Source organism: Gopherus evgoodei, chromosome 19 (genome assembly GCF_007399415.2).
Source record: "Gopherus evgoodei ecotype Sinaloan lineage chromosome 19, rGopEvg1_v1.p, whole genome shotgun sequence".
Classification (NCBI taxonomy): Eukaryota; Metazoa; Chordata; order Testudines; family Testudinidae; genus Gopherus; species Gopherus evgoodei.
In genome coordinates this window covers 7,658,839-7,902,631 of record NC_044340.1, presented here as the reverse complement: position 1 = coordinate 7,902,631, position 243,793 = coordinate 7,658,839, and the positions used below count along the sequence as shown (strand labels likewise).

General features: G+C 45.9%; 1 protein-coding gene across 3 annotated transcripts; it reads left to right on the top strand.

Moving 5' to 3' along the window:
- The first annotated feature begins 525 nt into the window (after positions 1-525).
- Positions 526-119,205, top strand: ETS1 (ETS proto-oncogene 1, transcription factor). Of its 3 annotated transcripts, XR_003997205.1 has the most exons (12): positions 526-607; positions 11,839-11,921; positions 17,592-17,730; positions 86,309-86,428; positions 87,284-87,484; positions 93,416-93,493; positions 94,151-94,399; positions 98,329-98,589; positions 113,217-113,335; positions 114,338-115,472; positions 118,911-118,914; positions 119,193-119,205. XR_003997205.1 is itself a non-coding variant. In XM_030538251.1 (11 exons), the coding sequence occupies exons 2-11, from the start codon at positions 11,850-11,852 to the stop codon at positions 114,551-114,553; spliced, it is 1,509 nt and encodes a 502-aa protein (XP_030394111.1). In that variant the 5' UTR covers positions 526-607; positions 11,839-11,849; the 3' UTR covers positions 114,554-118,326. The 3 variants fall into 3 exon arrangements, 1 of the variants encoding a protein (XP_030394111.1); XM_030538251.1 differs by lacking the exons at positions 118,911-118,914; positions 119,193-119,205 and adding an exon at positions 99,274-99,327 and having other exon boundaries at positions 114,338-118,326; XR_003997206.1 differs by lacking the exons at positions 526-607; positions 11,839-11,921; positions 17,592-17,730 and adding an exon at positions 49,006-49,471.
- The last annotated feature ends 124,588 nt before the right edge of the window (positions 119,206-243,793 follow it).

The following is a 243,793-nucleotide window of genomic DNA, read 5'->3' as shown; positions in this document are numbered from 1 at the left end:
CCTTATAATAATGCCCATGATTATGGTATTGGAACACATTTGAAGCAAATTCACTTAAGAATTCAAATGTGGAAATGTTTTGCTGTGTACATGCAGTCCCTCTGCCTCATGGGTGCACTAATGTCTTACAGGGATGCTGGGAAGCTTAAGTGACTAATACTTGTAAAGTGCTCGGAGATCCTCAGCTAATTTGTTTTATTAAATTATGTGAAGGATTTCCAAGGATCCAAATCACCAAAGGCAAATATCACAGTCCCGCACCCTGGAACACTGGCAACTGATTCGGACAGAGGCTTTCTCTGATTATAACAAACAGCAGTTTGATTTCAACGAGTTCACGTTGTGGTAATCACATCTGGCAGCTTCCCTGCTGCTGGTGCTGTGTCAGAGCCTAGTTCAGAGCTGGCCTTTTCCAGCCACCCCTGGCTTGCTGTCCTGACCACACCCCCTTTCTATTCGATAGGCGGCCCTGCTAGAAACATTATGGTATTTCCATCCTCTTTAGCACTGGTGCAGAGGATTTCACCAGGTAGTTGGCAAGAGACCTTAGACAAGTGTGGGAAGCACTGGAGGACACAACTCTTTTCTCTGGTCTTTCAAACAAGTAGTAAGTAAAGCTCGGGATTATATGCTAAACTCTATTTGCATTGTTATTTACCTATATTAATTTTCAGGCTCTCTACTTTCCTGGTGACCTGCTAGGATATTTACTCCATCTCTTTTCATTAGCAATTTAACTCAGTTGATGTAATCAGCAAATATTTATAATTCAATCTGGGTGTTTTAGGGGTCCTTTAAAAGGACTTTTTGTATTAAATGAGTTTAAGATCATGTTACTATTGACTTGTCTGGGGTGGAAAGTTGTTTCTTAGCATTACTGATGACACTGTATTGGAGCAAAGTTGCAGTTAAAGACAGATGGTTGAGTTTAATTTTATTTTCATTAATCATATGCATGTTTGTCTTTTGTTCAGTAGGCTAAAGAGTTTTGTTCCAAAGGGAAGGGGGAGGGGGACAGCAAAATGTTTAGTGTCAAACTTTCATCTGACGTAAATCAGTGTAACTCCACTGACTTTTGTGGAGAAGCTGATTTCCACCAGCGAATAATTTGGCCATTTATATCTTTGCAGGAAACATTGCTTCCAACCCTTTCCCCCCATCACATTACAAATCAGAATAGTAGTGTGCCTTAAAATAGCCTCAAGACTGAAGATGGGCTGGAAAACAACCAGTGTCGAGCAGATGTGTGCCAGCTTTGGTTCCTTCCAAAAGCAACTGAAGTTGGGAACAGTGAGTGGCAGGAAAGGCTGTTGGGCTTTGTAGGTGCAGGATTGCAATTCCTCATCATTAAGGACGCAAGCCTGCATCCTTTGCATAACCAGCACTCCCGCTGACTCTCTGGAAGTCACTGGGAGCTTTGAGCCCCTGAGAAATGCAGAGTCAGGCCTTCCATGTTTCCATTAGTCTTTAATTTGATGCTTTGCATGTGGCCACTAATTTGCTATTAAGGTCCTATTGGCTCTCACTCTGCCATCTGATACCTTCAGGGAAAGGGGTTTGGATCCAGAGGGGGTTTACTGGTGAGTATTTATTCAGTGCTGTCTTTATTATGTTCTTGATTTTTTTTTCTGTCATTTTAAAAAACTTTCTGCCAAAGCAAATTTGGTGTTATGTGGGAACGTTCACTTTAAACAACAGGAAATGCTGGCCAGAGCACGGATTGCTCAGTGGCTTTGATTTTTATTATGAAAGTCTTGGTGCTTGAGCAGTTTAACCAGTTCTGGCTCGGAGCTCTCACTTTCATCCTGGTCAAATTGCTTCTAGATGTATGTATCTATGTTTGGCACTTATCTGGGCACCTTGCAACCTTTGATGTATTGATCCTCACAATATAGCTAGATTAATAGTTCCCGAGGCCAGAAGGAGCCATTGTGATAATCTAGTCTGACCTCCTGTATAACAGAGGCCAGAGAACTGCCCCAAAATAATCCCTAGAGCAGAGCTTTTAGAAAACTCTCCAATCTTGATTTAAAAATGGTCAGTGATGGAGAATCCATTATGACCCTTAGTAATTAACAAATGGAACAAATTTACCCTCACCCTTAAAAAATTTACTCCTTATTTCAGTCTGAATTTGTCTAGCTTCAGCTTCCAGCTGTTGGATCATGTTGTACCTTTCACTGCTAGACTGAAGAGCCCCTTATCAAATATTTGTTTCCCATGTAGGTACTTACAGCCTGTAACCAAGTCACCCCCTTAACCTACTCTTCGTTAAGCTAAATAGATTGAGAACCTTGAGTCTGTCACTATAAGGCAAGTTTCCAATCCTTTAATCATTCTGGTGGTTCTTCTCTCAACCCTCCCCAATTTATCAACCTCCTTGAATTGTGGGCATCAGACCTAAACACAGTATTGAAGTTGTACCAGTGCAAATACAGAGGTAAAATGACCTCACTACTCCTACTTAAGATTCCTGTTCATGCATCCTGGGATCTCATTAAATCTTCTGGCCACAGTGTCACCTGGGAGTGTGTGATCAGCCTATTATTTACCCTCAGTCTCAAGTCTCTTTTCATCCCTGTGAGGTCAGGAAGTGCTATTATACCCAATGTGTAAATGGGAAACTGAGGCACAGACTGAGGGCCAGATTGTTAAAGGTATTTAAGTGCCTAGAGTTGCAGAGAGGAATTATCAGAAGTGCTTAACTCATGGGAGTCAGTTGCTCTTGAAAATCCCACTCACTTTTATGAGTTAGACACTTTTCAAAAGCCCACTAAACTTCCAACAGTCTGGCCTAAATGACTTCCTCCAATCTGTGGCAGAGCAGAAAACTGAATGTGGGTCCTGCAAGTCCCAGGGTAGCCCTCTTACCCACTGGATCATCCTTCCTCTGCATTTAGCAACTGCGTCTTGTTCATCCGGCCAGATCCTTGGCTGCTGAAAACCAACAAAGCCCCACAAAGGAACTAGGCCAATTTACACCAGCTGAGATCTGGCCCATGATGTTTTCTTTTCAATCATCTGTTTATGGCTGGAAACACTGTCAGTGGAATAACAAGTGACCTCACTGCTCCCCTCCCCCATTCACATCTTCCTGTAATTTCATATATAGCAGCTGTGAGAGATATAACAGCAGCAACCTCTTTGGGGTAGGTGCATGCCCTAATCAGCAAACTGTTTGGTTAGCGTTAGGTGCCCTTGAAATGACCTCCAGCTGTCAGTTTACCAAATGGCTTGCAGCCCTGTTAATGGGGCCACTATTCAAATCAAATTATGGAATTAGCTGCAGACTAGTAATTTTGTCAAAGGCTAATCAGCTGGGTATAGAATATGAGAATTCTTAACCAGAGAGCACTTTTTCCAAAAGGGCGGGGGGAGGAAGAGAGAGAAATGTGTGCTGGGATTTGTTCATCTTGGCTTATGCTAAGGCTACAATTTGTCCTGGCAAAGGGGTGCAAGGTGTTAATGGTGTCACCAACTCTGCTTAAGTTCTGGCCCCCTACTACAAAAACGACCTTACTCTGCATTGGAGCAGAGACTGTTATACAAACCCTCTCTGTGGTGGAAAAACTTCTTAAAGGAAAGATTAACCAACTGACATCATCATTTCATTTTGTAGTGGTTAGGACAGGTGCATGGGAATCAAGATACCAGAGCAACTCAGCGAGAGAGCCCAATGTCCTTGGTCAAGTCATTTAATCCTTGTTAGAAATGTGATAGGGACAGTATATTTGTGCTGCAGACACCTGTCTTAAAGAGTTTGCGCATGAATATTCGTGCATCCATTTCCCCCCAGTAAATTGTATATAACATGTTCTAGGTGGGAGATTTTTGTAAAAATACATGAGTTTTGAGGTTCTCAGATGAAAAGTACTAAATATTAATGAGAGAAACGACGATGGCATCGAAGGATAACTGAAGAAGAATGATATTAAAGAAATGTCTTATAAATTGTTTTCTCTGCAGCAAACAAGAACTCTCCCTCCTGTTGTCCATATTCCATCTGAGCCCTTCATTGGGAAGATCTTATTTTTTAGATCAATGCCCAAGATTGATGAACTGAACCAGTGTATGATGTATTATTGGATATATAGACACACTTTGCCCTAAGCTTTCAATTGGCAGGCAGCCTGGAAAATGCCAGCATTTCGAGGGTTAAGAGTACTGCAGAAGAATGTCACTTCCACAGGGCTATCTTTCCCCAATGATGATAAATTATTGCTTACTACAAAAATCGAGTGGCAGTAACTAAGTACCCTTGGGTCAGCCAGTCAGCTGAGCCCACTTACTTTGTTTGAGTTCCTCTTGTTTTTAATGATGGTTGGACTCAAGATTAAAAACGTTCGGCTGTGGCTGCTAAATTTCCCTGCTCCCATCCTATCCCATTCCCCATCTATCGGTGCTTATGAGGCAAAGGCCTGGATGGGAATCCTTTTCATTTACAGAAAGGGAAAAACAGAAGCCCACCAATTCTGTTCTACTCATTGTCATGCTTTGTGGGCACCTTAAATGGCCCACCAGCCCTATGACTGCAGGTTATTGAACACATGGGAGAGGCATAGACTGAGCATAACTCTGTGACCACAGGGCTGAGTCACAAATTGGATTGAAAGGCAATGTGCTTAATGGAGAGGACATAATACTGGGACCCAGAATACTTGGCTTCTATCCCTGGCTCTATCCCTGACCTGCTAGGTGACATTGGGCAAGTCACTTAATTTCTTTGTGCCTCAGTTTCTACACCTTTAAAATGAATTTAGTAATTTCTAAGAACACACAAGAATTGTTATTTTAAAAATGAATTAATTTAGACTATTACATATCTATATATTTATATATTTTGTGACTGTTTGCTGCAAAGATGTGTGTTAGAGCTGGTCAAAACTTGTTTTGGTATGGTTTCTTTTAACCCTAAGAAATTTAAGACAAATCATTTTTGCTAGCAAGCTTTGTCACAGGAAGCTTTGCAATGAAATAATTTTAATTTGACCATTTTTAATTTTGATTCAGTTTTCTGAAAGCTGAAACTAAAGGAAAAAATGCAAGTCTAAATCAATTTTTTAATTAGTTTATAAATTTACCATATAAAAATATAGTTGAAAATGATATTTTTTTTCCCTATGGGAATTTGTATATTGTTCCATTTTATTGGTGGCAAAGTTGTGTGTATATATGTATAATATATATATTTTGTTTGTTTGTTTACATTTTGGGGTGGGTTGGTTTGTTTGTTTTTTAAGTTGAAAATTTTCAACCAGCTCCAGTATTTGGTATTTCTTAAATAACTCATTCAACTTCCATGGAAAGTTTGCAGTTTGACTTTGCTAATCGTTATTTGTGTATGTGATTGGTCACATTTAACAAGCTTCAGTCCTCCAATCAAGAAGCAGAAACGGGAGAATAAAAATAGACTATATGTCTGTTCAAATAATAGCATAGGTATTCAACTAGGCAATTCAGTCAAATGTTTGTAAACACTTCTTTTTTTTTTTTAATAGTAATCCTCCAGCTTTGGTTCTCAGTTACTGTGGTGTAATTCCATTGCTATCAGCAAAGTTACTCTGCAGTTACACCAATGTAATTGAGGGTAAAACTTCGTTCAGCTGAAAGTTGCCTGAGTGGCCATAAAAACCATCTAATTGTATCTACAGGAAGTAAACTCCCAGGAACAAGAGGAATTATTTAGGGTCATATGAGAGGAAACTAAAGAGGAAAAATATAGCCTGAATATCAGAGATACTTGTTGACAGATGTATTAGGCTGTGGAAAAAATTCCTACGGGAAGAGGTGGAAGCTCTATCAGCTGAGTCCTTAAAAATTAGCCTGGACAAAGCACTCAGGATCTTCCTTTCTGCAGCCATGCAAATACTCTTGCCTCCTGCTGCTCTCCTTACTGTTCCATCCCAGGGGCTCATTCCCTGTGGGCATAGTTTTGGTAGCTCCCTATGAAGATACAGAACCTGATTACCTGCCTTCCTCTAAAAAATCTTCCATGGTCCAGGAGAAATCCCCCCAAATCACCACATGCTCCTTAATGTCTGCTTCCTATCTTGCACAGCAAAAGGATCAGTAAGCTTAGCTTGCGAAGGTAACTCTTATCACTCACAGCATTCATTCGTCTCGTGTAAGAACATCAACTCTGAAGCCTCATCTAAAAACAAAAGTTGTACCATTTAATTATGCAGCAGTGCTAAGTGGACCCCTGCCCTGGGTACAGTTACACTAGTATAAAAGTGCTTGTCATACCTAATTTCCATATGAGAAGGGGAATTTCCCCCCCTTTTCAAAATTTCTTTTTGCTACTCTACAATTTTCTAAAACCTTCTCAACTCTGGAAAAGTTACAGACTGGCAAAGGGGAAAAAATGCAACTGCAAAAGTGGAGGGGAAACAAACTTGAACACTTTTTTTATTTTATTGCTCCCACTTGCAAAATGGAGAAAAGGGGAACAGAATAAACATTTTAAAAACTTCAGGTTTTGGTTTTTTTTGGCAAAGTAACCAAAACATGGTTCCTGTTTCAAAAGATTCAAAATGGTACAACTTCTAAATATTCCCCACCTCTCAAAAAATTGATTCCCTTCCCCCCCTCCCCTTAAACCAGCTTTACAACATACAGATCCTTTGGTTCAGATCAAATTTCAATTCTCAATTAACTCCTTCAGTGTAGATGCAGATGGCTAAAAATATTGGATGAAATCTTGGGAGTAAATGTTAAAACTTCAGTTAGGTCACCAATCACATACCCCAAGTTTGACTTCCTTTCCCTAACATATCCAGATCCATGATTTATGGGCAAGCTCAAAAAATACAGTGAGGCAGTATATGCCACCCTCTGAACGAATCCCTGACTCAAGTCACATGGTATGTCTGATTCCTAATTGGAGAACTGAAATCTTTTTGGCAGAAGAAAAACAAATAGCAGCAATCTTCAAGCTCTCATACCATGGTGATAGGCACGGTATAAGTCCTTAATAGAGTCTCAAATAAAAAAAAACAAACCATCCTTATTGTAAAACTTCTGAGGCCAATATCATGGCCCATGGTGCATAGGAACATTTAATTGGTGCTATGGGATGATTTGCGTGAAATGCAGTTTTGCCAACTCTGGTGACTTTATCACAAGTCTTGAGATAATTGGTGTTTTTTTTAAAGCCCTGGATTCTAGAGTCATGAGAACTCAGCTTACTTTTTTAGTTTTGTTAAATGAAAGCTGAAAGTTGCTATCCTTCCTGGCCAGAGAGAAAAGCTTGAAAATATGACCCAAGTGCATCCCAAAGGCTCAAAAACCAGAAGGCCAAGAGAAAGAACCCCATATGTACGTGGCTTAAAATTCTCAGGATTTTTGTTTTAAAAATAAATCTTTATTTTTTAGTTTTGGAGCCCAACTCTTGATTTTTGGATGTTTGGATTCATAATGCAAAGTCACACAAAAGAACATCACATGTAACCTTGTCTTGGGTGTCAGTGTTGGTTCAGTGCTATTGGAGTGCTTACGAATGCATAACCCCAGGACTGGCCACTCCTGGCTGTAGCAGGTATCAGAGTGTAGCACATTGCTGGAAGGCTCAAATGGCAAAGGTAACCAGAGAAAAATGCAAATAATATTCAGTGAGCAATGAAATCAGTTCTTGAGCATCTGTGTGGTTCAGAGGTAGCGGTCTTGTTCAGGAAACATTTTCCTATTGTGCTAGCTGCAAAGCAAGGAAAGGCAACTTCTAGTGGGTACTGCTGTTTTAATCAAATGCGTCTCTTCTCCAGGACACATGCACATTATTAAAGAGTCTCTGTAGAGACAGCTTGAGCCCACTGATCTCTTATTTCTTTATGCGTTTGTTTTGCAAAGTCTATTCTATTTTGGGAAGTGACCTATTTGGCAATGTCATTTTTACCTTACAGCAAGAGCGACAGAGACCCGGTCAACATAAGAAAGTTGTTCCAGTTTAAGGTTAGGAATCTGTCTAAGCCGAACCACAACCACTCTGAAACAAGGGATCTGAGTGTACAGGATGGTTCAAACTGGGATTTGCATCCATTTAGCTAAATCTATTTAAATTCACCCCATTAGTTAAACCATTGCAACTGCCTCATGTAGCAAAGGCTAAAGTGTTCTTTCGCTCAGATCCTCAGAACATGTGAGCAAATCATTTTCTGATCTTCTCACAATGGAATTTTTCAGGGACAGTGCCCCGGTCTCTTGATCCCTGTTTATTGTTACCTTGATCATATTGATGAAGAACCTGAAGTGCCTTAATTTATGGGCATGATGACTGGTGAGAGACCTTGGCTGATCACTTATAACAGTGCTCAGCAATGAGCTCCAGGGTGCTTAGCTGTGAGGCAGACTGGGAAGATGGTGTGTAAATCTCTGAGATACCAAGTCATTGGAGTAATCCCAGTGAGGGGTTGGACTGATAACTAGATACAGAGTATTTTATAGAACTGTGCAGGAAACGATTTTTTCCCATCTTGCAAGAATTTTCAGGATTTCAAAAATATTTTTGTGTCCTGAATTGTGATTTGAGAAATCAAAATCTCAAAACTTTTCACAAACCCTCAAAAGAAAAAAAATTGGATGAGATCAATCAAAATGTTCCTTTCCATTGTGATCATTTCTCTTTGTACATTTTTTTTATTATGAACTCACTTTTTGAAGGTCATTTTCAACCATAATGGGAACTTTTCATTTAGAAAACACTGAAATGGGATGTATTGACACTTTTGAACCTCTTTTCCCAAAAAATTTCAAAAAGAAATAATCAAAACTGACCCTTTCCAACAGTTTTGATTTCAGTGGTGTTCACAGCACAAAAAAATCTCACTGTAGCAACCTGCGTGGAACTTAGAAGGAGGAGCACAGTTTTCTGGAGAGAAGAGTTGGGAGAATGCATCAGTCTTGGAAGTCAGTCTGTGTGCACTTGGCTGGAATATCAGATGTAACATTTCTGTAAATGATTCTGTTAATAAAAAGCCCTTTTAGTTCTACAAATATGGAGTCATGTCATGATGTTAGTATTGCCAACCTCATATGTTCAAACATCATGAGTCAGGCTCACCAAAATATCATGACATTGGCTTTAAAATAATAGATTTTGGAGCCTTCAGGGTGCACTGGTGTCACATTTTGAAGATTTTCCCATAGCCACAAGGGATAGAAACTTACTTTTTATTTACAAATTCTTATTCAAAACAATTTTGGAAGATTTGGTTTTTTCATTAGAAAACAGAATCTTTCACAGGAAACTTTTGGGGGGGGGGCAGGGATGGGAAGGAGGGGAACCCTTTAAAAAAATCCTGTATTAAAAAAAATGGCATATTTTGATCAACTCTAGTTCAAACTTCACTTATGATACATGAGGGGGAGCGGGAAGAACTTTATTGTTGCATGTAACAAAATTTGTTTTTCCAGTTTTTGTTAAATTGTTTAATTCACAGAGTGACGGGGGGGGGGAAACTTCTAAGGAAAGCTATAATAAAAACACATTCTCCATAAATTATGGCGTGACACAACAAAATACAGGTGTTTCATGTTTTGGTCACCTCCTGCATGTTTTGATTACTGGGAGTCAAATACTAACAGGTTTGAGGCTGAGCTGAAAAGTATAGGCAGATGAATGGGGTGGAATGGGGAAAGGCCAGAACTTTGGCTCCTCTGTCTCACTTGCTGGTCAGACAGTATGGGGGGGTTACCATTTGCTGCTGCTGTTAGCCGGCAATAGATTACTATCCACCCCTCAAAAGCAAAGGGCAAGCAGGGAGGAATTGTGCCTTGAGTCACAGCACCTTTTAGGGTCAGTGCAGATTAGACATGACTCTGAGCAAGAGAGAGAACATAAAGTGCAAATCAGGAATAAATCTGAAATCAAGGGAGAATAGGGTTCAGTGTTTCTGGTTACAGTTGTCTAGCTGGACAATTGTAGTGCTGGGGGTTTAAAGAAATCGAATGACACATTCTCCAGAGGATGATGGAGTCGCTGCTTTCTCAGGGTGGAGACTTGTTATACCATTGACTGCTTTCCCCGGCACAGCCTGTAGTGGTTGAATGGGTTTATTTTAAATAAATAAATTTATAAAAATAGTAATGCAGTCTGGCCCTGCGTTATTTCCTGCAAAAGAGCTCTGCGAATCCCTGACAACTCCCTCGTTATAGTTTCCTTCCAGGCAAAAGGCTCTGTACGTAGGGGAAGTGACACTGAATACACACATCTCATGCTTCACATGGAAAGCACGTTGGCCTTACATTTTCTCCTATGAGTCTAAGTCATTGGAGGGGAGGCACTTATTTCCTGCTTTATTTGCACATACATAGATCCAGGTTTCAGCTCCTTCACCCCAGCTCTGCAAAAGGGCCATAGGGCAGGTAAAAAGTCTCCACAGTGAACAGCACTGGTGCAAGGGAAAAATATTTACCAGGCTCAGCAATGGTTCTGCACTATCATGACAGAGCACTCAGGGGAGATGGAGGAACCGGAGCAGACTTTGTACCTTGGAGATTTTTCCACAAGGGCTATAACCATGCGTCAGAGGGTGTAACTTGGAGCAGCCCTCAGGGAACGTCTGACCTTCGCCAGAGGCTAAACTGGCTTCACTATCGCAGCCCCAGATGAACGTGCTCCATAAAGAATAGGATATATATCTACATGTACATTAAATATGATATAAATGGCTCAAAGAATGAAGTGCATTTGATACATTGGCCAGACTCTGATCTCAACTACTGTGAAGCAGTGTAAAATCCGGAGTAGCTCTCACTGCTGTGAGATCACCTGAGATTTGTGTGTACTGCTAATATATAAATATCAGATCATTAAATCACCTATTAGGGTTGGCTGTTACAGTGGTGCTAAGAAGTTGGACTGCGCAGATGCTGAGCTGAAGGTCTCAGTCCAGCCCTCTACTAGACGGGTGTCAACGTTATAAAAACACCACCACAATTGGACCTAAGGCTCTGACCCATTGACTTCAATGGAAATACTCCTCTTGACTTTAAGGGGTGTTGAATTGGGCTATAGCTGGCTCCCTCAGCAAAAGCCTTAGGGAGAAGGGGCCCTGGAGAATGAGTAAGCTGCTGTTTGCCCTTTGGAGCTTGTCCCTCAGAAGGATGGCTGAAGCTTGTGGTTGGCACAGCCGGGCTAGGGGAAGCTTCCACTGCTGTGGGCCGAGGTTGTCAGTAAGTCTGGCACCTTTTCACAGGGACTGGGTTTGCCTTGCATTCTAGATGATACTTGATTGTGTCATGGTGAAATCAGCTCACTTTCCTAGATGAAGAAGGCAAGGGAGTCACATGGCATTCCACCTTGGTGCATTGCAGATCACTGTCTGAATGGCTCATGCTAGAAACCTCTGGGTGCGTTGGGAGGAGGACACTGGGCCTTTCCCTCTTTCTATCCTACATGGAAGCAGGTCATCACTATCTGGAGGGTAGAAAAGGAGCCTGTCAGCATGATATCTCTGCTAACTGATCTCCATTTTCACTGGAGATCAGATCGCTATGGATAGTGTGTGTTGGATTGGGCCCTCTGTGTGAGGCTGCTATTTCTTCAGAGGTGTAAGAGCCAATTAAAACTGGAGTAGGTGAGAAACTTGAAAATATACTGTAGGGAATGCTCCTGTGTTTGGTTATGAGTGTGCATGGTGGGGATAAACTAACTGACCTAATAGGTCTCTTCCATCTTTGAACCCCAGTTCTGCCACCCTTCCTTGCACTGAGGTCAATAGGATTTACTTGTGTGAATAAGGAGTCCTCTTATGACTAAGGACCTAATCCTGCAACCCTATCTCCTCTGTCAGACCAGGCTTCCTCAGCAGTGCATCTAATGATCCACTTCTGTTTCTGTAGCTGTCTCTGGGATGATGAGTTACTACATAGACACAACCATTGGAAGCCCAGCTCCTTATCCTCTGGCCCGTCCAGGAGTAATGGTAAGGAAGGATGTTGGGTTATTTTTCTTTTATCCCATAGGAGTTTGGCACAGCATTGCGGGACTCGGGAAAAACTGCTTGGCAGCAGGAACAGGCTAATGCCAAATAGTTGAGAGATACTGTTTAATTCAGAGAATCCACTACATGTTCAGTTCTTATCTGAACCTCTTGGGCTTGCAAACCTGAGCTGGACATAGGAGCACAGATTCTTACATGAGTCAGAGCAGAAACATTAAGATAATGGCCTTTGATGTATCCATGCCTCCTCTTCCAAAGGTGGCCCTAACCCAAATCCTTATGACCTCTGAGGATGAATGCACATGTACTGGGACAGGGCTAAAGGCATCCCAGCTTTTTCAAATGTCAGACAAGGTTTGATCTGAGTTTGGATGAAGGTTCGGGGCCAGATTCTGTTCTGCTTCTTGGGAGGAGGTGGGGGAAAGGTGGTTTTAGGTTTATTGGAACAGTCCGAGGAGACCTTATACGGAACATAGAACACCCTGGCATGGGTGACGATGAATGGCTCCACAGTCTAGAACAGCCAGAGCACACCATACAGTGGACGCCTGCCAGTCAGCCACTGGCACACGGCAATGGCCGGCACATAGTAATGATAGTGCATAGGGGGATTGCATAGGGTTGCCAGCTGTTCCTGAGCTGGGATATTCTGTTTCCTTTGTGCCGATGAAGTGGGGTAAAGAGGCTGTTGCAGAGGCCGGAATCTAGCCCTCTATTTCAGTGTCTCTAATATTTCTATCACACAGGCATAGATGTATATCTTAAAATTACATCAGTAGGTGCTCATCTATCGCCGTGCTGAGCACAGTATAGGAACCTAGATAGGGCACATGAAAGCTGTAGATTTGGGATGAGGAAATTAGGTGCTAAGCAGATCTGGTGGAAAGTGGAATTTCCATCTTGTAGTAAAGTTCAATATTTTGACTGATTTTTCTTTTTATCCCAAAATGGAACAAAGTTGGAAAAGTGAAAATTTTCACACAATAAAAAGGTCTGGAAAAATCTCTGTTCAGAAACGTAAAAATGAAACTATTCGATCACTTCAGAATGAATTTTTTTTTTTTAAGTTTCAGTTTCAAACTTGATTTGAAATGAGGGTGGGGGAGCTGTTTCCTTGATGGAAAATTGAAAAATGTAACTGAAATTGCCATGTTTTCCCACAGAAAATCTTTCATCCTTCCATCCTCCCCACCCACCATTGCCAACAAAACTACATTTTCTTCTTTTTTTTCTGATGTGGGGGGAATTTTTCTTTTTGGAAAAATTTCAACCAGCTCCAAAGCTCAGATACCTCAGAACTCCACTGACCTCCACATGGTTTTAAGAGGACCAGAGTGGGAAGGAATTGGTTAATGTTTTGGCCAGTGATGGAGAGAACATGGTCTGGAAGCAGCTGGGACAGGGTGTGAGTGGAAGAGACTGGCGCTCTGCAGATGCCTGGGTGGTGGCAGCCCTAGGGATGGCTGAAGGCGGGGAAGGAAACTCTCTTTCCTGTTATCGCAAGTGACAACGTGGATCTTTCCCACTGCGCTGGAAGTTACCTGGCTTAACCCAGAACCTGATCCTGCTGCCACTGGCACCAAAGAACTTGTTGCCATGAATTTCAGTGGAGGAAGCGTTTGATTGGGGTCAAACGCTTGTGTACTATGATTTTGCATCTTAGATTTACTCACTCTTAAGAACTGACTCCTGGAGTTTATCCATCGCCCACACTCCTGTATCTGGGCGTGTGCCGTGTGTCTTAAACTGGGCTTTTCTTGTGCTCCTCTTGTTAGAGAAAAAGCGGGCTCCACGTACAGCTGCTGCTAGCCTACTACATCCCCTCTTCCTTGGGTTCATATCTATTGTGCATCTGTGGAGCACTAAGGTGCATGCCAAACGCCCAGTCCCGTTAAGTCTTACTACCTGACATGGCTTCTGCGGGACTACGCTACCCATGGTAGTAAGCACTGCGCCTGATAGCATTTGTCAGACTCGGCCCTTCTGAGGAGAATCTGCAGCCGCTCAATACTCTCATTGGGGCAGATGGGAGTCCTATGCATGGAGGAGCTCCAAAATCTAGGGTGGCCACTCATGCCTTCCCAGAATACTGGACATTCATGTGCTTCTTGGAATAGAGCGACCCCATCTCCATGACCACGACTCCACTGGTGTGGCCTCACATGCACAGTGGAATGCCATTTTGAAGAGCCCTCCATCCTGCCCCTGGTGGTGTGTCCTCATTGTATGGGTTTGTCTAAGTAGTGGATGGAGGAAAAACCTTAGAAAAGCAGGATTTCCCGCTTTAGAACCGGCCCAATGTCTGCGTAACAGGATCAGATCCCAGTGCTACAGAGGAGTGTAATATTATCCCTATTCTACAGTTTGAGAGTGAAGTCTCATAGAGGGAAAGTGATTTGGATGATCCAGGTTTGTTTCCGTCCTCTGCTATAGGTTTCTGAGTCCCAGCCAAGTGTCTTAATCAAAAGATATTCCTAACTTCAAACAACTCTTCTCTATTTTTGATAGTTGCTCCTGGAATGTAGCACCATATTTCTTTTCTCTTACTGCCTCTGGCCTCCTTGTCCTCCTCCTTTACCCTTTGTCTCCGGCTCATTGAGTTCCTGACAGCTCAGGGCTAAGACCTCCTACTGACTGTCAGCTCAGATGTCCTCCTGTAGTCCCAGAGTGTGAAGAATTAGTGGTAGATGGATCTTTGCTGGAGAGACCCTGATTTCTTAACCTTCCTCTTCTTCACCAGCAAGAATCTCCCCTGCCAGCAGATCAAAGTTCTCTGGGAATACGGTGTGTGTCGTGGAGCTGCGTAAACAGGCCTGGTTCTCTTGTCTTGAGTAATGGCAGGGTAATTATATTGGGCTGGGAAGGCTCCATTGTGCCCATTGCTCTTGCTATTCACACCCTCTTGCCCCCTCTTAGATGTGATCTCTTGGACAGGAGCTTGGGGGCACATGTTTATAGTGGGACCTAGTGGGAGTAGTTAGAGGGCCATCAACTCTTGTCCATTTCAGTCTCATTCTATGACCTCACTGCTTCTTCAGAAACCCTTTCCAGCGACCACTGAACTTTACTAGAAGACGTAGTTACAACACTAGCAGTGGCTGCAGGAACTCAGGGAGACAAACAGGTACTGCAAGTTTCCCTGATAGCATGTGAGGGTTTCATATGCATAGGGGAAACTGAGGCACGGAGCAGGGCAGTGGCTTGTCTGAGGTTGTACAGCAGGTCAGTGACAGTCGTGATGAGGAGACTTGTTTTCCAGACCTCAGCACCTCCCATTCAGAGTCCGAGGTTTGCAGTACGTGTTGGGTCCCCATTGAAATGAGACTAGTGGCTAAATCAAAGGCAGGGGTTCTGTCACGTTGCAAAATAACCAGATATAATAATACCACTGGAAACATCTCCTTCAATAACCTGGTTGGAGGACTGGACTGGACCCTCCCAGCCATCAGGTGTTTTTAATGCCTAATCCTGATTGATACTGAAGTCATTGGGAGGCGAGGGGGCTGAGCACCTAGGACTGGCCCCATATACCCTTTCAAAGAACTTTGCAAACAGCCATCCTAGCTCTGCAGCACAAGAGTGACGGAGGGCTGACCTTTGCATTGTGTCTTGGTGACTAGTCTCGAGTCCTTTATCCAACCTATTTATAAGCTTCTGCAGCATTATCCAGCTGAACTATTCTTATTGTTTCCAAACTAATAGTTCCTGATGTCACATCTAAAATTATCTTCTCCTTCCTGCAACTTTCTACCATTGCTGTGTCTAGCCTGCCTGCCTGCTGCACTGCCCTGAGCCTACCCACCTGCTCTTTTAGACTCTGACCAGGATCACGACGGCCCTTTTCCCAGAAGCTGGCTGAGCAATTCTTCAATTGCAGCTTAAAACTGCTGCTGAGCCTGGAAGAATGTGTTCTTGGTTGGCTTAGTGCTGCCTAAAAACATCCTTATAGAATCAAGAGGATTCCGCATTCCCTGATATCACCAGTTCAATGGGTGATTGTCCCTCCCCCCAATGCCTTCTTCCCTGAAACCTGCCATCGCTCTGAGGCATGGAAGAACCATTGTCCTTATAATAAGCTTATAATCGTGAGGGGTTCCTAGTTCCTGGGAGATGGGTTACACGATAAGACTAAAACCACCCTGTCTCTCCCAGAAAATATACTCTGTGGTTTCAACAGCATGTAGGGTGGAGATGGTGGGTCAAGACCAGCTGGGAGGTATGACCACTGAATGCATCTCCTGGGGAAAAGGGCTGACCCTTGCCCCAGCTGGAATAAGGCTGCTCTTCCTTTGTGGCAAACCGCACTTCCCTCCTTGTATCATTTTCCCTGGTGCAGCTGCACCTCTGAGCAGAGGGGGCACAGATTGTATGTCCTCATGTCTCAGGAATGAATGTGTCCCCCAGCATTAGCAAAGCTCTCATTGTTGGTATCGTGAAATGCACCATGGCTAAGAAATACCAAAGGGTAATGCCCAAGCAAAGCAAAACTCTGGGTCCCAAGATCTCTTCTGAACAGGTGCTTTCTGCAGACAGACCATCCCCAGGAAGGGAATGAGGAAGGGATATTTGTCCAAATGTCATTATCTTCAGTGTCCTGAAATTCAAGACAAGAGACCTGTGATCTCTTAACTGCTGACAATGTCTCATGCCAGATTTTGAAAAAAAGGCCTTTGTGTCCTTCTAATGACCCAGCTTGAAACCCAACTGAAGTGCTTTCAGGATGAATCATTCTATATGATACAGTTTCTCTCTCTGAGTAATTCTCATATTTTTAGGGTTAGTTCAGGTGGGTCCAATTTTTCAGACAAGCTCAGGGCCAGGATTTCAAGGGCTTAGCACCCTGAGTTGAGGCCAATCACCCAACATGCCGAGCTGTTCAAAATATGCTGCCCAAATATCAAAAAGAGCCAGGTGCCTTGGAAAGAACTGACTGTAGTAAAAGGGAATGAAGAACAGATGTTAAAAGTCAGTAGCTTCCTGATGGCTGTTGGACTATGCGAATGAGGCATAAGCATGGGCGAATATAGAAAGGGATGTTATCAGCTAGTTTCTGGCCCCAAAATAGGTGGAGAGCAGGAGGAAAGGCATACAAAATATCAGCTCAGTTTTCTCCCATGGGTGAAGAGAGGCACAACTTGCACCTGTGGGCAACAGAAGGCCAAGGAGAGAGATTTCTGGGAGAGGGCCGGAGGTGGGTGCACAGCTGCTGTCCATTGCGGTTCTGCTGCTTGCTTTAATTGGTTGCTATGGATCCCCACTAATTGGGGCCTGTCCTGGGCTGTGGTCTGTTAATGAGCAAAGGGCAAACAATCGATGTTTTCGTGTTTGGATTTGAGTCAGCCTTAAGCTTTGTATGCTGCACTTTCCAAACCTCTCAGGCCGGCAGAAGTGGGCAGGAAAATATTCTGGGCTTTCCAGTGAGAGTCCCAGAACATTCTGCATCCTCTGGGCTTTTGTTTCCAAAGCCCCAAACAACATATCTTTTTATTTGACTTCAGATCAAAATGTCTGTTTTGAAATTTCTCCTGGAAGATATTTTCATGAGACACCCCCCCCTCCTTTTTTTTTTTTTTTTTTTTGGAAGGAGCGGTTGTGCTATGTTTTAACTAGATCTGCTTATCAGCTGATGTCTTTCCCTTGTAATTGAGGCAGGGTGCTGCCAATCCCTATGAAGATCCTTGGATGAGCTGTGGCTTTCAGTCCACCTGCTACCAGCAAAGGATTTGCTACCCAGTCTGGGATGAGTCCACCATTCAAGAAGTGCCCACTGGCATAGAACGCTACAACTCAGGTAAGCCCACTTTCTAGTAAAAGATGGGGGGATGAGTTGAAGGTGCCTTTGTGAGCGTGGGAGGGATTTTATTTGTGTCCTCTGTAGGATTCGGCAGATGGCTTACATCTAAAGAGCAGCATTCTGGGTCTTTGGGAGGAGAGCTTCTTGGGGGAACTTTGCAACCTCCTGGTCTCAATGTACTAACTTCCTCTTTTACAGCGGTGCCTATAGAAGCGTGTTATCTGACCCCGGCTGGGCTGGGTTGAGCAATAAATTTCTGCTTACTGGACAATCTTAATCTTAATGTTATCTTGTTATTGTTCCTACCCGACTCTCCCTCTGGCTTCTGCCCTGGTCTTGTCTTGCTATTAGATTGTAAATTCTTCGGTACAGAGGCTTACTTTCTTCTTGCTGAAATATCTGTACAGTGCCTAGAACAATGGAGCCTCTGACAGGGTTTCCAGGACTGCAAAAGTGTGTGTGTGGTGGAGGGGAGGGGAGAGAGAGGCAAGCAGCAGGTTGCAGTGTCATTCACTGAAATTTGGCCCCCTGTCCCTTCGTTATGCCAGTCACCTCTGGTCAGAGGCCAAGGGGCAGGGAGGTTGAACCCCCTATCTGTCCCATCGTCGTGTCCCTGGCTGAGTTCAGGTTCTCAAAAGGTGGGGGTGGGGGCAGGCACAGCCACCCTGCTTAAAAAGTGTGTGTAATACCAATACTGTGTCTAGTGTGAGTCTGTCTTGCTGCCTTCTTCTGGAGTGAACGTTAAACTAGTGACTGTCTCTCTCTAGTGGCGATAGGCCTACAAAGAGAAAAGTCCTAGTATTATTTAGACCAATTAGATATTCTCCTTTTAGCTCAAGAGGTAGAGGCCTGTGTGTGGGGAGACAGGGTTCTATTCTCCCCCTTGCCATCTGTGTAGCTTACCATCACATTACCAAGTGATGTAGATGAATGCTAAAGCAAGGATTTGGCCTCCTGTGAAGTGATGTTGCTGGAGGTGACTGCAGGGGTGTGTCTGCTAGGTATGCTCTAGTATGTACATGCACTTCTGTTCCATGCTGGATGGAATTCCAGGCCTTGCAGCTACAGGATCCTCATGGATCTGGATTGTGCCCTGAGGAGCAAGCTGAATATGAACAGCTGGTCACATCCTCTGTTAACCAGGCCCAGAATCACAGAGTCTGCCCATCCTCCACCTGGACTGACTTCCTTGCAGATTGTTTTTGCACACAGGAGTGGGACCCTGGGGCTCCTGAGTTCTAATCCTAGTGTCACGTTAATGATGCCGTACTCTAGGTTTTCCCCATCTATAAAATGTGGATGACCTTTGGGGGATGGTGTGAGAAATCATTGGTGAATGCCACTAAAGAGGCAATAAGAAGGCAGTGTGGCCAGGGGGATAGAGCATGGGACTTGGACTCAAGAGGCATGGTGTCTATTCCTGGCTCTCCTGCTGGGTGAGTTCCCTTGTGCCTCAGTTTCCCTATCTGCAAAATGGGGATAATGATACCAACCTCCTATTCTTTGATATCTGCTGATGAAAATTACATAAGAGCTAGGGAATATTATTAAATTCAGCAGCATTTCCTTAAGATGGCTTCAGAGCCAAAGGTCTTGGTTTCCTTTTTTGTAAATGAAATTATTCTCCAGCTAGGACTGCAGTCCTCCTCCTCCTCTCCCCCTAGTTCAGAACCATGTGTTGCAACTAACTCAGAGGGGAAGGTTGTAGTCCCACTAAAGGGGTGAGCCCTCCCATGTACCATCGTGCCTATCCACTGTTCACAATCTGATCTTGTCCGGCTAAGCGATGAGCAGTGACTCCAACTTTACTACTAAATTCTTCGTTTGTGGGTCTCTTGTTCTCTCTGCTCCATCTGTCTGTCTTGTCCACGTGTGTCCTGTCTGCCCAAAAGATCCTGAGCTCTGCGGGCCAGGGAGTGTCTTTGGTTTTTATTGTCTGACCAGCATCTAGAACAGTGGCAGCTTGATCAATGATTGAGATTCTTAGGTGATACCATACTAAATTATGTCCCTAGAACATGACTTCAAGAGGCCAGACTTCCACAGAAATAACTCCGAAAACCTGGACCTCCCAGGTAGGGTGACCAGATGAGAGACATGAAATATCGGGACACAGGGAGGGCACGGGGGGGGGGGATGCCGGCGGAGCAAAAAAAACCCAAACAAACCCTAAAGCTGATGGTGGAGGGGGAAAAAAAAAAGAGTATCCGGTGCACAGGAAAAATTGGTGGGTGCTGAGCACCCACTGGCAGCTCCTCGCCTAGCCCCCCCACTGCACCAACTCACCTGTGCCTCCCCTGAGTGGGCTGCTACATCCTGCTTCTCTCTCCTCCTTCCCAGCTCTTGCGCCGCCATGCAGCTGATTCGCGCAAGCCTGGGAGGGAGAGTGGGGAGGAGGAATGTGCTGTGCTTGGGGAAGAGGTGGGGATTTGGGGAAGGATTCAATGGGGCAGGGAGAGGGCAAAGTCGGGGCAAGGCCGAGGCTGAGTTTGGGGAACGAGCCCCCTCCACCTGTGCGCTAGAGTACAAAATATCGGGACAATTTCGTGTCCCGACTGATAGGGGCGACTCTAGCTTTTTTGCTGCCTGAAGCACGGCAGGCAGGCTGCCTTCGGTGGCCTGCCTGCAGGAGGTCTCCGGTCCCACAGATCTGGCAGCGCGCCTGCGGGAGGTCTGCCATTCCCGTGGCTCCGGCATACCCGTTGCCAAATTGCCACCAAATCCGTGGGACTGGCGGACTTCCCGCAGGCAAGCCACCGAAGGCTGCCTGATTGCCGCTCTCGCGGGGACCGGAAGGGTGCCCCCCACAACTTGCCATCCCAGGCACGTGCTTGGAGCACTGGTGCCTGGAGCCACCACTGCCAACCGAACGTCGGTTGGGACGCAGGACAAACACATAAATATGGGGACAGTCCTGATAAAATCGGGACGTCTGGTCACCCTACTTCCAGGTAAGTGTCAAACCACTAAGTGATCAGTGGGTGTCTTCCCCACCACCATGTCTCTGTTTGTGGCTTGGAAGCACTTACCTCTTTTTCACAGGCTTACCTACTTGTGGAGCTGAGCCTGAGTTAGAAAGAGACAAGTGACCAAATGTTTGTACAGAACCTAACCGTATGGGACTGTTATCCTGACTTCGGGTCTTTGCGTGACACTGTAATACAAGTAATCATCATTTTTAGCTTTTTGTCTTTTGCCATCCTCAAAGAGCATGAGATTCTCCAATTGATTAAATTTGTAATGACTTTCAAATTATGAATAAGTGCGTAATTCTTGCTTTACAGATTGTTCAGACTGGGAAAACTGCAGTCATGTCTGCAATTTGTTCTGTCTCATGTCACTAACCGACACAATGTGAATCTCGGATTGCATGTTCAACCTGAATACTTGCAAAGAGGCAGGATTTTCCAGTGGGTTGGAGCAGTGGTTCTCAAAGCTGGTCTGCCACTTGTTCAGGGAAAGCCCTTGCCAGGTCCGTTTGTTTACCTGCCACGTCTGCAGGTTTAGACGATCGCAGCTGCCACTGGCTGCGGTTCGCCGCTCCAGGCCAATGTGGGCTGCGGAAAGGGCAGACAGCACATCTCTCAGCCTGTGCCACTTCCAATAGCTCCCATTGGTCTTGATCAGCAAACCGTGGCCTGTGGGATCCACGATCGGCTGAACCTGCGGATGCGGCAGGTAAACAAACCGGCCTGGCAGGGGCTTTCCCTGAATAAGCAGTAGACCTGCCAAATTTGAGAGCACTGGGTTAGAGCACTTTTCTAGGACTGGCAGCCCTGGTTACACAAAAAGTCTATGGCAGAGCAGGGAAAATCACTTAGCCATACTGTGCCTCAGTTTCCCCATCTGTAAAATGGGGATAATATCACTGCCCTTCCTCCCAAGAGGGTTATGAGAATAGATACATTAAAAACAGGCAGATGTTCACATACTATGGTAATGCAGGGCCAAATAAGCACTTAACATAAAATTCAGGCTGGGTGAAAGTGCCCCCTAGGCAGAAAGCCAATATGAGGTTATTGCATCATTTATGTCCCATGTAAGCCTATCACCTATTATGCAGCAGTGAAACCTACACAGGGCCTGTACTGGTCCTCTGTCCTTTTCACCCACTGTTGTTACATAAACTGGCTGGCTGTTCAGGGAAAAGCAATGAAACCACATGATTAATGCAACAAAACAATGCAACCGAACTGCTGAATTTTACAATCAAGTATAATTCAAAATTCATTCTTGGCAAATACTCAAGCATTTCAACTAAAAATGTTTGCTCTCTTTTTTTTGCCAGCAGTTGTGGTAGTGAAGCTCAAGCCTTGGTATGTTAGACGGAGGCAGGCTGTGAATGCGGCTGGGCTAAAATTCCCTTTTGTATGCAAGTGAATATTCTCCTTGTTTCTTAATTTGGATATTCACTCAACTCTGTGGGTGACCTGTCTGACCACGATGCCGGTTCTCTGCTCTGATGAAATCTGTCCTCGTGACATTTGGATGTACTCGAACGTTGGCAAATCTGTAATCTGGAAAAGTTCTGTGTTTCTCCTCTTGTCTGCGAGAATGTACTCTCGGGGGAGCAGAGTACCTGTTATTCCGCCCCCCAATCCTCCTATAGGGTCTGTGAAATATCACGGCTGCAGATTTCATAGTAGCTGTCGTGTTAGTCTGTATCCACAAAAAGAACAGGAGTACTTGTGGCACCTTAGAGACTAACAAATTTATTTGAGCATGAGCTTTACTCAAGGCATGATCCAAAGCCAGTTCAAAATCAATGAAAAAACTTCCATTGGCTTCAATGGGCTTTAGATCAGGTTCTTAATGGAGCAGTATCTGTAAAAGAAATCTGATTTCCCCTGGCGGGACCTCTGATAATCTGTAGAGGATTCTTCCCATAGACTTTCAGGTCAGAAGGGACCATTATGATCATCTAGTCTGACCTCCTGCACAATGCAAGCCACAGAATCTCACCCATCCACTTCTATAATAAACCCCTGTGTCTGAGTTATTGAAGTCCTCAAATTGTGGTTTGAAGACCTCAAGCTGCAGAGAATCCCCCAGGAAGTGACCCATGCCCCACATTGCAGAGGAAGGCGAAAAACCTCCAGAGCCTCTGCCAATCTGCCCTGGAGGAAAATTCCTTCCCAACCCCAGATATGGCGATCAGCTAAACCCTGAGCATGTGGGCAAGACTCACCAGCCAGCACCCAGGAAAGAATTCTCTGTAGTAACTCAGATCCCATCCCATCTAACATCCCATCACAGACCACTGGGCATACTTACCTGCTGATAATCAAAGATCAATTGCCAAAATTAGGCTATCCCATCATACCATCCCCTCCAGACTTCTCTTCAAGTGTCTCTACTGTACTTTAATTTAATCTACATTTTGGCTTTTTTTTTCTTTTATGCTCTCTTGCCTTTATGATCTAGAAGAGTTTCTAATTTTACTTGAGAGGAAACTCTTATTTGTATATATCGCTCTGCACTTTCATTTCTGCTCCTCTGCATTTTGGTTACCCATGCAAGTCCTCCGCTGTCTTCTAATCTCTTTATGAAGAGGAGGCTATTTTGTTTTGATGGTCCTCGTGTTGATAAAAGAAACAGAAGGAAAACCAAAGTGTAAAAATGTCCCTTTGTGATACAAAACTGCAGCTTTGCTAAAAGTTTCAGGCTCGCTTGCACTAACAGAAGAATTTTTGCCTTTGATGCTAGAGAGAGTTTATTTACACTGCGCTCTAAGTCAGATAAGATTATGGAGTGATATGAATAGGGGAAAGCGTGACTTGGAGCTTAACTGGACCATAAACATTTGGGGGGTGGATGGGAGGAGGGGTTATGTTTAAAAAAAAAATGCAAGAATTTGCAACTGGAATGTTGATCGCTCTTTTTGCGTCACAGAGATGCGAGAGCATAACTTGCTGCAGCTGGGCGGAGTGTTCTTGTGCAGAGTGTCAGGAAAGGTTTGTTCTTCTCTATTTGAGAGTCTTAAGTGAACGGCTTCATCCTAAATCCGTGGTGAACTTTCCCAGGTGTAACGTACCTACTGCACCACTTACTCTATCTGCTCAGGCGAAGGGAAAATCAAGTGTTGCTGAGGAATGAAGAACAGTAGCAGAGACCTTTGAGGGCCTAAGACTGAAATTTCAGAGCATACTCCAGATCAGCAGTGTGGCCCATAAAATGAGTTAATTCCCTTGGGTGAATGTAATAGAAGGGGCCTTGGCAGAGCTGGGTGGGAGCTCTAGGAGTGGAGGAGCAGGGTGGAGTGTAGATCAGGATTGAAGACTGGAATAGCAGGATGCAGGTTGAGACTGAGGGGTGTGTTTGGGGGTAAAGGGAGGCACAAGATTGGAACCGCAGGTTAGGGATAAGTTGCATTGAGGGAAGTGGACGGTGCGGGGCAGTGGAGTGGCACTGGACGACTGAGGTGTATTTACTGTGTCGATACCTCAAAGACACTTGCCAGCTCATTATATGACTAGCCCAGGCTCTCTGTCTCTCTTCTATAAGCATTACATTCCCTAAACAGAAAGGGAAAACAGCTCTAGCAAGTTGTCCCCTGGTGCATGGAAACCTGCAGTGGTGGAGAAGGATCCAAATCCGGGGTCTTGCAGTAAAGGTGAGCAAGTGGGAGTCAGATAACGTAAATCTCTACTTGCATTGTGGCCCCAACCTTTATGGAAGCAGCAAAGAGTCCTGTGGCACCTTACAGACTAACAGACGTATTGGAGCATGAGCTTTTGTGGGTGAATACCCACTTCGTTGGATGCATGTAGTGGAAATTTCCAGAGGCAGGTATAAATATGCAAGCAAGAATCAGGCTAGAGATAACGAAGTTAGTTCAATCAGGGAGGATGAGGCCCTCTTCTAGCAACTGAGGTGTGAACACCAAGGGAGGAGAAACTGCTTTTGTAGTTGGCTAGCCATTCACAGTCATTTATGGAAAATCGGAAAGATGATTTAACAGTGTAAATGTTTGCAGTGTCGGGGGCCTGAGCCTTCCTGCCTTGGTGCGAGATGAGGGTGCTCTGCTTTTTCATGAGGTTCTCTGCACCTGGCAGGATTAGGCCCCTGGGAATTGGCTCCCCTTGCATTCTGAACAGATGCAGGAGTGGAGGTATCACTTGATGCCAGCTGAGTGCTGTCTTCATGGTATGACTAGCCCAACCAACTGCAGGGTGGACTGGGGATCCCTTTGAGGGCATGGAGGCCTTGCCCAGTTTCTGTCTGAGACTTTGGTTTGGATCAGTCAAATTCTAGTCCAGGATTTAGGCAGCCAGGAATGTAACTGTCTCTCTGCAGAAGAAGCTAACTTCTGCCTTTGTCCTAATCTGGTTCATCATTGTGATGTGGCTCCAGGGACTCTCAATAGGATACAGAGCCCTTCACTTTTCTAGGTCACCGGTATGAAGCTAGGTGTTAGCAACCCTCTGCTATGCTCTGTGTGAAATGGCAGTGGTCCCTTGCTGAACTGCGAGGCCGCCACACATCCCAGAAATCCACCCCCTCCCCAGCAGTTTATCCAGCTCTGCAGATGATGGACGTCTGGTTTGGAAACATGTGACCCCTAGAGGGGTAAGTTTGAGGTGGAATCTTGCTCTACCATTGCCCAGGATATACTGTTCAGTGGAATGAAAGATGCCTTCAGTCTCCCCACTTGTCAGCCTGGTGCCATGAGTAGCACAAAACTACTGGAGAGAACCAGATTTGAGGGCAATATTCAGATTTGAGAACTGAAATATTCTTGGCAGCATCTTCTGTCGGTAGGGATATTTCAGTAGGCTCTGCCATTATACACAGATTTATTTGATTTAGTGGTAAAATAATCCTGTTCTTAATGGGAGTGACGTCTGAAATTACTTTAGTTCAGGAAGAGGAAATTTTCATGAATCTTTTCATGCTGCATTCAACAGATCTTAACAGCGAGGTGTGTCCCACCATAGATCATACGTTAACATCACTTCATTAAATTGCCGAGGACAATGGGCTTGTTTGTTCAGCAATAAATGAGAATAAAACCTAGCCTAGAAGGTGACAGAAATAGCTATTAAGCGCTAGATTCTGCCTCCTGCCCTTACTATGCAAATGGTCCCATTGTTTCCAATGAAGCTACTTGCATAAAAGCCACTGTCCACCATGAATGCAAGGGAAGCAGGATAAAGGCTTTGAGCCTCATACGTAGGTTTTGAAAGATTAGATTTGTATTGATGAATGTCATTTTTAAACACACACACACACGCACCCCTCCAATGAAAAAATATTTCCATTTACAGATGGGCTAAGTAAGAAAAATGCTGCTTTAGAAAATTAGAGTTTGACTTTAGGATATTTGCTTTGTATATTTTGACAGATGATGTTGATCATTTTGTGTTTTAACAGTTATAAAGCTTTAACTCTTGAAAGACAGTAGACATTGAGATTCAAATTATTCTGACTCTCCCATTGTCTGATTTCCCACCCCCTCAAAAAAAAATCTAAATAGATAAAAATAGGAAAAAAAATGCTTGAACATCTGCCACCATTAGGAAAATAAAAATGGAATTTTGCCACACCTACTGAAAATGCTCTGATGGTTGGCTTGAAATGTTCTGCTGAGTCCCTGAATGTTTCTCGGACCTGCCGCACTGGCCTGGAAATCTCTCTCTCCCTGCTCTCTAGTCAGACTTGCCCTAACTCCCACTATGTCTGTCAATCTGCCCTTTTGTACTCAGATGGGAGCTCTAACTGTTTGGTGCAGGTTCATCTTGTGCTAATGGCTGAGCTGCTTCATCCAAACCAGCCTCTTCATTTCCCCCCTCCCTCTGCCAAATCACTCAGCTGTTTGATACATCAGGTACAGAGGAAGCCAATGAAATTGATGGGGTGAGGATGTGACACTTCATAAGGGTGCCCTTGCCCAGCTGCCTGGAGCCAGTCCTCATCTCACTAACAGCCCTAGCCTCCTGATTGTTCCACTGGGTTCCAGGTCTTGCCTGGTGCAACCCTTGAGGCAATGGGAAACCCTCTTTTCCTGATCGATCGGACTTGTGGGGGCTGCAACAGCACAGTGTGTGACCCCACATGGTGTGTGTGACCACTGCTTGCTACCAAGCCGTCCGTTGTTATCTCTTCCCAACTGCTGCTCCTGGGCTGAATCCTCCGCAGACTGGAGCTCATGCTTGGTGCAGCAAGGGTGGGACAAGCTGTCTCTGTGCCACCTTTCTGATCCCTCTTTATAGGGCTGCCAGAGTGTGAAATTGTCCCTGGCTGTCCTAAGTTAGCTGGCTGTGGCACACCCATAGAAACTGAGCCAGGCCAGTTCAAAGGTACTTCCATGGCATCTACTTGTTAGAACGCAAGGAGCTAGATCTGAGGTGATGGGTACTAACCCAAGTTCAAACTTTTATTGCCTTGTAGAACTCAATGCTGAATGCAAGTGGGGGCCTAGTCTTAATGGCTGGCAAAATGTCATGTATTGTCCCTTCCAGGACCAAGGAGGAACCCCCAGTTCTCCCCCCGCCCCTGCCACACACACACTTTGCTTTGCTGTGATCTTCACTCAGAATCAGGCAGAGGCAGGGCCTATGGCTCAGGAATGAGAAATAAATTCACTGGGGCTGCTTTCAGCTGGGTGACTGGGGATTATGAGGGCTCCCCCACAAAGCTCCTGCCTTCGTGGCTCCAGATTTGCTGTGAAACCCGCCCTGTTGTGCCCCCCTCCCCCTCGAACTCTAGTGGAGTTCCCCAGAGGAAGGCTCTCTTTGTGTGCATTTTCTGGGCTGTTTTCCAGGCCCTCTCTCAGAGGAAGGGGGACGGGGGGGGAGGGGAGTGAAGGCCAGCATGGCTCAGCCCCCAATGGCTTCTTCAGCTGCAGCACATTTTTGAAGTGACGCTTAAAAAAAAATTGCTCTGCATTTTTCCATGTTCTTTTATCCTATTTTTAACAGCAGCCTCCTTCCCTTTCTCAGCCTCCTCTGACACTTGCCCCCCTACCCCCAAATGCCGCTGCCTCCCCCGCACTCTCTCTGCAGAGATGAATGGGCTTCTTTTCACAGGGAAAGCACATCTGCGTGTGCCTGGAAGCCCCGACAGCAGTTCTCAGGCACCCTCGGGCAGGGCTTTTACTGGATCATCTCTTCCGTCGCTCCTCCAGCAGAAGGGGTCAGGTGGAATGGGGCAGAGAGAAACATAGGGGGCATCCAAGGAAGATAGGTTGCACTAAGGGCAGCGGAGATGGGAGCTGAGGATATTTGTTCGCTACTAGACTAAGTGAAGAGAGTGTATTTGTGTGAAATTCCCTGCACAGCTGTCCCATCTCTCACTGTCTTTCTCTCCTACCTTCTTTCTTCCCCCCACATCCTCTCTTTATTCACTGCCACCCTGTCTGCAGCAGCCCAGCCCAGGGCCCTTAGTGGGAGCCGGGGATGGATGGATGGATGGATGGATGAATGAATGAATGAATGAATGGGCCCTTTTTTGCCTCGGTCTCTCATCATCCTCCAGCCTGAGTCAGTGCAGCCCCTCACGACAGCTACAGCCTGGGAGTCTGCTTCTGTTTATAACCTGACTGGAGTTGGTTTCATTGGACCCCTTCACCTCCATGATGTCGCATTGGCCGGGAACTTAATTGCATCACACTGCCTGCTCTGGATGGAGGCTCTGGAGTTAGTGGAGAACAGACACAATTCTCTCCATTAAGGGGCATTTATTCTGGCCCAACAGCAAAGAGAGAGGGCACCTCTGTTCCTTTCAGCTGAATCATAAAACCATGGACCATTTGTGGTCACTAAATCTCCCATTGCACGGTGAGCGAAGGCCAGGCTCTCAGCCCTGGTGCTGTGGCTCAAATCAAGCTAGGTAATTGCACTCCACCTCTCAATCCCTTCTGCGGCGTTAGGGGGACAGGGAATCATGCTCCACTCCATGTGCTGAGTCATTGTGCAGTGTTACGTTCCACACCAGAGGTGGGTGAAGTGATTGATCGCCCCTACTTAGGGCCAGATCCTGCAAGGGGTGAGCTTTCTATGAACTGTGCTGAGACACCCCCACCAGCCATTTGTATCAGTGGGAGTTGAGGGCATTTTGCACTCTGAGTTGCTCAGCACCCCAAGACTATAATTTTTGCAAGTCCATGTGGAAAGCACTTTTTGAATCTCTCTGGAGGCAAGACAGGAAACTGCCTGGCTCCACCTCCATGTATCCCCTCTATCAGACGGTGCTGATGTGCACACTGAAGGTTTACTTTCATTTAATCAGCGGGATGATAAAAATCCAGGATTTTGCTTTTCTATTTGTTTCTTGTCTGAGTCTGGAAAATCCTGCCTCTTGCCTGATGAGATTCAAGAGCCCTTTGTACTAGGTTACCACCAGGGATTGAGCCTGAGACATTCAGCATTAAAGCCTTTATCAAAGGAGCTGAAGGAGCAACTCCTCCATGCAGTAGCAGTAGTAGACTCTTATCCTCTGTGGCCCAGCCATTGACGTGCATTGAACAGTGGAGTTAAAGAGTTAGACCAGTGATTGAAAAGGCCTGTCCTGGTCTAGATGGCCACCAGAGGAACAGGGGAGTGGGATCTTTTTCCATGTCCAGAGCTTCCAGTCTGTGAGGCATGTTGTGCACTCTAAAAGCTAGTAACAGAGATGCCCTGGGATGCTGCTGGGAGATTTGCAGAGAGAAGCACGAAGATCTTGGCAAAAAGGTGACCAGTAGCTCTAGCCACCTGTCTTAAATAGCCTGTATAGAGGCTACAAGGAAAGGATTAGCTGAACTGAGAATCATATAGGAAAGGAGGAGTAAAGATATGCATTGGGTCAGATAAGCAACAAGCTGGGAGATGCTGCTATAAAGTTCTTGAGGGTTCATGGAAGACTCATTCTGTCTTGGGACTGGTCAGTTTCCGAAGGTTCAGAGCTTGCATTTGCTTCAGATAGGCCTCATCTGAGCCATTCCCACCTCTCTGGCCTGCAGAACGAGGCAGGGGCCTGGTGGGTCACAGGGAAGAGAGAATTATCAGCAAGGTGTTTGAACCTGAGTGCTTCACTTTGAGCTTAGGGTGAAGGAGTGGGGGGGGAGGGGAGGGGAGGGGAGGGGATGGGCCAAGGGCTAGCCTGCCTTTAAGCCCAGCTTTGAACAGGGCTTGAAGTAGACTCTACTGTCTAGTCCTATCACAGTGCTATCCGAACAGGGCCGGCAGGAGCTTTCCAGCAAGTGTCCCTCTTTAATTTGTCTTTGAATGGAAATGGTTGGCTGGATGATGTGCAGGGGAGGTGTGTGTGTGTGTGTGTGTGTGTACGTGCGCGCGCAGGGGAGGTGGGGAGCGTGGGGGCTGGAACCCTGGAAAAACAGCCTGTTTCCTTCAGCTCCTGGCAGAATGGAGCACCCCCCGCCCCATCCCTCCAGATGTTCACTGTGTTTATAGCTGCTGAAGCAGGAGACTGAACTCCCTCATTAATACATTTTTCTTGCTCGCTTTTTTACGTTGAAGCCAGAAGTCTCGGCTCAGAGGCTGCAGCTGGATAAGAGCTGGGGGTGGGGAAGAGAGAGGGGAGGTGTGTGCGAACCTCCCATCCCATTCAACTTCTCCCCGCCCCCAAATCCTCCCAAAATACACATGCCCTGAAAAAGAAAAACACTAGCAGATTTTTTATTTCAGAAAGTAAACACTTGGGCCATGGGGGTCTGGAGGTTATGGGAAAAGAGGAAACCATCGGCCTAATCAGGCAGGGACACACTTCCCCTGCTGAAATAAACCAGAAATCATTGCATTACAGGGCTCCTTTGCGGTTAACCCCAGTGCTGCCACCACAGCTGAGTGATGGTGAGCCGGGGGAAACTCTGAGTTTGCTCAAACATCCCCTCTTTTCTTCCCCAACCCCCCGATTTCTAGCCAGACGGGATACAACCAGCAAAGAGGGGAGGAGGGGAGGCTGCGTTCGATATTAAGCCTTGAAATGGCGGGCCTTTTACAAAAATTCTTTTCCTAAAATCATTTCCTACTAAATTCTGCAAGATTTATGGACCACCTTATGGAACTTCACAGCAAATTTTCTATTTTAGAATTCTATAGAATGGTTCCAAAAACCTATAGAGAGGAGATCATTCTCTGTTAGAATCCATAAGATCGCAGGGTCCTATTCAACTTCCATAGAACCTTCTTAGCTTAAAATTCTGGAAGATGTTTACATAAGAGAAATGAGTCCTTAGATTATGAATACTTGGACTGTAAATTAGTTGAGACAGGGACCGTATGTTTGTTGTGTGTTTGCACAGTGTCTAGCACAGTGGGGACCTGGGCCATGACTAGGTGCTACTGCTATACTAATAACAATGAGCAGGGTACGTATGACTGATTCACACACCCTTTGGACCAAATTTTCCAGTAGGTCTCAAGTGATTGCCTCCAAGTCTGCAGATGGACCTTTCCCGTGTCCGGTTTGTGGTCCTGGAGATAGCTCCTATCAATGGATAGGTGTTAGTGGTGCTCTGCATAAAAGGGATGGTACAGATACATTTCTGAAAGAAACAGCATTTCAAACTCAGTTAATCATTGTAAATTAATAAATAACATTAGGCAATTGTGTACTACCTGCAAACTCTAGTGAGGTACTCACTTGGCATCCATCACCCTAGGATCTGAGCAGCTCTCTGGCATAATCTGTGTATCCTCTCTACATTCCTGGAGCTAGGGAAATATTAGCCCCATTTAACAGATGGGAAACTGAGTCAGAGTTTATAGCTGGGATTTTCTAAAAAGCCCAAGGAAGTTAGGCAGCCCACTCCACAGAGTTAGGGACCTAACTCCCTTAGCTTGCTGGACAACAAAATGGCAGATGAAACTTGGGGATGATAAATGCAAAGTGATGCATGCTGGAAAACATCATCTTAACTATACATACCCAATGACGTGGTCTCAATTAGCTGTTGCCGCTCAAGAAAGTGATCTTGGAGTCATCATGGATAGTTCTCTGAGAACATCCACTCAATGTGCAGCGGCAGTCAAAAAAAACAAAACACCTAGCAGAATGTTAGGAACCATTAGGAAAGGGAGAGATGAGACAGAAATATCATAATGTCACTATATAAATTCATGGGACACCCACCCCTTGAATACTGCGTGCAGATCCGGTCACCCCATCTCAAAAAAGATATTCAGATTGGAAGAGGTACAGAGAGGAGCAACCAAAGTGATTAGGGGAATGGAACAGCTTCCATAGAGAGCTCAGGTTAGAAAAGAGATGACTAAGGGGAGACATGATAAAGATCTGTAACATCACGAATAGTGTGGAGAAGGTGCATAAGGAAGTAATATTTACCTCTTCATACAACGCAAGCACCGGAGATCACCCAATTACATTAATAGGTGGCAGGTTTAAAACAAACCTAAGGAAGTATTTCTGCACACAATGCACAGTCAGCCTGTGGAACTCATTGCCAGGGGATGTTGTGAGAGCCACATAATCTGATAAATTCCTGAAGGATAGGTCTATCTTTGGCTATTAGCCATGATAGTCAGGAACACAATCCCATGCTTTGGGTGTCCCCAAGTCTCTGTTTGGGGTAACTCCTCTGTGTGGTTTTAGTCTGGTCTGCTCTCTGGATCTTGTGCTGTCCAAATTGGGGTTCTCGCCTTCCATAGATAGCCCAGATAGGAATATTGGATTTGTACTGTGCTTTCTGCCGGCCCACTAAACCTTGCTGCTTGAATAGTGCTCATAATTCAATTGGAAAGAACATTCTGCGGCTCCTTGTTGGCCAAAGTAGCTGGCAGATACATTCAGTTGAGGTCTCTGCCCTCATGGCTGTTTTCTCTCTTGCTTCTATGATCCTGTCAAGAAGGAAAGATTCTCTTGTGGTGAAAACTGTGCCTCAGTTTCCCTTACTGAAGATATGTGTGTGTGGGATTAATACCTTGCAAGTGTGTTGGAAAGCTTAATTAATTAACATTAGTAAAGTGCTTTCAGACCCCGTGAAGGAAGGTCCTATACAAATGCTGAGTATTCAGTCATTTGCTCCCTCCCCTTTCCAAAAAATGTTGGACAGACAAACCTCCCCTCCCACGAAGCAGAAAATCCCCTTTGCACGGTAGATGTCTTAAGCAATACTAAGGCACTAGAAAGTCTTGATAGGCTATCCCCGTGAAGCTATGCACAGTCTGCAGAACACGAGTCGAAGTTTATACCCAATCTCCTCTTGAATAGCAAGCCTAATTGCGGGAAAGCTGCTTTTCAGCACACAGGATGGGCCCTTCCTTGTGGGTTTTTAGTATCAATAGGCTTTGTAAAGTTGCAGCATGTTGACTGTTGAATATTTCACCATGGATTAAATACGGTTCCTCTCCTTGCAGCTGTTTCGCGGGGAGGCAGACTGCATCTCTCCGGCAGTCGGGTGGGCTAACGAGATTGTGTGTGTGAAGGGTTTGGGCAGACAGTTTGCATAGAAAGCGAAGGGGACGGTGTGGCAATTGCTCTTAGCCATGGGAGAGTGGCAGAATGGGTTGTGTTTATGCTGGGGTGGCTCCTATTAGATGTGAGAGAGGTTTGGGATTACAGGTGGTGTTTGCTTTATAAACCCTCTCTGCTGTGTTATAATTATGGTGCTAGATTCTCAGCTGGTGTGAATTGATGCAGCTCCATTAATGTTAATGCCATTTAGACCAGCTGAGACATTTCACTTCTTAAAAGAATGATTCCATATTTCCAGTGTTCATGGTTTAATCCTGTGCCAGTGCACCCGCCCGTGTGCACGCACACCCCTCTGGGATGTGGAAGTTAGCAAATGGTCATGAACAAATCATTGGTTTCAGTCTAAAGCTTGATAGGTTAACATCTGCCTCCATGGATATGTCTATATAGGGATAAAAAACCTGTGGCTGGCCTGGGTCAGCTGACTTGGGCTCTGGGGCTGAAAAATTGCTGTGTAGACATTCGGGTGTGGGCTGGAGCCTGACCTCTGGGATCCAGGAAGGTCCTAGAACTCAGACTTCAGATCGAGCCCAAACATCTACACTGTGATTTTTAGCCCTGCAGCCCAAGCCCTGCAAGCATGAGGCCATGCCACGGGGCTTTTATCACCATGTAGACATACTCCATATAAAAACCCACTCCACCATCACTATTAGCAGCGGCTTCCTTTTAGCTTGAAAATAGATGTATATTACATTGACCCTCTCTTGGGCTTAAAATGTTTTGTGCACTTGAACCCACAAAATAGTTGTGAGGTCTGTGAAATTGGAATTTCTTCCCTACCCTTCATCATGAGTCCATGTGACATTAGCTTTTTGGCTATTGGAATCATAAATGCCAGCCAAATTCGGCTCTTGGAGGCATGGGCAACTCCCACTGACTTCAGTGCAAATTGTACTTGAGGACAGAATCTATCCTTTAAAATATAAGGGCCAAATCCTGGCCCCACTTAAGTCACTTGCAAATCTCCCGTTGACTTCAGTGGGCCTGCATCTGATTCTAGTACAACATGAAAGTATTTACGGCCCAAATGTTCTCAGTGGGAACTTTGCCGTTGACTGCAACTGCAGCAGGATAAAGAACAAGAGTTCATGGAACTATACATGCAGACACAACAAACAGTGAATTACCAGCAACATGTCATCCTAGAAAACATCTCAGGTGAAGACAATGGATGCGTATTAGAGTATTTGCATGGAAGGGGAAGACTGGGCAAAATATGTCTCTCAACTAGCGATGGGCAAGCTGGTTTTAGTAAATAAGAACTAACCCAAACCTTCTCCCCCCCCGAGATCATATATAGCTATTTTTCACCAATCAAAAATGTTGAGATAACTCCGTCCCTTCCTTTTATTCTTCATTGTCATGGTGGTCTCTGCATCACCACAATTCAAACAGGATCTAAGGCATTCATGGTAGTGGGCAAGGTTTAAGGATCTAAGTAGAAGAGAATAGAAAAAAAGTGAGGATATGCCTTGAGGGAGGCTGTTCAGATGGGATTTCTGACCTGGCCAGTGCCAGAAATCTTATGAGAGGATCTCATGTTGTGAGATTTCAACCCCGTTTTGCAGGCCCATGAGGTCGCAATAACTGCAGATGTTAGAGATGGAGAGGTCAACCCATGCCAGTTGCAATGCAGTGTGGTGTTATTAAGGTGAATGACAACAGAGGAAGTAGGGCAAAGGAGAGCCTGGCCCTAAATGTTTAGTGCTTTATGCTAACTAGATGCAAAGTAAGAAGGAAAAATTTGAATATTTCAGGAGAAATTTCAGATCAGCCTCCCAGGGAATTGGTGAAAGTCTCACCACTTGGGACTTTTAACTCAGACTGGATGATGCAAATTTTCCTCCTTCTTCCTTTGCCCTGTACCGTGTGTTGTCGTCTATATTAGTAATAACACCTAGCTCTACTCCAGTGCTTTCAGCTCTGATTAGCATTTTGCAAAGGAGGTTGGTATCATTAGCCATGTTCTACAGAAGGGGAAAGTGAGGCACGGGGCAGTGACTTGTCCACGGTTACACATCAGGTCAGTGGGTGAGCCAGCGAGTGGAGAAGGCTACTAAATCCAAATGGTTACAGTTTACACCCTCTCTGCACTGGTTTAAATGACTAAATAAGGTTCAATGCAACAGGGAATGCAACCCCCCAGCTCTTATCAGAGTGAGGCCCGAGGCTGCCAATATCAGTAAGGCTGCTCAAAAATTATCTGTCAAAACAGTTTTTTGATGGAAAACTTGCAGCTTTGACTCCAACAATTTTTTTCACAGAGTGTCTGCTTTCTATGGAAAATTCCAGTGTTTTGTCAATAAACTGAATGCCCAAAACCAAACATGTTTCAGCCGAATACCAAATGTCTTGGTTTTTGATATTGCCATAAAAAGGGGGAGTTTTCCACGGAAAATGCCAACCAAAACAAAAAAGAATGAATTTTTTCTCAATTTTTTTGCGGAAACAAAACCCTGTCTTCCCACCAGCTCTAAAATTCCAGGAATGGATCTGAATTGCTCTATGGTACAGGGCTATCTGAATCAAGGGCTCTGAACTAGTGATTATCTAGACCAAGCCTGCAGAGGGGGAACTCTGCACCAGATTAAAGAGAGTGACCCACGCATGGAAATAATTGATCTCCTATCTCAGATCAGACAGCATTTGAAAGGATCTTTCTTTCATGCAATTTGTGTGTCTCCCTGTAACTCTCCACATCAGTATCTGTGGATCACATTCATTCCATATTTTCTAGCTTGGGAAACCTATCAACCCTTCCAGACGACTGTACCCCTTTCAGGAGTCTGGTTTGTCTTGTGTACCCCCAAGTTTCACCTCACTTAAAAACTACTTGATTTAGTTGGGGATTGGTCCTGCTCTGAGCAGAGGGTTGGACTAGATGATCTCCTGAGGTCCCTTCCAACCCTGATATTCTGTGATTCTATGATACTCGCTTACAAAATCAGCCATAAAAATACAAAAGTGTCCCAGCACCCTACTACTGAAAAATTGCTTCCTTTCTCATTTTTACCATATTCTCATTAAAATGAAATGATTGGAATATAAATATTGTACTTACATTTCAGTGTATAGTATATACAGCAGTATAAACAGGTCATCGTCTGTATGGAATTTCAGTTTGTACTGGCTTTGCTAGTGCTTTTTATGTAGCCTGTTGTAAAACTAGGCAATATCTAAATGACTAGATGTACTCCCTAGAGGAAATGCACCCCTGGTTGAGAACCACTGACTTACCCTTTCATTTGGGCTAAAACATCCAGGTGAGAATGAATTTGCACAATGCCTTGAAAATGTCATTTCAAGTCAGCTCATCTCCCTCCAAATTTTGTAGCTGCTGAGAATAGAAAGTACCTTCTGAAATCCTCTCCTGCCCTCTCATAGTTCATTAGCCACCAGTTTATGGTGACATCCGACAATTCCTGCTGTGCTTTCTGCTCCACGCTCACCTGAAACAAGATGGTTTTATCAGGGTTTTCCCACATTTGCCAAGTGGAATTCAGCATCCCACTCCCCATCTCTGCCACTCCTCACTTCATTAGCTTTCTAGATGTTTATAAATGGAAGAGATAATATTTTTAGTTTCCAGTTTGAGTTTCCAGGGCAGCCACTTTCTAAAGCACTTAGGAAGTTTAGAGAAGAGGAGGTTATATAAACGGCTTTTCCTCCTGGGCTCTTATTAATCAAGTGGCTAGGGGAGCCATTCCCATAGCTCTCAAGAGAAAGGGCACTGGCTGGATGAGAGGGGGCCCTGGTTAATGTGTTGCACCTTTCTGCTCTGTCCTTCTCCATCCATTTCTTGAGATGAATTAGGGAGGAACTCAAGCTGCAAAGTTCAGACCTGGCTCTGTGCTTTTCAACTCACCACAGTTCAGGGGTTCTTAGATCAGAGAAGCTCTGTCTACTGGTTACCATAGAGGACCGAGTATCAGAAGAAGTAGGTGCTACTCTTTAGCTCTGCTATTGGTTTATTGCATGGCTTTGAGCAATTCACTTAACCACCTGCAATGAAAAATTTGGACGAGTGAAAACCTCCCTGTAATATGACCTAAAACGTTTGCATTGGCAGAGGGTACGGTAAGTATTATTTGAAGAGTAATGTGCATTGTGACAAGTTATTCTTTGTGCTTTTACTACAAAATCCCACATGTATATGTGCAGGCACAAGCACACACATTATTTTTTTTTTCTGGCAAGCTGCAAAGCATCTCTAAACCTCCTCAGCACTTTCCCACCCATGCTCCAGCAGCAACGGCTGTCAAGAATGGGCCATGAGCAATAAGGGAGATGTGTGGGTTTTGAAAACAGGAGCTAACTTCATGTCAAGTTCCCACCAGAACAGAAACAAAGCTCTGTCTCCTCCCACATCTCCTTCCTCTCACTTTCTCCCCAGGACAAGAGTTGGGATCTGGGATCTTACTGCTTCACTTGTGTGGAAAGAGGTTTGACGACACTAGCAGCTCCAGCTGTTCTAGGGCTGGAACCGGAGGTCCACAGGAAATCAGCTCATTAGTCTGCCGACCCTCCTCCTGGTCTTCCAGCCATACACTGTTGGTGTGAAAATAACAATTTAAATGGCCAATGATGGAAAATAATGATTTAATTGGGGTAAGGGGGATGCACTCCACTAATACTGACTGCAGACTTGGCAGAAAGCAAGTGTATTCTCCTTGGTCTGGGGAGCATGTGTGATATGGTAGGGGGAGATGCTGGACATCTGGAGCGATTTAGCAGTGTTGTGCTCTTTTGTTTGCTGGGCTTTAGCTCCACGTGTAAATGCAAATTCCCCCAAAGAAGCAGAAGGTGATGGATGGAGAAAGTGAAACTCACTCCTTATTCTGAGCAGGAACACATTGTGTTTGGCTGCTCTGCTTCTGCGTGACCCATTCTAGTGATTCTGAATTGAAGCTGAGTCGGGACAGCATGTTAGACTTGCTGAACCGATGGACTCAACTGTTCTGGCAGCTTCTGTGTTCCTACCATGGGGAGAAAGATCATCTGAACTTTCCTGACAGGCCAAAAATCTTTCAAGATGGATTTAGGGTGAAGGTTCAGGTCAGTTCTTATTTTATCCAGACCAGCTTGGCCTCTATTTGAGAGACATATTTTGCCCTCTTGCCCTTGATGCCAAAACACTAATGAGTCTTTATCTATATTATATTGTACTAAGGTTATGGATCCAATCCTTTTGCGGTCACAGCCAATGGCAAACTCATGTGAGAAGGATCAGGGTTCTATCTACTCATGCTACTATAATGTTGGGGCTACTCTATTCCTAGGAAGAACATAGAATGTTTGCAAGGTATACATAGATATTAAACACATCCTCTTTTTGGGGAACTATATCCAACTTTTATAGGAGGGGGATTTATGCAGTATAAACCTCTGTAGAGGAATGAATATAGTTTTGGAATCAGGAAGTCCGGAGTTCTAATCCCAGTTCTGCCACCGATTTACCTCGGCCAAGTCATTTAACCTCTTTGCTTCAGTTTGCTTGTCCATCAAAAAGGGATAGTAATATTAACCCACCTGAGAAGGGCTTGTGAAGATTAATCAGTAAATGTTCATTGCGTTGAAAGATTTTGGACAGGTTCTTCAGTCTAGAGAACAAAGTGGGTGGAAACTAAAGTTAGTTAAATTCAGATTTGAAATAAGGCACAGGTTATTTTTTTAACTGATGGTAATTAACCGTTGGATAAACTTACCAAGGGATGTGATGGAGAATCCACCACATGGCGTCTTTGTCACAACTGGATATCTTCTGAAAGATACATTCTAGGCTTGACCAGCAACTGGATGTAGGAATTGCTGGGTGAAATTCCCTGGCCTTTGCTATGCAGGAGGTCGAACTAGATAATCACAATGATCTATGACTGTATGAATACAAAGGGTCTGATTTGCAGAAGCCCTGAGTGTCTCCAACTCCAGTTGGAGCCATTAGGAGCTGCAGGCTTGCATGTTATTATTACTAGCTAGCCATGATGGGGGCTGGGGGTGGGCAGACAGATAGGGAAGTGAAATGATCTTGTACTCCCAAAACCTCTGTACCCTGTGAGGTCCATTCTACCAATTTAAACATTTCAAAAACAAGTAACTGGTGGTGATAGTGATAACAGATAAGTAAGGATGAGGATCTTTCCACTGGGGTTGGAGAGCCCTGCAGACCAGCTGTCTCCTTCCTATTTGTACCGACCAGGCTTCTGGGCTGCGAGAAGCTAATCAGGAGACACTCATGGGGAGAGAGGCGTGTTATTTAATTAGCCTTACAATGGACTGACTTGGAGACACGTGGTGACTCTAAGAGAGGGAGATAGATGTCCTTTTAGCTGGGCTAATTGTTAGGAAATAGCGGGGTCTTTGTTCAGGCCTAGCATGCGGCCTGTGATCTCTCAGAGCCCAGGGGCTGCCCCGCTTATAATTTTAGACAGATCTATTCAGGCTTGCTCTGTAGCGCGAGGCAGAACAAGAGCGGCATTGTTGTGCGGCCAGGATTGCAGTCCAAAACACCCACCCTGAAAAATGCAAACACGTGTAGAGTGGAGTATTTTCTCGGCCATTTATTTATTCTCTATAAAGCCGGGGTGCCAAGCAGAGGCAATTGAGAGGGGTGAGATTTCCAATGTGGAGAGCGCTGAGCAAGACTTTTTTATGTTAAATGCACACAGACAAAATCCTTTCCTGCGAGAGTGAGGAACTCATTAGAAACAGCTCCCGAATAAGCATCTCCTTTCTGAAGGATCAGATCTGGCAGAAGACAGATTAGGACTTTACTGGGACCGGGCCCACTCAAAATGCTAGCAGTGACTAGCCAAGGACCTGATCCTGCAGCTCCATAGATAGGCAGCTGGTGTGCCGGAATCGCAGCTTGTTACACTAATCATAATCCTTAGCTTGAGCTTCCTCCATATGTATGTTGCGTCCACCTGTTGTGTCTCATCAGATGTTTGATTGACATCTCTTTGTGGCAGGGACTGTCTTTCCATATTATGTGTGTACAGCCCCTGGCACAGTGGGGCCCTGTTTTCTGATTGGGGCCTCCTGCTGCCACTCCAATAGGAAAGATGGCTAACCATAATTCTCCCTCCAATGAGTCTTTCCATCAAAGCCAGTGTAAAGGTTCTCTCTCAATCTAAGTAATTACATAGCCCACACCACTTCAGGAGCTGAGCACTTCCCAGGTGCTTATGGATTGATCTTTACAACACCCCTGCAAAGCAGGAAAGTATTATTATTATAGTAAAGATTGGGAACTGGGACACACAGAATGATCTGCACAAGGTCACAGAGGATGTATCTGACACCACTAGGAATTGATCTTGCAACAGCTGAATGGGGCTGGGCTGGGAAACTGTTTTCCAATCCTCTGAGAATGTTCAGGGTTTTGAAAAATGTTCTCGTCTGGAATCGGGATGAAAAGTCAAACTCTCAAAATTTTCAGGGACCAGCAAACTGAAAAAAAAAAATCAGTTCACGTCAATTGAAATGTTTCATTCCGATTGCCACCTTTTTTCTTTGTAACTTTTCTTAGTGTTAATTACGTTACATTTCAAAATGAAAAGTTGTTTTGAAACAACTCCCCCACCGAAACATTTTGTTTCAAAAATGTGGAAACTTTTTTCAACTTTTTTTCAATTTGGGAAATCCATTGAACTGACCCATTTCCATGACTTGAAAAAGAGCTCAGTGGACCCCAAAACTTGTCTCTTTCATCAGCCAAAGTTGTCCACTATAAGATATTCCCCCACCAGCCTTGTCTCTCCCATTGCTTTGAACTGTTTTGGTTTCAGTGAATCAGCATTTTTCAATGAAAATACACTTTGTCAAAAAATTCCTCAGTAGCTTTGAGCCCCTGACTGGTGTCTTCCCCACATGGCCATCCTTAGGGTGTTGAGGGATGTGCTCTAGAATTTCATTTCCTGAACCACTCATGTCCAGTTTGCTTATATGTCTGAAGCATTCAATATATGCACAATTATATCTATTTGATAGCTGCAGTTTCTTAGGCTGAGTATTGTCTTAGGCTGAGCTTTGGGCTTGGACTGTCTGACTGCCAGTGCCCTCACGGAAACAAATTGCGGTTCTCCCGTGATCCCTCTTGGAGTGAAGTTGTTAAATAACCATGACGAAGCAGAGAAGTATGCATTCCAAATAGCTGTTTGCTGTGTGGAAAATTTTCCCCTGGTTTGTCAGAGTAGTAGTAGCGTGTGATTCCATTGCAGATTTGGGAACAAAAATCCCAGTTTCTATGTGGGAGAGGATAACAGAGCAGATTAAATCTACAATCTGGGGTAAAGGGAAAGGCTGGGCAATGTATAGAGATGACCTCAGAATAAGAATCAGAATTTCCCCGAAGTCCAAGTGGGGTCAGACCTGGCGTTCCAGTCTAGACTCGTTTCTAGCAATCTAGCATGAGCGTGTTCACTCTTTGTTCACTGCCAGAGACCTATGGAATGCCAAAATCAAAGTCACAAGCATAAATAAGTTATCTGGATCTCAGCCTGGCCCCATTTGTTCATATTACAAAGCTACTGAGCTTGTTGACATACTTCATAAACATTTGATGCTCTCGGCTCCAAAGAAGCCCAGGGCTGGATTAGCAGGGATGGTGCCTATTGGCTCTGAGTATGTAGTGACCCTGAGAATGGAATAATGGTAAGTCAGGCTGGAGGTGCATTGGCATGAGGTGAGGGAGGTAGGGTGCTTTTTGTGTTTGGAGTAATTGTGAAGAGGCTAGAGCTAAGTAACAAAAAAGCCGGGATACTTTTATTAGGAGTTCAATGCAACTGCCTGAGCAGGTGAGTTGGAACAGTCTGTGAGCAGCCAGTACTTCAGGGTGGGTTACAAAGATTTCCACCCACACAGCTCTCCAAGTAGGGTAATGAATGAGTGCCAACGTGCCCCACTAATGAACTTCAACAGGAAGGGTTACCTTGCCAGGACACCGACTGGTTCCTCTCGGTAAAACCAAAGCCAAGAGTTGCCTTCCAATGATTCCGTTTCAGTCCACACCAGGGGACCAAAGTTGTTACCCACTGATGGCTGTGTGGAGATCTGTGTGAACTGAAGTGGTGGCCAGTGCATAGCTGGAGGCATTTCACAGCCAACACCAGGATGGTATCTTTGTGAGCCATCTTAGCTAAGAAGCTAATGAGCGGATGAGTAGTGGAGGCTGTCTGTTAGAGACAGTTCCCCCAGATGGGTGACTGGGCAATAAAATGGTAGATGAAATTCAGTGTTGATAAATGCAAAGTAATGCACATTGGAAAACATAATCCTAGCTATACATATAAAATGATGGGGTCTAAATTAGCTGTTACCACTCAAGAAAGAGATTTTGGAATCATTGTGAATAGTTCCCTGAAAACATCTGCTCAATGTGCAGTGGAAGTCAAAAAAGCAAACAGAATGTTGGGAATCATTAAGAAAGGGATAGATAATAAGACAGAAAATATCATATTGCCTCATATAAACCCATGGTACGCCCACATCTTTAATATTATGTGCAGATGTGGTTGCCCAATCTCAAAAAAGATATATTGGAATTCAGAAAAGGGCAACAAAAATGATTAGGGGTATGGAATGGCTGTCATACAAGGAGAGATGAATAAGATTGGGGAAAGAGCTTGGAAAAGAGACAACTAAGGGGGGATATGATAGAGGTCTATAAAATCATGACTGGTGTGGAGACAGTAAATAAGTAAGTGTTATTTACTCCTCATAACACAAGAACTAGGGGTTATCAAATGAAGTTGATAGGCAGCAGGTTAAAAAAAAAACAAAACAAAAGGAAGTATTTCTTCACACAACACACAGTCAACCTGTGGAATTCCTTGCCAGAGGATGTTGTGAAGGCCAAGACTATAACAGGATTTAAAAAAGAACAAATTAAGTTCATGGAGGACAGGTCCATCAATGGCTATTTGCCAGGATGGGCAGGGATGGTGTCCCTAGTCTCTGTTTGCCAGAAGCTGGGAATGGGCAACAGTGGTTGGATCATTTGATGATTACCTGTTGTGTTCATTCCCGCTGGAGCACCTGGCTTTGGCCACTACCAGAAGACTAGTATCAGAGGGGTAGCCGTGTTAGTCTGGATCTTTAAAAGCAGCAAAGAATCCTGTGGCACCTTATAGACTAACAGACGTTTTGGAGCATGAGTTTTCGTGGGTGAATACCCACTTCGTCATGCATCTGACGAAGTGGGTATTCACCCACGAAAGCTCATGCTCCAAAACATCTGTTAGTCTATAAGGTGCCACAGGATTCTATCAGAAGACAGGATACTGGGCTAGATGAACCTTTGCTCTGACCCTGTGTGGCCGTTCTTAGATCTGCACTCAGGGACAATTAGGGAAAGCTTGGGTGATAACTGTCATCCAGATCTTGGTTCACTGGGGACCTCCCGAGCTCAAGTATACGAGTCTTTGTAGGCTCTTATGGTAAGATGCAAGTTGCTTACATCCTCTGTGAATCATGGACCCGTAACACACAGCAATAGTGGGTCCTGGCAGTCGCGGCCAGAGCAGTTTGAATGCTGGAGAAGCCTCCATTTACGTGCTTAAGTTGTGGGCCCCCATAACAGACCACGGTTCCCTGGGGATCAGGAGGGACACACAGCACATGCTGACTAATGGGTTAGACTTACCATGCTGCTTCCTGTTTGTAAAGAAAAGACTTGGGTCACCAGGCTGCCAATCCAGACCCATTTACCAGCATAAACCATCCGTCTCTAATGCTTCCCAGCTATTCCGGTGTGTGAAAGAATTTCTCATATCATTTTAAATTCTGGGAAAGGTATCTCCCTGAGGAACACACATGGCAGCCACTTACTTTTCCTCTCATTGCTTTTCACCAGCTCCACACCCAGCAGCCTCCTCCCTTGCTTTTTTCCTTTCTTGGGGAGGCGACCACTGTGCTTTTCCTCAGTGACCCTCTTGCAATAAATCCTTTCATGTCTCTGTTTCCCCTTGGAATCATGTGCCATTTGTTCCCTTTGCTCCTGATTTTTGTCTGATGCCCTCTGGATACTGTTTACTTGACAGGTCATCAAACCGAGGCCCTGGCCACTTGCAGCCATTAAGAAAATCTCATAGCAATTTTGGGCCGGGCTTCAATTTGGCTAATTACATTCTGCTATAAATATCCCCCTGCGGTTTTAATTGGCTAAGGTAGTCTTAATTTCCTGTCCTTAACTGCTGCGTGGTGGTGGTGTGCGCTGTTAAAACAGCTGCTGTGTTTCACCCCAGACCTGACTGCATCTCAAGGGTTGAGGGGAGGGAGTGGAGGTGATTCCTTTACGCAGTCAGTAGGGCATCATTTTGAGAATGTGCTCTCTCCTCGGCAATAAGGGAGGGAAAATTTGGAGGAGGGGAGAAGAGGCGGGCATTACAGATGCATAAAATCTGGAAGTTCGCAGAATAGGCTACTTTCAGAGTGCAGTTTGGCTCTGCCAAGTTGAAAGAGCCAGAACCAGAAAGACATGCTGGGAAGAGCAGTATTGCTAACCCCAAGTCACGAATGAGGCCCCAATCTACGACACCTTTCCCCAACACTAAATTCCTTTTTTTTTTCTTCATAACAATAAAGGCCTCACTGGGAACAAAGGGACTTTATTGTCTGCCCTTTCTTTGTTCCAAAGGACTGAGAAGCAACCGGGTTCCATTGTAGAAGGAGGGCAAATGGTTATCTCTGAACAACAGCAGAATCTTTTTAACATATCAGTGAGAAGAGGGCCGTTCTCCACATCTAAGCTGCGAGATCATGTCCTCCATTGTAGGAGAGAAGCTTAATGGTGATGACCATTCAATAACGAGAGAGCATGGAAAGAAAAGGGAATCTTGAATGTTCAGGAGGAAAGACTGCAAACAGGAATTGGTCTGGCAATGGCTGAGGCTAACTTGAATGCAAATGGTCACATCCCTGCTGAAGAAATTACTCAGTGGCCTTTTTCCATGCCTTCCCAAACACACACACAGCCCTTGAGTGTCTCAGCTGGAGTTCAGAGCTGAAATGAGCCCAAATTAAGGCAGCAATGAGGCTGTTGCTGGTCTGAAAGAGAGAGGCTGCTCTACTAGGAATTCTCTAGCTGCAGCATCTCAGGTGTTCCCTTCTCTCCTGATCTTGTGGGTTCTCCTACCAATACAGTCTCCAGCTCTGGTTTTCCAGAATTTGTGGTTGGATTTTAGTGCCTCCTTTTCATCCCTAGAGCAGTGAAGTGGAACAGAAGTTTGGAGGAGCAGGAAGCTACTATGACCATGTTGTGACCTCATCTCATTCGTTTGGCTGGGCCAGAAAGTAGTGGGGAGTCCAAGAATCTGTGTGTATACCTAAATATACTTCCTAAGAAAAACCTCTTTATTGCATTTGACCAGAAGAGAAGATCCTCGCTTCAGGTGCTCGGGATCCCAGCCAGTTCATGGGAATTTTATCACTTGAAGTAGGATTATTGCCCCATGGGACTAGGGCTAGACTACAGGAGATGAGGGCTTTGGCCCCTCTGGCAGAGTGTTTTAATTCTCCTGCCTGTCATTACAACACTCTGCATATCCCACTGGCTGACCCTCCATGCTCCCTCCTAGGTACATTCTCATGGATGATGTTGACAGCCCATCCCCATCAGCCAGCTATTGGGACAAGACTCTGAGCATGTCTCGTCTTGTAGCATGTGTCATCTTCTGTTTCATTCTGAGGATTGTGGTTTGCTGCAGGAGGCCGGGGCTCAATGTGAACAGCCTGGATTATTGAACGCCGCTGAATGGTTGGGTTATTTTAATACTGTGGGGATCACAGGTGCATTTTGATGGCTTCATCATTATAGCCAAAAGTTTGCAGCCAGCCATGTAATCAGTTTCCCCCTCCTCCAGCGCACCATTCCCCATAGCAAATTACAGCATGCATGTATATATGCTCACACATACATAGTCCTTGAGGTTACAGCATTCCTGGGAAACCTAGGAAGGGAAAGATTATCAGCCTGTGTAAATTGCATCATGTTTCCCTTCCCAGGCCTGCACTGGAACAAGTCCGACAGAAGGGCAGCTGTTTCTTTTGCATCAGCTTTTGATTTTGAACTGGAAAGGTCCTGCTCTACACTCCTTTCTTTGTTACTCATCTCCACTTGATCTCTCTCCCTCTTTCCCAGTTATACCAGGAGAAGAGCAAAACTAAAATAAAAATCTACAAAGAGCGCCAAAGGGAAATACAAGCCCTCAGCACAGCATCTCATTAACAGAGGGACAGGGTGAAATAAGAACCATGTATGGCTATTGATCACGCTTTTTCAGGTTCAGATTTCCAGTTGTATTGCTGCATTAGATACCAAAGAAGAATGATTATCACTTGTGCACAGCTTTTCATATGCAGGTCTCAAAGCACTTTTCAAAAGTGGGGAGGAATTAGTATTCCTGTTAACTGAGGGACAGAGTGGTTCAGGGGCTGATTTTTTGAGCTCAAGCAGTGAAACAGGCTGAGCTGGGAATAGAATCCAGGAGCCTGGTTCTCATTTGTGCTAGCGTTCCATTGCTAGAGTGGGGTAAAGGGGACTTAGGTGCCTAAAGACGGGCGCTTAATAAGATTAAGAAAAGCACTGAAGTGGATTTTGTGCCTGACGCTAGATTTGCGAAGGGACTTGGGCGTGGCAATCTGAGCCATAGTTCGGGTGCGGTAGGTGTGCCACGGTATTGGGCCCCTCGATATGCCTAGTATGAGAATCCTGCCAAACAGCTCAGTGGCATCCAAATGCAGGCAGTTTTGCCCATGTCCACAGGCAGAAGCTTAGGTGTTTACAGGGCTTTGCCAGCAGAAACTTAAGAGCAACGAGAATTTAAGCACCAATAAGGTTGGGCAGGAGCTGAGTGGGGGGTTTGAGTGGTGCCTTTTTGTGTTTCTAGCCTTTAAGTTGAATTGACTGTCAGTGGGAGTCAGGAGCCTATCTGCTTCTTTAGACACCTAAACACATGGAAAATTTAGCCATTAGTGAGAATCAAGCCCCAGGGCTTCTGACTCCCAGCTCTGTATCCTTGTTATGCAACCCCACTGCCTTCTAAGCCACATGGCTTTTGCCTCTAGAAATGTGCTCTAGGTCAATGGTAAAACTACCACTAGGGACCACTAGAAATAGCCCTGAGCTGCCAAGTTTGTATCTGCATCTAGACATAGGTAAGCTTTGGAGGTGAGTCGAGTCCAGTCAGATTCTTAGCCCTGCTCTGAGTAAAAGGATCCAGTCTCTCTCAGTGTACAAGAGAGACTGTTAGCTTTTGAGAGTGAGAACCACAACGGCAGGTTGCTAAGGGCATTTGTTTTGGTCTTTTTTGCACTTATACCGGTAAATTGACAACTCTGAGTCATAAGCTCTTTCTTGCTCTGCCGTTTGTGGTCTGAAGTTTTTGCTACCTATAAAACATATTTTATGTGAAAACCGAGATTCTTCTCTTCAGTTAAGTTCACAACATACTGGCATGATATTGATCTCACATCTTTATAGCACCGTTCAAGCCCCTTTACAAATCAATTGTGCAAATTAGAGCTGTACTGAATAACTTCCAACCATCCCAGGCATGCATGCCCCCACATGCGTGTGCACTTTCTCTCTCTCCCTCCCTTTCTCTCCCCTCCCCATGCATGCACACACACAAACTCCAGAATACACATACATTTCCACCCCCGTGCGCGCGCGCGCGCGCACACACACACACACACACAATCTCATCAGCATGCATGCACTTTCCTGAGTATACATGCCACACACACAGCCAATGAATGCAGCCACTTCTGGTGTGGAATGCATCAGGCTGTGTAACCGTGCACAGCAACTCTGACAGTTCAGGCGAGGGAGTGAATGGTACCATCTTCTTCTGAAACTGCAGGAGGAATGCAGCTGTCTTGGATTTGACAAGAAGTCATCTTGGATAATCAAAAGTGTCTCCATGGAGTAGCTTGCCATGACAAGTGGTGTTTTCTCATTGAGTCCTAGTCAAAGATTCCTAGTGCTGGTTTTTATATAAATAAACATCTTTTTGTTCAGTTTTAGCTGTGAACAGATGCTCTGGGTGACAGAAGGCTGTATGAAGGCATGTAGCCATGCAGTTATCTCCTAGTTGGGTGGGAGCCATGGCCCATTGAAATCAATGGAGATTCTCTCCATTGACTTCAATGGGCTTTGGCTCAAACAGCTATATGTATATCTGAGACCAATCTGTGGTATCATCCCTCCATAGTCTTATCTGCTTATTTTTATCCATCCCTCCTAGAAAAGACCTATAGGATTTCACAGAGAATGATAGGGATAGGATGGCTTAATTGCTCTGTAGAATGGAGCTGCTTCTCTATTCAATTCTCCCTAGGTTTTCAGAATATTTTCTATAGCATCTTAGTGGGGAGCAGCCTGATTAAATTCTATAGGACTTTTCCCTCCAACCCCACCCGAGGGAAGGGGCCTGGAACTTTCTCTCCAGCCAGCTCCTAGATAGGACTCGTTTTCCCTCCAGCACTATATGGATAGGGCATGGGGTCTTCTCCCCATGCACCCTAACAGGAGAGGCATGGGACTTTCCCTCTCCCCAGACCCTATCTATGGGGCATGGGACTTTACTGGAACATGGGGCTTTCCCCCCTAGCCGGACTATCTAGTTGGGCAGGGAACTTCCCCTCCCCGCATCGGCTGGGTGGGGCAAGGCCCCTCTCCATTGTGCAGGGGCTTGTGCGCCCTGCCCTCGCCAAGGCGCCCGGAACCCTGCGCGCCTCTCTGGGTTTTCGAGGCCGGCTGGGCGGAGGAAGCCGGGTCCCTCCCCCGGCCGCTGTCACTGAAGCTGAGCCCGGCCCATCTCCCTCCCCTTCCCTGCAGCCTGGAGCTCCTCACCCCAACCGCTGCTCGCTGGGCTGGGGGTGAAGGTGGGGGGGCGCGACTCAGCTGCGGCGGCTGTGAGAAGATCCGCCCTAGAAGAATAAGAGCGAGGGAGTGCGGAAGGCAGCGAAAAGAGAGCGAGATACCGACCCCGTCGGGCCGAGGAGGAGGAGAAGGGCCAGGCTGAGCGTGGGACCGGGGAAGGAGGGAGGGGAGGAGAGACGCTCCCCCTTCTTCTCCAACTTTGCGCCAGGCAGGCAGGGGCGCACAGCACCCTTCCCAGTAGGGGTCCCCGGGAAGCCAGGCACCAACCTCTCCTCCCCCCACCCCCTGGACAGTGACTACTTTAAAATAAACCCTAGGGAAGCAGGGAGCGAACCATGAAGGCGGCGGTGGACCTGAAACCCACCCTGACCATCATCAAAACCGAGAAGGTGGATGTGGATTTCTTCCCTTCCCCGGGTAAGCTCGCCGGCGACTGCCTCCCACCCCCACCGGAGCTAGGAGCGGGGGTGTCTGTGGAGAGGGAGGGGGGTAAGTTTCACGGCTAGATCCTTGCTCTTGGGGGCTCTGCAGGGGTGGGGCGGGGTAGGTTAGTACACTTCACTGGTTCAGGTCTGTGCGCTCTGATCCTGGCTCGGGTTAGTAAATTTCACTGCTGGAGCCTTAGGTCTGTGGTCTTGGCGTTTGAGGGGACACTGGGTTAATTTCAGGGCTGGATCCTTTGGTCACTGATTTGGGATCTTTGGTGCTTTGGGATTCATTTCACTGCTGGATCTTGCTGGGAGATGTATTGCCTACACTGTGGGACCCCTGGTCCTGGGAAGGGCATCACAGAGGGAGAAGAGTGTGGTGTAGCTGCTGTCGGCCTCTAGCTGAAGTTCATTAGGAGGGTTGGTTGCGGGTCTGTTCCATTGCGGCCCCTTAGGTTCTCTTTGACCAGGTTCTAAGATTCTTGCCCCCTGGGATTCATGAGAATCTTTTCCCTCGGTGCAGTTTATTTTTGCAGCTGTTCTTTTAGGAGGTGGGAGATGCGGGTAAAATATTTGCCTTGCGAGTTTTGCAAAATGTGTGGGCTGAAATTGTAACCACCCCTCCACCCCCCCTCCCCAACTTTTATTGTAATGGGATCTGCTGCGGGCGACCTCTTCCCTTTCCCCTCCCTCCCTCATAACTCCCTGTATACAAGCCGGAGGAATCGAGACACGCATTTAGGGAAGGTGAGGATAAAGCAAAATGCTCTGATCTCGGATCAGTTGTAAGACTGTTTTATTGCCTGCACGAATGCTTCTCTCACGTGGTTCTCCCTTCTCTAGCTGGTTTGTTAGACTTAGCAGGGACATCTGACTAGGGAGAGAGTTGGAGAAGGGGAAGCTTTGATCACTTTCATACAGAGAAACCACCTCTCTCCCTCATTCAAATATTAGAGTGATTGTATTACTAAGGCAGCTCTTAGTGGCTCATGCAAGATCCTGGAAATATCTTGTGCTCACCAAATCCGAAGCCTAGCATGTGGGCCCATCTGCAAACATGTTAAACATTTAAACCAGAGAGCATTGCTGCTGCTGTTGCTTCTCTCTCTCTGTTTCCCTGGAGAATTTGTGTGCTGGGAGGGGGTGCTGATGTTATCTTGAGAGGGAGTTTCAATAACATGTGGCTATGTGTTTTTTGCTACATGCTGTAAGTTTAGCTACTGCTCTCTGTGGTTAACACTAATAGTTCAACCTCTGCCATAATAAGGGCTGCTGTTCTCAGTGTCTGTCCCCCAACGCTAAAGCAACGTCCATTTCAGCTTTTGTTGGGGGAGCGGGTAGGTCTTTAATCACGAAAGGGCCTGCAGCGAAAACTTTTCCATCTAGGTTCAAAAGGGGGTTAAGCTCAGCCCCATTGCTCCTCTCCATTGCTAAAGAAGTGGCAAGATCTCCTGTTGACTGAAATGGGCGGTTCTGGCTTTTGTAGGGTACCAGTGTAATAAGTAAATAAACCAGTCAGAGAGTTTTGCATTTCTTGGTCAATTATTTTGAGGTTCTAGGAAATCCAGTCTGGGGTCTGTTCCTGCCAGTTGACGTGCTTTCAGGCTACATGTGGGAAATGAAGTGACAGCTGACAGTAAAAATACAAGGGGCTGGCATGGTTTAGTGGTTAGCGTGCAGAGATAAACTACAAGCTGGTATCAGATCAGCTTGTCTGGAGATAGCTACAGTAAATCAATACATGCATAGGTTGCACAACATCACATGCAAGTGCAACATATTTAACAGGCATTCATATGCAGTATGTAGATGTATATGCAGTTTGGTTTTTCAAAGGCAACTTCAGTGGAAATTTGCAGATGCTTAGCACCTCTGGCAATCAGACCAGTGATGTCTGTGGCCCTGTAATATTGCAATACTGGGTACACATTTCAAAAGCATCTAAGTCCCATTTTCAAAAGCAATTTGGGTACTTAAGAGTCCAAGTCTCATTGAAAGCCAATGGGAATTAGGCTCCTAATGGCCAGAGTTTTAAAGGTATTTAAGCACCGAAAGGTGCAGATAAATGGAATTTTCAAAAGTGGTGACGCAGGTTTGGTGCCTAACTTCCACTGATTTCAATGGGACTTCGGCCCTCTTTTGAAAATCCCTACGTGCGTCTTTAGGTGCCTACAAACATTTAAAAGTCTGCCCCACAGTCACTTTTGACATTGTTAGCCATTTAGGCCTAAATCTGCAAGCTCTGGTTAGGAGAGTGTTAAACAAAAGATTATTCCCATGTTTAAGAAACACTGTTACTCTGGCTGCAAGGTAAAGGCAGGGAAATATGATGAGCAGAAGTATCTGGATTTACTGGGAATATTTGTATGGAGGGACTGGGGGATTTATTTTGTCTCTCTACCCATACTAAGAGGTGTCTGTTTAAATTTTAACATCTCCTGGCACTAGCCAGTGACAGTCTTTGCCATTTGCCCAATTCTGCTCTGCACCCATTCAATAGTTTTGGGATTGATGGAGTTCCATGCAAGTAAGGTGGGAGCAGAATTCTGCCCTGCTCGGGTTGTTTGGTGCTGTTTGGGGAGAGAACCTTTTCCCATTGGTTCCATTAAGCTGAGTTTCTTTTTTGTACAGTAACAAGCCCATTAAAGTTTAAACCTGATTCTTCCTGTGCATTTGAGGACTGCAGGCATTTTTTAACAGTTGACCCCAACTTCAAACTTTGGCTGAAAGAACACTAAAAAATGAGATGACTTCCTATCGTGTGTAGTTCCCGTTGCTTCTGTTTTGGTGGTTGTACTGCTCTTGTGAGCCAAAGTCAGTGTTGTCAATTAGGCAGCTTAACCCTTCCCCCCCACTTAACTTTTAAAAGAAAAGTTGACCCTTTCCTTCATATAGTTTAATGAATGTCAAGATCATGGGGTGGAGCTGGACTGCAGACTCTGGAAGCCGGTGATGATGCTCTGTCCATAAAACCTTAGACTCCTCCATCCTTACCCTCCAAGGCTGCCAACAAAGGTGGCAATGTTTTGGGATATGGACGCTTGCCTCACTAGGAATGGACGGAGACTAGCAACTCCTTTCTAATAGGACAAGGAACATCAGTGGTACCAACTATTAGTCACTACTGAACAAGGTGAAAGATTCTGTCTCCTTTTATCAGTCCCTGACCCATCTTGTCTTCCTGCTGCTTGGTTGTTTTTGCCTTCTGTGAGTCACCCTGTTATCTGCTGGCTTAATTGTATGCAGTGAGAATTGCTGCAGTCTTAGTTTATTTCAGTGCATCAACAGTGTTGAATATGCCAGGTGCCTGATGCTCTTGTAAAACAATGAAGATGCATGAGCTGGGCTGATAGCTGGGGAAAGCTCTTCCCACGCTTCACTTCCTCTCCCCCTGACCCTGGCGTAAAATCTTGTTCCTCTGTTCAACCCACCTCCACTCAGGAAAGTTAGATAGGATGTGTGGCGTATTTTGATGGTTTAAAAGTAATGTGGGTTGCCTTTGACCAAGGGGTGCAAAGTTGTAAGAAACTTGCCAAAGTGAGATCCAGGCCTTGTTGCCAATGTGTGTGTGAGATGAGACGTTGATTCAGATACCAGGGTGATGGGCATCTGTATAAGACCCTAGTTAGATAAGTAGATGTTGCATTTTTGGTGGGTTATCAGAGTAATAATTTAATACATGTATCAGAGGGGTAGCCGTGTTAGTCTGGATCTGTAAAAGCAGCAAAGAGTCCTGTGGCACCTTATAGACTAACAGACGTATTGGAGCATGAGCTTTCATGGGTTAATACCCACTTTGTGGGATGCATCCATTACCCACGAAAGCTCAGGATCCAATACGTCTGTTAGTCTATAAGGTGCCACAGGACTTTTTGCTAATTTAATACATGATTTCCATGTACAGGAGAGCCAGGTTAAATTCCAAATCCCTAACAAGCCTGCAGGGTGTACTTGGCAGGGTGTAGTTTGCCAGCCGTTCTATACAAGGTGGGGTACAGTGTACCATTTTTTTTTTTAAATAAGTGATTGAATATTGAAATTGGTAAACCCTGCCCTAGCTACATCCTTCTGTTTGCAGCACGTCTGCAAATGCTGACCTGGCCTCTGTGGTTAAAGTAAAAAGCCACTTGGCAGCCCTGGCTGAAAGCTGGGGACCTGTAATCAGAAGAGAGGATTTCGTTTCCCCGTAATGAACTCTGTGACTTGTCCTTGGGGTTTTCCACAGGTAACAGAGCAGCAAGACAATAGAACATTAAAGTGGGGAGAGATTGTGACCTGATTCTCCTCCTGCTCTTCCCAGTTTGATGTGGGTGTTGTGCTGAGTGGGCTCGCTCCTCGTTTACACCAGAAGAAGAATCCATCCCTTTGTGGGCAGTGTAGCAAACACTGTGCGGGAGCGCTGTCATGACATTATTTCCCATGCCTACTCCTGAGCCCTGTAACCATGAATGCAGTGACGCTCATTGTTTCCCCTGGATCATGCAGGGGTGGCATCTTCATGATAGATTTTTATCTGGGAGAGCCCTTCACCCTGTTTATAGGGTTGGGATGAGATGGGCTCCGGTTCTTTCATCAAGATTACAGTTAGGGGCGGGGAAGTGGAATGCTTTGATGTGGTATCTAATCCAGTGCACCATGTGAGGGGGCTCTGATACCAGCATTTGGACATAGGGCCAAGATGCATCAAGTGGCTTTACTCTTCACTGGCGGGGTCATTTCCTTCTGTTCTCCCCTCTTTAAAGGCACAAGCAATCTAGTGACCTAGCCAAGTAATTTAGGGGCTTTCTAAATGAAGGAAATCGTCCCGTGAATGCACAGATGCTTTGCATGTCTACAGTGCCTTCCCTAACAGGATCTCAAAGTACTTTGAAAGTATGAATGAATGGACCTTCACAACACCCCAGAGTTTAGTGTTCTGATCTCTGTTTCCCAGGTGGGGAAACTGAGGCACAGTGAAGAGACAGTGATTTGGTGATGCAGTGAGTCTGGAGCAGGGCTGGGAATAGAAACAGTGAGGTCTGGCCACCAGGTCTATTGCCTACAAGACCATCTTTCATCCCTTGTAAAATTCAATGTTTACCCTGCTTCCTCCAGCAAGTGTAACAGGAGCACCTTCACTCGCAGGACCTGCTATGTGCACTCTGAGGCTAGGGCAGGGGTGACTGGTGAATCAGCCGGGCAGTCTCATTCAAGGGGAGCCATCTGATTAGCCTAAGGGGAAGAACACTGGCATTGCTGTAGCTACTCAGAAGAAAGCTATTCCTGAATTGCTGTTAAGGCTTGCAGAACTTTTTTCCATTCACTTCCCACTCCTGCAGAAATAAAAGGTATTTGTGGGTGTGTGTGATTGGGAAGATGGGACATGAGGGGCCAGGTCATTGGTTATGATCAGGCAATGCACCACAGGGTGCTGGATGTAATTCAGCATCTTAAGCACATTTCTGCTGGGACATTCCCTTCAATGCACATCTGCAGCAGAGTCTGGGACCTAAAGGTACCTGCTCCAGAACTGGGAGCATTCCTTGGGAGGAGGCAATTGCTCAGATAGGTGATCAGGTGGGTTGTTGAGCTGGGTGGGTAGGTGGGAGGAAGGGAGGAGTGGGCAATAACTTTAGGGGAAAGGAGCAGTTTTTCTTTCCCCACAGGGTGCTAACGAAGTCAGTCCTGGTTCCATGTCATACACTCCTGTCATCCTTGGGCAGGGCTGTGCCATCAGGCTGCTCTCTGGATCCGCAGCATCCTTCGTTTCCCTACTGATTTTTAAGGAACCTTTTCTTTTTGGTCTTCTATCTCCTGCTTACAACATCTTTCATCCCCATGCACTGTACTGATCACCAGTGCGTAAATGCAGCCACCAGTGGGGATGAAGCACTGTCACGGGCTTTGCTTCTAGCTATTCTGTGACACTTTCCTCATTATACATTGGTATTATTATTTGTATTATAAAAGTGCCTAAGGATCCCAGTTGAGACAAGCGTCCCTTTGTGCTAGGTGCTGTCTGCATATATAATGAGAGACTTGTCTTTGCTCTGAAGAGCTTGCCCTATAAGCCAACAAACGTTGGGAAAAGAAACAGTGGCACAAGTAGGGGAAGTGACTTTTCTGAGGTCACACAGCAGAGCCAGGATTAGAACTCAGGTCTCCTGACAACTCGGCCAATGCGCTACTCACTGGACACCACTGCCGCAACTAAAAGTCCCCGTGGATGATGGTATTTGCAAATGATCAGCAGATGAAGGTATTCGCTCCGGGAGTGCATTGCAAATTGTCTCCTTATGGTACTATGCAAATACGTAGCAGCAGTGACGTGTGATGTCTTCACTCAACAGTAATAACAATTTAATATTACATATCTATCATGTAAGGTAGTTTGGAGCGGCAGTAGCTATGAGTGAAGTGCTTCACTATTGTATATGAGAGAGGCTTCGTAGCATCAGATTTAACTCTTACGTAATGTGGTCTTGGGACTGGAAACATGAGAGGACTTTGGCCTAGGTTTTCAAAGGTATTGAGGCACCTAAAGATGCAAATAGAGACGATTTTTAAAAGTGCCAAAGCAGGTTAGACGCCTGACTCCCATTGGAGAGTTTGATTATGTTTTCTCTCTGTTTCAATTTATTTAACTGTAAAACATCTGTCTGCGAAGGGGAATGGCAGTCAAAAGGATTGTAACATGAGAGACACGTGAAATGATGTTCGATCTTGATTTCTTGTCCTTCATTTAAATAGTCACCTAGAATAACATGGCGTATTTTGCTGTGTGTATGGAAAATAGAACAATATTTCCAGTCCAGCGGAGCAAAACCAACCTTCCTTTTTTGCATTTGACATTGCTTTATGTCGGAGAACTCAGATAACCATGTAATACCTGTGCAATTACAATGTAATTACACGGAGCATCCTCCAATTTGCCATGCCATTTCCATGTGCTGTAAATGGACAAACCTTATCAAATGAAGGAAGAATAAAGTAACATTTTGGTTTTTTGCTTTTCAGCTCTCCATGGAGAGAGAGTGTTTGTAGTCAAGTTTCAAGTTTCATGCCAGGCATTGCACACTGATAGCTGACTGCTGGCGGCTATACAGCAAAGTAGCTGGGGTTTGCATGCTCTCTGCCTGGAATAGGACAGGCTGATATTTAAAAGGAAGCCAGCTAAAAGAAATGCTTCTGTAAAAGACTAGCTCTCACTCTGATCTGGCAGATCTGCTTTCCATGGTCAGGCTTGGTACAAACCAATACTCAAGTATAGCAAGACAAGTATATTACACGAGAAAAGATGCTCACATGTGTAGTGGATGCATCTTTAAACCACTTTTGTGTCTGTCTCACTGATCCAAGAGGAAAACTCTCTTGCCTGAATTGGAGCAAATCTGTCACAAGATTATAACGATCCCAAATCCAAGGCAATGTATATTTTTTAAAAGGTTCCTCACTGCATTGGCCAGCAGTTCACTCAGAATAGTTTATTCTACTTCAGATATCTTATCTAAGAAGATACAGTGTTATTATGGCAAGTGATTGCCCTCCTCCTGCCCACGGCAATTCAGAGGGGCAATTCAGAGTTAGCACTGTTGTTAAAATTGCCTGGATGAACTGCGGTGCTCCAGGAGAGGATCAAAATATCCATAGTTGTGCCAGTTTGGCTGCTTGCAAGACAACTGTGCAACATTCCTTACACTTGGGAACAGAATCATTTATGACTGATTTAGGCAGTGAGGTATTCCAGAATTTTACGTGCTTTGGGATCCAATCCTGCTTGCACTGGTATCAGTGAACAGACTCCATTTATTTAGATACCAGCTTACTCAGGCCAGACAGTCAAGTTACAATCCAGCCCCAAGGGTATGTTCCTAGGGATTGATATGGCCCCCATTGGCTCAGTATCTGAGCACCTCCCGATCTGGAATGGATTTATCTTCACAACATCCCTGTGAGGTAGGGCAGTGCCGTTAGCCCCATTTTACAGATGGGAAACGGAGGCACAAAGAGACTGAGGCCCAGTTCTTTAAAGGTGTTTAGAATTAAAGATTTTAGTGGGAGTTAGGCACCTTTGAGGATCTGGGCCTAAGTGACTTGCCCAAGTTCACAAAGGGAGTCTGTAGCAGAGCAATACATTGAACTCGAGTCTCCCGAGACCTCTACGAGTGCACTAACCATTGGACTGTCCTTCCTCCAGCTCTGTCTGCTTTACAAGTAAGAAAATGCCTCCCCCAACACCCATCAAACTTGTAGCTTGACAAATGCTGCCTGGGATCTGAAAGCTAAACTGTGGGTCCCATTTACCTTCGATGATACAGATCCAACAGCCAGAACTTCAGAGGATAGCTTTGCTGCTGGAGACAGAATGGCAGAGTCCCGTTTTCCTCCAGCTGTTCTGTCTTGCTCAGAGCAGCTACTCAGGGAGCAGGTGTGCGCTGAGTAAGAACATGCCTCTTTTAAAACAGGCAGAGTTTTCTGACTCACACCCACATCACACCGATGGTGTCCTCCAGTCTCACTAGGTTGGCTGCTGCTGAAGGGCTAAGGCTGAGCGTGAGCAGCCCGAGAGTCAGTCTCAGGGTTGGTGGAAAGGGAACCTTTGAGTTTTTTTGTCTTCACCACTTTGCCTGGATGTTTGTGTTTCTTTGTGCAGCCAGACAGGCAAAGGTCTAGTTTAAAGAAAAGATATTCTAGCTTATGAGCTGCAGGGAGGTGGCTTATGGGGCTAAGCATCTGGTTTGCTGAAACTCCCTATCTTGAAACTCCAGGTGTGAGTTCTCCCAGAGGCATTTTAGCCTTTTATTGTTCTGAGCTAGCCAGTTGGAGTTCCACACGTACTGGGTCATCAGCAGGATTTGAACCATGAACCTATGGCATAGACCTGAACCACTTGAGCAAGTGAAAGAACTCCTTTAGCTGTTAGTAGTAGTAGGCTCTTATCCTCTGGTGGACCAGCCACTAGGGGTGTACCTTTCCTATACTCATCTGGTGTGAAACACATGGAGTTTACTGTGTTTGGCTTTTTGTGGCAAGGCCTTAAAAGCTGAGCTCCTGTCTGCTCATCATCTATATTACAGATCCCATGGTCCTTTTGTAAGGGGTTCGACCCCAGTATCCTTGGAGTGCATTTTCCATCCATCCTACTGCTGTCACAGTGTGCTCTGTGCCATCTGTCTGCTTTCCCCGACCCCAGAAGTAGCTGCATTGCAGTCATGGTCCTTAACATCAGCCTTTTGTGTTGGGTAGGGGGATTGGGAGTCAGGTGTTAAAGACAAGAACTGGCCATCCTACCATGGGTTCTTTTTCACTTCTGTTTCTGAGCAGGATTGATCCAAAAGAGAGGGAAGGAGGTTTGTCTCTTTTTACACTGTCAGGTGGCAACCATATGGACATTTTATCCAGTGTCAGGTGGGCAAATTGCCTGACTTCCTCAGAGACCCCAGTCTGAATGACACATCTCTGAAATTCTCTGCCTCTTGACTACACACGCCAACTAACCCCAGCTTCAGGGACAAACCATTCAGGGCAGTTTCTAGATCCAGGGCATTTAATGTAATGTCCATTGAAGTTAATGGTAAGATTCCTGCTGACTTCAGCGACTCTTAAAATTTGCAGAGAACTGGAAGGGACCCTGAAAGGTTATTGAGTCAATGACCCCCTGCCTTCACTAGCAGGACCAAGTGCTGATTTTTGCCCCAGATGAGCCCTTCAGGGGTTGAACTCACAAACCTGGGTTTAGCAGGCCAATGCTCAAACCACTGAGCTATCCCTCCCCCTATTTTCTTGAATTGGACCTTTTGCCATCAGGTGCAATGAACATTCTCTAGCTGCTTACAGTCATTATCTGGGCTGGATCACAGGCAATTTCATTCCACTGCTGGAGCTCAGCAGTTCATCCACTCGCCCTCAGTGTTTTCCCTTATGTCCTCCTGTCTGGTTCGCTGTTTTGCTGGGCTTACCGAAATCAAATCTTGCATCCTTTAAGTGGCCAAGGGCCTGATCCTGTGCCCATTGAAGTCAATGGCAGTTTGACCTATTGATCAAGCTGTATTATTGTCAACAGCTAAGGTCTCATGCTGCGGCGAGCTGTGTGTATGGCACCTGTGTGGAGCTGATCTTGGATGTAGGGTGCTGCTTGCTCAGATCCAGCCACAGGTTGTAACATGGGGTATTTGAGCCTGTTGGGGCACAAGGCCAAATCCACAGTTGGTGCAAATCAGCATAGCTCCATCGAAGCCAACGGGACTATGTTGATTCCCCCACCGCCTGGGATCTGGCTCTATATCTCAGCCCCTTTGGTTCCTATTCCGTGACTAAGCTGCTCCCTGCCCTGTGTGGGTTTTTTTTTTCATTGTGTAGTTTATAATCTTCCAAATAGATACAGAGAGAAATTTGTGAGCAATGCTGGCCAAGAAGACTCCAGTTTTGCTGGCATCAGGCCATGCTTACATCCACAGTCAAAATATTGCTAGTGAAACAATAAATATTTATTGATTCTTTAGCAAGCGCCTACATTTTTCCCAGGTGCAGTGGAATTTTTGGGGACCGCTCAAGTCCTAATGAGGCTGAATTTTTGATGCACCCACCTTGCTGGATTTTTCTAGTATTTATTTTTGGCTCTGCTTAGCACAAAACTGTGGTCCGACTCCGTTGTTTCCAACGATTATAGCTGTATGTTAATGTTGGATACTAAGAGAGCCTTTATTGCTGTTCTGTGTGAGATGATGCATTCAGTATTACCTAGCTGCTGTGTTTACACCTGTGCCTTAACTGGTGCAAATCCACACTGATTTTATTCTAGTGATTGCTGCTAGCTGTGCTTGCAAATGGTTAGAATTCAGAGCCTAGCTCTGCAGACACTTAAACATGAGTCACTTTACTCTAGTAAGTGCTCCCCGCCAGCGGGAGTACAAAGTTCACAATCCGGTCCAGAGAGACATACAAAAATAAAATTGGCATCCGAGTTGGATGTTGGTTAAACTACTGATGGGTCCCAAATTCTTAGCTAGATCCCAATTTCTCCAGATTTCGAGAGCATTTACATCCGGAGAGTGGGGAGGCAGCTGTTTTGGTCTCAGCATTTGAATGTTGTGTTTTGCAGACAAAAACTGTACCTTAAGAGTTTGTCCATGTAGGTGATGCTAAGTTATATGTGAATTCTGGTGGTCTTAACTCATTTAAAATATGACTGCCATAACAATCAGGGCTTCAGAGCTTGGCATCCAAGTAGCTATGCAGACGTTTGGAGGTTTATTCCAAATGTACAGAGGCCTCCAAACAGCCTCTTTCCTCTATGTGTGTCCCTGTCTCCAGTATTCTCTTGGCATGGGGCAGGGTTATCCACTCTGGCCTCTGTAGGAGAAAATGCTAGATCTCCATTTCCCTTCTCTGATGTCTTCCCTGCTCGCTGCTCCACTTCTCAAGAGGCCTTGAGGGTTCACCCATCTTTCTCCCTGCTGAGGGTGGAGGAGGTTTAGTATTTACCTGATTTTTGTCCCTTGTCCCATGTGTCCCCTATTCCCCCTGGTCTCAGTCATGGCCCTAGCTGACCCTTTGTAAGTGTCTGCTGGTGCTGTTCTGCCCTGGGGTAGTAATTTGACCCCTCCCCCCCCGGTGTAATGATAGTTTCATAGATAGTCCATCTCATCTGAGGATCTCTAAGCACCTTGCAAATTAGGCTTCAACACTTCTAAAACCTGCAAGATAGGCTCCCCTTTACAGATAGAGAAACTGAGGCAGGGAAGCTAAGTGATTTGTCTGAAGCGGAGTCAGCAGCAGAGCCAGGATTAGAACCCAGGAGTCCCGACACTCAGTCCTCTGGTACAACCACTAACTCGCTCCTGTAATATGGGCAGATGTAGAGCTCTTTATCACAGGGCAGTCCATGCTCTATGAATGTTGCAAGAAGGAAGAATATGCATGCAGTCGCAGGGGTGAATCAGTGTTTACTGGCTAGACATGCAGCTAATCTCAGATTGGTTCATGGCCAGGGGGTTTGTATCTGTGCCTCGTACAAGACTTAGTGTGTTTGTGGGGTAGAGTGCTGGTATATACTCTCTCTTGGGATTTGAGCCTGCAGCTCTCCCTGTACACTGTGAAGGGAAGAGATTACCATGTGGTCGATATTGATGGGGGTGGCAAGGAAATGTCACGCCGGCACCCAAACTCTGCAAGGCGCATTTGAAATATTTGCATGGAGCGCGTGCCTATAGACCTAGTCATGAGATACCTGGACGAGCCATGCACACCCTGTCCTGCTAATTTTAGCCTCTCGATAGCCTGCTGGCCGCCCTTTTTCTATCTGAGCATGAGAGGGTAAAGTGATGACAAACAAGTTAAACCGTAAAGTGGGGTGACTGAACGAAGTTGAGACTTTGCATTCTGAAAGCCTATGCCTACGCTAAATTGCATTCCGTGGGAGTTTTGGTGTTAACTTTAACACGTTTCAGTTCCGGCCCTTATCTAGCACATCCTATTGCAGGGTCTCCAAGTTCTTTATTAACCTTAGGGTCCATGAGACAAGGAATCAGTAGTGCACTTTTATGGGGAAACTGAGGCACCTAGCCACATCCCAAGGTCACTGTGCAGGTCTGTAATAGAGCTGGGGACAGAACCTAGAGGTGCTGGTCTCCAACAACTGTGCTTAATCTCAAGACCACCTTTCCACTCTCCTGCTCAGTCTGGTGCAGTTATATACACTGCCCTTGATTTGCATATTAAATTATTATTTTTAAATGTACCATCACCACCCATTTTTGCATCTCTTTGTATTTTCCTTGATAGCTGAACTGAAACTTCCTGAGATCAACAGCATTCAAAAACCTCTCTAGCTGACTCCTATGTGGTTACAAGGGAGGACAGGCTGCATTTGGCTGTTGGGACTGGCAGTTTTGGCATCCATGAGAATTTTGGCATCAAGCTTGCGAGTCAGTATAAATAACGGTTAATTTTTGTCTGCACCACTGCCCTCTACTGGCTGGTTTCTGACTTGCTCAATTGTGTGTCATAGGCCCTACACTGCTTGCAATTAACAGAGCTCCTGATGCAGACTGCATAGTCAGGGGCTGTGGATTTGAAGGAAGAGGAGCTGGATTCTATACACATTGGTGATATGAAGTTGGGAGTGGCTAATGTGCAGCACAGGGGCAGTTGGAAACTCCTACATGGTGATGGGTTTGGTATGATAACCAGAGCTAGCAAAAAATGCCTGCTTCACTCAGATATACAGTTTATGGAAAAATGTGCCATTTTGGTCCACATTTTAGAAATGGAACCCCCCAAATTTTTGGTTTTCGGTATCAAGTTTTGGTTTTCAAAAACTGAAATTTTTAATCCAAAACTGAAAATCGTTAGCAAAATCGGCTTTCAGAACCCCCCAATTTTTTACTGTTGTTTTTCCAAGCCAGAAAAAAGTAATGAAAGTTTGAAAGAAAAAAAATGATTGTGAAAAAGAACGCACTTTCCAAACAACTCTAATGAGAACACTCAGCGCTTTGTCTTGAAAGCGCCAGATGGACATCAACTGCTGAATTCTCAAAACAACTGTGTGAGATCAAATAGTAGAATTATTCCTGGTTTGGCCACGGAGGGCATTAGTTCTAGAGGGTAGAACCGAGGAGTCCTGGCTCCCAGACATGTGCTTAGACCCGCAGTTCTCTCTTCTGAAGTAAAATACACCCTCTCATGCGGGCTTGTCTCATTTATGAAGTTAGATGCAGAGAGATGAGCTGCTAGCCTCACAGCGAGACATCCTGTTCTTGGTACCTGGGTACCTCAGCATCATAGTCCGGGTTTCTGCAGTCATGCCAGGAAAGCTTCAGCTTCCTACGTAAGCAGTGAGGTTTTGGAGCTGCCACAGTAGCTGTGGCCCAGCAGGGCTGTTAGTCACTGGTGCTATTTTCCATCCCTCTAAGCGGCTTCAGATTTGAAGCCTGCTCTAACTCTTTAAACATGAAAGGCCTGGGTCCTGTGTGAGTTTTGCCTTCGAGCTAGATAACTCTCCCTTGTTCCCACTTTCAAGCAGCTGGACGCTGCAGTATGGGGCCTGTATGGATCCTATAGAATGACCTTGCAGTCTGTCGGGCTGATCTAGCCACGATGCAAATCGGTTACGTCAACGTGCTTCAGAAGAGAGTGAGAAACGAGGGAGGGCAGGGAGGTCCCATTGCTCCCCAACCTCCTATCCTCCTGTTTCTGATCCATTCCCTGGATCCTTCACGTTGGAGGGGGACTGACCCGAGCGACGTGAGCCATTCTGCGTCTCCAGTCTGTCATCGAGGGTTTCTTCTTGCCTCTGGAGCCTGCTGGCTGCCAAGAGCATACGCTGATTGAAAGCCAGGATCTGGCCTCGGGTTATAAAAATACAGGGGGAAAATGATGCCGGAGGGCGCGTGTGTGTGGAGAGGAAGATAGTGTGTCTTTAAACAGCTGGGTGCGAGTGTGTGTAAATGTGCTCGCTAATCCAGTGACTAATTCAGTGTATTACAAAGCAGCAGCTAGCGTGCTGCCAAGTCAGGGCTGTATCCTCGTGTGACTGAGTGCACCAGGCATGAGGAGTCAGAGCTCCACGCTTGCACTCGTTCCCCTCTTTCATCTCACCCTGCACTGGTGTGGAACTCCCCGCTCCCCACCACCCTGTCAATTTATTTACTCATCTGGAGGGCAGAGCCAGGCTGTCTCTTGAGTCAGCAGTGCCTGGCCAATAGGAGCTGCCAAAGCAAATTCCTGGGAAGAAAGAATCTCATGACTTGTCTCGGAAAAGATTGTTCCAAAAAGATCCCCTTACGGTCATGGAGCTCTTTGTGCTACTGCCTTCGTCAGAGCCCTTACGAGACTCACGATTTCCCAACCTCTGGGGTCCTGAGCCAAGCCAGGCTGTGGGAGCTGCTCCTTGCTTGGCAAGACTGTGTACTCAGAGACCCAGGCGCTCAAGGGCCTGGAGCCGGGAGCCTGACCCAGGGTTCGGGGCCTGGAGCCCTGCCCAGAGTTTGAATTCAGGTTTCGCTTTTGGTCCTTCATCTTTTTTTGCCCTGTGGTTTTTAAACCTTTTCCTCACCGGGACGCCGATTCACCTTTTAGATTCCTGTTTTCTTTAGCCCCAGGGAAGCTAGTGCTCCCTCTCAGGGACTGGATGTCTCTGAGCCCCAGTAAGCCGGACTGGCCCAATGAGGGCACTGTGTATTGTACTTATGTTTTCCCTGTCACCTTCTCTCTCCCCCTCTCTGTCACTCTCCCTTTCTGTTCAGTTTCGCCCATTCCCTGGCCCTCTGCCTTGGCCCTCTTCCCAGCTTCTCAGTGGCTTCCCCCTCCCGTCTCGCCCCACTCTCTTTCCCCATAGTTGCTCCTGAGCAGAATGTCACCCCAATGACATCCCCTTTTGAGGCAAACTTTCAGCTGGCTTCAGTGAGGCCAGGGGTTTGTTCATTTCACATTTAACTAAAGGGAAAGAAACAAGACGGCTGCTGGAGCAGGAAAAGCCTGACATACTCTGCTTCCCCGAAAGCATGATCATGAGACCTGCAGCGCGCGGCCTGCCTTGACCCAGAGAGTTTTTCATTGACTTTAGTGGGTTTCGATCCAGCCCGTGACCCAGTTCTTTACCAGAAGTGTGAATTGTGCAGACTGACTGGGAGGCAAGGTGGCTGCAGTGTCTTTCTGTGCTTCAGTGATGGTGAAAAGGGTGCTGTGTTGAGAGCCCTGGAGATTTGAAGTCCTTTCTCTTCTTGTGTCCTATTTGTAGCATCTAAGAGCCCTAATCATGGCACAGGCCCCCAGTGTGCCAAGTGCTGTAGAAACCCAGAACAAAAGAACAGCTCCCACCCGAAGGCTCTTACAAACCAAGTATGGGACAAGGGACAGCAGATGGATATAAACAGACGGGGACGTACAAGGAAACAATGAGAGAACATGGGTCACCATAACAGGCAGTGGCGTCGCACACCAGCAGCCTCTCTGTCGTCTATCCACAGATCCAGAACAGGCTTGCAAGCTCCATGGCTCCACCTGCCCTTGTGACCTGGAGGGAGCTGCTGAAGAGCCCATGACCCCCATGCCAGGTCATCACCGTGGCAGTGCTACCTTTTGTGATATGGACACATTCATAGACTTTAAGGTTAGCAGGGACCATCATGATCATCATTCTTGTCCGACCTCCTGCTCATTGCAGGCCACGGAGCCTCACCCACCCACTCCTGCAATAGACCCATAACCTCTGGCTGAGTCACTGATGGCCTCAAATCATGATTTAAAGACTTCAAGTTACAGAGACTCCACCATTGACACTAGTTTAAACCTGCAAGTGACCCATGCCCCACACTGCAGAGGAAGGAGAAACTCTCCCATGGCCTTTGACAATCTGATCCAGGGGAAAATTCCTTCCTGTCCCCAAATATGATGATCAGTTAGACGTGTGGGTGAGATCTACCAGGCAGATACCTGGAGAAGAATTCTCTGTAGTAACTCAGAGCCCTCCCCATCCAGTGTCCCATCACCGGCTATTAGAGATATTCAGTGCTAGCAGTCGCAGGCCGGATACATGCTGGGAGGAACTGGACTGCGGCCCCTCAAACTACCCCTCTTTAATCTCACATAAGCCATGAGGTGGTGAGAATTTTCAATTGCTATAGACCTGACTTAACATGATGAGCTGGAGGTGATAGAATCCATCGCCCATGGCTGATCGTCTGAGCTGAACCTCACCACGAGCGGTTACAATCCGCTGCGGATTTCCCGAGTCCCTTTGGCAAGGATCCCTGGGTCCCAAGTAGCCAAAGGACATGCCTTCCGCCCCCTTCTCCCCACCTTCCCCTAAATACCATTTGGCCGAAGCGGCCACAATCAATCAGCCTTTCATCGTCTGCTTCTGCCGAGGAAGGTTTGGGGCCAGACTGGCTGTAATTCCTTAACAGCTTGCAAATGCTGCACGCTGCATCCTGTGTGTACCTCCGCTTCTCCCCCTAGCTTCCAGGCTCAGCCTGCCTGACAGCCAATCCGAAGGCCCTCGGCCACTCTAATTTAATCCCACTCCCCCCCTCACACACTTTTCCCAGCTGTCTGTTGAGAGAGCAAGGAGGAGGCTGGGAAGTGATGTAATCCCTGCTCAGAGTCATTCATGGAATGGATGCTCGTCCAGGCCTTCAGCTCTGGGGCCAGGACAAGCAAGGCTCTCAGGCCCTGTGGGAAGGAACACATCTCTGGCTGCCTTCCATAGCTCACTCCCACGTCTTTCTCTTCCCTATGTTTGCTTTGTCCCATCCCTGGTAGGAAATCAGGGCTAGTAAAGGCCTTTCCTGGCATATCTGGTGCATCCCTCTAGCCCAGGGGTCGGCTTAGCCTTGTTTCCCATTGGGTGGGGAGGTCACAGCAGGTAGCTTGCTGTAACTTGGCAGACCTGGTGCCTTGCCCTGGTGGCTGCATCTTGTGGTCCCAAAGGACAAGACTGGAAGGATGGTGGTGGTGTGGGCTCAGGAAACCTATGTTGTGGCAGCTGAATGACATGTTCTTTCCGGGGCCGGGAGGAGTGTAGGGTGAGGATCATCTCCCTGCCATTTGTGCTTGGAAATCCCGCCCCCCCCATCGCCTCTCTGTGCTGTAGTCTCCCCACTTGTGTAAAAGTAACAGGACAGGATAGGAATAATACATCCCCTCGCAAGGGCGGCGGAGGCTGAATCCATACACTGGTAAAAGTGCTCAGACACTACAGTACCTGCTCTGGGCCACTAGCTCGCAGTTGGAGGTTCTTCTCTTGCCTCCAGTACGGCAGCATCCGAGCACCTCGTGATCGTTAACGTACCTTCACAACCCGCCTGGGAGTTAGGGAAGCATCCTATTGCCATTGTATGGATGCAGAACGGGGCACAGAAAGGTGAAGTGCCTCACCCACAGTCACACACATCTATTGCAGAGCTGGGACTTGAACGCTGCTCTCCTAAATCCCAGGCTAGCATCCGAACCACTGAACCATCCTTAGACCCCATCCTCTCTTACCAGATTCTCCTCCTAGCTAGCCAGGACCCAGCCAGGAACCCGCTACCCTCCCAGACTCCTCTTCACCAATATGGGGAGAGCAGGATCCCGGTGACTCCCTATCATCCAGCCACACCTCCCAACCCTTGGGGTTATGGCCCTCAGGTTGAGAATCCCTGCGGAAGCCCTAAGAAAGGGATAAACAGAGGACTGTTGCCAGCACTAACTTCACTCCAGCAATAATTATAGTGGATAATAAAATGTGGGATGGCTGCCAGCCAGTTCAGCTGACGAGCTCCATCCATTTCCCAGCAGACAGGTTTATGCAGTATAGGAACCACCATAACTGGCCCCCTGGTTTGCAGTCTCAGCAAGAGGCTGAGAGCTCACAGTGCGGGCAACTGAGATGTCCTCCCCCGGCTGGCATGGAACGCATGGGTGGAGTGACATGCTGTGTGTGTATGAGGGGCGGGGAGGGCCTGTTGTGCAGCATATGCCTGGCTCACAGACTGCAAAGGGGTCTTGTACTGCAAACCTACCTGTTCCCTGGAATTTGCCCAGCGCCGGTGCTAGGATTGACTGCCCTGGTGCTGTGTGCATGAATGTGGGATGTTGCTCTGAGCCCACAGGCGTGGGGAGGCAGGATTTGCTCTACTACTGGGAGCAAGCACCTTTCGCTCAAGCGGTAGAGGCCTTGGAACCCAGGTTTCCAGTGCCTTTGAGAGTGGCGCTTATTTAGCCTTCTGCCTGCGGCCTCAAGTAATCTGAGGGCTGGTAGCTGGTGGTCACTTCGCTCCTCCCTCACAGCTTGGAGGCAGATGAGCTATAGACTAGGCTGAGCATTGCAGGAGGGTGGTGCCTTGCAGGGCTCAGCAGCGCCCTCTGTGGCTGACCACATGGTGGCATTGCTGGTGCTGTGACTGCTGGAAGGATGGAGGCCATGATGCCAGGTGTCGGGGGGGACTGAAGAAATAGGGCTTGCTCTGCCGACGGAGCAGGACATTATAGAAGAGGGGAGATGCTTGATTGTCCTTGTCCTTGGCATTTCTGATCCAGTCTTTGACTCACTCTCTAATCTTTTAATACAACATAATTCCAAGGAGGGGAAGAAACATTCAGCCAAACTGGGGAAGGTGGTTAAAATCGATCGTGAATTCCCCTGCTTTCCATATCTGATGCAGAGGCTATTCCATGTGTGGCTGAACCATAGCGTGGGGAGGTGTGAGGGCCAGAAAGAGCGGACAAGGAGAGGACTGTTCCAAGTGCAAAACTCCATTATCAATAGACACAACGGTGCAAAGAGACAATTCTGATTGTAGGGCAGGGGAGAAAAGGGGCTGAGACCATTAATAGCCACATGATCTCTGGCAAGTAGCTACAAGAATTGGTTACTTTTTCGGAGGAGCCATACGTTGTTTTGGTGATTATTCTTGGTCTAATATTATTTGGTGTGAACAAACCCTCCTGAGATTTATCAGCCTTGCTCTGTACAATTATTTGTTTGATTTAAAAGCAAAGACCCGGATATTTTATTTCCTTAAAAAAAAACAACCTATGGCAAACCAAGTAGGGCCACTACGCATGAGAACCGTGGCGAGGTGGGGGAACTGAGGCCTGCCCTGCTATCATAAATTTGGGAGTGCACATCCTGTGTTGGATGAGGAAAAGCTCCCAGTAAGGAAATAGATTTTAGCCTCAGATTTGATGGAAAAATCTCTGAGCAGAAAAGAACTGGGCTGGCCAAAGAGCAGGGTGATGAGAGGCGACCCTAGTGTTCGAGACAGCCAAGACGGTACAACACAGAGCCATTTTTTTTTCCTCCACGCTTACTGTCCCCTCTCATCAAGCCCCGTTGGAAAGTGGCATATGCTAAGAGTATGTGTAGAGACTGCAGCTTGTATAGATGTACCCAAGCTAGCTTTAATCTTCCCAGCATGGGTACTGGAGCAGTGAAGGTGCAGGGGAGGGAAGTTGTATACGCTGTATGGAAAGAGATGCTGCAGTAGCCGTGTTTTAGAGAAAAGGGCCTTCTCTCAGGAATGATGAAACCATAAAGGGCCTGCAGTGATGCACGGGGGACTTCTTACAACCTGTGCACTCCCTCTGAGCAACCGCCTCCCATTTGATCATCATCCTAGCTGCTCATCTTGCTGAAGCAAAGGTGGGAGTGGAGAGAGCTGCAGGTATCTTCAGCCACAGAGCTAGGGAGGGAGCTCTGGGTCCACCTTCCTTCTACCTTCTCGACTTTCCAAGCACACAAACTCCTGGGAGGTGGCCCTGGCCTGTTGTGTCTGAGGAGTCATGCTGGACCACTTCATGCTTTCTGCCTTTCTCCCGTCTCTTGCAGAAGGACAGTCCAGTGACAGCCTGCAGCCCGCTCAGCGCTCTTAGCACATCTGCACAGTTAGAGGTTCAGTGCTAAACTGAGCTGAGCTCACCAAGCACTGCCAACTTCCAAACCAGGCAGTCATTTCAGTAGTAGGTCTAGCCTCAGCAGGAGTCACCAGCAGCCCAGATATCAGGTGTGCAGGGGTTTGCACTCATCTGCTAGCATGTAGACGGTCTTTCTGCACACCAGTGTGCAGGGGAGGGTGTTTGCTGGGAAGAGATGTTTGGCATGGAACGTCACCCTAGCTTGAGGGTAATTAAGTCTGTCTTCCACCATGTGGCCATGTGTCTGGCATTACATGTCACTAACTCAGCCTGGGGGCAAGCGCTAGGAACACAGAGAGAGCAGTGTCTCCAAGACTTTGGCTGTCAGTCAAACTGGGATTGGGGAATTCAGGGCTGGGATGGCTGAGGGGGAGGAGGGGGCTGGTGTTGGGTTTTGGTGTGTTTGATGTCCTTTGGATGCAAATAGGGTTAAGGCAGATAACTCCCAGGAGCTGGGATGGAAGTTGCTCTGTAACCACCCTGAGTGTTATGGCGGAGTCTCACCCTTAGACCTGGTCCACACTACATGGTCAAGTTGACATAAGCTGCCTTGCGTTGACCTAGCTGTGCAAGCGTCTTTGCTCAAATTTGGCTCTCTATGCTGATTTAGGACCCCATCTCCCTGAGTGGTGTACAGTCACAGTCGTGGTAGTTAGGCCAACACAGTATAAGTGTAGACATGGTGTTGCTTGTGTCGACTGTAACTGGCCTTCAGGGGCCATCCCACAGTGCCCCACACTGACAGTACAATCGTGCTTCTGGTGAGGACGCTGACGTCAGTAAGGTCGACGTAATTTTGTAGTGTAGACGTGGCTTTAGACTGAAGTGTCCTCCTTTTTTTGATGACCTGGTTTGAAGCTCATGGTTTCGCTGTCCATTGACTTTCCAAGGAAGGAGAGTGTGGCTGTGATACTAGAGAGGCTGGCCCCAGAGATGGGTGTGTGTGTAATTGGCTAATTGCTCTCTTCTGTGCCCTAATACTCTTAGGACAACCCCTCCCACACCCATCCCCGCTCTCCTCCCCCAGCCAATCAGACCGTGAGCTTCAGAGTCTTACTAGAGGGATCACAGATAGGGAAGGCATCTGATGGATTTATTATGGCCCTGTATAAGAACACAGAACCCTGCAATGGTGAATTTCATTTATAATTTGATTTTAGCGCAGTGTTGGGGTCTGGTAGCCCTGCGTAGTGATCTCACACTGTGGGCAGCCTTCCCTTTCTATGCCTCCTTTCTAGAGCATGCCTGACAAGGTGCTGCCAATTCATCCCCTTCTTGACTAGCAAATGCCTCTGCTCTCTCTGTCCTGGACCTTCACTGTGCCTTGTGCACTACAGCTCAGCGTGCCGAGCCTCTCTTTTGCAGAGATGGGGCAGCCACATGTTGGTGATGGAGACAGGAAACCCCTGGGGATTTGGTTGAAACTAGCAAACCCATTTCACATGGTTGACCTTTAGGAGACTCAAAGCCAAGTCTCTGGAGGGTGTGTGCTTTGGAGTCTTAACCTGCCGGAACTGCACTCCTCACACTGCTCCTTCTGGAGAGAGGATGAGAGAACACCACTGGACAGATGTGTAGTCATGCTGTGTAATGCTCTCCTGGAAGGTACTCAGATGAGTGCAGTTTAAAAACCCATATAGAATAAAATAGGTCTTTCCCCTGGATTTGACCCTAAGGGGCTGGAAGGAGGAATAAATGACACCCCGGAAATGTCAGCCTGTCAGTGACAGAAGTGGAGGAGGTTAACCAACTCGTTCTGCCAGCGTTTTTAGATACTCCAGCTTCACCTACAGAAGAATTTTGGTGACCAAGGTCAGAGTCAGAACCGAGCTGTGAACTCGCAGCGGTTCCTCAGCTTTCTCACTCCTCGGTTCCGTGCAGTTGAATGGGTGTTCGTAGCACCACGTAAGTTTGCACTGGGCTCAGATTAGAGGTTAGCACAACAGACTGGTGCTTGTAACCTGGATTGGAAACGCGATACAGTTCACACTTCGGGCAGCAGAGCCTGTCCAGGCAGGAACTAAATGCACACTTGCTCTTTCGTGGAATGCTGGAGCCCAGACATGGGTTTGCCTTGGAAGAGCTCAGGCTGGCCTACTTTAGCTTCATCACATGCAGGTGCCACCAGGCCAGTGAGGCAGGTCTCACTGCATTTCCAGCTTGTCTAGAAGACAGAGCTAAACCTCCAGAGACTTCCAGCCCAGAGAGCCCAGGCTTGAGCAATTTGAATACTTAGGACTAGTTCCAAGAGGCAGATGAACTTCTGGTTGCTTAAACAATCGGGAACTCTGTAGTTTTGGAGATTTCTCCCATTGCCATTGAACAGTTCACCTCTGCTCCTGGGAACCAGGGTGGTTCAGTCCGATCTGGGTCTTAGTCCTTTGTGCACGGCGCAATGTCTCATTGCTAAACACATAGCTGCTCACACATGGCTGAGCGCTGCCCGCATCCAAGCTTTGTTCACTTCTGTATCGCTCACTGGGTTCACTTGACCTCCTTTCATTCTGAGCCTGGTGCCTATTACAGGCTTTGCTGACCCCACCCTGTGCTCCCTTTAGTTTATCTTACAAGAGGCAGCAAGTGTGTGCATGCAAATTAGAGCTATTTGGCAAAGTGGTTAGTAGGGATTAGAGCTGATTATCACAGGGGAGGCATATCCCGAAGAAGAACACTGGATTTGTAAATCTGCCAGTGCCCTCCTCTCCCTGCTAAAAAGGGATTTAAGAAAAACAAACCTGAAAGTGAAAGAGCTAATCCCACTTTCAAAGGGGATTTCCCACCTCCCTGCACTGTTTGCATCATAATTCCCCTTCCTCCTAGAATGTTAGCAGGCAGCAAAAGTGACATAAGGCTCTAGCCGTTGAAAGACTATCGGGTCTGAAGGGCTGGCTCCTGAGTAGGGGTGTTTTATTGGATCCTTTCCCTCCACTGTAGGCTCGGCCATCACAGGTTAGTTAAACCAGTACAGCTCAGCCAGGGTAAATCCTTCTGTGGACGTAAAGCAATTTAGAAATGGCTCATTTAGGCAAGTGCTGTTTAATCTAAATCAGTTTGAGTGCCCGTAGAGGGGCTTCACAGTTAACTAAATTGCTTTAATTAAACTAGGACAAGTTTGCAAGTTGGCAGAGCCCTAAACTTCCCTGAGGTTTTTGCATAGTTTTGCTGGGCACTGTCAAACTGCCATCCTACTCCAACCCCAGAGAGGCTGCATTGCAGTGGTGGCGGGTGAGGTTTTGCCTGTGTGTACTGTGTTCTGCTCAACATTTGAGATGAAAGGCACTAAATAAATGTCTCTGCACAGAAAAGGACCTGCCCCCCAAAACCCCAGCTCCAGAGTGTTGCAAACATGAAGAAAGTTCTAGTTCTGCTCTGAATTTTTTTGGCTCGTGCTTTTTTGTCTCTCGTTGTCCCGCTGCAGGGCTTTTTTAATCTGTCATTCATAGCACTGGACAAGCATTTCCTAGCCCTCGCTACCCCTCTCTGAAGGTAGGTGTCACCTCCATTTTACAGGTGGGGAAACTGAGGCACAGAAAGGGGACGTGACTTGCCCAAGGCCACCCAGCAAGCCTGTGGCAGAGACATGGCATAGTCCCCAAGTCTCTTTACTCAAAATCCTCTTCTGTAATCCCCACATCTATTCTGACATCACTAATTCTGTCAGGTCTGGAAGTGCCCCTTAGCCCCCTGAGGTGCCCCTTAGGACCATGTTTGGTATTGTGTCCCTTTGTCTCAGTGGAGGTCAAGCTATGGTACCTCGCCAAAGGCAGGACTTGTCCTGGCCTACTGCATCTGTGTGGATAAACAGGGGACCTCATTGTCCAGGACGCTCAGTCCAAAACCTCCATCCTAAAAGGGACAAGATATCTTGAGAGGTCATACCTTGCTTTAGCATGGAAACTTTAAAGAGCAGGGCCTGTCCACTGGGAGCCTGATGACATCAGGAGAACTGGTTGGTTCTGGCCCCCTGCTAGCAGTCAGTGATAGCGTATGGAGAATGGGTGATTGGGAACCTTCTCTTGTCCAGTTTGATTGCAGACCTATAATGGAGGGGCAGGGAAGCAGAAGCCAAACTAGCCAGATGAGCTTCCACCCCTCCCCAGTGTCCCTGTTAAATTTATTTTAGTCATGTTCCCTTTTATTGCCATCAGTATGGTTCCGTTCAGAGTAACAAGCCCAGGGGGATGCTGTTGTAATATAGACCAGGCCTGGACTTGAGACATTAAAGATTCCAATAACAGGTTGAGGAGATGGGACGTGGTGGAGGTTGGATTAAGAGAGACCTCCAGCCTTGAGTTCCTCCATGCTGCAGGGGCTCCAGCCTGCAGGGCAGAATTTGGCCCTGCGCACCGAGCTAGCAGGGGGAATTGGCATACAGCAGAGGCTTGCCTGAGGAGCGCAGGGAGGTGTTATTATTTTGGAAATCTGTGACAGGTGGCTTTGCTTTGAGCGCCGGATGCCTCAGCAACAGCTGAAGCCCCGGTGATATCACAGGAGCACACTACCGAGCTAGCGTATACTGCTTCTCTAGAATTCGAGGATTTCAAAGCGCTTTATAACCATGAATTAAGCCTTGCCCCCACTCAGCGTCCTTTCTGTCTTACACATGGGGAAGCTGAGGCATGGAGACGGGACATGGCTTCCCCGAAGGCCAGTTGCAGCAAGTCTGGGCAGAGATGGGAATCAAATCAAGGAATCCTGACTCCCAATCCCAGCCCAGCTCCAACCCTTAGACTTCTCTTTGATCCCATCTTTCCCTAGGAGGCTAACAGTGCTGACGAGGCTGCAAAGGGTCTAAACGTAGCACAGATCCTTTGCTCTGAGTTGTAGGGGGGACATTTTTCAAACCTTTAATGTATTTATTTGGAAGAACCTCTCCCGCCGCCCATAAGAAAGCTGCCGCGCTCCGGAAGAAAGCTGGCTTTGTTGTTCTTTCTGCAGTGCTAAGCAATGCGGGGTGTCAGTTTCTGCTCTTGCTCCTGTTTGAAGCCCGGCTTTCATCTCCGACACAGAATATTTATTTTTCCGTTTGGGAAAAAGCCTTAATGCCTCCCCCCTGCCCCCGACTTTCCTTATCCCTACCTCTCCCCAAAATTATTTAATTTGAATGGAAAGAGCTTATGTCTGTCCCCTCTCTGTCTTTCCTGGAAGGACAGTTTCTGAATAATCGCTACCAAGATGGGATACAAACCTCTGCTCTCCAGCATGCCTTCGCTCTCTTTCTCCTGGCCTGCTCGGTCTTCTCCATTATGTGTCTCAGCCTCATTCCTCTACCCACTCTCCCTCCTGTCTCCATCCATCCCCATTCCTTCCTCTCCATCCACATCCTCTGCTCCTTTTCTTTTCTCCTGTCCCTCTCCCAAGCTTCATCCTCTTCTTCCAGCCCCCCATTTTGGAGCTCTCTAGGCTGGGTGCGTGAAGGGGTCCTAATTGGAACAGGCTGGCTCAGCTCCTGCTTCCTGCGTGGGAGGGAGAGGCTGCACTTGTGAAAACAGTTCAGAAGTGCAGACAAATTTTGCCTGATCCTGCCTAAATAAACAGGGGCTCAGCTGGGGTTATTTTCCCAGGCGTTCCTGCCCTCCTCCCGCACCCAGAGCAGGGCACCTAGGAAAGAGCAGGCTGTTCTGGGACAGGCTAGGGTGCCGTGGGTGCAAGGTTCAGACTGCGAGAAGTACGCTAACATGGACTCCTGTGGGGGAGGCCATGGAGAGGGTCCTACCATTTTAGCCCTGACAGAAGTGTGCAGCCTCCGAGCTCTGTCGTTTAGGTTTGAAGGTCTGAGGTCCTTCCGTCTCCCTCTCCATCGCCCCCGCCCCCCGAGATCCCACTGAGCTGCTATGTTGCAGTATTTTAGTGTATAAGGCAAGGGTAATTTCAAGCAACTTCCAAGCAGCCCAGAGATGAACTGAGTCCTTGAATTACTCCCCTCTAGAGAGCTGCAACAGCAGACAGCAAGACTGTTTCTGGTGGCAGGAGATACGGAGGCGAAGGCCTTTTCACTACCAGTGCTGGGAGGTGCTCAAAGCATACATCTCCTGCAGTTTTAGGGACCATCTCTGCCCACGATTTTCTACTCTCAAACTTGTAGGAATGGGCACAAACATCCAGATCAGGATTTTCCCTGGTGCAGCTCATCCAATGGGGGAGACGTCTGAGATCCCCCCGTGTCTGTCTCAGGGTGAGCTTGTAAACTCTGCACCTGGCCAGCTAGTGGGCTTTGTCCTCTTAGAGCAGCCTTGTCCAGATTCCTTCCGCCCTTTTCCTCTGTGTGCATCTTGGCTTCTGGACACTTAAAGGAGGGAGGGAGGGGAAAAAAATTAAACAAACATGCATTAAAAATAGCTCCAGCTGTGAGGTGCCAGGCTGAATTTGGGGAAGCGTTTACCAGATCAGCCATCTGGCAGGTCCCAGCTCTTGCTGCCGATTTACCAGCTGCCTTTGTTTTTCCTGCTCCCCTGCCATGGTCAAGGGCTCATTCGAAGCATGTGCGAGGCAGGTAAATCACTGGATTTCGGTGTGGAGGCCCCTTCTCGCAGGCACTTCTGTGCACATGTGCCCGCCTGCAACTCTACAGCTGCTGTGAAAGTTCTTCCTTGGTGTCAGGCCAGATACATGGTCCAGGCAGGGCGTGCTCCATCCAGAGCCCTTGGAAATTCAGCACTTCCAGGTCACAAAGGGACTCAGCTATGCCTGTCCTTCATGTGAAGCTGTGGATGGGTTTGGGCCTATGTGAAGCCCCCACCCAAGTGGCCTCATCAGACACTTTGGAACCTTGGCTGAGTCTTGGGTTTAGGCCACCTGAACCTGTCCCTGCTTTCAGTGACTTTTGGCAGCCCCCACCTCTCCTTAGCAAGATCCACCCCTGCTCCCTGCCTGTTATCTACCTTCTGCTCCCCTTTCCCCATGAGAGGAACCAGCAAGGGGACGGACAGCTGAGCAACAGGGATGTGGAAAGCTCTGGGGGCAAAGCCTCCATGACTCCCAGCTGATTGGTAGGTGAAAGCAGGTCGATGGAAAGTGAATCTGCCCATAAGTGCAGAGGAGGGTGTGGGAGGGGAGTATGGCAAACCCAGCAGGGAGTGTGACTTAGGGCTCATTGGAAAGAGGGGAGAAGGGCCTTTACGAGAGCCCCCAGCAGGCTGGGGTGATCCAAGGTGCCTAGGATGAGTAGATTCCTCATTACCGCCTTACGGTCTGTTCTGGAGCAGACTACACACAGGGTGTCGGAGGTGCTGTCTGCGGAGCACAGACCAGCATTGCAACTAGTTCAGGGCTGTGCACCCCCTCCGCCCCCAGAGCTGTGTGTCTTTGTTCTTCGAGGAGTGAGGTACTAAGGTGGGCACTGGCGGGAATCCATCCTTTCCCTTCTGCCACAGGGCTGTTCCTCTTTGCCCTCCCCGGCCGGCTCTTTCTCTTCTCGCAGGGTGAGTTGGATGCCAATCTCAATGCCATCCATTTCCCTGTTCCTTTCCATGTCTCCCCCACAGTCCTCTCAGACAGCGCCTGTCATGGCTCATACCTTCTGCATCGTGTCAGAAGCCGCGACCTCCTCTGCATCTTCTCTGCTCTGGGCTTCTCAGCCCTCCTGCCTTCCTCATGTCCCCCCAACGCATCCTAAGCCCCTCGGGGCAGGAACCGGCTCTGCTGTCAAAGCTGGAGGAACAGGGCCTCCACTCCGCTGAGTCAAGCCAAACAGCTTGTACTATGGGGCTTCCTGGTGTCATGATCTTGTAGCTGCTGATCCCAGTGGAGCAGAGGGCATTGCCCTGACCGAGGGAGCTCTCAGCCTTCTGCCTGATAACCATGCAGCCGAATCCCAGGCATCTTGCTTGATTAGCTGGGGAGTGTGAGGGGGCCTCAGAGTGGGGGCAGGAGGCATCTTGCTTTTACCTGAGCTAACAGTGCGCTGGTTCCTGACCTCTGCATCCATCCATCCATCAGAGGAAGGACAGGAGGGGCAGGCACAAGGGTGGCCAGGTCAGCTAGCTCCACTCTGACCCACCGGACACCCATTTATGTGCAGGCTACTATGTAAAGTAGCAGTGGCTGGACAAGAACGCACTGGTGCTTTTGGTGGGAAAGAAAATGAGCTGCTAATGGGAGTTTTCCAGGGGCATTGACTCCGTGGTGTGGAAACTTGGGATAAAAATGACTCTGCTCTCCCTACACAGCCTAAATGTTATTTATTTTGCTTAATCAACCAGATGCTAGCGCCTTGGCATCAGCTAAAGGCACTTGCATTTTGAGGTCAAATTCCTTAAAGTTTGTAAGTTTTCAAACTTTTTTTTTTTTCCAAAAAAAAAAAAAAGTTTGATCTGAATAAATAGTTAATGGATGCAAAGCTGGTTCGGGACAGCATGTGCTCATAGCTGGGGGGTGAACTCTGGGACACCCTGCCTCTTTGCTCGTTTGCTGTCTTAATCTCTCCAGCCCTGCTTTTGTAAAAGGTATTTAGATATCTAATGCCCATTGGTTCCAGTGGGCGTCAGGCATCTGAAAAATCAGACCCTCTGTCTTTCTGTTTTGTGTATGTACTGCACACTGGGGTCCTGGTGCATGACTGTGTTCCTAGTGCTACTGTAATACACCTAATAAACAATGTACAGCACCCTGGTTGGGTGTCTTAAGTGCTACTGCCACGTACAAATAAATGATAATAATAAAAGCCGCCTCTGGATTTTGATGGGGCCCATGTAACTGTTGCTAGTGCTGGAGCTGTTTGTCCCAAGATCTCCAGTCAGGGCAAATTTTTCCAGTACCTGGTGATTTAGGGAGCCCATCCTGAGATGCCTGAAAGAGACTGGATTGGCGGAGGGCGCGGGCTTGGCCCTTTCTGAAAATCAGGCCCATTTAAATAGCCTGAAGCTGGCCCCCCACAAATTCCTTGTTACTCGGGAAAACCTTGGCTTCATGAATCAATCCTCATAACCACCCATGTGAGGTGCTTAAACATTACCTATCCCTTTTCCATACATGGAGCAGCTAAGCTACAGAAGAAAATAGCCTGATTTTCAGAGCAACAACTCTCATTGGCCATTTGAAATCAGGCCATGCAACCTTGTCTGTCATGATGCTGATCCTATACCTTAGACGTCAAGGAGAGTTTTGTCATTGATTTCAGCAGGAGCGTATTGAAGCGTATTTCGCGTATTTCACCAGCAGTACAACTCCAGCATTGGTAGCTACAGTAGAAGTAAAATCCCCTCGGCCCTGTCTGCCTGACAGCTTCCAATTTCGTTAAATATTTTTAGTTTAGTTGTAATGCTGACAGACAGATTGAAGGTTTTGCATGCCAGTAATACATTTTAACGTTTTTAGAAGGTCTCTTTCTAGAAGTCTATAATACATAACTAAACTATTGTTGTATGTCAAGTAAATAAGGTTTTTATTATGTTTAAGAAGCTTCATTTAAAATTAAAGTGCAGAGCCCCGCGGACCAGTGGCCAGGACCCTGGCAATGTGTGTGCCACTGAAAATCAGCTCATGTGCCGCCTTTGGCACGTGTGCCATAGGTTGCCTACCCCTGCTCTACCGCAGGAGCTAAAAGCCACCTGGCTGTTAGCTAAGGCTGTAGAGCAGACTCATTTTATCTCTCTGAGTGGTCTCAGTGCCACTAGATGGGACAGAACACCACACCCAAGAGATGTGTGGGTTACCCAGTAATGCCCAGAGGGCCCCATACAGGATCAGGATCCCACTGTGCTAGGTGCTGTACAGACATACCAAACGCATTGTTCCAGGGTGCCCGGATTCCTCACTTCCTTGTCAAGCTGGCTGTTATAAATGAGCTAGTTTCTTATAGGCATCGCAGTGAAGCAGAATGAGGCGTGGCCCATTATTCATAGCCCCCGTGCAGAACAACACACATTATCCCATCTCAGAGAAGACCTTAGTAACTGGTATGAAGCCATGTAGTGAGTCAGTGCTTGGGTTAGAACGCCTAATCTCCTGACCAGCACTCAGACTACTACTCTAGTTTGGTGTCTGGTGCTTTTAAATGATGCTGAAAATGCCAAGAGAAGCTTGGGAGAAACAAATGAGTTTGACCTGGTTTAACATCCCCCGTCCCTAGAGAAATTCTTTCCAAGCCCTTGTTGTGGCTGTGTGTATGTATGTGTTGAGGACAGAGGAAGTACATAGAGGAGCACATAATATTTGGCTCAGGTTGGGTCTTGGAAACCAAGTTTGAAGTGGCAATGAAAATTGAACCAGCTCACTTTAGCCTCATCCGTCTTTGCTATAAACGTTCTTCTTTGGTCTGACCTTTGGGTACCTGCTTCAAACCCACAGCACCCATGACACTGCACTGAGATCGATGGGACACAGAACTCTAGGGCCTGATTTTTCTCTTACACACCCTGGTGTAAATCAGGAGTAACTGCTCTGAGTTCAGTGGGGTTACATCCGTGCCGGTGAGAGGAAAATCAAGCCCGCTCTGCACTTTGGGGACATATATACTGGTTTAAAGGGACAAAAAATAAATTGATGGGTCTAATTTAAGTATCTCAGAACCAAGGGAGGCAGAGCTGAGATAGAGAGGGGTTTCTTCTCCAAAAAAGCCTCCAAATCAGCTGTCTGGGACTAGCCTGCAAATGGATGTCTCAGTCCTGCCAAGGCATATGCTTGTGTGTATCTTCACCCGGCACCATTCCCACGGCATTCAGTGCAATTACCACTGTGAGACCTGTGTGTGTTTTTGGAGGATCAAGGCCCTAATGTCTGAAGTTCTAAAGAGAATTTGTTTCACTCATAGCTACAGATCCAATAGAAAAAAATACAATAGAACATGTCAGATCATACTGTGAGTCTAAAGTATACTCTCCAGCAAAGAAACCAGCGCCACATATTTGAAACAACAAATTTGGAAATTTAAGGTTTTGTACTTGTTTCAATGATATAGTTTCATACAAAAAAAATCGCCAAGAAACATTGCAAATGTCTGTTTTTCTTGCTTTAGCTTGAAAATGGGTCCACGTTTTCCTCATGGCTACTAGCCAGGTCTCAAATTTACCAAGCTTCCTTTGTGCAAAATGTTCATAGGGAATTAGGGGGCTGGGGACCCCACATATAAACAACTTTGAAGATGCTAATTTGCCTGTAGTAAAAACGGTGACAATATTTACAAATAGTTTCACAATTTTGCACATCTAAACGTCCCCTTCTTCTCCCGGTACATTGCCTAAAGAGTTCTGCCTTGCACATGTTTACGTGGTTGACTCAGTGGGAAACAAGGCTAGAGAAGTTTTCTTAGGTTACTCCTGAATCATCCTCCCATACAAAGAGAGAGCACAATGAGCTGCAGTGTAACCAGCCTGCTAAATGCAGGGGACAATGTACGCCTGTGTGGTCCCTGTAACTGCAGAGTACAGACAGCGAAGCCTTAAAAAGTAACATGATAAAGAAGGGAAAGGTGCATTGATCCCGTTTTCTCTCAGCATGATCTCCAAGCAGAAGATAATAGAGATATCTAGGATTCCTGCTCATTCCTTCAAGCCTTCTCTAATACACCCAGTAAATAACTGAATGCAGCATTTAACTCTGTTTTCTAAGGTCCTGATTCTCCTATCTCAACAAAGTAACTCCTTGATTTACATTGTGGCATGAGTGAGTGGAGAATCAGGCCATGAATTTTGAATGGAGTGTGTGTGTGTGTGTGTGTGTGTGTGTGGGAGGTGTAATTTGTAGGAGTTTCAAAGCTACGTAAGTATGGAATTCTGTCATTCGCAATAGATGTGTGGCAGGGTGACTGGTTGGAGTGATTCATAGGGAAGGACATTAAAAAGCAAGAGATTTGATTTAGCATCTCTGACTCTTTTATTAGAGCCAGCTGCCCATCATGCACGTGGTGACAAAAGGCAGAAGGTGCAAGGGTGGACACAGTGAAATGGTTTGGTTTGTAACGGGAATGCATTTAGACCAAGTTGTGTGTCTGAATCCAGGAAAGGGATGTGGATTTTGCATCCTCGCTCTGAACAGCACAGCTGAATATGTGGGTTGTGGGCAGATCCAGTCTCTGTGCAGGGCTGTGGGCTCAAAGGTGGCTCTTCAGCCCTCAACCTGCAATAGGATGTGCTAATATGGACCTCTGTGGAGTTCAAATGCTTCCCTGTAAGCACAGAGCATCTGTACTAGAGGATCGCATTGAAGTATCAGCCCTTTAAATAGTGCCTGTAAAAAAAAAAAAAAAAAAAAAAAAAAGAGCCTGTGCCCATCTGCATGTGCAAATATTGTAGCAAGACACTTGTGAAGTTGATTGATTTGTGCATGCAGAAATGGGAATTTGAGCATGCAAATACAATGGGTGCAATTTTATGGTAATGTCGCCCCTTAATATATTTCTGTGGATATGCTTTTATTTTTAGTATTAAAGTCTCAGTCAAAGATGTGTGGTTGGCAGTCTGGGGGTACATCTTCACTACCCGCCGTGTCGGCGGGTAGCAATCGATTGCTCGGGGATCGATATATCACGTCTCATCTAGACGCGATATATCGATCCCCGAACGCGCTTATATCGATTCCTAACTCCACCAACCCGAACGGAGTTGCGGAATCGACAGGGGGAGCTGCGGACATCGATCCCGTGCCATGAGGACGGTGATTAATTCGATCTTAGATACTTCGACTTCAGCGACGTTATTCACGTAGCTGAAGTTGCGTATCTATGATCGATTTTCCCCCATAGTGTAGACCAGCCCTGGGATAGTCATGGAGTATTCAGAACCTTTCAGCGTGTAGGTCACCAGCTGAAATCCAGCCCAACTCTTTGAGGACTGGAGGTTGTTACCGCCCGGTGACTGGCCTGTGTGAAATGAGTTTCTAGCATTCAGACAAGTTCTTAATGTCTGTATTCCAAAAACACTTACCACCACAACTGGCTCTCATTGGGCAGTCTCGGCAGAGGGACCAAAGACTGAATTAACTACGAGGACTGAGTTCCCCTGTCTGCCCTTGAAAGGGTCCCTTCAGGTCAGGAATGGAGCAGGAAGCTTGCTTGGCTGATGCTGGGCTTCATCTGCTCGGTGGATGAATTGGGGACTTCAGGTCTGCAGAGCCGTCTAGACCAGGGGTTCTCAGACTTTTGTCCTGGTGACCGTTTCACACAGTAAGCCTAGCATGACCAGACAGCAAGTGTGAAAAATCAGGACAGGGAGTGGTGCGGAGGTAATAGGAGCCTATATAAGAAAAAGACCCAAAGATTGGGACTGTCCCTATAAAATTGAGATATCCGATCACCCTAAGCCTCTGAGTGTGACCCCCCCCCTTATACATTAAAACCATTTTTTTATATATTTAACACCATTATAAATGCTGGAGGCAAAGCAAGGTTTGGAGTGGAGCCTGACAGCTCGTGACCGCCCCATGTAGTAACCTCGTGACCCCCTGAAGGGTCTCCCCCCAGTTTGAGAACTCGTGGTCTAGACCTTTCACTAGCCTTGAGACCCTGGTTCGACACAGCACTTAGCACATGCTTAGCTCCCATAGAAGTCGGGGGACTTCAGCACATGCTGAAAGCCAAGTGCATTGCTGACTTGGGGCCTAAATTCACACACATTTTGAAAGGGTAATAAGGCCTATGGCTACAGGACAGGTACGGCTGCAGCTGCACTGCTGTAAGGTCTCTAGTGTAGCCACTCTAACCTGGTGGGAGAGAGCTCTCCCGTCGACTTAATTAATCCACTTCCAATGAGCGGTGGTAGCCATAGGCGCCAAATCCCTGGATGCTCTGGGGCTGGAGCACCCATGGGGAAAAATTAGTGGGTGCGCTGCACCCACTGGCAGCCAAGCTTCCTTCCCCACCCCTTCTCCACCTCCTCCCCTGAGTGCACCATGTCCCAGCTCCTCCACCTCCACCTACCTCCCAGCGCTTGCCGCCACCAAACAGCTGTTTGGCAGCGTAGCAAGCTCTGGGAGGGAGGAAGGAGGAGCAGAACATGGCGTGCTCAGGGGAAGCGGCAGGGCCAGGGGCAGGGAGGGGGCGGAGTTGGGGCGGGGACTTTGGGGAAGGGGTTGCAATGGAGGACGGTGCAGAGGCGGTGGAGCCGGGGGCAGAGGGGGATCAGCACCCACTGGCACGAGTAGAAGTCGGCGCCTATGCTGGTAGCTATGTTGGTGGGAGAAGCTATTCTGATATAGTGCTGTCCACACTGGTGCTTAGATTGGTGTAACTTGTGTTGACATAAGTTCTACTGACATAAGTTGTAGTGTAGACTTGGCCTCAATAGAGCTGGCTGGGATGTCAATGAGACCTAACATTTTTAGTTTTTGGCAACCAGAGCCAGAAATTCATTTAAAAAAAAAACAGGTTTTTTTGGACAGAAATGGAATTTTTTGCAGTGAAAATTTCCCTTTTATTGAAAAGCTTTTTGTCATTCAAACAAAAACATTTGGATGAACTCCAGGATCTGCCACCAACTTTAAGCAAGTCATGTTACCGCTCTGTACCTCAATTTCCCCATTTGTAAAATCTACCTGCCTCCATAAAGTGCTTTGAGACCTACAGTGCTACAGCAGGGTTAAAGGCTTGGTGACAATTTTTTTATGATGACTTTCTTCTGCAGTAACATTATATTTCAAAAGTGTGTTTGAAAAATGAGCACTTCAAGGGTCAGATCTCTAATTGAGAGGATAGGGACTTTTGAACAAATATATATACATATCTACCCCGATATAACGTGACCCGATATAACACAAATTCGGATATAACGCGGTAAAGCAGTGCTCCAGGGGGCGGGGGCTGCACACTCCGGTGGATCAAAGCAAGTTCGATTATAATGCAGTTTCACCTATAACGTGGTAAGATTTTTTGGCTCCCAAGGACAGTGTTATATCAGGGTAGAAGTGTATCTATTTTTTATTGCAGCCGCCCTGAATACCGAAGTGGTTCTTGCCATATAAATGCTTCTCACCAGGATTTACTCCAAGGTCCAAATTTCTGGGCTGACATCATTTGCTCTGGTGGGGGTGGCCATGCATTGCTCAGTGACTGACTCAGCAATTGCATCACTGTATGGATCGTGCATTATGTAACACTGTGTTAATCTGGGATTTTCCAGCTCTTTATTCGCCTCCTTCCTTGAATGGTTTTTCTGCTGGGTTTTCGTCATGCTGCATCTTATTACAAAGGGACTTTTTCTAAGATTCCCTGTGCTTCCATCTCTTCCTCTCCCTCTTTTTCCCTAAGCTCTATGGCTGGGAATCCAGCACTGGGCATGGGGCAAACCAGCTCAGGGGAAGTAATACTTCCTCTCCCCCGTTTCCTCCCTCACACCCTTCAGTTTTCACCTAATCAAAACCTTTTGGGGCACTTTGAAGTAAGTGTTCAGTCAGCTCTATTTTTCCCTTTTTCATGCTACTGGGTTCCACAGGGGCCTTGTGAGGCTGAACTGATTGATGTCTGTGAAACGCTTTGGTTGTATGGTAGCCAGCAGCTCATTCTGTGATGGCTCAATCATGGCCAGCCCTTAGACCTTGTGGAATGATGTTATACTACATAAACCCTGTAAATTAGAGAGCTGGAGTGGACGTGTCTGTGTCTGTCAGCCTAGAGATTCCCCTTTGCGTCTGCGCCAATGGAATTCTATCTCAGCTACACCACATCAGAACATTACAGTACTGTGTAAAGACCCCAGTCCAGTAAAGCACTGATGCACGTGTGTCTCTTTTAAGGATCTGAATAATCTGGTTGTAATCAACAGGCCTATTCATGTGGGAAACCTACAGTTTCTGCTGACTTCAATGGGATGTGCTGGCACTCAGCGTCTTTCAGGATTGGGCCCTAAAAGAACTTCCCAAAGCTGAGTGAAGTCAATGGGAGACTTGGCATTGATTTCAATGGGCTTTGGAGCAGACTCTAGAGGCCTTTTAAAAATCATACGTAGTAAACAATTTTAAGGTATAATTATAGTGTAGATAATAGATTTGCGGTTTTCTGTTTAAAAAACACTAAGGTTTGACTTTCCTCATCTTAATAATAATAAACCCTAGCCCTTGCCTAGCGCTTTTCACCAGAGGATCTCACAGCACTTCGCAAAGGAAGTCAGTATCGTTCCGTGCTTTTGCGGTGGTATAACTCTATTGACATCAGTGAAGGAGATACTCCTGTTTTACACCAGGATAACCGAAAAGAGAATCAGGCCCATTGTTTTTAACCCAGCAGTGTCCCTTATCCAAGAACATCCTTGAAACAGTGGCATGACCCCAGGTTAAAACTACCACTTCCAATCTGTGCTGCACTGTTGTGATATGTTGTCACATACTATCCTGCTGGGGAGTTTGTGGGTGAAGTTGTAAGGCAGCTGGGAGGAGGTTTAAATGCACTTTGTTAGGCTCACTTATTTTTATGATTCAGTTCTGGATGTATAATTGCTGTGGCTCCAAACGCCATGATCCTCTGCCTTAGTGGGGCATGAGATTTGGTGAGTTGTTTATTTGTCTCTTCTTCTGCTTCTTTCAGATATGGAATGTGCAGATGTGCCTTTGCTAACCCCGAGCAGTAAAGAAATGATGTCCCAGGCGCTGAAGGCCACCTTCAGCGGCTTCACGAAAGAGCAACAGCGTCTGGGAATCCCCAAAGGTATGGCACAGTAGTGCCCATTGGGCACAACCCTGTGCAACGGGCAAAACCATGATAAACCACGAGGCATTCCTTCATCTGAAATATCCTCTTCTCCAAACGTCTTGCTCCTTTCCATTCCATCTCTCTTGCCATCACCTTGACCCTGGCTTCTTTGGCTGGAGGAATACACAGGTGATATCTTCCTCCACTGCTTGACAGATTGACCTGTGTGATCTCTGTCCACCCCATTCAGAAGCTGAGACAATCTTTGCTCTCATCTGCCGCAGTGAACCGTACGCCTTTAATTATGTTCCCTCTCCAGGCAGCACAGGGACCCTCTACCTCTGACTGTTATGTCATGGGAGATTTTCAGCTCCTTTAATTTTTACTATGGGCAGAAGTGTCAGGTGTCCTTTGGCATAACCTGCAAGGTGCTTGTGGTTTGAATGAAAAAAAAAAAAATGATATTGGAAGACTGATTCCCATAGGGAGAACATGGGCTGTTATAAACCTTGTCTCAAACCAGGGTTAGGAGCCGAGAAAGGATCTGCAGTGGCAGACAAAAGTAACACTCGGCCCTACAGGAGGAAGCTAAACTGATGATGTTCCCCACCATTGTACGTTACACTTATGTCAACCCAAAGGTGGGATCTGTAGGGCACTGCCTCAGTTTGTATAGCTGTAGGGCTTGCTGATATTTTGGTCCCCACTGATGTGGTGTGTCTGTAACACATGGTGATTGAACAGTTGCTGTGTTCCACACTAGAAGCAGCTGCATTTCAGAGGGCAGGTGAAGTGACCACTGTAGATCCCTGACTATTAACTTCCTGAGAAGTCCTATTAATGGCTCTCTCCCGTGACCCCTTGGTGCAGACCCCCAGCAGTGGACGGAGACTCATGTACGGGACTGGGTGATGTGGGCTGTGAATGAGTTCAGTCTGAAGGATGTGGATTTCCAGAAGTTCTGCATGAATGGGGCTGCTCTCTGCGCTCTGGGCAAGGACTGCTTCCTCGAGCTAGCGCCTGACTTCGTGGGAGATATTCTCTGGGAACATCTGGAGATTCTGCAGAAAGGTAACTGAGTGAGTCACCACATGGGCTACACCAAGGGGCCTTGGATGCATGTATTAAAGAGGCAGACTGAATCTCAGGCCCTTCAAGAGCACGGCTTTGGGTCTGAATGCAGTTGGATTCAGTAATTTACCAACCACTGGCACAGTGATGCCTCCAGACTTTTTGGCTAAACAGAATCTGGTGAGGCCGTATTTGGATGGGAGACCTCTTAGGAACATACAGGCGTTGCCAGAAGTGGTGTTGTGGTTCTATGCAGCTAGGGTTGCCAAGTCTGGTTGGCGGGGGCCCGGGGCTATGGTGGCCTCCCTGCCTTCCCTACCTCCGCATGGCTCCCAGAAGTGGCCACCAGGTCCTTGCAGCTCCTAGATGCATGGGCGACCAGAGAGGCTCAGTGTTCTGTCCCTGCCTTGAGTGCCGACTCCACAGCTACTACTGACTGGGAACTGTGACCAATGGGAGCTGCGGGGACAGTGTCTGCCGGTGTGAGGGCAGCACGCGGGACCTGCTGGCCACTTCCTGGGAGCCACGGTAAGCACCGCTGGCACCCTGCACTCTGGACCCCGTCCTGCAGCCCAACCCCCTTCTCCAGCCCGGCGTCCCCTCCCACATCCAAACTTGCTCCCAGAGCTCACAGCCCCCCCAGTACCCCAGCACCCTACCCCAGCCCTGAGCCCCCTCCTGCACCCCAAACCCCTCATCTCCATCCCTACCCCAGAGCTCACCCACCCCCGGACCCCAGCTGCCAACCCGGATCCCTCTCCTTCACTCCAAACCCCTCATCCTTGGACCCACTCCAGAGCCCAACCCCCCCAGCCAGAGTCCTCAAACCCCTGCACCTCAATACTCTGCCCCAGCCTGGAGCCCTCTCCCGCACCCTGAACCCCTCATTTCTGTCCCACCCAGAGCTCACACCCCCAGCCCAGAGCACATATCCCCCCAGCCCTCCAACTCCCTGCCCCAGGCCAGAACCCAAACTCCTCATCCCCAGCCCACCCCAGAGCCTGCACCCCCAACACACAGAGCTCTCACCCCCCCACCCACATCCCAACTCCCCACCCCAGCCCGGTTAAAGTGAGTGAGAATGGGGGAGAGCAAGTAATGGAGGGAGAGGGGATGGAGTGAGCAGGAGTGGGGCCTCGGAGAAGGGGTAGGGCCTTGAGAAGGGGCGGGGCAGGGGTGTTCAGTTTTGTGTGATTCAAAACTTGGCAACCCTATGCAGCTGATGCCCTTTCTTCTGAAGGTCTGTCTACCTTTGAGTGGGGAGGGGTGATTCCCAGCTCGTATGCACATACCCAGACTAGCTCAGCTCGACTGAGTGCCTAAAAATAGCAGTGTGTCCATGGCAGCACGGGCAGGATTTACGTTAGTCGCCCTGAGAACAATCTTGCTGGACCCTTGGTACATATTCAGATGGGTAGCCTGCACCGTGGCCTGTGCCGCTGTGGATGCATGGCTATTTTTAGGCTCTAGCCTGGGTACATGTATGCACACTGGGAATCACACTGCCCTGCTTAAATGGAGACATACCCAAGTCGGCACTGGGTGCTGCGGGAGATGTCGTCTTTCCGATAAAACATAAAGCAGAGGGTCCTGGCCAGTTGTGGTCAGTGAAGAGCTCTTGGCACCCTTTGAAAGAGGAAGGGTGTTAACGCCAGCTTCTTGGCTGAATTCCAGAGCAAGGCAGGGACATTCTGCATTCCTAGAAATGAAAGAGTTGTTGTTGTTTTTTTTTCTCAAGGCATTCACCCTTGGCCTAACTGGTTCCATTGGGAATTTTAATCATTGACTTCAATGAGAGAAGCTAGGCCAACACTTTTGAATCACACCCAAACTTTCCAGTCGCAATTAGAAACTGTTTTTCTTTGTTCCTTGGGTGTGGTTAAACAGCAGTTGTATTCCACACCAGAGGTGGCTGCATTTCAGAGGGGGTGGGTGAAGTGATCTCTGTCTATCCATGCATACCACCTTTTGTGGATCTTGATTTTCATAAATTATCTCCGGAGGGGAGAGTGCTATAGAAATGCAAAGTGTCTGATCCGCTATCTTGGAGGGACAGAGCTACCTAAATGACTGATGAGGAGCCTGGGCTGTGTAATTGAGACACGAATAGTGGCAGCAGGCACATCCAATTCAGCAAAGTACTAAAGCACATGCTTGACTTTAAGCATCAGCTGTAATCTCATTAATTTCCCCAAGATTTATGGCCCACTGAAGTCAATGGAATGGGCGTTGGATCTGGCATGTGCTGAATTGCTTTGCTGAATGGGGACTAAAGGTCTGGGGCAAGTGGGAAAATGGTGCGTTTTAAGACCCCATGAAGATACTACTCCTTCACTGAGAATTTAAAGGAGCAGCTGCCCCAGTTAGAATCAGTGGAGAGCTTGAGACCACCTTACTACATTCTCCCTGCTGCGCTACCAAGGAATTGTTAACACACGGCAAAGGGCCCAGAAAACGCAGGGGCACTGAGCAAATTAAAACACACCGTAGCCCACTCTCGACCCCGTGATACAGCATCTAGTTCTTCCTAGGGCTGTTCCATAGCCCACTCTTCCATTGCATTACTTATCCATATCCATTGCATCCACTGCCTGCCTTTGCCAGTAATCCGACTTCCGTGGCTTGGAGAGAAGGGGGAATCTGTGTCGTCCAAGAAATGCATTGTCAAACGGAGGTTAATTACTGATTGCTAATTTTACTGTCACCAGTGGTTTGCAAAGGTAAACATGGGTGTGCATGGTTGCTGCAGCAGCCTGTGTTTTGCTGCTCCTTGTTTGGCTCCAGAATCTTTTCAGTTCTTTTCTTTTTCCGTTAGTTTTTATTGAGCGCTTGGTAAAGTCACCCACGGTAGCGGGATGGTCTTGTGGTTAAGGCACTCGGTACTCAGGAGATGTGGTTTCAATTCTCAGCTCTTCTACCAACTCCCTGGGGCAAGTCACTTGGGCTGAGATCCTAAAAGGTATTTAAGTGTCTAACTCCCATTAATTTCCCTTTAAGCATCTGGGCCGAAGTGACATGCCCAACGGAGTCTATGCCACAGCTGGGAATTGATTTCAGTGGGAGCTAGGTGCCTAAATACCTTTGAGGATATGGCATTCTATGCCTCAGTTTCCCCAGCTGTAAAATATGGATAATGCTTTCCTACCTCATGGGGGCGGGGGGGGGGGAGTTTGTGACGTTAAATCTGTTATATGTGTAGGTGCTCAGACTCTGCAGTACTGAAGGTCATGTAATTACCTAGGTAGATAGATGCTTTTAGTTTAAAAGAAAACTAAAAGCCTTTTTACAGGGTAGGCCCTGGATTCATCACTGGCTGTTTCTCCTGCAAGAGTGTGAGGACAAGAATAAAGATGCAGTTCTGTCCATCTTATCCTCCGGGCGAGGGACTGGGACTCAGGATGCCTGGGTTCTATTTCCATCTGTTCTCCACACATGCTGTGTCACCTTGTGCAAATCACGTAGATCCTGCATGCCTCAGTCCCTGTCTGTAAAACATGGTTATCTGCATGCCTCTCAGAGGCCCAGGGCAATGTTTGTAAATCACTGTGTGATCCTTGGCTGAAAAGTACTTCTGAATAATAAAAAGGGCAGAAACCTTGTGACTTCCAAACTGGGAAGACAGGGCCTGCTCCTACTCCTAATATAGTCAATGGGAAGGATCCTTATTATTCACATTATAATGCCACCCAGAAGCTCTGCCCCAATTCAGGGCTCCATTGTGCTAGGTGCTGTACAAACACAAAATCTCTGCTAGGTTTTAAAATGTAAATGGACAAGACAGATTTTTCTATCCGTGTTTTACAGATGGAAAACTGAGGCATGGAGCGATGGAGCAAATTACCCATTGTGCATTGGCTGAGCTGGGAATTGAGCGAAAGTTTCTTGAACCTTTATCTAGTTTCTTAATCATCAGCTTTTCGTTCCCAAGAGTAGCTGGCCAGTCTTGTCAGCGGGAGCCGAACTGGGGCTGTGTCTGTGAGACCCAAAGCATGTAGCTTCACCTTCACTAAACCACCCAGAAGCATTAGGTCACATGAGGCCACAGGGCAACCTCCCTCTTATTAACATGCCTCTCCTGTTAGCTCTTTCAGAGAGAGTGACTCACCTACCACAGGCTGCGCAAGGTATAAAAATGGCAGCAGCTGGGCGATTTTTCCTTCATGTATTTGGGTGTTTGCAGTCATATTTTTCCAGATTTCTTCCTAAAATAACTCCCATTTACCAGCAGCCATCAGTGCCCTCTGCATGACTGTAAACCTAGCTGAAAGTTGCCCTTTTTAACCCAGTCCCACCCTTTCCCTGTGGTCACCCACCCTGCTGCTTGGCAGACTCCATGGGGAGGGGAAAAGCACACTCGGGATTAGGTCTCTCTCCACAAAACCTTCCTTTGTTTGAGACTATTTTCCACCCTGCAATCCCAGGAGAGAAGGCCAAAATTAGCCTTCTTCGAGTGAACGTGCATTATCTTTGGTTAGTTTTTCTCCAGCCTCAGCAGAAATAAACGCAGGCAGAGCAATTCGTGCTTTTAGTTTTGTTGCACTTTGTAATGTCCCATTACCCCGTGTCTGTCCAGGCGTTGGGCGCTCTGCAGCTGCTCCTGCAATGAGCAAGTGGGGAACAACAAAAGCCAAAGAGACACTGTGCTGCTTCCAAACTGGGAAGACAAAATCAGCTCTCGTATGGGAAAGCACTGATGTGATGGATGGAAAGGGGTGAAATGAGATGTGTATTGAGTGTACAGTTGTTATTATTAATTAATTTCCAAGATCAGGCCCCATTGTGCTAGGCGCTGTACATAGAGTAGAACCTCCGAATTCCGAACCCCTTGGGAATGAAGGTTGTTCTTAACTCTGAACTGTTTGTAACTCTAAACAAACCATTATGGTTGTTCTTGCAAAAGTTTGCAACTGGACATTGATTTAATACAGCTTTGAAACTTTACTGTGCAGAAGAAAAATTCCGCTTTCCTTTAATTGTTTTAGGAGTTTACCTTTAACACAGTAGTGTACTATATTGGCTCTTTTTTTTTTTTTGATCTTTTGTTTTCTCTCTGCTGCTGCCTGATTGCGTACTTCTGTTTCCAAATGAGGTGTGTGGTTGACCGTCAGTTCGTGACTCTGATGTTTGTAACTTTGAGGTGCTTACCTTACACATACCGAAGAGTATTCAATAGGAGTAAGTTGGTGGCTTTGCAGCAAGGTCTAATGAATGTAGGAACAGCGTCTTCTGTGCCTTGCACTTTTTCCTTTGCACATGAGCAGGGCAGGAGCAGCAGAGGGGTGTATGCCCAAAACACAGGCATGTTTTGGGCATACACACACAACTAAAGCTGTTTGGAAAATGAGGAAAATTTTTCTGGAACAGTGTGTCCCTGTTTTTCATTAAAAAAAAAAAAGGCCAAAGAATGAAAAGGAGCCAAAATGAATGGAAACAAAACAATTAGAATATAATAATAATCTATATAACAAAATGACATGATTGTCACTCTGAAGCTTAGAATGTTGAGCCAGTGTGAAGCCTGGTTGAAAGCTCTTTTTGTTCTGAATATCACCAGGTTCAGTCTTCAGCTCTTTTACACTTGATCCATATCACCTGTACAACTGCACGGGCTTTCACCAAGTAATAAATAGCATTTCAATAGTGCCTAGAGCTTCCAGCTGAGATCGGAACCCCCTTCAGCCCTCTCAAAAATCAGGCTACTCATTGGGACCTATGGCTAGGTTTTTCCAAAGAATCTAAGGGAGTTAGGCACTCAGTTCAAAGGGATTTGGACACCCAACTTGCTTCTGATCCTTTGAAAATCCCAGGTTAAATGGAACCTGGATTTTCAAAGGATCAGACCTCCATATATTCTGACCTCCATATATAAGAGTTTCAGCAAAGGTGAGATTCCTGTGAGCTTGTTTCTTTAACTTCCCTTTCTTCTTTTAGATGAGATAAAGCCATACTCAGCTAACGGAGTGAACCCTGCATACCCAGAATCCCGCTATACATCGGACTACTTCATTAGTAAGTCTGAGCCCCTTTTCCTCAAAGCTGCTCCTCTTTTCCTCCAAATAGTCCAACATGATTGTGTCTGGCGTACAGTGAGCTGGCCACTAGCCTATTTAAAATAGCTGGAAGGGGTTAGAAAAGTGCCAGTTGCTCTAGGGTTATCTCTTTTCTCAGTCTTCTGAGCCCCACCTGATTTGTGTGCTGACAATTACTGCCCCAGTCATGGCAGAATGTGCAGCTTTCATAGTATGATTATCCCTCTTCTGTCTTGTGTTCTTTGATAATCAGAAAGATAGTGAATGTTGGGGGTCATCATTAGGCTTCAGAGATAACATTCACTGAGGATGACCAGGAGAAGTGCACACTTTCGAGCTGTTGCGTCAGACAGTCTGCAGTCTCAGACAGACATCACTTCATCAGTCTAAAGACTTAAGCCTACGTTTTTAGAAGTGGTTTCCGCTTTTTGTTGCCTGGATTTTGGGCAATGAATCTGAAACCCTTAGGACCTGACTTTCAGATCATCTGCCCCTCCCACTGATTTTGGGTAGAGTTGTGGTTCTTAGCATTTCTGAAGGAGACGAGAGGTAGAAACAGCAGTGGTCTGTTTAGCTTCGAGTCATTGTCTTTTTGGTCAATAGTGAACATTAACACAACCAATTGTTTCACCTGCAGGTTATGGCATTGAGCATGCACAGTGCGTGCCTCCGTCAGAGTTCTCTGAGCCCAGCTTTATCACAGAGTCCTACCAGACCCTCCATCCGATCAGCTCAGAGGAGCTCTTCTCCCTCAAGTACGAGAATGACTACCCGTCAGTCATCCTGCGTGACCCTGTCCAGACGGACTCCCTGCAGACAGACTACTTCACGATCAAGCAGGAAGTTGTAACGCCAGATAACATGTGCATGGGGCGCACCAGTCGAGGTAAGGCCTGGAGTCTCCAAAGTCTCTGCTCGGTTTTCCACTGCCTCCCTGCACCTTGGGTGTTTCCTTCGCTTCCCCTCTACACGCACGAGAGTCCCCTCTACCCTGGCCTGTTCCTTTTCAGGAGTCACAGGCAAAGAAGCCATCAGTGCCCCATAACTAGTTCCACAGTGTATGTTAGCCAAGGGTCTGGAAGCACTTGCATATAATGTCCCAAAGCCTCAACAGGTGTAAAATAATAATAATGAACAGTGGATCTCAAAGTGCTTTACAAAGGAGGCCCATATCATTTTACAGATGGGGAAACTGAGGCACAGAGCGGTGAGGTGACTTACCCTAAGTCACCCAGCAGGCCAGTGGCAGGGCCAGGAATGGAACCTAGGTCTTCTGAAGTTCTAGTCCAGTCCTCCATCTGCTAGGTAGCACTGCCTCCCCTTTGATTTCAATGGCAGTATTGCAGTTTACACTAGCTGAGAATCTGGCCCAATGAATTGAACTTCACTGCTTCAGTGTGAGGTGGGTGTTGTTATCGCCATTTTAGAGGTGGGTTGACTGAGTCCAAGAGAAGGATACTGGCTTGTCTCAGTTCTACATGAGGTCAATATCAGAGCCAGGAATAGAACCCGGAACTCCTGTGCCCTAAACAACAAGACCAAATGCCTTTTTAGGGTAACATTACTTAACTCCAAACACACAGAACCAGATCCTGCACTGGTCTGAGTGGACTTGGCTTCACTGAAGTCAAAGCAGCTACACTGATTCACACCAGCTGAGGATCTGGCTCATAAGTCCTGTGCAAGGAGTGGGTGTCATCCATAAAGCACAAAGCCATTTGCAAAGGAAGGGATCATTATCCCGATTTTACAGATGGAGAAACTGAGGCACACAGCAGCAACGTGACCTGCCAGAGATCGCACACTGAGCAGAACCCAGGTATCTCCCAATACTTATCAGAGTGCCAGTGTTGATATGAGTCGGTCTTGATGCTCAATGTTACATCTGTTTAATTTTTTAATGTGGAACAAGAACTGAAAAATGCCAAGCTGGGGAAAGGTTGTTGGGGAGGGTTGTTTTTTTTTTAAATGACTTCTGCTGATTAAACATTTATATAACACAGGCAAATTAGGCAGATGTGGCGAGCCAAGGGGCAGCTGTGTTGCAATTTTAGGCAAGCCCTTTTGCAAGGACTGTTTTTGCAGATTAGCTTCTAATTTGGTTCCTTCTCTTCTCTTGAACTTTAAAAGCAGGCATCTTGCTAATTCTTATTGAAAGACTTTCACTATCATGATTCAATCTTATACTGGCCTACCGGCCCCACAAGCCTCAAAGAAAGGGCATTCTTCTGACATAACAGCCTCTCAACCTTGTGCTAGGGCAAGAGGATCAGAGAGAGAGGCCTCTATCAGTGAACCCCTTAACATTTCATTTGTGATTGAAGAAATACAGTGGTCCAGATTCTGATTGACACTAAATCCTGCTCTGATAGTGTAAATGCACCCTCCTGTTGGTGTAAATATATTAGGGATAAGGTCTCTTAAATACTGCCAGAGTGGTGTAAAAGGGAACTTAGTATAAATGGGTATCCGGCCCCCAAGTTTATTGTTATAAGCTTCATACTAAAACAACATTAGAAGAGTGTTAAGGTTGCAAATTCAAGCCCCTAAAAGCTAAGGAATGCCAGTATTAAGGCTACCCGTGCAACCTGAACTTGGCCCCTTTGTGCATATGCATTATGATACAGTCTTTAATTACATGATCACAGACTTTTCCCCCATCTTTTCATGCTCAGGGCAGATAGAATCTTTGGAGAATTTAGCTGCCAAACTACAGGTCTCTATTGAGCATGTGCAAACTAGGATTTTTTTTCAAAGGCTCATAACTTGACCTAATGGGGGTGGATTTTCACATAGATGACAAAAGGCCTGACTTCCTTGCCAAATTTCAAGTTCCTGCTACAAAGCATTGAGTTTGGAATTTGAAATTTGGCAGGGAGGTCAGGCTTTTTGTCATCTTTGTGAAAATCCTTCTCAACAAAATGGTAGGATGAATTTTTTAACATGGGCAAAGCACTTTTTCTCTAACCCCTGTTCTGAGAAAATGCCGAATCATTTTTGCTGAAATTTTCTCCCCCTAACATATATCAGCTTGAAGTATGGACATTTTCAGTCCAAATGCATGAAATTTGGCAAGTTCTAAGCAACTGAAAACAAGAAATTATAAATAGAAAGTGTTGGCCAATCTTAATTATAGGCATCATTACCTGTGTCACCTGTAGTAAAATAATGTAAATTAGAGATGGACCTGAGCTGGAACCTCAAATTTAAAATCCTTCAAAACAGAAGTTAAATAGTTAATATTGATGATTAGCTTATTGTCATTAGCCTTCAGAGTCAACAGGATGAATGAGAGCTAATGTCCTAAAACTCAGCCTATTAGCCATTGAAGAAAATGTCAATAGGCTTTAACACCCACATTAGCTAAGCTTTTCTTGCTGCAAGAGCTGTTTAAACTAGAACACAACAAATATTTGGGCGAGCGTGCCAGCTCCATTCCGCCCTCCTTTCCCCTGTGAGATTTACTATCTGGATCTGAGCCACAGGCAGCTCAGCCAGTGGAAATTTCTTCAGGAGCTCTTACACAATCCCAGCAGCTGTTTTTAGCCTAGTTTGGGAAATTAATGAACTTGAATGATCCTGTTACGCTCTTAGCTTGTCAATAAAGAGGTTGAGCAACAGGCAGAGTAAGGGAACCCGGAGAATGCAATTGAAGGCTATTTTGGCATCCCTTTTTTAGCCCCTTGCACTTTATTTTTTAAATACAGAGAACCCAATCCTTAGCTGGTGTAAATCAACATAGCTCCATTGAATTCAGCAGAGCTCCCTGCTTTACTCTGGCTGAGGATCTAACTCCTAATATATTGCTCTCTGTATAGAAAACAATCAGTAGCATAAATGTAGCCCAGATGTGAACACCTTAGTGGAGGAGAAAAAATAGTTACTTGAATACTCAACCCACATCTCCCCTTCCGCCCCCCGATTTACTACTGCTTGGGGGCATTGGGGTGCTACAAGCTTCTGTTATGATTTCCTGCAATAAAACATGGCCATAGAGTCTTATAGCAAAGAAACTGAGAATGAAGCTTAGCAGGACCTTGTGCTAGCGTTCTGCAAGGGGCATGAATCGTACCTCTGCTTATACCACTTGGAATGTGCCACTGCCTAATTCACGCTATGAACGTACCTGTTTGTATGTAAGCTCTCCAGGGTTTTGTAAAGTGTCACGCAGGCCTATGGTGCTATACAGATGATCAGTAGAGATGGGCTCAGGTCAGGAGATTCAAACCCAGATCCTGTAGGTGTGAATCTAGGATTTTCCTTTGCATTGGGGCTGTAGCTTCCACACCTGTCTTTGGAACATGTGGTCCTGCCTGCCCGTTTCAGTGGTGTATTTCTCTTCAAGCCCCAGAGCAATCCCCTTTCAGAAGGTGTGTCAAATTTAGGTGGCCACAAATACAGTTCAGGGTATTTCTCTGCATCTGGGGTGGAGGCTCGGAGTCTGGATTCCTGGGTTCTTTTCCTGACACTCTACAAGTGACTGGCTGTCTGTGACCTGGAGTGAGTCCTTTCATGTCTGTGTGCCTCAGATTGCCCTGCTATGTAACATGGGGACAGTGAATATACACCAGGCTCATGGATGTCAGTGCTTGATTAACGTTTTCTCTGAGGTGAAGGGTGCACTGGAACAGCAGTGTCTTGTCTGGCTTGGGCTGAAGGTAGTTTGCAGGGCTGTGGTTCCTTCTGCTGTCTGCCTGGCTGGCAGATGGAGTGCACACCTGGGGCGTTGTCCTTCTCCTCACCTTGATTTGTGCATCTCATTTAAATTGCCTCTTTGCAGGCCGGGCGATTCTCATTCTCCCTTCTGCTTGCCAGGTAAACTAGGGGGCCAGGACTCCTTTGAGAGCATAGAGAGCTACGACAGCTGTGACCGCCTGACACAGTCCTGGAACAGCCAGTCGTCCTTCCAGAGCCTTCAGCGCGTCCCCTCCTACGACAGCTTTGATTCTGAGGACTACCCCGCGGCACTGCCCAACCACAAGCCCAAAGGCACCTTCAAGGACTATGTTCGAGACCGGGCCGACATGAACAAGGACAAGCCAGTCATTCCTGCTGCTGCCCTCGCTGGCTACACAGGTAGGGTCACCTGTCCCAGGGCAGAGCCTTTCCGAGACAGCTCTTGGGTTCCAGTCAGAAGCGAATCTGGGGCTGGTGAAAGGGGTGAGATTGGCTGACTTGGAGACTGGAGGCCTTGATGCGCAGGACAGTTGCCATGAGCAAACCATCCCCCCTCATTTATGGGTCTCAGCCCTGACTGAGTGGAGCAGGGTTTATAGGGGGAGAGATGAATGGGTCCCTTCGAGTGGCCTCCAGCACACCAGTCCTAGCGATGGCATTTGGGGTGTGGACACATCTTCCTTTAGGAGCGGGACTGAGAGGCACCAGCTACAGATGAGCTCAGCCCTGCCCTCTGAGAACCTGCCTCAGGGTCTGCATTTCTTCTCAGTTCCCTATCTCTGAAGGAGGCTGGTCCAAATACCCCAGAACTTTGGATGTGCCCAGAGTCTGGGTCCCAGTGTTGTGACACGGGCCCGTCTCACCGCCTGTTTCACTTCAGTCTCCAACTATTTATTGGATGGACATAGCTTTGGGGCATTGCTGTGGGAGCAGATTCCTAGCAGTGACCTAGAGGTGAGAGTCCCTGTTATCCCATCATGTCTCTTGAGCCAGTCAGTCTTGGTCTCATTTATACCTCTTGAAAGCAGGTGCAAAATTATGACCTTGCTGAATCCAAAAGTGATTTACCCTTACTCTGCACAGCTGTGAATACACCAAATGCAAAGCGTTGGAGAGCCAGGCCCCTTACTTTTCAAGGTAGGTGTTTTCATCATCATCTAGGACAATTTTTCTCCTCGCCATACTGTTATGCAGTGCGCTGTCCACTTTTCTGCAGCCCTCCACCCCAGAGGTGGCTGCATTTTGAGAAGCGCTGCACAGTCTGAGCATAGGTTGCGAAAGGCTTTTGTAGTCTTGGGAATGGAGAGTGATGGAGGTGTAAAGAGCCTGATTTTTCAGGGTTTTACCCTTTATGCTGTCCTATACACCGAATATTAGCACTTGCCATTTGATTTGAACAGGTGTGTGGCAATGAAGAATTAGGCTGTATACATCCGTGAGGTGCTTTCTTCTGACTCTATCTTGCACAGTACTCCAAGAGCAATCCTAGCCTCTGTCTGTCCTTACTGTGATAAAGGCTGGCAGAATGGGACTCTGGGCATGCACCCACTCCGTGGAGAGCTTTGCAAGTGTGTTGAGGGCTGGGTCTTTCCCCTGCAATATTGGAACATTTTGTCCTTATTTGTTTCGGACTCTAGGCAAGCAGATTTTGTTATTGGACTTTGTACTGATTTTTCAGTTTGAGGAGTGGAAATAGCAGGGAAGAGGGGAAGTTGATTGGACTTCAGAACTTATTTGAAACCTACATTAAAGAGCCAAAGAGGCGCAGCACAGTATCTTTTGTCAGTTCCCATTCCACTCACGAACAGTGACCCCCTCGTGCACCTACTGGTGGCAGCTGTGCGCTGGAGGAGTCTTGAGGCAGAAATAGCATGTGCAGATAAAGATCAATAGGCTCAGAGCCGATCCTGAGGTGAGACCCTCCCAGAAATCTCCTCCCACTCACACAGTTCCTCTTAGGGCTGATAATTTTATTTTTTGTGGGGGACGGGGAAATGAGGGGGAGGTGGGAAGATAATTTTTGGAGCTATGTGTAAAAAGGAAGTGGTTTGCTGCTATAGCTTTAATTTTAGAGAGAGATCAACCCAGCCGACTGAATGGGAGGCTTTTAAGTGACCTGTGCAAGAAAAACCCCAATTGAATCGTATTGCATTCCTGTGTTAGATACTGCCCTATAGGACGTGACCGGTGAAACACACAGCTGTGGGAAGGGCCGTGCGACATAGTACAGTACATTCATCATGACTCATTCCATAATATACATTTCTTTTGTTTCCACAAACTAGTCCATAAACAGCCCTGGCTTTATTTCCCCCCCAAGCCAATGAATTCTTTCCACTTCTAATAGAGCTTTTCACCATGGGAATCTCAAAATGCTTTGGAATTCTGATGGTCCTGTGCACTAATGCCAATCCCCATTTAATGGAGGAAACTGAGGCACAAAAGTATGTTGCTGAATTAGGGGCAGAGCTGGGTACAGAATCAAAAACTCCTGTTTCCCAGTCCCATGTTCTCTGAGTATGGGACCATACTCTCTCCTCCAGTAGGGGGTCATGGCATACGCAATACAGGGCAACCAAGTGCCCATTTTCATGTACAGTTACTTTGCGAGTAGCGGCAAACATTTTAGGACATTTTATGCTGATGAGCAGGTCCACGTTTTCTTTGCTCAGTTTCCTCCCATTGCTTTATGCCCTGCCTCCTCGTATTCAGTGCCATTGCATTCTTCAATAGGAGACACTTAGCAGGGTTGCTGAGGCCAATATGTGTCAAGGAAGTGTCTCACATGTGAGTTCCTTTCCAAAGCCCACTCATACAGTGTCACTCTAGGCCTAGTGTGGTCAGACTCTTTGAAGAAACGTGACTGAATCTCCTAGTCAGCCGGGCATACAGAGAGAGCAGTCTTTCCCCTCCCCCAGCATCAAGGAAGTCTCTACTCAGGCCTTGTTCTGCTCATTAGAGTCCTGAAGTCAGTAGGAGTTTTGCCTTGAGCTTGGTCTTGAGACTGTGCCCGCTCCCTAGTTACAAGTGCTTGTGCTGTTTCTCTCCAGCTCTGAAGCTCATAATTTAGAGCTGGGCAAAGTTTTTCAGACAAATAGGTTATTCTCCAACAAAAAATGCAGTTTCTGTTCGACCAAAACTATTGGTGAATTTGGCTGAAATTCGGTGAATATATTGGGCCAAATATATATGTATATATTTTTTAAAGTCAACAAATTTTGTTTGAGAGAGACAAGGTGTGTGAGGTAATATCTTTAATTGGACCAGCTTCTGTTGATGAGAGAGAAGTTGGTCCTATAAAAAATGTTCCCTCACCCTCCTTGTCTCTGCTTTGAGCAGGGGGTGGGACTAGATGACCGCCTGAGGTCCCTTCCAACCCTGATATTCTATGATCCTGTGACTGACATGGTACAACAACACTGCATACAGAAGTTTGTTTTATTTTCTAAATGAGATGTTTTGCCTTTTTTGTTTTGACATTTGGAGTAGATATTTAGGTAGACTTATTTTAAATAACAGAAATAAGAAAGGTAAAAGCTCATCCATTCATTTTAGATTAAAAAAAAAAGCATTTAGTTTAATCCAATGTGACTTTTCTTTCAGATTTTTTTGGTTCACACACTGCTCATTCAGCTCTATTCATAATCAGCTGTCAATAGGTAGGATGTATATAACACAAAGCATGTGCCTAACAGAAGGCCTAGTGTCTCCCAAAGAGCTCTGGGTGCACCGTGCATTGATGAAACTGATCTGCCCCAAACTAAACCCAGGCATTTCACTTCACTGTTATGTGTGATGGCCACTAGACAGAAAACCAGAGCACCAATCCCCGTAACAAGTTAGATCGTTTATTCCACCCAGCAGCACCACCAGTCCAGAGCACCTCTTTGGACTCATGCCTCCAAGAAGTACGATCTTTACTTATTCCCATACCAAGGCACTCTTGACTACAACTCAAATGCTGCCTGCTACACATTAGTGTAAGAAACATGCATACTCTTATGGTAATCTCCCTAGCCATGTTTCAAATGCCATTTTGAATCAGAGGGGAAAAAAAAAATCCCTAAACACCAGACCCAAGGTTTTTTCCAAAGTGACTGGTGATTTGGGATGCCTCCATTTTTCAGTGCCCAGACCTTAAGGGGGCTTGATTTTGGGGAAGTGCTGAGCACCTGTCTTCTGAAATCCAGGCTCTTTAAAAGCATCTTAAGTTTGGTCCCTGGAAATTGAGGCACTCAAAATCACCAGTCACTTTGAAAATCACAGCTTTAGGACATTGGCCTTGCTCAGTCTAGTGGAGTTGCTGTCTTTAGAGCTCAGTTTAGTAAGGGACTGGACCTGCCTCATTACTGTAGGACAAATGCTGCAGCAGATGAAGTTTGTGGATGTGTAAATTCAGAGGTGTGATTATAAAGATCTCCAATTCTCCGAGGCCTTGCATTTCCTCTCATTTACACCCAGATAAAGGGAACACAGCATGGATATAAAATGCAGCCGCGTGGACCTGGTTGAAGGATACAACCACTTTGCCCAGGATCAAGTGACAACACAAACTCCAAAGCAGAGGAGAATTAAGCCTCCAAAATTCTAATCTGGATTAATCTATTTCCAAAGTCCGGGGGTGTTTGGAGCTGAGGTTTTGGTTCCGGCCATCTCTATAATGGGCCTTTGCAGCCTCTGGTTTTACTGCATGCTGTAGCTTTTAAATTAACAGAGACAGTGGTGAGCCCAGAAAAGTACTGGTATTTCACAAGCTCCTCCCCTCCAGGAGATAATGCCCAGAGCTCACACTGGGAAGAGACAGGGCTTCCCTATTTAAAAATAATAATAAATAACAGAAAAGGCAAAACAGGGCAAGTGGGGTGGCAGAGTGGGAGTCAGGACTCCTGAGTTCTATTCTTAGCCCTGGGAGGGAAGTGGTTTCTAGTGACTGGAGCAGGAGACCTGGGAGCCAAGATGCCAGGATTCTGTTCCCACTTCTGGTAAGGATGTGGGTGCTAGTGGCTAGAGCAGGGGACTAGCAGTCAGGACTCCTGGGTTCTATTCCTTACTTGGCCACTGACTCACACAGTGGCTTGAGCAGCTCTCAGTCTCCAGGCCTCGGGTCACCAATCTGTAAAATGGGCTCAACAATCTTTACCTGTGCATCAAGGCTCCGTTGAGGTTTGCCGAGCGCTTTGAGCTCACCTGAGCAAACACATTGGGTAAGCGTGTGGTATTTTTAGCTGTGATCTCTGTTTTGTATGTCAGACATTGACAATATCGTTCGGCTTTTGTTCTCAAGAGCCTGCTTTGCTGATGGCACTGGGAGGTGCCGCTGCGCTTTATCACTAGAGAAGCAGCGCGCCGATGGTATCAGCCCTAGGAGGCGCACAGTTTGTAGAGAAGGTGCATTTTGGCGGAAGCCCAGCTTGTATTTGATGTGTTCATAACTCAGCTAGCGAGCAGAATTTCAAAGCCACCTTATCTGCCCCCACATCTTGACCTAATTTAACAAGTTGCCATGGTTGCTCGGGGAGGTTGATGCAATTTTCTTATCTTTGGGGGAAGAATGTAACTGTGCAAGAGTTCATGAAAATTCAGTTTCTAACCTGTTTCTACATCTACAGGGACATGGCTAGGTCAGCTGAGACTGCGCTTCTGAAAGACGATTCCCCTGACCTACTCGGGGGGTATTTTCATAGCTCGGTGCCCAAACGCCAGCTCCAGGGTTGAGATTTTCCAAGCAGCCTAGGGGATTTAGACCCAACTCTTCCATGACAGTAGGGCGAGTCGGGTCAAAGAGTGAGACCTGTTAGACTGTGAAATGGTCTCCCAAAGAGAAGCAGTAGAATCTCCGTCCCCTGAGGCTTTTAAAACTGGACCCACAAAGCACTGGAGAATATAGTGCAGAGAACAAACCTGCACTGGTCCAATGTAATGAGTTAGCTCTTAACTCTCTCTGATTTCTGTGACCTGTTTTTTCCATGATGCGTGCCGGGAATCTTTAGCCTGACCCACTTCAGCCGCTGATCTCTTAGCCAGGGGGACCATGTAGCACTTCACACCTCCTTCTGCCCATTGTGGTCAGTAGCCTGCACCACTATGGGCTGGTCTCCAGCAAATAAAATAGCACACAGAGCAGAAACGTGGGGTGTGTTCGCTTCACAAGGCCTAGCGCGTCAGCTTCTCTGCAAAGCCCCTGACATTTGGCTGTGGCTTTCCATAGAGTTGTTATTTGTAGTACAGTAGTGCCTGGGACCCAGCTGATTTCAGAGCCCTGTTGTTGTGCTAGTCACTGTGCCGAGACAAGATCAGAGACAGCTCCTGCCTCAAAGAGCTTAGAGCCTAAAAAAACAAGGCAGAATGATTACCTCCCTATTTCATGGAGCAACTTACCCAAACTTATACAGCAGATCAGTGGTAGAATGAGGAACTGAATCTAGATCTCCTGTGTCTTAGGCCATCAATCATGAATGAGTAAAAAGTTACAGGTGCTTTAGAGGGTAACCTGGTGCCTAAGGTGCTTATAGCCCCAAATTAGTAGTATACAGGGTCTTAATTAATAGCATGCATTAGTATGCAAGAGTATTATGCAGTTATGCAAATTAGGCACTCGTATGCATGGTCTTAATTTCATTCTTAGTGACAGAAGTGTTGCCAGTTCTTTACTGTGGTGCCAGGGAAGAAGACAGCCAACATGAGACTGCAGGGGACTATCTGGCTCCCAGGAGACTTTAGCTCAGTGATACATGCAGAAGCATTTCCATTGAACAAATCACTCCTGCAAGTGTCAGCACCACTTTGCTCAGCTGAGATACAGACCTGAGCCCCCGCCATTCCCCAACTGCCAAAGGTCTGACAGATGTCTCCAGAATATGCATCGGAAAACCCTTCTCTTCCTGTAAATCCCACTCCCTATTGCAAAGGCCAGGGGCCCATGTTGGACAAGCTGTTCAGTCTGAGCGAGGATTGCCTGTTTCATTTAAAGTGAAAGAACACAGCTGCCGGTTTACAAGAAAGAAACGACAGCATCGAAGAAAGTGGGTCTCTTTAGGAGATCTGCATACTCCTTCTCTTCATGCTGCTGCCCACGCTGCCGGCTGAAACTCACAGGCCTGACAGGTGCGATCTGAAGGGGTTGTGTGGGGGCGGAAGTGTGCTGTCTCCAGCCAACGTCAGAAAGCCTGTTAACTGCACTGTTCTCAGTTCCTCTCAAATCACAGGAAGAGATGCTCAGGGAGGCACATGGAATGCGGCAGCCTGGACATCTACATTCAGTGCAGTTGCTTGAGGAGAAAAGTCAGAGTCCATGTGGGATTCTTGACTATTTCCTGCTGCTGGAGAAGGGTGAAGTCAGCCATCCCTGTGAGGCTGGAGTGGAACAGTTATGAGAGTTCATAAATGCTTTCAGTTGCCTCTGATGGACAGACAAAAAAATGGCTGCTCCTAGGGACAGGCGGCTGTGGGAGTAGTTGTTTCATTGCCTACCCTCTTTGGATTCTGGTTCAGTATGAACTTTACCTGCTGTTGAGGGATGATTTCAAGCGTAACTTTACATCCTGGTTTCCCCTACGACCTGCTTCTAGCTTCCACTGCAAACGGCTCTTCGAGGCCTGTTTCTCACCCTAAGGTGGAACCCAGCGGATGAGGCCCAGGCTTGGTTCAGTGGCCTATGTGCCACCTGCCAGACATATGCAAATGACAGTAAAATCAGCCCCATGCAATGCTGCCCAACTGTGACCGTAGCTCAGCTTTTAAAACAAAAGCGTGCAGTGCGACCCACCCAGCGGCATGATCTTTGCACTTCAGAGTTGACTCTTCAGTGATATAGTTTTACTAGTCACTCCTCAGAGCAGTTGATCAGTCTATGGCATAGCAGGTTTTGGGTGCCATGAACACAGATAGTATGTTGGACTCCCAGTGCCACCTTCATGACAGAGGCCTGAGACCCATCAGTTCCCCATGTGGGCTGGCACTCCCTAGCTTGCATGCTCCACCGTGGATGCTTCCTGGATTCTTTTGAAACTAGGCATGATCCCAAACCAGAACGCTGGCTCTGATCATACCCAAGCTTTGAGACAAGCTGGAGCTGAACTTTGTCACTGAGATCCATTTCTGATGCTCCTCTAGGATGCTCCTAACAAAGCAAAATTTGGAGAGGGAGAGAGGCGGGGAAGAACTTCCCATGGCTGATATGGGGGATGAAATGCAGAGGTACAATCTCACCACTGATCAAACCTACCCACTGCCCCTCCTGATTATGCTGGTCTCTGAAGCTCTGACATAGGAGGTCCAGGCCAAGGTCAGTGCGTGACAGAAGTGAAGGCTGCTTTGGAGCTGTTGCTATGCCCACTTGTTGTGTTTGGTTGGAACCACAAACCACACAGTGAAAAGAATAGGTGCGCCGCTCTCGTTTTTTGTTTTGTTTCTTTCAAACAATGTCGTTGGAAGAGGGGGTGTGAAAATCAGCCAGAGAAAGAGCAGGGTGACAGTTTCAGATAGGGCCCTCACCATGTAAAGTAATGGCCTGTCTATGCTGGTAGTGGGAGGGAGGAAAGAAGCCTGGAGGGGGAGTTGCACTGATGTAGTCACACTACAGAGACAGGCAGAGACAGAGGGACAACCTGGGAAATTGACCTGGCTAGGACTCGTGCAGTGCGTGCCCAGGAGCGTGTGTATACCCGCAAGCAAAGAGGCTTTGCTCAGACAGGGTTCCCACTGTGGCAGCATTTCATAACCAGGCTTAAGAGGCATATTTTCCCCATGATGCTTGCGAATTCCTAATGTGTGAGGCTCCCCAATGCTCTTCACTGTGAGGGAAGTGAGACAGGGCGGCCATTGTGAGTCACATTAAGCATGTGAGCCCCCTCTGACTGGCTCTATTCTTAGCACGCCCTCCTTCCCTCCCAGGGACAAAGGTCATCAGGCTGCACTCAAGGGACAACCCCAGAATTCAGAGGCCTTGCCTTGGGGGTGGTGTGCGTGTGAGGTTGTCATCTTTCCAGGGCTCGTATGAAAATGAGTGGGTTCAGCGAACCTTCCTCCGGGCATGGCTGAAAGCTCCCGGATATGTTTGAAATGACCCCATCACAAAAGGCAGCTTGTATCTGCACCCTCCCTACTTGCATCCGTGTCCAAGGGCTGATATCTGTCTCAGGATATTCTGCACTAGGTCAGCAGTGCATGGGACTTGTCTGGTCCTCCTGGGAAGGGCTGCATCTTAGCTGGAGGTTCTGCCTCGCCCTGGGCCAGTGTCTCATCTGGGGTGCAGCTGCACCAACTTACACCAGCTGAGAATCTGAAACCATGGGTCGGGAGGGACTGTAGGACTGGCAGAAGCAGGGGGATGCTGGGGAGCTCCTCTATTTTCAGAGACTGCTTGTGTCACTGGGAAGGAAGTTTTTTCCAGATAGGATTGAAGTTACCTCATTTTCTAATGATTCTTCTTAATATTCCACTGGCAATTGGCTTTTAGAAACATCAACTGCCAGATCCTCTCTTGGTGTAAATCAATGAAGCAGTGTTGATTTACTCCAGATCTGGGCCCCAGTGCCTTGGTTGGTAACTGCTCCCTTGCTTGGCTAGATGGATCCAGGATGTGGAAGAAAGATGAAGGCTGGAACAGAAGATGTGGGAGATGGGTCAAGAAGCGCAGCTGGAGGGATAAGGTGCTGAGTGCTTGGAGAGATGAAGGTGCTGATTGCAGAGGACAAACACATGTTCCTTAGCTACCTGCGCCACCCAGCACTTTGAAGATGTAATGCCGTGTTGGTGCTGAGTATTATTGGGTGGGATTTTAAAAAATGCCCTGGGGAGTGAGGTACCCAGCTCCTGGGCTTGTAACTCCCTTAAGCACTTGAAAATCTCACCCATTACTAATGCCTGTTCTATGACTAGATGAGAGCCTCATTCTCCAATGTGCTCATCCCAGATCCTCTCCTCACTATAACTCACGTACAGTCCAGTTCACCATACGTCCTCAGTGCTCATAGCCCTCTGCCTTAACAATTGAATCTTCTCTAGGAAAGAGATGCAAATACCAAGAGAGGTGGTGCCAGATAATGCAGTCTCTTGGAGCTGTGCTCTGTCGCACAGGCTCAGACATGCAGCATGTGTTAGTTCCTGCTGCCTCCTGCATCTGTTGACTCTCTGACATTTCAAAGAAGGTGTCGCCCCAGCAGCAGCAGCAGGGCTGTGATGCTTCTGTGCGGCTCGGTGTGTGCGTGCATGAGCTGAAGTCTGCTTGCTAGCCGCGCAGTAAACACGTTTGTTTTCAGACTACTGATCCTCCAATGGGCAGCTAGGAATAGACACCGTGAAGCCGGACTCCTAGTCCTCGGCACTAGCCGTTGGGTAGCATTCGCTCCTGCAAAGAAAAAACATCCTGCAGGATGCCGTGCCATGTGATTCCATGCCGCCTACAGCGATAAATTGCTGGGCTTCCCTGTACTTCTGCATGCCAGCTGGCAGCAGAGTGCGAGGAGAACATGCTAACTGCACTGGGCTCCTTGGCCTAAGGTTAGAGAAATTTCTCTCTGGAAGCTTGGAAAGCCTTGAACGTGCTCGTTAAAGCTGGTGTGACCTGGTGGTGTGCCAGGCCAGGGCAATCACTTGTCTCAATGAATGTTTAATTACAGCCCCTCTCATTAGTTGGAACATGCATCAAAGGTTAAGGGAAATCAACAGGATAGGGAGATACTCGTCTTCTTTTTACTCTGCAGCCCTGTGTCAGCCTGCCCAGCATTAGTTAGAGCAGCTAAGGGGCTGCTCTAACTTACTCTACTGGAGCATTGGTGTAAAGGCATCTGCTCTAGCCTTCTCTTGCCTTGCCTCTTTCACACCCAGCACCTCCCCTTCGCCAGTGAAGATGGCAGGCACAGAAGCTCGTTCAGTTGATACATTTGACATTGGGACATCTCCTTCCACAAGGGGAATTCTCTGTTGTCTACTTAGGGCTAGAATCTGTTTACTTTGCTCAACCTCAACAGCATCCACCTATGATGCCTTGCTGACATACTATGGATGGATGAATTAAACTTCTACCCATGCACCCCACCAAGCTGTAATTCAGAATGTTAGCAAGAAGCTCGAGCAGCAAAGCTGGGATCCCCAAAATCTGGGAGCATCTGGATCAGCCCATTATAATACAGTCAGCTGCAAAGTCCCTGTCTGAGCTTCCCCATTGTAGCGATCTGGGAATTGTGGTTGTAGCTCAATCCCTACCAAATCTAGACAGTGTGTAACAAAATCCTCTGAGCCGATATTTGGCAAAGCCGCACCGAGGGCAGTTTGCTCACATATTTCCTTGCAGAATGTCATCTCTCTCGTGTTCATATCTGGGGTAAGATAAATACTATGAACCGGATTTGGTTTGCATATCAATGCACTGATAACCAAGATTCTAAGAAAAAATAACGAGGAGTCTTTGTGGCACCTTAGGCCTTGTCTACACTCGGGGGGCGGGAAACGATCTAAGGTATGCAATTTCAGCTACGAGAATAGCGTAGCTGAAGCTGATGTATCTTAGATCGTCCTCGCGGTGTGGGATTGATGGCTGCCGCTCCCCCGTCAACTCTGCTTCTGCCTCTCGCCCTGGTGGAGTTCTGGAGTTGACGGGGAGTGCGTTCGGGGATCGATGTATTGCGTCTAGACGAGACGCGATACATCGATCCCCGATAAATTGATCACTACCCACCAATCCGGTGGGTAATGTAGACATACCCTTAGAGACTAACAACTTTATTTGGGCATAAGCTTTTGTGGGCTAGAACCCACTTCATCAGATGCATTGAGTGGAAAATGCAAGAGCAGGTATTAGCTAGCAGATAGTCAGGACTCTATCAGGGTATATCTATGCTTCAAACAAACTAACAAAAAAATCCCCAAAGCAGCAGCTCTCTGAGCCCAGACTTGGGTTCACAAGGTTCACGCTAAGATGCTAGCTAAGAAAGCTGTGTAGACATTCCCATTCAGGTTGGAGCTTGAGTTCTGTTTATTGCTATGCGGGGTGGGTCTCAGCTCCTGAGCTTCAGACGGAGGTGCCGTAGACCTGGGCTCTGAGACTGGCTGCCATGGCAGTTTTTTTGCAGTGTACCTACCTTGTTTTCCCATGGCCCGACGTGCTCTCACACCTTAGTAAATCAGGAGTAGCTCCACGGAAGTCACTGGGGTTACACCAAGATGGAACTACAGTGCGATCAGCACTCTAGAGCCAGAAAAGAGACACTCGGTCCCATTTAGTATGTCCCTTCACCAGGCAGGATGGTTCCCACTCTACTAGCAGTTTGTCTAGTTTCCAATAGTTTTAAATGTCTCCATCACTGGCAATTTTTAAATCAAAATTTGGATGTTTCTTCTAAAAGATCTGCACTTGTTCCAGCAGGAATTCTTTGGGGGCAGATCTCTGGCCTGTGTTATACAGGAGGTCAGATTAGATGATCACAATGATCCCTTCTGGCCTTGGAATCTATGACTCTAAAAGCAATAGGACATCATCCGTCACATCCCTTGGCAGATTATTCCGCATCCTCTGATTCCCACCAGCAGGAATTTTATCCTGATATGCAGCGTGAATTGTCATCAAGTAACTTCATCCCATTGTTCCATTAGCCACCCCTTCCGCCAGCTGAGGCTTACATCCATTGCCATTATCAGCCTGTTCTCCTTTCCCTCACCTTAGCTGTTGCCTAACCCAGCTTTATATATTGAATTATTTTCTTGTAAGTCATTCCCTGGATCATTTTCATTGCCCTTTTCTGATCTCCTCTTAGATGTGTCAGTATCTTGCTGGAAATATGTTGCCCAAAGCTGAACAAAGTGTTCTAGGTGTGGCCCCACATGAAAGGTGCTAATCAGACAGGTTTTGGCTTGAGGGCATCCATTTTGGCTTTGGCTGGGACATGAGTGAAAAGAAGAGATCAGTATTTAGGAGTCAATCAGCATATGACTGATCCAGTGAAAGCCTTACTGGAAAGTGTGCAAAGCCACAATCTCTCAGGGCAATGCACTATGTATTTTGCATCAGCCCTGCTTTAGCGCGTAGGAATCAGATGCCCTGAGGCATGGTAAGATACAATGCATATAGACAGGGAGTACAGTGCCTTTAAATTAATTGGTTTCAGAGTGTTAGTCTGTACCCGCAAAAAGAACAGGAGTACCTTTGGCACCTTAGAGACTCACAAATTTATTTCAGCACAAGCTTTCATGGGCTACAGCATCCGAAGAAGTGGGCTGTAGCCCACGAAAGCTTATGCTGAAATAAATTTGTGAGTCTCTAAGGTGCCACAAGTACTTCTGTTTTTTTGTTTTTTTTTAATTAATTGTCCAGCCTCAGCCAAGTACAGCTGAGGCACCCTAGAGAAAATCAGTTCTGGGGGCAAGGAGAATTTGGCATGCCTGGGAATCTGATGGCTGTAGAGAAACAACTTGTTTGTTCTGAGCTGATCAGATGAGGGGTGCTCTCCTCCCAGAATCGTTATCCCTGACACAGATGGAAAAAGTTAGTCAGCAAGAGACAGTTTGGATTTAAAACCACCCACTTGCACACTGCAGACAAGTGGACATCATACAGGGCCAGCTGGGACTAAAAGCACAGGAAAGTTCACAAGATGATCACTGGGAGGTTTTTGACAGCAGATGCACGCGTGCATTGCCACTTCTTGACAAATAGCTGATAGCCAAAATTAGCACCCATATGGCACTTAGAGACAAGGAGCTGGAAAACAAATAGCTTTTTATGACTCAAATGTATATAACAAGGGAGGCTTCACCCACAGACCCTTCACCTCCATATCCATGATGATACATCATGAGAACAATCACCCGGGGAAATTGCTTCTGGCCAGCTAGGAGCTGGTTGGCCATTGCAAGCTCTCCTCTTCTGCTGATTTCAAGCTGCGCAGTGTGCAAAGAGATTCAAGCCCAGCTGATTTCAGGATGTCATGGCCAGGAGGGATTCCATTTGCAATGTTGTAGGATGCTGCTGGAAAATATACAAACACCTTTAGTACAGAAGACCCTCGTGTCAGCCTGCACGCTCCAGTCTCAGAGAGGCTCTAGTTCTAAGTCTTGGAATTATTCAAGATGCTAACCTGTGAGACCACCTTCTGCCTACCCTCCATTCTGTTATGTTATTGCAGCGCTCAGCAGAAATGCCTTCCTGCTTCCCACCTGCCCAGCCAACCCTATTCCTTGCAGCAATAGCTGTGCCGGCTCCATTGAGTTGCTTCTTGTTCTCTGTGAGTTTATGTAGGTGGTTCCTGCAGCAACATGTCCTGGAGAGAGGCCAAATAATTTTCATACCTATGTCCCCTTTATCACATCTCAGTGCACAGTCATGAAGCAGAATGCGAAGGTCAGGAGGCAGCGTGTGATAGTGTAGGAGTTCGAGCAGTGGCTGGGAGCTTTTTGGCACGTAAGCGAAGACAGTGCTTCGATGGCAGAAAAATGATGCCTCCCTCTTTAATGTCAGGAAATAATCCTCTTTATGTAACTTACTCTGAGGTGAAAGATTCCAGTGGTTGAACATTCCACTCGGACTACAGTAGGAAGCAGCTTTACCTGTACAAGTTAACTCTCAAACTGCCAGTTCAGCTCAGATCTTCACTCGGACTGGTACTGTAGGCCCCTGAGATGTCAGTTTTTGTATAGAGTGAACACCACCTATTTAATATTAATAATAACTGATATTAAGGTCACACTCAAAGATCCCATCCCAGATCACGCTCCCACTGTGCTAAGCACAATGTACAAACACAGAGGAAATCATAGGCCTTGCCTCAAGGAACCCGAAATCTAAGAAGGCCTCAAGTGCATCCATGGAGTTTAGAAAGGGAATTCAAGGCATCCGAGTCGGGGGTGAAGCATATAACAGAACCAGAGTCACAGGTCCCGGTGCTCTCTGTACTAACAAACAGCCAACACGTTTTGTATCCATCTGCTTGCATGTGTCTTCCCATGGAGAAGGATGGGTGGAAAGAAATCTGCATCGGTTTCATTCCTGGCTCACCTTGTTTTAACAACTTGTGGCTTCTTTGCATTCCTAGGCAGTGGCCCCATCCAGCTGTGGCAGTTTCTGCTGGAGCTGCTCACCGACAAGTCCTGCCAATCCTTCATCAGCTGGACAGGCGATGGCTGGGAATTCAAGCTCTCGGACCCAGACGAGGTATGGCCCATTGTAACTGATCAGAGACCATTGAAAATGCTTAGGAGAATACCTAAGTCCTCTCTCTTCATGGCTGGGGTGCTACAAGTCCTGTCAGTATGATCCTGTGTGAGTGGTGGCGGGGGGGGAGGACAAGGTAGCAGGGTGTTGGTCCCTCAATATTTTCTGGAAAAATCAATGGTTTAGAGAGTGCCCATGAAAGTCTGATTATTAATGAGCAATTATGAATTGTATTGCAGTGGCACCTAGAAGCTAGGTGAAATCTTTTGTACCGAAGTTGGGTTTTTTTGGTGAAAAATGAAAATTCAGCAACAGCAAAAGGCGTTGCCTCTTTGTGTCATTTTTACCAAATCGTTGCCATCAGGAAGAAAGATAATTCCGAGACCAATGAAGCGTTTCCATTTTTCAATTCAAAATTTCCTTTAATTGTATGTAAAAAACAGTCAAAATGGTTTAAATGATTGAAAATGAAACAAAACATTGCAATGTTGTAAAAGAAAAAAAAAAGTTTAGTTGGAGCCAAAACAATTTTTCTGGATTTGCCAAAAATGTTGAAAAAAATTGTTTTCGGTTTTAACCGACACTATTTCCCCTCAGTGTTATTTGCACAGCTCTAGAGGCCACCAGCCGTGGACCAGGCCCCAAGCATGCTAGGCGCTGAATGCACAAAAAGACAGCCACTGCCCCAAAGAACTTAAAATTATCCCCTTCCCCGTCTCCTGTCTTCATCTGTTTCCACTTCATGATCCCCCAGCAGAGTCCATGGGTGCTGTTTCTACAGCCCAGGAGGGGTTTGAGCTGCTAGCCCTCTGCAAACCCTGGCACTCAGCTCCCTGAGTCCATTCTTCATGATGAGGAGGAGAAAAAGCTTATCACCATTAGCTCTCCCAGCGGCAGGAGCTCCCAGCCCTTTATCATGCAGCCAAGCCAGGAGGAAGAGACTTATTTTAATATCTACACTTAATCTATGAGACCTTCTTCACCTTTGTTCTCCTCTTCCAGGTTGCCAGGCGATGGGGCAAGAGGAAAAACAAGCCCAAGATGAACTATGAGAAGCTGAGTCGTGGGCTTCGCTACTACTATGACAAGAACATCATCCACAAGACGGCCGGCAAGCGCTATGTGTACCGTTTTGTTTGCGATCTGCAGAGCCTTCTGGGCTACACGCCTGAGGAACTCCATGCCATGCTGGACGTCAAATCCGATGCTGATGAGTGAATTGGACCAGCCAGACTGTGTGGAAGGTTGTGTCGTGTCAGTCTGGAGATTCGACGAGACCTTACATTTTTTTTTTTTGCAGTTAAATATCTATCTATATTTTTTCAAGAGCAACTCAAATTTGACATTTTTGATGGGGGAGAGGAGGGTGGGCAAAGTCAAGCTTTTGGCTGAATCTGACAATATTTGGTTGGGAGAAGAAAGATGGAACTTTTTATTTGAAAGTTCTCTGAGAGATTTTTTTGGGTTGAATTTCTTAGTTTTAAGGAAGCCAGAAAAATATAGCTCACTTTAAAAAAATTAAAATAAACCCTCCCCATCTCATACCATCTGGAAACATTATTAATGAAAAGATCCCCTTGATTACTGTGTTACCAGCACAACAAACTGACAATTCAGGAAGTGACAAGACTCCTAAGGATTATGCGATTGATTCTTTTATTGATGGGAGGGGCAAAATGAAGGTGGAACTTTCTGTTTTGTGAGAGGGGATGACATAGGAAAAAACAAGAACAGTTCTTGTTACTTTGCTTTTCTGTCGGTTATTTTTCTGTTACACAACAGATTTTTTTTTAAGGAGGGACCAAGATTTTTTTAATTATTATTTGTTAAAATTTTATTTTATTAAATTTTGTGCCAGTATTTTTTTTTAAATAGTCTTAAGCTCTAAGATGGTCTCCGTCTTGTAATATTGTGTGTGTATGTATGTTTCTTTTATACCAGCAGAGAATTTTATCACAGTGAAGAAAAACTAATTGTTTATGTAGACCCCACTGGAGAAGTGTAGAGCTCTGACTTATGATCTCTGAATCTTATGCGAAGGAAAATGAGTGCAAATCAGCCACCAGAAATGCTGAGAGGATGCTTTGCATTTGCATTGAGTCCCATGCACTTTGCTGTATTGTTTGTTGTTAAAGGTGTTGTTGTTGTTGTTTAAAAACATCTTTTTGGGACAGCCATATTTTCAAAACCATGTTGTTGTTTTTTAATTTCTGATGTATCAAAAATGTTGTTGACATTTTCATATATCATTTTCAAAAACAGAAAGTGTTTGGTTTTTTTTTAAAGGAATATTTTTAACACTTTGAAGTAACTGCTAGTTTGTTTTGTTTAATATCCCACCCAGTGACTAAGCTGAGCAAAGTAGTTCAGTTTTGACATTTTCCTATTTTGAACACAGTCAGTGCTGAAGGGAAAATGGAAAAATGTGTTAGGGGAAAAAAATCATGAAAAGTTTTGAACAATGAAAAGTGAAACAAGGATGTTGATGATTTTTCCCTCCGTTTTTGACCAGTGCTGCTTACAGTACTGTACGGTCAGCCATTCTAGGCACATCCAAAATGGAAACTCAGACTCAATGGGGAGCAATCCCTCAGGATACCGAGCACGGAAGCCTAGACCAGTGAAACTCGCACGCACATGCTTAAACTCATGATTAGCTCCATTGAAGTGAGTGGGACCATTCGTGTGCTTGATGTTAAGCATGTGCATAACTGCTTTGCTGGATCAGGCTTTGAGCCTGGAGTGCGTGGGTACGGCTTAGACACGGAGGATATATTAACACAACAAGCTCCTCCCCAGAGCAGCAATTCTCAGAGCCTGGCTCAACTGACTGGGGCTCACACCGCGGGATATTCGGGCTCGGGCTGGAGCCTGGGCTCCATGACCTTCCTGTCTTGCCAAATTTCAGATCCCAGGCTCCAGCCTGAGCCTGAACGTCTACACTGTTATTTTTAGCCCCACAGCGTGAGCCCCAGGAGCCTGAGTCAGCTGGCCTGGGCTCTGAGACTCGCTGCCGTGGGTCTTTTTTTGCTGTGTAGACATCCCTTAGGGCCTGATCTTCCTCTCCCTAGCCTTTTGTAACTCCATCGACTTCAAAGGAGTCACTCCTGATGTACTCCCGCTGTACACCAGGAGTGGGATTTGATCCCACAGAAGTTAGCGGCCAACTCCTCATTAGCTTTAATTCTGGATCAGTTCCAAAGTGAAAGGGAGAATCGGGCCCTGAGTTTTAAATGTTTAGAACAGATTCTGAAACCAGATCCACATGGGTAAATCCCTGCCAGTCTGACTGTAGGATTTGGGTTTTTGACTTTAAATATCTTTTTTTTTTTTTTTTGGGGTAAAGACAGTATTAAATATTTGAACTGGATACATTTTCTTTAACGGCTGAACTAATTTCCGAAGCTCTGTGGTGAATCAATACAGAGAGTGGGAGGGTGGAGAGACTTTCTAGATCAATGCAGGGGAAACAGAACAATGGGAGATTATGTATCAGGTCTGCAGAACTGGGCTCTGACTAAAAGTTGCTAAAAACACTCTTGAATTTAGTCTGAACATCCAGTTTGCTTCCTGTTTTCCCATCTCAGTGTAGCCAGAGTGCTGGGGTATAGGAGGGCAGGGTCAAGCAGGAAGCCATGGGAGGCTGTCAGTTGAGTTCTATGGAAAGATGATGCCCTGACACAAAGGTGCTGAGCTCCCATTGGATTCTGCAGGAACAGCATGTGTTCAGGCCTTGTGAATATCGGGCTGTTTGTTTTTAAGCAAGCTTTGTTTGACTGAAACTCAGTCAGGCCCTGCGTGTCAGAGATCTTAGTCTGGCTTAGCAGGCCGGTAGGTGTAAAGCTGAACATATGGAAAAATGTAGCAAGCTGATTTGGGGGTGGGGGTGGAGCGTTTAAACCAAGAATGTTGAAGGCAGATGGTGGCTATGGGGCCAGGGAAGTCCAGGTGTCAGAATACATGTCTGGGGCTAAGACCCGATCCCACCCGACATACGGAGAGGACTGGTGCAGATGAAGGAAAGCATGATGGAAGGAACGTGGAAGGAGCATGCACTGAAGGAAGAAAGGACAATCTGCCTTCTGAAAGAGCAGTTCTCATCTAGCATTCTGAGCATTCAGTGCCTTTAACCCTCAGCAAAGGGCGACTGGCAGCTGTGGCAGGTGAGAGATTGCAGAAGTGAGAAAGGAGGGCTAATGCAAAAGGGGATTGACGTTCAGCTCAAGCTGGAGGAAGCAAAGGAAGATGCTGATGTTGTGCTGCTGTAGGCCAGGTGCTGCTCCTCCCTGCTAGAAACTAGATGCAAAGAGAGAATATGTGAAGTCAAACGCCCGTCCAGAAGGTGACTGATTCATAGCTGTGTATGGTGGGCTGTGCTGTAGTGGGAAGGCTGGGTGAGGCTGCTCTCTGCACTTTGAGTCGGATGAAGGCATCTAGATGGAGCTTTTGAGTGATAAAGGGGGTGGTAGCTGAGTGCAGAGAGTTAGTTTGGGCTTCTTAGAAGGTATATAAGGAGGAAGATTTCAGGCTCTGTTTTCCAGGGAGGCAGAGAACCCCTTGAATCAGAGGTGATTCCAGTGAAATACACTTGTCCCAAATAAAACCAGCATAAGTAGCCTGTGACTCTTTAAATTCTCAACCAGTAACACAATTCTCCTAGGTTTTTTGGTGCTCATAAGTTCCATAGAACCACAGAAAGTGCCCTTAGGTTAACAGTGTCAGTTCGTAGCCAGACCTTAAATCATCACCTTTGATTTACAGGATTAGTCCTGTAAAGGGTGTTAGTGACCAGGGCAGATGTCCCACCATCCCAGCCCTCTTTCTGCCTTCTAACCCACCCACCCAGCAATTGGCTGTTCCCTGGGATTGGTCACAGTGCAGGGTCCCCCAGTTCACTTCAAGCAGAAAGTCATTCAATAATCATAGAGTATCAGGGTTGGAAGGGACCTCAGGAAGTCATCTAGTCCAACTCCCTGCTCAAAGCAGGGCCAATCCCCAACTATTTTTTTTTTTTTGCCCTAGATTCCCTAAGTGGCCCTCTCAAGGATTGAACTCACAACCCTGGGTTTAGCAGGCCAATGCACAAACCATTGAGCTATCCCTCCCCCACTACTTTACTATGAATGATTGGGACTGGGGTTCATGTGCTGACCCCCAATATTTTTGACAGACCTGATCAAGGCATTCATTCCACAAGTGTTGACTGCGGGCAGATTTTCTGTATTAAGCTGTTTCTACCCAAGGCAATCTGTTTCCATAACATGCAGAGATATGTTCTCAAAGCTATCTAGAAGGGCTACAAAATGAATGGCGCCATCTTTGCCAACACGCTCCTGCCAATGCTGTGCCAAATTTACTCATCACCCTTTCTCATCCAGATTGCAATCTGATCTGCATGTAAATGCCAGAAGCGACAGACAGAATAGCCTTGGTGACATGTAGTGACTTGACCCACAGTTTGCTTCCCCTCCCTCCCCCCTTCTAGCTTGAGTCTGTCACAGAAAGCACAGTGTGCTGTTTATACACTGGAAATTTGCAGATTTTTTTTTTTAAATGCATGTTGACTGTTGAACAGGGATGTGTGACCCAGATGAGATAAAGTTAAGGCCAAATATGTACCTTCACCTAAACCTCCAACTGCATCTTTTATGAGGTGTGAAAAAGTTTGGTTAACCTACATACACACAATATCTATAGAATGTGTGTGAAAGAGAGCATGCACTGGGGTTGCAATTCACCTCTGTGCAAAGATCCAGCATAAGTCTTATTTTGATGGGTTAACTGGTGTCTAGTGCTGGTCCCTCTGGACTGGGGTGAGTTGCACCCTGGTCAACTATTTAAACCAGATTTAATTCAGTGAATTTCTCAAATCTGTTAATTGATTCCAAATATTTTTATGACTAATTCTTGATCTTGTAGTTCACTGCAAGTACTTAATATCCAACATATTGTGCTTCAGGACCCAAGTCACATGATATAGGCCCATTTTTTCCAACTGGATGAGCTTAATTCTATGCATGTCATTCTTACACACCTAGAAATATAGGTCTGGAAGAGACCTCAAGAGGTCAGCTAGTCCATCCCCTCCATGCTCAGGCAGGATTCTTTGTATCATTGAATACTTGCCATCAGAAATGTGCTTATTGGGAATATTCTGCAACATTTGTTTAAAAGTAGCTTTCTTCCAGTAAAATTATGCCCTGGAAAGATCATGAAAAGGGACCTCAGTCAAAGGGAATTCATTTAAAAAAATTGAACAAATATATACAGATATTTTTTCATTACAGCATTTGCCCAGCTCTCGCCGTGTTTTGTAGATGATTGTAATACACACAAGATGATACACAGTCACCTATACATTTGTGTGCATTAGAATCACATACACACAAGTGTATGTGTGCGCATCAGTTTTTTACACTCGATTACACTTCCCAGTTCTGCCAGAAGAGTATTTTCATTCTGTGAGAGTCTACTCTTGAGGTATATCTGAACAGGACACGAACCAAGTTATACATAGTTTTGAGAAAAGAAGACTGAGGTGGGACCTGATGATAGTCTTCAAATATACTAAGGGCTTTTATAAAGAAGATGGTGATCAATTGTTCTCCATGTCCACTGAAGGAAGGACAAGAAGTAATGGGCTTAATCTGAAGCAAGGAAGATTTAGGTTCGATATTAGCAGTATCTTTCTAATTGTAAGGATAGATAAGCTCTGGACCAGGCATCCTGGGGAGGTTGTGGAATCCCCATCACTGGAGGTTTTCAAGAACAGGTTAAACACACACCTGTCAGGGATGGTCTAGGTTTATTTAGTTCTGCCTCAGCACAGGATGTTGGCCTAGATGACCTCTTGAGGTCTCTTCCAGCCGTACATTTCTATGATGATTCATCACTGGCCTGAAAAGTAACCTTCTCTCAGATTTCCAGCTCAGTGTCAAGATACAAAAAAGAATGGTTCCAATATGCATCTGAAATTTAGGACACATCCAAATCCCTGCACTTTTTGAGCATCACTGTTTGGGAGGTAACCTTGATGGGCTTATTAGAGCTTGTTGAGTTTCTTTTCATTCTAAACACTGCAAAAGTGCTTTCCTTGGCATGCGTCTCTCTGATGGGGTCTATAGAACATCAGTCGAGCTATTGTCTGCATTCCAAAGAATTTTAAATACGTGATAAATATATGTATACATGTGTGTTATAATGGACTACCCCAGGAATTAACTGCCTCAGTAAAAGAACATGTCTTTTTTTGGTTTTTGTTTTTACACATGGTTTTTTTTTAAAGCTGATAAACATAGAGAAAAAAAGAGATTGTTATATTGTGCTGTTCAACTATTTTCCAACTTGTATTTTCATATAATTTATATTTTTTAAAAGTGAAAAAAATTTAAAAGCAAGATTAAAAAAAAGAGGAAAAAGCAGGTGCTTTTTTTAAAAAAAAACAAACCAGAACTGAGGTAGCTTAGAGATGTAGCGATGTGTATGTGTCTGTGTGTGTGTTTAAAAAAAATTCAAAAATCTCTCCTCAGAAATGAATTCTTAAGGGAGGGATTGGTTTTGTTTTAATTGCTGATGCTGGCACATCATTTTGATGGAGAATTTTTTATATACTGTAGCCTTATTTCCTATTGTATTTTAAACCATGTGAAATAAAAAAAAATCATAAAGGTTTGGTGTCAGCATGATTATTTCTCCCCCGTCCTGCTGAAAAGAGTTAGATTGTGATTTTTGTGGTATTGCCAGTGTTCAAAAAACATGATTCAGTCACCAAAAAAATTGTGAGATTGACATAAAAATAGAGTGATTGTACAAGCAATAGGTGGGGGGTTCTTTTTATTGCCTTCTGGTTTCTGAGCCTTTAGCAGTCACATTTTTGAGTTGCAAGGGCATGAAACATATTTTTCTTTCATTTAATGAAAGCTGAAATTTTCATGTCATCACAGGATTGCAGGAACTGTGGCTTTAAGAAAAGCATCAAATCCCGTAAGTCACACAACACTGGTGTTAGGCTGAGTCCTCAGTAAAAAGATGGCCTGTAAGGTGCACAACTGCTAGAATAGTCCTAAGACATGTTGTGACTTAGAGGCACAACAGTTTCCCAGCTACCTCTTTGCTCCAGGGCATTTCTGTATAATAAGTTGTTGCCGGGTACAAGCTGATCAAAACGCAGAATGTCCATCCGGTGGAATAGACAAAGAGTTGGAAATTCCCTTTCATCCCAAATCAGAACAAAAAGCTGACATCTTCTGTATAATTAAAAATTCAGTTTTGACAATACCGCCATATCACTCCTCAACCTTGCCATCAACGTCCTACACAACTCTACCTCCAACCTCCAGCTCAGACCTGGCATCTCACGGTCTACCCATTTACCCGCCCACTCACCTCTTCCCCATGATATCCTTTACACATGAGCAGCCACATCCCGATTCCTGTTCTACAGAGATGAAAGGTGTATGTTCAGTCTGTTCCCACAAATCATTTTGATACCATGAAATCAGCATTGTCCAATGGAAAACTGTTCTCTTGGTAAATTTTCAAGCAGTTTTACCTGCCTGGGCTAGCTTGACAGCAAATTGCAACATGTGGCCAAATCATTGTGGGATTGGAGGCCAAGTCTCGTCCCTGCCCATCTGCTGCAGAGAGTAACTGCAAGACGTGCCACTTTTCCTCCCTTGAGCTCAAATTGGTTTATAGACGTGAAGCAGGCACTTGGTCCTACACACACGGACCCAAGATTGACTAACCAACGCAGTGGGGTGATGGGGAATCCAACTGCTCCTGAATGCCCTGTGGGAGCTTGTCGAGGTCATATTCCAACCCTACCATGCATGGATGGGTGAAACTCACCCCAGCATGGAGGAGTCAGCACTAGACATATGCACCACTTAACATCTTGCTTGAAGGCCTGGTAGTGAGCCTTCACTCAGGGAATTTCACCCTTAATTAGGCTCATCGATAGATAAATGCACCGCTCTAGCTACGGGGAAGTTATATTGTCAATGTCACTTCCTAAATGGAAAAAAGAAAAACGTTTTGGATAGCAGTAAGAGACCCTCCCCAGCAGAGACATCTATTAAAGTGGGGACATAATGGATTTTCATTTGCCTCAGTTAATGAAAACTGGGTTAGACAAAGCACTTGAAATTACACTTTTCATACATGTTTAGTGCCAGTAATGTAGTGGAAAAAGGGAAGATGGATATAGAGCAGAGGTGGGCAAACTTTTTCACTAGGAGAGTGGTGAGGCACTGGAATGGGTTACCTGGGGAGATGGTGGAATCTCTTTCCTTAGAGGTTTTTAAGGTCAGGCTTGACAAAGCCCTGGCTGGGATGATTTAGTTGGGAATTGGTCCTGCTTTGAGCAGGGGGTTGGACTAGATGACCTCCTGAGGTCCCTTCAAACCATGATATTCTGTGATTCTAAACAACAGCCGTCTTGCCTGGCCCTTGAGCTCCAGGCTGGGGAGACTAGCCCCCAGCCCCTCCCCTGCTGTCCTCCCTCCCCCACAGCCTCAGCTTGCCATGCTGCCAGTGTTCTGGGTGGCGGGGCTGCAAGCTCCTTCTGGGCAGCACAATGGCGTGAACTGCATGATAAGGGGGCGGGGAGTGGGGGGGGTTGGATAAGAGGCAGAGGGTCACAGGGGCAGTCAGGGGATGGGGAACGGGGGATGGGGGATAGGTGTGGGAATCCTGGGGGGGCCTGTCAGTGGGCAGGGGTGTGGATAGGGGTTGGGGCAATCAGCGGACAGGGATCAGGTGAGGTTGAATTGGGGGGTGCTTAGGGGCGAGGGGATACTGGGAGCAGTCAGGGGACAAGAAGTGGGAGGTGGTGAATAGGTGGTGTGGGGCCAGGCACAACCTTCCCTACCCCGCCCTCCATACAGTTTCAGAACGCCAGCGTGGCCCTCAGGCCAAAAAGTTTGCCCACCCCTGACATAGAGTATACAGAGTGCAGTGGGGAAATGCCAGAGAGGAAATAACTTGAGCTCACAGCTTGTAGGAACCATGGAAGCAACAAATGCGTAGGTGGATATGAACTATGACAGGTTAGTGGCCATCTATCTATCCAGGTACTAAGACAGTTGTCATGAAATATATTTTGGAGGCAGAGTTGAGCAGGGTATTGAAGACAAATTGAGAAGTGAGAGGGGGGACGAGGGTGGCGTATCAGAGGGATGGGACAGGAAGTGACTCAACAGGTTGTTTTGAGGAGTTCCTGATGCTAATGATTACTGATGCTTTCATGTTCTGACAGCTGGACTGATTTCAATAACACCCAAATCTGGAGGATGATGCTGGCCTCACCGATTGAAACATTTTAGCACACAATGAGGCTGCTATCTTTGAAAGCGTGTCTCCCCCCAGTGTGGGAATGCAAAGCTTGCTTGATACAATGCTAGGCAGTGAGGTCATGTGGTCTAGTGGTTAGTGAAGAGCTCTGGCAGCCAGGAACAAACCTGGGTTGTAATCCCAGCTGAGCCACCAACACGCTGTGTGACCTTAGCTACATCTTTTGATCTCTTTGTGCCTCCTTTGATCCCAGCTGGAAAGTTGGGGAAGGCAACGAAACTTCATGCAGCAGCGAAGCGGAGCTGCCCCAGATAAATAAATGGACAGGGTTGCTCTGTTCTCAACTATTTCTTTAAGACTTTCTCATAGGGTTACTGCCCACCTCTCTGGGGGGCCTCACTGCAAATCACGCTGAGGGAATAATTGACAATCAGTTCGATGGCCTCATTCCACATCATGCGAAACATTTGTACACATCACAAAAGACCACCATCCCCCTCAACATTTGTCTCTGTTCAAGCTAAAACCAGGACTGAGATGGGTGAGGGGGGAGCCAGGACTGGACTAGCAGCAGTGCAGCAAGGTCAGAATTGAGATGGACTGACCACTTACTGTACATCTACACTGCAATTAAACACCCGGGGCTGACCTGGGTCAGCTGACTTGGGCATGAGGGGCATGGGCTGTGGTCTGGGGCTGTACAATTGCTGTGTTGATGTTCGGGCTCTGGCTGGAGCCTGAGGTCTAGGACCCCCAATGGGGAAAGCCAGCCGCGGCTGTGCCACAGGTCTTTTACTGTAGTATACACATACCCTGTGGGTTATCAACACCAAGATTTTAACTCAGCCAACATCTACCTTCCTTACAGCAATTCCTGTAGGAAATTAGATTTAGGGGCCCATGGGAGGAGTTCTAAGTGTGTGTAGCTGGCGAGGGAGGGTATGGGGGGTCTATGAGTGTGGAAGGGGCCATGTGAAGAAGGGGGCCTATGAAGCATTCATACGTGAGTGTGAGAGAGGCGAGGGGGTTGTGTACCTTTGGGGGAGGGGCTTATGAGGGGTGCACAGGTGAGTGTGGGAAGGGCTACAGGGGTGATGTTAGAGTGTGCAACACTGTGTATAGTCACAGGGGTTAGGCTCCATTTCCTAACTATTTTGATGCCCTGATGGGGACAGGAGGGTGACCGAGAAGGAAGCACCCCCCCTTAGGCCTGCTTTGATCTGCATCTTCCTCAGCGAGCCCCAGAGCCAGCAACGTGCAGGGCATGGAAGGTGCCACCGAAAGCGAGCAAGGGAACAGTGTTTTAACAATTGCACTCAAAATACAATCTAGCTGCCTCAAAGGGGAACCCCCTCTGCACCTGGGGCCTTAGTGACGGCGTCCAGTTGTGTCTGGCACTGTTAGTGTAAGAGCTGCTGCACCCTGGCCTTGGCAGAAACACAGATATTGTTCCTGCAGCGACAATAGTACAAGAGGAAACATTCTGGGGCATTGCGATGAAAACAACTGCAGATGAACAAATAGTCCCCTGGCTGCCTCCTGCTCCTGCCTTGCTCTTCCCTTGCAAGTGCCTTCAGCATTGGCACGTGGGGTCATATTGCTCACCTAGAAGGAAACGCCTCATGCAGCAAGAGCTGTGTTATTGTCCTTAGGCCCCTTTAAGCTTAACCCTACTGGGTGAGCCACAGGTGCAGCACTTCTGGTATAGCCGCAATACGCACTCCCTGGTGGAGGTGAGTAGGTTCTGTGCAGCTGCACACCACAGTGAAAAGAACATTATGTCCACACTGCTGTGTGTAGCTCCACATAGCAATGGAAGGCTCTGGCCAGGGAGGAAGCAGTGGGGAGCGGCTGGAGCCTTTCCCAGGAAGACGAGCAATCGCTTAAGCTCATCTCAGACCCTTGCCCCTGGGCAGCACTGATTAACATTAAACTTATGGGAAAACTTCCAAACTCAGCAAAGCTCTTGCCCACTGTGGACCTCAGCCCCAGAAGCTTCCCCAAGCCCCCTTTTCTCACCCAGGGCCTCCTTCAGGCTCTGATATCTTGCTTTGTCCCAATGTTCTTTCCCAGGTCAGCTCTCCCATCTCTCAGCAGCCCCCTCACCTAGTCCTACAGCCCCTTGTACAGTGGTTTCCTACCCCTGAGGACGCCAACCAAATCTGGCACAGGTGAAGCTGAGGAACTCAACCCTCTTAAAAGACCAGCTGAGACCAGCAGACCTGACCCATGTCACGTTCTATGGGAGTTTGGAATCTGATTCCTTCCTGGTGGAGCATCCCGCACCTTTACAGAGTGTTCCTCTGAGGCTCTCATTAACCTTGCATACCACTGTAGGTAAGTCCTTTTATTTTTGTTTGACCTATGAGTAAGCCAAATCACAAAGCAGCTAATGCTGTGATCAGAACATCACTCAAATATAGGGACCCAGATGTCCTCGCTTGTAGTCCCCTTCTCTAACCACTAGACATTTGGCAGTTCCTAAATGACTGGGTGGCTCTCAGTTTGGTCTGTATTATTGATAACAGGCCACAAGACTGACAGCAGAAATTCTCCCACATAAAGACAGCCTCTGATACTGATGAAAAGCTGCAGTAGATTGTGTGGTTGGACCTGGAAGAGTTGGGGAGGAAATGATCTAAACATTTTCAAACCTCAGGGCTGAGTTTAAAAAGTCAGGAAAAAATCCTTGTCAATTGTTCCAGCACCCAAAACAGTTTGCTTAGCACTATGGCCGGCCTTAGCACTGCCTGATTGCAGAGATGAGCCCAGGCCATGGGGTTCAGAGCTGGAGTCCAATTCAAAAGTCTCCAGAGTTTGGGGTTGTTGTGATTGCATAGTGAACTCTCCCAAATTCTGGTTCTGACCTGTTTTTCCAGTCTGGATCCAGCTCTGCTTTATTCTGTCTCCCTTGCATTGCTGCTAGTCTCAAGTGTTCAAAAACAAAATCACGATTCAGGCCCCAAAATTATGAGACTGGCAGAAAAATCATAAGATCTTTCAAAATAAATTTGGGTTCATTTTATTTGCCTTCTGGGTTGTTGTTGTTTTTCTCTTTTCTTTGAACCTTCAGGGGGCACCTGGGCAGTGTTTTCAAGCTGTTCTTCACAACCACAAGAGTGAGAAACTTTTTTTTTTAAAGCCAGATGAGATTCTCTCATCATCAGATGCTTCCAGGAGCTGGAGATTTGTGTGTGAATGTGGGGGGAATATTAAATATTGTAAAAAGAACAGGAGTACTTGCGGCACCTAAGAGACTAACAAATTTATTTGAGCATAAGCTTTCATGGGCCACAACCCATTTCTTCGGATCCATGTAGTGGAAAATACAGTAGGAAGATAGATAGATATACAGGGCACATGAAAGAATAGGTGTTACCATACACACTGTAAGGAGAGTGATCAGTTAAGGTGAGCTATTATTAGCAGGAGAGAAAAAGAACTGTTTGTAGTGGTAATGAAAATGGCCCATTTCCAGCAATTATTCCCCCCGCCCCGCCCTGCCCCCAGTTGCTTACATCTCCTTGCTGGAAATGGGCCATTTTCATTACCACTACAAACAGTTCTTTTTCTCTCCTTCTGATAATAGCTCACCTTAACTGATCACTCTCCTTACAGTGTGTTTGGTGACACCCACTCTTTCATGTTCTCTGTGTATATATCTACATTCCTACTGCATTTTCCACTAAATGCATCTCATGAAGTGGGCTGTAGCCCACGAAAGCTTAAGTTCAAATAAATTTGTTAGTCTCTAAGGTGCCACAAGTGCCCCTGTTCTTTTTGTGGATACAGACTAACACAGCTGCCACTCTGAAACCTGTCATTAAATATTGTGTGACTCTAAATAAAATCTCAGCTGTTGGTAGCACGGTTATTGTTTGGTTTGGTAGGAATAGACTGCATTAGTTATGGCTCTCATGGCTAATGTCCTCTAGCAGAATTGGGAGATCTGCATTCTAGTCCAAATGGCTTCCACAAATTGTCCCCCCATTCACCCTCTGGGCCTCAGTTTTCCCATCTGTGAAATAAGGATAATACAACTTCATAACTGGTGTGTTTTGAGTCATTGCAAATACACCTCTACCCCGATATAACGCTGTCCTTGGGAGCCAAAAAATCTTACCGCATTTTAGGTGAAACTGAGTTGTATCGAACTTGCTTTGATCTGCCGGAGTGCGCAGCCCCAACCCCTCCAGAGTGCTGCTTTGCCATGTTATATCCAAATTCGTGTTATATCGGGTGGCGTTATATTGGAGTTACAGCCACAAATGGAGGGGTGCTATAGAAGTGCAAAGTGTTGTCATCATTCTTCGTCGTCGTCGTCTTCTTTATTTATTAATAGGAGGCCAAGTTAATTGGTGCTAGGAAATACAAAACCCGTTGTCCCTACACAGCCTTCTCCTCCTTTGTCCTTTTGAAGGTTGACTGGAGAGGGCAGAGATTGTGTATTTTGCATAATGTTGCTGAGAAAAATTAAAGGAGAAAGCAAAGGCAACAAGAGACAGGGCAGGGAAGAGAGAGATAGAGCTGGTTAGGAATTTTTTGATTAATGTTTTTATTTTTTTTCCAGTAGATGCCAATTCATTGAAACCAAGAGGCAAATTCAACAAACACCCTGCTCAAAACATTTTCGGGTAAAATTTTTTTGAGATTGTTGAACCACAAAGTTATGGTTTTTCCAGGGGATATGACTTTTTGTGTAGAAATTTTGGTAAATTTGTACTTAAAAGGGGGAGGGAGAAGATTGAAATGTTTTGAAGTTATTGAAACAAAATGCTTTGACTGACCCAGATCCAAAAAACTTCCGGCTCTTTGGTTTGCAAACATTTTTTTAATTTTCCTCACAATTTGAGACAGGAAACAATTGGAAAATGTCACAGGTTCTCACAGGGTGGGAAAATATTTCCCCTTGTGGCCTTTTATTTTTATTTAAAGTGAATTTAGTAATGTGATGTTACACCACAGGCATAGTGGGAGAATCCAGTGGAACCACGACATCCCGGACTCTGCCCCATCAACCGATAGGATCCCAGCAAGCTCCATCTTGTGAAGGACCAGACTGGCTATGACACCAGCATTGGAGAGTTCTGGGCTACACCAAGGGGATTATGGGAGTTTGACACCACTTCCTACAATGCTCAGGAAGGTAACACACACTAAGCGCAAAACTTGTCAAGAATGCATTGCATCTGGGAGCAGTACCAGGGAGACCTACCCATATTGCAGTGGGCTACAATCTGTGTAGTGCAGTGTGGCACATACTTGGCACAAATGTAAGGTAGCCAGTACTGGCACAACCACGGTGATTATGCAAGTACGCACACAATCGGAGTATGTTGTGCTGATGTAGTTTAACCAGAGCATGCAATATCAATAGAATTCCTTAGCCAAGAGTGAAATGTAATTCCCAGTGACATGAGGACACTGGCGCTCAGTCAGTGCCATCCACCATTCACGTACACCCACTTGAATGTCTGGCTAGCAATGTGACGCAGACTTTCACAGCAAACCCAGGGGTTTGAATCCAGGCCAGGTCAGAACTCGTGATCCAAAACCATCACTCAGTGACAGGGATGCCTTATAAGAAATGACCAGATGGGTTCCAATCTAATCTGAAGTGGACACAAAAGCCCACCTGACACTAAGCGACTTTCTAAGCGGAAGGTCTAAGGACTGAATGGGCCATGGAAACTGAGCTTCCTTCTCACCCCTACAGCTCATCCGTCCAGCTCAGGATAAGGCAGGTATGTGGGGGGAAAACTTTCCAAGCTGCCTGGGTCTTAACATCTGTGTGGATTGCAAAGGGTCTTGGTCTGTCCAAAGTTGGTCCAGCATCTTCCACCAGCACTAAAAAGAGCTACTCTTAGGCCACGTCCAGACTACCTGCCGTATCGGCGGGTTAAAATCGATTGCTCGGGGATCAATATATCGCGTCTAATCTAGACGCGATATATCGATCCCCGAGCGCGCTTATATCGATTCCGGAACTCCATCAACCCCAACGGAGTTCCAGAATCGACAGGGAGAGCCGCGAACATCGATCCTGCGCGGTGTGGACGGGTGAGTAATCCGATCTTAGATATTCGACTTCAGCTACGTTATTCACGTAGCTGAAGTTGCATATCTAAAATCGATTTCCCCCCCGTAGTGTGGACGTGGCCTTAGACATGAGCTAGAGCAATCAGACTCCAGCATGAATAACTGGAGATCCCACTAGGCAGGCACAGAAGAAAACTATCCAGTATTTTTCTGATTGCCTGGAAATAGCCAGCTGGAGGTTGCCACACCCTGGCTCTCCTCTCAATCTCATTCATGCCCTCGTCTGTCCCAGGATCTGTCAACAAGCTCCTCACGTGCCTAGCTCAGCCATGGCGGTCCCAGCTGATAAGGACTCAAGGAGCAGCAGCCTCTCCACAGCTACTTGTCAACCCTCAAGAGGGAAAGAGATGGATTCAGGATCTGCTTTCTATCCACACCTCATTGAGAGCCTCTCGCTGGGGGAAGCCTCATGGCTTTTATGGAGCTGCATCAGGGATGAATTTGGCCCAGTGATAACAATGAAAGTAATTCTCACTTTTAGGAGTGTGGGCAAGAGGCAAGGTCTTCACTAGACTATTAACCCTTTTGCTGCTGGTCTTGTTCTTTGCTCCATTGAATCCAAAGGTCTATTAGTATGTTTTGCTGGCTGGAGCACTCACCTGCAGTCAAGGGGTCAATGGAAGACCCACACAGTGCCTAACTGAGGGCTGCACCAGTGATCTGCACTGAATGGTGCGGGCTGCAGTGTTCCATCATCAGTGCGTCAATGGGGTCAGGCCTGGGTTGGGTAGAAGCAGGGCAATGACCGGTGACATCTTTGTGGAGGCATAATGCACAGCTGATGGCTAGAACTCCTGCATAATGGGGGAGCTTGGGATGATGTTTGGGAACTCCTATGACTGGGCCCAATGCAGGGTTTATGACTGGGGTGTACACTTAATGAAGGGAGAGTGCAGATCTGATGGCCTGGGGCATGCATCCAAGAATGCACATACTCAAAGGGAGTAAACCCAGTGCAACAGCAAATAGGCACATAAACAGAGGTTAAAACATGTAGGTAATTTGGTGGTGTTTGTTTGTTTGTTTGTTTGTTTGTTTGTTTGTTTGTTTTTCCAGTGTGGTCTCTTTGGGCTGAAAAATCTAAATGAGTGAGTGGAGAGGGAACTAAGTGATATTGAAAATAGGAAATGAAATTGCTGAAGACTAAACTTAATGACGGGCTGTTTAGAAATACCATAGATAGATTGGACAGGATTCCGAACAATGAAGAGTTGAATGTTTTGATTAGAGCGATTCTGTGTAACGCTGCACACACAGCGTCTCCAAGCAGGAACATACTACCTGTAATTATATTTTTATTCTGATAGATTAATTGCCTTGATGAATTTTGAACAGAGCTGTGTGTGTGTGTGTGTGAATAGCTTGCTAATCAGTAAGATCTCTATTCTAGCTTTCTTCTCTGAGATGAGAAATTGGTATTGAAGCTTGTAGCTAATTTAAAGTCTGATGTGAGCCTTCTTCAATTTCAGCTGTTCATTTGGACCAGGCTCATACTCAACCAGTTGACCGGGGCTCCTCAGGAGAGATTAGCATCTTTATGAGAAGAGACATCTCTGTCAGTCAGAGAGAGAAATGGTGTCACCCTCAAATGCAGTTCTCAGTGAAGAATTAAGAAACACAGAGGGTGAGGGGAAAGGCTCTGGGAATGTGAAATGACCCATGAGGTAACAGCTTCAAAGAGGAGCTGCTGGAAACACACTGGAAATTGTGTAGAACAGAGAATTCTGTCCCTGCTAGAGAGTCCTATGGGATGCTTTAAATATTCCAGACAACCCAGATCATTCCCCATTCAACTGAGCTGGGATGGGAGTAGGAGAAGGTCAGGGTGGAGCACTGAGCCGGGATAGAGGGGAGGGGGGCACTAAGCCAGGAGGGAATGGGTGGGTCACTTAGTTGGGGAATTCAAATCCTTGGGCCCTGTTTACTCTTTTCCCTGTGGAAAGCCCCTGCCCCCACCTGCCCGCAAGGTGGAGCTTTCCCCGCTGGGCATGTGTCTCATCACTGGCAAGGGATCCCGCTTGGTATTATAGCTGCAGGTGGTGGCTCCGCTGCCTGGCAGGCTGGGGATGCCAGGGCCGGTCAGCACTTTCCACTCCTCGCACTGTTTTCATTCCGCTCTGTCTCTTTCCCGCTGCTCGCAGGCTTCTGAACCCCGTCCAACAGAAACTTTCCACCCTCTCCAATCTCCTTTCCCCTCAGCCGCCTCCACTCCAGCGAGAACTGGCATTCCCTGGCCCTGCTTTGAGCCATCTGCACAATGCATGATTGTGCCCGGCAGCTCTGGGAGAAGGAACACAGAGGGGATTTCAGAGCTACTGGAGACTGGCTTCTTGGAAGCCACAGCTCTGAGTAAGGACTGATTGCGACATGAGGGCCTGGCCTGCACTGAGATGGGATGAGCTGGAATGGCCGTGCCCTGGTGGAAGGCACCACCATCCCTGAGTCCCATGGGTTGCTGGAGAAACCACCTCCTTTTGGATGGCCCATCCCAGGGGCTATTGACCTGCCTAGCCAGCTCCACAGGCTGGTGCAGGACTGGGTGAATGGCTCGATATTGGCGAGGTGATGGTACGGCTGGAAAAGAGCTAGGGCTTACAATGCGATGCAGTTGTGAAAAAGGCTAGTATCCTTGTGGGGTGTATAAACAGGTGTAAGACTTGGGAAGTAACCTCTAGCTCAGTCCAACCAACAATCTCTGGCTCCTTTCTTCAGGCCACTCTTCTTTCCTGCACCAGAGAGCAGTCTTGTGTTTCTGGAACCATTCCTGCTCTGGGCTACTCTCTCCTTAACCAGGACTCCCTGCAGCTCTCCTCTCTGGAGCTCAGTTCTGGGTTAACTAGCTGAAGGGCCTTTGCCAGTTTCTCCCTTTTTCCTTAATTAGCCTCCTGCTTCGGGGTGCCCAGCAGTCCAGCCTTTGCCTGCTGATGTCTCCTGGTGGCTATCCTTCTATGTCGGAGGAGGCCACGTTTACACTGGTCCCCTTCTCCCAACTCATCCCCACTGGGAGCCTTGTCCCACCTCTTTACAAGGCTCCTGGCCCCAGGCTCTAAAAGAAACAGTAACAAAAAAGGCCTCCTAAACACTTCTTACTCCTGGGTCTGCTTCCTCTGTCCCAGGTCCTTGTATATATACTTACACCTTTCAAATTTTATAAGTGGAACATTTCAAAAAGGGCTCAGCCAGATGACAGGGTGGGCTAACCATTAGTCCCCACTACCATTAGGGGCAGACTGTTCTACCATAGGCTGTTATAAAGAGGACAGCGATCAATTGTTCTCCATGTCCACTGAAGGTAGGACAAGGAGTAATGGGCTTAATCTGCAGCAAGGGGGATTTAGGTTAGCCCATAAGAAAAACTAGCCAGCTCTAAGGGTAGTTAAGCTCTGGAACACTTTTCCAAAGGCAGTTGTGGAATTCGCTCACTGGAGGTTTCTAAGAACAGGCTGGACAAACACCACTCAGGAATGGTGTAGGTTTACTTGGTCCTGCCTCAGCGCAGGGGGCGGCCCAGTGACTTCTCGAGTTCCCTTCCAGCCCCACATTACTATGCTTCTGTGATTCCATGGCTGGGATAGGGGTTGAGGAATGAAAGGGAATGTAAACAGCTGCAAACCTCAAAATGGCCCAAGACGGGAGAACACGCCTTTTCCCCCCTCTCCCCCAGGAGGGTGTCTCTGTGCAGCCCTGACTGTTCTCCACGGCTGGTGAATTTTGCTCAGGCTGCTGGATGACACTATCAGCTCCCAGGATGGGCAGGAATCAGACACTAGGGCCAGAGGGGAGAGACTGGAAGGACCCATCCCAGGCTGTCTGCTCAGGGCTAAGCTGCATGAAGGCCTTGGGACAGGTTCATCCCCGAGTTGGTCAGGCAGAGTGAGGAGCAGCTTGTACGTCCCCTGTTGCGGGGTTGGGAGAGAGGTGGTTTCCAGGACCAGCACAGGCCAAGCAGCCCTAAGGTCTGCCCCAGAGCATTCTTAGCCTCAGCGGCTCCATAGGGCATTGCAAGGGCACCAAATTGCCATATTTTGGGATCACCCCCTGTCTGATTCCTCCCTCTTTTCTCCTAGCATGGACCACATCTTAATAGAGAGATGGTCTCTCGCATCTCCCCTTCCCCATTACTCAACCTCTCCTTCCCTCCCCCTTCCCCATCACCTAACTTGCTTCCCTTCCCCTTCCTCATGAGTCAGCCCCATGCCATCTCCCCTCGCATTTCCCATCACCCAGACCCACTTCCCCTCACCTTCCTCATGAGCTGGACTCACTTCCCCATCACCTGGTCCCACCTCCTCTCCCATTCCCCATTGTCTGGTCTTACCTCCCCTTTCGTTCCTCATGATCCAGCCGCACTTCCCTGCCCATTCCCCAAAATGCATCTCCCCTCTTGTTCCCCACCTGGCCTCCTGTTCCCTATTGCCAGATCCTCCCCTCCTCCACACACTTCCCTTCCCATTCATGGCAGCGTAGACCCACCACTTCATAACCATACTTATGGGATCAGTCCATCAATGGCTATGAGCTAATATGGTTGGGATGCAACCCCATGCGCTCGGTGTCAGATGCTGGGAATAGATGACAAGATGGATCACTCTGTGATCGCCTGTTCTTTTCATTCCCTCTGAAGCACCTGGCATTGGCCACTGTCAGATACTGGGCTATATGGACCTTTGATCTGACCCAGTATGGCCGTTCCCATGTTCACGCTCACCACCCTTCCTGTGTGCCATGGCCCAAATCTCTCCTTCCCCACTTGCAATCTCACAATGTTCCAGTGACAATGTCAGCAACTTGGAAAAGGAGTAACAGGGAAGTATACCAAGTATTTTTAGCTGCTTTTAATGAGATTTACCAGCTGGAAACGGGAAGGAGGAGCCATCAGCATGTAATCAGCCAGCTGTCCACAGACCACCAGCAAGCACACTGCAGACCACCAGTGATCAATGGATCACAAGTAGACGACTGATGATCCCTCTGATTCACTCAGCATCAATCACCACCGTATCTAGGAGCTGAAACTCAGCATTCAAGTTACTGATTTCTCTTTACCAAATGACTGATTACAGCTGTGCACTCTGTCTGAAAATGTGACATATTCCCCTGGCAGGGGGCAGTGAAAATGAAAACAAGTCTAGCTTGTGCTACCATTACAGTCTTCCTGCAGATGCTGCAGCGCATGGGAAGTGGAGTGGAACGTAGCTACAGCTAAAGCAGAACATGTTCCTTTCCGAACAGGACGAAGATGCTCTTGAAGCTTTTAAAATTAAAAATCGGTTCATCTGTTTTTGTTTTTTTTTTAGTGCACCAGGAGCTCTTTCCTCCCTGCCAAAAAAAATCAGGGAAAATCAATCATTTGGGGTCCACCCACAATTTTTTAAAAAATGTTCAAGAACAAATGGTTATAAACTGGACAGTAGGAATTTTAGACTTGAAATTAGACGAAGGTTTCTAACCATTAGAGGAGTGAAGTTCTGGAACAGCCTTCCAAGGGGAGTAGTGGGGACAAAAGACATATCTGGCTTTAAGACTAAGTTTGATAAGTTTATGGAGGGGATGGTATGATGGAGTAGCCTAATTTTGGCAATTAAATGGGCAATTGATCTTTGATTATCAGCAGGTAAGTATGCCCAGTGGTCTGTGATGGGATGTTAGATGGGATGGGATCTGAGTTACTACAGAAAATTCTTTCCTGGGTGCTGACTGGTGAGTCTTGCCCACATGCTCAGGGTTTAACTGATCGCCATATTTGGGGTCAGGAAGGAATTTTCCTCCAGGGCAGATTGCAGAGGCCCTGGAGGTTTTTCACCTTCCTCTGCAGCATGGGGCACGGGTCACTTGCTGGAGGATTCTCTGCAGCTTGAAGTCTTCAAACCACAATTTGAGGACTTCAGTAACTCAGACATAGGTTAGGGGTTTGTTATGGAAGTGGATGGGTGAGATTGTGTGGCCTGCATTGTGCAGGAGGTCAGACTAGATGATCATAATGGTCTCTTCTGACCTTAAAGTCTATGAGTCTATGAGTTTACATTCAACATTAATTCATTAAATGTTTCAGTCAACCTGAATCTGCACTTTTTGCTGGAAAATGTTTTGGACCAAAACGTTTGCCCACCTCTATTTGTTGTCGTTCTGTGCTAACACCCTACTCTGCCAACACCGAAGCTGAGCCAGGGAGGGAACTTAGCACCTGTTCAGAAATCTACAGGTTGCTTAGCTTTTTGCAGGCTCTCATCTAAGCTCCCAGATAGGGCTTATGTGGGCACACGGGTCTTGTGCTGGTCTCTCTACTTGGGGATGAATTTAATCCTGGCTGAGCCACTACAGAAAATCAGGTTTATGTTTTTCAATGCTTTTTGGGTCAGTGGGGTTCATGTCCCTTCTGTGCTTGCTTTTCACTAATCTACCTAGCCAATCTAGCTACATTCTACCACTGTACCCACTCCACTCCACTGGCTGGAAGGTTCATAGAAACAGTTTAAGCCAATATTCCAGTCTACTGACTGAGTTAGATGGTCTATGGCCTAGTAAACAGGGCACTAATCTACAAGTCAGGATATCTGGGTTTTCTTCCCACCCCTGCTGTTAACCAGCTGTGAACTCAAAGATCCCACCTTAACTCCAAGACCATCCTTCTTTCTTATCAGAATACCACACCATAAATCCCTGATATACCCAGGCCTTGAATACTGCATGAGTTCTGGCTGCCCCATCTCAATAAAGATATGTTATAACTGTGACAGGTACAGAGAAGGGCAACAAAAATGATTAAGGGGGATGAAGAGAGATTAAAAAGAATGGGACTGTTCAGTTTGAAAAAGAGATGATTAAGGGGGGAGACTATCATAGAGGTCTATTAAGTCATGACTGGTGTGGAAAAAGTGAATAAGGAAGTGTTATTTACTCCTTCACATCACACAAAAACCAGGGGTCACCCAATGAAATTAATAGGCAGCAGGTTTAAAACAAACATAAGGCAGTATTTCTTCACACAACACGCAGTCAACCTGTGGGAGGCAGTGCCAGGGGATGTTGTGAAGGCCAAAACTGTAACTGAGTTCAAAGAAGAATTAGATCAGTTCATGGAGGATAGGTCCAAGATGGACGATAGGTCCAAGATCTATTAGCCAAGATGGTCAGGGATGCAACCCCATGCTCTGGGTGCCCATAACCTCTGACTGCTAGAATCTGGGAGTGAACAACAAGGGTTGTCTCCGTGAATAACTGTCCTATTCTGTTCATTCCCTCTGAAGAACCTGGCACTGGGCACTGTAGGCAGGCAGAATACTGGGCCAGATGGACCTTTAGTCTGACCCAGTAAGGCCATTCTTATGTTAAGCACTTCTTATCCTGAAAAAAAAACCCTTAATATACAATGATCACTTGCCTCACTTTTGTAGTGAAAAGCATGCTGCAACAGTATTACATAATGATTTGGGCTGGGCTATGAGGAAGGGTCTAACACCCACTAGTAACTGCAAGGGGACATGTGATAGGGTGTGCAACCCCGACAGGACTGCACAGGGGTTAAGGTGACTAGTGAGACCAATTAACTCCACAGGCTGCACCTGGAGGAGGAGCCAGGGAGCAGGGAACTAATTGAGAGTAGGCTCAGCTGTGTAGGAACAAGTGGGGCCTGTATAAAGCCAGGTAGCAGGTAAGAAGCAGGGGTTTTTGGGAAAGGTTGCAGGAAGGCAAGTAGTGGGCTATTGCTCTCTGGGAAGAGAACACAGGGTCTTTTGAGGAACAAACACAGAGAGAAAGGGAACCAGCTGTGTTAGGAAGCAGTCCTGGGGAGGAGCAGTGAGAGCAAAGCTCTGAACTGAAGGTCCTTGGACTGAAACAAGAGTAGAGGGAGGGCCTGGGTTCCCCTACTCTCCACTGAGGAAGTGGCACCAGGGGGTAGTGAGAGGGAAGACTACTAGGGAGAAGGGACTTTGTGACCCCAGATGGGGGAAGCACTGAGTGACCTGACCAGAGGGTTGAGTCACAAAGACTGTTTGCTCTGAGAGAGGAGCTGTAGACCAGGAGAGACAGAATGATAATGTGCAAACTGCAGATGAGGGTGTAAACCTCAAGAGCTAATTGCCAGAATAACTAGGTGGAGGTGCCAGACTAGCAGTGAGTGGTGCACAAGGCAGGATTTGGGTAGCCAGAGAATTAAGATTACCTAGTGGAGAATAAGAAGATGGGTTTAATGCTCCATTGAAACAGTATCCATAACCTGTATCAAGCATGTACAGTGGCTATTTTAAGAGGCAGTGGCCTTGGAGTCAGGACATCTGGGTTTCTTTACCATCTCTGTAACAGATGGTGATACTGTTCCTGTTCTGTGCCTCAGTTTTCTCATCTGTAAAATAGGGATAATATTTCCCATCCTTTGTAAAGTGCTCAGTGATCTCTGGCTGAAATGCACTACATGAGCACTAGGTGATCATCATTTAAAAATGATTTAGGTGCTGCTGAAAACCAGTTTCTGTCCATTCCAGGCAAGGAGCTCAATGGAGCATTTTTGAAGCCCCATCTTTTATTTTTTACTATGCTTGTTAACAAAAACAAGGGTAAAAAAGGTGTGACAGCCACCAGACCACAGGAAATGGAGCCCTGGCATTCCCTCCCTCTATCACATCATAAATATTTCTCTGATGAATCCCACACCAGGTGATGAGTGATACAGACACAAATTGTGTGTCATGGAAAGAGTTATTCACCCCAACGTGGGAGCTGAGTTTTTCTCCCCCTCCCCCATGATTGTGCCAAGCTGGGAAAGGAGTGACCATGCCCTTTCATTAAATAACAGTTCGTGTGGCATTAGCCTCTGAACCTCTCAAGGTCTAATTCCCCTCCAGACTTTTCCTTCTCAGCTGTAAGTAAGCCTCTGTGGCTTGTAGCATTGTGCATCCCAACTTTCTCCACAAAGCAAAAGCCCAGAACATTTTTTCATTCACAAACCTGAATGCAGGAAGAATTAACAACAATGGCTTGTTTGAAAGCCCTGTATGCCACTCTCCCACGTGAGATCCACAGAAGCTGCACTGAAGCAGGATCAATGGCGCTGGTCATGCAGGGAAAAGATTGGGTCAGTTTCCAGTCTGACAGAGTGCAGAAGATAGCCTGATATTACCTTGATTAAGAGTGTTTGTTTGTAATGGCAGGGAAAGGTCTTTTTTTCTGTTCACGCAGCTTGGTTATATATCCGGTATCCTAGAAAATGCCATACTGGATTGGCCCAGTAGTCTCTCAAATCCTACATCCTGCTGTGTTGAGGAAGGATGATCTAGCAGTTAGGATGCCAGCCAGCATTTCAGGAAAGCCAGGTCCAATTCCCTACTTTTTGCATTGACATTCAATAGGACCTTGAATAAGTCGCTTCAGCTCTCTGTGCCCTGGTTCTCCAACTGTACAATACAATGAAGATAATGGCATTTTCTTGCCCTAGTGGGGTGCTGTGAAAATAAATATGATAAAGACCCAAAGAAGAGCTCTGTGTAACTCGAAGGCTTGTCTCTCTGACTGACAGAACATTGACCCAAGGAAAGTCATTCCGTCCCCCACCTTGTCCATACAATTAAGATTGTCAGGTGCTGAAATTCTATGATGAGGGACTATGTATGTACCATAGACAATGGCCAGTACTGGGTGCTTCAGACACAGGTACAAGAAGCTCTGTGGCTAGCAACAATGAAATAATTGTGCCCCCAGGGAAAATTTCTGTCCCGCTCCCATTGATTAGAGCTTGGGGCTTATGCGCTGAGGCAGGAGGATCTAATGCCCTTGCAAAACTCCTGATTACTCTTCAAACTATTCATTATTTATGGCACTAGGTCAGGTTCTTTTTAAACATCCACACCCAAGTGTGAGGCTCAGAAAGGAATCGCATCCCAGAGAAGGAAGGTAACAGCCCCTCTCTATGTAGGTCTGGTACAACTTCAGCTGGGCTGTTTGCCTTCCATATGGGGTAACTCATTGCCAAAAAGACAGCAACAATCCAGAGGGATTTCAGAGCTCCAGAAATGAGGTGGGGGCTGGAGAGGCTGATCAAATGAGTTAAATGCGCGAAGCTTACTTAACGGCTGACTCAGAAGGGACATGGTACCATTCTGAAAATATTTGAAGGGTATAAACATCAAGGAGGAAGAGGAATTGTTTGTGTGATTATGTGGAACTTTTACAGTAACCTGGTGTAATAAGGCCAAGGAAAAATGTAGCTGGCCATCAGAAAGAGCTTCCTGACAAAAGGATGAATTGAGCTGTGAATAGTTTCTGAAGGGAAGCAATGGAATCCTAGTTGCCTGGGAATTTTACAAATATAGATCTGATGATGACAAAGTGCTAATTAATATCCTGTGGAGAACAATCCTGCATTGACTAAGAAGATTAACTGATTGGGGGACTTAATTGGTCTATTTTCTGTGGATATAATTCACTTCTAAATTCTGGATTAATGACACTAAAGTCAATGGAGCTGCAAAAGAGATTAATTTGGTTCTATGATCTATAATATGAACATTAGCACCACGCAGGACATGCCAGATAAAATAAGAACTGGCCTTACACATCTTCCAAATAAAACCTGTACAGAAAAAGTTTCATGTCCAAAAATATTTGGTTAAGTTAAGTATCTTGCTGCTGTTTTCCTTCTTGTACCTCTGTATATCCTGATTTTGGCTGGGGCTGGGTCCTATATTGGATTTGGATGGGAGCTGGTCTTATGACATATTTCCCCTCTCCCCCCAACAAAAAAAGTTAAAAAAATATATTGGAATCCCTCCCTCCACCCCTTTTTTTGGTCAATTCTTTTCCGGATTCTGGGCTAGGATGGGCTGGAATATGTCAAGCTAGGCTAGTCTTGAAGAATTTCTGGCCCAGCCAGAAGTGTTTGAAATCTCATGGAAAAGCCTGTTTTGATAAGATTTTCCGCCCAAGTTTGCAGCAGAAACCTGATCAGATAGCTTGCAGGAACAGTCAAACTTTTGGGCTCTTTTTCATTTCGTCTGAGGTGTGCCCAATCTCTCTGCTGATTGTGAATTTTTCCTTGAAAGATTATAAGGAACAGGAATACACTGGGCTCAGGTGATATGAAATGTTTTGCAAGGGCCATGGTCATGCTGCCAACTAGCTGAAGAGTTTAAATACAGAGTGTCCTAAAGTGAGGGCATTACGAAGCTTGATATGAACGCAGATCCATTCACTGAAAACCCAAACATAGCAGCATCTCACTAGTGCAAAAGAACCACGAGAGGCATATGAGCAGGTGCTTTTCCTAACCTGGGCTCTAGTACCTTCCATAAAGCACAGAGGACCAGATTCTCAGCTGGTGTGAACTAGCATAGCTCCATTGACTTTAATGGAGCCCCATCAATTTACACCAAAGTGAGAATCTGGCCTGTAAAATCCAAACTCCTGGGATTTGGCCCTATCAACAAAGAAATTCACTATAAAGTAACAAAATTCAACTCCAGCCATCTGACTAGGCTTGGCAACTGTTAAAATTCTTCCCTCATGAGTGCTCAGCCCACACTCTAGATCCTTTCTTCTGCGAGAGCCACTCCCCTATTTCCCTGGGTCACTTGATTCAAGGAGTCAACAGTCACCATAACTCTTTCGCAGAGAACAATCTCTGTTAGGAGAATAGGAGGTTTTAAGCTAATCCTGTCAGCCAATTACAATGAAACTGACTAGGAACAAAAGTGAAACTGAACAATCTGTTTTTAGTGTCCAAACTCGATGAAGTGCAAAACAAACTAACAGCCCCCAAAGGCAACCATGCATCCAGCTGCCACCATCTCAAATGATGTGTTGCCAGGGCAGATCTTTCTGGAGTTTAGTTACCATGATGATAGGCATCATAGAGATACCCAAAGGCCAGAACGCTCATAGATTTCAATGGCAGCAGGACAGGAATAAACAGACAAGCCCTTAAGTCTCACACGTATATGACCGGAATTGAGGCTGAAGCTAGCCCTTCTCTTCAGCAGCAATCCACAGACTTTGGCAGAAAACTCTGCAGGACCCTTCATGTGAACACTTGAAACATCTGTTTCTAATCTTCCTGCCAGCTTACACCCCCTGCCCCCCCTTCACCCTCCTCCCTCCCTAGTCTGGTTAAGCGGAAAGACCTTGTCGGAGCAAAGTTCTCGGTAAATCACTGGGAACGTTGCAGTGCTCTGTATCACTGGAGGCTCATTTTTCATTGGCAAGGCAAAAAGCAAATAGAGGGTAGTGCAGGAACTGCTGCTGTCAGCAGTAAACGCAGCTGCCCCGTTCGCTGGGAAAGCGCCTGGGTCAGCGACCCTGGCATGGCCCGGTTTCTGCTTAGGCATAGGCTTTGCTTTGCCATGAGAAATACCACCTGCATTTGGAAGGTTGGGACTTGTTTGGGTTTTTTTCCCCCCCTTCTTCTTCCCCTTTTGGGGTCTTGTTGCTTCTGTGAGGTCCAACTTTCACGTCCAGTCCAATCCCTGCTGGCAAAAATAGGCACTGGGTGGTTTGTGCCAGCAGAGAAAAGAGAGCGAGTAAGCTGAAGTGAAAATAAATAAATAAAGGAAAGCAACGGGCCATCCAGGAATCATACTCTACAGCCAGGCCTGCAGCATGGGTGTAGGAGGCCACATGGCGTGCTGGCAGCTGCTCTCAAGAGATGGCTCAGAACGTGTGTTAGCATGGGCAATATGGAGCCAGCTCCTCTACTGGAGTAAAGCACAGTTGCTTTGTCAATGGCGCTGTGCCGGTTTATACCAGTGGAGGAGCTGGCCTGTGCTGTCTTTGGAAAGCCCCTGCAAGCTCTCTCTAAAAGCCAGATGTTATTTCAAGCCCAAGGCTCTTACTCATCATTATAACAAAACTAATTTATAGTGACCTTAGACTGTGAGCTGTTTGGGGCAGAGACTATGTGTTTGTATCCAACACAAAACAACCCACCAGGGCCCAGATTCTGTGTTCTACCACAAGAGAAATGATCACTACATTAATAACAAGTCATTCCTTCAAAAATAATTGTCGATACATCCTGTAGTCAAGTGTTGTTTTTTTCCCTGGCACCTAGAGCTCTTTTTTGTGATTCCGATTTAGATCCATGCAGAGAATTCACCTCTTCAAGAAAAATTAACCTCTCCCTGCCCAAAGCTGGCATCTCAAGCTAACTGGACTTTGTGTGTGTGTGTGTGTATGTGGGAGGTGGGGGAAGATAGAAATCATGGGCTGCCCTTGTGTGGTGCTATTCTGACATATGGGCTAGTGGAGTTGGCACAGCCCCCAGGGGAGGGCACTGGATCTGAATACTTTTCGATCCCAGACTCCAGCTGAGCACCATGTCTATGTTGGTTTGTTCCAAGCCTGTGCTGACCCCCCCGTTCCCACTGGAGAATGTCAAGGGTTTGGAGACTCCCCGGCCTGAAAGCTGCTGTAATCTATAGGAACGTCGGTCATAGGACTTGAACCTCTGGGTCACTGTGTCCATTCCTCTGATTGCAGATGATCCTGTATTATAATCCTGTTGCAACTCCATCTTAAAACTAGTTAGGCTGTTCCACGATGTCATGCCCCTGAGGGTTAGACCAGGGTACCCCAATTCTTCTTGTGCCACTATTGTCCTTGAGCTCCAGTGGTGGTTCTCCCTCCCTGGGGTTTCCCCCCAGATGTAATTCATGCCAGTTGCCAAGAGCTTCCAGAGTGATTCCAGGGACCAACCAAGCACAGAGTATCGCTACCCTTCTTGTCCCCCCTGGGAGCTGTGTGCCACTGGCAACACAATGAATGTTGTCCCAGAAAACTAGACCCACTGCTGGATTAAGGCCAGCCAGGGCCTGAGACACAGGAAAGAGGATTCCCCAGTGTGTGCCACATAGTCTGGTTTTGAGACAGTACTTCAATAAACGTGCACCAGGGGAATGTTTAGTGCAGGCCAGTGGGATCCATACAGGCCACTTAGTGTGCAATATGCTAGAAACACTTGGATTTCCATCCCTCTAGTGCAGACAAATGCAACATGCAAACAAGCCCTCAAGCCACCTTATTCTCTTGATTCCCTCAGGAACCACCCCCTCCCCTGTCTGGGCATCTCGGACATTCTTGCCGTCCTTTCACCTTGAGTGTCTGAATCTGGGAGGGCTTTTAAAATGTGCCCCTGCACTTCATGGTGTCCCCAGACTGGAGCCAGGGACAGGTTCATCTTTTCAGCAATGGGGAGATGTGACAGGTTGTGTGGCTATTCGAAGCATCCTCCTGCCCTAGGTTGGGTGGCGTGCACTGGAGAGCCGTGCCTTTAATCCAGCAAAAGCTCTGTTCCGATGCTGGCTTGTATGACTCCATCGGCCTCTCAGCTACTCACATAGTCTTGTACATCTTGGCTACCTGCCTCAGATGATTAATTGCCACATAATAAAGCTTTCAGCAGGTCTGTGACTCTCAGAGCTCGGCTTCGAATGTCTCATCTCCAAGAGGATAGAACTGTGCCTGTCTGTTCTGTAATAATAATTATTATAATTAAGGAGGTTTACTTTAGGTCCTGCTGAAGTCCAGAACAGACGTCTTCAAACCAAACCCATCTTCCAAGAGTTATGAATTTCACCCATCTCTAGCTGCCACATAATCAAATTCAGAATGGACCCCCTTGACCGAAGCACTGATTTTGGTTCCATGCCACCACTTAACAAAGAAGAGTGGTTTTTCAAAGAATCATAGAAGATTAGGATTGGAAGAGACCTTAGGAGGTCATCTAGTCCAACCCCCTGCTCAAAGAAGGACCAACCCCAACTAAATTATCCCAGCCAGGGCTTTGTCAAGCCTGGCCTTAAAAACCTCTAAGGGTGGAGATTCCACCACCTCCCTAGGTAACCCATTCCAGTGATTCACCACCCTCCTAATGAAATGGTTTTTCCTAATATCCAACCTAGACCTCCCCCACTGCAACTTGAGACCATTGCTCCTTGTTCTGTTATCTACCATCACTGAGAGCAGCCTAGTTCCATCATCTTTGGAACCCCGCTTCAGGTAGTTGAAGGCTGCTATCAAATCCCTCCCCTCTATTCTCTTCTGCAGACTAAATAAGCCCAGTTCCCTCAGCCTCTCCTCGTAAGTCATGTGCCCCAGGCCCCTGATCATATTTTGTTGCCCTCAGCTGGTCGCTTTCCAATTTGTCCACACCCTTTCTGTAGTAGGGGTGGGGAAGGGCCCAAAACTGGACGTAGTTCTCCAGATGGGGCCTCACCAGTGCCAAATAGAGGGGAATAATCACTTCCCTCGATCTGCTGGCAATACTCCTACTAATGCAGCCCAATATGCTGTTAGCTTTCTTGGCAATCAAGGCACACGGCTGACTCATATCCAGCTTCCCGTCCACTATAATCCCCAGGGTCCTTTTCTGCAGAACTGCCACTTAGTCGGTCCCAAGTCTGTAGCAATGCATGGGATTCTTCCGTCCTAAGTGCAGGACTCAGCACTTGACCTTGTTGAACCTCATCAGATTTCTTTTGGCCCAGTCTTCCAATTTGTGTAGGTCGCTCTGGCCCCTATCCCTACCCTCCAGCGTATCTACCACTCTCCCCAGCCTAGTGTCATCTGTGAGCTTGCTGAGGATGCAATCCATCCCATCATCCAGATCATTGTTGAACAAAACCGGCCCCAGGACCTACCCCTGGGGCACTCCGCTTGATGCTGGCTGCCAAATAGACATCAAGCCTTTTCCTATGAACTACAAGTGTTAGAAAAGCCCCAGTGCAGTTTATTCCTCAAAGATCTCAAAGGTGTGATTGACTAATATCCTGTGTATGTCTCCTAACCTGGAGATGACCTTTCTCTAGGATTTCCCTTCATGTCCAACAGGTTCCTAATTTCTATAAAATACCTGGCTTTGGTCTCCTCTGGGCTTGCAGTTAAGAAGTGTCAGATGTGCTGTGTTTGTCTGAAGGATTCTACACCACCCTTTGCTCAGGGCATCTGCGTTGCTACTGGACAGTAAATTACCGACCAACAGAAGCCCTTTCAGCAATGTTCATGCTCCCTGGATAACGATTGTTTGCATGTAGCAGACAAGAAGATTCACAACCTTCTGGGTTCATCACCAGGACCTCTGTCTTCTCCCCCTCCTTCCCATGATTATCTTACAGAGACGCCAGAGGACAGAGGATTAGCCAGATAGCTGAAGGTATAACATACTGCAGTCAAACATGAGGCTAAGCAGAAATCGACATTCTCTGGTAGTTTATTGCCTTTTACTTCACTGCCAGATGGGAAGAAATTTGTAGAAAGGAAGGAGATATTCAGGAGCTAAATGCATGATGTTATAATATTCAGAGTAGTTGTAGCTGTGTTGGTCACAGAATATTAGAGACAGGTGGATGCGGGTAATAGCTTTTATTAAAAGATATTATCTCATCCACCTTGTCTCTGATTTTATAGTAGATATACTTTATGTAAGTATCATATGTGTGTGTGTGCGTATTGATGAATTTATGTTGCAGCTTTCATCTAAGGATCTGAAGCAACTTGCAAACCTAATTAAGTCACAAAACACCCCTTAGAGGTGGAGAAATATTGCCCACACTTACAGCTGGTTGAATCTTTTCCATCAAACAAATTTTTTTTCAATGAAAAATGGTGTTTTAACCAAACTGAGCTTTTCCCTGACCCGCATTTAATTTGGATCAAAATAATCGAGACAGTTTGAAAAAAAATGAACCTAATTGAACATTTTCATTTCTTCTTGATTGATGATGGGGGGGGGGGGAACCCTGAACATTTTCAAATGGAAGGAAAAAGAAGTTGCTTCTTGCAATTTTATTTCTGCAAATATTAAATTGCAACCTGCCCTATCCACACCTATTTTTGCAGATAGTAAAATCTTGTCTTAACTTGTAATCTGGTCTCTTTGTCGGTAGTTTTTTTGGGGTTGGAACCATGCCTTGGTGTGTGTATTAATAATGCTTGGTGACTACAGTAATGCAAATATGAAATAATACTTAATGATTCATTTGAGACATAGAGAAATTAAGACTAAGATTTTCAAAAGAGCCGAAGAGAGTTGATCACCCACATCTTATTAGGAGGGGGGCATCTAATCCTAATACCCATCATTATTATGGTACTGGAAATGGGTACATCCTGGCAACCTGCAGCAACGCGCCTCAGAGCCCAGGTTGACAGACTTGGGCTCACGCTAAAGCACTAAAAAGAGCTGTGTAGACCTCGCTTTTAAATTGTGGCTTGGACAGGAGCTCGGGCTCTGAAACCCACCCCCCAGCCCTAGACTAGGGTGAGCAGACATCCTGATATTATTGGAACCATCCCAATATTAGGGGCTTGGTTTTATATATGCACCTCTCCCCCTCCCCCCTGATTTTCACACTTGATATTTGGTCGCCCTCTCCTACACTTCAGTGCTTGAGCTCCAGCGCAAGCGGCAATGTCTACACAGCTATTGCTAGCATAGTAGCATGAGTCCCATACTCCAGGTTTGGTGGTTTGCTGCTGCAGGCAGTGTAAACATACCAAAGAGCCCCAGTCCGTGGCCAGGACCCCATTGTGCTAGGTGCTGTACAAATACAGGGCAAAAACATGATCCCTGCCTCATGCATCTTACAATCTGAACATAAGACAACAAACAAGTGGTGACCACTGGGGAGAGACAGACAAATTGGGGAGATTTTGCCTACTGTCAAGCTGTGTGTCAGCAGCCAGATCAGGAACGGAACCCAGGAGCCAGTTTCAGCATCTTGGTCACCCACCAGAAAGAAAAAGTTTGCAATCTTTCTCTACAGGCCCAAAAGGTGTAATTAAGGGCTGCCTACCCTACAAACAGAACATGCAAGAAACGTGCTACAGTGCAACTCTGCATGTATATAGCAGACTTCCTGGAAGCATCCTGGGGAGCTGCACAATCAGTTAATGATCAAATGAATAATGAGGGATGCACAGTTCCTAAAGGGATCACTTATGAAAACGAAGCCTAGATACAGAACAAAGAAGGTTTCTATCTGGACTTGAAAATGTTGATCCCTGAAGCATTCCAATCTCCGATCATCAGGGACAGGGTTGAGGCCCTGTCTACACAGGGAAGTTGAGCTAGCTACCTAAACTGATTTAATCAATAATTTATGTTGGGAACCTATTTGCCCACACAGGTGAAACCACTCTAAACCAGGTGTAAACTGAGATATGTGTCCACACTGAGGTTTGCATCAGTTTTAAATCCAGTTTTTGTTTAACTCGTGCATGTGTGGACAAGGCCTAAGCCACCCTTAGTGTGATGTTGTCAATGTGTACTGGAACTAGAGTTGGCAGAAATTGTCTGGACTCATAGTTTACTCACCAAAAAATACAATTCTGGGTTGACCAAAACCATACATTTGAGTCTAATTCAGCAAAATGTTCCTGGTGGAAACTTTTAAAAGTTGAAGGTTTCATTTTGACATGTTCAAACTAGTAAGATTCTGCCATCACATTATTCTGCTTATTTATTATTATTAATTACTCAGACTACAGTAGCACATAGAAGTTGAAACCTGGTTGGTGCCTCATTGTGTTAAGTGAAATACAAACACATCGTGATGGCTGGTCCCTGTCCCGAAGAGCTTACATGCTTAGTTTAAAACATGAATGGAGCAAACAAACAGCAGGGCACCTAAGGAGAAATGGGATAACAGTATTCCAGATGTTTTGGCAGAGATTAGTTGACATGAAGCTTGAGCAATTCCAAGGAGAAGGTATATTTAAGACACTTCTTCAGTTTAGTTGCTGCTTATTTAACTCAAATGGTTGACAAACAGTTGGGAGGAAAGATCTCTTTGTGAAAGAGCCAACATCTCACCCCTTCCACGGGCGGCTGAGAAAGCTTCTGCTCTAGACCTGTAATCCTGCAACTAGTCCAGAATCCTTTGTGCCAACCTCCATTTGCATTGCTGAGTGGTGCAAAGGGAAGAGAGACATTCCTAAATCCATGCTGGGGATATTCCCAATGCTGAGAAATCCCCAGCAGGCACAGTGCTGGTCCCTCTGTCTCCTTCTCAAAGCCCAAGCACAGGAGGCGGGCCAGAGGTGGGGTGGCATGGGTGTAGCCAGCAAGAACCATGCTCTAGCTATCCCCTGTGGAGGTATAGCCCCTAAGGGGCTCTGTCCAGGTTGGGCGGAGGGCCCCAGACGTAACTGAAAATCTGGCTCAGCATTTCCAGATCACTGGTGGCAAATGCTGCCAAGTTTCCAGACTCACCTTCAGGCTCCAAACCACTGCCAAATGGGGTATGGGACCATCCCTGAGAAAAAAGATACAGCAGATCAGGTTGGGTAGAGCTACTAGCTAACGTGCCAGGCCTCAAGAGAAGCTGACAGCACCTCAATTCAGCAAAGCCCCCTCACGGGACGGGGATAAAAAATGAAAGGCCGTCTGGGGAGGGTACTGTGAGCTCCCAAGAGCAGAGCCCAGCAGCAGGGCTGTCTAAACCAAACCAGATTCCTATAGTAAATAGCTCTAGGACCTTTCCACCACAAACTATGTCCCACTGCTGCTTGGCTAAGCTAATTCACAGCCATCGGAGTCTTTTTTTTTTTTTTTTTCCCCTTCCCGTCCAAGTCTCATTTCAAGCCTGAAGATGCTGCCTCAGCCAGCTGGGTGTCCTGGAAAATAACTTTCCCACCACTTGTCTTTCCCTCTCTCCCCCTATAAAAGCTGGTGAGGGAAGCAGACAGGAGGTCTGGCTGAAGTTGGTGGGAATGGTTTGTGTGTGTTATTTAATTTACTAGACCAGGCCTACATGTGTGTAGGGGGTGAAGTGAGCAAGCCTGAGATCGGATGGTGAAGCAGAATAGTTTTATTTTCAGGGACTGACTTTTAGAGGTAGGGAACCTCCTGAACCATAGCACTGGGCAGAGCTGGGCACAGTGACATCAGATGCTCTGTAAGTTTCCCTCGCCAGCACTTGCTGCTCTACACACATGCCCCAATCCCAACCAGCAAACACTCTGGACACAGTCCTACGAAGTAATGAAAGCTCCTGTGGAGGGCACCTAATGAAGCCCCTTCGACCGCCCCCATAGCCTGCTGCCATTGCCCTCCAAAGGACAGAAACTGCTGCTCAAACATCCACCCCTGTCTCAGACCTTGTAGATCCTGCAATGACGATGCAACTGCGAGCAGGAAAAGCTGTTCCACTGGTGCTGGATATATAGCATGGCTCTGGCTGGAACAGACAAAGGCAAGGAACACGCAGAGCTGGCAGCCCCTCAGCTGGAGGTGTTGGCAGGCTCAGAACACTTCCACACAGGGGCCTGGGGATGATAGACACGTTCTTCCACATTGCACTGTGAACTAGTTCCCAGAGCAACCCAGCGAAGTGCTGTGAACCCTGGGATATACCCCCAGAAATCCTACCCCCAAGCATGTCCGTGCAGTACCACGGCGGACGTGGCTACACCAGTATGAGGATGGGAGCTCTACAATGAGTGCACTGATGGATGGGCTTAACAAGCACGGTTTTCATGTGAAGGAGCCCAGCCAGGATTACACTATGCAGTGTACACATACCCAATGGTACAGGCTTACCTGCGTTTCTGAACTAGGGTCCTAGTCACATACCAAGTCTGATAGTTTTCTTGTTCATCGGAGGGGTTCTTATTGCGCAAACCGTCTGAAAAGGGAAAAGTTAGTGCCAGTTGAAACTTTCCCATCCAAAGAGTTTTTTCTGCAGATGTGGTTTTCGAAGGAGCAAAATGGTTCACAAAAAGTGTCTGTTTTCTGCAGATAATTTTGATTTTTCATTTAATAAAACATCCCCCCCACAATCAAAATATTTTGGCTGAAAATGAAATATTTGGGGGTTTTGGCCAAAATGTGTTGGCGCTTGAAAATTTAAAATTTTCAACGGGGGAAAAAACCAAAACATTTTTTTGCCCCTCTCCAAGAAAAAAATCTCTCCATTTCTCCTTCCAAAAGCCCGGACAAACTGCTGGCATGTGCCTGCGTACTCTGCAGTGCCGAGGGCCAAAACAGAAGATCGAAGAATAGTTCTAACGGGTGCAAAAGTCAAGGCATGGTTGAGCCCATAGAAAGTTTGAGAAAGTTTATAAGCAACTGAAAGGATGAAGGTGTGAAATATAAATGCCTAGATAGTTTAGATTAGATTGAAATGAGAGAGAGATTAGCTACAGTAACTAGACAGATTAGATTCGTTTTAACTTTACCTGTGAAAGTGAAGTAGGAAATGATTTTGATCATTGACATTTCCCCCAATCCTGAAAGGTGTATATAATTTTCAGCCAAATGCCCGTTCATTCATGGACCACTCTCCTATTAATTCCAAATGGCAGCCAGTTTCTGAGGCTGGAAAGATACTTTTGAATAGAGGCTGGTGAAAATTGGAAAATTAGATCTGAGGGCTAAAAATGTACATTTCAAAACTGGTTTTAGTGTGAAGGACTGGAAACAGAATCAGTTTCAATTTTTTTCCCCCAAACCTTTTCACCAATTCTTTAGCAGAAATGTTATCAAAAACATTGCTGCAAATGTTAATGACGTTTTTCATTTACTGAAGTACCACTGTTTGGTGGGTGTAAGATTTCCACAATCATTGCAATGGCATTTTGATAATGTTTTCCATCAACATTTAACTAGAAATAGCACATTTTCCCTGCCCCCCCAAAATCACTTCTGAAAAATTACCATTTTTCAACAGAGGAACACTGTTCAAAAAGTTTCTGCCTGCTCAAAAAGTTGTTTCCAGGGTGGATCATTGCATTGTTTTTCTTGTTCAGAGAAAGATGCCATCTGAAAATTGATGACTTCACATTTCAGGTCATGTGCCTGGGCTACAGATTTGCATGTAGAACTCAACTGCATCTGCTGAACAAATCCACTTCCTGTGGCTTAAGCTGTCTTTGCAGCTGGCTACATTCATTGCTGCCAAGACAAACAGATCCTCGCTGATCATCCTCTGTGGATGCATCTCTCCACTAAATAGTGTCAGGTCCAACATTCACTGAAAAGTTCCCATTGCCTTGAATGGGCTTTGAATGAGGCATCTGATTTACTGTAAAACAGGACGAGGAGTTGTGCTGCTCCCACATACATAAAACCCCATAATATACCTTTTGGGGTTCAACTTTTCCATGGCCTCCTCTAGAGTTTGATCCTGTGAGGTGACAGCACCCTTAGCTCAACTTCAGTGGTTGTTGAGGTGCTGAAAGTGATAAGAAGAAGGCAAACGGTTGAGATGCAGGTTGGGTCTAGTGGATAGAGCTGGGTGGCCAGAGAGTAGTGGCTGCTGGCTGGGAGCCCAGAGGTGCTGAGGCTATGAACTGTCAGGTCTAGAGGTGCTGGGGCTCAGCCCTGACAAGCCCTGGGACAAATTAAACACCCTGACAGCACCCCCAAAACCACAGCGCCTTGGGCGGCCGCCCATGTCACCCACCCTTAAGACTGGCTGGGGCTCCCTGATGCAACTATGCACCCTCCCTCTGCTTGGTACCCACAACCCAACTAGCCTCCTGCTCCTCTTTTCATGCTTCTTTCTTTCTTTAAATAAGGCTGAGAGTGGAGCCAATTACACCCCCACATTACCAAAAAAAACCCCCAAAACAATAGTAGTATTTAAAATGTTAACTAAAGCGCCACCCCTTCACCCTCTCCTGATCTTCCCAGAGCTCTGCCAGGCATCATGGGAGGTCCCTTCTGCTAGCGGAGCCAGCGCTGCCAAAAATAACCCATGGAAAAATTATTAGCTTGCTGCTGGGCTCCTTCCCGGCTTGGATCTGTCTGCCCTCCACAGCACTTGATCCCTGAGCTGAATGGAAATGTCAGAGCTTTTCCGCCACCCTCTCCCCACCCCCGCTGGTGTAGAGGGGACCCATTCATTACGTTATTCAAGCGACAACCCAAGGTTTTTCTCTCTCTCTCACTCACACACACACACACACACACACACACACACACACACACACACACACACACACACACACACACACACACACACCCGGGCAGTGATTGCAGGATGTTCAGCTCCTGCCTTTTTTTAAAGGAGACCGTTGGGCACATGCACAGCAATGTCTTTCTTGGCAAAAGGGAAGGTCTCAGCCAATCTGAACAGCCCCGCATGTGAGCAAAGGGGTGACTCATGGAGGTTTAAGCATCTCATTTGAAGAGGGTGAGTGGGTGCAGCATGGGCCATCATCTAATGAGGTTGCCCATATGCGTAACTGCAGTGCAGATGTTCAGGCTTGCTTGGGACTACGGTCAAGGGAAGGGTCCCAGAGCCCAGGCTCCAGCCTAAGCCTGAAAATGTACACAATTAAACAGCCTTGCGATCCCAAGTCAGCTGACACAGGCTGGCCCTGGGTATTTAATTGCAATGTGGACTTACTTTAAGTAACCTAACCAAGGTCACACAAGAAGATTGTGGCTAGACCAGGAGTGGACCCCAGGTCTCCTAAGGCCAGCCTTAACTGCTAGGCTCTTTCCTATTTGTAAGTCATTAGCTCTGCTTTCATTTACACCAGCTGGGGCTCTGGCCCTGTGTGACTGTTAAGGGCGAGCACCAGGGCTTGAGGTCCCAATGGGCCAGTCCTTCTCTTCAGCATTAACTACTGGTCAAATTGGAAAGTGGCACTGGCAGCCCTCCTGCCCCTCCACCCATCCGAGTGCTGTCGTTTCTACTTGTGCAATGCACGTGTGAACGGCTGCTGTTGCAATGTGGCTTTGCTCCTCCTTTGCACAGGTGTCGATGACGTGCTGCTCCCAGCTGCAAGCCAGGGAGAAACAAGGCCCCACACGTTCTGTGCCTCCTTGGTGGATGGTGGCAGGCAAGGGTTAGTCAGGAGATGTGCCTGGGATGTGGCCTCAGGATGACAGTGCACAAAAGGTAGCAGAACTCATGGGCAACATGGGCTGTGTCTCAAAACAGACGTGACAGCTGTGAGCAGGAAGGGCACAGTATGAACCTGCTGCAGGACCTGGACCTATGTGCACTGGGGTCCCCCATCCCACTCGCATCAGATGCTGCTGTGCAGCCGCATAGCTGAGCACCTCATTAGCATGATGGGGGTGGAGCCTTAAGCCCATGTGACCTGAGGTGCTCCCATTTCCCTCCATGCCCCATCCCCTTGTTACCCTGTGCCTTTAAGCGGCTTGAGACCTGCCAATACTCAGTACAGAGGGTGTGGTTTAGTACTTTAGCTTAACTGAGCCTCTGCATTGCTTCCACTTTCCTTTATACAGGAACGTGGTATACTTGTGTACCCTGCTTGTCCTCCCTGCAAAGTTAACATGAGTTATAACCCAAGTGTTGGCCCGAACTTGAGGCTGTCCACACACACAACCCCTCACTCGCATGAGGTGGTGCATTTAACTTGAACTAGCTGGTCCGGGATGGGGTACAGGCTAACACTTGAATCAGCATAACCCATCAGCTGCTCACACCCCACTCTGTGTGGACACAGGCTAGCACTACTCGCCTGTTGCTAGTCCTCTAGGGCCTTCCCACAATTTCCCCCCAGGAACCCAGACAGGATGGACAGGTTCTCCCACAGTTCGCTGGAGAAGAATTCATAGAGCTTCCTGCAGCGCTGAGTGCCATGGATTGTGCCCCAGGAGTCTCACACATGAGTGAGTGTGGCACCAGTGTTAGTTCCGAGCATCTGATTCCAGAGGTATAACTCCTGTGTAAGTCACTCAAGCTCAGGAAAGGCAAGCCCTCATTGACTTCCGCTGGTGTTGGCTCAGGCCCCTGTTCAAGGATTTACAGCATCAAGACCAGAGTGGTTAATTACACCTCTAAACTACTTGCAAGGGTTACTTTATTTTTGGCTAGAGCAGTTTCTAAAACATCTGTTTTAGTAGGCATGTTGGGAGCCCAGGCATTTCCTTGCAGTACTAATCTCATTATAACCTGCTCAGATAGAACAAGACACCAGGAAAATTTATTAACCCAGTTATATTCTCTTAGGTATTTGGCTCCTGTATTCCTTGGAGTCTGGGTGACTTTTGAAGGGACCAACCATGCAGAAGGAGGAGTATGAGCTGGTCTATGATGCCCCCAGGGCCCTGCTGGAAAAATGAAAAGCCAGAACCTCAGCCTTCTATTTTAAGTGCTGATTAATGGCGGATCCTGATCAGGCCTGGAAAAATTGCACTGATTCATGGCTTGTCTAGGGAAACCTCGAACACAAATCTTGCTGCTCGCAGACTGTGAGGGGAGCTGTAGAAGGAAATGGGTGGGATTAGCTTTCTTGGTGAGGAGCAGCTGAGGAGCAGCTTCGTCTCCAAAGCCAGGCTGGAGAAGCGTGAGTTAAGACAGTGAGATAAAACACTCCTCACGTCTGGGCCATGGGGCTTGGGGAAAAAACGCTGGTGGAAGGGAAAGTGCTACATACCATGAGAATCGGAGCCCCCTTGGAGTAGCGAAGCATGAGGGAGAAGGTCATTCCTCACTATGACCAGAAGAGCTTCCCACGAAGACCAGTCAGGGCCACACCCAAGACAGACTCCACAAAGAATAAACTGGCCTGCCTCTGTTTCCAAGCTGGCATTCCCACCCAATGCTATCTGACGGCCGCTGGGGAAGGGGTGGGATTGCTCCATTTAGCCATAGAGGAGGCATGACATGGGAAGCAGCAGGGCAGACATCCCTACAGAACATGTACCAACCCTGACTAGGGAGCAACCATGTTTCATCTCCAGGGCCTATTCAGTCCTTGGTCTCTTTCTCCTGAGGCTGCCAAGTAGGCCTGATTGCAAAGTGGGTAACTGGACTGAGAATCATTTCTCACAACTCTTTCCTCAGAGGGTGATGAATTTCACACTCCTGAGCCATGCCAGAGATGGATCTGGAGAGCTGGTGGCTGTACAGTCCCTTCCCAGTGCTATGAATTACCCCCTTTTAATTCCCCCACCCTGCAGGTGTCCTTGGACCAGGGTGAGGAGAGCTTTCTGGGGCACTGGACAAGGACTGGGATGTGGAGGGCAAAAGGGACTGGAACAGCAAGAGGTCCTGTGTCGCTGAGGAATTGTTCCAGACCTCTGGCTGCTTCTCTGATATCTCCCTCAGTCAGACCCAGACCAAAGAAAATATTATAGCCCACCTGCCCCCCTACCCACAATGCACCTGTGCACAGCTGCTTCTAGTGATAGGAGTGTCACACCTGCTGAAAGCTGCCAGGCACCCTCGAATGCTATGGCACCCTCTCATGGCCTATAACCCCCAGAGGATATAAGGCTTAATGATACTAAACAAGGGTTAATGTCATTGCTAATCCTGTAGAGGTGTCTTGCAGAAACTTTCCCTGTGGCCATGCCATTACTGTCCACTCTAATGTTTCTTTCAGGCGTTTTGTGCTCGACGCTCTCACGGTATGTCTACACATGATGATGATTTAGTTGGGGATTGGTTCTGCTTTGAGCAAGGGGTTGGACGAGATGATCTCCTGAGGTCCCTTTCAACCCTGATATTCTATTATTCTGTGATTCTGTGATACACTGTGGCTAAAAGTGAGTGTTGCAGTCTGAGTAGACAAACTTGCTCTAGCTCTGCTCAAGTCAGCTCGCTTAAAGGAGCTGTGTGACATTGTGGCATGGGCAGTAGCACAGGCTAGCCACTTGAGTACTGAGCCAGGGGATCGGGCAGGCTTGTACCCAGGCGGTTGCCTGCACATGATGCTATGTGTAACACACTAGCACAAGTCTGTCTACCTAGGCTGGGGGAACACTCCAAGCTGCAGTGTAAACACACCGTCAGGGAGCTGATACTGGACTTGCTGACTGACTGGTCTGATCTAGTCAGGCAACTCCTATGTTCCTATTATTATTACAGTCTATTCTTGTTACAGCACCATCGATGCTCACATCTACTCTGAGAAATGTGCAATATAAATGTCCCTTCTTCGGAGAAATGCTGGCATGTCATGAGCAGGGTGGAGGAGAACATGGGAGGAAGAAACTTTTGTATTCTTAAGTTGTTCTGCTTTGTTTTGTTTCCTTATTGCTATTTTAAATCTCCTATTGTCATTAATCCCCGTTCCGCGTATTGTATCAAATGTCGCCAACCAGAGACATCGAGATTCTGTTTCTGAACACAAAGAAATGATGTTTAAAGACCAATAAAACCAGACTAGCGACAGCAGCCAGGAATGCAGAGTGATCCACATTGTGGTTGCTTCTGTGACACTGCCTACAAGGTTCACTCCCACCCTCCCGGTGAGCTGACTTCAAAACCCTGCCCCAGTAATGTCAACCTCATGCCCTCCTCCGCCACCCCCTAGCCATGAAACATTTTATCAGAGCTGGTACTGAAATTCCCTCAGTCCCTAACCAGTAAACTCTGAGAGTCTAAACACAGGCCTTAGCATTAATCATCGGTAATAGAAACCAGAGCTGGCTCTTGTCCCCGCTGAGTCAACGCAACCTTTTAAAAACACATTGGGAAATATGTACATGGGCTGGGAACTGGGCATGAAAGAAATTCCAGGCAGGCTTCTTTTTTATGCCGAAGGAATTTTGTAACCGGAAAAACATAAAGGGAGTAAAAATAGGAACAACAACTACAACAAAAAAAAACCTTCCAAAGATCTGCAAGAAGAAAAAAAAATCCAACCTTCTCTTCTCATTTCCTATACCTTACTCAAAGGCCAAGACATTTAATTGCTTCTTTGTGGGGCAGAACATGGGATTACTAGAGAAAAGTGACTTCTGTGTGGGTGGTGTCTCGATGAGTTAGTGACATACTCAGCTCAGGGTCAGGAGATGTAGGCTTCAAATGACTTATTTGGACCAAGACTGAGCCTTCAGCCTTGAGCAAAGGGCTGATTCTTCGCTGAACTACCCTAGGACAAACACTCCGAGAAATAATTCCAGCCCCCAGGATACACAACCTGCTACGCCTCATTGCTGGGTGTTTGTTACTTCCCTTCTTATTCTAGCACTAGGGAGATGGAGCCAAAGTTCTCCCCCTCCCTATCCTGCTCCACCTTGGCCCTGCCCACCAGCTCAGTGGGAAGTATTGGGTATGCCACATGCTGCTTTCTCCCTCCCATGATGTGTATGCTCCAGCTGTCGTGCATGGAGGAGGGAGGCTTTATTCTCCCTGATACCCCTGAGCAGTTATGACTCCCTGATAAGTGTGTTGCAGGTGGCTGATCCACTGTGGCTATGAGTCTGGTACAGCCCTGTATAGAGAGCTGTAGCTCATGCACTTTAGCTCTGGAGGTCCCTGATTCAATCCCTGGTGTGTCAGTCAAGATGGTAGCCATCAGATGTTAATGTTAAAGCCAGTCCCAAGGTGGTCCTGTTGTATTTTGATTCACCGATAACACCTGTCCTGAGCATGAGGCCTCAGCATGTTTCTTGTGACTGAAAAGTGTCCATTAAGAAAGTTGTACAGGATCAATATCCAGGAAAACTCTCAACCATGCGCCAAGAAATTCTCCTGTCTCCCACTTCACTTTCACCTCCATCAACCTATGCCCTTGGGAAATGCCTGGAAAAGTAACCATGCCCTAACTGTTAGCAGCTATAGCTGCTGCTGAAGCATGGAAGGGTGGGCATTCCAAACTTCAAGACCTCTCTTGCTGGAAACATCCTATAAACAAGTGGGGGAAGAGCTCGGAGTGGAACTGGTTGAAAATTTTCATTCAAAACTTTATTTCTTGGATAAAAAGTGGTGCTGAGATAGTGTGCTAATGGGGGGCATGATACGTAGCTAAGATGGACTGATTCCAGAAAGATTTACAGGCTTCTACTCAAATAACTCCTCAGAACATCCAATGATTGCCTTTTGCTGGTGCTTTGGAGCCATGCCATGGATTGCTAGGGTAGAGATATTATCTCTAAGACAGTGCCAAAAACCGATAAATAGGTGATCATTTTTGTATGACATTCCATTGGATTTTTCCACGAGGCTCAGAGATCATTGGATCACTTCAAATGAAATAGCATGGCTTTCTCTCTATATAAATAAAAAACAGCAGTGGGGAGAAAAAGCAGTCCTCCTTTGCTAAGGATTTTCCCACCAGAAAAAAAAAAATTGGACACTTGCTAGAAATGTTAAAAATGTGATGACAATCCCAGCCCTGCTCCAGCCTCATGACATTCCCTGGAGGAATGTTCAATGCCGAGATCCTCTTAAACCGTCCCAGTTCTTAGGTCGCGCTGGAATGGTCCTGTAGGCAGATTTTTCAGCTTGTAGCAGGAAGGATCCCACATAATTCCCCTTTCTCTCTGACATTACTGTGCTGCTAAAGACGTTTAGATCAAAGGGACTTAATGTTGAGCACTGATTGTGAGATCCAGAAAGGAATCAGACAGTTATAGATTGGGCAGAACCTGATCCCGTAGTTCATACTCTGTCAATGGACCTACTGAGAACAATGGAAGCTTTTCCAGGGGCAGAATGTCAGGGTTAGGCCCTATTTTTGCATGGCTGGATGTGAGCTCTAATATGAGCTTCTGCATTGGACAGGAACCAAGATGGCTATGACATAATTGCTTCTATTCTAAGAGCCCCTGCCTGACTGTTGAAATCAAAGACAACTGAATTTCATTGACTTTGTGGGGAGCTGGACTGAACCCAGACCCGGGCAGAGAATCTGTGTTCCAAGGGCCTAGAATACAATCAAGCCACAACACAGGATCTTGTCACTTTATTCTGGAATAATTCCTGCACTTTGGAAGCCGCTGATAATTCTGGGAAAAAAAGTGACCTGTATTCTGAAATAGAGTGTCCCCAGAGGTAGATTGTTCCCGCAATAGCTATTCTGGTCAATTGCCCTGTGTAGACAAGCCCTAAAGTAACTATCTTGAAGGTGCAATGATCAAAGACGATGGATGGTTTTGTGATTCAAGCACAGAAGTGATACAATTTAGCTTCTGTTCCCAGCTTTGTGTCACTTGCATCCCCACTCTAGATCTTATTTTCTCTACCGATAAAATGCCGATAATGATATTTACCTATCCAACAGGGGGATTGAGAGGTTTAACTCCTTAAAGTGAGCAAAGTGCTTGGAGATGCAATTTCTGGTGCTCTGTTGTCCCCCTTCATGAGCTGATAGCAAACAGAGAAGCCATCAGATGAAGCTATATTGCCTGGAGTGCCCTAAGAAACAAGGGAAAGACAGAGGGAAATATATTGTTTAATGGAAGAGGACCATTGTGTAGGATAGTAACCACTGCCAAATGGTAAGAACTTTCTGCTTCGGTTACTCATTGTGTCCAAGAATCTCACCTGGCTGTGATGGAGCCCAGTTATTTAAGCTTTGCTGAAACCTCACCAAGGGGGAAACTGAGGCACGGTGGGGGAAATGATTTTGTCAAGGACACACTGCAAGTCAGCGGCACAGCTGGGAGTAGGAATCAGTTGTGCATGATCCCAACTCTAGTCTCACTCTCAAAGACTGAACCCACACCTCAAAAAAAAAAGGGGGGGGAGATGAGGTGAAAAATGCAGCCCCTCTTAGTTGAATGAGTGAAGTAATGGTGCAGAGACCATAAATATGTTTCCTATTGCAATGCTCACTGCATGTCCCAAGGTGCCTGGTGGGTTCTTGTCTGGTTGCTCCACTTGGAGCTGAAAGCAGGAGTTTGCTCACAATGCAGATCTCCCTGATTTACTCGCTCTGACACACACAGCATTTGAGCTACCCCCTCCCCGGGAGCATAAAATCTTGAGTTTGATAAGGATTGAATTTCATGTGCTCCAGCCAGCCTTATCTTTTAATGGGGGTAATAATGAGGCTGGATGCCTCAGCCCTGGGATATTCTGACACCGATACAGCCACTGGGGTAACATGACACTCAGAGGCTGGGCATTAAACATTGCCAAATAATAATCAAGAGGGGCCAGACTGAGACTTTCCATGAGAATTCACCTCCCCTTCATTCACCTCATGGCCTCTCCTCTTGGCCTCTTGCCATGGGCAAGGCCAAGAACCATTTCCCCCTTCTGTCATAGGAAACTTTATTTTTATGAATGGAGCTAAAGCCTTGCTAGTAACGACAACAATACGAGCTGCCTTCATCCAGCGGGAGAGATCCTTTCAGAAACGTATTTCCATCTTGTTTGGGGATCAAGCTGAACTGGAAATCAACCTCCCTTGAGGTTCAAAGAAGTCCAGCTAATTCCCTACCAGCTACCCCACCCCTCTTTTCTGCTCTCACAGATATGTGGCCATCAATAATCCTGGAACTGTTACAATTCCTTCTGTACCCCACTGACTGCATAACACTGAGACGCCTTCAAACAGAGGCTACGTCCACACTCAGATCTGGAGATGTGATTCCCAGCTTGTGTAGGCGTAATCACACTAGCCACTCTGAATACTTACCCATGGGGTGTGGGCAGGTTGGTAGTCAAGGCCACTACTCCCTGCCATCAATTGATGCTGCCTGTGCTACTGTGACTATAATACTGTTTTTAACATGTTAACTCAATGAGATTTAATATGTCTCCTCCAGCTGGGAACCACACACCCAGCTCCAGGGTAGCCATAGTCTACAACTCCTCCCTCCCTTCAGGACAGGTGGAATGACATGATGGCATTCATCCATCATCAATGGACAGACCTGACTCTCACGATGGTTCCTTGAACTTAACTCAGCTGCCACTGTGGCATCTGCACTTCCAACAGCAGGACATGGGCTACTCTATCAGTGGATGCAACTAAAAAATGAACCTTTGCAGAAGATTGTTAGCTGTATTTTCAATATTTGTTATAATCTGAACAGGATATACCCAAAATCTGATGAGACATTTAAGAGCTGAGGGTGGCAGTAGTCTCCTGTATACTTGGAACCATGAAACCATTCGCTACAAAGGTGAAATTCATGGCAGAAGGAAACAGAGGTCAGAAAAGATCAAAACAATCCCCTATCTATCTCATAATCTTCTCCACCATTCCTCACATATGGAGGAAGAGGAGGGAACAAAAACCAGATTTGCATAAGGTTTTTTTGAAGATGCTCATGTACTATTATTTATTTGTATCGCAGTTGCATCTTGGAACCCCAGTCATGGATGGTGCTAGTCTCTGTCCCAACACAGGTCAAAAAGATGGTCCCTCCCCCTATACTTTGGTGATAACTGAGATATTAAATCCTAGCCAGATAGATAGCAAGGTAGAAAGAGAGAGAGAGAGAGAGACACACACACACACACACACACAGCAATATACAATACTACACAGGCAGAATAGAGCTTCGGTGGAGACTCAGAGTTCTGATTTTCCTGATGTTTGAAAACGTCATTCCCAAAGTTGTTGCATGCCTGTTGTTCTCCTACATTCAAGATCAAACCAGGCCTCTGTTGCTGCAACAGCATCCATAGGCACTGATACATAGAGTCAAATTTTCAAGTAATTTGTAATGTTGGGTGCCTCCGTTATTAGACTGACCTAAAACAGATTAAAGGAGCCTCATTTTCAGAAAATGCCAACCGCCTGCCCTCTGGAAATTAGGCTCCTTTAAGGTGTGTCATGTCAGGCATCCAAAAATGGCAGCATCTGAACTCAGTGGTCACTGTTGAAAGTGTGAGCCATGTGATTTACATTGTGTGTGTGCAGAAACAGAACCCATCTCCTGAAGACCTAATCCTTAACACGGAACATTAAGAAAAGCTTCTTTGGTGGTGTAATTCACCCTGGGCAGAAGGCTTATTCATTGTTATGGTCCTATTATTTCAAAGGCCTAGCTGAGCTTTATTGGTACTTAAGCCTTTGCACTGGCCCACTGCCCAGGGTGTATTCCCGCCCCTTTATGAACCAAGGTCCTAAAGTACATCATCCCCCAGCCATTGAAACATCCCAAACCAATGGAAATCAGATACGAATGAGCTTTCTGGTCAGACAGCCAGGCAAGGAGGCATCCCACTGGCACATTCCTGCCTCTGCTTCTCCACACACATTAAATTGGTTTCTCTGGGATTTCAGCTGCTCTCAGGGCTTGGTTTTAGTTCTTATCAGAGAGACTTGCCCCCCTGCCCCAAACAACCAGACAGCCAGTTGCCACTCTGTTTTCCTGAACCTGGGGGCAGCTCCGAAAGGAGCTATTTTTCACTGTCATCGTCTCTTGCAACATTCTTGTTCCAAATCAAATGGAAAGTTTTTTGGCAATAATGCAGGTATGTCCAAGGGTTTTGTTATTAATCAGGGGGAAGCACTGGAAAAACACGCTGGTTGCCCAGACCATTGAAATCTGCATCCCTCTCCTCCCCCAACCCATTATCTCAGCAACAAGAGCAGTTTAGATAACATAAATCCATCCCGCTTTCACTTTAATTATCCCCCTGGGATTCATACATCACTGCAGGGCTAGTACGCGACCTTCCCTTTGGAGAGCAGGAGAGCCCCTCTGGCTCTTTGAAATCCCATTGGAAGTGCTGACACTTGGCATAAGTTGGTTCTTACCTGGGGGGGGAGGGACCTGCTTTGCTTTTAAATCTAATCTCCTCTCATTTCAGCTGCTCCACCCCTGTGAAACTCGGAGGTTTCAGTTCCCCATCCTGGACCTCTTACAGCCACATGAAATGCACTGTGAGCGCTGTCGGCAGAGTGACCCGGCTCCCGGGTTGGCTGAGTTGACTCACTGCCAGTGGTGAGGATTTTGTGCTTTTATGTGTGTGAGGTTTTTCCACCAGTGGAGAAACAGAACTAAAGCGATCTGGGATCTGGAGGGTCAAGGAGTTGAAGATTTGAGTCTAGATGGAAAAAAATATCGCTCCGTGTTTCTGTTTGGGGGACGTCTGCAGGATGGCCACTGTCTTGGCCAATGCACCCAGGAATGAAACAGGGACTTCCAGGGCTAAAAGCATGAGCTACTCCAGCTTGAGCTACATATCGAAGGCTCTTTAGCTGGACTGGTAACAGACTCATATCCTCTGTAGCTCAGGCTCAGCGGGGAACACACAGAGAGCAGTGGGTTACACACAGCACAAATTTGCTCTACTCTTTATTATTTTCATTGCAATAATGGCTAGAGCAGACCCCCAACTTCCTAGGTGTGGATCATATATGATTACTGACCGTCTCTGGCTCAAAGAGCTTATAACCTAAATAGACAAGATGGACCAAGGAAGGATTGTTATACTCCTTTTACAGGGGGAGAACGGAGGCAAAGAGAGGTTAACTGCTTTGCTCAAGATCACATAAGCATCCCAGGGTATAACCATTAGCTTATCCTTGCTCTCCACTCTAACAAAGAGCTAAGCAGCAAACTATGATGATTCAGCTGTGGTTAGTACTTGGACTTGAGGCTTCTGAAGATGACCTAGGTTCTGCAGGAATGTGATGCAGATGATTGTGTGTGTGTCTTCCTGCCAGTTCCTTACTGAACTCATATAGTTATGGGGCAGTGTCTGGCTTGATGAGTCACCTTTTGGGGACGACTCTGAGGAACACGAGTGATAGTCCTGGCCTGATGGCCTGATCACCTTCCAGCATTGGCTGCTCCATTCCTCTTCTTTAACCCACCTCTGTAGTTTCTGGTAGCTATGGCATTTTCCTTCACTTCCTGCCCTAAACTGCCAGGCAGTGTTAAGCAACATCTGCCGTAGTTATTTCAGCAGAGTGGTCCAGTAGACAGGACATCACACTGGAAATAGAGAGCACTACAGTCTGTTTATTGTTGACTTCCTGCGTGACCTTCTGCAAGTCACTTCCCTGCTCTGGGCCTCAGTTTCCACATCTCTAAAATGGGGGTAGTAATATTGCCCTCCCCACACCCTTTGTAAAGTGCTCTGAGCTGTATGGATGACCAGTGCAATGGAAGAGCTCAGTAAAATGATCATGAAGAGGCTGAGCTGTGTGTTCTTGCACACAGCCAGACCTTGCTGCTTGTGGCTATTGGAGGCAAGGGGTTATGTCTGTAATGCTCCCATCCCGATGTTCCCAGAGATGATGATCCTTACAGTCTGAATCCAATGCATGAGTCCTCAAGCCTGCAAACGAGTTGCCTCCCTGTTTTGTAGAGGGCTTCTCTCCCTGCTTCGCAGCTTTGTGTGGCCGGGAAGGACAGCTCTGGTATTTTTAGCTGCAGTAGCCCTTGGTCAACTAGTCTAATCAGCAAGCTGCCATCCCATGTCAAGAAATCACAGTGACAATGCATCTTACTCGGGGTCATTTCCTTCAGGGCAGACTCCTGCTGGTCACTGCAACACTGAGAGCTTCTGTTTAACATCTGTTACTACTTCTTCCCTGGCCTTCTGGGTCACTGACTCTGCCCGGCAACCTCGCCTTTCACCTCCCTTCACTCAGCCGGGGCAGGCTAGAGAAATCTGCCTCTCCCTCCTCCTGATCTTTGGGGCACTCCCAGAGCTCCTGGATTCCCAGGTCATTCCATAAGTTAAGCCTAGCACACAGACTTCCTCCAAGCAGCCTTATCTCCCCTGCACAGAGAGGTCATCCTTCCAGCTCACATTTACTCATAGTGGCCTTTGACCCCCTCTCCCCAGCAATGTCAGACAAACCTACCTAGCTAAAAGAAGCCAATCGCTAGAAGCAATAGCCCCAGTTCATGCCTGGCGGAACGCCACTTGAGTCAATGACATGAATTGAGTCCATTATGTTCCCATAGATTCTTTTTCATTGATAGGGCAAAGGATATGAAGCTTTATCTTGTTCCAAAATGTAAGTATGTGTGTGTGTTTAGTGTCAGCATTATGGGTGGTTAGGGCATAGCCTAGCACTCAGGAGACTGAAGTTCAAGCCTTTGCTTTGCTACAGACTCCCTGTATGATCTTGGGTAAGTCCCTTTGTGCCTCAGTTCCACATCTGTAAAATGGGGAGAATAGTTCAACCTACCAGCGTGCTGTAAGGATAAGTGTGTTAAAAGTGGTGAGGTACTCAGGTGCTATGATAATAAAACCAGTATCAGTGCCTGGGAGAGATGGATTGTCTAGTTATCCGTGTAAACATCCAATCCCTTTTGGAATCTTGGCTTCACCAACATCCTGTGCCAGTGAGTTTCACTGCAGCCAGCTGATCTCTCAATAGCTTTGCTCACTTTGCTTCGTCCTGATGTGCTTCTTTAGAGAGATCCACTACAGCAGTACTACCAGCCTACTCAGCTTATTGATGCTGGATCTTGACACACATTTCTCTCTCTCTCACTCAGGGTTTTATACTGCCGCCCTTCACCATAGTGTCTGCTGTATAAATTCTATAGCAGTAGTGAAGACCCTGTTCAACTTCTAGGAGTCTCTGGTACTTCGCCTATTTCCCTACTGTGACTGTGGTAGAGGTTTAGGGGTGAATATATATATTATTCTCTTTTGGGGTATTTACTGAGTAGAAAGGGTGTCATTGCTGTGACCTCACTTTCTGTTACAAGGGAGAGGCACTTTTCTTTTCTATTTTTTGTAATCTTTATAACTGTTGTTTTTTCCAAATACAACAAATATGCCAGGTTCATCTTAATACACAAAGTATGTACAGAGGCTGAGGATAAAGGGAGGAGAGTGGAAGTGACATGTCTGTTTTCAGGGTCTACATTAATTAAAGATCTCTACAAAGCCAGCCCAAATTGCTTTGAATTTTTGGTATGCAGTGTTGTTGTAACCATGTTGGTCCCAGGGTATTACAGAGACAATGTGGGTGAGGTAAAGCCTTTTATTGGATCAACTTCTGTTGGTGAAAGAGGCAAGCTTTCAAGCTACACAGAGCTCTTCTTGAGGTTTAAAGTTTGTCTCTCGCACCAACAGAAGTTGGTCCAATAAAAGATATTACCTTCTGCACCTTGTCTCTCCTGAATGTTATGGGCTTCCCCTTCTGTGGAATTGCCAGTCGTTCGCTAGCTCTGAGATGAGCCATGTCACTGAGCCGGGCATCAATGTTTGGTGGAGATTGACTTTGCCTTTTTTGCAGGATTAATTTTTTACTGACCAGAGCTGCATATTGGAGTCATGCTGTGTTGTTACAAGGTAACCTCCAGGTATCAGGAATACATATGAGGATGAAATTTAAGGGGGAAGGCTCCAACTTAGCATCCTATATCAAACTGACCGTTTGACCCACGTCATACCAGAAATTCTTCATACAGGGTACTCCCAAAACATATGAATTAATGTCACAAGAAGGAAGTTCCATTTGTAACAGTGGTCAGAGTTCATAATGCCCTTTACCAATAGCCTATGTGGGGACATGTATATTCAAAAAAGTGTCTTTTGATGATTAGCCATAGTCTCAAATCTATAGTTGCTTTTCTTTAACATTACATATTATTGTATTCCACTGGGTCAGTGACAATTGTGTATCCAAATCTCCATTCTAAGCAACTCTCAAATTATCAATCTTTGGCCGAGAGTTTTTGGACAAAAAATTGTGTAATGTAACCACTGGCTTGTTTCTTTGATTTCTTTGTTTCTTTCACCCTCGCTAATATAAACACAGAGCAACTTATAAAAACAAAACAAAAACAATAAAAAGCCCTACCAAAACAAACCCCTTCACTGCAGATGCTTCTCCCACATGGCAGTTGTGTAGTCATGTTGCTTACTATGCTTCTAGTAAGTGCTACAGTTCTGAGATACTACAGTTCTGAGCACCATATACAAATCTATATAGAATCAGATAGCGTCATTCTTATGGTGAGAAGGCCTTTCTGAAGAGGTGATCCACTGGAGGGATCCACTTTAGAGTGATCCATTGCATAGATTGATCCCTTGTAAAATATTTCTGGTGAAATATCATCTGCATGCCTTGTTGGCTAATGCAGCTGGTTAAGACATGAAGTAATGGGCAGGGAAGTCATACGGGGGCTTCTCCCAATTGCCAATGCCGCTCTGCCAATGCACCTCAAACACCATGCACAACAGTCTTTCCAATCTTGGAGCTCTGTTGGGTTATTGGCTGTCAACCAAGCACAAATGGTGGGGTGGTTTTGTGCGACATTCGCTCATTCAGGTTAACCCATCTGTCCACTAGCCCCATTGGCTTCAAGGTAAAGTTAAGCCGCCTTAGTGTTTGCAAATTGGGGGCCATGATTTCTCCCAAGAAATCACAGATTTAGCAACAGAATTTCTACCAACATCCATTTGTGTGTGTATATATACATGCTTGCTCCCAGAGAAATGACACACTTGCTCCCAAGTGCACTTAACACACAAACACACAGTTTCAGACACAGAGGAGTTGAATACCCCCTCACATCAGTTTTATACCAACATAACTCCACCATCTTAAACTGTAATGCCTGATTTACACCTGGATCAGGGCCTGATCCAGTGTGTATTTAATTCAATGGGACTATTCACCTGCTTCACACCAAGCACATGGCCTGATTAAGAACCAAGATCTGATTCTAAAGAGTTAGGCAGTCAGCTTCCACTGAATTTTAGTGGAATTTGGCCAACTAATTCCAGTAGGCTGCCTTGAAAATCCCAATTTAATTTTTTTGCGGCCGCGAGACTGTAGTGCTCAGCATGGGAGCTGGTAAAAAAATTGCTGGTGAAATTTTTGGTGCAACAAAAAAATGGGGGGTTTTACTAAATAAACATTTCTGTGGATAACTGTCTTAAAAAAATATCCTGCCTCTTCCCCTCATCCTGAACTGAAAAACCTAGAAGAAAATTTTTAAAAAACCCAAACCAACCAAATGAAAAATCCAGCTGGAATTTTTCACATTTCAGTTGCTAGAAATGGAAAAAAAATGTTTTTTAAGGGACTGTTTTTAGTAAAAACTCTAAATTTTCTGCAGCATTGTCCCACTCTGCCTTTTCATCTCTTCCCCCCATTCCCCAATAAAATCTGACCACTTGTACTCAGCACTTTGCCGGATTAAACTTTCTCTGATCACAACAGCTCGCGACCCTACCTAGGTTCTCTCTCACTATGCCCATCACCTGAGGATCTGGCAGCTCAGAAACACGAGAGCCTGCAGCAGCCTTCAGAACTGACAGTGTCCGGAGTTCACTTCAGTGACTTTGACAGGAAGATAAGGCATCATGTTAAAAAATCAAGAGCATGGTTTTAATTTTCCTCTAGATCCATTAAAAAAAGAAAAGAAAAGAGAGGAGATTTATGGCCCCTACTTCTCCTCGAGGTTTATAAATAGCATTTATCAGGTGTCGGGCACATGGTGGCTTTTGAGGAGTGCCAAAGCGTGATCAAAAGCAATGCTCCAACCCTCTCTCCTTTCAACATGTGTAATCTCCTGATTCGATCTATAAATGGACACATTAACCTCTCCGGTTCAAACTGGAGATTCATTTTGGGATTTCACTGTCTGAAGCCCTTGAAACGAACCCCCAGCTTCTGTATGCCAGGCCTGACTCCCACCTCTTTGATGTTTTTTTTTCCCTTCCCTCCCAGGCTCAGATTATCACATTACTAGAACACAGAGGAGGGATATGTCTAGATTTCCATTAGACTTAGGAGGACAGAACCCCCATTCCAAAGGGGCTTTATAGAGTTCATTCATTACATGGTTTGCTCGGGGAGTGAAATAGAGCAGACAGGATCTCATCTTGAGAAAGGATTGCTTAAAAAATTATATATGTGTTTCAATACGCTGTTACAAACTCTAGATACAGAATTAGCATACTGACCAGTCAGTGAACATATGCAGAAACAAATGCATATGTGAGAAACAAAACATTCCTTCTCTTCTATAAAATACTTAATCAAAAATAAACATTGCAAGGACAGAATTATACAATAAGGAAGAGATGAAGAGACATCACACACAATGCCCCCCCCAGTAATAAACCTGCACAACATTGTTTGAAGCATTCATCCAGTTTGATTCCTCATTAAGCTGTCTGAATATATTTATATATGGGAAAATATCTTAATTTTCTATAATTTTCCTTTTGCCAGTGAAATTTTTATTTCACTTTTTTGTTTGTTTCTCTCTTTGGTTCTCATGTCTCATTTTCCATTTAAAATGTTTTTTTTTCCTCTTTTTTTTGGTACTGGTTTTGCCTGGTCATCCTAGTCACACTCTCCTCTCCTCGTCCTCTCCCCGAGAACTGAAAATTTTTACTTTAAAAAATGTTAGGCAATTGAAAAAAACAACAACACGTGCATAAATGATGATTTATTTTTTTTCTCATTTTAAAAAATTTTAAAAATCCATCACAAAATGTTGAAAATCAAAACACTGTTCTATTCAGAACAAATCAAACCAAACAATGGAATAAAAATAATTTCTAAATTTCCTCCATTTTTCCTTTTTAAAATTATTTTCATTTTATTTTAAATACTTCTAACACAGAGCCCAGGTTCCAATCATTTATTCCTCCCTGCAACTCCAGCCTGACATTCTAAAAAAGCCTTGTTTTCATCATAAACTTAGAAAATACAGTTGAAATTTTCAAAATTCCCTAATGGTTCTGGACACCCATTAAAATTATGAAGTCAGTTTGCCAGATCATTAGCTGGTGTATATCAAGAAGCTTCATTGAAGTCAGTGGGCCCATTCCTCAACAAGTGTACATTGCTTTAGCTCCACTGAAGTCTATGGTGCACACCAGCTGAAGATCTGGCCCTTTGTTTGCTAAAGTGTAATGATGCTTTTGAAAATCTCTGTCTATATTTATGGAATTTGTGATCACCCTTAGGTCCTGCTATGTCAACTATCTATATGCAGGTAGCTTGCAACTTCTAGAAATATAGGCTAAGATTTCAAATCAAGAGCACGGCACAGACCCCTTTTATACATCACAATCAATGTAAATGAATGGTGTCCCTAGACTATGCTTGTCAGAGGGTGGAGATGGATGGCAGGAGAGAGATCACTTGATCATTTCCTGTTAGGTTCATTCCCTCTGGGGCACCTGGCATTGGCCACTGTTGGTAGACAGGATACTGGGCTAGGTGGACCTTTGGTCTGACCCAGTACGTCCGTTCTTATGGTCTTATGAACATTGTTCAGCAGAATCCAGCTCCTGACTGATGAAAGGCCTGATTCTAACCTCGTTTACGCCAATGTTAATTTAAAATAACTCCACCAAAAGACAATGTGACAGCAGAACGAGGCCAAACATTTTTGCCTGTGAATTTGCATAAGCCAAGCACTATAGTGAAAGTGACATCCGTTATCTCTTTCTGCACTATGTCATCACATGATTTTTATCTTCCACTGTTTAAAAAAAAAAAAAAAAAGTTACAGTGAAAATAAGACCAAGGTTCCAACTCTCATTCCCCCAAGTAACACAACCAGAAAAGGATGTAGGGGGATCTTGAAGAGGCCCAGTTAAATCCACCTGGGAGGATAATGTGTTCAACTGAAACACAGTTTCCAGAAGAGAAGATGGTAATGCTTCTCGTGGAACTACCTCCGCAGCCCAGTCTCTGAATTTGGAGAGTTTTTAAATGTCAGGGCCATAAACAAAAGTACAATAGAAGTTTTCCAGAACTAGATGATTCAGGCTTGATTTATCTCGTCCTTATAACGATTTTTCCCTGGTGTAGCTGCACTAATCACAACATAGTTACTCTTGAATCACACCAGGGAAAGTGAAAGGAGAATCAGGCCCTTTAGTTACACCCATGTTGTTCAAAATAACTTTGAGCCAGATCCTCAGCTGGTGCAACTCCACTGACATCAATGGGCACAGACATCAATGTAGCTTGATTGAAGTCAATGGAATTACGCTGGTGAAAGTTAGCTGAATATGTGGTCCTTTGTTTCCTAAAGTTAAAGGACATTTTGTTGGCACTTCAAATTGAAGGGTCCAATTTTCAAATAAAGTCACCTACATAATGGCTAAATCCCATGCCGCACCCAAAATATCAGCACTTATCTGCAGGAAACATGTGTATAGGTGCCCATTTTAACACCCCAAATAAGGATATGCATGTCTTTTTTAGGAAAACTGTTCTCATCAAGTAAAATTGATTAAACTCCCTCCCGCTTTGTTGTAAACAGTCTAGTACTTCATGTCTGAAACACGGCCTCAGTGATTTGTTCTCTGCCTTCATGAACCCAAAGCAATGTGAGTTTTCTACCCTAGCAAGACAGCCTTGTTGGTAAGTGAATAGACTGGACTTAGGAGTAGAGGTGGTCAGGAATCATTTGATAAACTGGTTTTTCACTGAAAAATGTTGGTTCATCAAAACCAAAACTTTGCAAAACAGGGTTAGTTTCAATGAAAACTCCTCACAACTTCTTTTCTTTTCTTTTCTTTTTAAAATGTTGTGATAATTGAAATGTCCCAGTGTGGCATTTTTGAAAAGGAATAGTTTGGTGGTTTTTTGAGTCAAAATTTTTAGTAAATTTGTATTTTAAAATGGTTAATAAGGAGAAAAATCATCAAAATCAAAACAAAACATTTTGAAATTATTGAAATGAAATTTCTCAATTGACCTGAATCAATTTTTTTTTTTGGTTTGTTGGTTCATGAAAAATGTTAAATTTCAACTGTCCCAAATTCAGGATTTTTTTTTATCCTCAAAAATTCACAGCGGATTGGAAAACCATTGCCTGCGCATCCTGATTTAGGAGATGTGGGTTCACTTGGTCAGGTCACTAAGTCTTTTTGTGTCAGTTTCCCATTTGTAAAATGTCCTTCCTTTATCTTATTTATTTAGTTCATAAACTTTCTGGGGGCAAAGGCCTGCTCTTATGGGATTGTACAGCACCTTGCACAATGAAGCCCCAATTTCAGCTTGGACATTTATGCATTACTGAAGTACACATAAATATTATTAGCAGGATAAGCTCCACTGAATAGTTTGAATCTGATCTGTGTTTTCACCCCTAGTTTTGAAAGCCAAAGAGACATGGGAAGGCGTGTCAAAAATCATTATACAGACAGAACGTTGTTTTCAGGCTGTTTTGAATTCATGAACACAAACAGTGTCCTTTGAACTCAGAAGAGCCAGGCCACAGTGGCTTTGAGTTAACATTATTTGAACATGGTTTTAATCTGGTTTGATCTATTTAATGTGATGGCCAGCCTTAAGCTGGAGGAGATCTAAGTCATGCCTGCCAGGTGTGACATAAAGCAGATGGCTTCTTCATAGTCTTGCTGTTCCTGTGGGGAACACATGATCAGAAGCACTTGCATGAATATTTCTTAGCTCAAGGACATAGACTAGAGCTGGGTAAGATAGGGCAAAAGGAAGAAAGAGAGAAAGTGGAAAAGAGACATCAGACCAGAGGGAAAATAAAGGGAAAGGAACAAAGAAGGGAAAGAAAGGCAGAGGCATAAGGGAAAGAGGAACAGCCAACAAGGAAAAGGCCAGGGCAGCTGATATGACCTTTAAAACACAAGGAGAAATATTATTTTTTCAGTGTGCATCCCTCCCCATAGGGCCTCACTGATATCTCTCCCTATAAGGCCTAGTGGATATGTCCGATGTTGCCTTCCAAATGCTGCTTGTCCTCCACACTATGAATAAACAATAGGCCCACATTGTAGAAGCCCCTTCTCTGCCACACAGTGACCTCATGACAAGGGTCAAAGGTGGCCGTGTGTTTCCTAAGTCTTTAGAAGGAAGGAGAGATGGGCACATGATGGGGATGAAATTAACAAGGAGCTGAGGCTAGGCCTCCTGGAATGGCTATGATTAATCCTGGTAGGAACAGAACATGAAAGTAAGCCCCAGCTGGTGGTGGGGGAAGAAGTAAGTGATTAGTTACTGTTTCAGAAGATGGGGGTTGTCATCATTAAACACAATGCATAAAAGCAATTGTGAAAAATTGCCAGAGACTCAGAGAGTGTATTCATCACAGTTCCTCCTGAACGGTACAACAGGGAAACTCGAATGATGCTAACAATGCAATGGGCCAACAGAGACCCAGACACCATTCTGCTCTCTTAATGCCCTGAAATAAAACAATGTGCAAATACTCTATGCAATTTCCTTCCTTCCTTCCATGGCTGAGCCAAACCAAAACTACAAATCTAACACATCTCAACTTTTGGAATCAATCTCTTTTTCTCTCTGTCACACACACAAACACACATCTCAATGCATTAGGTGAACACCAATCCTACGTATAAATCAGTCTGCATTATCTATAGAATATCCACATACCTGTGAAATCATTGCAGGAGTGCTTTGCAGATAGCACGCTGAGATCTTTTCCAGCCCATTGAAGTCAATGGCAAAACACCCTACTGGCATCAATGGGACCAGGATATTATCCTGTGTTTCTGCATGAAAAAATGGTTTCTTTAGTCATGGTTTGGAAAAATCTACTTCTTATGCCACATTCAATGGTATTGAGTGTGCACTCAGGCGTGAAATTGGGAAAAGATGTTGGAGCAAAAAACACAGAACGAAAGGGACTGAACATCAGCCTTTCACACTATTTCGGCTCAAAATATGAGGCAAAGCATTTTCCATTTGGAATAAACTCAGGAAATGTGATTTTTCTTCCCGACTCCTAGTTTCTCCAGCATGTTTATTTCATTCTGTCCTATCTGTGGGCCTGAGCCAGAGCCCATTGAAGACAATGGGAGCCATTCATTAACTTCAGGACTACGGGGCTCAGCCTTTCTCTGAAAGCAATGGGAGTTTTGCAAAGGGAACAGAACTTGGCTCATTGCTCTTACTAGAGACATCCTTGGTAAATGGCAGTCTGATTGTGACATGATCACTTTGCCATGGCATGAAGATGTTTAGTGCAGGAAGGGGTGACTTGGATGTCTAACCTTCAGGTCTGAAGTACTCAGATTCCATTACATCCTGGCATAGTTGACTCAGCCTGAAAAGTCAAAGTCTCGTCTGCTCCAGATGGTCAGGCCAGTCCCTTGCACTCATGGCACGACAGTCTCTAGACCACCCCTGGCAGGGATTTGTCTGATCTGCTTTTAAAAATCTCCAGTGATGAAGATTCCACAATCTCCCTAGGCATATGTTATAAATATGTTGCATACCAATTCTTCTATGGTTACTCTGGATGGGTGACATTCATACCTTCCCAGGCATCACTTAACTTCCACTGAAGCCCTCAAAACAGGTGAATTTCACCTGATATTAACTAGGGCTGTTGATTAATGGCAGTTAACTCACACAATTAACTAAAAACATTAATTGTGATAAAAAAATTAATCATGATTAATCGCAGTTTTAATTGCACTATTAAATAATAGAATACCAATTAAAATTTACTAAATATTTTGGATGTTTTTCTACATTTTCATATATATTGTATTCTGTGTTGTATTTGAAATAAAAGTGTATATTATTTTTAATTATATATGCACTGTAAAAATGATAAACAAATCGTATATTTCAATTCACCTCATACAAGTACTATAGTGCAATCTCTTCGTCTTGAAAGTGCAACTTACAAATGTAGATTTTTTTTGGTTACTTAAGTGTACTCAAAAACAAAACAATGTAAAACTTCAGAGCCTACAAGTCCACTCAGTCCTACTTCTTGTTCAGCCAATGGCGGAGACAAACATGTTTGTTTACATTTACAGGAGATAATGCTGCCCTCTTCTTATTTGCAATGTCACCAGAAAGTGAGAACAGGTATTTACATGGCACTTTTGTAGCTGGCATTGCAAGGTATTTACATGCCAGATATGTTAAACATTCGTATGCCCCTTCATGCTTCAGCCACCATTCCAAAGGACATGCTTCTGTGCTAATGACGCTCATTAAAAAAATAATGCATTAATTAAATTTCTGACTGAACTTCTTGGGAAGAATTGTATGTCCCCTGCTCTGTTTTACCCACATTTTGCTGTATATTCAGGGCTGGCTCCAGCTTTTCTGCCGCCCCAAACAGCAAAAAAAGAAAAAAAGAAGCTGATGAGTGGCAGCACTTCAGCGGCAGCTAAATCGCATCACTTCTTCGGCGGTGGGACCTCCCTCTTTTCCTCTTCTGTGGCAATTCGGTGGCAGCTCAAAGAGGAAGAGTGGGAATGAGGGACCCATCACTGAATTGCTGCCAAAGACCCAGATGTGCCGCCCCTTTGAATTGGCCGCCCAAAACAGCTGCTTCCTATGCCCTGTGTATATTTCATGTTACAGCAATCTCGGATGATAACCCAGCACATTGTTCATTTTAAGAACACTTTCACTGCGGATTTCACAAAACCCAGAAAAAGTACCAATATGAGATTTCTAAAGATAGCTACCACACTTGACCCAAGGTTTAAGAATCTGACATGCCTTCCAAAATCTGAGAGGGATCAGGTGTGGTGCTTGCTTTCAGAAGTCTTTAAAAGAGCAACACTCCAATGCAGAAACTACAGAAGTTGAACCACCAAAGAAGAAAATCAATCTTCTGCTGTCAGGTATCAGAGGGGTAGCCGTGTTAGTCTGGATCTGTAAAAGCAGCAAACAAAGACTGTGAATGGCTTGGCAATTAGAAAACCAGTTTCTCCTCCCTTGATTTTCATACCTCAACTGCTAGAACAGGGCCTCATCCTCCCTGATTGAACTACCTTATTATCTGTAGCTTGCCTGCATAGAGATATACCTGCCCCTGGAAATTTCCACTACATGCATCTAACGAAGTGGGTATTCACCCACGAAAGCTCATGCTCCAAAACGTCTGTTAGTCTATAAGGTGCCACAGGATTCTTTGAATCTTCTGTTGGTGGCATCTGAGTCAGATAATGAAAAGGAACATGCCTTGGTCTGCATTGCTTTGGATCATTATCTAACAGAATCCGTCATCAGTATGGATGCATGTCCCCTGGAATGATGGCTGAAGTATGAAGGGACATATGAATCTTTAGCGCATCTAGCATATGAATGTTTTGCAACACCAGCTACAACAGTGCCATGACAATGCCTGTTCTCTCTTTCAGGTGACATTGTAAATAAGAAGTGGGCAGCATTATCTCATCCAAATGTAAACAAACTTGTTGGTCTGAGAGATTAGCTGAACAAGAAGTAGGACTGAGAGGAATTGCAGGCTTTAAAATTTTACATTGTTTTATTTTTGAATGCAGGGATTTTATGTATATAATTCTACATTTGAAGGTTTGACTTTCATGATAAAGAAATTGCACTATAGTACTTCTATTAGGTGAATTGAAAAATACTATTTTTGGGGTTTTTTTACAGTGCAAATACTGGTAATCAAAAATAAATATAGAGTACTGTACACTTTGTATTCTGTGTTGTAATTAAAATCAATATATTTAAAAATATAGAAAACATCCAAAAATATTTAAATAAATGGTATTCTATTAATATTTAACAGTGCAATTAATGGTGATTAATTTTTTTAATCGCTTGACAGCCCTAACGTTAACAAAAATAGCTCTCTGTGGCTGATTGAGAACAGACATGTGATCTGTCCTTTAACTTCCTGGATGCAGCTCAGCTAGAGAAAAGCAGTGCAGTAGGGCCTGATTCTAGTCCCATTTATGCTACAGTTTCAATTTGATCTCTCCGGTTTCAGTTTGAGCAGAACTCTCACAATATTTGGAGTTTTTTTTTCAGGAAAGCTGCAGCTCTTGGAGTCCTGTGATTAAGTCAGACTCTCAGCTTTTGTTGAAAAAAAAAAGAGTTTCAAGCCCTCATGGTCACATAGGGTGAAGCCTAAAGGCTGTTAAAGTAGAGGGGAAATAAATAGACCCACATATTTATTATTATTTTTAAATAACATGATTTTTAATTGAATCTCATAATTTTTGGGGGGCGAGGGGAGGGCTGACTTTGGCGATCGGAGTGCTTGAGGTTGGCAGCACTGCTGGGGTCAAGCAGCAGTAGCTTCCTTAGCATTAATGAGCCAGGTTCTCAACTGGTGGAAATCAGCCTCAGTGCCAGTGTAGTTGCACTGATTACCCCAGCTGCGGAACTGGCCCAGTGGGGTTACACGAGTAAGCGAGAGCAGAAACAGGCCCTGCTGCATCAAAAGTAAGCATGGGCATGCCTGAGCTTCTCCTTCTGACTCTTGCACATCTGCAGCTGACTTTACACAAAGGCTGTGTGATGTCTGAAACATCTCAAATAAGGATTTAATTTAGATTTAATAGGACAGTTCAGTGGGGCTTTAATTAAATGGAGTTATTAAAAACACATGCACTGGAGTTTAACTAATATGTTTTCTTTTTTTATTAAATCTATAAAAAAATGTTTTCAGACTCAGGAACTCTCTCCAAAAGGTTATTTTTGTTTTCCTGAATTGTAATGTCTGTCCAATGTACCCAGCTCTGAACAAACAAACAAACAGCAAAAACTAAACAGGAACAAACTTTAATCCTACCGGCCTCCACAAGAAACAAAATAAACCTTTCCAACTTTGTTCCTTGCATGGCTCAGAGACAAGGGCAAAATGGTAAACCGGCTTTTACCTAAAGATTGCACATCCTCAGATAGTCATTGCATGTTCAAAGCCAGAATTCTCACACAACTTCTCTGTCCTTCTCTGCAGAGTTACCATTGGCATCAGTGATCAGAAAAGCCACCAGCTGGTCTTCTTTTGTGCAGCACATTACTGGATCTCCAGGAAAATAGAAGGCGTCTATCTTTTTGTTGTCTTGTGCAATGATATTTTTCTTACTTCTGTTGATCATACAACTGAGAATTTGTCTAGCTAAAGTCCTACAGGATGATCTGGTTAAGTCTGTACAAAACTCCTACAAATCTGGAAGACAATTATGATTTTAACTGGTGACAGCGTAGCCTAACAGATAAGGCACTACCTAAGCTAAGAATCCTAGGCTGGAATGGACCATTGATATCATCTACTCTGACCTCCTGTATAACACAGGCCAAAGAACGTCACTCAGTAATTTCTGCATCAACTTCTCTTTGGTCTATAGCATTGCTTTCAGAAAGATTAGGGGATGGATCACTTGATGGTTACCTGTTCTGTTCATTCCCTCTGAAGCACCTGGCATTGGCCACTCTCAGAAGACAGGATACTGGGCTAGGTGGACCTTTGGTTTGACCCGGTATGGCCGTTCTTATGTTTTTATATAAGACATCCAGTCTTGACTTAAAGATTGCAAGTGGTGGAGAATCCACTTGCCCCTGGCCTGCTGGATGGCCTAGGGCAAGTCACTTCCCCTCTATCTACCTCAGTTCTTCCCTCTGAAAATGATCATAATTATACTTATCATCAGGGCCACCCAGAGGATTCAGGGGACCTGGGATCTTTGGCAGCAAGGGACCCCTGCTGCCAAATTGCTACCGAAGACCCGTCACTTTGGTGGCAGGTCCTGAGGTGGAAGGACCCCCCTCCATGGGTCTTCGGGACACTTCGGTGGCGGGTCTCAGAGCAGAAAATCCCCCGCCACTGGATTGCCGCCTAAGACCCGGAGCGGAAGAAGCTCCGGGGGTTCAGGCCTTGCAAGTGTTTTCTGGGGCCCCAGGAGAGAGCAAAGGACCCCACTCCAGGACCCCTGAAAAACTCTTCTGGGGGCCCCTGTGGGGCCTGGGGAAAATTACCTCACTTGCCCCCCCCCCGGGTGGTCCTGCTTATCATCCTCTAACACACTCTAAAATGGATAGGTGAAAATGCCATAGATTCATGGATTCTAAGGCCAGAAGTGACCACTGTGATCATCTAATCTGACCACCTGCATAACACACGCCAGAGGACTTCTCTGAATTCGTTCCTGTTTGAACTAGAGCTAATTATTGTTATTATTTTAAAAATATGCTTGGCTCAAAGCCAACCCAGACCAACAGTTGTTCCTATATAATGCTCATCCAGAGACCTCAGTGGAGTGACTTTGGTGGATCGTAGCACTGCCCCAGTGGATATAGGCTTCCAAACCCACAACATCAACTTCACAACCACGGTTGCTCACTGACCCCCTTGCCAACACACAAGCCAAGGACTAAATGGACAGGTTGATTGAACTACTTTCTCCAGCTCAGGGCTAAGGTGGATTGGCAGGTGATGGTGAAGGGGGAATTGATGCTGCCAATGTTGTCCCCATCCTGTAGATGAACACAAGCCTTCAATCCCAGGCCTATCAACCTGGAACCTCTCAACAGCCTGAAGTTCACACCCATAATTATAAGGTTTATGTATTGCATTTTGAAATTCTTTTAGCGTATTAACTGCTGGAGCAGTGACCCCAAAGGGAAACAGACCCCTGATGCCAAACACTTCTCTTGTGTGAAGCTCCCTACAACTTTAAAAGGGCATAATTAAACCCACTGATACACATTTTGTTAAAAGCACAGCAGTGGGCATGCACATCCCCTAGTCAGTGAGTCCATATTGCAGTACTCTGAGTGATGCAGAAGTTAGTGGGAGGGTTTCTTATCATGCAGAAGACATTTTTGCATGGCTAGATAGATAGATTAGATCTCTTTCAATATGCTTAGTAATGAGGGCATTTGTTTTTACTTTGTTGAAAAGAAAACCAGCTTCTTGTTTTTACTGTCTGGCCTGCAGTGCCCAGTCATGTCCTATTGTGACTGCAGAAAAGGACTCAAGGTCTTTTCAGTCCCTGAGGTTGCAGCGAATGTGACCTGAAGGAGATTTGGGCTGTGGGTATGTGTGAGAGTGCTGGACATGACCAGCGCTGGAGAGGGCAGTGGGCGAGAATTGCTCTTACTGCTTGCCAGTGGTGGCCTGTTCCAAAAAAGGTCCAGCCTTGGGGCAGGGAGATTTAACTCTCAGGCTTGGAATTTACAGCTGGCAGCATAACCCACCTGGCCTGAGCAATGAAACCCTACGTGAGGAATCCAACCCCATGCCATTGCCACTGTGTGGTGGCTGTACCTGGCCAAAGGAGCCAACAGGGCCCCTCCCCATTCCCAGGGAATCAGCCTGGGCAGGTCGGTGGTGGGGGGAGGCATGGCCGGTACGCTTATCCCCCAGACATTCCCTGGATGCTGGCAGGTCCATCCTGGCCCTTGGCAGCCCTAGAATACAGCAGACACCACCTGAATTAGCCATATAACTTCCAGATCTGCCAATGACCTTCATTTTTTATATCCAGCCTCCCTCTTCATTCAGTCCAGGCACCTTCCTTGATTCCACCAATGCACTGGGCTGGCTAGGACGCACACATACAAAGGGGGTCATTGTGTTTCAGGCACCGGGCTGCTGAGTGCCACCCAAAGAGTTAGTTCTGGGAAACAAGTGAAAGGCTGAAAATTTAGGCTGCTGCTCACAGAGTAAGGTTCTATTTAATGTGAGTCAGGGGGCAAAGTTAGGCTTCCATCATTAATGCTTCATAATCCCCATGCACATTTGCCAAAGGACCTCAAACATGGCATTAGAAACCCCTTTTAACCTAGTAACATGCCTTTCCAGAGCAGAGACTGCCAGCCTAACTCAACAGTGTCAGATCAGGTTATTGTATGACATGGATAAATAGGCCCTATCCATTGGTCTTATTCCCCATGTGCTATTCATGTCTTGGGTTTGAATTCAGCTCACCACATGGGAAAAGGCAACTCACTTTAACACACCACATAACGGAGGCCTGTATTTATCTGTATAGTGGGTCTGATTTTGACCTCAGTTACACTGGGGTAAGCTGGGGGAATGGGCAGGGGAGCACCTTTGAAATCAGTGGAATAACTCTGGGGTAAAAACAGTTGGAGATCAAAGTCAGCCAAACTGGCCTCATTGGGGTTATTCAAGGTGGACACGTGGTTAGTGTTAGTTGCGTTGTGTAGACTAGCAAATTACCCAGTGTTTTGTCTCATGTGGCCCACTAATTCATATGGGGAAATGAATATTACAGATGCAGTGGGGAGAACGAAACCCAAAGGAACAGCTCAGTAACTCAGCCAGCTGCATTAGATACCATCACATACTATCTCCAATGGAACCTTATTCCTTGGTCAAGAAGGGATGGTCTTGAAAAAGTAGTGTGCATGAAGAGGGAGTGAAGGTTGACGGAGAGGATGATGGTGAAGCTCACATCATACTAACCACCCTCTAAAGGTAGAGTGATGCTTCTACTTTGAAGGGTGCTTTTCACACCCATAGACTCCAGGACCTGTGTTGCAATGAGGGCCCTTCTTCTGGGTGAGCTCTAAACCAAAGAAGAATGGCAGCCCATGATCAAGGAATAGGTGATCCCGGACTGGAAAGACAAAACAAATGGAGGCAGTGTGCAGGGGGGAACTGTCCATGGTGCTTGCAAGCCACTGGGCATAGCCAGTTTATTGCCATCTACATTACCAGAAAATCATTCTTCATCCACCATGGCAGTGATGAACCTCACTAGCAATAGAGACCATGCAGAATAAATATCTTTCATGCAAAATACATGTCCAGTGTAAAAGTAAAAGTCAATACAATGGGTCAAATCTCTCCACAACTTGATGTCTTCTAAGATAAATGTCATCTCATGTTTTTCTCCTATTGCAAGGAGTAAATTATCTGGAAACCAACCAGCTAACACCTGATTCCATCCTCATCTTCTCATCACAGGTGGGATGCCACAGATCACTTGAAGATCCATCTCAATGAAGACCGGATATTGGAAAGTGGCCTCAACTCTCATTAACCCAGAGAGCACTTAGTACCTTATAGCATCTGGCTGAATGTATTGGGAGCATTCAGGGCATGGACAAATCAACCTTTTCCACAGTCCCTATTCCTACTCTTGGAAGTAGTCAAGTTTGGTGACAGCTACATTCTGAGAGCAAATTTGCAGAGGAGGAGAATAGCTCTGGGGAGAAGAGAGGAGGAGTGAAGGCAAACTGGAGGATACAGGTCATTATGGCTGATTTCCTTTTGGCTTGGAAGTTTTGCACACACACTTCACTGTGTGAGTTTCTATATATACATGTGTGGGGGGAGGGAGAGAGAGACGCGCACACACATTTTTTTACTTTCAGCTTTCATGAATTTCCATAGGACCATGTGCTCCCATTCATGCTTTCCTTTCTCTTTAATATTTATAAAGGTTTCAAGAGTAGAAATAAAAAAGAAAGCCCTTAGACTCAGAGCCAACTGAGAAAAGTAATTCTGTTCTTTGCCAGACAATCTGGCATCAATCAGAAGCACTGGAAAGATGCTCCAGAAGGAATAAGAGGAGATGATAACCTTTTTCTTTTCTGGTCATCATTCATTGCTGTTAATAACTTATCACCATTGACGGGCCTGATGTCTCCCAGATGCATTTGGATTTGTTTGGCCAAAGATAAATTAGACTCCCTGGTTCTTTTCTGACCAGTGTGTGAGTGAAGAAGTGATCACTCTACATGGGATTATATATTTTTTTACATGATGAAAATTAGACAGAGATGATTTTGTCTTGTAGAGTTAAAAGCTTTGAAGCACAATATAAGAAAATTGAGACTGACCATTTGGTAAGAGATGTCTGAAAAAAGCATGTTATTTGCTACGTGTTTGCCAACAGCCTGTGTATGTAACAATGCAATGTAATAATAAAGGCCCTTTGTTCAGTGGTGAATTTTCATGAACAATAAAACAATTGCAAGCTCCATCATTATGGAGATGGGCATGTTTAAATGCCATAGTGGCATAAAAATAATGGATAGCATTACGTATTTTCAAAGTGCTGTGGAAACATTCACTGATTGATTTTTCAAGCCTGCGTGGTGGGTCCATAAGGGTTATTAGTTGGGGAAACAGAGGCAGAGGAGTGGGATTTTCAGCAGTGCTCATTATTGACCTAACCCTACTCCCATCAAAGCCTGTGCTAAAACTCCCATTGACGTCAATGGGAGCAGACTAAGGGTATGTCTACACTTGAGCTGAGAGGTGTGATTCCCAGCTTACATAGATGTACCCATGCTAGCTTTGCTCCAACTATCACCTTAAAATAGCAGTGTGTCCACAGCTCAGGCTCAAGACTGACTATGGACCAGGCCCTAAGTGACTTGCCCAAAACCAAACAAAAAATCAGTAGCAGAGCTAGGCTTAGACCTTATGTTCCTGGCCCCTAGCCCTATGCACAAGCCCCTGGCCTCTGAGATTGGCATGAAACAGGAAGCATGTGTGTGCGCAGTTAGATAGCTGTTTTGCCATTTGGAGCAGCTGGTCTGAGAGTTCTATGGGACTTTCAGGGGAAGCAATGTTGTCTTTATCATTTCCTTCCCATTACCAGGTGGATACTCTGCGTTGAGCTGTGACCAATGGCCAAACGTAATCCTGGTAACCAGGGCACTTCTCAAAAATCAAGAGCGTTGGTCCCATGCACAGTGTATTGCCATTTTCTGAGCTGTGCTTTGAGCTGGATGCTGTGCACTTATCAAAGGTGACTAGGAGGAATGAATCCATAAGGAGCTTCATAAACAACCACCATTCAGAAGTGGAACAATTATCCTTCGTCCTTCTCTAGCGCCTTCCATCCACGAATCTCAAAGCATTTGGCAAACATCAATGCACCAAGCCTTGCAATCTCCCCCACCCCCAGCACTATTCCCATATTGCAGTTGGATAAAATGAAGCACAGGGTAAGGAAGTGACTTTCCTAAGGACACACAGTGAGTCAGTATTGGAACCAAGAGTAAAATCCAGAACTCCCTGTCTTTCATTCCTCTTTTCTCACCACAGAACACCACTGTAGAGCTCTGTGCAGCTTCAGACCTATGGCTATTATCAATATCTACAGGGTATGGAGATGTCATAGCCACAAGCAGGGCCCCAGTGTGCTAGGAGGTGTACAAACATATAGTTAAGTTACGGCCCCTACCCCAAAGAGTTTACAACCTAGATAAACAGAGCCATAAAATGGGAGTTATCCGTTTTACAGATGGGGAACTGACGCACAGAGCCATTAAGTGATTAGTCTGTGGGCACACAACTAGTTAGTCAAAAAGCCTGGAATTGAACTTCTGGTGTACTATCCTTAACCGCACACCCAGCCTTTCTAATAAGGCTGCAAAAGCTCCTTAAACCCAACTGTGTTCATCCTCTGGTGTCTGAATGCGAGCCAGAAGGGCTTGATCACAGGCAAAAAGGGGCTCCAGGCTCAGGGACCTGCTGGTTTGTATCATGGTAGGAAATAATGGATCACTTTTACGAGCATGAACATTTTAGGCAGAAGATGGCCTAGGTCCGAGCTCTCAGTTTACACAATGGTGATCTGGAGATAGATACGTTAGGGACTGTGGCTCTGAATTCAGAGTACTCCACGCACACAGCTTTGGAAAGCCCTGCACGGAGGTGCAGTTGGTAGAAAGGCTCTTACCCAGGGGGCCAGACATATACAATAGGAAGACAGAATAGACAACCTTTCAGCTGCTGCTGCTGCTGCTGCAGATGTCTCTGTACCAAGCACGTCTCCTTTCCCCGCAGTGTTGTTTATCCTCCTGTCTAAACAATCTTCCCTCCTTTAGGTTGGACTTTCAGGAGTAAAAGGAGAGAGGGGGGAACGGATCAGGATTTTGAAAGGGCAGTTTATTGTCAGAAAAATGACTAATAGCACTGGTTGGGAAGTAAGCATTTTCACCCAGTGGGGAAAGTTCCAACAAAAACAAATCTTTGTATCTTTTTGTTAAAATTCTTCTGGCACTGAAAAAAATCTGGGGGGTTGGATTTAAAAAAAAACAAAACAAAACTCAAAATTATTAATGAAATGCAATTGTTTTGTAAAAAATTCCTTTTAGTCTAGAAGACATTTTCTGTCCAAGAAAGTTTGGCACAGAAAATTTGTGACCAACTGAAAGAATGTCACTTTGTTTGTGTCCCATTTTACAAAGAGATGTGTGATAACAGGGCGGATACTCTGCAATGCCTGTCAGCCAATCCCAAAGGAAGGATGATCTACCCAATATGCACCAAAAGCAGAAAATAAAACAGGCCCCTTGCTGCTCTGCCTTCCACTGTGTGCTGCACATCTGGGGAACATGCACTGCAGCCACCTGCATTCAAATGTAGTGGAAAATTGAGGTCTAAGTCCCACTGAGACTTTTTAAATGTCAGTATCTTCTAGGGTCCAGGAACTGAACTTCCAGCAGCCCACTGCTTCCAGCTAGGAAAGGAAGATGATACTATGGGAAAAAATGATGGGAGTTTGTGGGTATTGGCAAATTCGCCAATACTTCCAGCAGGAGACCTGTAAGGGTACATCTACACTAGAGTGATGAGTTGCAGAGCCCAGGTCAACTGACTCATGGAATGGGCTAAAAATAGCAGGGTAGATGATCCTTTTGGACCTGGGCTCTGAAACCCAATATGGAGGGACGGTCTCAGAGACTGGGCTCCAGCCCAAGTGAGAATATCTGATATTTTTAACTCCATTGTGCAAGTCCTGTGAGCTCAAGTCAGTTGCTGTGGGGTGGTTTTTTGCAATCTAGACATACCCAAGTTGCCCACAAAAATTTCCATACATCCTCATTGTCGTACCAGTGCTAGCATCAGGCAACATTGCTTGGGACTCCTGGTTGGCCAAACCCTGCAAGCTTGGAAATCTCCTTCCTGACCCCATCCACCTCTTTGCTTCCTTCCACAAAGTCCCTTCTCAAAACTCACTTCCTTCAAGGAGACATATGTGGTGGGATTTTTAAAGTACTCAGTATTGGCCTATCTCTGCTCCCATTGGAATATTGGCCTCGGCTTGACTGGATGTGGAGATAGGTCAGTGTTGAATACTTTGGAAGATCCTGCCCATAACTCAGAACCTCTTTCACACATCAAAGCAAACAAATCCCAGAAAATATTGCAAATATAATCCCATGTTCTCCTCAAGGAACCTCAGCTAATATAAATGGGCACAGCTCCATTAAAGTTAATGGACTTTGCTAATTCATTCCAGCTGGGGTTCTGGCCCAGGGCATGGGCAATAGAGGCTCAAGGGACACTCTTTGTGACTGTCATTTCTTTCTGTTGTCGTTATCTTTACTTTGGTTGTAAGCTCTCTGAGGCAGGGAGGCCATCTTTATTAGTATTGCAAAGTGCCAAGAACATCTCACAGTGCTAGATCAGTAATAAATTATCATTATGGCATCTTAGCATAGGTTCATAAGTTCACAGAGTTTAAGGCCCGGAAGGGACCATTAGAACATCTAGTCGGACCTTTTGCATAACACAAGCCATGACATTTCACCCAGTTACCCTGTACTGGGCCCAACAACTTGTGTTTGGCTGTAACATCTCTTCCAAAAAGGCATCCAGTCTTGATCTGAAGACATCAAGAGATGGAGAATCCCCCACTTCCTTTGATAGTCCATTCCAAAAGATAGTTACCCTGACCATTAAATAAATTGCATGATACTGTGATAAATTGCATGAGTTTGTGAAATGGCATCTTGTGAAGAAATCCATAGGTCTATGCCTGGGGGATGCTGAGGGGGTTTGTCTGTAGAAGTTATGCCTTGCAAAGTGGTTCTGCTCTCAGCTACACCAGTGCAAAGACCACAAAAGTCAGCAAAGTCCCATTGGTGTAGAGCTGTGAAAAATATTTGTGACCAAACCCTCTTTTGCTAAAAAATAGCTATGTGGGTTGACCAAGATATTTTGTGACTGCATGGAAAATTTGAGGAATTGTTGTGGTTGAAAATAACAACAAATTCAGAAAAAGCTGAAATGACTTGACGTATTTTGAATCAAAATGACTTTTCATTTCAATTTGCAGTTGAATTTTATTCTTTTTTTAAAACGAAATGAAATGTTTCATTCAACCTGAAATTATTCCCCCTCTCTTCCCTCAATTTTTTGGTTTGGCCAACTTACCAAAAAATCAGTCAGATGCACAACTTTACATCGGTGTGACTGAAAGCAGAATGTAGCTATGTGTTAGCAAGATGGCCTGACCGTGTTCTGAAAAACCAAGATCCCTGCTAACAGCTTCAGGACTCGAACAGCTGCACAGAACTAGAGTAGTTTTTGGAACGGGGGAGTTTCATCTGAAATATCAAGGTAGTTTCATGGCTCATACCTGCAGCAGGAAGGTCTTATTATGTGTTGCATGAATTTACTGCTTGTGGAAGGTGCAGGTTTACAGTCCAGCTGGGTCAAGGGCTCTGTTTATCCATAGAACAGTTCAGCCATGGCATAGGCAGTGCAAGCTACCCCCATCAATATGCCTCACTTCTGAGATGGACCACACCCTCCCAGGAGAAATGGGTGTGACATTCCATTTAAAGAGTTTACCCCACTGTCCCCAGATGGTAATGACTTTCAGTTACTATCATCTTGGGCCAGTTTCTAATGGGAGACAGACCAGAGTAAAAAGTACAGATTCAAACATCTCCTACGCTCACTCAGAGAATAATAATACATCGCTCTTACACAGCACTTTCATCAGCCATCAATTAATATGTGGTGTAGCATCTAAAGTTCTCAGATGAGTTCAGCAAAGCATCCCCTCGCCCTTGAAATCCAATCCATATCTCAAATGCTTTATTTCCCCCAGCATGCGCCTCCGACATATTGCCTTGTGTGTTTCACAGCAGCCGCTCTCTGACAATGCTGAAGCCTGTGTTCTAATAAAAGCCGCTGAATTTACAAACCCAATCATGTCTGCTGGCAGGTTTGCTGCTAGGTTCTGGTTTCCTGACTCACAGCTATAAACCGAATAGTTGAAGAGAGTGTGTGGGTGGGTGTTAGGCGGTTTGCACAGTTTCTGTGTTGGGATGCATGAGATGACAGACATCAGCATCTAGTTGCCTCCCCTAGAGTTACGGCTTTAGCTAAATCAGTAGAGTTATATCAGATACTGAACTTCATGTGCATTACAGCTACATATTGTCTACGTGATGTACATTCAGGGGGTGAAATTCTGTACTGGGCCCCCTCCTTTGTGCCTTCAGGATTCTAAGCTGGAGCCAAAATGCTCACGGCACAAGTTAGGCAACTCAGGAGTCCAGAATTTCTGTAGCAGCATGTGCTACATTCTCAACACGTCCTCTCCTGCCTCTAGCCTCACCGCAAGATGTCTGCTACACTGAAGAGGGGGCCAAACCATGGCTGCCCTGTGCAATGCCTCCAGTGGAAGAATTCTCCTCTAGGCAGCCAAGAAGAGGTGTTTATTGCCACAGCAGTGTATAGAGGGTAGAGGAGAATACCTCCAAAATCACTGGGATAACATGTGCCATACAATGCTGACCGGAGCTTAGATTGACTGAAGAACACTTACTCTGTGTGTTGATTTAAAAAAAAAAAAAAAAAAAAAAAAGCAACTCTGGGTCAACCTATCTTTTCCCACCTATCTTAGGTACCGAGGTGGCCCTCGTTACAGTGGTATCTGAGTGCCTCACAGCCTTTAATGGATTTATCTTCACAACATCCATGGGAGGCAGGTATGTATGATCATCCTTATTGTACTGATGGTCACCAAAAAGCTAAGCAATTTTGCCTGTGGCCACCCAGGGAATCTGCAGCAAAGCAAAGACTTGAACTCAGCTATTCTAAATGATATGTTTGCACCCTAAGAACTGAATCATGATTCCCCAGAGGGAACACAGTTTTCTTTGTAAAATAACTTCTCAAGTCAAATATTTTCCGCTCTATATTTTCAACAGTTTTCTCTTTAGCAATAGGCGAACCTCAGGAAATTCAGCATGGAGACTAAATCAATCATTTAGCTGATCTCAGAACCACTTGCAGCACTAAAATTTAGCAGGAGAGGTTGTGGTAGTTCCTTTTATTAATTTTATGATAGCACTTCCAAAACGTAACTGAGATCAGGGCCCCATTATACCAGGCATTGCATATAGTGAAAGACTGTTCCAGCCCAAAAGAGTTTACAGTCTAAGTGGACAAGAGAAAGGAAGTGTTATTTGCAGAAAGGCAGCTCAGGCCCAGATTCTCAAAGGTATTTAGGCACCTAACTCTCATTGAAACCAATAGGAGTTAAGCATCTAAATACCTGGGAGGATTTGGGCCTGAATGCTTAAGTAACTCTTGAGTATACAGGAAATCTGTGCCCGAGCTCAAATTTTGACCCACATATCCTGAGACACATGTTAAAGCTTTCGCCATGCAACCATCTTTCCTGCTCAGAGTGAAAGTCAGTATGGAAGTATTTGAAGTATTGAAAGCATTCCGGCATTTCCATTTCCTATCCCCCGACACACAGAGGCTACCATGGGAATGAAAAATAATGGCTATATATTAACCAAACTTTTTTTATTTTTAAATCTCATGAAAGATTTGATTTGGGCACTGGAGACGTTCTGTGATTCCCCCGCAGCCCATATAAATAGCACCTAATGGTAAAGGTTGAAAGTCACCCCAGCCAGCGCAAAGCCTATCCGCCACTAAGTCCAATTTAAGGCCACACAATAGTGATTCAATGGGATGTAAACGATACCCAGGTCTTGTGCTGGCTCTGTGCACAGGGGCGACCCAGCAGAAGCTAATATGAGAGGCTGTGCTTAAAGAGGGTTTGTCCGACTCAGTGGGCATTCTTTGATCTACAGTCCCAGAAGATAAAAAATACAGCGTTGAGTATTTCTTTTTAAATGGCCTGCCTATAAATAAAGGAAAATGACACTTCCTCCAGAGATACACACTAGTTGCCTCCACTAACCAGCAGAAGAGGGGCTAATAAAGAAAAAGAGAGAGCCTCGCATGACCAATATATTTCAGGCCCTGCGTAATTCTGCCATGCAATTCCTGCTCAGTCTGATGTCTTAGGATGCATCACAGCCTTGAGAAAACTCCGTTAGAACTAAGGGCACACAGGGGTGTTACGTTTAGAACTTAGGGCACACAGCTCAATATTTAGGCACTTGCGGGGTTTAGGCAGGTGTTTCGAATGTCAGAGTGCAGCCAGAATTGGGACTTAGGTGCCTAGACACCTACTTCCTTTTGGCACCCTTGAGGAAAAGCATAGCCCGTGCATAATGTCAGGTCTTTCACCAACAAATAATTCCCATCCGTACAAACATAAGGACAAATTGTCCCTTCTTTAACTGTTCGTAGTTTGAATGAAGAGCCTAGTCAATAGCAGATGAGCTGTGTTTGGTGTGATCTCCATAGATACAATTCAGAACAAGGTTTACAATGAGTGATAGGTTAGTGCCAGATTACATCAAAGGCTACTGAGAGGTGCTGAAGGGGCAGTTTTACTTTCTATTTTACAAAGAGGATGCAACAGGTGAGTAAATAGTCACCCGACAGAGAAGCACAAGCCTAGATTGGGGAGAGGAAAACTTTAAAGGATCTTCGTTATGTCTGGATTCTGTTATGTATCATGTTTTATACTAAGATTCTAATCTCCACCTCAGAAGTGGCTGCATTTAAGTGATGATGTGTATAGAGGGACTTTATAAAGTTACCCAATAATATCATCTACATTTATGAGATCAAGACTAGTGTTATGGCATTGTGAATCAATGTGGATAACATATCTTTTCAGAATCTTTTGCCTCAAACTGAGGAGTTTTTTGAAATTCAAAAATTGTTGGACAACTTATTTTAAAATGATCTTGTATTAATATTTTATATTCCTTTAGCACCTTTCTTACCCAAGGCTCTGAAAACACTTGAAAAAGTCCCTACACGCACACACACTTGGAATTTCTGTTCCACAGGAAATTCTGACTTTTCAAAATTTGTTCCCTTCCTAATTGGAACAACCTTCCTCCCCTGAGCCTCAAAATTGAAATGTCCTGTAAAAAGAAAATTAAAAAAAAATACATTTGGAATCAAAAGGTCATTTCATATCAAAGAATCAAAATGTTCTGCTCTGATAAAGTCCCCATTAAACCATTTTGTTTTCTAAATGCAATTTTGCTGAAATCAACCTGGTCCTGCAAAAAGTTTCAATCTGACAAAACAGCATTTTCCAACGGAAAAACATTTAGTCAGACATTTTTCAACCAGCTCTAACAAACAATGCGAGTGTGTGAGACTGAACTGTGAGGGGGAGGAGGGGCTGGCGTAATTTACCTCCCACCCTGTACACCAGAGCTGTCTACATTATGACAGGGATTTCTTCAGCCCCTGGACTAGCCCAGCATCAGGAGGGTGCAAAACAGCTTAAAGCTACCGTCCCTCCCTACCCCAAGCTGTGAGTTCTGACCCTCCTAGTTGCACTGACACTCACCCATTATTTTTAAGCCATTCCCATGATTTTCGAATGGCTGTGGTTGGGGACACTTGGAAAGCATCAAAGCAGCAAGGAATCCTGTGGCACCTTATAGACTAACAGACGTTTTGGAGCATGAGCTTTCGTTGGTGAATACCTGCTTTGCCAGATGCATGACGAAGTAGGTATTCACCTACGAAAGTTCATGCTCCAAAATGTCTGTTAGTCTATAAGGTGCCACAGGATTCTTTGCTGCTTTTACAGATCCAGACTAACACGGCTACCCCTCTGATACTTGGAAAGTGTTAACATTCTCATCTGGCAGCATTTTACACTGACTTTACACAAGTGACAATGGTGACCCAAAGTGCAAAGTAAGGGCAAGCAAGTCTCATTATTTATACACATGCACACGCACACGAGACACACTCGAACACTGGGGTTTGGAGCCCTAGCTTTTCTTCAGGTCACAAATAATTGTAATCTCCTTTCTAAGCAAAACCCCTTCAGTTTAGGGAGGAACTGTGTTCTAGAAAGATCACTAGCCTAGGACTCGGAAGACGTAGGCCCAATTCCCTACTGTGTCTAGGGTGACCAGATGTCCCGATTTTATAGGGACTGTCATGATTTTTGGGTCTTTTTCTTATATAGGCTCCTATTACACCCCTCACCTCATCCCGATTTTTCACATTTGCTGTCTGGTCACCCTACAGGCTTCCTGTGTGACTTTTGCCTCTCTGTACCTCAGTTCCTTATCTGTACAATGGAGCTAAGAGCATTGCCCTGCCTCAGGGAGCGTTGAGAGGATAAATGCATTCAAGGATTTGAGGTACGCAGATATGCCGGTGCTGGGAGCTGGAGATGTAGAGAGATAGATTTTACTTTGATTAAGATGCTAAATTTTAGGGGAACTTTTTTTTTTTTAAAGTCTGCTTTTGTGCTTTGCTTTAATGTTATTTTCTAGCCAAACATTTAGTTGTCAGGACAGCTTTTGCTTTTTCAAAACCCTGGAATTATTTGTCAGTCACTAACTTTTTAGTCAACAAAGCAGTGCAAAATCTCTCTCTCGTTGTGCTCAGATTCTGCCAAAAAAGCACTAGGCCTGAGGCCTTGCTTGGAGTAGGAAACATCTGGAAATGTGTTTGCTTCAGCTGTCATAGCTAGATAAAGAATGTCAACTGACAACCGGTGGGGCCACAGACCTTAAAACATCTGAGGGCCCAGCCAGGATTCCAGGTGGAGTTTCAGCTTATAATTTCAATCAGCAGTTTGGAAGGGGAAAAAAAACAAACATTTAGTTTTGCAAGTCACTATGGGGGCGGTGGGCTGCCCCAGCTGGCTCGTTGCTGACGTAATGCTATTGTTTTTTAGGTTGGTGTTTTGGTGTTTGGGGAAGAAATACTATGTTCCTATAGTGATGACTAGACTCCAGGATTGGCGTCCCCACCTGGACCGATGGGCTGTGTTCTGGGCCGATTGTATCCAGCAGCAAAGATAATTATTTACACAGCATTTGACTAATGAATGACTTCAAACCGGGACTTCCTGGAGTTGAGCTGAGTGATTGCTCCACCCAGCTTTTAGATGGAATAGAGTCATGCAAGGCTGGGTTTTCTTTTAAACTCCTGCTGCAGTCTGTTGTTTTACTTAATGTATCTGGGGCCTGTTTCTGAGAGGCGCTGAGACCCAGATCATAGAAGATTAGGGCTGGACATCAGGAGGTCATCTAGTCCAACCACCTGCTCAAAGATTTTCAATAGTATTTAGGTGCCTAACTCCCATTGAAACCAATGGGAAATAGGCACCTGATCTGGGCCTGAGGGCCTCCCTGGAGGTGCTGAGTCACCCTCTTACATCTAGCAGCTTCCAGAGGAGAAGGCTTAGGGGCTCTTCTTGAGGGCTAAAGAGTACCCCCAGCATCAACTGAAATCGAGAGGAGTCAAGCACACTGAACACCAGGCAGGACTGGGCCCTTAAAGCAAAACTTTCTGTCTCGGGGGGGCTAGTTTTAAGTAGCTAAATCCATATTTAGGCCACTAAAGAAAAGGGGCCTGATTCAGCCTGGTGGAGGGTCCGAGGAAGGCTTTAATAATGTGCTTTCCCTATGCTGTCTGGATACTGGGTCAACTCCCAGTCCTGTTCAAACCACCATAGGCTACCCAACTCCTGTCCCAGCTGCTATGGTCCCAATGTCCCATTCTGGGGTCTGGGATGTAGAAATGCTCCAGCTTGTCCCTGTCCCTCCACAGGCCCATCCTGACCATGTTCCCCTTGTGCCTGGGGCACTGGGGGACTCTTAAAGGGGCTGATGGCTACTTTGTAGGCCTCGAGTTTGTCAACTACCAAGCAGAGTGGATCAAAATTTTCCAAATTTGAAGGGGGAAAGGAAGGCGGATTGACAAATCTTTTTATTGAAATTATGATCAAAATTATGATGAGGAGGATTTGCAAACATCTTGTGGGAAAAATTAATCCTATTTTTTTGACCTGCTCTAACACACAGGTCATGGTAAGAGGTGGAAATTTGAGTAGCTGGTGGCTTGAATTTCTCCTCTTTGTTCTGTGCAGCAGATTTCTGCCATGAAACCCACCTTGTGGAGCAGAGAGGAGAATGCATGTCGGCCAGTCACCATTCTGGAACCACAACCCTGATCTCTGCCCATTCCCTGAGTTCTGGGCTCAATCCAGGAGTTACTGGGTGAAACTCTCTGACCTGTAACATACAGGCAGTCAGACTAGATGGTCTAATGGTCCTTTCAAGCCATCATAATCTACGAATCTCCTTGAACATGGGTGTAAAATCAGTGGGACCAGTTTCTGACCCCTTCCCTGGAAGAATGATGCCAGGGAGTCTTGCTGGATTTCCAGTCCTCTGCATGGTCAAGTCCTACATAAAGAACAATCTGGCCCTTTAAGATCTGAATGAAAAGAGACAATACTGCAGCCTGGACGCCATACTCCAGGCAAGTGTGGGACAGGTTCCCAGCCAACTCTTCTGCAGAGGGCAGTAAAGATGGGATGGAAAAGTAGTGATAGGGAGGCAGGAGCAGGAATGCGTGTGTGCCAGTGCTATTGCTCTATGGAAAGCCAGGTTCAAGACCCACCCCAATGCTCCTAGATGATGTGGGGGTGTGGTTTCTACATGACATATGGGATGGTAGCTGCCTTGTTCCGCCAAACCTCCAAATACTGACTCATCCAGCAGCCGAAGCCTGAGGCAAAAACTTGGAGGTGATCAGCAGCATATGGGACAGCGTTAGAGATAGTGAGTAGAAGAATGGACTGTCTGCCCAATACCCTTGAAATTGGGGCCACCATTTTCACAAGGGACTCGTGGGTTTGGGTGCCTAGCCTAAGCCACTTCAGAGGGACTGGGTTTTCAGTGGGCAGTTGCTTAGCACTTGCTGAAAATCAGGATCCAGACCCTTTAAGGTGTCTCAAGTCAGGCTCCAGAAAAGGCAGGTATCTGAGATGATCCCTCCTCACTTCCGCAGCCCCTGTCTGTATTTCTCATCAGCTCCACTCACCGTCCCACACAGGCACCCCATTCATAACACCTCATCTGCCAAGGGAGACGAGCCCTGCCTCTTGCCAGACCTCTGACATGCAGGTCAGGCCACGCGTTACTCACCCAGCTGCAGAGACTGGCTCCGGGCCACATCAGACGCAGCAGAACTGGCAGCAGCCTCAGCCTGAGTGAAACAGGAAGCCGGGAGATGAGGTAAAAGGACTCAATATAGCCCAGACTGCGTCCATTCTGGGCCAGCGTGTCCTGGAGGAGAGGTGAGAGTGCTGGATGCTGAGAATGCTGGAGAAGGGGGTTATCTCACAGGTGAACAAGTGCCTGGGAAGAGGGTGCTGCTGTGCCCAACCAAATAACAAGACTAATACCCTCCTGTAAAGGCAATCTTCCCATTGACCTCTCCAGTCCATATAGGGCTATATATTGCCGTTCAGGCCCAGCCCAATGCTCAGCATCAGTCCCTTTCAGGGCACCTCCTGGTAGCATTTTCTGCAAGGCTAGAACATGTGCTTCCCCTCACACAAGGTCATCTCTGCTGGCTTTAGCTCTGCCCTTACCCCATCATGCTCCACCCACTCGAGCGGGAGCCTCATTGAGTCATTACACATAGGGTAGCAATGGACCTGAGGCTAGTTCCTGTGCAAGTGTATTGTGTATGTGTGTAGGTGGGGGGAACACCTCGATTGTCTCTTTTTCTCTGCAACCGAACCCCCTTGTGTGCTGCACAGGACTGGACAAAGCTGAGCTCAGACTGTCCAGTGATGCCATGAGCATTGTGGGGGCTTTGGCAGCAGAGGTGGTCCTCACAGGACCAGGTGAGTGGGGCTGCAAAGAAACGTCTGACTCCCCCCTTAAACATAACAAGCACTTGTCCATTATATCTCACCATTATGTCGAGGGCTAGCCTAAGGATTCAGGGGGTGGGGGTAGCGGGAAGGGAAGCAATGTCTTTCTTTGGGTTATACCTCAAATTTAACTGACTCCACTTGGCTTCTACTCAGAACCTGAACTGAAACTTTTGTGGGTTTTTGTGGAGAGTTGAAAAATTTAGTTAACTTAATACCAGCCAAGCAATCAAACTGATGTGTGACTTTCTGGGTTCCACTGGGGAACTGGAGACCGATGTGTTCCACGTCTGTACCCACCTGAGCTATCCCTCCCTCCTATGCTCAGATGAACTGCAAACTGATGGATGAGAGGCTGCAGATGAAGTCAGCTTCCAGGAGAAGATTTGGCTGCAGTGTATCCACAGGTGCGCTGACTCCTGAGCTTCACAAGGCGGCCAGTTGTAGTACCTGTGATACACTGATATAGATAGAAGCACCCCAAGGCCTTAGAGGATCGCCCCGGGGACAGCTGATAGGACCCCATGTGGTGTCCCCGAGGCGGAGAGGCCTCACATATACAGTTAAGGCAACAGCTGCTCGAGCAGGCTACATGATTATCCCATTTGGGAAGAGGGAACATAAACCAAGAGGCTCATGAACGGAGCCACTTGGAACTTGGGCCTGAATCGGCTGCCTGGAGCAATACGGGGAATGGCATAAGTGAGGGCAAGGAAATGGGACACCAGTGGACACAATACAGACAAATTCCCATGAGACCAGCCCCAAGCTCCAGGATGAAGGCCAAAGAAAGACCTAACAATCAGACATATTTCCCCTGACTTCAATGAGCCTTAGATTAGACCCTTAGAGAGGCCTTGACTGAACAGAAGAGCCAACGTGCCCCCCCAAGGGGCAGAATTCTCTAGGCACCCTGAAGGGGTCAAGGATGGGAATTTTCCATAACTCATTGTAACTCTGTGCTGGGACCATCCGGATCCTTCTTTCTCTGCCAGCCCTAGTCATTCTTTTCCAGGGGAGCCCAGCAGAAGCTAGGCCCATGGCACTGGCCTTCACATTCACAGCATGTGGCGGGCTTACACAAGAGTTTGCTTCAGCACCACGCTCACTGTGGTCAAGAAAGAAAAGAGGAGTCAAGTAGAGACAGATCCAAACTTCCCCAGTGTTGGGGAGCAGTCAGGGTTGGGGATTTGATTTGGCCTCATCTGTAGTTGGGATCAGCGACTAAGCTGAGGATGATTGCATTAGCACTGAGATGCCTTGGGCTGTAAGGAAAGGGGCTGGTTAGCACTGGAGTGGGGGCCGGCCACAAGGCAATGGACTGCAAGAACCACACCACTGTCTCTGTACCTGTCCATAAAGATATTGGGCCAGGTCCTCAACTGGGGTTAGCAGCCTCGCTGAGGGGAGCGACACAGACTGACACCGGCTGAGCTCCTGGCCTGTAGTCTCTGTGGCATTTGTCTTGGGGCAAGCCCCCATTGCTTCCCAAAACGAGTGGTATGCCCTCAGCCTTCCTACTTCACAGCCGCTCATGGCTTTGTTCCCATTTGGAAGGATAAATAGTGTTTCATGGAGGCCTCTAGGAGTGGTCGGCGCGGGCCTCTCCCAGAGCCCCGTAAACAGGAAGGAGAGGAAGAGAGGAGTCAGCCCCAGGCTCATCCAGAAGCTGCTGCTCAGCAGGAAGCAGGGTGCACGCTGTGTCTGCCGAGCACACAATAATGCAGCGGAAAGTGGCATTCATAAATACACAGGGGTCAGGGACAGGCCCTGGAGAACAATAGGGGAAAGGAACACAGAGGGGTGAGCAAGGACGAGTCTATCAGACTGACAATGGCCAGGGTCAGGGAGGGAGATGGAGGCCTAGAGGAGGGGCCTGAACAATACCACTGCAGCATTGAAGCTGAGCTCTTTGGGATTCATCGGTCACTAATGAAGAAGTGGGGATTGACCCACGAAAGCTCATGCTCCAAAACGTCTGTTAGTCTATAAGGTGCCACAGGATTCTTTGCTGCTTTATCAGTCACTAGCAAGCCCAACTGAGAACGGCGTGATCTATATCAGACCATCATGCCTTCCTGAACCTCTCCCTGCTCCTTTCCCTCAGCCCCACGGGGACCTTTCTCCTGCATGCCTGAGTTTTCTTCTCTGCAGCATGGATTTCTTTAGCTGGTTAGTGAAGTCCTTAGTCATTTGGGGACAGTGAGTGCTTTGCACACCCTTACTGCTGTCCACAGTTAATCTGTGGAACTCATTGCCTTGGGATGTTGTGAAGGCCAAAAGTATAACTGGGTTCAAAAAAGAACTAGAGAAGTTCATGGAGGATAGGTCCATCAATGGCTATTAGCCAATATAGTCAGGGATGCAATACCATGCTCGGGGCAACCCTAAACCTCTGACTGCCAGAAATTGGGAGGGGGATCTCAAGAGAAGGGGGGATATCTCCAAAATTTCCCTGTTCTGTACACTCCCCCTAATGCTCTGGTACTGGCCACTGTGAAAGACAGAGCATTAGGCTAGGTGGACCATTGGTCTGACCCAATATGGCAGGGCTTATGGTCTTATGGCTTTCCTAATCTCCGCGCCCTCCCTCCAAAAGCTGCATGTTCCACTTTAAGACACCCACACAATCCTTCTTAAGAGACACAGTGCTGCAGGATGGCAACAGGCAAAGCCCAGAACTGTTCCAGAGTCCTGGCTTGATTCAGGCAAGCACCCAGTAGTTTAGATTTTGCCTAGGCCAAATTCTCTGAGCAACTTCTGACTCAAAAATTAGACCAGAGGCCTCATATTTCCCTCTGCTGCATGAGATTCCTGCTAGCTCCCTCTTCTGGCCGGGTTAAAAATACAGCAAGAACAGCCTGACTCACTGGCACTTTGTTTCATCCAGAGCCAGGAAGGGCAGCAAAAAATTAATTGATGCAAATATACAAGGTTTAGATGTCCCCTGGCACCCTCCCATCCCTACAGCATGTATGCAGCAATGCTGCTCATCTGCATGTACCTGGTTTTACTTGTCTGGCTATGTCTCTCTCTGTTGGCTGATCTGAGTGAGGAAAGGCTCCTGCCATTTCCTTACCTTCACGGATGCTGCTCTTTTCTCCTAAGCAGTGGAGGCTGCTGCTTGCGACATGGGTGGCCTGGAGGAGACCCCCACTGACAACTTCAGCACCTGTATGTGTGCACCTGTGGTTCCATGTGCACCTAATGGCAAACCTCATGCTGCTCCCGGTGTGCCAATAGGAACTGTGGAGTAGTTAGGCCAATGGTGACCACTTCTGAGAATCGCTCTGTACATATATCCCTGTGGCAAAGCAGCAACCAGTGTCGCTTTGCCTCTGATGGGTGGTATGTTGCCTCCTGGCAGTTATACCTTGTATCAGTCTCTCCTGTACCTTGACACTGGCCATCTCGTGACCTATAAATATGACCACAGAAGAGAATGGAAACACTTGCTAGAACTGATTGGATAATACCCACAAATCATTTATTTGATGGTTTATCCCCCATCATTTGATCAATAAGTGATTCATGAATAACATTTTCCCACTATGTTCCCTGACCCCGGCAAGTGACTGGCCAACACACTGAATTGCTTGTTAGTAAATATTTATATTACGGTACGACTCAGATGCCCCAATCAGTATTGAGGCCCATAGAACTAAATGCAAAGATAACTGCAGTCTCTACCCCAGAGATTTTATAATCTGAACCAAATCGTTCAGGTAATATTGAGCTAGGACAGCCTGTAACATGGAATGCTGAATACAAACAAGAGCTAATGATCAAACCACCCTGCAGTTCTCATTCCGTGCTGAGGAGGGGCCAAACTACGAGTTTGAAAAGCAGCTAAATGGCATAATTCCATTTTCACTAGTGCCTTAAGTACTTAGGTGCCTTTAGCTGCAGACAGTAGGATTTTCAGCGGTGTCCCAGATTGTAATAGGAGTTAGGCACTTAACTTTCGAAAACCCCACTAGGTTCTTATTTGTTTCTTTAGGTGTCTACATTCCTTTAAAAATTAAGTCTCATTAACTTTCAATGAGCTTTGGTGTCCTAAGTGCCTAAGTCATTTTTGAAAATGAGGCTTTGGCTTCTAAGTCATTTAGTCACTTTTGAAAGGGTTACCCCCTGTCTAGCTAAGTATTTGTCCAGCAATTAGAGCAATGACACTCTAATCCCAGCTGGGATTTGGGGCTGCTACACCAATACATATGGTAAATAGTCACTAAGACCTCTGAATACGTGATCCAAATGGCATAGACTGTTCCTAAACAGATTGGAACAGATGACTGGGAAGGAGTGAGGGTTCTCCTTTTAGATTCAATGTTTAATTAGCATAGTCTTCAAATTCACAATATGCAAATCTTCCAATTCTGGCAGACCTAAGGGGGGCGTTGTGGTCGTGTCCCCCTCTGCAAGCTGTTCCCAGAAATTGCTTCTGCTCTGAACTAATCTAAGAGCGTCAAGGGAAGCAAACATCATGTGTGGATACAACAGGAAGGTGACAGTCTTGCCTGCATGAAACTCAGCGCTGGTTCACAAGGGTGTTTTGGCACGAGGAGGTCGGAGTTGGTTGTTTATCAATCCCAGGAGAGGCTCAGATTGCCGGATTCTCACTTGATAATGAAAGCGGGGTTAAGTGACTCGCCGGCCTGTGAAGAATTGCAGGAAACCTCTTCAGCACTCACGACTTCTGGAGAGAGCGGCTAGGTGGTGCTGGGGGGCAAGAAAGGGGGGAGGGGGTCCCTTCCGCCACAAAGACAAGCTGGTGCCTCACTCCTCAAAAGTGCATTAAGAGGCAGCCAAGTCAGAAGAAATTGGAGGCCTGGGCGTACCAATGTTGTCAGCATTGGTCAAGTGACTGAATCTGGCCTGTAAGCACATATTGTAGAAAACAACAACCGGAAAGCTTGGAATGCTTGTTTACTGGAAAAGGGCTAGAGGAATGTGTCAATGTATGGCCCAGGGCCACGTTACCTTGGGCTGTGATCCCAACAGGGCCTGAGGCTCAATGAGGTGGGGGCCTGGCAAACACCCTGCTCAGATGATTAGCTCTTTGGAGCAGAGACTTTCTCTTGTGTGTTTATAGAGTGTCTAGCCCCCACGAGGCTGGATCCTCTCAGTGCTTCTGCAATACAAATACTACTGCTACTAAACACCTGCAAGATACACCCACCCAGGGCAAAACATAAAGCCTGATTCTGCCCTAACTTACCCTAAACACACAATGATCCAACTCCATTTGAGATGAGCCGACTCCAGTATGAGATGAGAGCAGAATCCAGCCTTTAGGGTTCTGCTGGACGTGGTACTGGTGCATCAACAGGGGTCTTTCTTTCTTCAGACTAAACCAGTACCTAACATGGGGTTAGGAGTTGTGTGCTGCTGGAGGCTCCCTCTCTTGGCCATGAAATAAACCAATGTCCTGGCCATCTGTGATCACAATGGCCTACAGAGGAGCACACGTGTGTAATGAAGGGGGTGTGAACTCCAGCATCTTGGCCCAATTGCACTCTGTCTCCCTAAATTCTCCTGGCAGCTTCGACTGGAGACAGAATTATTTTTCACTTCCTGACCTAGTTATTGTAGCGTTAATGAACATCATTCAACAGTTGTGTCTTTTGCGCCAGAGGAAGCTGTAGTTCAGTGGTGGGAGAAACGATTCCCATGGACTGTTTGCAGTGTCAGTCTGTGGTGAAAGGCATTTCTGGAATGCTTTCCAGTGCAGATCTCAAAACACGTTACAAGAGAGAATGCAATAGATATTTACTGGGGACCAAAATACTTTTGTGCTGAGCCCAAGACTTAAAAAAATATTGGGAACCCAGGATCCTGTCCTGCTACTGTTGCTCACAGCTCCCCTGGCTTTGGGATGAGACTCCTATATATCTTGCACCAAGAATGTTCTGTTTATCAGCTAGTAGACTGAGATTTCCCTTCTGAGCTGCATAAATCTCTCTTCATTCCAATTGCTCCGCCGCTCTAAAGATCTCCTCTCATTACTGCCCTTATTAAACACTGCATTTCCCATCACCCTCCCTTAATGGTGACCCTGTCGACAAGCCACCTGCTGCAAATACCTCTCCTCCACTAAGAATTAGACAGAGAGACAGGGTTAATTTCCAACAGCACACTGGGAACAGAATGACAGGGTTAATTTCCAATAGGACACCAAGATGCAAGAGGTGGGAAGAGCTGAGGTTCAGGGAGATGCATCAATTAGTCATGACAGCCTGGAAGGGATTAGGTCTGTGACTGGAATAATACTTTCCTCCATCACTTTTCAGAGGCCTTTGTTCGCTAACTTCTGCAAGTCTGTTGTGGGGAGAAAAAGGAGCTCACCCTTCACCTATGTGAAGTTTATTGAGCCTGAGACAATGGGAGCTGCAGTTGTGAAGCATCCCTGGTAATAAGGCCCTGCTAATAATCTCCAGCTGAATAGTTCTGCAGAATGTTATCAGCCATTTCTATCTCCATGGCCCACCCGGAGGCCCATGAACTTTTGGAGTTAGAAGGAGACAATGATCCATCTCATGAAGTCCAAGATCGGTGGGGAGGTTAAACTAGATTCAGCATCTCTATCTATTTTAGGGTTCTTTATAGCTCCCCGTCGCTGAAGTATTTGAGGGCCTTCCATGTATGATCAATGGCAATAGTGAAGTCCCTAGTGGACCGCGTGTCCACCATATCTCCTCATTGAGATAGATATGTCCCCAACAGCAGGGCTCATTCCTAGGACAAGTGTCACAGTGTGACGTGACAGAGGCCTAGCAGTGAAATGCCCAGATGATGTGAGCAGCTGGGATGCTGGCTACAGCACAGGAGATAAACAGAAGGGGACAATAATCACAGTACTTTGTGTTTAACTTAGTGCCTTTCATTCCAAGGTCAAAAAGTGTTTTACAAAGCTTGGTAGGAATGCTCATCCATGTTTATTTTACAGATAGGGGAACTGGGACACAGGGAGTTTAAATGACTTGCTCAAAATCCTCTGGCAGGTAGGGCTGGGAACAGATGGATGCACATGTTAGCCCATTGCACGGTGCTTACCACTGCCACAAGGAACAGAATGGGTTGGCCTCGTGTGCTGTCATTTGAGTGTAATGAGCATTAAGTTCATCACTTTAGACCCAACCCCTCCCTTTGGTATAGTTCTGTACCCACCACCATTGCTCTGTGGCAACCACAAGAGAAGCCTCTATCTAACTAGACAGGGCAATTGTAGTGCCACATCTCTGGTTGGTTCATAGCCAATGGGGATTGAACATGGGACCTTTAGATCACAAGGCATGAGCCTCTTCTACCAGAGCTCAGAGACTCATTTATATCAGCCACAGCTATAGCAGTGTCTTCAACTTGTATACGTATGTCTACACAGCAAGAAACAAACCCATGGCTGGCCCATGCCAGTTGACTCACACTCGCAAGGTTTGGGCTGTGGGGCTGTTTCATTGCTGGGTAGACTTCTGGTCTTGGACTGGAGCCTGGGTTAAAGGACCCTGCAGGGTGGGAGGGTCTCAAAGTTTGGGCTCCAGCCCGACCCTGGAAGTCCACCCAACAATGAAACAGCCTCGCAGCCCAAGTCCAAGGTGGCTGGCACAGGTCAGCAGCGGGTTTTTCTTTGCTGGCTATGTGTACCCTAAATGCACTTTTCTTGATTCTCTCTTTAGCACAGATCACGTCCTGGGGGCCAACCATAAAGATGCTGCACTCATTTTAATCACAGGGCTTTTTTCCATTACTCTTTTTATACTTAAAGAAAACAAAACATATAATAATAATAATAATAATAATAATTAATAAAAAGGTTGGGGGCAAAAATAACTCCACTGCCTTTCAAGATAGTTGTTATCCAAATGGTACTATATACCAATAGAGTAGTATCCCATTAAGCAGCTCGTGAGCCCTCTAGTGGATTTCACTGTGTTAGATGTTTTAGAAGCCAACAGAAACCAGCCGGAGCAGCAGCGTGTATGCAGCTAGGATCTCTCTGTGTGTCTGTCTGTCAAGTAAGCAGATATGGTTATTTGGGACTCAACTGTGGTTTCTTCAGAGCAAAGACACACCATAAATAGCCTGATCTCCCAGTCCTTAGTAAGGCGGCTCTGAGTGACAGCCCACTGAAATTGAAACTGGCCTCCTGACAATGTTCAATCAGGGTCCACACCTGATGATTGCTTCCAGGGGTCATCTCAGAGTCGGACGTCTCCTACACAGGCTCAGTGAAAGCAAAGCAATTAGTCCTGCATTTGTCTGTCATTGGACACAGCTCTTCAATGCCTCCTTGCAGTGCGTTTTTTCATCTCTCAAGTGGCTATCAGGGAGGAATGCACTGGGGCTAACTTTGGAGTGGGGGAAGGCGGGGATTGGATGAGTAAGTGAATGCAATGAACAAACACTAATGCTTTAAAGGTGTTTGAAATACACCGAGCGCTGAACTACATGTTCAATGGGACAGTGATTATGAGTAGCGCTGGTTACAAATTTTCATCAAAACATATTTTGAAAGAAATAAACAAAACAAGAAGTCATTTTTACCAAAAAGAAAATTTTAATGTTGGTCAATATTTTTCCAGTTTTTTGTTTTTTTTCACTCTGCCACTTCTCTCATTAAAACAAAGGGGGGAAACTAAAAACAGCAACAATCCACAACCCCCTGAATTTATTTTGTTTTTCATTTAGAAAGAAAGAAAAAAAGTTCATTTTTAAAATATTCACAGTTTCCCATGGAAAACATGTATCATTTTTGGATCAACTCTGATTTGAAGGCCTGATATACCTGTATGGCTACATAAATTAGGGGTGTGATATTTTTTACTGAAAACCCCTAGCTCGGATACAGTTGTATTGGTATAGTGGCTTGTCTAAATAAGGACATTTTTCCAGAAAGTTTTCAGTGGTGTCAGTATTGGCTCAGGAATCAAGAGACTTGGGTTCTGTTCTTTCCCACTGGATTTTCTGGGTGACTGGTTTCCCCATCTGGGCATGGCCTATCATCTAAATGAATACTTTGCCTCAGTTTTTAATGAGGGTAATGAGGTGCTCAGGGGTGGTGGCAGGGTAGCTAATGGAAATGAGGATATGGAAGCAGAAATTACCACAACCGAGGTGGAAGTCAAATACAAACAGTTTATTGGGACTAAATCAGGGGGCCTGGATAATTTCCATCCAGGAATATTAAAGGAACTGGCACATGAAATTGCAAATCCAATAACAAAGATTTTTAATGAACCGTAAACTTGGGGGTCGTACGCTATGATTAGAGAATTGCTAATATAGTACCTAATTTTAAGAAAGGGACAAGAAAGGGATTCAAGAAACTACAGGCCTGTTAGTTTGACCTCAACTGTATGCAAGGTCTTGGAACAAATTTTGAAAGAGACAGTAGTTAAGGACAAGGAGGTAATGGGGATAAAATACAATCCAAAAGTAGATCATGCCAGACCAACTTGATCTTTCTTTGAAAAGATAACTGATTTTTTTAGACAAAGGAAAATCTAATCTACCCAGGTGTCAGTAAGGCATTTGATACAGTTCCACACAGGAAATTATTAGTTAAATTGGAGAAGGTAGGGATTAATATGAGAACTGAAAGGTGGATAAGGAACTGGGTAAAGGGGAGACTACAGTGGGTCATACTGAAAGGTAAACTATCAGGCTGGAGGGAGGTTGCTTGTGGAGTTCCTCAGGGATCAGTCTTGGCACCAATCTTATTTAACATTTTCATTAATGAGTTTGGCACAAAAAGTGGGGGTGTGCTAATAAAATTTGCAGATGACACAAAGGTGGGAAGTATTGCCAATACTGAGGAGGACCGGAATATCATAGAAGAAGATCCAGAGGACCTTGAAAACTGGAGTCATAGAATTGACATGAAATTTAATAGTGCAAAGTGCAAGATCATGCACTTAGGGACTAACAACAAGAATTTTTGCTTTAAGCTGAAGACATATCAGTTGGACGCAACAGAGGAGGAGAAAGACCTAGGTATATCGGTTGATCACAGGATGACTACAAACCATCAGTTTGATGCAGCTTTGAAAAAAGGCTAATGCAGTCTGAGGATGCATCAGGCAAGGTATTCCCAGTAGAGATAAGGAAGTATTAATGCTGTTGTACTGGGCACTGATGAGACCTCATCGGGAATACTGTGTGCAGTCGTGGTCTCCCATGTTTAAGAAAGATTAATTGAAACTGGAACAGGTGCAGAGAAGGGCTACTAGGATGATCAGAGGAATGGAGAACCTACCTGAGCATGGCTTGATTAGGTTAACCAAAAGAAGGCTGGGGGGAGATATGATTGCTGGCTATAAATACATGGGAGAGATAAATACCAGGGAGGGAAAGGAGTTATTTAAGTTAAGGGCCTGTGTGGACATAAGAACAAATGACTATAAACTGGCCATCAACAGGGTTAGGCTTGAAATTAATTGAAGGTTTCTAACCATCAGAGGAGTGAAGTTCTGAAATAGCCTCTCAAGGAGAGCGGTGGGGGCAAAAAACCTAATTGATTTCAAGAGTGAGCTTGATAAGTTTATGGAGGGGATGGGACGATAAGCCTGCCTACAGTGGCACGTGACTCACCTGTGACTGCTAGTAGCAAATATCCCCAATGGCTGGAGATGGGGCACTAAAAGGGGAGGACACTGAGCTATAGATCATTGTTTCCCAGGTGTTTGGCTGGTGGGTCTTGCTGCAACGCTCAGGGTCTAACTGATCAGAATATTTGGGGTTGGGAAGAAATTTTCCTCCGAGTCAGACAGGCAGAGTTTTTCACCTTCCTCTGCAGCATAGGGCATGGGTCACTTGCTGGTTTAAACTAGAGTCATTGGTGGATTCTCTGTAACTTGAAGTCTTTAAACCATGATTGGAGGACTTCGGTGACTCAGCTAGAGATTAGGGATCTCTTACAGGAGTGGGTGGGTGAGATTTTGTGGCCTGAGACATTCAGGAGGTCAGACTAGATGATCATAATAATTCCTTTTGGCCTTAAAGTCTGAGTCTATTTCAGAATAAGAGTATCCACACAAGTAGCAATTCTGGTCAATTTCCACATATAGGCAATCCTTGGAAGTATCTTGTGCTGCTATTGCCTATTCCCCTTTTATAAAGCTATAATTGCTTCCACACTACAGGGGTTGTACCACTTGAACTATATCAGTATAATTAAAGCACCCCAACTTGTGTGTGTGTGTGCACGTGTGTGTGTAGACAAAGACTTTAGTTTTATAAATACCCAGCAGATTGTTAATCATTTGTGCAGTTTAATAACTCTGTCCTCTTGTCCAGCTCTTGTGGGTTTAGCATGTCAACAGAATGGACAGTTATTAGTGCTTTTCATCATCAAAGCACAATTAAAGCATTAACCAGTAAAACCACACAGCCTGCATGGGAGGGGGTTATGGATTGTTAACCATACACGTACACAGTTGTGCAGTTTGAGACACCAAGGATTTGTCCACACGTGGGATGTTTTGCACCATTGTTGTTGCACTGATGGAGCAGCCGCAGTGCAAAGCCCATGCTGCATCAGTGGAAATATCCAAGGCAGAGAAGGCTGGAACAGAACTATTGACAGATTTTGCATCTGAAATCGGATGTTCCTAGTGTTCAGTGTTGTACTCAGACCTGGAGGCCAAGCTTATTACAGTTTCACAGCCCTCAGTATCAAAGGCAGTTTTAAAACCTAATAATACCTCATACCTTTCATCAGTAGATTTCAAGGAACTTTACAAATGTGGCCAGTATCATTATCACAATTTTACAGATGGGGAAACTGAGGCACACACAGGGGAAGCAACATGCCAACGGTCACCCAGTAGCACAGCTGGGAACAAAACCTCGTGTTGTTAGGGTGTGAGCTCTATAGGGCAGGAACTGTCTCTTACTCCGTGTATAGAATACTTAATACAATGGGGCATTGATCTCTGAGAGAGCTCCTGGTATCATCATTAGCCTGTGTAGCTAGTTGCAAGTCCCTCCTGCATGTTAAGTTAGGAGAGGCATCTCCTCTTACTCACAGGACAGCTCATGTCTTATTTTGTCCCCTTCCCCACCCCTGCCTTCAGCGTTCAGGGTTTTGTGGTGTTTCATTGAGCAGTCTTTCAGTTTCTGTGGGTGTTTTCTCAATGCTAAAGGCCATTATTTTCCCCCCAATGAGCCTCTTTCAATTGTACAGCCCTCGGCAGAAATGGTTCAAAGTGTTACCCAGCCTGCCCCTTTTTAGAGGACCGCAGCAGTTTTCTCACACATGCTCTGATAAGATCAGTCATCATGGCTGCAAACAGCCTGCAGGAGCTATTGAGCCGCAGGTCCTTTCAAACATGCATGTGAACGGGACTAAACTCTGCCTGGCTGAACTCTGAGTGCCTCGGTTCCTTAGGGATATTTATTTGGATAAATATTGACTGATTCCTTCATTTTATAGCAGAGAAAAGAAGCAAAGGAAATCACGTAGAAAAGGGCCTATTTTTCTTCTCAGTCTCCCTTTTAAAAGCATCTGCCACAGTCACGCGCACTTTCAAAACAAAAGTAATTCTCCCTCACCTTCTTTTGAAGAATATCTAGTTCTTATAGAGAGCGTCTCATCAGCAGATCACAACATGCGTCACCAAGGAAGTCAGCATCACAATTGCCATTTTACAGATGGGTGACCTTGCACAACTCATTTATCCTCTCCATGCCTCAGTTTCCCCAGCAGGCCAGTGGCAGAGCTATCAGTTAGAGTCCAGGTCTTCTAAGTTTTAGTCCAGAGCTTGATCCACTAGGATGGATTGTCAACCTTTTGTCATAAAGATTTAAGCCCCAAGATGTGAATCCAGATCCAGCATTCAGGGTGATTTGCATGCCAAGTTTTGATTCTGGCCCTGTCTCTAATTTTTTTCAGGTGGGATTCTGTGCTGGGGAAAGTCACTGTGGAAATCAGATTCCTACTGAGCCCCAGATCACCCATTCCAATCTAACTTAGGTCTGGTAGTGGCTGAACATTGTTATGAGGAGTCAAAGCTACATGCGGGCTGCTCTGATTCCAGGCAGTTCTGGAGTGGCGACCTCACCTGCTGTTGAGTCATATCACCACTAGCCTCCCATCCGTGGATCTGACCAAATCCTCCTATACACACCAGACTGATCCCAGCTGAAAGCATCCCATGACCCCTTCCCCCGCCCCCAAAACGTGCCCAGGTTTTCGACCAGGAAAAATCCAATTGCCATTCCCAGTTGCCATAGGGAAGCACTTTGGTGGACTCAGACAACATCCCAGTGCACAAGCACCACCATAATCTGACTCGTTAGTCTGCAGCCTAAGTAGAAAAGCCAAACAGAATGAACACTCATTGTCAGAAGGGAAGGGGTGACTCCAGATCCAGGTGGAGGCATATTGGCAACCCAGGCCAGGGGAATATTACTTGCACTGTAGCTGCAAACACAGGACTTTAGCCCCCAGGGATGTCCACCTAGCATCATTTGTCATCACCACAAAACTCATGGACAGTTCAAAACTGACCGTAAGGAATTAGGACTGGAATTTTGAAAGGCGTCTAAAGGCATTCAGCATCCAAGTCCGATTATATTTCAATGAGATTTGACCACTGAACTCTCATAGGCTCCTTTGAAAATCCCAGGCTAAAAGTAAGAGAAAGCGTTCAAATGTTCTGTAAACATTTAAGGAAAAGTCTCAATTCAATTCCTGGACTAAGCCAAATGCTGGAAGCTGGAAGGGTTTTATTTTTCCTGCTTTGCCCAGCCTGATATCCCCCATCCTTTAATTATTATTCATTATGTGTATTATGTTAATGTGTAAGGGTCAACCAAGATTAGGGGCCCATTGTGCTGGTCAGAACCTCCCGCAAAATGCTTAGAGTCTAAACAGAGCAGACACTGCATGGGCAATGGAGTAGAAGACACCAGCAGAGTGAACAACATGACAGTGACAACTGTCACATTAGTTCTATAATGTTTAAAATTTCTTCAGCGGTGGCTGGGGGACATTTAGTTAGAAGGGGATTAGCTGAACAGAAAGAAAAGAGAAAGGAGAGGGCACATTGAAAGGAAGATGAGGAAGAAGAGGAGGGTAAATATTCTATGCACCCACTTATTGAGGATAGAGGTTTATGTTTCTCTGCCTTCTGAGATCTCATTCTGAGTCACTGCTCCAGAGATGAGTGCGTGCAGGAGAGAGGACTTGGCGACCTAGAGTTGCCCTCCCGGCGCTGATGAATGAGGTCCACCAAACTGCTGGTTTCAAGGCAAAACTGCTAAAGATTCATCCTGTTTCATCACACTTCCCTGCACATGGGCAACATTAACTCATTGTCTAGAAACATATTACACTAGGAGAATTTGTCGCTAGTGTAGCATAGACTATGAGGCCAGAAGGGACCATTGTTATAATCTAGTCTGACCTCCTGCACAACACAGGCAAGCTAATTTTACCCAGTAATTACTGGTTTGAATGACATCCAAACTTGATCTAAAGATTCTAAGTGACAGAGAAGATACCACATCACTGGGTAAGCTGTTCCAATAACTAATTACCCTCATTGTTTAAAAATAAAAATAGATATCTTACGGCCAGTTTCATCAAGAGCCTGAGAGTCAGGACTTGCAGATTTTATTCCAGACTCTGCCACTGAGTAGCTGTGTTTCATGATGCAATTCACAGACATCAGTGCCTGAGTTTCTCCACCTGTAAAATCAGGATAATTGTACTTTAGTACCACTAGAAAAGTGCTGTGAAACTTAATCAGCATCTGAGATGCCTGGATGGAAATGCAAAGCATTATTTTTGCGGGACCCAGTCTTGGTGCTGTTTAGCCTTCACTGAAAGGGAATACGGAGTGGAAAGAGTCTGAATTAGCTAACACAGAAAGGTCTGGAAGGTCTCAATTTTTGGACCATCCTCTCATTTGTCCATGCAGAGTGGCCACCACTGGTGCCATGTTCTGAGGTTTCCATACAGTTGGAGAATGAGCTGTGTATCTCTTCATTTCCTGTATAGCTGGGTTTTCCCCCACTTCCCTTAAAGTCAAACTGCCATTGTCTTCACCAGGTGCTGAATCTGACTCTCTATTTGCAATCCCTTTGCCCAGAAGCTGAGCAGCGTAGCAGCAATGCCTCCCATCATGAGTAACACATCTGTTTCTTTCTAGAAAGGAAAAAACAAAAAGAACCCTGAGGTTAACACCTCCTCCTACTCCACCAGAGAGCTGGGAAAATGTTACTAAGTCGCAGTGCAACGTCAGATGCCATTGCTATGGCATCCTGTTGAGATCGGCACACAAGGAAAGCATGGATCAATGGGTTACTTCAGTCAGAGGGAGCCTGTCTTGTGATCTAGAGATAGTCCACATCAACACTGGCAACTCCCCATCACGGCCTCTAGAGATTGTTCATCAAAAGAGTCCACAGGCAAAGCAGAGGGGAAATATTTCTCCCACTCCCACCTGCTGCCCTCTAATCATGAAAGAACCTTCTCCCAGCCTGGTTCTCCAAGCCACCAGCCACTCTTCGCTAAATATGAAGCCCTTCTTTGGTAAGCCCCAGAGGAAGGGAGTTTATAAACTGGGGAAAGGTAGGATGTGGGGAGGAAGAAAGAAACATGAAACAGCTATCACTTTACTAAGAGCTCACCTCTGCTCTTCCCAGCACATCCTATGTCCCATGTGCCTGGCACTTAGTTTGCAGGATTGTCAGGGAAAATATTTGTGTCCTAGCACATTTAGCTGCCTGTGACACACCTGCTAAATGTGTTGGATCCTGTGCTTCTGGCTGTCACAGAATATAAGACCTTGCTACTGGAAAGTGTGGTAGAAACTTGTGCTGAAGGTCTTGGGTTTAATTCTTGCTGATGAACAAAGGGTGAGGTCATTAGAGGTGATAATATAATCCAAATCCCACCCTGGGGGAGTACAGGCATGCAGATTTTCACTGGAGTCATCGCTGGCTGCTATATATACTAAGGGGTGCAACATGGGCAGACTTGTTTTGCCTTTGCATGATCACTTTGAAGATGGGCAAATGGAGCAAAGGTAGACACCAGAGACTTCCATCTCCCTTATTCCAAGTATAGAAGAAAAAGAAGCCACAACATGCAGGTATTACCATGTATAACAGCACTGGGTCTGAGTTGCAAAGCTCAGATCCACCTCTGAGTCAGGGATGCACATTTCTTCAAAGGGATGCCTGGATATAGAATAGTAGGACTGGAAGGGACCTTGAGAGATCATCTAGTCCAGTCCCCTGCACTCAAGGCAGAACTAAGTATTATCTAGAGCATCTCTGACAGGTGTTTCATGCCCCTATATCTCAGGCCCAGCTGTCATTTATAGAAAAGTTAGAGTAAAATAAAGGAGACGAGGTCTTTTGTTTTAAACCCCATGCACTGTACGTTTAGATGCTGTAGCTGTCTCGCTACCTGCTATGAGGAAGCCGCCGTGCTGGGTTTCAGTTTGAATGCAGAATTCGAGTCACCATGCACCCTCCCTCTCATGGGAACTTTCTTTTTGTCTGCAGATTCACTTTATTTAAAGTCAGGGTGTGATCCAAAGCCCATTTAAATCAATGAAAAAGCTACCATTGGCTCCAATGTCATTTGGATCAGGCCCCTAGGCTGTAAAACATTATTCCTTGCATATGGGAAACTACCTCACCAAACACCCTTAATCTAGAAGAGTCCTCAAAAGGTAGGTACATCTGTTACCCCACCCATTAGTTGAAATGAAGCCTTCTCTGGGGTGCAACACAGCTTCACGATGCCTCACAACACAATCAGTTAGGGACAGAAGGGAAGACTATTGAATCCAGTGGAAAGTGGTATGGGACTGAGGTAACTGAATCTAGTTTCCAGAGATGGAATTTGGCTGCAAACTTCAAGTCTTGCAAACAAAGTGCCATGGGAACTTTAATGACCACAAGTTGTCAGGCCCTTGGTTTTTGGCCTCTCACGAAAGACACTAGCTCTGTTTAATATTTCAGTGAGCTGCATGGGTTGGAGTCAGCCTATGACTCACACTAACGAAACCCTGTGCCACTTGGAGAGTGCCAACCAATAGTCACTGCGGCTCATTCCTCTGAAAGGTGGCCGGCAAAGAACACAGCCAGTTTCCATGTCCATCAGCTGCAGTGGGGGTTTATTTTTCCCGTCAGAGGCCCTTCCTAATAAAATAAACAAAGGAGTTCAGGGAAAAAATGTGCCAAATATTTAAAGAAAGTGAAGTAAATGGACCAAGCAGGATCTCCAAGGTGGCTGTGACCTCATAGCCTGCAGCATAGTGGGAAATCATGGTATATCAGAACCTAGCTTGAATTGGGGGGAAAAGGCTGAAGAAAGTTTAGGTGCCTTTTAAAAAAAATATACGATGATAAATTCCTCATTTGTATATTATGGAGGAGAGAGGTTTTTGATATTATGGACTGCACTGCACTGGATCAGTGATGCGGGAGAAAGAGAGGGCCTGAATACCTTCTCACCTTGAGAGCCACTCTCTGGGGCCAGACGCAGTTGGGTGAGGTTGGCTCCATTCCTCTGAGAGGTTCAGGCCAGAACTCAGCACCAGGGACAACAGTGGCTAAGGGGGCTTTAAACTATCTTTGAGCCCAACTGCTCCAGGGGCTGTGAAGTGTAACTTAGCCAACGCTAACTTATGGCAGACTCCACAGGCTGCTTTCTGGGCCCACGGCATGGCCTGGAATCCCCATGATGCTGGGTGCTCAGGCCCAGTCTAGGTCAGCCCCCAGCAAATTCCCTATGCCTCATGTCCTCAGTGGATAGCCCTGCAGCTGTCATCCACAATACCTGTGCCCTGCAGCCAGATAGGGCCCCTTCCTTCGACGCCAGCCCCTTTACATGGTACAAAGGGGCAGGAGCAGGGCTAAGGATCTCACTCAATGGTTATTTATGACTATTTCTATTCTGGTACTGCCTAGTGGCCCGGCACCATACCAACCCATAACAAAAAGTTGCCCCGAAGAGCTTACAATCTTAGCATGAGAGGAGACAACCGGTGGCCACATCCAACCTATGGGTAGAGAGAGAGAGAGCCCAAGGTAACAGAGAGTCAGCTGTGATCCAGGTGAGAAGCAGCAGTCATGGCAGACCAGCTGCCTAGCTGTGGTCAAGGTCCTTGGAAGTTGTCATGGCAGACGGATGTGAAGGGGGATAGCCTGGTGGCTTTGTGGGTTTACAGAGAGTTCCTCCCATGGGTGGGAGAAGGTGATCGTTGGTAAGTTTGACCAGTGGGCCCAGAGACTGGATCCCTGCTAGCATCAATGGGCATGTGAGCCCTGCTACAGAGCCCAGGGTAAGTGATGCAGCCTTTCTAAAGGTGGGGGCAGATCTATCACTCTAGCACACACTCCTCCAAGCTCAGCCAAGTCAGCCAGAATTCCTGATGGGGCCCACCACTGCAGAGCAGCCCCTAGAAATACAGGCCTTAAAGCCACAGAGCCTAATTCTACATTGCCCTTCTCCTGGTGTCATGATGTACTCCACTACAAGGCCAGCATAAAATGCTCCCCACTCAGCATGGCAGCAATTGACACTGACTTTGCACTGATGTACAAGATGACATATGATGCAGGGTAGTGGAGAGTGGGCCCCACAGCCTGGACCTTTATTTGTGGGTCAACTTCAAGAGTTTTTTATGTTGATATTTTATATTAGCTTGGTTTTTTTTGTTTGTTTTTTTTTCCTTCCAGGCTCAATAGTTTGATTCTCTCTCTTTTTCTGGTGTGATTTCTCCCTCCTCTGGCACAACAGTGGGAGAGAAAGAGAAAGGTGGCAGGGCTGTTATTAAAGCTTACTGGCAGTGCTTAATTTGCAATGAAAGCAGTGCTGGGGCTCACACAATTGTTTTACATTCATAACTCATGCAGCAAACCCAGAGGTGCCGGGGCTATGAATTGCCAAGCTTAGAGGTGCCAGGGCTCAACCTTGGCACAAATTAAGCACCACTTAGCACTCAAATCAGTCCAGTGGATTTGCATTTAGCCTGGCACTCAGGTGGGCTGAGTTTTGTTCTCAGCTCTGTTACTGACCTTGAGTTAGTTGTTTCTCCATCTGTAAAATGGGGATAATGCTTATTTGCCTACATTTATTAAGTGCTTTGAGATCCATGGCTGGAAAGTGCTATAAAAGAGTTATCTGTTATTATGGAAGGCCTCCAGGGCCATCCAGAGGATTCGGAGGGCCTGGGGCAAAGCAATTTCAGGGGCCCCTTCCATAAAAAAAAGTTGCAATACTATAGAATACTATATTCTTGTGAGGGCGCAGGGCCTGGTGCCTGGGGAAAATTTCTGCACTTGCCCCCCTCCCCCTTCTGGCCAGCCGTGAAGACCTCTGATTTGCTACTGCTCTCACATGACCATGTAACTGTATTCTGGTTACTGGTCTTCCCAGATGGGGCCGGGGTGTGTGTGTGTGAAACACAATCCAAAAATAACAGAACTTCACAGAGCAATGAACGGAGAGGAAGAGCTTGGGAAAAAAAGATAAAGAGGGTGAAAATTACATGCAGAGTGATGGCTGCAAAATGACAGAGGCGAACAAACCTTTGTAGTTTTCATTTAGGTTGCTGCATTCGGACAATCTACTATAAACACCCCCACTCTTCCCCTCCTCTTTGCAGCACTGCTTCCATCTCTGCCAGCAATGTTCAGGGCCTTCTACATTCACCCCTGGGGTCAGCACCCCCTCAAATTGAAGGCTGTCTTTTTACCGACTGTGACATTGGGCGAGCCAGGCTTAAAAGGAGCTGAGCAACACCCAATGTTGGCCAAACACTGTTATTTTTGGATTGCATTACACATCCCCCATATGGAAAGCCCTGACTCCTGGGAGCCAATAAAACACAAAAAAGAAAGGTTATGACCTCGTCAGTAAAATGGTAACTAAATTTTTCAGGGAAAAAAAGCCTTTTACAAGGCAGAGAAGCTTGTGGTTCGGGGGGCAGGGAGGATAGCGAGAGGAGAGATGGGATTGAACAGCATTCATCTAGGATCTACTGAAGATTACAATAGCATGGTATGGGGATACAATTATATTAGAACTTCATTACCGATCCAGTCTTTTTTCCATCAGACAAACTGTTTTTCTAGGAGGGTGAGGGGGGAAGAGGGAGCTTTTTTGGGGGGGGTGGGTGGATGAAAGTATTTTTGTGTGGAGATATTCAGATGTTTGAAAACGAAGTGGAAAATTTTTACTGACCATTTCTATAGAAATGAAAAATTATGTTTGCTTTCATTGACATTTTCCATGGAAGGAAAATATATTCTAACCAGGTCCAGTTAAAGTCATGGCCCCATTTTACAGATGGGGAAACAGAGGCAGTGTGTGGATGAGGCTTACCCAAGACCACCATATTAAGTCAAGATACCAATGGGCATATACCTCTAAGGTGCAAAATAATCACTGGGAGAGATGGTGCGTAAGGCCGTGTGGTGTGTGAAACTGGTAGTCTAATCCTTTGAGGTCTTTGGCAGAACCAACCCTCTGGCATTTCTCCCACCAATGAGGATGCAGCACGTGCCAAATTTCCATCAAGGGCCAATTTTGCCCATTTCCGTGCAGATCTCTTTTGCCTGCAAAGATTTAAAAAACCCTCTGGGGGTGGAGTGGAGGTTTTTAAGACAGCTGCTGTCCTGTTGTATAGATTCTCCAGGCCAAGGACACCCAGCTTGCTGCCTTCTCAATGGTTCTTTAATACTGATCTGACAAGTTTTCTTTCTCAGATGGGAAGGTTAGAGAAGAAACCTCATGTAAAAAGTGTCTTGTGCTGTGGGGCCTGTCTAGGCTCATACTTTGAAAGTGAGGGGCTTCAGCATTGTGCTGAAAGATCTTTTCCACTGGCACATTTAACATCTTGTTTCTCATTTTCATTTGTTTCTCTAAGATTCTTTCGTTGTCATGTGTAGAATTCTGGGACTTTCCTACCCTGCAGGGTCCTAGAGCCCAGGCTCCAGCCTGAGTCTGGAAGTCCATACAGCAATGAAAATAGCCCCGCAGTCCAAGCCCCATGAGCCTGAGTCAGCTGGCATGGGCCAGCAATGGGTTTTACTTTGCTATGTAGCCGAACCCTTTGCCAATCCTGATTCTGAGTCTATCCTGAAATTCCCACTTAAGCTTTTGGGGTTTAACCAAAGAGGCGAAATGTTCAGTGGAATTTTGTAGTTGTTTACATCAAAATTTTCCCCGGGAGAACCCAATACCCCCTTTTCCTACCAGCTCTAGTTATGAACTCTTATTATTCTACATCAGGTCGCTAATGAAGAACTAAACAACCCTTGAATAAATGGAAGAGGTTAGTAAAAGGCCTGGATAAGGACAAACTCTATCTTCAAAGACGTACATAAAGCTCCTAGAAAAGCCAAAGAGTTGCAGGCGGATAACTGCAAATGGAATTTGTCTAGTTAAAGCAGGGCCTGGAAGTTGTGGGTTGGGATTAGGGCTAATTTTCAGTAAGTGCTGAGAATCCACACCTCCAGTGAGGCCATTGGTTCTATTCCTGGCCCTGATCCACTCTGTGACCTTTGAGTAGGTCACATCCCTGCTCCGTGCCTCAGTTTCCCCATTGGTGAACATGAGCCGCCTTTGTAAAGCACTTTGAGAGCCAAACTCCCACAGACACTGGCAGCACGGGGCCAAACTGCACAGGAATTCCAGTTTTTATTTACATAGCACCACAGGTACGGGTGGCCCTTAACAATTGAGGGGGAAAAAATGACCAAGCTTTCATAGGAGACTAAAGAAAAAATCCTCCCCGTGGAACCCTCTGATGCCTACTGTTGTTGAGAGACTAACAGTGCTGTCGACTCAGGGAGGAGAGAAACTGTTTATATAAAGAGTGTGTGGATTAATTGCAGTGGGACTTCATTCTAAACCAATATTTAGTCTAAAACACTTCGCTCTGTCAGTTCCCATGTCCACATCCCTGTTTCCACCAGTTAATAGCTCCATTTGTATTGTGGCTGTTAGTATTATGGTTGGAATCTCTATTTCATAGGGAAGGACACGGAGAGAAGAGATATAGGGGGATGGGGAAGGGGGGATCTTTACTAAAGCAGAAAATTCTGCTTGTTTGCATTTACTTTTTAACCCTTTCATGGGACCCTTGACAATCACAAATTATAGCACGTCACTGACTCTACAGAGGGCACCAATCGTCGACCCAGGAGTCCTGGAACGGCTTGGGTTAAGGGTGCGGGGTGAAATTAACCCCAGTGCAAGGGGCTAGCATGGGTCTGCTGCACCATTTGGGTGCCACTTTCAGGGCTCTGCACAGAGATGAATTAAACTCCAACTGAAGCTGGACACCTAATTTTCTGTGTGGATTGTTGATGTGGGCCAGATCCAAACTTCCCCCAAGTTTGGGGGTGTTTGGCTCCTGGGCTTGGACTCAGCCTGTTGTGGAGATAGGGGTTACCCACAAACCTAGACTGAATATCAAGTGCAGGAGGGAACCCACACCTGACAGATCTACAGGTTTGAGAAATAGCTTCTTAGGGAAGTGGTAGGAGTCCCATCATGAGGCATGTGTACCACTGGGCTGGATAAAACACTGCTCAGTTTACACTAGGGGAATGATTCTCCAGTAGCAGGGTTAATGGGACATCCCTCCATCTCTAATTCCTATGGACCTGACACCATTGCAGCTCAGCTCTGTTTGGTGCAGCTGAATCAAAGCAGACAGAGCAAGGTTGGCTCTCAGCCACCTTTGCACCTCCCTTATTTGGGGCTGATCCTGGTGAAGGTATTGTGACCACTTCCTATGGCTCCAAGAGGCTATTCCAGCAGGCAGGAATAGTGGGAGTTCAATGATTTTCCAGCCACGCTCTCTCTTTCGGAGATACAACCCAGCCATGCCTCATAGAGCTGTGACACTAGTTCGTTATCATGTTGTCAGTCCGTTATGCTGGGGGAATTCTCCTGTGGCAAGATATAGTAGATATATGGCCATCTGCTCCAGCTCCACAGAGCAAGAGCAATTGGGCTCTGTGATTATAAAATAGGGCAAATATTCAGAGATCCAGCCTGGTACCCCAGTCTTTATCTTGTCCCTCCAACAGGGTTAGCATCTTTCCAAAAAAGGTACCTCAGGGCAATTAACAGCTGTGGCCTTTTGGCAACAGTTGTGGCAGGGTTGGGGGTCTGACGAGTCCTGCTAGTCACTCAACAAGCTGCAGAGTTTTAGATGTGCTGAGATGTCCTCCTGTTTGGTTGCATAGAAGTGAAACTATTTTTTATCAAATATGATACATCGAGATGATTTTAGATTGTGCATACTCAAGTGTATGGATTTTCATTTTCAGCTGGCAGGATGGAGTTCCAGCATGGTTGACCTCTAGGCGCTACCACAATATAAAAGTTTAATAATTAATATAAATAATAATCATGAATTTTTCCTCAAGTCATATTGAGCCAAAATCTTCCCTCACTTTCATCCCTGGCATCCTGCTGAAGCCAATGTGATAACTAACTAACGGAGTGTTGGTAATAATCATTTGTATCCACTCTTTAAAAATATGAATAATGCTGAACAACCTTAACTCAGCCTCTGATAGTGCAGCCTATCTCCCTTCTCCACTTGGGCAGCTTTAGCTTCACCAGAAGTGCTTACATGAGAATATGACCCACAGAATGCTGGGTGTATAATTAGTTTCATACACACGGCTCGAATAGCAGGCATAATCCTGAGTCACTATCCGGCTACCATGTGCTTCCTTTTCAAAGTAGTGTGGCCTAGTAGATAAAACACTGGACTAGAACTCTTTAGACCTGAGTTCTGGCTTTGGTTTATGGGATGACCTTAGTCAAGCCGCGTCAATTCTCTGTGCTTCAATTTCCCTGTGAATTGGTTAATTCGACCAGAGATTTTGGCAGAAGCTTATTAAGGTGAGTTGGCTGTCTAGCTAAGCTCCACATGTCACCAAACCATTACCCGGTGGGCCAGGATGACCTGACCACCACAGAAAAGGACATAAGTAGGAGAACTTCTAAAAGAGATGTGTCAGCACTTAATTTATCATCATCTACACACAAAGTCTTTAGTCCCCTTTTCCCATAAATTCTCTTACATCTTAAGCAAGTCCAAAGTTTCCCAAGGAGGCAGGACCCAATCTGTGCTCCACTCTCCATTTTCTTCAGTACTTTTCCAGTACTGATTGCTTCTTCTGGAATGAGCTGGGTCTGGCTTATATAGACCTCAGAACCCTCCAACTCCCAGCAGTCTTTGAGAGAATTGGTTAATTGGAGTAAACAGCTAGTTTCTTTTCTTTCTACCCTCATGTGAGGGTTTGCACTGCCACACTCCCCATCTGTATGAGGCTACTGCTACTGACCTCCCTTGTTCAGCGCTTTGAGATCTATGTGCTAGATAAGAGCTCGATATTATTGTTATTATTTCTACAAACAAAGCATCATTTTGTCATCCCAGCCTAAGAGGGCTGTATATGTTGCTAAACATTCAGGGCTTGATTTTCAAGAGGTGCTAAGCATTTGGCCAAGGTTTTCAAAAGTGGGTGCCTTAACTTAGTCTCCTAAGACCATATCTAGGTACCTGAATACATGGCTGAATTTTGGGAAGTGGTGAGCAAGTCCCATTGACTTCAGTGGAAGCTACTGGGTGTTCAATATTTTAGAAAATTATGCCACTTATTTAGGTGACAAAATGTGATTTCGGAAGGCAGGCACTAGACACACACTTTAGAAAACCATGGGCCACTCTTCCCATAGTGTCCAATGATCTCACAAAACTGGGTGACTGGGCAACAACATGGCTGATGAAATTCAATGCTGATAAATGCAAAGTAATGCACATTGGAAAACATAATCCCAGCTATACATTTAAAATGATGGGGTCTAAATTAGCTGTTACCACTCAAGAAAGAGATCTTGGAGTCATTGTGGATAGTTCCCTGAAAACATCCACTCAATGTGCAGCGGCAGTCAAAAAAGCAAACAATGTTGGGAATCATTAGGAAAGGGATAGATAATAAGACAGAAAATATCACATTGCCTCATATAAATCCATGGTACACCCACATCTTGAATACTGCATGCAATGCTTTTTTGGCCTCAGTCTTCACAGACAACGTCAGCACTGGGCAGTACAGTATGGGGAGGAGGTGAGCCCTCAGTGGTGAAAGAACAGGTTAAGGCCTATTTAGAAAAGCCGTACACGCACAAGTCCATGGGGCCGGATGCAATGCATCCGAGGGTGCTGAGGGAGTTGGCTGATGTGATTGCAGAGCCATTGGCCATTACCTTTGAAAACTCGTGGCAATCGGGGGAGGTCCCAGACACTTGGAAAAAGGCAAATATAGTGCCCATGTTTAAAAAAGGGAAGGAGGAGGATCCTGGGAACTACAGGCAAGTCAACCTCACCTCAGTCCCTGGAAAAATCATAGACCAGGTCCTCAGGGAATCCATTTTGAAGCACTTGGCGGAGAGGAAGGTGATCAGGAATAGTCAACATGGATTCACCAAGGGCAAGTAATGCCTGACAACCTGATTGCCTTCTATGATGAGATAACTGGTCTGTGGATATGGGGAAAGCGGTGGATGTAATATACGTTGATTTAAGCAAAGCTTTTGATATGGTGTCCCACAGTATTCTTGCCAGCAAGTTAAAAAAGTATAGATTGCATGAGAGGACTGTAAGGTGGATAGAAAGCTGGCTAGATCATTGGGCTCTACGGGTAGTGATCAATGGCTCGATGTCCAGCTGGCAGCCAGTATTAAGCAGAGTGCCCTATGCTTCAGTCCTGGGGCTGATTTTGTTCAACATCTTTATTAATGATCTGGATGATGGGATGAATTGCACTCTCAGCAAGTTCGTGGATGACATTGAACTGGGGGAGAGGTAGATATGCTGGAGGGTAGGGTCCAGAGTGACCGAGACAAATTGGAGGATTGGGTCAAAAGAGATCTGATGAGGTTCAACAGAGAGAAGTGCAGAGTCCTGCACTTAGGACGGAAAAATCCCATGCACTGCTACAGGCTGGGGACCAACTGGCTAAGCAGCAGTTCTGCAGAAAAGGACATGGGGATTACAGTGAACAAGAAGCTGGATATGAGTCAACAGAGGCCCTTGTTGCCAAAAAGGTTCATGGCATATTGGGCTGCATTAGTAGGAGCATTGCCAGCAGATCGAGGGAAGTGATCATTCCCCTCTATTTGCCACTGGTGAGGCCACATCTGGAATATTGCGTCCAGTTTTGGGCCCCCCATTTCAGAAAGAATGTAGACAAATTGGAGAGAGTCCAGTGGAGGGACACAAAAATGATTAGGGGGCTGAGGCACATGACTTATGAGGTGAGGCTGAGGGAACTGGGCTTATTTAGTCTGCAGAAGAGAAGAGTGAGGGGGGATTTGATAGATGCCTTCAACTACATGACGGGGGGTTCCAGAGAGGATGGAGCTCGGCTGTTCTAAGTGGTGGCAGATGACAGAACAAGAAGCAATGGTCTCAAGTTGCAGTGGGGAAGGTTTAGGTTGAGACAGTCCAGTAGGCTAGCCTACGACGAAGAGTGTAGTTCACGGTCAGCCTACGATGAAGAGTGCAGTTGGGCGAGCAATTTGCAATGTGCTCAATGTGTTTATCCCTTGTTCCTGTTCATGAATTACCCACAAACAAGCTTGGACTCTGACGAATGCGTGAATGAGTCAGAACTGCTTGTACACTTCACACAAACACATTGCAGTCTGCGGGCTGTCAGCAGACTCTTCATGTAGGGCCTGTCTACATTGCAGCTTGAGGTGTGGTTGCAGCTCACTTAGGTGTACCAGATCTAAGGAGGTTGAGCACTAATAGCAGTGAAATTGTAGCAGCACTGGCATCAGCACGAGCTGTACATACAAGGTAAATACACAAGTGGGTAGCCTATACCACTGCTCATGCTGCTGCAGCTACACTGTTGTTATGACTCGAACTAGCTTTGATCCAGCTAGATCCAAACTAGCTCAGGTAAATCTCCACGTGCTGCAATCACACCTCCCAGCTGCAGTGTGGACAGACCCTTAGAGCAGGATTTTCAAATGAACGTCACTTGGAGTCAGGCATTTAATCGCTACTTGCATCTTTGTAAATCTACTGCCTATAAGTGTGCTTTTCCAAAGTGCCTCAGTGACTCAGGTACACAAGTCTTGTTCATTTTAAATGGGTCCTGCATGCCTAAATCTCTTTGGAAAATCCCACCCTTGAATCCTTAACCTGATTCACTCCTTGTGATAATGTGTGAGGTCACATGCTTTTGTTTCTGTTGCCTGTTCGCTCTTTGATTTACCCACTGTCACTTATAAAATTGATTTAGAGATGGGCTCCCAAACACAAAATTCTTGCAAACTCCTGAGCAAACTCATATTAGCATGACTATTTGTGAAACATTTCCTTTCCAGGAACATTCTTGTGAGCAACCTGGTCCTCCATACTCCTGTGCAGAGAGTGCAGGTAACAGGGGTGGGGAGCAAAGACTCCAGTGAATCTGTGGTTTTTATGCAAACAGATGTTCACAAATACTTTCTTGCCGTCTTAATATTCTCATTATTATTAATTTATTCAGAGAACTGGCTAACATTTTTCTACCCAAAAATACATTTGAAATTTTCCAGTTTTGACAAAAAAAATTTGAAGCATCTCCCCCCCTCCTCTGCCCCCATTTTTAAGTTTTTAATTGAAAGGAAATGAACAATATTCACAGGCAATTTGAAAAAAAAAGCAAGAAATAACCCCCCACCATTTCCCCCTCTAAACTGCCAGTGAAAAACAATTGGCATTTTTTGAACCGATCTAATTATTTATATAACTCTTGGGTTTTTTAAGCCTCATGCATCTCACTATCTGGAGACTTTTCCTGACATGAAGCCTAATTTTGCTCTTGTTAATTTCAGCCAGCAGATTCTAATTTCACCCACTTCTTAAAATTCAACCATTTATTCAGGCACCTTGATATGGACTTGGGAGACTTAAGGTTAGGCACCCACTTTTGAAAATCTTGGCCCTAGTGCTTAGAAACTCTGAATAAATAATTTCTTCTGCACATCCTCTCCAAAGATGCCAAAACACAAAAATAAACAGGGCAGACCCAGTTTCTGAGCAGCCTTTATAACCCCCAGCTCTCAGGGAGGCTGGGCGACATCTCAGCAGCAGATCAGCCATTCTTGAGTCACAGACACTTTTATTTTTGTGGCTCCATTTCCTTCGAGAAGTTTGCACCTGTTTTCAGAAACCACCCAAATTTCAATACACAAAACAGAGATGCCAGGCCAGACAGTCACCATGGCGGCAAGATGCTATCACAGCTGCAACCTTAAGAAGAAAAGGTGGTGACAAACACCCAGCTCTGCATTAGATGTGATGCTCGTGAAGTTAAAGACGTCTCTGTTTTTAGTGGCTTTGATAACATAGTTATTTATACACATCTCTTCTGGCTGGAACTTGGTGCAACAGAGACTGTTTCTGGTACCTGTTTTAGCATCCCATATTTAACAAGAGATACAGCACAACAATGCTTCCCACATTATAAGACAAGCTCAAATTAGCTTACTACTGACATGTCCCACCCTATGTTGCGTAGAGGTGCTAGTGAGGAAGAAATTGTCTCCTCTTCCATGCAACCACAGAGTAGGATTCCGTCTGATGTTACTTTGTCTAAGAAAAGGGAGCTGCAAGTAATGTGAACACCAGGGTTGTGTGTGGGGATCCAAACCACGATTTTCTGCACCAAAAGACCTTGAACTAGAGCAGTAACACCCTGAACCGGGGTATGTAGCAGGCTGTTTCAGTTACTGGAACCAGCCACTAGAGGGAGACAAAATCATGCTATTCTACAAGGGAGGGGCTACAGATAGTGCAGTAAGGTCTCAGCAGGGCATGGCTGGCAGCAGAGGGAGCAAAGTCAGCTCCTGTCCCCAACACAGGGCACAGGGTAGTTAGCTGTATACACCACTAGGGTCACACAGTGCTATCTGGGCCATAGGACCAGAGCAATGACATGGTGCTCCCAGCAAGGCAGCATCCCCACAACCTATCCTAAGCTATCCAGTCCCCTCCACTGGCTTCATGAGTGTGAGGAGAATCAAACCCATTTGCCTTTCCCCACGCCCCCTCCAGTTTCCAATCAGTGCCCTGCCCGAGTGTTGCAAGAGCCAGTGTGTCACTGGAGGGTGTTCTGCTCTGTGAATATTTATCAAATGCGGTAATCCCAAACCACGAGAGAGCTGTAGGCACTGGAGAAGGCTGTGGGAAATCGCTACACAAGGCAGGAGCGTTTTAGCATTCGCTGAAGTGATTATTGCTTCCCCAGCTTTTTCCCACCCTTCAGTGCAGAACAAATCCACAGAATAATAAGAAACATGCTCAACAGCTTGGTCCATGACTGGGGGGAAGGAGAGGGGATAAAGCAGCTACAGGCTACGTCTTTTGTGTCATTCACCTCACAAGTCCCATTCCTCATTTTCCCACTTTATTTATAGGGAGAACTATTTCTCCGTGGCACCTTTAAGTTAACCCTTTACCTACTGGAAGCAGAAACACAAGGGATGAGGTTTTCTCTAAGAGCTCTGTGCATTGGGTTCAGAGCACTTTTAAAAATATGACCCTTAGGTAATCAAAGGACCTGGCTCCCCTTTACATTAAGGCCCTTTTACACTGCCAGAAAGGCAGAGGGACCTCAGAACCACATTTTCCAAGGTATTTAGGTGCCTAATGGGATTTTTAAATGTGCCTAAGGAAGTTAGGTGCCCAATTTCCATGGGAGTTAGGTGCCTTGCTTTTGAAAATCTCACTAGGCACCTAAATACCATGGAAGATCTGTCCCTTAGTGTCAATGAAGAAGCAGACTAGGTATGGTGAAGCCTATCGTCTGGCCCTATGTTTGTACTCATGCCTGATTTTAAGAATCTTTGGGATTCTTGGGTGCTTCACGAGCCTATGAATTGCAATTGTGATGATAATATGTATTTGGCTGAGCCCTGGCGCTAGGCAACAAAACTGGCTAAACACCCAAGCTAACTGGGGGGAAAAACAATTCCTGCTCATGCCTACTCATGCACTCTACGTTATGGAGTGCGTTCAAAACAGCTGCACACACTAGTTATTGCCCCAGGAGGTGAGGCTGTCCTACGTTGGGATGTAACTGAAGCAAGCTTCATGGATCACAACTGATATGTGCCAGACAAACGCCAGCTTTCGGCCAAGCTGGGAGGTGGTTCTTCTCGTGTACCACTCTTGTTTTAACATGAAAGACATATGAAGGAACAAAATACCTGCATCAAATATTTCTTGACACATGGCTCTTTCTGAGAACGGATTGTGAAGGTTCGTAGAGATTAAGGCCAGAAGAAAGCACGAGATCATCTCGTCTGATCTCCTGTATATCGCAGGCCAGATAATTTCACCCAGGTGCTCCTGCATTCAAGTCCAATAACTTGCGCTCGGCTAAAGTGTCTCCTCCAGCGAGGCGCTCAGTCTACATCGGAAGCCATCAAGAGATGGAGAATCTGTCACTTCCCTTGGTAGCTGATGCCAACAGTCGATCACCCTCACTGTTAAAAGCAGGGGGCCTTATTTCTAATTGGAATTTGTCTGTTTTTGACTTCCAGCCATTTGGTTTTTGTTAGGTCTTTCTCTGTTAGATTAAAGATCCCTTTAGTAGCTGGGTGAAGGAGGCTACTGGATGGGTAGTTGCCCAATATTTCTCTCTAGGCTCCCGTCACTGAGCACCTTGCTGACAACAGCGTACAGCACTCCTGTGAGGTGGGGGAGCATCACTGTCCCCTTTTTATGGATGAGGAAGTCACAACACAGAGAGATGAAGTGACCTGTCTAAGGCCATACATGGAGTTGGGGTGGGGGAGCTGTGGGGCAGGAGCTCAGCAGGTCTGATGTTTGATGTCTTTGGGGCAGGGGAAGGGGAAGAGAAGCAGGAATGGCTTCATCAGCATCCCACTTGCATCAGCTCATAAACTTTCCCCAGTCTCACTCAAGCAACACCACTTGAGACATGAAACAGAACACTGTCACTTTAAAAGTGTCAGCTCCGGGTCCCATGGGAGATCTTCCCTCGTGGAGCTTATGCAGTCCTTTGTCCTTCAGATGTGACTGCTGTCGCGGGTGAGAGATGTTCATGGTCTGACCTCCCTGGGACGTATTTTGGGCCAAGCTTCTAAGCAGGCCACGGGGATCCCCTTAGAGGATGGAAGCCAAAATGGCGCCTCTATGATGCGGCAACATTTTGCTGGAGGAGATACATGAAACGGAGATGTTTTCACGAAGGAAAGTTTCCCCCTCTCGCCTATGAGAACTGGGGATTCCAGCTAAACCAGAGACCATTCGGTTTGCATTTAGAGTTGGTTAGAAACGGGAGTGAATCTGTAGGTCTCTCCCCATATGCTCACTCTGTGCACCTTAAACTAAGCATAGCGTGGCCCACTCCAAACATTCCAAAATTCTGAGGTAGGCACCAAAAGAAATCATGAGATTGGGTTAAAAATCATGGGTATTTTTTGTGTGTTTGGGTTTTTTTCGAAATACATTTTAATTATTTTTATTTATAGTGAAGGTCTTTGATCCCTTGGGGTGCACTCAGGTCATATTTTCCAGCTTCCCTTCTTCACCATAAGGGTTAGAATATTATTCTTTTTTGAAAGCAAAAGCAGAGACTGTCATGTAATCACCTGACTCCAGTAGCTGAGGCTTTAAGTCAAACACCAGGTATAGTGGGACTCATGGAAAAAAATTACGAGAGTTGGCAAGATTGGAAGTAACACGTCGTAACCTGGGATTGTGCATCACAGTTTGCTCCAGAGAGGTTCCAGGCTAGAATATTAAAATGTCCTGTGGGCCAAGACTGAGGTTTATCCCCGGAGTTGTGCACAGAGGTCTGCAGCTGGAGAAACAGGGAGTGCTGTGGTCAGAGCTGAGGTGCATCAAAGGAGCTGAGCGTGAGGGTGCAGGACTGGAATAGCTTGGGGTGCTGCAGGTGAGGACTGGGATGGATCAGCAGAGCTGCAGGTGGCACACCAGGTCTAGTCAGCACTGAGTTGCATTGGCAAGCGCAACAGTGTGGCAAGTTTCCCCACTTCAACAGGCACCAAAAACCTCCTGCGTCTCAGGGCAGAGTGTGGGGGAGGCGTATGGCCTTCTGGTAACAACAGCACATAAATCCCATTTGCATTGCTCCCATCAATGCCGAGAGGTTGTGTTAGGGATTGGGGTTCTGTTTATTGACAAGGTCACGACCTAGCCTGTTTATGACCCCCAGGAGACCTCTGCATGGAAACGGGATTTGTAATGTAATACTAACAATAACACACTAGAGACAGCCGTGACAGGGTCGTTTTCTCCTACACGCCACAGCTGGTTCCCAAGGATGGAAACATGCAGGGGAAAGGGCAAGGAAGCAGAAGAGGTGCGGTGCATGTTTGCTTTGCTCGATCCCAAGGAGGCAGGGATGGACAGATGGCCGATGAGTCTGCTTCCTCTAAGGGCCAGGGCACAGGCACTGCTGCAAAGGATTCTGGGGCACGGTTGGGACAAGCTGCTGGTTGAAGTTGACTGGGCAGAAAAGGATACTGAGCAGAGACTGGGGACATCCCTCTGAAGGAAGGGAATACCCAGGTAGGAGCTTGGATGAGAGTGAGGACGAAGAACACATAGGGGCAGGGAAACATCCTGGGCCAAATTCAATGGAGTTACTAACAGGAGAGAATTTGGCCCCTGACCTTTGCTCACAGTGCTATTGATCCGGAGGCTCATGCTTGTCCTGGAACATAGAGATCAAGGGTAGAGATGTAGAAACCTAAGTCAGTGGGACTTGGGCTCCTAGGACACTTAGGACTGAACGTTCAAAAGGATTTAGGTGTCTGGAAAAACCACTGTGATTCTCAATGCCTGAGTTCGCTACCTAGACTCCTATACAACGAATGGAGGAAAAATAGGTGCCTTACACTGCGATTCCCGAAATCCAGAAGGTTGGGCAGGGAGCTGCCACCCAGAGGGTGGGGGATGCTAAGCCCCATGCCCCTCTCAGAGACCCGTGCCTAAGTCCAGGCTGCAGGGAAGATCCTTCTGCTTGTGATTCTCAGCCAGGACTTCTCTTTTTAACTACTCTATTTTAACAAGAAGCTCCAGGGAAGGACTTCCTTCATAAACTCATGGACTTTAAGGTCAGAAGAGACCATTATGATCATCTAGTCTGACCTCCTGCACAATGCAGGCCTCAGAATCTCACCCACCCACTCCTGTAACAAACCCCTAACCTATGTCTGAGTTATTGAAGTCCTCAAATCGTGGTTTAAAGACCTCAAGGTGCAGAGACTCCTCCAGCAAGTGACCCGTGCCCCATGCTGCAGAGGAAGGTGAAACAACTCCAGGGCCTCTGCCAATCTGCCCAGGAGGAAAATTCCTTCTCGACCCCAAATATGGCAATCAGTTAAACCCATATCTTTCAGCCCCATGGTTCAGGAGATGGATGCAGGGATTTTGAACAAGGATCTGGCATCTCTCCGGCATGGGCTTTTATCCTTGGGCTATAGTGATGGAAGAGTCCCTTACTCTCTGCTGTTGACTCTGTTGCACTGTGGATAAGTAACAAAAGACTCACTGGAGCAGGAAGGCTGGATCCTGGGTTGCCCACACCTCGTCCGCGTGCACTAACTACCAAAGGTCAAACATGTCTTCTGTTTTTTCAACCAGCTCCAATTGCCACGCAGGGACCATAGAACAAGCGCTGCGTTGACCACGGGGAAGCGAGCGACAATTGCACTGTGGCAGCTTGCAAAGCCAGATTGCTACCTGTCAGTGGGAAATCATTTTGGAGTTGGAAAATCCATTGTGGAGGCTGTTTGTCATGGAAGTGCATAAGGCCATTAATCGCTGCCTTCTTGGCAATGTGCCAGGATGGATGTGCAGCAAGGGGCAACTTATTTTGGGACCAGTCCATCTGGGCACAGACTACATCAAGAGAAAAGGATATTTTTTTTATGGTTATGCACACATTGGTGGATTGGACGCTTCACTGACATCGGGGTGGGTGATCAGGGAAGGTGCATGATGCGCGCATCTTTAAGAACAGAGGACGGATCAGAAAGCTACAAGCAGGAAAATTCTTTCCTGACAGCAGATTTCCACTGGTGAGGTTGAAATGCCAATAGTGATTCTGGGGGACCCAGCCTAGCTCTGGATCATGAAGCTGGCCACTAGCCACCTGGACAGCACTAAGGAAAGATTCACCTACTGGCCCAGCAGGCTCAGAATGACAGTTGTCTGTGCTTGCAGTAGGTGGAAGGGATGCTGGTGGGTGTTTACTTGCAAAATTGCATCTCAGGGAGAAAAAATAATCCACTGCTTATAGGAGCCTGTTGTGCCCTGCATAACATCTGTGCCACCATCTGCTGCCTTTGAACAGCCACACACAAGGTTCATTACAGAGCTCAGCGTGGAGCTGGGTGGGTGAGAGAGGCTTTGAAAGAGCACTCTGTCAGCTACTGTAGCATTCTCTAGGCCTGCAGCATTGCATGCTGCTAAGAATTATGTAGTACTTGGTGTACATTTGTAAATAGGACTGGATATTTTCCTGGACCTCGGAGTTCTGCAGTGCTTGGCGTGCATTTGCAAGTACTGTTTGCTTGGAGTACAGCTGTGCATTCTGCAGTTTTTGTTGTGAACTAATAAAGATAATTTGATTTTCTAAAGATAGAACTTTATGGAGTGGGGGAAACAGTGCAGAAACACAGTGTGCAAAAAACTCGCAGGCAATGTGATACACATTTTTGACATAAATGAATGGAGTGGAATGTTAAAATTGGAACAGAAGTGAACATTTCTGTCCACTTGAGTGCACAAATATAGTCTACTGTGCCTATACATACACCAGCCGTGGTTCTCACATTAGTGTACGTGAAACTGTGGTTTTCCTTGCTGTGTCCTATCCTTACACGGCCGGTGATGCCATGTGGTATGTGTTGCCCTGATGCCAGGTAGCCACTTTAGGTGCAACTAGAATACAAACCACAATACTAACCCCAGCTAAAAAGATTTGGTTCTAAAAGTGAGGGAGGAGAATGGGTCTTTTTCCCCCTAAACTGCTCATCTTAACCCTGCCAGCAGAGGTCCAGTGAGAGCATAATGGTAAAAAATATTTTGCCTTTCTATAGCCCCCTTCCATCCGTGGATCCCAGAAACCTTCGCAAACACTACTGAGGAAACCTCATCATTCTCTGTGTGACTATGATGTTTTGACATCCCCATTTTACAGATGGGGAAAACTGAGTCACACAGCAGCAAAGCGACTTGCCCAAGGAAATGTTAGGGTAGAGTCTGGGGTTTTGAGCTTGCTTCAGGGACCTCTAGCAAGGCTCCCTCCCTTCACTGGGACTCCACAAGCATCCTGATCGGAGCTCTATACCAGGTTCTCCACTTCAAATGCCCCAAGCCACTGTCCTAACCACTAGACTATGCTTCCTCCTCTTGCTTTTATTTTCACTCATCACCCAGGTGCAAACACAACTATCGGGCAAAGTAAGGTTTGGAAACGGGCCTTTTGTTTGTTACCTCTGGGGCCTGGAATTATCAAAATCGAAACAATATTTCAGCCTCAGCCTTTTTCTGAACACCCATCCCCTGAGAGGGTAAATCCCTCTTCCCCTTAATTTCTCGATTTGACCCATCAAGTGTCAAAGAGATAACCATATCACCTGGATCAATGAAACTTCTTCTGGGCTAAGATTTTTTCCTCCCACACGTTATGAACCCTGGGTTGATATCAACTATTGATGCCACCGCAGGGACTTCCCTAGTCTTTTTCAAAGGCCCGTGATAACTTTTTGGAATTAGGTTTGCTGACACCTTTAAGGCCAGTCCATCACCTGTTCAAGGCTCTGGAAAGACTCCTGTTGTCTTCACTGGAGTTTGAATCAGGCCCTAACATAGAACTGAGGATGTAGCTGTGATGAACAATTCAGAGAACTGATGGAGACAAAGCGTGAACAAGCCAGGTTCTCCAAGTGTGGCCTCGAGGCAGAAATGATAATTCTCCTTTCCAAGTAGGCAGAGAAAGACCCAGGGCAGTGCTTCTGCAGTCTAGAGCTTTGCTTCTGTTCCAGCTGCCCAAATACCCCCTGCACCTCAGGGGAGGATGACATTCAAATCTGTATGGGTTAGTCCTGTCTCGGGGCTGACCATGCTTCACCCATTCCTCCTAAGCCAGGGAGGTGTTAGGGGACTGTGAAGCATGGAAGATGTCTGGCTGGGAAATGATGGAACGGAGGAAGCGGGGGATACTTTGCAATGCAGCAGGCATATGAAATACCCGTTACCAACTCACAACTCCCCTTCATTGGAGAAATACCTAGAATCCTTTCTGGCAGGATCTATGGGGCTGACTTCTCCCAATGCAATTACTGCACCCTCCCCCCCAACACACAGGTGGGGACAAGATTTATTGAGGCCCTGGGCACAAAGAACCTTTGCCTCCCAACCCCATTAAAAATATAAATGTATCACAATGCATTACTACAAAGACTCCTTTCAGTGTTTACACACTGCCTTAATAATGAAGCAAATCATATCCCAGTTCATTATGCCTAAATTAACTGCTCATTTTTTCCACATAGACAATGAATATGGCTAGAGACCATTACACAAAGTGTTCTCTGCTATTGTGGACACTGATGTTACAAAGCTCAATTATTCACAGGCCAATAAGTGGTTTCTTTCATCTCCTCCAATTTTCTTAAACCTGACCATTATGCAGGGAGAAGTCCCTCACCACCAGCAGCGATTCTGCCAGGTGGCCGCTCTGATGCTTTTTCCTAAAATACTTCATGAACTGTTGGAAAAACAAATAAATATGCACATACACATGTCCAAATCATTGTAATTTATTTATATAGGGTTGTTTCTTGTTTTGTTTTTTCAGACTCAGTAATCAAAATAATGTACAGTTGTCTCTATTCTTTACTGGACCTAAAGAGAATAGAAACACAAATAAGGTGCTTTGCATGTTCGTGTCGTTGTCGTTGTTGTTGTTGTTGTTGTTGTTTTTGCTGTTTTGATTGTTTTTTTTTTAAATAGTCTTGTTAGCTAGTAAGTCTGCTGCTGTGAAAAGTGATGCTTAGATGTTAATATCACTTTTCACAGCCGACTTACTCAGCTCCAGCAAATTAAGCCCTGGATGGGGAGGTGGGTAGGAAGGCAGCGGGGCCAGGGGCAATGGTGGGTAAGCCTAGGGCCAGAGCCCAGGAGCCTGAAGCCTCATGGCCAGATCCCAGGCCCACACCTGAAGCCCCATGGCCAGGGGATGGAGCATGCAGCTGAAGCCGGGGGCCAGAGGAGGCAGTGAGGGATGGGGCAATGGGGGGGAGGGTGAGCCTGGGGACAGCACCCACCGCCTCACAGCTGGGGCCCAGAACCCAAAGCACCGTGGCCAGATCCCAGGGTCCAAAATCCTGAAGCCAGGGGACAGAGCATGCAGCTGAAGCCTGGGAATGGAAGAGACAGCAGGGGCTAGAGGCAATGAGGAAGAGGTGATGAGCTCAGGGCTGGAGCCAGAAACCCCACGGCCAGATCCTGAGGCTGAATCCCAGGTCTGGGGCACCCCAAATTGGCCAGGTTCCATGGGTCCATGCGTTAATCCACCACTGCTTCCTCCTAGATGTTGGAGACATCTCACCATCACTTGGGTTAACTCAGCACACAGGAGAATTGGTAGCTGCAGTCCTATCTATCTAAGATACTTATCGTGCTCCCACCACCACAGTATCAGCGTGCCTTTAGTCTTTAATGTATTTATCCTCACAGCACCCTTGAGAGGCAGGGCAATGCCATTATCCCCATTGTACAGATGGGAAACTGAGGCACAGAGAGGCCAAGTGACTTGTCCAATGTCATACAGAAAGTCTGTGACAGAGCTGGGAATTATACACAGGTGAGCAGCCTAACCACTGAACTAGCATTTCTCATCCTCCTAAGACTTTTCTCTTTGCTCTTGTATAACATCGATGATGTTGTTATAAAGACACTCCCTCCCCCCATTAGAGAGCAAAACCCCTTTCTGTTCTCTATGTTGTTAATAACGCTAGATTATGAGGGTGATTTTTTTTCTCTTTCAAACAAAATATTTTTAGAACTAGGAACCGCAAGACACCAGATGCTGCTGGCTGCTTCTCTCCTCACCTCTCCCCCCGCACACAAGAAGCACCGAAGATTTGTTATTTTTAAACCAAAAAGTAAAATGTTTTGCATTGGAATCTACTGCACAGCGCAACAGCCCTCAATCCATTGGCCAACGTGGGTTTTATGAGGTCAGACTCCCCCCCGTGGTGAGATGATATAAAGCAGCCACAGAAATTTCCACAGAAATCACAGGGTAAGGGCTCAGCACCTTATAAGTAGGGTCTGAATTTCAAAAGACCTCCACTCCCTTCGAAGCTCAGCACCCACAATGAGGGTTTATATTTTTATAACAATTCAGCTCCCATTTAGGCTCCAAAATAAGAGGCGGATTTTCAAAAGGGCAGAGCTGCAGGCAGCTCCCAGTGTGAACCATATGGACAGATTTGTAACCCGACGTGCTGAGGTGTTGAAAATATGACCCTGGTTGTGTGCTGAGCCCTTTGGGGAATTCTGGGCTTGGGAGCGGATAAAGGGGAGAGCAACCTGGTCAACCCCAAGGGTTCAAAAATCATGAGTCAGATTCATAAAAAATCATGAGATTTTAAAAAAAAAAACCCTCATGATTTTAAGTCAAATAGTAAGTGATGAGTTCTTTTTGTTTGTCTTTTGGTTTCTGAGTTTTTCGAGAGGCTTGGGTCACATTTCCAAGCTTCTCTACTCAACCATGAGGGCTGGACATTTACTGTGCATTTTAAAATGAAAGTAGAGATTCACATGCCATCATGAGACCTGGGGCTTTCACGAGAAATACCAAATATCACAAGACTTTCAATGAAATGGTGAGATACAGCAACAATGGGAGATTCAAAGAGAATGGCAACCACAGAAAAAATTTCACTCTGGCTTTAGATATTTGGGAAATTTTAGCTGTCTCGGGGAGCTAAATGAGGAAGGTCTCTTTTGATCTTGTAACAGGAGACAGCTCACCATGGAACTGACAAATGCTCCAGTAAATAACTATTAGGCACAGATCTGGCCTTGCATAAGAGAAACTGGGCACCACAGAATCTGTGGGTTTGTGCCATGAGAACATGACACCCAAATGTCATCAATATAGTCTCATGGTGGTCCTCTCCTTCAATAGAAACATGAGACTCTACTGTAATAAACATGACTTCACACTTCTAATTAACCCTCCCACACTTCTTAGGTATTCCACTCAGTTGAATCCAGGTAACGTTTAACCACAGTGTCCTGCCTGTATTACCATGCATTCTGCCTCCCTAAAATTCCCCCAGCGGCTTCACTTGCATGCAGTTCTCTTTGCTGAGTTGCTGTGTTGTGTCACTGATTAGTATTCCATTAATTTATATTGTGAAAGCACCTGGCAACCTTGGCCTGATTGGAGCCTCACTGTGCTAGGAGATGTACAGTTGTCTAATAAATTAAGTCCCTGGGAAGTAATTTGTAAGAGCAGGCTGCCTGCCAGCCGAAGCCTGGGCAGTCAATTAGCTGACTTGGCACTAAGGAACAGGTACCATTTCAGACAAGAGGAATCTCAGACAAATAAGATTTGGCCTGGCATTTTAAAAAGCTTTGATTAATTCCTAGCAGATGGAAACCAAAATAAGATATTGCTCCCTTTTCCCCTTCTCCCTCCCCTGCTCTCCCAGTCGCTCCTTATTTGTTGGGGCAGGAGAAATAAATGACCATCCCTAGCTCATGAAGTCTATGGTCTGGCTAGACAAGATATGTGACACAGGAAGAATAAGACAACAACAATTGGAGGATGTTTTAGCATAGACTAAGTGTGCTGCCAGTCACTAACGGTGCTTTTCTCTATTTACAAGTAGCCACCTTCCACCACAGGGGTGGCTGCATTTCAGTATTGGAGGAAGCAGTGCCTCATAGTGCCAAAGCACTTGTTTTGGGTTTGCAATTTCTATCCCCAACTGCATTGTACGAAGTGAATGAAATTTACTGGCTGAGTTACTAGAGGGAACAAATAAGAGGAGAACAATAAAGACTTAGAAGAAGAAACGCAGTGGGGTGGGGGCTGGCCAAGGCTTTGGAAACCTAAGTTCTACGCCCACCTCTTCCCTTAACTTATTGTGTGACTTTGGACAAGTTCTCTCTGCCTGTTTCCCTTCACGTCCTTTGCCTGTTTAGACTCCACGCTCCTTGGGATATGAATTTTTCCTCACTAGGTGGGGGTAGACCAACTTGCCCAATATAACCTCAAGGTGGTCCTGTAATTCAGATAGAGGACTGCTAACTTCAACTGCTTAAAAATCACGAATGAGACCACAAACAGCCAGGAGGTTGGTGTAAAAATCATGAGGTGTTTTGTTTTTGTTTTGTTTTTTAAATGGGTGGGTTTTTTTCTATTTGTTTACTTGGTTTTGAGTCTTTAGTTTTCACTTGGGGCATATTTTCAAGATTTTTGCTGCAACCCTGAGGGATAGAAACTTGCTTCTTTTCGAAAACCAAAGCTGAGACTCTCAAGTCATCAAGTGATGCCAGGAACTCGGGGGTGGGGGTGGGGTTAAGTAAAATATTAAATACTGCAAGAATTGAAATGAAATCATGAGAGTTGGCACCACTGCAAATAATAAATTATCCTCAAAGATGATGCAGTGGGCTGGAGATAAGCTGTGAGTCTCCTGTTTGGCAGATGTATTGCAAAAAGTTTTCAGATGAGGAGAGAGATCTGATAAGGCAGAGAGGCACAGGAAGGGACAGAAGCTGCAGAGGAGAAGGTGCTTGCACCAGAATGATGGGAAGGGACGTGGGAGAGACCAATGTTTATATGAATGGAGTGTGAAGGAGGGGTGCAAAGTAGAAACAATAGGAAGAGGAAGGTTTTGCAAACAAGGAAACATGCTTGTAAAGGCTCCTGAAATATCAGGGTTAGTAGTGGCATAGTATGAATAGATCATGTGGCATTGTTTAGGTTTCTGAAGTGAATTTAATGGAGATAGGAAGTGCTGGATTTGCAGACCTAGGGACCTGGGCATCCATGGGCTGTGAGAGTGCAGGTGTCACACTCACGGGAGGGACCATCTCTCTGTCTGCAAAAACAGGTTATAGCCCAGATGACACTTGGGTGGGCTTGTGGTTAAAGCCTGGGCTTGGGAGTTCTAGGTTCAAATCCCTTCTCTGCCAAGTGTTTGGGCAGCACCCAGCACAAGGAGCCCCTGATCTTTACTGGCATGGCTAAAATTCATAGTAATAAACAGCCCTTCACAGTTATTGACTTCTCTGTGGACGATGCCAGCTATGAGAGCTCTTTTGGTGCTGTGGGCATCTTCTTCAACCTGTTCTCCTCCTTCAAGCTCCTTTCCATGGCTGCATCTAGTGAGAGTTCATATGTATTACACTTTTCCACTTTCAATTAGCTATCCTTACCAGGCCAGGTTTTCTTGAAACAGGGCCCCTAGAGTCGCTCACAAAATTCACATCACTTATCAAATCTCTCAGCCAAATCTGATCTGTGTTTTTAACTAGACACCGAGGACGGTTCTCTAGCGGCTTGATAAACACATAGACTTTTAAGGTCACAAGGGACCATCATGATCATCTATCTCATTTGACCTCCTGCCCATTGCAGGCCACAGAACCCTCACCCACCCAGTAATAGACCCCTAAAGAATACACCCAGCTGAGCTTTGGGATGTGCAGTGGAACCTACAAACCCTACTGTCACCTGTCAGCAGCGGCTTTTGTCTGAGGTGTAGCTGTTTGCTGAAGGGTAAAAAACAGCAGCTAAAGGAAAAGGTGGTCCAAACTGGGCGCAGAGTGAGAAGAGAGGTGGCTTCCTGTGTACAGAGTCCCATCTCTGCCGAGAATTGTTCTCTCTTTGTCTCTGCCACGTGTGGTTTGTTCTGATGTGGTATCATCGTTACCTGGGATGGGTGTATACAATGCCTAGTAACTCTGGCTGCTGCTGCCAAGCTGCAAGGGTTACAGGGGCTCTCGCTTTACAGTCCCAGCGCAGATCTGTGCTTTAGTTATATGCCCAGCCCAATCCCCGGCCAAACCCAGTGCTTCTGCTAAGGCAAAGACGAGGCTCGTTCAGCCCCAGTGCATTCTGGGGAGGCACTTTGTTGTAGAGCTGAGTTCATGACAGTGCTCTACAGAGGGCTCGCTCTGCTTTGGTGACATTGTGTTTGTTTTTTATTAGAGGTGGTTCCAGGGGGCATAACTCAGATCACACAATGGAGCTTCCCACCATAAGGGTAAAGCTTATCAAGGCGGATGCCAGAGCTTTTCAGGGGCTGCTCTGACTGGAGAGCAAAACTAAGTGTCATCACAAACTTTCCCACTCCAAGAGCAAGATGTTCTTCTCCACCTGCCTTCTCTATAAACTCAGAGCAGCTTGGCCCTACCAATTCCTTTTCCCTACATCCCAAGTCCCTACCCAAACAGATCAGCCCACTGCTCCCCCAAGTTTCCCTCTCTCCTCCAGGAGAGGATAATGACAGATCATCTATAAGGCATGCTCTGTTCTAAGTTATGCCATTTAGTGAAAGTCACTCAAATACTACTGTGACGAGGGTTCTATAAGAACTTATTGAGAACAGAATAGATCCAGAGTCAGATTCCCAAGTTCCCAAATTCCAGTGCTGTTTAGATCTGGAGTTTGTAGCTGAGCAGTGCTGCCGACTCTCAGCCATTTTATTGTAAGCTTGTGATATTTGGTATTTGTCTTAGCACCCCAGCTCCTGAAGTCATGCAATAATCCGATTGCGTTAGAACCTCAGCAGTCATGTAAAAAATAAAGTCAGTTTCTAACCTCTGTGGTTGCAGAGAAAAACATGAAAATGTGAAAGCTAAAGGCTCAAAACCCCAGAATGCAGATGAAAACAACTCGGGCTTTATTACTTTTAAAATATCCTCAGGGTTTGGGGGTAGGGGCATGCACGTTTGAATATGCTGTCCTGGGTCAACCCATTATTCAGGAGAGAGAACTCTGAACCTGGATTCAGAATCAGAGGAACGCCCAGATCTCTGCTGGGGATGGAGAGGGATGGAATAGGCTACTGATAGGTACAGGTCTCTCTCTTTCTCTCCAAAAGAAGTGGAGATCTTGTGTTCACACTCATAATTCTGGCAAGAAAATGGGGAAGACTGAGAGATCCTCCATAAACAATAATTGTCGATGTTCTAATAGTTATCCATTGCGATTTTCAAAGATGAATTGGCCCTCACTACAGCCCTGTCTTGTAAGTGTACATTATACTTTCAAAGAACAGAACTTTTGGGCCCCATTTTCAAGTGTTCTGCACCCACAATTGGGCTCTGATTTTCAAAAGAGCTCAGCTCCCATTTAAATACCTAACTAAGGCCCAAAATTTCAAAGCTACTCAGCAGTTCCCAAAGCGGTGCTAGGCAGATTTGTCCTATGTGCTGGGCTCTTCCGTAGATCTGGCCAAGTAGTTTGGTGTCTGTGGGAGCTCTTCTGAAAATCTGACCATTTACGGCCCAGTCCTATCTACAAAAATCCTTTTAATTGCAGTTCAGGGAAGGGTTTGTGTGTTGGGACTGGAAAACCCCACCACAGCTTCAGTTAATAATAGCTCAGGCTGGGCCAGTGTGGAGTCTGATCATTACACAGCTGATTGAGTAAAAATGGCTATGGTCCTCCTTGTGTTGTGAAATATTTTTTATGGCTCAGGAGGCTGGTAATGGGCTATAGAGACTAGAAGAACCACCTCCATTTGGTGAAAGATGAAGAACAAAGCTGATGTTCAAGCAGAGTACCCCCCTGCACCCTGATATAAGACAAGGTGAGTGTGCGGTCCTGTACTAAGAGGGCAGCGTTTGCATGAAATGCCCCATTCTGTTAGCTGGTGCTGATCCTGCTGAGACAGGGTGAAGGGGGTCCTGGTAGACAAAGGTCCCCCATAACAGACCACAAGGGTGACTTAAATGAAGATGTCTTGCTGCAAAACCAATGTATTGCCATGGAGAATTGAGTCATCTGGCCTGCAGCTACTCACCAAGCCAACTCTTACAAGCAGCGTTAGTGCAGACCAGAGCCCACTCGGGCCTATCTGAATTTAGGGCTGGGGCAAGCCATTTTATAACCAGCTTGTAAATCACCAGGTCCCAGCTAAGGACTTGTGGGGTTAGTACAGAACTAGAGGCTTCGACCTGCATTTGAAGGGGACAGAGCACCAGGATTCATTTTATTGCACCAGGAGTCTTCATGGCAAAGTTCACAAACTGTAAGTTGAGGGCTGCCCCTGATTCAAGTCCCATCTCCATACAAAAATGCTTCTCTCAAGGGAGGTGGTGCTTTACTCGAGTATGTAGACCCAAGAAGTGTAAGGGTCTGGGGTGTAGCTGGTCAGGCCTAGTGGTCAGAGCTGCTCTGGTGTCCACAAGTCAAGGATGGCCCCGAGGTGGTGGTCAGTGGGCAGGGACCAGAGTAATCACTTGAGCTGGAGTCAAGAGGCAAGGTCAAGGTCAAGCTGGGGTTGGAGGCTGCAGATCAGCATGCAAGGTGAGGTCTGGAGTCACAGAAAGCCAGAAGTCATCCTGGTCACCCAGACAACTTCTTAGGGCAGCCTCCGAGGTTAAATAGTGAACATGGGCCAACCCCAAGGCCACAGGGTGCTGCTGTTGCTCTGGACCCTTTGAGTGGTACATTCTGCAGAGTACATGACAATGCTGGTATGTGGAGTTGTGGATCTCACTGTTATTATAGCCTTAAAGTCTATGATTAAAAGGTGTATAAATTAGAGGAAGTTGGTAAACAGGTTTTCTCCAGACAAAGGGAAGAGGTCAGCACCTCAGAACAGGGTGTGGCCAAATTCAATGGGCTATTCCTTCGTATCAGAGGTTGCAGGAAGAGAGCATTTGCATTGTAAAAAAATTATCAGCTGGGGGAAGACAACATGGAGTCTGCATGGCATCCACCCCCAGCAGGGAAAGGGCATTTGATCTGGGGATGCATTTCAGAAGAATACATCGCAAAGGTGGACCATAAAGAGAGGGGGAGGGAACCCTTAAGTTAACCTTCTGCCTAGGAAACAAGGAAAACGAGCACCTTGGATGATCCTGGCTAAGAGTGAGCCAGCTGTTACTGGGCACGGGAGATTGGTGAGGAAACTATCTTGAAGAAAGCATTGAAGAAAGTGGTCTTAGTCACTAGAAAGCATTGCTTGCTTTTGTTTGCTTATACCATTTCTACCTTTATCCGTCCCTGCAACTTGTGTCCCTTCTCCATATCTTTTTGTTAATAAACTTGTTTTATTTCTATTGTGACACAGCTCAGTGCTGTGTTCGAAGGGGAGGGCATTTGCCCCAGTTAAGTTAATAGGCTATAATGTACCGAGCCTTTAAAAGAGCAGCAAACTCAAGATCTCTGGTGAACGAACAGTGACGGGGCTGTGCACCGCAGAGCAATGTCTCTGAGGAACTTGAGGGGTTGGAGATGACTGATTGTTTCCTGCTTGGTGAGGTTTGGGCTGGGACAGCCTTGAGGAGTTGGCTGGTGAGGAAGACAGACTGGTGGGGCAGGGAGCTGATGCAAGCTTCAACCTCCAGCAGAGTTCGCTCTTGCTGAAGCAGGAAGGACACACCACAGCTCTCAGTGGCTCCAGCCCTCCTTTGTAAAGCACTTTGAGATCTACTGATGAAAAATGCTAGGAAAGAGTTAGGTATTATAATTAGTGATCTCCTAAAGTGCAATGTTCATGGGAACTTTTAAGGGCCTGAAATCTTCACTCATATTGAGACGCACCTTACTTAGTGAGTGGTCTGACTGATTTAGGACCATTAATTATTATTATTGCAGTAACACCTAAAGACAACACCCAGGTCAGAGCCCCTGGTGCTGTAGAAACATATAATACATGACAATTCCTGCCTCAAAGAACTTACACCTAACACTGTTTGGGAAATGATTTTTTCCCCATGAAAATTTTGCCAAAAATTACCCTCCCCTCATTTTCATAAAGAATTTTCTTTAATATTCTTCATCCAAAAATAAACAGGGTCAAAATATCTGTTGCCAACATTTAGAATTTTTTTCACTTTTCCAGGTTAACTTTTTATGTCAAAAATGCCCAGCAAAAATTTCGGTTTTGTCAGAAAGCCATTTTCTGTTGCAAAAATGGTTTTGGCGGAACATTTTCTCTCTGCTCTCTTTATAATCAAAAAGAAAAGATCTAAAGAGGTGGATGGAGCACCTAATTGGCCTAGGTGAGATGGAGGAGATGAGAACAAATCAATATAATAGGATGTGCACAGTCCCTAGCCGACCAGTAGTAAGATGGTACTCAGCATGAATAAAGATATCTTGCCTTATAGTATTTGTTTGTCTTGGATAAAGTGAAAGACACATCCCCAACTCCCAGACACCTGCTGACTAATCTCAAGTCCCTGTTCTAAGTCAAGTAGGCTAATAAAAACCTTACAACTCCAGCTGGTCAGAAAAAAAATCAGTGAAACAGTTAAACCAATTTTGCTGAAAACTTTCAAAAGAAATTCATCCTGAAGCAGACCCCCAGCTTGGGAAATTTGACCCCAAACAGTTAAAGTTTGGCAAAGTTACAAGTAGGCTTGGCTGAATTACATTTTTATATATATTTTTGACATATAATAGTTATTTTTTAATTTTTAAAAATTTATTAATTTAAATGTTCACAGTTGCACAAAATTCTGGGGGTTTAAGCATTTTTTTGGTATTTTTATCAATTTAAAATTTCACAGTTGTGAAAAATTATGGAGGACAAGATAATAATTATTACAGTAGACACTGAGATTCAAAAAGTTAGTTTTATAACTGTTAAAAACACAATCTGTCAACATCACATGTCAAAATATACAAAGTAAATATCCTTAAATCAAATTCTAATAAGTTCTCAGGTCGCATTTTTCATACTTTGCCTATCTGTACATGTTGGTTATCATGGATGGAAATATTTTTTGTCGGGGTGTGTGTGTCTGGTGAAATTGATGTTTACTGACATTTAATCATAAAAAATCCAATCCTTCAAAAACTCGTTACAAGCAACTGAAACCAGGGTCTTACAATGGGAAGTGTTACACAATGTTAGCATTAGTCATCACTAGCTATGTGATCTATTTTGTGTCTTTAATTACTGGCTGTTTAAGGACTGGATTCTGATACCTTTACTTCTATTGGGTAGCATCTCACTGCAGGAGGTCCCACCATTTGTGGAGTTACACACTACTGAAATCTTTAAATGAACTGTCAGTTAATGATATAACCACCCACTGAGGAGGAAGCTATATAGGGGATCCCTGAACACTGTATTGAGCAGATCTGAGTTCTGCACTCCAGCAGCAAGTATTAAATAAGTGTCTCTTTGATCTAACACAACACGCTGCATAAAGTCTTTGCAGCTTTTCAGAGCACGACTTCATACAAGTTATGGTCTTAGAAGCCTGGATCCAGGCTGGGTGGAGGTTTCACATGGGGCGTGTTCTTTGGTACCTAGCTATTCAGAGACCTATCAGCACCCAGATCTCCTTCTCTGCATGCAGATAGCATCTGGGGCAAACCATAGTCACATGCACTCCCGTGTTTTTAATAGCAGTCTAATTTCCTGCCCTGAGCCAACCCCAAATCCACCACAGAGCTCTCTGAAAGGAACCACCTCAGCCAGCCAAGAAGATGAGACTTGTCCCTGCTCTAAAAGCAAGCCCAGGGAGTGGGAGGGAGGGAAGCAGGGAACAGGCCGAGCCCAGCTCTGCGTTCAGAGCCCGCGCGCAGCCTGGCCTGCTTCAGCCACTCCCTGGGAAGGAAGCTGACAGAGATAATCTATTTCTAATGAGCCTGCATTGCTAAGTGGCCTTTTATTAGACCAAAT

Bases quoted from the DNA above. Each gene is read 5' to 3' on its own strand.
- ETS1 (XM_030538251.1), top strand. From the start codon at position 11,850: ATGATGAGTTACTACATAGACACAACCATTGGAAGCCCAGCTCCTTAT. The intron at 11,922-17,591 runs GTAAGGAAGGAT...TAATTGAGGCAG, and splicing joins TGGCCCGTCCAGGAGTAATG to GGTGCTGCCAATCCCTATGA. The intron at 94,400-98,328 runs GTAAGGCCTGGA...TCTGCTTGCCAG, and splicing joins CATGGGGCGCACCAGTCGAG to GTAAACTAGGGGGCCAGGAC.